Source organism: Aulonocara stuartgranti, assembly GCF_965226115.1.
Source record: "Aulonocara stuartgranti genome assembly, chromosome: 22".
NCBI classification, from domain to species: domain Eukaryota; kingdom Metazoa; phylum Chordata; class Actinopteri; order Cichliformes; family Cichlidae; genus Aulonocara; species Aulonocara stuartgranti.
Window position 1 is genome coordinate 2,197,927 of NC_138957.1, and position 243,793 is coordinate 2,441,719.

A 243,793-nucleotide genomic window follows, 5' to 3' on the forward strand; every position below is an offset into this window, starting at 1 on the left:
CAATAAACAGTTTCTGAAATGTTATAAAATATATAAAAAACCATCACATTTTGTTTTATGTCTTCTCAATTTTTTAACGACTTGGAAATCCGTCTGCTCTGCCATCGTCCTCTCAGGACGCTTTTGTACAGCACTCAATGAACTTCTGTTAAAACCTAAGTAAACTACACAATTCACTAATAAAACCACCTTTCGCAGCATTAACTTGAACTTGAAGTCTTTCACGTTGCTGTGGAGGAATTTTGTCCCACTGCTTTACAGGGTTCCTTCGGTTCATTCATCCATAGTGTCTTTAAGGTCCTGCCACAGCATGTCATTCAGATTGGTTTGCTTGTATATTTACTGTTGTGCTTGGGATCATTGTCCTGCTGCGTGATCCAATTTAGGCAAAGCTTTAGCTTCTCAGAAAGATGGACTCACATTTGGTTTAGAATGCTTTAGTATATAGAGAAGGTGCCCAGGTCCTTTGGCAGCCCTCCACCATCATGTGTGACACTTGGTGAGAGATGTTTGTGCTGAAATGCTGTTTGGTTCTCACCACACGTGATGCTGTACATTAATGATAAACATCTCCACTTAGTTCTTTGGACAAACAGGAAGTAAACTGGTTTGTTTAGATCCAACTTTTCAAACCTAAGCTGTGCTGGCATATTCTTGGTTTGGTCACGTTTTCTTCAACAAACTTTGAGTTTCTCTCCCGACTGTTTCCATCCTGCTGTGTCTGAGCCAACTGACTGACATGTTTCATTTCCACGTTCATAAAGCTGCTATTGAACCTCACAGCAGAAGGAATTGGTTTATTTTTATTAACACTTTATTACCAATTTAAGATTATTGTAGCACCGTTTTTCTCTCGATGCCCAATGGTTTGTCAGAATTGCTCTGAAGCAGATGGGAAGTCTTTTTCGACGGCCTCTCCAAACTCACATGCTGGAATTCTTGTTTCAACCACCACCTGGGCTGCATTTCGCTTGGCCTGCTGATACGTGTCAGCTGCTTCTGAGAGGCTACCCCTCTGCCAGGGGGTTCCCAGCACACCCCATGTTTAGGTGTGCTAAGCCTGTCCTGCATCCTCCCCTGCCGTGTCCCCCCTTCCTTACCAAAGAGGTGATGTTGTATGTCTCAATAGCAGGGATTGGTCCATCAGTGCTCTTCCTTTAACCGCAATCAGACACACGATGCACCCAACCCTAACACCACCTCCTGCTGGTGGTGGGCCTACAGTGACCATGCAGCTTCTGCAGGCTGCACCTGGCCAGGCCCCATGGGCTAAAGCCAGAGGGCCAGGCACTCTCCATTGCACTCCCTCCCCAGGCCTGGCTCCAGGTAGGACCCCGGTAACCCTTTCCCAAGCAGGGACACAGGTAAGTAAGTAAAGTGTATTTACATACACCGACCTGAAGACAGAAAAGCTCGTGAAGTTTTGTTACTCGGGGGAGTCCATTGAATCACTCATTGTCTGCCCCATCACCCAGGACCTATTTGTCTTGGGAGACCCTCGTCAACATAGCCTCTGAGATCACGGGGCACATAAACCCTTCTACCTAAATAAGTTAGCAATTCCCGAAGGAAAAAGTGGCGTTTTACTCACATGGGGTATAGTGGGGGTGGGGTACTGCTGACATCAACTGGGGACATTGTTGGGCAGTGGAAGAAGTATTTTGAGGACCTCTTCACCACTAACACGTCTTCTGTAGAGGAGAAACAGTCTGAGGATGAGGAGAACAACTTGCTCATCTGTAGGGACGAGGTCACTAAGGCTGTTAATCTTCCTCTTGTGTTCCCCTTGTTGCATAGATCATGGTAATAGTCCTGGCACTAAACAGTGTATACTATATTTCTCTGAGTGTGCTGGGGACCCCGTGCTTGGGGTGGACCAGTTTGGTTGTTTGAAAGCCACAGATGCGTCTCAGCTGTTCTGATTCTCCTGACATATATAAGGCATCACTACGGGTTTTCTCTTAGGCAGCGGTTGTCCTTCTCTCCTGGATCGGCTGGAGCTTTCAGTCCAGCTGGGATAACCACATTTACTCAGGGCCTTCTTGATGTTCTTCTGCCTCCCTGGCTGCTGTGTCTGTGGGGATGATGTTCGCTCTGTGTTGTAGCGTCCTGATGACACCCAGTTTGTGCTCCAATGGATGGCAACCTGATCCGTATGCACTGGTTTACGGTACACGTCGACTTTAAATGTCCCCCATTGCTGACGGGAATTTCACAGGCTATCCTCCATGGTGAACTTGATGTGTTTGTCCACTGAGATAATGTGATCAGGGGATTTCAGTACATCCTGAGATTTGATTAAAATGTCTTAAGGAGTGGAAAAGTTATTTTGAATTTAATGGCAGGAATATGCCAGACAGAGCCATGTTTACCAACGTAAGCACTTTGGTGTACCTTCGGTTTTAAATGTGCTATATAAGTAAAGTTGTATTGTAACGTGTGTCATCTTCTCTTCTTCAGCAGCTTATAAACATCTGGAAACTGAAGAGCCCAGTTGCTGGACTTTGTTGTAGAATGTGAGAACTTGTAGAATAAAACTTGAGAATGTGTCGTTTTTAATTTACAGTTACAGAAAAAAGTATGAAAGTACTGAGGAAGACTCTTTGAAGGAAACTTACCATGGCTCCCTGTGGTTGTCAGTCCAGCATGACCTCTTGGTCTTCTGCCTTCTGATTGGCTGACCTCCACTTCTCCAGTTCCTTGAACGTCCCCATTGTTCTGAGTACTGGACAGTCAGAGTGCTGTCACACGAGTAATTCTTATGTTGGCAAAGAGAAAGTACCACTTATAAGCAATTCCGATCATTAACGAGAAGTTAATGGCCTTGTAAAGTTAAAAGGCACTGTAGACCCTTCAGCACGACCCTTTAAAAAAAGTGAGTGTATATATACATGTTTGAGTTTGTATGCATAATTTGGACCCTGTTCGAATTAAAGAAAGTCTAAAATCAATTCAAACTTGTGCACACATGTCCTGTTTTTTAATGTCATTAATAATGTATGCTGTACAATCTTTCCACCCTGGAAAAAAAAAAACCACAAGAAACAAAGAAATCACTAAGTAGATTTTTTTTGTTTGAAGTTTTAAATCAGCAAACAAATTTTACTATCAGACAAAACAAATTTCCCAAGTGTGGGACTAATAAAGGTTATCTTATCTTATCTTATAACCCAGGTAAGTACAAAAGGCAGTTTTAAAATTTCATTTATTTCATTTATTAACGGGAAAAGCTGCACGTGCCTTGGTATAAAAAAGTGATTGACCCCTGAACTTAATAACTGGTTGAGCCACTGTTGGCAGTCACAGCAGCACAGGAACAGAGCAGGAGGGAGGAGACAGCCAGGAGCACCAGCAAGAGACAGCATCGACACTTTAGAAGGGTACAGTAAAGAAAATAAGTGACACCAAGAAAAGAAGTAAAATCTTTAACCATTTCAATTATATTAACAATACAAAGGCAGAGTGTAGAGTCTGCAAGAAAAGGATATCATACAGAGCCAGCTCCACATACAGCCTGCACAGCAGCCTGAGAACTGTCCACCCATCAGTGCAATGGGAAGATAAAACACAGTTGAGTGGGTTATTAATGAAGGTGCCAGTGTGTCTACTGCAACTGCTGCTGCTTCACCTACAGCATCATGCAGTACACCACCACAAGCGCCTAAACAACCCAGAGCTCTATGAGACGGTTTTTGCAGAAGTCTGTGACCCAGCAAGACAGAACTCAAGTCATGAAGAGTTGGCAAAAATGACTGCACTTAATTTCCAACCATTTTCAGTTGTGGATGATAAAGTTTTCAGGAAGTTTATTCATGCACTAAATCTTATTTTATATTGTTGTTGATAATAAATTAATTAAAGCAACAAAACAACCTGAAGTGCCGCTTGGGAGCCGAAAGAGCCGGCTCTTTTTAGTGAGTCGAGCCGAAAGAGTATGTTCTCTAAAAAGAGCCGGAAATCCCATCACTGCATCACAAAATATTTTTCTCAGAATTGTTTGGGATGTTTTTTGGTAAATCTCAGATGAGCTGTGTGTTCTTTCCGGTTCTTGCTTCAGTAATAACATCCGAAACAAAATAATAACCGGTTATATCTACTGTTACTTTTGTTGCTAACTTTAATATCTTACATCTGCCACTGACGTTACTCTGGCAAAATCTCGTAGATGGCGACATTAAGTCTTTAACACTTCAGCACAACTTCAAATTTGTTTTTACGACCGAGCGCAGACGTCAAGAACGGAAAGACGGTTCTTGAAGGTTCGCTGGTGTTCATATTAAAGGTGCAGTAACGGGACAGCCTGCTAACGGTTCCTCTGCCTGCATTCGTGCATGTGAAACGCATGACACAGCATCAGTCTCCTGCAGGGGCAGGATACACCCGAACACACCCCGCTGCAGTCTGCAGAGCATCCGCACTCACGGCAGGCTTGGTGCTTTCCTAAAGCTGCTCAGTATCTTCTGGAAAAACGCGACACAGCTCAGGTAAGATCGTTCACTGCAGTCATCGGTGTTTGGTTATGGACACTGCGGGTTTTTTATTTTTCTCATTTTGTTTGTTTGTTCTTCCCTTTTCTTTTTTCTTCGTCTTCATAAATATATAGATATATGTACATCAGTGTGAGTTAAACACTGTGATGTGTGGGAATGTCCAAAAACTAGGCAGTGTGATGTTATTCTCATGTTGTGGTGCAGCGGTGCCAGATCTGACTGCGGTCCTGCGCAGCTCTGCTTTATTTTTAACTGCAGAAACATCATCATCAGCGTCTCTGTAGGCTACACATGCATTCATACATTCTAGCTCATTCATACAATAATTTAAAGGCTCGATCTGGAAAATGAGTCAGCACATGAATCATTATGATAATCACAGATTTGCAGTCTGCCAGTAGCTGCATCGCTCCTTTGCTGATCCATCAGTGTTATTACTGCTAAAAGTCGAGCCTGTGACCTTGACAGAGACAGTCTGGAGACATTTTAGTTTTATACAGGGGACAGGTTCACTGATCTTATAGTGGAAACAGTAAAGACTTGATGATTTCTTGATGTACCCTAAATTTACTAATACAGTAATCAGAGAGTTTCAGTTTTGCAGTACTTTGCAGGACCTGCATGTGTCCGTGAGCAGCCTGTAGGTGGATGCACAACACCTCCAACTAGCAGACATGAGGTCAGGATACAAGGCAAACAAAAAGAACATGGAGTCCACAGTGACAGAGGCGAGAACATCTCAGTGCAGCAGCCCGTCCAAGTGCACTGATCCCAACACGGGACAGCATGCACCTGCAGCTGGATCCTAACACGGGACAGCATGCACCTGCAGCTGGATCCTAACACGGGACAGCATGCACCTGCAGCTGGATCCTAACACGGGACAGCATGCACCTGCAGCTGGATCCTAACACGGGACAGCATGCACCTGCAGCTGTAGCAGCAGTTTAAAAAGTAGCACCACGTGCTGAATGGACACAGTCCTGCTGTTTAAATATGATCAATTTTTCTTTTGCGTCTCTTTACTTTGACTCAGTCTGTTCTACCTGCTGTTCTGGGCTGTATATTGAAAGCTGTTGTTTCCCCGTCAGCAGCAGGATGGCTCATGAAGAAAAGAATCCGCTGCCTCCAGCAGGGACGCTCTCTGAGGGACAGCGACAGTCCCTCTTTAAGATGGAGCCCAAGACTCTAGGGGTAAAGAAAACCATTCAAAGTCTGTGACGTGTACATAGGAACAGATGTCTGTTTATACATAACACTTGGGTATTTTCAAAGCAATATTTGGGACATATTCAGTGCATTTTTCCTCATTAAGAAGTTTCAAATGTATTGCATGATGTGCTGATGACTTTTTCTGGCGACTCTTCTCAGGCCATCCAGATTGTTATCGGGATTTTGATCCTTTGTCTGAGCGCGTCTGTGCTCCAGGTTCACGAAGTCCACTTTACCGGAGATGTGGCTCTTTTCCTCATCGTTGTCGTACAGGTCAGTGTGGCGAAAGCTCCAGCAGCTACTTTTAGATTTGGTCAGGTCACGTCATCATGTTATACTCATCAGCTGCGTCTGACTTCACTGTAATGCACCAGGTGATTGTGTCTGGGTCAGTGCTGGTCCACAGTGGGAGGAGACCTACTCTTTTCTGGGTGAGTCTGTGCCATGCATGAAAATGCATTTCTGCATTCAAAGTCAGCAAAAGCAGCTGTTCAGGGTTCCTTGTATGTAACTATATTTGCATTGCATAAATTCTTTTCTGATCTGCTTTTTAAATTTCTAATTGATTTATTATCCTTAAATCTATTTCTAATCGGTGTATTTTTGCCATTTATTTATGTGCTGATTTAGGATCTCTTAGTTAGTTTTGGGGGAACTTATGATATCAAGCTGAAGAATCTGTAGATATGTAGTACTTTACAAACAAACCACTTCTCTTGGGTTTGTTTGTGAACCAGCAGAACAAAAGGCAGTGGTTCTGTTTGTATGGATGAGGACAAGATGCATCCATAATGAGAAAAATCATTTCAACCAGTTACCAGCAGTGTAGACTTTCAGCTTTAATCCAGGTTTTATGTCGGGTGTTTAAGAATTACAATAGCACAGGTCTACAACCAAAGAGCTGCGTAGGACTTTCTGACTGTTTCATGTAGATTGAAACCAGGAAAAATAATTTCAAAATTCCATCTCATCAGGTTTTCTTGCAAAACTCGTGTTTTTAGTTTAATAAACAATTTCCCTTTTTAAACTGATTAAAAAAACACATCCAAAAATGATTTCTTCTAATAATTTCATATTTCTAAGAGCGAGACTCACGAGAAATGCAAATGGAAAATGTGAGGAGGGAACCAGAGGATGGAAAGCAAAAGTGTGAAGTTTCTCAGACAAAAAGAGTAAATATGTAGCGATAAATATATCATGAAGGAAAAGTTTTTTTTCTTTGTTCAACTGTAAGAAAAATTATTCATAGTTGTAATAAAATATTGATTTTTTTCATCACTGTTGTGCTTTTTTCATGTAAACTCCTCACGCTTTGCCAAAAAAGCTGTACATGGTGGAGGGAAGTGAAGGTCATTTTTGGATTCAGCTCCCTGAAAAACATCAGATTTGCCAAAAATATCCCAGCAGAAAAAACAGGTTTTTGCAGACCTGTGTCCCTGATCTTTACACTGTCAGAAACAATTGAACTGTTGACTGAAAGTTGACTCTTCTCTGCTTTAACTTTGTGGATGAGAAGAGAACAAAGTGTTCACCTGCTATGTAGGCACGTTTTAACTGCATCTTCAAGATACGAAGGATTGTAAGATAAGTGTTTTCATCTAAAAGACGAACGAAGGAGAATAAGCGACCGGCATCTGGATAAAACTCCTCACGTCAAACTGAAGTCAGGGCTCATGAAAACGTGCATGAACATGTTATCAGTGTTGTTAAGGAGGACACTTTAAAGGTGGAGTGTACGTCCCATTTGGACAGTCACATTCAGAAGTGATTCAACTTGACGTAGCATAGTAACACATTAGCCTTACAGGTTGTGCGTGGTTTGTGTCTGAATAATACGATTGTTGCTTGCAGGTGAAATGTGTCCTGGTGCTTCATCTCATCAGTGCTGCGTTTGCCACCGCTGCCCTGGGTCTAATGTCCAAGCACCTCCCCTACCGCCAGGACTCTTACCACTGTGAACACTGCCGTAAACTGGAGCTACATGCTGTGGTATTGTCTTTAAATAACAACAGAGAGAAGCTAGTAACACATAAACATTGATTTATTGAGTGTTCATATTTTAAGGCCGAATATTAACTGTCTTTGATGACAATGTGTGACACTCTCTGGCTCTGCAGCACACAGTGTTACACTTTGGTTAGGAGCAGCATCTGCAGGACATCTAACATAATATCATTCAGATGTACTTGCAGTTTGTCAAATAGAAACTGCCTAAAAAACATCACCAGCAAAGGTTTGGGGCTAAGATGCTGGGATTTGACGTTTTTGGGATAAATTTGTCTTGCCTGGTGCAAGACTGAAACAATGTTTGCAGGACATGCTGTAAAGATATTTATCAAAGAAAGTCCAGCTAGAAAAAAGATACAGTAAGTACGTTTACAGTCATGTCAGCAGCCGTTATCCTGGCAGTTCCTCTTTTTGTCATTTTAAGTGTTTTTCATGTGACGTCTTGAGCATTGATTGAGAACAGCCTGCTAGAGCAACTGCTTTTGTTGGGATATCCGGTGGTTGCCAGAGGGTCACTGACCAGTCTGTGGGCCTGGATGACTGGGGCTTCATAGTGCTGTGGGGGGGCTCCCAAAATTTCAAGATACTCCTGCTGGTGGTAGAACAAAACACAACACTGAGCCTTCTTTTTCCAAGCTGTTAAGACAACCCTGACCTGAAAAGCTGCACAGACATGCACTGTAATGCCAAACGTAATGAACTGAATCCAGATGTTCCACAGCTGTAGACAGTTAAACAGCTATGCATGCAGACTGCTTCTACAGACATTGTGATAGGATGCCACCTGTGTAAGACGTCCACTCATGAAATTTCCTCATTGTCAACTATTTATTGTATTATAACAAAGTGGAAGCGATTGGGAAGCGACTTTTTGGAGAGTCAGCTGCTGCAGACCTCCAAACTTCATGTAGTTTCAGATTAGCTCGCGAAGAGTGCGTAGAGAGCTTCATGGAACAGGTTTCCACGGCCAAGCAGCCGCATCCCCCCTTACAACCCAAAGAGCAACGCAAAGCATGCGATGCAGTGGTGCAAGAGCGGAGACTGCAAGCCAGGCCAGACCTCACAAACCTGCTTCAGTAGAAATGGTCAAAAATTCAAACTTCACTTGAACTAGATTCGGCTGTCAAGTAGGCTACAGTAGATTTAAGCTAGTGACAGAGCTTGATTGGCTGATGGTAACTTGATTAACTTTAATCCCTTTTCTTAAGGATTCTTATTCATCTCTAGGCATGAAAAGATGAATAAGAATACTTCAGAAAAATCTTGACCGAGGTTGTCATAATTCATGCATGACAGGGTTAAATAACAACAATTACAATGAAACGCGTCGCACATCTATAGTCACATTAAACGAGCAGCGGGTGGCAGGGTGTGGAGTGACACACCAGTGTCCAATGTAGTGGTTAATGTGCAAGTACACCATCAACACTGACACAAACACAGGGAAACAGCCTTTGAACAGCTGTAACTGTAGTGACCACGGTGAAAGGGTTAAAACAATTTTGAATGCACAGTCGCCAAATTCAATGTGCATTCCTGTAAAAATAATGAAGCAGGAGGTGGGTGCAGGTGGATGTTAATGTTCAAAAAAGGGATTCATGACAGTGACTGATTTTCTTATGTTGTTAAGTTTAATATGTCCTATATTAAACTACAGCAGCAGCTCATCACACATTCCTGTGCATGAATCTTCTGCCCGTTGTATTTTGTGTTTAAAGTGCTACATGTACCCTTTCAGTACATGTGTTAGAGACCTTAGACCTTAGAAATCTTTCATCATACTATTAGCAACCATTTTCCCAGCGACTGCCATCGATCTCTAGCATCCAGAGGACTTAGTATTTGGTGGCAGCTCAGTAATAATAACATAAAGACATTCGCTCGCTTCCACCATCAACACATCCTCTTGTTCTTCACCTCCCTGTCACGTGTTCACAGTAAATGAACTGCGCTTTATTCAAAGCGTACAATGCAACAATCACTGTTTCTATGCTTTGTGTCTTTGCTATCTACTATTCATACTCTGATGATGCATCGGAGAGCAACGTGGGGCTGATATCTTGCCCAAGATTGGCATTCAGACTAGGAGGAGCCAGGGACTGAACCACGACCTTGCGATCAGTAGATGACCGGCGCTTCCTCCTGAGCTACAGCCACCACTTTATATCTGCTCCCAGCCACAGCGCAGATATAAAGTCGTGATCTGCACTTTCTAGTGTTAGATTTATCCAGCAGCAGGCGTAAACAATGCTGTTTGTTGTTTAAGTGGGAGGTCATCATCAACACACAGTGTAGTTAGGTTGTTGCAGTATGTCTGCTAACCAAATGTACAGTTGTTTATTTCCTGGGCATAGAAAGAAAACGTTGTTAATGTTGACAGAAGGTGAAAGACGTCAGGAGAGATTAACAGGAAACTTAAGGACCGATCAGAAAGTGACATTTGACACTTACTGTCCTAATTCATTTGAAAGTTCTTGCATCAGATCATGATGTGCTGCTGGGGTTATGATTGTGCAAAACAAAATGAAATGTGCTAATTTTGTGCTATGCAAACTTTGCATGGAAACATGGTCGCACCACTGCAAGTTTGCTGCAGGATAAACTGCTCAGTTTGCAGGATTGTGGTGACGTTCACACCAATGTACACGACAGTAGCCGACATCAATTTATATTTAAGGTTGATGCTGATTAGATTCACTCACTGAATTCGACCTTTTCTACTAACTTTATAGTGTCCGGAAAATCAGCCACACAGCTCATGAAACATCTGCTTATATCTTGTTGAATTCAGTTGCACAAAAAGTAGTGACTATCAGGTGATCGCAGCCTCTACATCTGATCTTCCCTTTAAGCCCTGCCTGTTTCTGTGCTGTGCATCTTAAAGCTGATACTGCACCTCTTTGTTAAATATCAACAGTGGCTCTTTGATGCCAGAGAGGATGTTGGGGTGGTGCTGGTGGTATCAGAAACACAATACAACAGGGAAATGCAGCGTATGTTAAGTTGTTGATTAACAAGAACTGGACTCACGTCTTGTAAACAACATTTCTCTCTTTCTGAGGAACAGACAGTACAGAAACATCACACATTTACATGTTGCAGAGTCACGTCACAAAATCAGCTGCACCACGACGTTGCTGAGTTGTGAACGGCAAAGAGGGTCGCCAAGTTAAAAGATACAGTCTGTGAATGTGGTTCCAATGTTTTGAATGTGTTGTAGAAAACAGGGAGTGCAACTTTTTTACACGGTCGATTTTTGACCACATAAAACTGTCACATGGCCACGTACACGGATGATGCATGTAATGCAGCATGCACAGAGCTGTCAGCAGGGTATAAATGTAGTTTTCCTTTAATAGAATCACATAACTTCATAGTTGACCCTGCACATTTTTAAAAAGGAGACTATGTTTCTTTGTCTTTACTGTCCACTGCAGCAACATTGTTTCAGGAAATGCACCGGGCTGATCGAGCAAAAGTGTAAAGTAAGTGACAGACTGTTGTTATAACTAATATTTTGGAAGTCGTGTCTTTGAAGTGTGCATGTAGAAGATAGACATATATTTGGGTCAGACAAAAGATTTGTTGTTTTTGTGAGAACAATCACTGTCACTGAAACAAACATGGTTTTCTGATCATATATGTTCACACACGTCTCTCTCATGTTTCTCTAGCTATTGATTGATGGGATTCTGGGAACACTGGTTATATTCCTGGTGCTTGAGCTGCTAATCTGCATCACTGCCATGCTGTTTGGACTCAGCGTCCTAGCTGCTGGTGGCAGCCAGGTAAGCCTTGATACCTTAAAGCAGGAGTGGGGACCTCCAGGCTTCAAGGCTTTAGATGTGTCCTCGATCCATCACAGCTGGTTTAAACGACTAAATCACCTCCTCAACATGTCCTGAAGTTCTCCAGAGGCCTGCTAATGAACTAATCCTTTGATTCAGGTGTTTTGACCCAGGGTGAGATCTAAACCTGCAGGACACCGGCCCCCGAGGCCCGGAGGTCCCCACCCCTGCATTAAAACCTAACTGAACAAGAATGCACCCACTAAAAAGTTACAGAGCTGATAAATATGCATTCATGTTAGAGCATTTGCCTTTAGTTCGATAACTCACCTGGTTTTCTCCTTAAATCTGTGAATAAATTTAGCATCATGTCATTGTTGTGGTTTGACTCTGATGAAATGAAGACTCGTGCATGCCACAGCATCACAACAGAGATGTATGCGTGTGCTGCAGCAGGTGAAACCGCAGAGAAATCTTTGTGGTAACATCTGGTTGACTTTAGAAACAGGATGAAACATCAGATTCCACGGAGCTGTTTAAAGTTGGCCTGTTCAAAGAGCAACATGTCAAATCTACGTAAATGTGTGAATGTGTCGCACAGACTCCCAGTGAGGGACCCGTCTATCCGCAAACTCGCCCCCCACCTGTCCCAGCTGTGGAGACTGTTCAGGCCGTTCAGTCTGCTCGAGCTGCTGCTGAGCCAACTCAGGTAACACAACACCTGCGTGTAATACAAGGTGGCACCTGTGACTGAATGATCCTGCTTCTGGTGAGAGCATTAAGAATGACTTCCAGATTTCGATGCATAATCGGTGTGTGAGTGTATGCATGAATGTAATCTGTGCATAGGTTAAAGGTGCTGTATGAACTTGCATGTGCATATATATATATATATACTTATATATGCACATGCATGAAACACACTTTGAGTGCTCAGAGTAGAAAAGTGTGATTTGTTTACAGCCTGCTGTCGGTGCCTTTACTGATCTGGAATAAGAATCTGATTTATGATCGTCACATCAGATTTGAACCCCGAGGGTTTTCACCTCGTGCCCTTTAACCCTCTACTATTACCTACAGTATGCTGATACATACACTGACACCGGACTGCTCTCTTCGTGTCAGCAGGTGGCTGTAGTTGTGACAGAACCTGACTCAGAGCAGGTAGAGGACATCTCCACCCCACCCACTGAGCCCCAGGTGGAGCCAATAGAAACCGCAGAACCCTGAGCTCAGCGCACAGAGCTCACAGTGGTGTCATGTCAGTCACAAGAGACGGCTGAGTGTCAGCAGGGAAGCATATTCTGTATGTTATGTTGGAAAATAAATGTGAATGTTTAACAAGTTTCTGGCATGTTGTGATCACAGCATCAGTGTTAGTGCTGCTGTCCCTACAGTAAACTATGATGGAACAGTTTTATTACGAACGTTGACATGGTAGCACTTTATAATAATGTCACACTATTAAGCCTTATTAAGGTATTAACAAGTGGTTCATTCATCATTTACACAGCATTACTGCGCCGTAGTATGCCATTTATACTTCTGTCAATATCAAAACTTTACATGACTTAGTAAATGAATGAAGTTGTGAAATATAAAGAACAGAATTGGTCAACATTATAAAAGCAGCGGCTTTAGCCCCCTCTGTCACACTGTTCGCCTGCCCCAGCACTCCTGCTTGTAACTCAGGGTTTCTCTCATCAGCTGCTGGCGTGTAAGCCTCTGACTTACTTGTGCACTGAAATGTTCTCCAATGAGAACTCAAAGAGAGAAATATCTCCAAAAATATAACAGTCTCATAATTGTTCATTGTTTTTGGCAAATTAGGGAATAAGATGAGGTTTTCATAAAACCCGAGCAGTTGAACTCGTTAAATGCACAGAACAGATACGTGTATCTCCACAGTTAGCTTAGCAGATCAAATCTACCTGACACTGCTTTCATGTGTGGCTTCTTAGTCCTCTGTTCAAAACACTATAATATAGAATTAACTGTAAATGAATGTATGAAAGTTTTAATCTCACTGAAAATAAAATTACTGCTGCACAGATAAATCGCTCTCACCAGTCACTAAAGATTAGCTTGAAATGTTGAATTGTTACTAATATTTTTGTTTCGCGGGGTTGTTCTGTCGAGTCTGCAGGTTGTATATTAATGCAATATTAACCACAGCTTTGTCTTTTTTTCTATGTAATTTTGAGATCATTGTAAATCTTCCTCAGCATGCACACATAAGGCCACGATTCTGCTAAATAAAGTCAAGCTTTGTTTTATCTTTGTGTGATTATGTGTAATTAAATTCATGTTTGTGTGGAGAGCTGAATGTTGCTTATGGTGAAAAACAAGCTAGACAGTGAAAAAAGTTCAAATTAGCTCATGTAGTTTATGAGACTAGTGTCCATCATACTCTTGTGACATAATGTAACAACAATATGGCCAACATTAAATTTATTGCATTAATATGTGGAATATAATTAAAAAATTAACTAAAAAGTGACATTTAACTCAAGTAATAATTCAGTAATAATTTAGCAGTATTACACAGAATAATCTGTGAACGGGGCCACATTAGTACAGCATAAGCTTCTTTGTTACTTTATCCGCACAAATATGGAAAAAAAAAGTTTGCTATACCAAATATTATTTTATCTTCTCCACCACTACCTGCATTCAAACATTGTACAGGTCTGTGGTTTCGGTGCTGAGATAGCCGTGTATTTTATTTGAAACATGTCTGCCAACCTGAAATGATTACAGCTCCGTCCTGGCCCCTCACTGACACCTTCCTGGCTCCGCCACTCTTCAAACATTAGCATGAATTCTGTCTTACCTTTGCTGTCTCGCTTCCAAAACTTAATTAAACGCAATTAAATCGCACTAACTGAATAACTCCATTTCCCACAATGCCTCAGAGCAGAGACGTTTCACTTGAGCAGCATCAGTCTTTGCACAGGTTCAAAGGTGTGAGATGCTATAAAATACAAAACACATTTAGGCATTTTTCTGTGTTGAGTTATTTTGGCACGATAGCATCAACTGTAATATTTGCACCTCTGATGAAGTCTCACAGGTGTTAGCTTCATTTTGACTAGATTACTGCTTACACAGAGTTTGTAATTCATACTCCATCTCACCTTTTCATGTAATAACTTTACATATGAAAGTAATATTTGATATGTCACTTTAGAAAGCTGCAAGCATGAGCAATTTCTGCATAAATTACAGAAAGACATAAATTATTAATAAAAAAAAATCATATGACTAAGTCACAACAGATTTTCAAAGGCTAAAAGGAACGAATATTTGAACATCTTCAGTTCCATGACAACTGCACAGCTCACTAAGGAACATGAGATGGTAAATGGACTGGTTATTATTTAGCACTTTCAACTCTGAGCTATCAAAGTGCTTTTAATTTGCCTCATTCACACCAACTCATACGTGTACATTTTTCTATATGGATACATAAGTGCTGTTTATATAACATTCACACACATTCATACTCCAGTGGATGTGTCAGAGAACGTGGGGTTAGTGTTTTGCCCAAAGATATTTGACATGTAGACTGGAGTCACAACTGGCTGGAAGATACTGGCTTCAACTGATATACATGGAATGTATTCTCATGGAGGTCGGCAATTTGGGGCACACAGCCACAGAGTTAATGATTTCTTCAATGAAAAGCGGTCCCGAGTAATGTGGGTCCAGTTTCTTTGACATGCATTTGAGAGGACTGTCCTTGGAGGACCCAGACTTTCTTGCCTTCCACATACTGTTGGGCTAGGGACCTCATCCAGTCAATGAACTGGTGGTTTTATTCTGCTGTGCGCTGGAGGAAAGCATAAGATTCCCCGGCAGTGGTGTAGGTGATGGTGCACTTGTTGGGTTGCAAATTTTGAAGCCAACATGAAAACCTTATCCAACCAATGATGTGCAGATCCTGCGTTTTAGATCCCATTAAAATCAAAAAAGATCCTCTAGAAAAGATTATTCTGGAAACAGTTTATTAAACAGAGTCATATGAACAGCAAAACAGTACATGACATTACACAGAACAGCAAGACAACAGATCACAAAGCAAGCAAAGCAAACCTCAGGGTGTAGAGGCTGTAAGCATATTGGACGCTCCTTCATAAGGAGTCAAACCTCTAAACATCTAAAGCCTGCAGGACACCGGCCCTCGAGGCCTGGAGTTCGACACCTGTGGTCTACATTGTTAGAATCCCAGCCGCAGTGTGATTCTAAAGATGTCCTGTGGAGGGCAGTGTTGAGCTTAGTGTGCCGCCCATTTAACAGAAGAAGCCGACGACTAACAGGCAGCAGCGAGGAGCCGGTCCACAGAGGGACGTTCAACAATTCTCTGAGATTTTCCACGTACAATAATCAAAACGTCGTACGCAATGAGGTATCCGAGTGTAGCGCGTTGGCCAATGTGTTTTAAGTCGAGTACTATCAAGTCTTTGAGTTCTTACCTCGTACCTGTGCTACAAGCTAGCTCTGAGTGCCTGACACAGCCAGTTAGTGGCTTCGTCATTTAAAGCCAGTGGCGTGTATTGTCTGAAAGCTCGCTGTTTCCTTTTTTCTTTCAATGAATTCAAAAGTCCGAGGAGTGTTGCAGGAGCTCTCTCGGTGTAGGGAAGGCTACAGTAGTGCACATATGTTAGCATCTGTGGCTAATAGCTACCCTGCTGGGACGCTCAGTGAAGCAGCGCTGATGTGGTGCATTAGTCTCTACATTAAGTCATTACATCACAGCATCGTTACATGTTGGCTCGTGCACGCGCTAACGTCAGCTGTGTTGTGTTTGTGTCCAGAGGAGACCGCGGCAGAGGCCGAGGCGGCCGCTTCGGGGCCCGCGGGGGACTGGTCCAGGGGTGAGTTCTCTGCAGTCCCGCATGCTGCTGCTCCAACAGCACCATCATCACACACGCTGTACGGTGCTCCTGTCCCTCTGCTTATTGCACTACACAGACCAATGTGTCAGAATGTAAATGCTGAAATCTCTACGCTTCATTTTTCTGTTCCTGTTCTCAGACAACAGAACTATGAAATCTTGAATGTTGTGCTTTAACTGCCAACCCCGGGAACTGGAATGAAAACCGCTAACACTGCTGTGTAGCCAGAGATACAGACCCTGCAGCTGCAATGCTGTTGAACCAAACGTTAACTAAACGTTATTTTTGTTTAGGTACCGGCCATTTGTCCCACACATCCCATTCGACTTTTATGTGGTAAGTATGTGTGGTGGTGGGAATTAGACACTTCAGCAAATTACAAAGCAGCAAGACGTCAGCCAGCAGTCAGTGTATAATAATAGTATAGAGTGGTTCTAAAGGCAAGTACTCAAGCAGACTGTTGTTTGTCACAAGTGTGAGATGGCCTTCCCCAGAGTGAAGCCTGCACCTGATGAGACGGCTTTCAGTGAGTGTCTGCTGAAAAGGAACCAGGACCTGAGCCCCACCCCTGCGGAGCAGGTCAGTCCGTGAGCCTGCACTCACCCAGTAGCTGTGCACCTGACCTGCTGTTTAAGTTCACTTACACAAACCTTGTTCGTTGTCCGTCAGTCTTCCATCCTGTCCCTGGTCACAAAGATCAACAATGTGATCGACAACCTGATTGTTGCACCTGGCAACTTTGAAGTGGTGAGTCGAACATGAGCGATTGAGTCGTAATGGCTTCAGTGAAGTCCACGCGCTGCTTGTGTCGCTGGTGTGTGTCAGCTGTTCTCTCAGAGCTGAAACATCAAGACTGTTTAGAAACAACACTGAATCACTTGAATGCAGTAACAGTGCTCTGTGCACTATACAGCTTCATTTCCATTGGACAGATTTAGAGCTGGGCGATAGAACGATAACGATATGTATCGCGATATAACTTTTTCTCGATAGAAAAATTTAACTATTGCGATAGACCTCGCCGCTCTTGTCCTCTTAATAAAAAAAAAAAAAGAACAGCCAATCCAAATTAAGTAGCGCAGAGCCGAACCAATCACAGCCGCAGCGTCACGTCACGTGACTTGTTACGTACAGCACAAGTGCCAATCCGCACATGTGTATTTGTTTGGGAAGCAGCCAGCCACCGTACCGCCCGGGTAATGGAGGAAATGAGTGCGCCGACTAGAAAAATCAACCGAGCGTGACCGAAGAGAAAACAGGTGATGGTTCCAACGCCGGAGAGATTGTCGAACGGAAGAGCCATAGAAGTTCCGTAGTGTGAAGGTATTTCGGCTATTTCAAGTCTGACAAAAAACAGAGTAGCGTGCACTGTAAATTGTGCCGAAAGCAAGTCTGGAAATACAATAAACTGGTGCATGCGCTACGTCCACACGTACCCGGGTATTTTTGAAAACACAGATTTTTCTATGCGTTTGCACCTTTCGTCCACACGTAAACGGCGTTTTTGGTCACTGAAAATGGAGATTTTTAAAAACTCCGACCAGGGTGGATATTTTTGAAAACGCAGTTTTTGCATTTATGTGTGGACTAGAAAAACGGAGAAAACGCAGCGTCAAAGGTGCACGCATTTTTTGACGTCACACTGTGCGCCACGTTATTGTTTCGGTGAAATGAATTTCTACAATACTGTTACTGTTAATTCTACTCTCTGCAGTGTTTAAATGCTTACATATACACACAGTTACTGTCCCTCCACACATACGACTCGGTTCTGCTTCTAGACTTCTGATTGGCCAACGTTTCTGCACGGTTAGGAATCTAGCGCCACCTGCTGCTTTGGCATGTTCATAGCAGCGTTTTCCTTCATTTCTGCCTTTATGTGTGGACGGGATTATTTTTTAAAACGAAAACGGAAAATCTCCGTTTTCAAAAATACCCGTGTACGTGTGGACGTAGCCTCAGTGTCTGACTGGAAGCGCTAATTCGTCATTCGGCTTTTGTCAGACTAAAGTAACTGTTAAAACTGTTTGAAAAGCTCAGCTATACAACAAGGAGAGATCGAGAATTTCCTTTTAGTTCTCAGTTTATTTGATATTGACAAAAGTTAGTCAGTTTTGTCTGTTCTTCTGTAAAACAAACTAAGATTTATTTTTAGAATTAATATTTTGTTTCTAAGTGGAATTGACAGTTTAGTCTGTTTTGTTTGTTCTATTTTGAAACTTAAACGCTTTAGCGACTGCCTTTTGTGTAGTTTGCAATATTTGCCTTTATTTATCTGAAAAAGTCTCATGTTCCTTAAGTACATCTACCCTGTTGAACTTATTATGGGAAATAAATATTTAAATAAAAACAAGCTGCTGATTATTTCACATTTTACTTGTGAGCAACGGCACATTTAAATCTTACAAATATAGTTATTTGGCTGATATCGTGATAGATATCGTTATCGCCTGAAATGAAAAAAACATATCGTGATATGAAAAAATCTTATCGCCCAGCTCTAGACAGATTTCATATTTATATTATAAGCTAATTAATAATAATAATAATAATAATGGCTTTCGTGTCAGTAATCTTGTACGTGTCGACTTGCAGCAAATTGAAGAGGTGCGTCAGGTGGGTTCCTACAAGAAGGGCACCATGACGACCGGACATAATGTTGCTGACCTGGTTGTAATCCTCAAGATTCTCCCTACATGTGAGTAATTTATGGCACAGTTACTGTCCAAAGAGAAGTTGCTGCTCAGGCACACACCAGCCTGGGAGCTCTGGACTTCTTTAGGTTTCTTGAAGACGTTTCATCTGAGAAGCTTCTTCAGTTCTAAGAGAAATTGGTGGAAAGTCCCAGATCCCCCAGTAGGGTTTCAAACCTGGGACTCTCCACCAATTTCTCTTAGAACTGAAGAAGCTTCAGAACCTGAAGAAGTCCAGACGCTTTTCTTTCCAAGCTCCTTAAACTGCGATGAGCTGGATGACTGAGAACCTTCACAGACATCACTTCTAAGCCTTTTTAATGCTCTACGTTGTGCTGCTTCTTGTCACTTGGATAATTTGGCAACTTGTTTGCCGTTATTAAAGAATCTATGGTGATAAAGTCTCATCTGTTTATTTTAAATCCATAAAAACAAATGCACCAGGTTTCAGTCTTGGTTTTGAGCCACATGTAGTTTGGGCTGTAACCAGATGTATGTGACCGTCCTCAGTTTGAGCAGGTGTTACTTTCTGAGCCATCCATCAGTGTGATGTTGCTCATAGAGACAACCTGAAAGGCGGGGCTTCTAAAACCTTTGTATCGGTCGCTATTTCATATAAACCCTGTTGGCACTGTTTGCTGTTGTGTGGGTTGTTCTTGCCCCCTTTGTGTCGCGCTCTGAGGGTCATTGTTCTTTACAGTGGAGGCTGTGGCTGCCCTCGGTAACAAAGTAGTGGAGACGCTTCGCACACAAGACCCTACTGAAGGTAAACAGACGTGTGGTGTTTGAATAGCTGCGTTTGTGGGCGAGTCCTGCTCTGACCGTGTCATGTCCTAAATGTTCAGAGTTTTCATTCAAATTCGATTTAGTAAATGTTTCTTTTTCAGGATAAAAACATTTGGTTTAGTCATTTGACTTGTTGGCTGTGACACTGACCAGAGCTTATAACCAAGTGCTTCTCAGCCTTGCAGCTGTAAAACGTGCCTGACACAGTGTTTGACTCCTCCTCTCAGTGCTGTCCATGTTGACCAATGAGACTGGCTTCGAGATCAGTTCAGCTGATGCTACAGTGAAGATCCTCATCACCACGGTCCCTCCTAACCTGCGCAAACTGGACCCCGAGCTGCACTGTGAGACTTTTGATCTGGTCTGGAGACACAAATGTGCACAGTGGGCCAGTCTTGGTACAAACGTGTAGCGCTGTGGTTGTTTAAAAAAAAGGAATGTCTTTTGTTTCTTGTCTCCTCAGTGGACATCAAGGTGCTGCAGAGTGCCCTCGCTGCCATCCGTCACGCTCGCTGGTTTGAGGAGAACGCCTCTCAGTCAACGTGAGGAAAAGTCGTATTTTACCTGGTCTGCTTTCACAGTAACAATACAAATAAGCTCACTGGAGCTTGGTTTGTTTCACGTCTGATCTTTAGAGTCAAAGTATTGATCCGCCTGCTGAAAGACTTGAGGCTGCGTTTCCCTGGATTCGAACCCCTGACGCCCTGGATCCTCGATCTGCTGGTAAGTTCCATAAATGATGTCCTGAGTGAATAAATAATCCACGTCCACAACGCTGACATCCTTATTTATTGGAAGGACGTTAAACGTTGGTTTGTTCCATAAAGCAGTAGGGCTGCCACGATTAGTCGACTAGTCACGATTACGTCGACTATCAAAATCGTCGACGACTGATTTAATAGTCGACGCGTCGTTTGAAGCTTTGTAAGATCACAAAAGACGCAGGAATAAGTAGCAGGATTTAAGAGTGTAATAACGGACTGAAACAGAAGATGGCAGCACTGCATGTACAAGGATGTCAGCTGCCGTTAAACCCCGAAGAAGAAGAAGAAGCAGCTGTGTCCCAGAATTCATAGCGCGGCCCAGCGCAGTTTCCAACAATGGCGGTAGCTAGTTAGTTTTAATGTTACTCTTATTATTCTTTCTTGGTCACAAAATAAACGTTTAACATATTTTCAGGCGAGAATGTAGCTGTGTAAACCTCAAATATCTGCTCAGTTTATCAGGACACCACATATTTTCAAAAGCGCTCCGACGTTTTCGGAGACGTCTGTTACCCACTAGCTCGATAGCTAGCCGGGGGCTAGGCTCACTAGCGCCGTGAGAACACCGGACTCCCGGCAAATCGTTTTCAAACCCACCGCCGTCTTTCACTACTCAGGTTAAACATGATATATGAGTCACTTAGATAACTTAAAATGTTATTGTTTGGCTTTTTTTTAGTATTTTATTTGTTCCTGAGTAAATCAGTTTGTCTGAGATTAAAGTTATAGTTTTTACACAGCTGAATAAACGTCAAGCAGACAGCTGATTATCAGAAGTGTGAGATGCTCCAGAATATACTCCAGTGTCCTGTTATATTTTAGATAGCAAGGAGTTTATTAAACTTCACTGAAACAATCCGCAAATTTCATTAAAATTTAATAAACTATCATCTTGTCTTTATTTTTAGTTAGCACAGACCTTAAACACTTAAAGCTGTAAGCTAATGATAGTTAAATAAGAGCAGATGCTGCTGGTGCAATAAGCTGTAGTTTTACGTCCAACGGATGATGATCTGATTAGTCGACTAATCGCAAAAATAATCGGTGACTAGTCGACTATCAAAATAATCGTTTGTGGCAGCCCTATAAAGCAGTGAGTATTCCCTCTCTAGGGCCACTCTGCAGTGATGAACAACCCCTCCAGGCAGCCTCTGTCTCTGAACGTGGCCTACAGGTCAGTCGTCACTCTGCTCAGATTGCACTCTGTTTTGTAGTCGCTGTGGAAGAAATGTTTCTGTTGTTCTTGAAGGCGCTGCCTGCAGATGCTGGCTGCTGGTCTCTTTCTGCCTGGCTCTGTGGGCATCACTGACCCCTGTGAAAGTGGAAACTTCAGAGTGCACACAGTCATGACTCTAGAACAGCAGGTAGATCTGCTCAGTGCTTTTTATTCCTGCAGGTCACGTTTCTTATTTGTGCCAAGCTTAATCCTGTCTGTGGAACTGGAAACATGTTTATGTCGCACTCAACACAATACAGAATATTCAGCTCTGAGCGAGGATGTGACTGCAGGTGTGTTTGTGCAGGACATGGTGTGCTTCACCGCTCAGACTCTGGTGAGGGTGCTGTCTCACGGAGGCTACAGGAAGATCCTCGGTCTGGAGGGCGATGCCAGCTGTAAGATAACATCATTGTTCTCTGTACCTTAACATGTAGTCTATAGTTTATGGGCTAAATGAACAAACACCTGATTTCTCAGTTTAAATTGCACACGTTACAGCTGAGCTGTCTCTAGGACACACTGCAAATGCACACATCATGGAGTCACCTTCATCTAACATCTGTGAACACCTGTGTAAATAGACCGTATTCATATTTGATAAACATTCTAAATAACGTCAGTGTCCATATTTATAACTGCGTGTTTATGTAATATTATGGACAGAATGCACTCATAATGGACGTCACTGTAAGTTTGGGCTTTTAAAGACTCTTTTTCTAGGCTGGACCGGTGCTGCACAGCATCCATCTTTAGTTACACAACAATTTATTTGGGATTTTCTGTTTGGATTATTTTGGAAAGCCCATAAAGGGTCAGAATTATACACACAGGCTCACAGATGTACACATGCCTCCACTAATGTTTGGTTAAACGTCCCTCAGCAAGCTGCAACATGGCAGCCGTCACCAAGCTGCGAGCATCATTCTGTCTGCAGTTGGTATAACTGGCAGGGCTGATTTAAATGTGTTGGTTCTGGTGATGTAGACGATACATCATGAAGGTTTATCACAGTTAATTCATCTTATCAGAAAAAGACTGCATGTAATTGTCAGCTTGCCCCTTTTTAACCAGTCTGATAGCTGACTCTGTGGTAACAGGTTTTAGTGACTGTGTACTTCATACAAACTAGAATATCTTATTGGATTAAACAGATATTGACAAAGTTGAACTTTAAGCCAAATATTTTCAGTTGAAAAAGCTGCTAAACTGTAATGTTCTCAAAATCTGAGCCTCGGTGGTTTCTGGATTATTTCCTGTCAGGCACAGTTTGACAAAGCGGTGACGCTGAGGCTGAATAAGCTCATCTTATACAGTTGTTTGAATTGATCTTGGACTTTGCAGTTGCTCATAAATGTATGTAATCTAACTGCATGTTTCCTACAAAGCCACTGTGATGAAACGCGTGTTTGCTACAGAGCCCAGAACCAGAAACACACAATGAAACAGTGACCGGTGTGCCTGGTAGTTTATTGAATCTAATTTAAAACGAACGCAGGTTTATTTTAATAAGTGTGCATTTCAGCATGAAAGGTGAAGGAGCCAGGCAAAGAGAAGTGTTCTGGGACAATCCCAGTTTAGAATGAGCATTTTTACCCTCGTGACTGGGTGCAGTCACTGTGTACACACTGACACGGGACTCAAAGAGTGTAACGTTTGTTTTTCTTACACATCTACACTGTGAAAGGCTGCTCAGGGAAGACTGGGCGCTGTGGACAACAATATGATGACTCGAGGACAAGGCAAAATTTCCACCATAGGAACAGCCGCTGAAACTCTTGCTATGTTTGAATTTCAGTGACCTCAACCATAAGGTCAGGGTCAGAGGTCAAGTTTTCAGAAAATCACTCAGGATCTACTCGGGCTGAACAGCAGCATCTCATGCTGAGCTGTGATTGATCAATTGTACCCGCTGTAAAATAATATTGTGTTTCTGCAGACCTAGCAACAGAGATGTCGACATGGGACGGCGTGATCGTCACTCCCTCAGAGAAAGCCTACGAGAAACCTCCAGAGAGGAAGGAGGAGGAAGATGAAGCTTTGGAGGAAGGAGGGGACGGAGAGGACGAGAGCATGGAGACACAGGAGTGACGAAGAGGTTCGAGCATCACCAACATCCACCGCATTGCAGGATGAATGCTCAGTTGCATGTATCTTAAAGAGCTGAGTCTTCTCATCATATGGCTAAAATGTTCATCGCTGTGTTCGTTCTGACAAACACGACCTCGCTCTGTTTTCTTCCACAGTGAACGTGGGTAATTTATCGTCCCTTCAGCCTGACCACTCTGAAAGACCAGCAGCAGAGTTCGTACGACAGTCACTGGTCCCCTCGTGTCCCTGATTTCTTTTTCTTTTTTATATATAAATGGTAATGTTGGTTTTGTTTGTACTTCCTTTTTGTAACAGTTGACATAAACTTATTTCTAGTTTTGCCGAGTCTTCTGTGTCCTTTGCAAAGATGAAGGTGAACTGGGAAGAATTAACACGCAGGTCTGGTCACACGTCTCACTCATTACAATTAAACTTGTAGGAAGTGAAATCTATGCAACACACACTCACTCACACTCTGTGGGTAAAATAAGTACTGAACACATCGCCAATGTGACATAAAATTCCCACCAGATGTCAGGAACAACCCATCCAATCAAACCATAAATGACACAGGGAAAACATTGAACATGGTCACTGAAATGTATTTAATACATATACAAAAGCCTTTGTTGGTGATGACTTGGTTCTTTCGGGTCAGCTGATTGGCTGGGCCATGCTTTATTTTCCTTCTGTGAAACCAGCTGCGTGGTTTGAGACGTCAGTTTCATCTTCATCATCCTGATAGATGGCAGCAATTTTTGTTGTCTCTGTAAATGGTTTCCATCCTTCCTTCAGTTCTGTCAGGCGTTTCAGTGCAGGGAGCTGAACAGCCCCACATCCTGATGCTCCCACCTCCAGGCTTCACTGCTGCTACGGTGTTTTTGGGGTGATATGCAGCGCCTTTCAAACATGTGTGCATTACGGCATCCAAAGAGTTCAGTTTTGGTCTCATCAGACTATATCCTCCCAGTATTTCACAGGTGTGTCTAAATGTTGTTCAGCAAACTTTAAACAGTGAGCTTTACTTGTTTTCTGCTGATTCCAGGTCTTCCTGTTGCTCTCCTCAGCTCCTCGACTACCTTTCTGATAATTCATCTCACTCTGGAAGCTTGCGGCACACTTTATTGTGGAATTTCCACTTCCAGATTATGGCCCAACAGTGCTCACAAGAACTGTCAGTAGTTTGGAAATTCTTCTGTAACCAATGCCGTCGAAATGTTTTGCAACAATAAGGTTGCGACGGTCGTTGCGAGCTCAGTCGTTTCACCCATCATCAGATGTTTCTTGTGTGACACGTTGGTAATGAGACATTTATAGGCCAACCAGCCTGACTCTCTCATTTCTGCAGGTGTCATGACTAGGGATGGGTATTGTTTAGGTTTTATCCGATACCGGTGCCAAATCGGTACTTTTGAAACGGTGCCGGTGCTCAAACCGGTGCTTAAAGAATGGAAAAAACACAAACTTTGTCCAAAAACCTCTCATGTTCAGCTGTTTTTTGTAAAAAGATAACAATGTTAGCCTTTTCTGCAGCTATGGGGCATATATGGTATCACTCTTGGCTGGAAGCAGTGCTTAAACAATGGAAAAAACACAAACTTTGTCCAAAAACCTCTCATGTTTAACTGTTTTCCACTTTTTCTTTGGTCATTTTAGCCTTTTTGGCCAGGGTGAAGGGAGTATCTGCCATCAAACAAGAAGACAGCCGCATGTAGCTATGATGGTGTTTGCTAGTTCACCTTACATGCATTAATGTAATAACGTGGTTAGCCTACTCAACGTAAATTACACACGAACAACATTAAGCTACTCACGCAGAGAAGAACGGCTGCTGCTGCATCATCATCCTCATCATTTCTGCTACACTGGCAGGGCTAGGGGCCAGGACTCTCCTCTTCGTGTTTTTGGGGGATGTTGCTAACTCCGGGTCAGATAACAGGCAACCGACCCGCAGTAGATGTGCACAGTGTGAGGTCTCGCAGCAAGCTATCAAATACGGCGCATTTCTGGGCTTTTAAAAAAAACGCTATGCGTCGCCAGGTGTTTCATCAGATTCTTGGTGTTACCTCCTTTGACAGTATCACAGTATCAGCTTAAAGCACTTGTTGCTGCTGAGTTTGCATCTTTTGCTGTGAAGTACAGCCAGACTTTTGACCGCTTCACCTTGGGCATTTTTAATCTGTAGCTCTGCTCTAAAAGAACGTACGTACCTGGCCCCGCCTACTATCCTCGGAAACGTAAAATGATTGGCTAGAAGTGTATCACAGCTCAGGAAAATAAAGCACCGAAATGTGCGCTGCTTTTCGGTTTGGTTACTACCGTTTATGTCAGAACCGGTGCCGTCATGGCACCGGACACCGGTACCCATCCCTAGTCATGACACTCCTGCCTTTTTGCACCTCCCTTTCTTCATGTGTTCAATACTTTTTACCCCGTTTCATTTCTGGACATCTGTAGTTAATTTCTTTGCATGTGTGGATTGGATGTGTTGTTACTGGTGACGTCGTGTCAACAGCACCTATAAATATATTTACTTATAAAACTGATGTGTTCAACACACATCTGACACAACTTTCATCAGCATGAGAAGACTAATTCTTGATGTTGGCCTGACTTTGCACAAACACTGTTAATAGGTCATGTGGAATCTTAACCCTGGTTACAGATGCAATAGATCCAGATCCATGTTGTATGAAACTGGATGTAGTGTTGTTACACTTTACTGTAGTGATTCAGACAAATCAAATTCCTTTGGATTTATTTCTCCAGTAGTTAAGTCACTTAGTAGTTCAAAAACAGAATATCTCAAACACAAACTTGCTGGGAGCAGGCGGTAAAATCACATGATGTAAAAACTTTAAACACAGAGGGCAGAAATCACACGTTCTGGAGTGATATCAACAGACAGTACTGCCTTGATTACACTCTGTTACAGACACGGTCATAGACAGCTGGAGATGTGATGGTTATGTGCAGAACGGCAGCAACTAGCATGGTTTACTTCACATGAGGGAAGCGAGGGCTTTAAAGCAGCAATGTGATCTAAGGCCAAACAACCGTGTTCATGCAGGTCTGAAGTAATATGTGAAACTGGTTTAGCATTTTAGAAACTCCTCAGCTTTTCTGTAGCAAGAGATTTGAAGGAACTCGATCACACAGCATGGTGGCAGTACTACAGCTCCTGCAGTCAGGACTGCTTTGTGTAGAATCAGGGGGAAATAAATTTTGTTAACCCGAGTAGATTTTTCTCAATCCTTACTAGTCCTCAAATGAATATCTCCTCCAAGTCTTACAATTTATGGCTTGAGCTTGAGCCAGGGGTGAACCATGGTGAGGATGGACAGGACGGACGAGGCCAGGCCACAAGCCCCGACAAAGCCTGGACCTGTAGGGTAAATCCCCAACCGGTCCAGTGGGATGAAGACATCACAACTGTTCTTCACCAGGTCCAACAGCAGTGGCGGGTTGCTGTACAGCACAGTCCCCACCAGATGAAGCTGTCTGTAGAGCCAGCCAAAACCCATGGCTTGTGTGGCAGGTGAGGAGGAAGAGGGAAGGTGGTCAGGTGGCAGAGGAATGCTGGGGGAGGATGGCTGTTTGCTGGTTGTGGAACGTGCTTCGCGCTCCATGAGGAGATGGAGCTCGTAGGCATCTCGGGTCAGGTTCAGGATCAAAGCAAAGAGGTAGTACCTGCAGGTTTAACCACACAGTTTGTTTAACTCAATTTTAAATTTCAGTTACCTGAAATCAATCACTAGAAGATAACTGTGATTCCTTTGTGACCCTGATATGAAGATGACTGCAACCACACTTCAAATCAGGCTTTGAGTGCATGTGATGCAAACTCAAAGCCCTGTGGGTAACAGGTGGACACAGGTGAGTTAAATACCATGACTTAATTTCCCACACAAAGGCATCACACCAGCTCTGGTTTAAAGCTCCGCATGTCCTCTGAAACAGGTTCGTTACCACTATCAGTAAACAGACTTGAACCTTTTTATTATGAGCGCTTAAAGTACTTTCAAATTAAAAGCCTCAGTGACACTTTCACAGAGGAATGTCTGGTGTATTCTTACACACTCGAGTGCCATGTTAGACATGTGGACTGAAGGAGCTGCAAACCGAAACCTGAGTCTAACAACAAGTTACTTAGCCTTCATAATTGGAAGCACTCGATTAACTGCTTCTCATTAACAGGTTCATCCTGCGCTACTTTGTATCTGTTGTCTGCTTACATGACAGGTTGTCAGGTCACTATGTTGCGGCTGTAGGGTTGTGCAGTCGCTCTGTCCAATGGCTTGACTTACTCTGTAACCTCGGTGAGGCTGCCATAACTGCACACGTCACCACACAGTTCTGATTAGTTCTGAAAAAGGTTTTCCAGAAAGCTGAACAGGGACAGCTGTAAGGGACCAGAGGCTCACTGGGGAGGCAGCTCAGTTCAGCTGTATTTATACAGCGCCAAATCACACCAACAGTTCCCCCAGTGTGCTTTATAGTGTAAAGACCCTATAATAATACAACATAATGTTGCTAATGAACGACATGGAGGATTTTTAGGCCCTCAATGCGATCAGTAGATGTACATATAGTTTGATCTGTGGAGCAACATGACACTGTTTACACAACCAGTCCTGCATGTATTTCTTCCTCACACACCTGAAAGATCTCTGACTCCACTTGTGCTGGTCGAGTTTGGAGATGAGACCGGTTTTTCCCGCCCACAGCACATTGTCGCAGGCAAAGTACATGGCTCTGTTAAGGTGACTGATGGTCAGGCACAGCCGCAGCACGCTGTCAGAAAGGTGTATGGCCCTTTTGGCGGCCTCCAGGGCTTCCACGGAGTTGCCCAGGCGTAGCACTGTGGAAGAACCAACACCAGTCCCACTTAAGCTTTGGTACGTGGAAACGACTCAGACTCGCTCTGGCTGTTTTACTCACACTTTCTTGTCAGACTCATGTGTGCCTCCAGCTGACTGACAGTTCTGCGGATCTGAGCTGCTTCGTCATTTTGCAGAGTGGATCCGAGCAGCGCGCAAGCATACTGTGCAGCCCTGTGAACGCACAACGCACAGTCATTATCAACAGACACACACGTCTCCAGGACGCAAAGCAGTGCGCTTAACAAACTCAACTACTCTGTGCAGCTGCAGCTGGCATCTTAAGGCCGCTTGATTTGAAACCAGCGCAGGAAGAGCTGCTCCTACTGAGCAGATAAAAGTTCCGCTTCAAACACGGAACTCAGTCTGCAACATCCAGCCGACGGTTTTATCACATTAGCAGAAATGAACAAGCTCGACGAATCCCGCGTCTCAACCAGCAACGTGCCAAACGTCAGTAACGTCACCTGAAAACTCTCTCCTTGGCTTGGCTCTGGGCATTAAAGCGAACCCAAGAGTCCATGTTGGCTCGCGGCTCGTATCCGCTGCTCGGCTAGCTGTCAAACTGCTAACTTATCTTTAAATGCTTTAGTGCGGTTGTTTGTTTTAATGCCAGAAGAGCTCCTCCGTTTTTAGCTCTGCTTTCTACGCTTAACTGTCCGAGTAGAAAACAAGAGGGTCAATCCAGCGCTTCTAATTCTTCTTCTTAGTGATGTGTTGGTGGCGAACGAAACGGCTCTTAGAGCCGATTCTTTGACATGAACGACGCGAGCCGACTAATTATCGCGAGCCGTGTTTTTTCTTTTCTTTCTCTCACCCTCTCTCTCTCTCGCACTTTTTCTGCTTTGCGCTGAGCAGAGGGGGAGGGCCGGTAGTTACACTCACAGTAGCACAGGAACAGAGCGGGAGGAAGAAAGAGAGCCAGGGACAACAACGTCACATTAGAAAGGTATAGTAATCATCCACAACTATTTTCAGTTGCGGATGATAAAGGATTCAGAAAGTTTATTCATGCAGGTCCATATGACAGAGAATGTGCATGTTCTTTTTGTTTTCACGTTTCAATTTATATTTAATTGTGTTGTGGTTTGCAGTGTTTTGTGTTGTCCATCCATCCATCCATTTGCTTCCGCTTATCCTTTTCAGGGTCGCGGGGGGCGCTGGAGCCTATCCCAGCTGTCATAGGGCGAAAGGCGGGGTACACCCTGGACAGGTCGCCAGTCTGTCGCAGGGCTAACACATAAGGACAGACAACCATTCACACTCACATTCACTCGCACATTCACACCTAGTGACAATTTGAATTATCCAATTAACCTATCCCCACAAGCTGCATGTCTTTGGACGGTGGGAGGAAGCCGGAGTACCCGGAGAGAACCCACGCAAACACGGGGAGAACATGCAAACTCCACACAGAAAGACCCCGGCCTGATGGTGGAATTGAACTCAGGACCTTCTTGCTGTGCGGCAGTTTTGTGTTGTTTCACTTTAAATTTGTTTAAAAAGAAAAAGCTGAACATTTAAATATTTAAAAGTTGAAATGTGAATAGTTGGTTTTTGTATTATATGATTTATTTATTACATTTTATGTGGAGTGAATAAATAAAAGTATATTTACGGTACCCTAGAGACAAAGCACGTACAAATCCCGAAGCACGTACAAACTCCAAAACACTAAAAACTCCAAAACATGTACAAAACACAACGGCAGTGCTCCAGAATGCTAGGCGCTAGGCGTGTTGAGCTTTTGTTACCTCGTGGCTACACAAGCCAGCAAGTACCAACGACCGGATTTGGTGTGATCTAGGTAGCTCTGTTTTGGAAGTTCACTTAATGCTAGAAATGTGTTATGACGTTTGTACGTGCTTTGGAATTTGTACATGCTTTTTGGAGTGCTTTGTGTCAAGGGGCCACCGCATATATTTATATATAAACATATATAAATAAAACAACTTTTTAAAAAAAATAGTAATTCTTTTTGTGCATAATTTTATATTATTATTAATAATAAATTAATTAAAGCAACAAAACAACCTGAAGACCCGGCTCTTTTTAGTGAGTCGAGCCGAAAGATCCGGTTCTCTAAAAAGATCCGGAAATCCCATCACTACTACTTCTTCGGTTGAGTTGCTGCTCGGCAAAGCAGCTGACCCGCTGGCGCCCCCTGTGGACCGGAGTTTGAAACCGGCGCTGTAGAGCCTGTTTTCTTCGAAAAATAAGTGACCTTTCGGTAAACTTCATTTGTTTTATCTTCATGGATGTTTCCCACATTCCAGAAACACGTGCTGATTTTATTATTAATTATTATTATTATTATTATTATTATTATTATTATTATTATTATCTTCTTCTTTTTTACATGTTCTTATCTGTGCTTATCTTAGGGGCTTCCAACAGTGGCGGAGCAGTGGGTTATTATTTGTGTAGATAAAATAACAACGAAGCATATACTATACAAATGTAGCACAATTTAAAGACTATTGTACTGTGTTGCTACATATATGCAATAGATAAAAGACAAAGCTTACATAGAACAAATGTGTTTATATGTGAAAAAACAGAAATGTGTTCTACATTATTATTAGATAAATCTAAAGTAGTTAATCTCATAAAAAACAGATTACAATAAATAAAGTGCACCAAAGTTTAATGTGCTCTTAAATTTAGATTATCTTAAAGAAAGAAAGGATTATTTTGTAAGAAGAACACATTTTAATTAATTAATGATTTATTGTTTTTATTTTTAATAATTATTAATATATTAAAGACTGAGTTTTTTTCCTTTACCAAATATTTATATAGTGCATTTTTATAGCTGTGGTTCCTCTACAACAACTGGAGGAAGAACCTGAGACACAACCTGCGGCAAACAGAGGCCCAAAACGCTGCACAGAACAACAAGAATGACTTTACAGGTGAACTAACCAACAATCATCAGCAACTTTGACCAACATTTCCAAATGGAGTTTCCTGAACAAACAACACCCAGAAAAAGACAAAGAGATAAAATAGTTTGTTTTTTTTGCTCAAATGAAACATTTTTACAAAAATACACTTTTATTACTTGCAGCTCATTAAAGTCTGTATCTGCAACATATTTTTTTCGTAGCAGACCCACAAACCCTTTGTTAATCCTCATGTTGTGTTCATTTCCTGGTTAAACAAGTTTGTGTTCCGGGTCAAAATGACTCATCATCGTGTTTTGGAGAGAATGAAGCGACTCACTGAACCAGAGCAAGAAGAGCAGAGTCGCATAAATGATCATAACTACAGCTCACCCCCTGAACTGGACATGTGTGCATCATCTCCAGAAGACCTGTCCAAAGAGGTCGAGGATTTAAGGAAGCATAAACAGGGATTATGTTATCTGGCTCCGACCTCTGTCCACATCAGTTCAATTATATAGCTTCTGATAAATATGTACCCAGTGTATTTTTCATGTTCATGCTTTGGTATTTAAGAAATATCTTAACGTTACAGATGAAATATAGAAACAAATATTTTAATCAGATTATCTGAATGTAGCCAAGCATCTGAGACACTTTTCCTCTGATCGTGCTGATCGCACATCTGTATCAGTGTTTGTTCTTTGCACAAGGTAGTCTTCCTGTGCCCACACAAAGTCACGCCACTGCATGAGCAGTTGTCGTTGCACTGTCCAGGAACATGAATTGCTCTTCTTTAGGAGTAATAATAATAATAATAATAATAATAATGGATACTTTATTGATCCCCATGGGGAAATTACTTGTTTTTCTCTGCATTTGACCCATTCACTCAGTGAAGCAGTGGGCAGCCCACTAAGCAGGCACCCGGGGAGCAGTGTGTAGGGACGGTACCTTGCTCAGGGGTACCTCAGGGTAGCCGTTAAGTGGAACCAGATTCTATCTATGCACATATTTGCAGTCATTAACATTTTGTACATTGTGGCATTTGAATCTGACAAAACCAAACTGGGGATATTCGTTGGGATCAAAACCAACAGCACCAAGAAATGCAGGAAGTCAGGGGCAGTGGGGTGAGTGACTAGAACACCAGGTCAGTAGTTTACAATAATTAGCCTGCTACACTCAGCTGCTGTTGGAGGCTCCATCTCAGCACCTCTCCTCAGGACCTCCAAAAAGTGACCTAAAGATTGCTTAAACATAAAAGATAAGTTGTTAAGGGTTAGGAATTAGCTGCTATGCTGGACAATCCAGTGGGCGGTCGACTCCCTTCACTATTACCTTCTGGGATGTCCATTCACCCTCTGCTCAGGTCACGCCCTACTGCAGTCTGGCTCTCCAGCCTTTTAACACTAAGCTGGTCCATAGGCCGGGAGCACAGATGGGAGGGGTAAGCTAGGCTGGATGGCTCCCTGGTTAGATTTCTGGGGGTGTGTGTGGTTTGAGGCTTGGCTACAGGGGAAGGGTGGGGCAGTGGATTCAGAGGGCTGGTGCTCGTTGTCTAATCATGCCTCCCTTATTTGAGTAGCACGCAGGGATCTGGAAGAAGAGTGGCGTTGGAGAGATGGCATCGCAGCTGGCTGGACTAGGAAGTCTGAAAGACAGCGTGCGGATTTGGGTCATCATGCAAATAAAGTGAAATATGCAGCACAAGCAGTCAGTCCTCATTGTGGCTTCTTCTTAAGGGAGTGGCAGGTCTTCAGTGACTGCAGGATCGTTGTCTTGCAACACGTACTCTCGCTTAGTCAACAGCTCTAGTTTGTCCTCCTTAAATCCTTCTTACAATCCCACAGAAATCAGAACTATCAGAGATATAGTATCCAACCCCCCAAAATAGCTCAAATAACGTTACATATTGAATCCAGTTTACAGTTGAAGCCTTTCGTCGTAATGAGCGAGGCCTGTTGCTACGGTTACTCTACAAACACACGGACAGAAAGGAAGTTCTCAGACACCCGTCCCTGTATATTTTACCCATCGCGTAACCCTATCCCAATACCTATCACCACTAGATGGTGGTAGGTGAGTTATACTCCACAACAGGCCTTCTTTAACACAAGGTTCGTCAAAGCTTTAGAACTTTGGAAGAAAACATCGTGGATTATTTGAGGGGCAACGCATACGTTTGCAGTTTCCTACTAATTATTGTTTCCTGCAAAGAACTGTGTAGTTCAGCACTCAGTGTGCAAACGGACGCAACACTGAGCTGGTTCAGTCTACATGTGAGCAAAGTCATGTTTCTAATAAACCACAATGATGACTGGTCGCCATGGGTGAAATAAAATCCAGAAAGCCTAGAAATATCTTTTTATTTTTAATCGATACCAACTGTAAATCCTGCAGCTCACATGGAAAAGTACAAGTACATGTTTAATAGTGATGAATAAAGAGACAATAGCAATCTACAGGTGCTTTGGTAGACACATCATGAAAGTGACTGGTTGTAGAAAGATCTGGATAACATGATAAAAATGCGATGGTTTGCACAACCCTGTGTGAACAGAGGAAAACCAGCGTGTATCACATGCTTATATCGTTCTTGCTAAAATGAAGTAGTGCTAAGCATACTCTGAAATATTTAACTCACCAAAGACTAAGGCAATAAATAACACTACTCAGGTACAAAGAGTCATCTGTCAGTAGGACCTCTGTTCTCTCGCACACCGTCTCCACATCGCTGAAACCTGAGGGAGCCACAGAATATCGCAGAAGGATTCGAACAGCTGAAAAACCAACTCACAATGTGCAACATCGATCTTTATAGTGTTTTCTTATATCCAGTGTCGGTGCATCTACTGTTACAACAAAAGGCACACATCACAAATATTCATATGTTAATGGCTGATCACTGTAAAGCAGCTGAACCAGGCAGATTCCACAGTGTCCAAGCATCTCTACACAGACTGGTTGGTACATGTATTCACATTTAGATCAACACACAACATTCCCGTATAATATAGTTCCGTTTTCTCCAGAATTCTTTTTGTCAAGTCACAAGAAAGCAGATTTATCTCTACATGGTACAAACGCGCCTTTGTATGTGAGGCCGTGTTGTGTGCAGTGTATTTGAACTCTGTGGCAGATCCAGCTACACTCGTACAGACAGTACACGTGGGGAGCTGACTTTGCCTTTAAACGACACATCTGTGTGGTTTCAAGACTCTTTATGTAACAGGTGTTTTGGAGGACAGAAAACAAAGGCACAGGGTGTATTTGGGTGTGTGCTGTACTGTTGGGGTGCTCGAGTCAGACACTCCTCACCGAGGTGACGTTTCCCATACATTTAAGGGAAATCAGGGAAAAATCCATCACACCTGCATGAAATGCAGTCATGTTGAAGATTACAAGAGAAATGATGCATCAGGGTTTTACACGAGACAGCCAATGTCCAGATGTGCCCATTATATTATTATTATTATATCTCTTTGATAGTTAACTACAAGCACTGAGCTCAATTATTTCATTTAAATATTCAATCTTCTGATTGATGAGATCTTTACACTTTATGGCTCAGGAGGTCGAGCAGATTGTCTACGGGTCGGGTCAGTGCTTCAGGTTTATCTACGAGCCAAAGTGTCCTCGGCGAGACATTTAACCCCAAACTGCTCCGACGGATCCACTGGTGTGATAAAGTGCGATAATAATATATGTGTAAATGGGCGAATGCAGCCTGTAGTCATGGCTTCGACTACGACCCAGACTGGGCAGGATGATTGAAATCAGCTTCCCAACCAGAACTCGTGCACACAACCAGTCAGAGTTCAAGTAAACTGCTGCGGTCACTCAGAGGACAGAAAGGCACTGGTGTCAAAGGTACAGACTGGTGCTAGATGCTGAGTCTGACCATGCAAACACTGTCTGGGTTTCTGTCTCTGCGTGTGAGAAGTTAGTTGCTGTCTTATGAGTTCACTCTGCTGTGAAACTAAATGTTGGCGTCAGGATCTGATCGGCCGACCTGTTAGTTTTGGTACCGAGTCACAGACTGACTTCAGCCTGACGCTGTGACTCTGCACTGTACTTATGAGGTAATCTGGCTTTCATGAGTTATATCAACCATTTGGTTACATACAGAGTAGCACTGTTTCATTACAAAGTACAACAACACGGCGTTAAAGCTAAATGTTTTGGGCTTTTTTGTCTTTTGGTACAAAAATAATATAGTAATAATATAAACCAACGTAGAGTGAAGAGCAGAGTACAAGTACGCAGATGGAATAATCCATACCTCTACATCAGCTCTGACGTCAATGACACATAAAGAGAAGTGTAATGTGCTCAGCGTAGATTCACTGACAGCATTTTCCAGAGGTATGCAGTTTCCTGTCTGAGGTGCTTTTGACTCCAGACTGGACTTTTAAACATCTGTTTATATTCCATGAGTGAATGTGCAGAACACTCCTGCAAGAAGAAATCCAACTTGCATATCGGAGAATTGAATATCTGAAACAAATCCCTGGATTTCTCTACTGGTGGGTTCAAATGTCGCCTGCCTTGACTTTAGATTCTTAGGACTAAAGCATTAGGAAAATCCCAAAGACATCAGCATATATGTGTCTGGACAGACCTTTTGGTTACAGTGTGTATGTGCGTTTCAAAAAGCATGAGTGATTGCTACAAGCATGATTGGTTGTTGATGGTTTCTGACTGACTTGCTGGAGAAATCCTTTTGAAGAAGAAACAAAGAAGCAACCATGTGTGTCTGGTGTGTGCACATTCAAAGACTCCAGACTGCTGAGGGTTCTCAGTTCGCAGGCCCTGGGTCAGTCAGTGGCATAGTGTGCAACACCTCATCCAGAAGCTGCAGGGCACGGTGCAGGTGGACCTCCACCCAGCAGGGAGTGTGTTTGATGCTCTGACGGGGGTAGTCCGGCCCCCAGCCTTTCACGAAGCTGAGCCGCAAGATACAGAGTCGCCTCAGGTCATCGACGCCAATGCCTGCTGCTGCAGAGAGACCTGCCAGTGAACAGGGAGGGGGAGGGGTTAATATCAGAGACCATATAAGGACATTTCCACCTGCTGTTGGTCGGTGTTTGGCTGTACTCAGTCACTGTGAATGGAATTAGTAGATTCTTAGTATATTTAAAAGTTGCTGTTTTTCCCCATCATGACAGTTTCTACCTTTAACTCCACTGTGAGTGTTGTGCGTGTCTCAGCACTTACTAACTGCAGGTGCAATCCCTCCGACGCTGCCTGGACCAGGAATGTTTCCTGAGACAGCGGCTGCCTGTGCAGCAGCTGCAGCTTGAGCCGTGGCTGCCTGCTGCTGCATCTGTCTGTGGCACTGCCGTAGGTCGAATACCTGACCGAGACACAACTGGTGTACACTGTAACAGCAAACCACCTGAGGCATGAAACTCATGAATACTGCTTTACTTTCCGCCCATTGCCCCCAACCAGTCACAGCAGATGCCCGCCCCTCCCTGAGTCTGGCTGGTTACTTCCTGTGAAAAGGGAGTTTTTCTTTCCCACTGTCACCAAGTGCATGCTCAGTGGGTGTCATTGATTGTTGCCATTTTCCTTGTTTTATTGTAGGGTCTTAAAAAAAGCACCTTGGTAATAAATATATGTAATATATGCAGTTTATTACTGAGCATTTTAAGTGTTTGGTACAGTGTTCTTGTGCCCAGTGTCACCTATAAACCCAGTGCTGCTCACAGGTGTTCACAGTTTTAAAAACATATGAATAGGGATGGGTATCGTTTAGGTTTTATCCGATACCGGTGCCAAATCGGTACTTTTGAAACGGTGCCGGTGCTCAAACCGGTGCTTAAAGAATGGAGAACACAAAATTGGTCCAAAAACCTCTCATGTTCAGCTGTTTTTTGTAAAAAGATAACAATGTTAGCCTTTTCTGCAGCTATGGGGCATATATGGTATCACTGTTGGCTGGAAGCAGTGCTTAAACAATGGAAAAAACACAAACTTTGTCCAAAAACCTCTCATGTTTAGCTGTTTTTTGTAAAAAGATAACAATGTTAGCCTTTTCTGCAGCTATGGGGCATATATGGTATCACTCTTGGCTGGAAGCAGTGCTTAAACAATGGAAAAACACAAACTTTGTCCAAAAACCTCTCATGTTTAGCTGTTTTTTGTAAAAAGATAACAATGTTAGCCTTTTCTGCAGCTATGGGGCATATATGGCATCACTCTTGGCTGGAAGCAGTGCTTAAACAATGGAAAAACACAAACTTTGTCCAAAAACCTCTCATGTTTAGCTGTTTTCCACTTTTTCTTTGGTCATTTTAGCCTTTTTGTCCAGGGTGAAGGGAGTATCTGCCATCAAACAAGAAGACAGCCGCATGTAGCTATGATGATGTTTGCTAGTTCACCTTACATGCATTAATGTAATAACGTGGTTAGCCTACTCAACGTAAATTACACACGAACAACATTAAGCTACTCACGCAGAGAAGAACGGCTGCTGCTGCATCATCATCCTCATCATTTCTGCTACACTGGCAGGGCTAGGGGCCAGGACTCTCCTCTTCGTGTTTTTGGGGGATGTTGCATAACAGGCACCACACCCGCAGTAGATGTGCACAGTGTGAGGTCTCGCAGCAAGCTATCATACGGCGCATTTCTGGGCTTTTAAAAAAAAACGCTATGCGTCTCCAGGTGTTTCATCAGATTCTTGGTGTTACCTCCTTTGACAGTATCACAGTATCAGCTTAAAGCACTTGTTGCTGCTGAGTTTGCATCTTTTGCTGTGAAGTACAGCCAGACTTTTGACCGCTTCGCCTTGGGCATTTTTAATCTGTAGCTCTGCTCTAACAGAACGTACGTACCTGGCCCCGCCTACTATCCTCGGAAACGTAAAATTATTGGCTAGAATCTAAAGTGTATCACAGCTCAGGGAAAAAAGCACCGAAATGTGCGCTGCTTTTCGGTCTGGTTACTACCGTTTATGTCAGAATCGGTGCCATCATGGCACCGGACACCGGTACCCATCCCTACATATGAATGATGCGAGTGAGCTGGATTTATACCTTGATGTAGGCTCCAGGGTAGATCTTGTGCACAGCATCACCTGGTGCCCGGCCCGCTTCCCGATCGAGGTAGTAGCTCTGTACAAACACAGCATGGTCGCTCATACAGCGCATCCACACATCCCCCTCACCACGACACTCCAGCTGCACACCTTTGCCTATGTGTAGCCTGGAACACAGGGAAACAGGTCAGGAAGCCAGCATGTAGCTCTGCTTTGGGACGGTGTGCAGGGAAATGATGCAATGAAAATAAAACCTTTTGTGTTTATTTTGAAAAATGTCTTAGTGTCATTGTTATCACCAAATACTACCATGAGAAAACATTTTTATCTGCTTATTCAACCAGTGTTGGCTGAAGCCGACGCCACATCACTACGGGCGGTTAACTACCCATCAGAGGCCAATTTTCAAAAGTGTGGATCTGTGGAAGCAGCCCCCCAAAACAGGAAGTCAGGGTCAGCTTCTGTTTAAAAGTCCGAATCTCTGATCCTACGGGTACTGTGCAGAGTTCAGGTGGAGCCAATGGCCGAGGGGACTCGCCCGCTCCTACATCCCTCTGCTTCCCTCATTTAAGAAAACCCGGCATCTTACAGACATCCCTGTAGCTCCCCTCTAAATCGGTGCACTTGGTAACAAACTGGGTTACATTTAGTAGTCTGGAAAACTCCGTCCCAAGGACTGGTAAATGGACTGGTTCTTATAGCACTTTTCTAATCTACCTGTCGTTCTCCCATCACGTGGTCGCAGCAGATGGCCCCGCCCCTCCCTGAGCCTGATTCTGGAGGTTTAAAAGGGAGTTTTTCCTTCCCGCTGTTGCTAAAGCACGTGTTCATGTAGGGTCATGCGATTGTTGGCGTTTTCTCTGGTTTTTCTGTTTTACTGTAAGGTCTTACAATAGAAAGTGCCACGAGGCAACTGATGCTGTGATTTTCTTCATTTCTGCGATAAATAAATTCATGATAAAAAAAATATTTCACATTTTTAAAATTTTGCACAGCGGTTAGCACTGTCGCCTCACAGCAACAAGGTCCTGAGTTCAATTCCAGCACCCGGCCGGGGTCCTTCTGTGTGGAGTCTGCTCCCAGTGTTTGTGTGGGTTCTCTCCGGGTACTCCGGCTTCGTCCCACAGTCCAAAGACATGCAGTTAGCTGGGTTAGGTTGGAAATGGTTGTCTGTCTCTCTGTGTAAGCCCTGTGACACACGGACGACCTGTCCAGGATGTAACCTGCCTCTCGGCCTATGATAGCTGGGATAGGCTCCACCCCCCCCCCGACCCTGACACGGGTAAGCGGATTATTTTGCAGTGAAATCCAACCACATGTAATCCAGAAATGGTCACTTTTGGAATTTGAACTTCTTTTTTAATGTGTACTCAAATGTGGGACTGCTTGAATTTTAATATACAGACATTTTTAATGTATCTGTCCCAAATATCCAAGAATTATCCATATCCTGATTAATTGTGGATATTGAATGTAAAGTTCACCTGTGATGTTTACGAGCTATCATAAAGCCTCACTAATCAGTGCTGTATCGTACAGTCTCACTTTGGGAGAGGAATTATTGTAGGGTCGACCGCACAATACAAAGCGCCTTGAGGCGACTGTTGCTGTGATTTGTATAAATAAAACTGAAGGGTGATGTTCTTTGCTGAGTATTCGAAAAGTCATTGCACAGTTTGTGTGTCTGCGTCAACACACCTGGCCCTCTCACTTGCATCTGTGCGATGGACATTACTCAGCTGGCCGAGGCAGAAGCGATCACCTCCTGACGGGTCAACATAACCATCCACAGTCACTACCGGGCAGCTGGAAGGCACCTTGAACATCTCCCCCACCTGAACATCCATTTCAAAGTAGGAGACAGAGCACCAAAACTCTGGTCCTGCAGTAAGAGAGAAACATGTTTACAACAAAGTCAAGAAAACAGACGATCTGTTTGTGAAGTGCACGACTCAAAAATGATTTGAGATGTGTTAATAGACATTTAATATGCGTGAAAATCAGCCATATGTAAGTAAAACACATCATCAGCTTCTGTTACTCTGTGAGAAAATCTAAAGACAGATATTCAACGTACAAGCCCACAGCCCTGAGAGCTCTGAAACTATATTGTGACAATATGAGGTAGAGCGGACTGGTCCACACTGACAGATGGCTGGATCAGAATCTAGAATTTCTATGACGTCCATGTAGTTCAGTAATTAGGAAAAAGCCTTATTTTTGTGTTAAAATTTCATTTGGACAAAGTAAGTGACTGTGGGGGTGCGACTGGCTCAGCTGCAGGGGAGGGGCGGCTCAGTGACGCAGGGGGGGGCACAGGCGGTGCATTTGGACTAATCACAGTCGAGAGACCAGCTCTGAGCAGAGACTGTGGAGCTGTGCATATGAAAGTTGAACTGGGAGCACAAACAGTGTGTGTGTGTGTGTGTGTGTGTGTGTGTGTGTGTGTGTGTGTGTGTGTGTGTGTGTGTGTGTGTGTGTGTGTGTGTGTGTGTGTGTGTGTGTGTGTGTGTGGGTCCATCTTACAGTGACCATTACAACCACAGAAACTGAAAAACTGCAGTGGACAAAAAACCAACAACTAAGATGTCAAACTGACAAAAGACGAGCATCAAAGAAGTCTCCGTATGTAACCGCTGGGAATATTATTGGTGAACAGCCGTGTTCATATTGACAAATGGTGTCTAACCTGAATGACTGGACCCTGAAGGAGGGAAAGAGGTTGAGCTGTGATGCTGGGACCCTAAAAAGCAAAAAGATGCGTACATTAGTCTGGAGTGGCAAAGAAGCAGAACATTTGTAAGGCTGTGGCAGGCTGTGACGTTTCCACACTCGACCTTACGCTGAGACGTGTGGCTGTCCGGGGTGTGTGCATGACAACAAACATACAAAAACATGATGACAGAAGTGCTGAACGTGAACTGAACATACAATCATGGTAAAAAGAAGGACACCTTCTTGCAATTTGAATATTTTACATATAAGGACAGAGTAAAAAAAAAACTCCTAAAGTCATGCAGAAAATAGTTAAATCAAAAAATAATGTGATGTAACATGAAGTAAGTTATTGATTGTGAGCAAACCCCTCCCCAAACATTCAAGCACAGCACATTTGAAATGTGAGTTTTTGACCTGTGCATGTGACTGTGCACAGTGTCAGGCATCACAGCGTGCACACGCTCTGTGTGAGGCTTCATAAGGGAGGAAGTTCTGCAGCAGTGCATTCAAATATCAGAGTATCAGTGATCAGAACAGGACACATTGTGAGGCATTTCTTACAGTGATGGTTTGGAAGATGCAGAGGAGGCTGTTGGTGACCGCGCCCTTCCTGCTGGGGTCCAATGGGAGTGTAGGAGGCCGTGCTACTGCCTGTCCAAACAGCTGCGTCACAGGAAAGCAAAATCTGATCAGTGTTTTTGAAATAACGCGCTCAAATCTGAAATGAATGTATGCAAAAGTCAAATTAACCAGTGAATAACTTACTAAACATCCGTTAGCTAAATGTGCAGAAGAAATCAGAAGCACCTTTGTTTGTTCTTTGCACTGCATATTTATTTATAACCTGCATATAATCAGCACTAAGAATTCATTTGTAAATAAAACAAATATTATTTCCAATTAAAAATGATTAGAACTCAGATATTTATCCAACATTTACTGTTTAAGTGCATGTTTGAAACTAAACAATCCTCCAGTCTGTAGTGGCTGTAAACTTCAGACTAAGCTGACAAAAGTCAAGACTATGGCCCCGCCCCTCCCTGAGCCTGGTTCTGCCGGAGGTTTCTTCCTGTTAAAAGGGAGTTTTTCTTTCCCACTGTCGCCAAAGTGCTGCTCATAGGGGGTCATATGATTGTTGGGTTTTCTCTGTATCTATGAAGCGCCTTGAGGCGACTTTTGTTGTGATTTGGCGCTATATAAATAAAACTGAATTGAATTGAATTAAGCAGCATCATGTTTACACTGTTTAGTGTCGAGCTCAGGAGCACATGCATGAAAAGATTGGTGTTAATGAATGAATCAAACCAGCTAACGTGTCCAGCACTAACCCACGGAAACAAATATGAATGCTAACAAGTGCTTTTGATTCTTTTATTACTGGGTGAACTGGCAACAGGACCAAGAGGCTTTGATTTGTAAGAAGTGCGTTAGTACAAGGACGTGAGCTCACTGTGGAATGAAGGCTGAGTCTGAGACTGCGTATTGCTGCTGTATCCATTCTGTCTATTCAAATGAGAGGGAGGTAGAGGGGGCTGCTGTGAGTGGGTGTGCTGCGAGGGATGCTGGGCAGCCTGCTGCTGAGAGGAAACCTGGGGTGGGCTTTGAGGTCGTTGTTGAATGACTTGAGCCTGTGGAGATGGAGTTTGGAGACAGCCATCACCATGACTGCCCTGCAGTGGCAGCATGGAGCCAGAGGCAGGCACTGGAAGACAAACAGAGGAGCACGTCGGACCTGGTTTACATGCTGTGACTGTTATCAACTATCTGCGGAGGAAAGATAGAAAGAAGCTTTGTCGTCCCTTAATATAAAGTTTGAGCAGTCCCAGTGTAAAACAAAAGTACACATGACAAGATATGAACATTGACAGGTTCATCAAACTGCGCTGAATAATGATCTGCTGACCTTTGGGTGACACAGCCAGGTTAGAGTATCTGGTAACAGGTGGGGGGCCGTGGGGTTCAGAAGGGGGCAGAAGGGGACTATAGTGGTCTGGAGCTGCTTGGTGGTCGGACAGAGGCATACCAGGCGGAAGGTCCATCTGTATACAATCAGGGATGTATTCTTCTTTGATTAGTCCGCTCGATGCAGCTGTGAGAGGCAGGAGGAGGTGAGGTCACACAAAGAGGCACAGCACTGATTTGTATTTAATGCTGATGGATGTATGAGTGCGAAGGAGAGTTCATATCAGACTACACCATGTAAGGGGTCACCTGCCAAAGGCCTTCAATGATGTGAATGTACTTAATATTCTAACAGAAGTCACAGTGTGACGTGGGCCTGTTCACTACAGCCGACCACTGGTGTTTTCATTTAGCTGTTTAGTGTTCGTGTAAATCACACACATACATTCCTCTGCTCGTTTCCTCATTATTTAAAAATAAAGTTGTGATATTAGGAATAAAATGAGAGAAACAACAATGCTGTCGAGGCTCTTTTTTCACGAAGGGACATAATTATCAGAGACGCTGCTCATGTGGGACAAATGCACACGAACAAATCTTTAACGCTGTTTTTTGCTTTCATTTACTAACACTTGCATTTATGTCATGAAACATGTTTGTTTAGTAATAAGAACTGATTGAGGGAGAACGTCCACATTCATGATTTCACATTCATGTGTAACACTTCTGATCACTGTCATGAGAATCGACCATAAACCTTAAAGTAAAAACATAAATGACTGGAACGGAGCAGCAGCTCCCAGCAGTTCATTTCCTTGGACTTGTTGGTCCGCTTGCCTGTCGATCCCGCGTATCTGTTCCACTAATGCTCGCGACACCGTTCAGGCAACAAAGTAACGTAACGACTGCTGGAACAAATTACTGTCTCCTGGGAGGAATTAAGCAGTGATGGCAGAGGGAGCCAATCAGAATCGATGAGGAATTGAATCATCAAGTGGAATTTGAATTGCTACGTTCTTACTGATTCCATCCCTACATGTGACTTTCCCACAGATCCCGGGGTCATTTTAGTCCAGCCTCTCGGCAGCTTCGGTCGTCGCTGTGTAAATGTTTTTTGACTTCTCTGTCCCGGTTACAAAGAGATGTTTGAGAGTTCGAAGTGTGTGGTTGGCTGCACAGCACAGAGTGACTCGGATGATGAGAACACGCTTTCTGTCAGTATCATTAGTTAGGTGGTGTCAACCACACGTCTGAGGAATACAGAGACTTCTTATAGACTGCTCATTGCATATGAATACAAACAAATCTCGAGGTCCCCAGTTACAACATAAACATTTACTAAATGTATTTTGTCACAACTACATGTGGATTGGAAATGTTCATGCTGTGTTTCTGTGAAACAGAACTCACCTGTGTTTTGAAGGCTGAGACCAACTTTTAGAGAACAGGGACAGAATAAGAGAAACATTTTGACTGAAGACATCACAACAATATCTGTCATTCATGATGTCATAATGTCATTGCAGTTAAGGAGACCGTGGAGTCCACGTAAGAGCTGCTGAGGTAAAGCGTTGACCTACCGATGCCTGGTGACACCACCCTCTCATAATGGTAGGGGTTGACACACACGCTGTCATACTTGAGGTCAAAAGCATACTGGCAGAATTTGACATGCTTTAGTTCATTCTTGTGGAGGTCAGGCCAGCGCCACAGCCGTGCGTAAATCACATGAGGGAAGCCTTTCCTGCCTGCCACCTGAAGAGACAGCAAAGCAACATTACAGCAGTTCCAGTACAGTCTAAACCAGGAAGCCTGTTTTAGAGCTACGACAGGGAAGCTGTGAAGCGTAACAGGAAAACCTTTGTTGACTTCCTGCGTACAGCAGAGAATTGTTTGTGGATCTGTATACTGCTGTCTGAGTGACAGCGTTCAACAACAGTACAGATTAGCAGAGCGCAGCTTCAACACGCATCTTAGTCCTATTGTCTCAGATTTTGGCCTCAACACTACAACACCCAAAATAAAAATACACCGACAATGGCCACCAGACTTCAAGGTGAAGTTAGATTTCACCACACAAGCCCTGCTTGCCTTGGTTACCATGATGGGAAGCCAGTGCTGCATACGCACTCATCCGCCACTTTGCATTGATATGTGTACACTGTGGTTGTGGAGGGCCGGACATGGTCGGCAAAAATGCTTCTTCAAACGTTTACACAAGGCTCAATTGTTACTAAGGGGTGAGATATCCCCACAAGACCACACCTGCACCACCACCAGCCTACACCACCGATGTAAGGCAGGATGGACCTGTGCTTTCATGTTGTTTCTGCCAAATCCTTAGTTTGTACAGGAAAAGTCCAGAAGCTCGGAAGTTTTTAAAATACTACAACTATCGGACACCATCGGCCATGTTACGTTACGTCCCTTTAATCACCGCTCAGCCTCGTTCTGATGCTTGGTTGGAACTTGCAGGTCATCTTAGCCACATACCTAAATGCAGTTGCTGTCATGTGATTGGCTGATTATACAGTGGGATGCAAACGTTTGGGCAGCCTTGTTAGTAGTCATTATTTGCCTGTAAAAATCGTTGGTTGTGACATTAAAAATGTCAGTTAAATACATCATATAGGAGACACACACAGTGATATTTGAGAAGTGAGATGAAGTTTATTGGATTTACAGAAAGTGTGCAAGGATTGTTTAAACAAAATCAGGCAGGTGCATAAATTTGGGCACCACAAAAAAAGAAATGAAATCAATATTTAGTAGATCCGCCGTCTGCAGAAACTCCAGCCTCTAAACGCTTCCTGTAGGTCCCGATGAGAGTCTGGATTGTGGCTGAAGGTATTTTGGACCATTTCCTCTACAAAACATCTCTCGTTCATTCAGGTTTGATGGCTTCCGAGCATGGTCAGCTCTCTTTAACTCACAGCACAGATGTTCAATAATATTCAGGTCTGGGCTGAGATGAACGTTCCAGAACGTTGTTCTTGTTCCTCTGCATGAAAGCTTTAGTGGATTTTGAGCAGTGTCTCGGTCGTTGTCTTGTTGAAAGATCCAGCCCCGGCGCAGCTTCAGCTTTGTCTCTGATTCTCCAGAATCTGCTGATACTGAGTGGAATCCATGTGTCCCTCAACTTTGACAGGATTCCCAGTCCCTGCACTGGCCACACAGCCCCACAGCATGATGGATCCACCACCATATTTTCCTGGAGGCAGCAGGTGTTGTTCTTGCTGTGTTCTGTTTCCTCCATGCATAACACCCCTTGTTATGCCCAAATAACTCAATGTTAGTTTCATCAGTCCACAGCACCTTATTCCAGAATGAAGCTGGTTTGTCCAAATGTGCTTCAGCAAACCTCAAGCGGCTCCGTTTGTGCTGTGGGCGGAGCAAAGGCTTCCTCTGCATCACTCTCACATACAGCATCTCCTTGTGTAAAGTGCGCTGAATGGTTGAACGATGCACAGCGACTCCATCTGCTGCAAGATGATGTTGCAGGTCTTTGGTGCTGGTCTGTGGGTCGACTCTGACTGTTCTCACCGTTGCTTCTGTCTCTCTGAGATTTTTCTCGGTCTGTCACTTCGAGCCTTAACTTGAACTGAGCCTGTGGTCTTTTTCTCAATATGTTCCTAACTGTGGAAACAGACGGCTTAACTCTCTGAGACAGCTTTCTGTGTCCTTCCCCTAAACCATGATGCTGAACAATCTTTGTCTTCAGGTCATTTGACAGTTGTTTTGAGACCCTGTGTTGCTGCTCTCCAGGGAAAATTAAACAATCCTTCATCTCACTTCTCAAATATCACTGTGTGTGTCTCCTATATGATATATTTAACTGACATTTTTAATGTCACAACCAACGATTTATACAGGCAAATAATGACTATTAACAAGGCTGCCCAAACGTTTGCATCCCACTGTAGATTTACAGCTGAATAGGTGTACCTAATAAAGTGGCTGATGACACTGTATGAAAAAAACCTACAGAATTTTCTGACAGTTCAGGTTTTCACATAAAGGTCAGCTTTTAAATTGCAGCAAAGATCGGTAGGTAATTAGTCATGTAGACGGAGACAAACTCGCGGCCCGCGGCCCGTTTGCAGCCCACGTCACCCCTACTTGCGGCCCGCAATTTAATACGGAATTTAATATGAAGGCAACAGGCAGAGTGTTACAGGCGGAGCCCTTTAAGAACGTAGCCTCATTCACAGTGTGGTCCGTGCTGCAGGGACAACCTGCGGGACCGCCTCTCCCATTGTGTGTGAGCGCGAGGAAGGGAGGAGAAGCAGAATCAAAAAGATGGAAGCATGTAAATATAATAAAACCACTGCAGCCAAACAGAGAGCCTGACGAGCCCAGCTGTGAGTAAGCTGTTAAGACTCGACTGTACAGCGTGTTCGAGTTTTCCTCTGAAACAATAAGCTCCATTGGAGCCTTTCAACGTCTCTCTCTGTCTCTGCTAGCAAAGTTGACCCAGACAGTAAAGCTAGTCAAGAGACCCCTTAACTCGACGTATTAGCCGGCGGTCCCTTTACTACGGTTCAGACCAGGCTGAGCTAACAAGAGAGTACAAACTGTGTTAGGTTAGTGAGAGTTATTCATAAAGAAAACAAAGATGGTCTATGTCTGCATTTTCACTTTGTTAAATACGAACAAAGTTATAGCAGAGGTGCTGCCACGTGTCTGTGCAGAAAGACAGGACCAATTTGTTTATTTGGCAGTTCAACGAAAGGCTTCGGTTAGTTAAGAGTGAGTTGAAAAAAGCTTTGTCTTATTATACAATATTTAACCTCCTAGGACCTGAGCTCTTCCACAGCAGCATTTTCATTTCTCTTTGATATTTGGGCTGACTGGGACCCGATGAATGTAAAAACAAAGAATTACCAGATTTTTGTTTCCAAGAAGAATGAGAGCCACATATGAGGATATTAGTTTAAAATTTCAGTAGAACAGCGGCAGCATAATGTCCTCGTAAGTGCACATCAGGCCCTTGTAGAGCAAAATTGAGTATTTTGGTCTAAATAACCCACATATGTGGACCCAGGTCCTAGGAGGTTAAAATAAAGAAAAACACTGTTTTTGGACATAATTGTGGCTGTTTTCTTGTTCTAATTGAACACTTTAGTGTCCAACGAGACGACAGTGCCAGCAGCGGCCCCCAGCTCCTCTGAGTTGGAGACTCCTGCTCTGGATGCTTCATTCAAACCAGAGACTGACAACTTTCAAGGTCAATACAAACCAAACCAAGCAGGAAATGTGATGTGGGACGATTCCCCAAAGCAGAGCAAGACAAAGCCAATAGGATACAAAGAGTGTTGTTGCACAAAGACATCAGGATTTTGGCAGAAAGTTTGTGACGTTGTAACACTAACATTTTGTCGTTTTTTATGCCTACATGCTGTATGTGATAAACAGTGAACCTGAATCGCACTGTCAGCCCTAAACAAAACGACTGCTGCACCAATAAACCTCAAAGCACTAATAATTGTGTATAGAATCGCACTTCAGTTGAATACTGACCACAGCAACTCTAACCCGCCGAGGAAATTCGTAAACATGAAATGAAAAAAGTGAAATCATTGATAAACATACGAATCATGCACAGAAAGATCAAAGCAGTGATCAAAGTGACGCCCTTCATGTTGCAGGTGGACTGACCTGCAGCCGTCCATCTAGAGTCCTCTGGATGGTGACACACTTGCTGGGATGAACACCATTGGTGGTGACGGCAGTGATGAGAGAGTCCAGCTCGTCCTTCTTCTCCTTTAGCTTCTTCACCAGACTCTCGATGGCGCGCTTAGCAAAGCCCTCGTTCTCCCCGCCCTGCCGGTGGCACATGAGGCTGTGGACGATGCTGAGGCAGGCATCGTTGCTGCTTGGTGGGTTTACTGACATGATGGTGCTGTCACAGGGCCAAAAATGGACATTTGTTCTACTTACTAGGCATGTGACAAAAAGCAGAGACATCTAAAGTTGATGGCAGCTAAAACATGGCGTCATTCCTGTGTTGCTTACCTGGTGTTAAGTTGGTCCACCAATGAGTGACCAGAAAGTTCACTGGCATCATGATGGCCCAGCTCTGAATCGTTCCCTGTTAGTGGAGCAAGAACACCAACACTTAGTGGATCCTAGTGAGGCCACGTACACAAGAGTCACTAAAGATGAAGAAGGTGTTTCTCAGGCTGGCTTTTTGTCTCCTCCCAGTCCTGAATAGTGATTGTTTACAGATATGAATGTGAATAAGAACTGTTAACCACTTCAGCACTAAGCCACCGCTACTCTGCCTCGTCCTCAAATGATCCCATTCACAAGATTTTCAGAAAACTTGACCTCTGACCTTCATCTTGAGGTCGAGGTCACTGAAATTCAAACTGATCTGAGATTTTCAGTGGACGCAACTATGGTAGAAATGTTGAAATCCTATGTCACCTCATGCTTGAGTCACAGACTTGACTGACGATAACACCCAATCAGCTTTTTCTGCCCGAGGGTTGAAAAGGCTCCACGAGGCAGCCGGGCCACAAAGAGCTGGTTACTCTTCCTAAAGGCAAAGCTAGCTGTGAGGGCACACTGAGGTATGAAGGTACATATGATGCAAAATGTGAACATTTGTCAAATAAAATGTGAGGACTGTATTTTGACATTGTTCACACGCGTGTTTTTAATTTGCAGTTGCAGAAAAATATTCACAAATGTGCAGACTGATATCTTCACAAAGCCAGAGGCTTTAATTGAATAATTCAAATTTTCTTCATCTTAATAAACGTTAGCACATTAGCACTGAGTAAATCCACACAGACATCAGAAATCCGTGATCAGGGAGAACATACAGAGAACAGCAGAGACGGTGGAGGCACAGACGTGTCCACGCTCCTGTCTCCGTCCTTTTAGGATTCTGTGATGGTGGAAGATGGTTTGCCTCCCACTGACAGCACTGGGAGGCAAACCATCTTCCACCATCATTGGACCTGCTCAGGTGATTAACAACTAATTATTAATTCACATATTTACATCATTTTAGACACTTTGTGTTAAAAAGCAGGATGACAGCCACAGACATTTTGAAACCAACTTTGTGGTCTGACTGGTTCTGTCTGATCTTTACTGTACCAACCACGGGTCTGTTGTGTGTCACCCAGCTTCCTCATCAGCCATCTACTACAGATGATGATCAAGTATGTGATCATTACTACAATAGAACCTCAGAAATATGCAAAACCATATGTGATTGTTCATGTTTATGTGGTTTGGCATTCATTCTTTTTTCCTTTTAAACAACAATAACAAAGTTTTAACAAGCCGTTTAACAACATTCATTTACTTAAATCATTGCAAAGTTCCCTGATGTGATTCATGGATTTCATCTGCATGAAATTTCATTAGAAATCAAATCAATCTGCTGCATGACACCAACTTGGCACAGTCGCCTTTTAGCATAATAAACATGGAGGTACTGAGGGAGACTCTGGTTTCAGAGGTGAAGTAACGGTCCTCTTTTACTGCCAAGCTGGGTCAAACTGAGGCATATCCAAGCTGTCACAGCAGCATACTGATCAGTGCATTTATGCTATATAGCTAGCTAGCTAACATTGTTTCTTCATTCATGCTTTTTTTGCTGCTGCATCTAATTAGAAGTGAAGGAACTGTGATGTTTGCACTGATGTCCTCATTAATCAGAGTGCTAATGTACTAAAAGAAAGCTCTGAACAAACTTACCATGGCTCTGTGTGCATTGTGATTGTGAATCAGGCATGGGGAAAGAGGACAGCACTCCTTTGCCTCTTTTCCACTGGTGCCTACTTGGTTTGACTCGATTTATTGATGTGGTACTCAACTGTAATGTCACTTTTTTCCAAAATACTATTTCGAGTTTAATCTTGATTTTTTTTTTTTTTTGGGGGGGGGGATCTGCTCCTAATGCTCTGTTGCAGATTAGAGTGGACTTCAGCAAAACATCTTCCTCTCTCTGCTTCTTGGGGGGAGGAGGGAACAGAGAACGTGGCCCCAGAGTGCTCAGGGCCTGGATCTCTGTGAGTGCTGCCCACTGAGCCGCAGCACCACAGTTCCTAAGTCCCTGTGGAGGGTGGGATGCACCAAAACTTCCATCGGTGGTTGTCTAATGAGCTGCCAATGTTTTCCTTTCGTACAGACACCTGGGCATCATTTTTGTCTCCAAGGATATCCATGTCAACATCATCCCCCTTGTCTTCTCCGCATCCCTCTTTCCAGTCAAGAAGCCGGTTGAAGAGAGGAGGAAATTCAGCCTCCGGGACCAGGATTCTGGGAGTGATGCCAGTGTGTGCCTGACACGATACAGATGCAGAGGGGATGGGTAGTTTCCCCAAGACAGTCAACCCACAACAGCTGGGTGAGGGCAGGATGCGACATCCTTAACCTTCCCACCACCAGCGTTCCCCTGAGAGGATCCAATGTGAGCCATACCCACTAATGCTCAGCTTTGACAGCTAACAATAGCTACACAGTCACAAGCTCACTTGAGGTGCTAGCTTTAAAACCGCTTACTAAAAACAATATACTGTGACGAAAAAATATAATTCCAGTGTAGGAACATTTGTGAAAGCGGAAAAACCCACGTTCATGGACCTGCATCAACAAGCACTGGATAAACTTGGTCGGGGACCACTGAGGAGGTCTAGTGATCTTCATGTGGAAGAAGGAATGCCTGGTGTGGCCACTAAAAAAGGGGGTTGGGGACCCCCTGTCCTTGAAGCGACTGGTTTGTCTTAGCCTGGCGTGGTAGACCGTGACTGGTCACACCAGAGGGCACTTCCCACAGTGAGATACCAAGCAAGATACCAAAGGTAAAAAAGAACTACAACTTTACAGACTGAAGTGTAACAACATAGGGAAGTAAATGTCATGCAGCATTTTGTAACAAAGCAAAGTATGGTAAATGGTAAATGGTCTGTATTTATATAGCGCTTTACTAGTCCCTAAGGACCCCCAAAGCGCTTTACATATTCAGTCATCCACCCATTCACACACACATTCACACACTGGTGATGGCAGCTACATTGTAGCCACAGCCGCCCTGGGGCGCACTGACAGAGGCGAGGCTGCCGGACACTGGCGCCACCGGGCCCTCTGACCACCACCAGTAGGCAACGGGTGAAGTGTCTTGCCCAAGGACACAACGACCAACACTGTCCAAGCTGGGGCTCGAACCGGCAACCTTCCGATTACAAGGCGAACTCCTAACTCTTGAGCCACGATCGCATAGGTTCATACTTTAAAACTGTACAGCACAGTCTTGTGAATGTTTCTTTGCACCTTTTTTGCAAACACATATGCGAACTTTGAAATATCTGCTATTTGCTTTAAAATGAAATGCACAGTGTGTTCTGCGCACAGTTTCTAAGCGTGTGGAGAAGGTAGGATATTGTAATGCAATACGGCCTTTTACTATAGCCTAACTCATGGAAAGAATACAGGCAGCCGCTGCTTTTAGTGACTGCTATACTTTCCTAACCGCACACACACTTCCCTAAACATGCTGTTCATGAAACAGGAGCACCAATATAATACTCGCAATGCAAAATCACAGTTGAATGGACACGGCCACGCCAAACTGACCGTGTCCTATGTGCTTAACAAAACCTGAACAGTTTCCAGGCCATTCATTCCAGTCAGTGACATTCCGCACATCCCGAAACCTGCTGCCTCGACATGCCCAGCTGATATGATACAGATATAAATATGAAGGTTATTTACATTTTCCACTTAAACTTTACCAATAAGATTGGACATATTTGAACGCTGGAACCGGAAAACGGACGATACAACACCGGTCAGTATGTACCAAACGGGACAGTAGAAAGAGCAGTTGTTGCAGATTAAAAGCAACAATTTAGCAAGCTAACTTGACTCTTCCTCACGCTTTCGTAACAGCAATGACGAAAAATAGAATCAAAGATAGAGAAACTATTTCTACTTACACATCAGCCAAAGTAGAGAAGAACTTGGACAGAACGATCGCTGAGCTATTCGACAATTGCCTCAAGTGTTGCACTCCGACAGCTCTGCGTGCTGTGTCTGCTGCCCAGAGCTGCCGTTTGTGTTTATAGCGATTTTTGTTAGATCTGAGTGTCTCGCTGTGTTCACGGGGGGATTTCTCTGTGAATTCCTGTAGTGGAGAAAGCCAGCGTTTCTCAGTGGCTCTACTGCGCTAGCTTGATGTTTCTCAGTTGTTTCATCCCTTTATCAGACCCACTGTCTCCTCGTGCATCTTGCCCCTTCCTCTCGTGCACGCCACAATAACAATAGCTGGGAGACGACGTGCGCGTCAGTGTCTCGACACGCCGCAGCCAATCGGCGGTCAGGTGTCACAGGGCACGCACCTCTCGGCCAATCGCGCCGCGGTTCTCACAGCAGGACCGCTAGCCACGAACTGTCTGGTTCGCCTAGATTGGCCCGCGAGACTGTTTTTCTAAAGTGGCGCCGCTGAGGATTAGCCCCGAGTCACCACCACTAACTGGAACGGCACGGCTCGGTATTTGAGCACGACTCCAGCTCACACTGAATACATCAACAACGCATGTTAGTTCACTGACACGTCATTTACATGTGCAACAGCACAACTTTGGCCTTCTAGCAGCAAAAACAGGGAAAATGGCACTCGGAGAATCCTTACACGAAGACTGCGGTAACGTCCGTGGGGGGAGGGGGCTATGCCATGATCGTTTTAAATCAGCTGTGACCCTTCTAATGAAAATTTTAGATCCTGTCTCCCAATAACAAGCCAGAAGTGCTGAGATTGTTGCAGAAGAATGGACTCAGTGAAACATTCACAGTCCAAACAGAACATTTTGTTTCCAAAATGTCAGATCTGTGAACACCACGCATTTCTCCCAGTACGGTGACGATTTGGTAAAAATACAGACAACTAAAGACACTACGCTCTACAGGTACATTTGCATTTAAGTGTCTTTAAGTATTTAATGTGTCTATAGCTGAACATACAATTCAACGTGTACAGAGAGTTTACCTTCCACAAGTAAGTTTCTACTCTGGTTTAAACAAAACAGTCCCTCCAAGTACTTAACAATACGCGTCTGCTTTGAAACTACTCCAGGACAAACAGCCACAACATTAAGGGAACAAACACTGTGCTTGTGTAACTGCAGGACAAATAAGAGGCAGCGAAACAAACTCAGATCACATCAGCACAGAGAGCCAGTAGTTTACATTTGGGGCTTTTCTGATACAAAGTCTTAATAATTTACATCATGTTCAGGTTTATTTTAGGAAAATGTTTGGATTAAAATACAGCCTTTAAAGGACATTAGTCATGTTGCATAGGAGAAGGTCCTGAAGCCAATGACCTCCATGTGCCTCCAGCAGCAACCCAAGAAACTGTCCATCACATCTTCTCTCGTGCATGTTGTTACAGGAGCAACATTTCTAACATTGCCGTCATGGATAGAAGTATTTACTGTACATTACATGGAGAAACGTTCTGAGCCACCTACATATTACACTTGCTGATTTTGGTTCTGTAATTCACCACAATGCATTTTAATTAACTTGGATGCAGCTGAAGTGCAGACTTTCAGCTGTAATTCAGTGGGTTGAACAAAATGATTGCAGAAAAATGAAACGACCTGGATCTTTTTTAAAACACAATCCCTTCATTTCAGGGGCTCAAAAGGACAAATTAAATAACTGAAAGTAAAATGTTCACTTGTAATACTTGGTTGAAAGCTCTTTGCTGACACTGACAGCCTGAAGTCTGGACTCGTGGACATCACCAGATGATGGTTTCCTTCTGTTTAATGCTGCCAGGCCGTCACTGCAGCAGCTTTCAGTTGCTGTTTGTTTGTGGGCCTTTCTGTCTCAGGTTCAGTCTTCAGTAAGTGAAATGCTCAGCTGGGCTAGGATCAGGTGACTGACTTGGCCATTTAAGAATATCCCACTGTTTTTCTTTGATAAACTGGGTTGTTTTGGGTCATTGTCCATCTGAACTATGGAACATTCAGTTTGACTGCATTTAGCTGGATGTGAGCAGACAGGCTGTCTCTGAACACCTCAGAGTTCACGCTGCTGCCTCTGTCCTGTGTCACATCGTTAATAGACACCAGTGTCCCAGTGCCACTGGCAGCCATGCACACCCGAGCCATCACTGTGTTTTACAGATGATGTGATATGTTTCTGATCACGAGCCGTTCCACACCTTCGTCATACTGTTTTCTTGCCATCGTTCTGGTTGATCTTGGTTTCATCTGTCCAAAGGATGTTTTTCCACAACTGTGCTGGCTTTTTCAGTTCTTTTTGTTTAATCAAAGTCCAGTCTAACCTTTCTATTCTTGAGGCTTATGGTCGGCCTGCACCTTGCAGTGAACCCTCTGCATTTAGACTTGGACATCGATACAGCTACCTCTCCTGGAGAGTGTTGTTCACCTGGTTGTGATGGGGTTTCTCTTCACCGTGGAAATGATTCTGTGATCATCCACCACTGCTGTCTTCTGTGGACGTCCAGGTCTTTTTGTGTTGCTGAGTTCACCAGTGCTTTCTTTCTTTCTCAGGATGTACAATCTGAAGATTTTGCCACTCCTAATATTGCAGCAATTTCTCAGATGAGTTTTTTCTGTTTCCAGTTTAAGTACGGCCTGTTTCACCTGCATGGAGAGCTCCTTTGACCACATGTTGTCTTCCAAATGCAAACACCACACCTCAAATCAACTCCAGGCCTTTTATCTGCTTAATTGATAATGACATAACGAAGGAATCACCCACATTTGTCCAATTACTTTTGGTTCGTTTAAAAAGCAGGTGGCACATGTTAAGGAGCTGAAACTCCTAAACCAGGGGTGTCGAACTCCAGGCCTCGAGGGCCGGTGTCCTGCAAGTTTTAGATCTCACCCTGGGTCAACACACCTGAATCAAATGATTATTTCATTACCAGTCTCTGGAGAACTTCAAGACATGTTGAGGAGGTCATTTAGCCATTTCAATCAGCTGTGTTGGTTCAAGGACACATCTAAAACCTGCAGGACACCGGCCCTCGAGGCCTGGAGTTCGACACCCGTGTCCTAAACCCTTCATCCAATTTGGATGAAGATCGTCTCAAATGAAAGCTGCACATTATGTCAGTGTCCATTATATAATTGGAATATGTTTCAGTAAACGGGTAAAAGAAAAAAAGAAAGAAAACAACAGCAACTTGTGTCAGTGTCCAAATATATAAGGCCCTAACTCTGTGGTCTGCCACTGGGCTGCTGAGTTACTGGGGTTTCCAACACTTCCACTTTTGACACCAGTGAATACCACTTCCAGTTGATTGTGTATCATCGTGGAGTAAAGATTCACCGACAGTGGCATCTTGTACACTTCCACACTGCCTTACAGTGAATGACCCATTCTTTCACAAATGTTTGTGAGGCAGGTTGCAAAGCCAGTGATTGATTTCACACACCTGTGGCAATAAAAACATCAAAAGATTAAGAGCTGTGGCTCCTATAGTTTTGTCCACATAGTGTATCTATTTATTGAGTGCATTAGAATTATTACATAAATATCTCCACTGTGCAAGCCCGTACTCTGAAGTTGCCAAATGGTAAGCAGACAGCAGCTTTTTCACTGTGACAAAAGCAGAACATCAGCGAGGTATTAAACAAAAAGACAAGCAAATGTCAAAGGAAGACCGGCCCCTCCTGGTTTTTAGCTTCCTATAATCACAATCAACCGTTCCTGCTGATCAAAATAGCTCACAGTATTTACTGTGTGGAGCAGGAGGTTCAAGGTGAGGTTCATGGTTTACTAGGTGAGCGGGAAGCGAAGACGCCCGATGTCTCCAGTATCGTCTTCCTCCGCGCCGTCTCTTTGGCCACGTTGTGGTTGAGCCGCCTCAGACGTTCCTGGACAAAGAAAGCTCAGGTTGTGTAATGTTTCTATATCGTTTTCACACCATTTTCAGGTAACTTGAATAGTTAGTATATCTGTGGTCGCCATGGAAATCGGAATTACAAGTCTCGTCATACAGTATTTGTAGTATACCTCCCTTACAGGGGCCCAATATTACATTATACTAATTTCCTGCCTAATGTCTGATGTGACGAAGGCTGATCGTAGGCATGCTGACGGGCAGAGCGTGATACAGAAGAAGATCAGCTACAGACTGGTCACTGACCTGAGCGTTCTGCAGGATGTTGTTTACTAGCACAACTCTACGCCTCGCATTCAACAACTTCTTTACATATGGGTCCAGGTCCAGAGCCACCTTCTGATGTTCGTTTATCCTGCATAACTCTGAAAAACCGCACACAGCACGTTATTTATGAATCTTTTATAGCTGATGCTATATTTGAAGCAGGACCTTACCTGTGGCCAGACCGTCTATATGTTCTCTTAATTCCACTTGGCTTTTTCTGTAAAGAAACGTGAGTCACGTGAGTCCAGAGACAACTGAACAACAAAACAATCAGTCTGACGGGGAAAGTCAGCTGACTGTCAACAAGCTGGCGCGGTCTAATCTAACGAGGACGCGAGTTACCTGACCGAGTTCACATGCAGGTCGAGCTGCTGTATCGCTGGTCTCAGGAGGTCGAGCAAACCCTCGGCAACAGCATCGTTACCAGAAGAACCTTCGACTAAAGCTGTAGCTGCCATTTTACTGAACCAGCGCGAGCGGACAGGAAGTCGTGCCCTCGTGACGTCAGCGTCACAAGAACCTCTCCATTTTCTTCCCATCAGTAGCCAGGAGCACCATTTTAGGCTTTCGGATCGCGAAGGAGTCTCGATTTCCGCGTTATTACAATATTCCTGGGAGAGTTTGATATAGGGTCGCTTACCTAAGCGCTGTTTCAAACCGCGCGTGCGTGGGGAGCTAGTATATGGTCAGTTGTATTTAAACAGGATACACGGACACCTATACGAAGCCGCCGTGCTGCTAAAGCTAACCTTAGCTAGCTTTGAGGCATTTCTCTACCAACGCAGAATCCGCTGTAAGTATGAGACGAAGTTGTTGTTCGTCGATAAACGACATGCTAGCGAAGACGAGGCGGAATCGTTACTCCGTGTTCTTGTCTCTGCAGTTTGTTATAACCGGATGGACGCTCGCTAAACATTTAATTTTTCCACCGGACGTGATCGACAATTGGGTTAAAATTAAAACGTTCTCTTAAAGAATCGATCCCTTTTGTTGCTGGTGACACAGAAAAGAGTTTAAAGAAGTTGAAAACTTTGCTAAGTCAACCAAACTGGCGGTGGTCTGAAGTGTAGCTTGGGTGGGAGGGGGTCGTGGGTTACTCCTACAGGGAGGATTTGTGTGACACTGTGTGTAGTCCTCAAAATAATCTCTCTGTTAAACACGTGTGTAACAGCTGATGTTAATTACAGCAAATTCCTTGCAACAGTGACTTAAAAGTGGTAATTTAACTTCTAGTAGTAGTGCGTACATTATGTGTAAAAGAGAGGGAGGTGAAACACATTCTCTTTTCTGTTTCCAGGACTCTACAATCAAAGTCTTTCAAAATGAGTGCGGCTGCCTCCCAAAAAGTTGTCCTGAAAAGCACCACCAAAGTGTCCCTAAATGAGCGGTGAGAGGCTACGCACCCTGTCAGAAATTAGTCACCTGCTGCCAGCCTTGGCTTGTGCAGGTTCTGATACTCTCTGCGGAACCTACTGTTGGGACCAAACCTGATATGGATGCAGCTCTGGCTGTTCCCGTGTGTGCGCTGCTCATTCAACTCTCTTGGCCCTGTCCTTGTTTGTGTTACATGTAAATGAAGTGTGGGGCAGGAGGGGCTTGCCCAGGCCAAATGTTTTGTGTGAGCAGCACGCACATGTAGACGAGGGGTGACTGTAGCGGTCGTGGTTGGTAAAGCATACGCAGAACCAGACCACCATCCTGTAAATGCCTCGGCACGCTGGCTCCCTGTTTAAACAGCACTGTATACGTCATGTATACACCATTAAATGGGACAGGAGGGCTAAAGCTAAGTCAGTGAGATGGGGCATCTCGTCTTTTCTGCCTCTCATCTTTTTCTCTCTCAGACCAGTAAAAGTGAAGCTTTTTATCTCCTCGTGTTCTATCATCTTTCTTCTTCTTCTTTCTCCTTTCCCTGCTCAGAGTACTCAGTCCTAGCTTGGACGTGACAAGGGACTACCCCTTCCCCCCAGTTCCCTAGTTCCTGACCACTTGGTGGTTTAAATAAAGTCACGGTCCATCCTGTAAGTGGCTGGGTGCCAAAGCACACCTCATGCCCTGGCCTCTGCTGCTGCGACATGATGACATCCCTGCAGTGTCAGCTGGAGGCTCGTAAGTGGCAATTGTGGCTCTTCTTCTGAAACTTTCTCTCTCCTTCTGTCCTGAAGTCTGCTTTCAACTGTTTTTTCTCCTTGTGTTAATTTTACAACACAGGCTAAAGTCAAGTGTAAGTAACTCTGGAATATCATATGATTGAGAGAGAAAATAAGTGCCAACAAGTGGAACAAAGTCTAACATGACTAAAGAGCTGCCACGATCGTCCATATGAGAAATGACATGATGTGGAACCCTGCTTCCTCCTCCTCTGTATATCCCCTGTCCCCTTCTTTTACTTCCTCCTTCTTTTTCCCTCCCACCTCTAAAGCTTCACTAACATGCTGAAGAACAAGCAACCCACTGCGGTAAGCATTCGAGCCACCATGCAACAGCAGCATTTGGCTAGCGCCCGCAATCGTCGGCTGGCCCAGCAGATGGAGAACCGGCCTTCGGTGCAAGCCGCTCTGAATCACAAGCAGGTGAGCGCGACGCTCGGGTGAAATTGGTGTCCGTGGCACTGTTGGTTCCATCTGAATATGTTTAACCCGAATTAAGGCTACGTCCACACGTACACAAGTGTTTTTGAGAACGCAGCTTCTTCTGTGCGTTGGGCCTTTCATCCACACGTGCACGGCGTTTTGCATCACTGAAAACAGATTTTTAAAAACTTTATGTGTGGACTCAACGCCAAGGGTGTGCACCTTTTTTTTGCATCACACGTTATTGTTTCCATGCGATGAATTTCTACAATATTGACAAAATATTGTTGCTGTTAATCTGCAGCTTTTACATGCTTTCATATACAAATACAGTTTAGAAAGACATCTTTGTTTACGCTTTCCCTCCCAGGCTGCTCGACTTCTGATTGGCTAACATTTCTACACAGTTAGGATTATAGACAGGGCTGCACACAAGTGGTCTGCAGGTGCGCATGCGCTGTCAAAATAAAAGATGCGCACCAGATAAGAAGTTGCAACGCGCGTTTGCGTACATAAGATTTTCTGGAGGAGGACAGACATTTGTTTAGAACTCTTAAAGATGTCGAAGAAGCTCCTTTAAGCAATTACTGTGATGTTCCTCCACCTCCAAAGAATAGCAGAAGGAGTCCGAAGAAACACGTATTCTCGTAAGTGGTTGCAGGAGGTGAGCTGGCTTCAAACAAATGATGAACGCACAGAGATGTGGTGCGGAATGTGCCGTGAAATTCCCACTCTAGTGGACAAAAACACTGCCTTTTATATGGACGCAAACGCGCGTTGTAATTTCTTATCTGGTGCGCGTCTTTCATTTTGACAGCGCATGCGTACCTGCGGACCACTTATGTGCAGCCCTGATTATATCGCCACCTGTTGCTTTGGGTCGTTTTTGAAAGCTATTCAATTTGTTTTTTGCATATAAATGTTGACGGGATTTTTTTATTTAAACGGAAAATCTCAGTTTACAAAAACACCTGTGTCCATGTGGACGTGGCCTGAGTGTGTGAGTAGAGAAGGAAATCAGTCACCCGTGGTTCTCTGATGCTGCTGTTCACCACAGCAGTGGGTAAATAAAGAGCACAACCGAAGCTGAACTGCATCTATGGTCCAGTCAGAATCTGTGATCTTGAATATTTTGGATCCATCCAGTCCTCCAGCTGGTCTCTGACCTGGTCAGTCTGTGGACAAAGTGTGATGTGAAATTAAAAAAAAAAAGATTACCTGGAGCCTGCAGACATCAAACCACAGTGTCAGCAGTGATGCTGAGGGATGGTATCAGGTTTGATAGGAAAACACCTGGATTTTTCCATTTTTATATTAACAATGACGTAAAAGCGATCGTGCCAAAACGGTTTATTATTCCAGCCATTCCCCAAACCTTGGACTGCCACAGCCCAGTTTGAAATGTGAAAAGCTTCTGCTGCTCACAGCTCTGATCAGTGTTTGACAATTAGGCATTTCTTTTACGTTTCGGGTGACTTAATTCTCCACACGCTGCTCTGATTTCCAAATGTTCTTTCCAAATAACGGGGATTGAAAAATGGGTCGGAAGACGATCATCCCCTGGGCTTGTTTCAGTTTTCATGGCAACCTTAAACTGACTGCAGAGTCCAAGTTAAAATGTCCTTTTTGACAGAAATGTTCAAAGCCCTTTGATTTTGGAACAACTGTACAAGTATAAGACCTTTTAAAATGATGTAGTCTATAATAACAAGTTCCTGGCTCTTTCAAAATTAAAATCAAAGGAAGAATCCAGCTAAGGTACCGACAGCATTTTAGATTTGATTTCTTATTTGTTAACGTTTGTGATTGGAGTCGACTGCAGCGTTTGTGCAGAGTGTGAGAGTCCTGGGTGAAACGTGTGCATGCACACAGAGCAGCATGATTGCAGCCTTCATCGCAGCTCTGTGGCAGCACGTGAAATCCAGCCTGCCCAGCACCTGTAGGTCACGCTGGCCTCGTTCAGTAAAGACTTGCTGTGAGTCTGAGCCGCAGGTCATTACGAGGCTCCTGTTACTGCCATGTGCAAGATGATATTTCCTGAGGATTCAGCTTACTGATTTTAATTTTGTCGTAATTGCTTTTGTAATGTAGCATTTGTAATTAACATGTGTCAGAGCCTAAAGCAGCGACTGGGGAAGAGCAACATCCAAGCCCGGCTGGGTCGGCCTGTTGGGGCTCTGATGCGTGGAGGACCTCCTGGAGGCAGAGGAGGAATGCGCGGGATGAACAGAGGAGGTCTTCGGGGACGAGGCAGAGGAGGCATAATGAGGGGAGCTCTGTCCCTGAGAGGTATGTATCAACAAACTTCAGTGTCTGCCTGGATTCTAATGGCATCCTTTAAGCTGTGTACATACTGGAAGTGATTTGCAGGAGACTGTAGATGGTGAAACACATTTGGCAGGTGGGACCCAGGATCTTATCTCTCATCTCAACGTCCATGCAAGCGACTACCAATGAGTGCGCAGGGTGCCATTGATTGACATGTAGCCTAGCATCGAATGCATTAGAGAATTACCTAGGCAACTGGTACCTGGGATGTCTGCAGGAGACGGGCCGCCAACCTTAATGCCATGTGGGACTAGTGAAATGCTTTCAGAAACGTTGGTTTGACTGTCGCTTCGTTTTTAAGTCTTGCTTCGTGCTCCTACTGAGTGTTGGCTTTGCATTACACAGGGAAGCGAGGTTCTACAGGTGGGCCCATGCGAGGCCGTGGTTCTGCCGGTCGTATGGCAATGCGTAGAGGAGGCCGCCAGCGTGGTGCAGGTGTTGGAAGAGGAGGAGCTCTGTCCCGAGGAGCAGCTCGAGGAATGCCCAGAGGTCAGGGGCTTGTTATTTAATTCAGCTTATTTGTGTAGCACCAGTGAACTGTCATTTTTTAATATCTATTCAAAACTGTTTTATTCATACAGTGCAAGTCACAGCAGCGCTCGCCTCAAAGTGCTTCATGTTACGGTAGAGACGCTGACACAGGACAACAAAAAGTGATAACTAATGACTAAATGTAGAGTGGGGTAAATGCTGTAGCTGGATAAAGGTGCATAAAGTGCATCATGGGAAGCTCCTGGCAGCCTAGGCCTATTGTAGAGTAACTAAGGAAGGATTCAGGGTCACCTGATCCAGCCTTAACTATATGCTTTATTAAAAAGGAAAGGTTTGAGCCTAATCTTAAAAAGGACAGAGGGTGTCTGTCTCCTGGATCCAGACTGGGAGCTCTTCCACAGAAGCTGAAGGCTCTGCCTCCCATTTAAACTTCAATTATCTGATGAGCTACAAGTGAAGCAGCAGATTGGGAGCGAGGTGCTCTGTTGGGGTGATGCGGTTCTTTGAGGGCTCTAAGATAAGATTATTGAAGACTTTGTGAGGGGGACTTTAAATTCAGAGCCAACAAAACATTTGCTCTTCAGTTGAACAAACTCCTGAAGATTTCTGCTCTGTGTTGCTTGACAGGTCGCGGGGGGCTGCGTGGACGTGGCGGTTTTGCTGGGCGACGTGGACGTGGCCGAGGTGTCGGTAGACCGGCTGTTACTCGCGAGCAGCTGGACAACCAGCTGGATGCCTACATGTCAAAGACTAAGGGACATTTGGACGCAGAACTGGATGCCTACATGGCCCAGGCAGACCCCGACTCTATGGAGTAAAGGACTGTGGACTGAGCACACAGAGGCGCTGAAGTTGGACGAACAGTGTAGTGTTGATGTGCTGAGAAATGATTGTTAATTTAGCTGAAAGTGATGACACTTTAGGTGGCACCCAGTAGCGGTCTAAACAATATTGTGTGGGTCACTGCTCGGTTGTGCATCGACCCGCTCGTTCAGAGCCCTTTTAATCCTGGAGGGACTTCTTATGCATTAACAAACCCTGCTGTTTCTAGACTTCTGTGTCCAAGACGGGTTTTTTCCGTTGTCATTTTTTTTATTTATTTTTTTTTCTCCAAAGGGACAAACTGTCAAAATTTTACATTTGTTGAAAGCAGTTTTTAAATGTGCTTTTCTTTTAAACATTTGCCTGCTCGAATCGTGGGAATTCAGAAGTTTTAAGCATCACTTTGTTTGCCGTTTGCTTACAGTGAAATGTTCTAGGTGAAATTTGAATTAAAGTGGAAACTATTTCCTTAATTGTGTCAAATGTCTGAGTTTTAAATGTGCATTCACATCCAAGAGCTGGCTGTCTTTGAATGGTGTTTTTGTAGGAGGGGGGGTTGATGCTTTCACTTCTGCTGTTTTCACAAAGTAACTTTGAGGATGCCATGTTCATTTTGGGCCGAAGATGGCTTTGTTGCACCAACAGAATAGTTCTCATGAGTCTGTGGGGTATCTAATGAAGTCAGAGGACTTAGTGCCACAAAAAATAAACAACTTTTGGAAAAACCTTGTTTGTTTTTTTTTGTTTTTTTAATGAAACTGAATTATTCCCAAGTCTTTCACTTTGCCCTCTTTGACTTTTTTTTGTAAAAAGAAAACTACAGTGAGTTTCTGGAGTTTGGAGGCTCAGCATTTCTCTCAGCTTGTACTTGGGTGCAGTCTTTGATCTGAATAGTTTGTTGTGACTTGATTGGATTTTAGAATCTTATTTCTTCATTGTTCAGCTGTGTTTGGTTAATTTTCTGCGATGAATTTTAATGTAGTTCCTGTTTTGTTTAGAAATCGTTCGTGTGTCAACACAAAAGGTTAAACAGACCCGTTAAAGTATGCTTGTAGGTAACATTCACAAAGGTAGCATGGTTTGGCACTTAATTTTACCCGTCAGAGTATTTTTCTAGCTAATATTCATAAAGGTAGGACAATTTTGCCACTGAATTTCGTGTTGTGCGCATGCGCAGAAACAACGGGTAGGATGGATTACCAGAACACCGGATCAATCCAAAGATTGATAATGCTGATACCACATTGGTATCAGATGGTTGCATAATGCGATCAGTATTTAAATTTGCATTTAGTACTGTTGCTGTTTCATCCGAAAGTGGACGTCTCTGTGCTAAAAGCACTTGTCACGTGTCTTGCATATTTTGTTGCCAAGCCCTCAAATGAATGAGGCTGAGCAGACGCGTGACGTATGTAGAACGCAGTGAGTGATGGCAGACACAAAGGAGCATCCTGTGGAGACACAAACACTAGAAACTTTGCAGGAAGGCTATTTGCTATTGTGACACCAATTTATACAAACAAGAACACTCGCGATAAACACAGCTGCTTTGTACATTAATAGTATGGGCTCTTGCTATCAGCGACGCTGGAACTGTATTTGCTTAGCATCGGATCTGCAGCGTCGCGTGAGTAGGTGTCGAAAACCGGTTTCGAGTGACGTAACACTTCCTATAAAGGGCTTTGCGCCGGGTCTCGAGTTCCTTTCTCTGCGGTCCGTCATGCGAGGACGAGAGGTAAGCCGAACTGAGCGTGTTGGTTAGTTATGTCCTCTGTGTGTATATAGATATGTGGTTGCATACGTTTTATTATTTAAAACTTAAATGCGATGCTCTTAAACCTCTGTGAACATAGCTAACATCTAGCTTGGCGCTAAAACTGTACGCGTTTTTTAGTATACAAGCTTCCAACAATGCGCCAATTTATTTTTAAAAACGACAAAAAAATAAACCGTCGACTGGTTTTCCTCTGGTTAGAATCGCGTTTCACCGCACAGAATCACAAAGTCAGGACAGTCCTTACTCTGTGATTTGCTCGAACCTGGTGTTAACACAGGGTGTTAACTTCGGGACTCCCGGAGGGCCTGGTTAGCTTTCTGCGGGGAGTACGACCCGACCTACGCACGTGGAAGGCGCCGTGGCCGGCGTGTATGTTAGTGTGGGGTGCCCGAGGAATATCTGGCCGAGCAGAGAGGGCACTTCTGCTGCCCGCTCCACTCCGAGGCCTGTCCGTCAGCCTGCAGTGCGCGCTGTTGTCGGAGGGAGGCAGTGTGCCGGATGTGTTACAGCGTGTCTGTGAGCCAGCCGCGACAGAGCGAAGCTGTAATAGAAAAGCTGAGGTGAAACAAAGAGTTAAAATGATGAAAAGCGTCGCTGCAGCCGCTGTCTGTGCTTTTCCTGCTTTATATTTTGCGCTCTGGGTTTTTTCGTGGTTCTTTCGTACTCTGAGCTCTGCTATCGCTCCGTGCTCTGTTCCGGCTCACTTGTCAACCAATCAAAATTCGGCAGGCTCAAACGTCATCAGCTTCCAACGACGCGCAGTCAGGGTCTTGGAAATAATTGAATGTCTGTATTAAGTCCTCTAAAAGGCCTGTGAAGACCAACGTGGGCTGCATGTGGCCCACGACGTAAAATGAGTGTGAAAGACGTCCTTTAGAAGTTTCCAGAAGTGCAACGTATAAATGTAGAGACAAGACTGTTTCTGGTAACCTGTAGTCAAAAACTATTGTACATCGATGCATTATTATCATAGCAAGTGTTAACAAGGCAAGCCTGCCTTATTGATATATCTAAGCTTGTATTACCATGGAGACGGTGCTGTTAATTAAGAAACCAGAGTATTAAGAGCAGTGCACCTCTTGCCGTTTGAAAGAATGCAGCTTGGGTGTTATGAACTGAATCGTATGCATATTTTTATATGGTATCTGCCCACAATGCCACAGTGCAATCACCTGCTGGGGTTTTCCTGCACTGTGGACTAATCCCTGGGCTACAGTGGCTATAGAACATCAGGTTTTGCTTTCACCTCTGCATCATTGGTTGCTTAGTGGTGACAATGAGCCCTGACACACTCGACATACAAGTTTGCATCTCCTCCCATTTAACACAAACTTCTCGTTTTGCAGGATGTGATGGGGAGCAGTGGCTCTACAGTTCTTGCTGCTGCGATGGTGCATGTGGTCAGTTGTATTTAATGTTTGTTTCAACAAAACTGTACTGTAATGGCTGATTTTTGTCTGGTTGCAACGCTCATGGGTCAGCCTCAGCTAAAGCACTATTAAAGATTTGTTAATCCAAGCAACAAAGCAGAAGATAAACAGTGGATGTTTTCACTTCAACAACAGAAATGGGCTTTAGAGTCCAACCATAATCTGCTTGGCTGTGGTGCCTCAGCTAAATATCCATTTCTTCCTGTGTTTTAAAAAAACAAAAACCTGCTTTAGCAGTGGTGAAGCACCAAAATGAATATGACACACTACTTTCACGCATGACTGTTGATTAGCACAGTATGAGCTCTGGTTCTGTCAAGTGGGCCATAAAGCTTATGCAGTGCAAAGAGCAATATATTCTCTTGCAACCCACTGCTGCAGACTTTCCGCAGCAGTGTTACTAATGAGGACTAACATCTGTTGGTGACCTCGCGTGTTCTGTAAACTGACCTGAAATTTCAGTTTGAAAACTTGTTAAAACGAGAAACTGTACCGTTTCCCTGCAGGTGTCGCAGACGACGCTTCAGTCCAACTCGGTAAGTCGTGCTTGAGGACTAATGTGCTGTAGACCAAGTAATGATGATTGGCTTAATATGTTCAACTGCTCTGAAGTGTGAGTGACAGCTGCCTCTCTGAACACCTGCTGCACTGTAACCACAAACTGAGTGTTGTTGAAGTCCCGCTGACCTCCATCCTACCTCCTTCTGGCAGGTTTTCCTCTTGACCTGACTTTCTGCACTGAGGCAGCAGTAAACGGTACGTCGCGTTTCTGCATCCATATCACTCCCACGATGTAAATGTCCACCACAGTGAAAACCAGACTGACACATGATTAAATCAGTGAATCAAGATGTGCAAAAGGAAAAACAAGATCTGTTAGAATGAATGTTAATCTCAAGGAGAAGTGAATTGGAGCCACAATGGCAGCACTGTGTGGTATCTGCAGCCAGCTGCTTCGTTAGCTGGTTTGTTCAAAAGTCAGTGCAAGATGAACTCAACAAATGGCATCGTTGGTCTCCCGACTGCTTGTGTTTGGAGTCCTGGTAAACATGTTGGTACACACTGCATTACTCGTGGATCCGTACTCATCAAATAAAGCTGTTTTTGTTTTTTTCCTGCAACTTAATTTTTGTTGCTGATCTGAAAATGAATTGCTTTTGTAATCAGCCATGGTGTTTGTCCCAGTAACCCTGCATCAACTGCTGAGCTCACTGTTTACCTTTTTCCAGGTTTCTGCTGCCACAACTGATCATGTCCTGATCCAAGGTTTCAACTGCAGTAATGAAGGTGAGGATTGGCCCAAAGGACAAAAGGGGCTGGAGCCTTGGTCCTTCCTTACTAATGTCTGTGGAAATGTGTTTTTGCACAGAGTAAGAACAAGTGCATATGCAGATTCTCTTGTTTCTAACGCTGTTTATCTTGTGCAACTAAAATAATTTTGTATCAGCAGGTTGTGCCAAAATGTTGCTGCCACACCTCATTCCCCTGTAAGTGTCAACATGTTTCCCACGAGGTGCAAGTGACAAACCCTCTATTGTTAGGAGGAAGCAGCAGACTGTCCAACTGAAGACGCTGAAATAAATCAAGTTCAAGTAAGAAATTGACTGGTGCTTGATGTAGTCGTGCATATCATTTATGCTCCGTAGTATGCTGAGGTCTATCCCGACAGACCTTTCTCTGTAGGGCCGTGTCGTTGGAAATGCCTCACAAAGTAAATCTGTTTCGCTTTACCCACATGTTCACTGCCATGAACGTTGTGAGATACTGATGCAGAACAAGTGTCTGTCAAATATTACCAACTGCTCCATAGATTTTCTATTCTGTCATTGTTTACAAGTCTTATCAGTGGACTGTTTTCATATCACTGGTTAGGGTGGACCACACAGATAAACATGGATAGGAGTAATCGGTATAGTGTGAGTACCGTGAGGTTCTGTGCATACCACGAGCCTGCTTTAACAGAGTTTCTTTTTTTTAATTTAATATTTTTTTAAATGAATGATCTCTGAAAATCCCTGAACTCTATAAAACTCACAACATGAGGTTTTCAGCAACATTTGGAAATTTTAAAAAGAGGGAGAGATCTGGAGCAAAGAGGCAGAGCAGTTACCGCGACGATGAGCTCAGGTGGCATGGAGGAATTCTTTCCGAGCATCAAAAACAGCAGCACTTGTTACCGTAATCAACATTAAAACTTCCTGTTCAACAAGCTCCAGTATGAGGAAAAGCCAGCTGCTCGCATGCAAAGTGACAGCAGTGAAAATGAAATGTGCAGGTGAACAATTAACAATTAACAGTTAACTGAAGCCTGCAGCAAGCAGGCCTGGGTCTAAAGACGGTCTTCATTAGAACATGACAGGACACGCTCCAATAATTTAATAAACTCTCCATATTACTGTGAAGCACTTTGGTGTGCCTTCGGGTTTTTAAATGTGCTATATAAATAAAATTGTATTGTAAACCCATGTGTTTCAGAATCTGAAGGCTGTCCTGCCTGCATGGAAAGGACTGCAGCTGATCGCTGTAAGTAGTGTTTGTGCGTCTGTGTGTCAAAGTGGTCATGAACCAAGGCTGTCAGGATTCTGTGTTCCTGTTTAGCTGTGGACATGACCAAAAAGCAAGCCATCCCAGTGGGCTTCTCAAGCAACCAGCTTAGAAGAACCTGTTGGGAACATTTCCTGAGGGGTATATGAAAAAGCAAAATTCCAGGATTAGTGACATGTTGAGGCTTCACTTTCAGGAAGGTGTCGCTCAGTCACTTTGATTCAATAAAAATGTATTTCTATAAGGCCAGTTCACAGTAAAGGTGCTTTTAATGTAAAAGAAGCTCCAGCAGAACCAGGCTCAGGGGGTGGCAGTCGTCTCCTGTGACTGGTTTGGGGTGAGGGTAAACGATCATGATGTCGTTGCTATAACGACGCCTAGCCCATTGGGGCAGTAGTTGAGTGTAGTGACAAACTGTAGAGTCGAGCTAAGCAGCTGACATATTCAACACAATTGATGTCACTGACTTCACTTAGTGACGGTGCTGCAGTCATTCTGTGTCTGAAATCTGTTCTTTTCCTTTCAGGAGTGGATCAGTGATTCCTGAGAGGAGACGGTTCTCCAGGCTGACGCTGGCTTTGGAGGAAACGTGTTGTAACCTTTGCAAATGAGGATTTAATAAAGGATGTCGTGTTACAGCAAACCTTGACTTGGCACTTGTGTTTGGACCTTGTTTAAGTCTTTGGCTTGCAGAAACAAGGTCAATGAATACTTGGTGGTAATACATTTTAAAGCTCCGTACTTCATGATGATTTTGGGACATGGATGTCTGAGGGTTGATGTTTACACGTGTTCAGGTCTGATGGTTCCAGAACCTACTGAGGGACGTGGGGATTTTTATTTTATCACTGACTATTTTTAAAGAAAAGATCAAGGTTTTATTTTTAAAATCTTGCCTTGTCATAGATTTAATTCCTGCACTGTCCTATTAAACTTGAGACTAGCACTCACTGATACTGGGTGTTTGATCTTGATGCAGAGGGCGCTGGTATACTGTAGTAGCTTACTTTCTCCACTAGGAGGCAGCAGTACTCCATTAGCTTGAACCTAACAAGTACAACCTACAAAAAGTAGGTTGACGTTCACAGAGCTCAGAACGGCTTCGTGCAGGAACCAGACACCATATCGACGTTCCTAAGAAAGCTGCTGGGAGTTCTCCAATACTAGGTTTAACCTAGAAATGGCTAGATTTCTCCATGGGCTGTCATGAAGCTGTTGGGACAGGCTATTTTAACATCTTCTAGACTAGTGCTGTCAAACATGAGGCCTGGGGGCCAGGAAAACCCCAACCCAGCCTGCTTGGCTAGGTTGGGGTTTTCCTGAGGCCATACATTTTCTTTAGTCTATACTTGTCTTCACAGGTTTTAGTTTTACTTTCTTTCTCATGAAAACCTCCCATGTGTCCACTAACAGTACACCAAGGTAACTACATTTTCAATGTATTATTTTTGCACATGACTAATTGCAGGTTAAGCTCAGAGTCATTCGCTTTCTTTCTTTTGCTACAGGAAAAACTGAGAAATGTTGAACCTGCTGCTCTTTGTCTTATGTTAAAAGATCTTATTGATTGCACGTATAGTTGCACTCTTGCCACTGACTGAAATTAGTTTGACTCATCCATGTAAGGTAAGAGTATAAAATGAGCTTGACATCCCTGTTTTAGACCAAGACTCAGTATTAGACTTCCCTTTTTAAATGCTTATATTGTACAAAACACTCCCTTATTTCCCTGAAGCTCATATAAAGGATATCCATCCAGTTTTAGCCCTCTGTTTAGTGTTGACCTCGAAACCTTGAGCGTTCGATTCATTCTTTAAAACAGCTACTGGACAAAAAAGGCTACAGTGAAACTGAAGATGTTCAAAGTTTAAATATTTCAATAGGTTTATAATTTCATGTGCCTTATGTATTTTTGTTTTTGCGAGTGATTATAATCTGTTTCGTTTATTCTACTTTATCAAAGTATTTGGTGATACTGTGAGCTTTCTTTTTTTGCCTGTCCCGTTTGGCTCTTTCGCCATCAGAATTCTTGTCTAAAGGCGAAGAAAGATGCCCAACAGATTTACTTTACCAAATGGACCATCCCAGCCTTGCCATAATGATTGATAATTGATTCACCTTTTATTGTTTATTTTATTTTTACTTGTTAAATACGGGACAGACTTGACTGGGGAAAGAAAAACAGCGGGGAAGAGGGACGGAGATAAAGGGCAAAAAACAAAAACCAACAAAATAAGCAGACAAAAAAATACAAATATCAATCACCTGTTGAGAAAGAAAAAGAGAAAACAGGCAGAAGAAAGAAAAGAGCAACATAATAAACAACATCGCGATGATCTATGTGAATATAACAGTAAATACTAAATATTAAACAGCACGTAAGATCGACAGCGCACAGTGTGCTTTGCGGTAGGAGCTAAAAGGGTGTCGTTTGTGATACTGTGAGCTTTCAAGTTTCCCCTACATGTGATACTGGGTTGACTCATTGTCAGGCCAAGATTTCACACGTTTTAACGTGTTTACTATAAATGCAATGTTCTCTCTGTGTACTTCCAGTTTCCTGTGCGCGCATCTGCTGAGCACGCTGTACATTCTCCCAGCCACGCGGTGTACACGCGTTGTTTCGTTGCGCTGATTGGGCAGGGCTGACACAAACAAAGTTTTCTCCACCAATCAGAGCGGTGTGCACGCACTGAGCCATGCTGTTCATTCTGCCTCCTCGTGCCCCGCTCATAAAAACTGCCTCCTCCCTTTGTTTACAGCAAAGTGAATCGGTCGCTCGACGTGTTTGGATTATCGGTAGTTTCCAAGGGATTTATTTGTGAAGTTTCACGATTCAGCTCATTTTGTCCATTTTCGAGGTCGTCAATCATGGTGGCGATGACGAAGAAAGTTAAAATCTTTCAGATAATCTTTTCCGATCCCAGTAAGAGTTTTTACTGCGGCGGAGACACGGTGTCCGGCCGTGTCGAAGTGGAAGTCAGCGAAATGATGCGGGTGTCCGCGCTGAAGCTTCTGGGTCTGGGCTGCGCCAAGGTGGAGTACGCTAAAGGCAAGCAGCGGTGCCGACAGGAGGCCGAGTACCTCAGACATGAAACGGTCCTGCGGCTGCAAGACCAGCCCACAGGTACGGGAATTACCTTTATGCTGGATATCCTGGAATGTGTGTTCGACATTTACCGGCTTAAAACATGTTTGTGGGTGTTGTAAGAATTGTCAGGGCAGCCGTGAAACCTGCTGTGCATGAATATTGCTGTAAACGGTTTACTTTCTTTTCCAGACTCTGACGGCTCCGTGGTGTTGAGACCTGGCAACAAGTACGAGTACACGTTTGGATTCGAGCTCCCTCAGCAAGGGTGAGGATGCGCTATGTGACGCATGATTTTCCGTTATCTAAAGAGATGCAGTGTGCACCTCTCCACCGACTTACAAGTGATGGAGCAATAACGGTTCTTACAGGCAACTGGTGTCGTCATACAAGGGGAAGTTCGGCTACGTCCAGTACTGTGTCAAAGCCCTGATGGAGAGGCCGCAGCAGCCCGTGCTAGAGTGCAAGAAATGTTTCGAGGTGGAGGAGCCACTGGATGTCAACACCCCAGACCTGCTGGTGAGTTCACTAATGCCAGAACATAGTCAGTGTTTTTGTCATTGAAGCTTGGGACTGCATAACCGAACAGCCTTTCTGCTGCTCTTCAGTCTCCAGCAGGTGGCATGAAGGAGAAGAAAGTCACCTGCATGTTCATCCCTGACGGTCAGGTGTCATTGAATGCAAAAATTGACCGGCGTGGATTCTGTGAAGGCGAAGAGATCTGCATCAATGCGAAGTTTGAGAACACCTGCTCCCGCATTGTTGTGCCCAAGGCTGCCATCATAGCCAAACACACCTACCAGGCAAACGGCCGCACCAAGATCCTACGCCAGAAGCTGTCCTCGGTGCGTGGTAACCACATCATCTCTGGGATGTGCGACGCCTGGCAGGGAAAAACTATCAGGGTACCGAAGATCAAACCATCCATGCTGGGCTGCAACATCATCCGCGTGGAGTACGCTCTGATGGTGAGCCTTCAGTTTCTGAAAGTTTTGGTGTTTATCTCGTAAACATTGGTGTTAATAACTGTGTTTTTCTACATCATAGATTTACGTACACATTCCTGGTAGTGACAAGCTGATCCTGGAGTTGCCTTTGGTCATTGGGACTGCCGGTATGGGCAGCCGCAGCAACAGTGTGAGCAGCCAGGACAGTTCAGCCAGCACTGCCTCCCAGAGCTGGGTGTCTCTCAGGATGCCTTCTGAACCTCCGAGCTACTGCGACGTGACCCGGGACTGCCGCCTAGACCAGCCTCTCACACCTCTCCTTGATGACTTTGACGGCGATGACAGTCCCATCTTTATGAACGCACCAGCCTTCCAGTACCCAGCGCCGCCAGCCTACAGTGAGGTAAGCATCTCTGGTAACTTAAAAGTGTCCTGTTAGTAAGAAGTTGCGTTCCTTGAGATAACTAAAAGGAATTACGTGTTTTTTCAGGCGGAGGAGGAGTTCAACGGCAATGCTCACATGCTGCCGGTCTGCTGAAGTCCACCAGTGGGAACCGTGGAACTGTGGTCCACCTGTTAAGGACCAAACTTGAAAACAGGCAGAAGGTCTGAACTCCAGAGGAGGTTGGATGGAGAAGTAAAGGCACGAGTGTGGAGGTGGACTGAAATGTTGGTCGTTTGTTATGTCAGCTGCCTTCAACCTGCTTCATCGCTTATGAGTCTTCCTGCTCGTGCTCCTCAGACCAGAGATGTTGAGGCCCGATGGCACAGTGATATGCTGCATTTCTGAATAAGCTGCCCTTTCCAGAGACTCTCCATTTACAGCCACTATGACTTTGTTACTGGGCCGAGCACTGGCCTGCTGTGGCACCGTGGCTTTTTCTCATTGCACTCCAAGCCTGTATTTTTACAGGACTACTCAAAAGGAAACATCCTTTTACCAGTCCACTCAGTTTGCATCGCTGTTAAGAAATTGTTGGGAACACTGTTGCTTTTCAGAATCACAGCATGTAAATTTCTTCCTTAAATGTCAGTAGTGTTACCAGTGTTTGAAAAAAGTCCTTTATTCCTATATTGTTGCACTTTTTGATCGCTTTTGACTCTCCTACTGCCCAGAAGACTCTGTTCAACTGAACAATGTTTTTGATGTGGAGATATGCAACTTCCACCAGTCACCACAGCTTGGTGACTGGTGCTAATTACTGCGAGTGCCGTCCATACCACACGCTCTCGATGGAACGCACTTTATCTGAGGATCCTTGTATCTGATCTGCAGTTGTCCCAGACAACATTTCATTTAAGAGTTCCACTTCTGTGAATTCACAACTTCTGTTCTTTCAGGGCGCAGGGAAATCACTGTTAATGACTCATTTGTGAGAAAATATGTTTGTAATACGCTCTTGATACGTGCAGATGTTTTTGTATGAAACCCTATGGGTTCTTTTTTTATTAAAAACTATCCACTCACTTGTCTACCTCCTCCTTTTTTCTTTTTTTTTTCTGGTTGTCAGCTAAAAAAATTTAATCGCTGCAGGTTTTTGTTCCGCTTGCACAAACTCTTTGCGCAGCGAGCCGATGGAGAGGTCTTTAATCGCGTGTGCCGTTATATCTGCCCGTTTCTGTGAGTCGGGGCGTTTTCCCTGAGGAGATGACAACAGAAACAAAGATTAATACAATAAAGGCGTTTCGGTCAAAGAATGGTACTAATTTATATTTCTTTGTATTAAAATGTAATATGGACCTTTGTCATAGAAATGCTGGAATAGATTCCACACACTGTGGAATCTGACAGGGGAAATTAGTCAGTGGTTTATGTGACTTGCAGCAGTGTGGCTGAATCTATTTGGTTTCTCTTCCACAGCATGTCTTCATCCTGTCTTCCTTCTCTCACCCCAACCAATCACAGCAGATGGCCCCGCCCCTCCCTGAGCCTGGTTCTGCCGAGGTTTCTTCCTGTTAAAAGGGAGTTTTTCCTTCCCACTGTTGCCAAAGTGCTGCTCATAGGGGGTCATATGATTGTTGGGTTTTCTGTATGTATTATTGTAGGGTCTAGCGTACAATATAAAGCGTCTGGGGCGACGGTTGCTGTGATTTGGTGCTGTATAAATAAAACTGAATTGCATTGAAAATATTTTTCTTACACTTTTAAATGATGTTCTCCACTCTATACTACGTGCGTCAGTAGCCATTGCGAGCAACAGATAAGCAAAGTTTGTTTATCCAACAGTGCCTCTGACAGGCTCAGCTCATCTGCTGCTTCACAGCCAACCAATGGCAAACGACGAAAAGTCATGTTTAAGCTTCTCAGAGGCAGTGACATTTCCTCTGCTCTTTTCCTCTCCCTGGGAAATGACTACTGGAGCCTAATTGTTATTAAAAGTTCACAGCTTGACTTTCAGCCAAGTGACCTTCACACATTTGGCAAACACTAATAGACACAGTTTGATATTAGAAATATGAAACTATGGATGTAAACTTCATAACAGGGAAACAAACCAGCCTCGTGTACAAGGGTGACCAGCAAAATGCTTTTAAGCCTCAAGAAGAACGACTTTATTAGTATTTTAATATCATTATTAAAAACAATAAAACAGAAAGAAAACCATCAGGAAACACTTTTCACTGAAACGTATCAAACACACATTTCTTTTTCTTTTAAATTGGAAAACCTTTTTCGGACTAGACGTGTATCCAGCTTTTGGAGCCTTTGCTGAAACTTTCCACCTTTTCTCAAAACACAACCCAGAGCAGTTTCACGAAACAAAGGACTGTTTTGGAACATCGAATCCAAACATGCAGTCTAACCAGTGATCCGTGTCTCCACAGCCAGGTGGCTCATTCCCAATATCCCGTTTCATCTAAACGTAGTAAGAAGGGTTTAAAAAAAAGTTATTATGCTACAACAGTTTTTTCCACGTTACACCGGCCACACATGCTTCCTGTTACATTCTCGTTCATATGTATATTTAAGTCTGTCTTTGCCAATGTATTTTAATTCAGGTGTTAATAGACATGTTTTATTAGAGAAACACATGATATATTTAACTTCATATGGTTTAGACTGAAAAAGAATTATAATGAAATTTAGTCCAATTTTTAAATGCATTTTATTTTGTCAATTTGTTACCTTTAAGCAAAATATACATATAATATGTTTTATTTTAATTAGTTAATTGGGCAGCCCGAGCACAAATGTAGGCGACTCGCCTCATATAGCTGCCAGCTGGTGGGGACTTATGTTACGGGAGGTCTGTTAAGAGAACCTCCGTGCAAAAAGAATAGGAATTCTAGTAGGGACCAGCAACAAACCACCACGCACACACTGCAATGGGTTACACAAAATTTATTTGTTCTTCCTCTAGGCAAACTACCGGCTGAAGACAACCCCGGCCAGGGATCCAAAGCCCAAAGACCACCGCGGTCCGAGTTCTTCGCCTAGTTACAAACAGGGGAGAGAGGGTCACTGCACGAACACGCAACCAACACGTATCAATCCTGCAGCTCCCTAAAACAGGTTTGCCACCCACCTTTTCAGGCTTTAACTTTGTTCGAGGCTGGGTCTCCGCATTACCTCCCGGCAGTTAAACTTCCCCGAGCTGGTCCAGTTCTTCTTATCCTCCAATCTCCAGTCTAGTGCTCGTTTTCCTCTTTTCCAACACGTCCCTTTTTTTCCAGCACGTCCTCTCTTTTCCAGCACGTCCTCTCACAGCTCCATAGGAATACGTCCTCCTTTCCACGTCCCTTCGTTTCGTTAAAAGCAAAAACCAGGCCAGGCTAAAAAAAAATCCTTTCTATTAAAAATGCGCACACTTTGTCCTGGATCTCCGGGGCTCTCCTGCTTCACCGAGGTCCTACTAAAAACAACAACAACACTTCCTGCTTCCTCTCCCCTTTATAAAGAGGAACTCCAATCAGCCGCTCCCTGTATTCAACTCCGCCTCACTGGCAGCTGGGCTAGAGTAAAATCTCCCCTCCCACACAGGTGCAACAACCGTAAATAAACACAAAAACATGCAATTAATCCAAAACAAACTCAAAAACAAAACCAACAAAACTTGGGGGGGGGGGGGGGGGTTTCTCTCCATCCTTTCCCACCATGCTATACTCCGTAACACCCACCCCAACTTTTTCCTAGCCCGTCCTCGGGCACTCTACTAAGTATATCGAGGTGGGGGCTTCCCGAGATTTTCACGGGCAGATCTCCTTAAACCCTCCTGAGTTGCAGGGGCGGACTTGTTGGAGGACGGATAGTGACCTGGCCCTGGCATCTGCTGTGCCATACTCCATAGAAGTAACCACTGGTCTGAGGCTGTCGCTATATCATGCGCAGCTGCCGTTCCTGGTTCTAAGGCGCCACCTCCTGTTTTATCATTGACGGAAGGCAAGAAAGTACATATGCGCAGGCGATTACGATGGACCACTCTAACAGGCCCATCTTTACCTTCTGGCCAAACTCTGTAGACTGGGTTCATAGGGTTTGGCTGGCCAACTACAATTTGGATCTCTTCCTCCCAGTGTGCTGCCAGTTTACCCTGTCCGTCCCTTCTTGTCGTATGGACTAGAACCCTTTCCCCCGGGAGCAATGGTGCTGCCCTAGCCCCAACATCATACCTGTCCTTCATCCGGCCTGCAGCCTTCTGGCTGCTCTTTTCCACCATCTGGTATGCCAGCCTCAAGCGCTCATGATGTCTCCTCACCCACTCCTGCGTCGTGGTTGACTCCATGGGTCTCTTCGTCCCCATAAACAGCTCGCCTGGCAGACGAGCATTCCATCCAAACATCAGGTAATGGGGGGTGTAACCTGTAGACGCATGGACAGAGTTATTATAAGCCTGGAGCAGTTCGGGCAAACATTGTACCCACCGAGTCCGCCTCTCTTCCTCTAGGGTGGACAGCATATTTATTAATGTCTGATTGAAACGTTCACAGGCCCCATTTCCCTGAGGATGATAGGCAGTAGTTCGACTTTTCCGACAATTATAATACTGACAGAGCTCCTTTATGAGGGCGGACTCGAAATTAGCACCTTGATCCGAGTGCAGTTGTTCTGGGCATCCAATTGGCTGAATAATATGTTTCAACAACATCTTCGCTGTAGTTGCAGCGGTCTGGTCCCTGGTAGGTATTGCCCAAGCATACTTTGTAAACAAATCAGTGGCGACCAAAATGTACTGGTATGAGTCTGCCGGTCTACCTAATGTCAGGAAATCAACTGCCACGGTCTGGAGAGGTGCGTGTGTAAGAACAGGACTAAGTGGGGCCTGACCGTCACCACGACCTTTATGACGTACACACCGTTCACAGGATGTTGTCCAGTCCCGCACTCTCTTCTCCATTTGAAGCCAATAAAAACTACGGCGCAGCATCGAAAGTGTCTTTGCCACCCCCAAATGACCATTCCTTTCATGGAAAGCCTTCCATGTTGGTTGCTGTTCCTCCAAAGGAACAAGGATTTGGTAGTACGCCTCACAGGTGTTGGAATCCACCCCCCTGCGGACCAGAACACCCTCCAACAACTCCAGCCGTGACCATTGTTTCATGTAGTTTAAGACTGCAGTAGGCTCCTGGCGTCTTTCCTCCCCAGATGGCATCTTTCCTCGGGCCATGTAGTATCTCACTCTATGCAGCGTGGGGTCCTGCTCTTGTAAGCCTTGCCAGCATCCTGGATCCCAATCGATGTTCACAGCCTGAACCCATGCTTTTTCGTCCACCCTCTGTGGAGGCACCAAATCCTGGGGTTGCACCTGCAATGGCATTCTAGACAGAACATCAGCATTCACATTTTCCTGGCCAGGCCGATACTTAATATCAAATTGATAATTTGCGAGCTGGGCTACCCACCGTTGTTCCACTGCGCCCACTTTGGAAGTCGATAAATGGACCAATGGATTATTATCAGTATAAACTGTGAACAGAGACCCCCATAGATAATCTTTAAATTTCTCAGTCACCGCCCACTTCAAAGCGAGCAGCTCCAGTTTAAAGGAGCTATAGTTTGCATCATCCCTTTCGGCGGGTGCTAAGCTTCTGCTAGCATAGGCTATCACACATTCCTTCCCATCTTGTACTTGAGACAGTACTGCACCAAGGCCCACTTTACTGGCATCCGTATAAAGCCGGAAGGGTAATCTGAAATCAGCAAAAGCTAAAATAGGAGCCTCAAGCAATTTCTGCTTCAGAAGATCAAAGGACTGCTGACAATCCTCATCCCAATTTATGGGGATATTCTGTTTTTTATTCTTCGGTACTCCCACTAGCAGCGAGTTAAGAGGCCTAGCAACACCCGCAAACCCTGCAATGAACCGCCGATAATAATAACCGGCAAAGCCCAAGAAGGAACGCACCTGATGAATAGTCTGCGGGGCCGGCCACTTCTGTACAGCGGCAATCTTATCAGGGTCCGGAGCCACACCCTCACTGTTCACCAGGTGACCCAGGAACTTCACCTGTTGCTGGAAAAGAACACATTTATCAGGTCGCAACTTCAGCCCATAGCTCTTCAATCTTGCAAACACTGCCTGCAGATGTTCTAGGTGGCTGTCAAAATCCGGTGAATATACTATCACATCATCCAGATAGACAAAAGCGGACTCTGTGATTTGACTTCCCAAACAACTCTGCATCAACCTTTGAAATGTTGCTGGAGCATTACACAATCCAAAAGGCATTCTTTCAAACTCATACAAGCCAAAAGGAGTACAAAATGCAGTTTTTTCCCTGTCAGCTTCAGAAACTTTCACTTGCCAATACCCACTTGCTAGATCAAGGGTGGAGTAGTATTTTGATTTAGTCAGCATCGTCAAGGTCTCTTCAATTCTAGGTAATGGATGGGCGTCTTTATGTGTCACTGCATTCAACTTGCGGTAATCCACACAAAATCTCAATTCCCCATTCTTTTTCCTTACCAGGACAATGGGTGCTGCCCAGGGACTTGTACTCTCTCGCACCACCCCTGATCGAATCATATTATTCAGCAATTCTCGCACTTCCTGATACATTTTAGGGGGGATTGGCCTATACCGCTCTCTAATAGGAGGTGCCATACCTGTCGGAATAGAGTGCGTAATTACATCTGTGTGGCCATAATCCTCTTCGTCGGCAGCAAACACATCGCCCCACTTCCTCAAGAGACCATTTAACTTTTCCTGCTCCTCCATAGATAGATTCGACCGCCCTTGTGTCATAACTTCAATGTGAGGAGCTTTACCAGATGGTTCCGAGCTCACCTGGGATACGCCCACTTCAACGATGCCTGGCCTGGTTTGCTCAAACGTGACTTCAAAAGGTTCCTGAATGTCGACATTTTCCGTGGAGAATGTAGCCAGGGCCTCATAACGTCGTAACGTAATAGGAAAAGGATTGAGATTCCTTACTTTGATGGGGACCCGGCCTCTATAGACAGTTCCTAGCGATCGAGCAACAGCAACTGTACTAGGCCCTTCCAATGGCTCCACCAAGATACATTGTCCTTTCCTCAGTGTCTGTGGGGCCCTAGCCCAAATCACCTGCTCACTGTGCTCAGGGATCTTCACCGGGTGGCGGTAAGCGGGTCGCAGGGTCCCTACTTGTGGTACGGGGACAGCTGCCTGAATTCTTTGACAGTCCTGAAAAGCAGATGCCCACGCTTGTTGAGCGTCTACAGTCGAGCCAACAGGCCAGGTCTGGGTCTGCGTCTGAGGTTTCAAAAAAACACATCCCAACATGGAATGATGATGTTCATACCTAATATAGGTAATGCATTAGAATTATTGGGGTCGTCCTTTGAAATCACAATTCCCATATCTTTCAGGGTAATGTCTCCCACCTGTACTTCAGCTAACACATAGCCCACGTAAGGAATAGCCAATCCATTCGCGGCCTTCAGCTTTAGCCAATTAAGATCACTCTCTTTCCCCGGCTCCTGTTCACCAAACAATCTCCTAAAACAGGCTTGTGGCATTAATGTTACATTAGACCCAGTATCCAGCAAAAATGTCACTTCTTTACCATCAATGAATACTTCTACTTGACGGCATGCCCCTAAAAATTGAGGGTGGTTTAACTGAGTTGGACCACTATCATCCTTTCCAATCACCTGGCCCATAGCGACTGGATTTACTCGTTTAAAGCCATCTGAGATGAAGTGCCCCGACACTCTCTTGCCATGTGTCCACTAACTCCACACCTACTACAAATAGGCTGCCCATGCTCATCCCACTTGTGCCGTGGTCGCTCCACTAACCGTGGGGTTTGCTTTGTCACCGGGGGTGGCTCGGACACTTCAACACCTCCCCTATATTGAGGGGAACTAAGGTTCCACCTTTCTCGCTCACCTCTAGGAGCTGAAAACGTCCGTGGCATTGGTGCTGGTCGGACAAATTCCCTCAGCTCCTCCTGAAGAGTATTTTTGAGATCCATAATTTGCTCCTTCATTTCTGCAAGGATCTCCACTTTAAACTTATCTCTCCAATTCAGAGTATCCTGCCACTTTAAATCCCCTCTTACTACAGCACAAGCGGAGTCCTCATGTACGCCATACAGCGCATCCGCTTCCAATTGCAGAGCCTCTTTACGCACCTGTTCAAATGAGAGGTCAGGATCGTGCCTTAATAAACGCCGCAGATCACGCTGTATCTCACCCTCCCTAAGACCCAAGACAAACTGATCACGCAGGTGCAGGTCAGCCCGCCGAAACCCTTGTGGCTCTTTTGTCTGCAGGCGATGGCCCAACTCCCTTAAGCGTAACGTGAACTTTCTAATAGGCTCTTCTGTCCTTTGTCTACATTCATAAAACATGGCACGCAGGGTACCCACGGCTGTTTTGTCCCCATACAGTTCTTTAAGCTGAAGAAAGATTTTATCTGGCGTATCCCGCTCCGCTTGTTCCAGAATAAGAATTTCACGTCGTGATTCTCCTCCTAATGCACTCAATACAAAATCACATTGCTGTTCTATCGACCACTTTTGAGCACGGAGCATTGCGCTAATTTGACTCTCCCAATCTTCATAATTCGTATTAAGCCCACAAAATTTTGGTACCCAGGGCGCACCGATAAAAAATGATGACGCCATATTCCTGGTTTCAGATAACTCATCCGCCATATTAATCAGTCTAAGGCAGGTAGGTTTGTATACTGGTCACAAATCCTGTCGACAAACGCCAAATGTTACGGGAGGTCTGTTAAGAGAACCTCCGTGCAAAAAGAATAGGAATTCTAGTAGGGACCAGCAACAAACCACCACGCACACACTGCAATGGGTTACACAAAATTTATTTGTTCTTCCTCTAGGCAAACTACCGGCTGAAGACAACCCCGGCCAGGGATCCAAAGCCCAAAGACCACCGCGGTCCGAGTTCTTCGCCTAGTTACAAACAGGGGAGAGAGGGTCACTGCACGAACACGCAACCAACACGTATCAATCCTGCAGCTCCCTAAAACAGGTTTGCCACCCACCTTTTCAGGCTTTAACTTTGTTCGAGGCTGGGTCTCCGCATTACCTCCCGGCAGTTAAACTTCCCCGAGCTGGTCCAGTTCTTCTTATCCTCCAATCTCCAGTCTAGTGCTCGTTTTCCTCTTTTCCAACACGTCCCTTTTTTTCCAGCACGTCCTCTCTTTTCCAGCACGTCCTCTCACAGCTCCATAGGAATACGTCCTCCTTTCCACGTCCCTTCGTTTCGTTAAAAGCAAAAACCAGGCCAGGCTAAAAAAAAATCCTTTCTATTAAAAATGCGCACACTTTGTCCTGGATCTCCGGGGCTCTCCTGCTTCACCGAGGTCCTACTAAAAACAACAACAACACTTCCTGCTTCCTCTCCCCTTTATAAAGAGGAACTCCAATCAGCCGCTCCCTGTATTCAACTCCGCCTCACTGGCAGCTGGGCTAGAGTAAAATCTCCCCTCCCACACAGGTGCAACAACCGTAAATAAACACAAAAACATGCAATTAATCCAAAACAAACTCAAAAACAAAACCAACAAAACTTGGGGGGGGGGGGTTTCTCTCCGTCCTTTCCCACCATGCTATACTCCGTAACACTTACTCCACCAGCGTTTAGTCGCCTACAGGCTTGAGATCTCCACCCCTGCCTCAGGTGACCTCACTGGGGCTAAAGTCTGGTAAATGGGCTGATTCTTACACAGCACCTTTCTACTTTCCCAGAGAACTCAAACATACAACATGCCTCAACATTCACATTCATTCGTACGAGCACTTGTTTTTTTCTATGCTTAAGTGCTTCCACACAGGACACCTTTAAATCCCTGAAAATGAGTAATTATCTGGGTCCAGGCTGTGGGTCAGTCTTTAAAGGCAGACATTATGTTGTTACAAAAAAGGCCCCACTTATCAAGGCCATGAACACAGGAAACTAACTGGATTTCCCATGAGTATCATCTCAGGCCGACTGATTTTTCATACTTGGAACTCTTTTGATTCTGCAGTTTGGGAAACCCTGAAAGGTTTTAGGACCCAGGGGGTCAAAGTGAGGGCAGCAGGTGCTTTCTTCTGTCCTGGTTGGTTTTAGATGAAGGCACTATTTTAAGCTTGATTCTGAGATATGAGCTCTGAATCACACTTATCTGGAGTTGGAGGTTTCCTGCTGGGGACACTGAGGTGTTATCAGGTGATTGCTACATTGCTGGCAGGCTGTGCCATTAAAAGAACTGTGTGGGTCTTTGGTGTTGTGCAGATAAGGCCTTTTGCTCTAATAACGCCTTGTTTTGCAAACTCTTAATAATAAAATGATATAAAGATTTGACCTCTTTATTCCGGACTCGTCCCTGGATGAGTTTTTAACTGGAAGTTTGTTTAGTAGGATAAACACCTCAGTGTTACAGATTATTTCAAATGAGCCAACATTCTTCCAATCTGTGGCAGATTGGAAGAAGTTGATTTATTGACCCCTGACCAGCCCTACAGGAATTCTCTCCTGGAGTTAGATTCAGATTAAACAGTTCAGCTAAAAAACAAATTTCATCTGAACCAACTGGAGCCTGCAGTGCCTCAGACGCAGAGACGGTGAGGACAGCAGGAAACTCATCGGGGCTTCACTCCCTCCTATTAAGGTCTGCCTGACTTTGGATCCACACTTTTCACCGTCTGAGGTCCATCAAGGCGTTCCCGAGCAGTAGGGCAGCGAGCTGGGGGGGGGGGGGGGGTTTCTAATGACTTCTTCAAAAACAGGCTCCTCCCATCTCGCCTCACTGAGGCTAACATTTGTCTTTAAGGCAAGAAGAGGAAGACGCCGACCCTGCAGGCCTGTTCCACCTCCATTGTCGTTCCAGTGCAGAAGCTCAGAGAGACACAGACGGAGACTTTGCAACAACTTAATAACAACAACAAAGATTCGGGCTGGCAGCGCCGAACCCTCAGGAGATCCTTCATAGTCATAAAAATGAATAAAACTAATGATGATAAATCTCCAGACATTTGCATTGTGGCTCATTCTTGGGTTTCACTCTGAGAGATGAAGTAAGGCTGATGAGAAATGTTCTCATGTTCCAGGCATGTGTGTTTGCGGGCAGCTACACCATCATGTCATAACTCGGCGCACGCCTCGAGCCATCCCCAGACGCCAGCTGTGATTGGCTGAGAGGCCAGAGCACTTGCCCCGTGTCTGACTGAATAAAGGCTAGCATTCACGAGCTGCGTGTTCACACCCACCCACCAAGACACTCACAAAATACCAGTAGCACAAGTACACAGACACACCCGCCGGTTTTCAGCAGATCGCTGTCTATTTCCTCATCCGCCCATTTGTTCTCTCAGCGGAGGCGGTGATTCACCACAGGAAGTTCAGTTTGCTTACTGAGCGAGTCTAGTCATGAGTGGGACATCATGATACAGTTGCCTCAAATAAACACTGATTGCTGAGGCTCTTCCAAAAAAGCATTGAACTGTAAAACCGGCCTCTTTAAAGCCTCCATTTATGATGCCTTCAATCCAGTTAAGGGGGCATAAAAACATTATTTCTCAAAATGTGACCAGGTGCACGATGGCGACAGTACAAAGGTTAACAGGACAAGTCATTAGGCCTTCTTATTGTTTTAGACAGGAATGATGTTCAAGCAGCTTCATCTTTTCCCAGTTTTCGATTTGGAAGTGTGACAACAGAAGAAGCTCTTAACTGAACAGAACTCGGCCTTTGTGAAGCCTGTTTCAGGAAAGGGAAATGTGCTTGTGCAAAGGCAGAGAAACAAAGAGAGAACTGACCACTAAAGGAGAAAAGTGGCTGAAAGACATTTCTTCACATAACAATTATTGCAGCGTCTGCCTTCCAGTATAAAGCCGCCTGGAGGCGACCGTGGTTGTGCTTTGCTGCTTTGCTGCTTTGCTGCTTTGCTGCTGCTGAACTGACACAAAAGTTGCTCCTCAGGAACTGGACGAGTTTCCTTCATTCTTTCTTTTCACAGTGTCAACCACAGGAGAAAAAAGTCCTCTCTGTTTACCCCAAAACTTGAGGACTGATTGGCTGAAGCCTGTTGCTAAGTGTTCTGTGATTGGTTGGAGTCCTTGTTCATGCGTGGGGCATGCACACAGGGCATGTGGGCGTCTTCGGGAGGAATTTTGTTTTTCTCATGGCTCCTGGGCAGGACGGGGGGGACTTTCTGCTTCCTGCTGCTTGATCTGCTTTCAGTTTTGATATTTTAGTGGGTTTTTGCCAAACTTACTTTTAAATGGAAGCGAATAAGTGTTGAAAATGTTACAGGTTGTTCCCTTTCAGGGAACTCTGACTGTCAAAAAGTCACATGGGTTTAGTCAGCGGAGTCTTTAATATGGTGCAAGCACAGGTATGTAACTGTAAGTCACATGGTTAACCATGTATTCCTACAGTACTGTATTCTGCTTCATATCCGTGACCAGTTTGGAGTCACCAGTTAAACTGGCATTCATGCTTTTGGGTGGTGGGAGGAAGTCAGGGTCCCCAAAGGAAGACAACACAGAGGGCCCACCCACTGTCTGTCCTGGGAGGAGATACTCAGAAAACAAAGTCAGCAGTGATAACAGTGAACAAGGTCATTGCCATTACAACAGTTACTTTATTCATGCATATTCTAAAGAAACAGTGAGAAAGAATAAAAGCCTGGAAGCTGAACCAATGACAGTTTTCCTTGTTGAGCGTTTTGATCAGTAGCTATAGCGTTTGCAGCATTTCACTCACTGTGTGGGGAACAGCAATGTGCACAGACAGACTCGTCACCTTGACATCCACCTTAATCAGCCGTCTGCCACCTGCGTGCATGCTCGCACTGAAAAACAACAAGCAGGACAGAACATGAATCGGCAGATATTTTGAAAATACAGATAAAACCGCACAGACGTGAACACTTGTGTTTTTGGGGAGAGTGAGGAAGACATAAACTCTGAGGCCGGTGGAAACAAACCGACCGCAGGATCTTAACCTTCCCGGCTTGTGTTCCCGGCAGACGCTCCGCTCTTTACCAGCACCGATCAGCACATTTTATGTGTGCAAGAACAGATTTGATCATTTCTGTGCTGAGCAATGTTTTCCAGAATAAACAGACTTTGGTCTGGGAACCTTTGTTTGGACTTCAAGCACATTCAAACAACTGTGAGCAGTTTGAAAAGATTTACTGACGGGCAGGAGAGAGGACGTTAGCAGTGACCAAAGTAAGGTGAATGTGTTTCGCTCCAGAGTGACTGAGAGCGTGCACACAGCTGTAGAGCAGGTAAGCCCTTTCATTGGCTGGAACAGGAGAAACAGACAGCAACAGATGGATGCCCCCCGAGTTATTATCAATGTTAATGTTTGTCTACGGTCTCTGTGGTTCATTATCAGCCCTGCTGCTTGTTCAGTCTCGTCCACTCTGTGTATCTTACATGGAGATGTTTGCCTTGTGAGGAGTCCGTGACAGTTTACGTTAAAAAAGTGAGGCAAATATTAGGATTAATTCATGAATCCTAATGAATTATTGTAGTGAGCAGCTGCATACGATAGATGTGGCTTAACTCTTTATTCTAGAGTATATTACAGTGATGGAGGAAGGCCTAACTGCGTATTGACTTGTGCACATGCAGACATTAAATCAACGTCCAGGTGTGTGTGCCACTCAGGCTCGACGAGGCTGACAATAAGGAAATGACTCGCTGGGAGATTTTCTGACGTTTGAAGGTTGTTAAAGTGTGACAACAGAGTTCAGTCCATTCAGCACATAGATGATAACAGACAAACACAGAGCAAATGTAGATGAGCGATGTTACTGTTTCACTTAAGGGAGGCTGTGTGGTTTGAAGCACTTTGGAAGGTCGCACTGCACTATAGTTACACACTCGAGGTCGTCCACCTACCGTGTTCCCGTCCTTCAGGCAGATCTATATGTAAACACTCAGAGAACGTCATGTTCCACACGTTCCACACAGAGCCGGCCCCGCCCACCGTCACATCATGTACTCTATTAATGCAGCTGTTCTCCTTTTTTACAGGTCACATGATTGTGGTTGTGTTGTGTAATGACTGGCGCTCTAGACAAAAGGGGAGGGAGATGCAGCTCGTTGTTTTCCTGCATGTGCACAAAGCCTGAAAGACTTCATCAACATGTTTAACTGGTAACAGTACGAGTTCAGTATGATGGCAGAAACAGATATGTGACACTTGTTTATTACCAACTGTCCAACGGTTCCGTGTAAGCACGGGCATTTCTGCAAACATCCTTAAGTAAATACATGTCTGACAGCCTTATTTTTAGAAAAGTCTATTCAAACTATGCATCGCCGTTACAGGAACCTTCTGATACGCTCAAAGGAGGCAGGAGCAGGAGTCAGATAAGACTGTTAGCGAGCGCTCAGTAAATCTGCTCTGGGCTGGGAGCTGATTCTGTTAGCAGTGGTCTTATGACTTAAAGAGCCATAAAACCCACAGAGCGCTTTTTAGGATCAATGCTACAATAATATTTAATATTCAGGCAAAAACCATTTCTATTCTATTCTGCTTTGTAACTTTGCATGTTCCAGTAGATGGCATCTCAAATGCAGTATGGCAGACAGTCAACATGTCACGTTATGACACAGCGCAGAAACAATACTGTAACAGCTGCTCCAAATAGTGTGTGTGTGTGTGTGTGTGTGTGTGTGTGTGTGTGTGTGTGTGTGTGTGTGTGTGTCCACCAGCCCTGATCCCTGCATGTACCGGTTCATTCAAAGCAGCTCACAGAGGATGGCTGTTTAGTCAACACTGAAAAATCAAGAAGTGACATCATGAAACAAGTTACAGTAAAAACACATTCGTCGGTGCTGAAATGGAGAGAGCTGGGTTCAGATTGAGTCCTGATCAGTCTGCTTCATTCTACTTTTCCTGGAGGCTCTTTCAAGCTCTCCAGATGGAAACTGTTTCGACACAGGTCAAATTTCAGCTGACCCGGGAAATGGTTTGTTGCTCCAGGCTGCCACCTAGTGGAGAGTACTGCGTTGTGTACATGATATAAACGCTGGTTTAAGTATAGACCCCCTAATCCAGGGGTGGGGATCTCCAGGCCTCGAGGGCCGGTGTGCTTGATCCAACACAGCTGATTTAAACGGCTAAAGAATCAGAATCAGAGAGACTTTATTTATTTATCCCCAAGGGCCAATTAAGGTACAACGGAGCAGACGTTAAAGATAAGGGCATGGCATAAACAGGCCAAGAATGAGAACCTGGATGGTTCTGGAGGTGGTGACCACAGTATTCACAGAGGCCATGGTTTTGAGGCCCTGCCAGGCTGAGTGGAGGTCCCCTGTGGTGAATTTTTTTCCAACAGTGTTTTTATACTCCAGTTTAGCAGTTTTTAAGGGGCTCTTGACCTCCCTGTTGACCTCCTTTTTATCCAGAGCAGAGCCGGAAAAGAAAATCCTCTTTTTTTTAAATTAAGGATTTCCTTGAGCTCCTTGGTGATCCAGGGTATGTTGTTGGGGTAGATGGAGACTGTTTTTGAGGAGATAATGATAACTTGAAAATTAATGAAAAGACCAGAGGAAAAGTGATCGGGACAGATCGGCTGAAAACGCTGCCCAGAGCGTCGCTGAAGAAGAAGAAGAAAGCTGAATGACGTTGACACTTTGAAGCAAATTGTTTCAACCTTTATTAAACATAGCTTGCAAGAGATAAATATTACAAAGTTATTTCCTCCAAAATTAGCTTATTTTTTTTCAATCAATGCATAATTGTCAATCAACTGGCAGTATTCAAACAGCATTATTTTCTTGACGTTTTTTTTGAAGACCGTTAAATATCAAGTATGTGCAAAAGGTCAGGATTGATGCAAGTAAAACAAAAATTAGTCTGATTAGTCTCTGGTCCGTTTTATCATTCGTTCCTACTTCCCAGATATTTAAAATTGTCAACACTATGCAAAAAGAAACAATGATTTTGCAGTTAAATCATTCCCTGCATTAGCAACAACAATTAATAGAAGATAAAGCCAAACAGTACAGTATCATACGTGTTGTATGCTGGTGTCGGCAGAAAAAGTGGTCACTGATTCAGGGCGAGCGCTTCTTTACGAAAAAGCTAAACAAACAAAAAGTTTCAACAGTTGTAAGAATCTGCGTCTTAGTGGTTCGTGTCGATCCGCTGTCTGCCTGCGTGTAACAAACCGGGGAGCAGTAATCGTTTCCATCAAAACACAGAAACGTAATTACGAGAGGTGGTTTCGCCAACGTGACGGCGTTCTGACAGTGAGGGCTAGGCCCACCGAGTCCGACCAATCAGAGTGTTTCCATCAACAAGTAATTTGAAGGTATCTAAAGTTTAATGCGTCGAAGTATTCAGACGGGAGTTTCAGACCATTCTGATCTGAACCAGTGAGCACTTCCCTGCAAACGCTAACTAGTTCAAAATAACAGCAAATGCAACCAGCAAGGCTGCTTCAAGAAGCAGAACGGGCGAAAGAAAAGGAATCCCAAACATTTTGCACATTTGTTACACAATAATACACAGTGATCACAAAACGAAATGACAAGCTTCACAATATTCATGGCTTTTTGTTTGCTTTTCTACACAATGTACAACCATTTAATTTCTTTTTTCAGTAACGGAGGAAAAAATGCATATGTACAATAAGTCATTATCACTTAAAACCTAGCAAATATTGTGTCATTTATTTCATAGTCAATATTTTTTTTAACTGCGACAGAAAGAAAACAAACAAATCCTTAGAATAAAGAATGACTTGAAAATCTAAAAAGTGATGTTGAAAAGAACAAAGTTCAAATACAAAGATGTATAAATGCATCTGCAAAAAGAGAGACGGGAGCTTATTTTGTCATTTAAACTTTAGCTTTGCAGCTAAAGCAGATCGGACCAGGAGTTGGAGCAAAAATAGATTTCAGGTATCGTTTCGCTACATCCAATTTCAAACGTTGTCTCCCATTCAGCTCAGTCTTTATACACATAGTGCCAGCTCACAGCAGGGATCTTGGATCGCTCTCTGTGGACTGTTTGTCACTGGATCATTCTGTAGTAGTGACAGGCAGGTCTGGATTACTTGGACACAACCAGAACGCACAACAAAACAAACAAACAAACAAAAAAACCGCACAAACACTGTACGCGTGTAGACGATGCAGGGCTTATTGGAGCTGAGCTTTGAACCACAGATGGATTCACACGGAGCTTCATCAGAGTCGACTCAGTACCGATACTCGCTTAGGATTCGTTCAGTAACACTGTAATAAAAGTTGACATTACTGTATCGTACAGCCTTTATGAGGCAGCGCGTTCACTGCAGGGCGACAGGCCTTAGACTGTTACAGCACCCACCTTCATATTTAAGCAAATTTGAGAAACTTACGAGAGTATCAGCCACAATCTGTGGATTTGAACACTGAAACTTCTATCCCTGTGTCAATAACAATATAACACACTTTGATTGTTAGTAGGCTATAAGATGCACATGTGAGAAAACAGCTGAATTAGGGAGAGGGGAAACTAACAGCTCTCAAACTGGGCATAAGAGGAAACACTGACCTTTCCATGGGTCATCATGTGAACTCCAACACTGTCCTGAGCTGTGAAGAAGCTCAGGACAGTGTTGCCTTCTCTACTGTCGTCTGACCATTCAAAGTGCTTTCAGATGCAAAACTCATGTTTTTGGATAGTTTTGCTTCCCACTGTGTTCAACACTCCTCTGTCATGATTTGGTGCTGCTCTCTTTATGGACCAAAAATCGTCCCGCGTGCAGCTTACAGGTGATTTTCTTGGCTGGTGGGCTCATTAAACAGGAGAAGACTACTGTGACCGACCTGCAAAGATTAGCTGATGAAGTGCTGACGTACTTTAGAGAGAAGCTCTTTTATCCATTTTCTTAAAACTGTATTTTTGGTCTTAACTGCTACCATCACTTCTCTGGCTCGTACATTCACATGTGCCTTTTACTTGAACACAGCAGTGCTTTAAGCTAAATGCCAATGTCAAGTTGCAATATGTGAATCATTTTTAAAAAGGAGCAGTTCATGTGGATTAGCAAACACTTTTCAATGAACTGAGTGTAGTTGTGCAGCTGCTCAGTCATAAACCAAAGGATCAGAGAAACAACTGTAATCTGTGACATTCAAACACCGTACACAAACCGAGGTAAACGTTTCTGTGAGAAACATCAGCTGGTACCCGAGAGCTGAAGAAATCCAACATGGCGGCCAGAGGTCGTGTCAGGTCATGCGGAGTCCTTTGCAACAGGTCAGCCATGTTTCACTACACGTTAGTCCAAGGTCTCTATCAATAATCTGAATCTGCCGGGATGCTGTCGCAGATCATCATCAGTAATCTGCATGCGTCAGACTCCTGGAGGGCCAGTGTGCTGTGAATAATACTGCACGTTAACTGAACACTGCTCGAAATAGCCGAGTGTTGTCACCAACAACACCAAAGACTTGACCTGAACACGTTCTCCTTGCGTAGATTATGAGAGGGTTCGACTGCAGTCTGAATGATGTGTTGGTCATATAACCTGCTGTCTGCACAGCCTCATTACAGTTATGAAGATTGCTCATGTTCCCTCCCAAACCTTCAACACCACCATCATACAGTTATTTCCAGAGGTTTTTGGACCATGAAATGCCTTTCACACAACGACAGTGGACTTGAAACCAAATCAACATGTGACAAAACCAGACTTTCTGGTTTAATTGACAGAAGTGTTGCATTGACTGTTGACTGACTGATTCTTCAAGGGTCAAAAGTAACTGGACAACTGACAGACAAGCAGATTCGTGGTCAGACTCCCTCATTGTTCCCTGACAAAGGAGAAAACAGATGTGGAATTAATGGTGAATGTTGAACTTGTACTTAGCTGATCATGGGAACTCTCAGCATGAAGGTGGTTACGCTCCATCAACCAGGACAGATGAGACATTTACAAAGAATATCTAAAAGAGCAGGTGGAGGCAGTGTTGTGGCATACGCATGTATGCCTGAAAACAACTTATTGGTGACGTGACAGAAGCATCAGGATGAATTCTGCAGTGTACAGGATCTCTCTGCTCAGATTTAGCCAAATGCTCCAAAACTGACTGGATGACACCTCAGTGCACATGGACAATGTCCCAAACATACTGCATGAGCAACCCTAGAGCTTTTCTGAGACAAAGAAATGGGACATTGATTGAGTATTGAGGCAAATCTGAAGGCAAACACACACAAAAAGCAGCTGAAGGCAGCTGGAGTAAATGGAATAACGGCCTGGCAGAGTATCACGATGGAGGAAACAGCTGGTGATGTCCGTGGGTTCGAGACTTCGGGCAGTCTTTGACAGCACAGGATTTCAGTGAAGTATTAAAAATAATCCGTACATTTAAAATTACAGCAGTCTGTCCAAATACTTTTGAGCCTCTGAAAGATGTAAAAAAGATTCAACAGGTGATGCAATATTTTTGTTTAAACCCTTTGAATTAAAACAAAGTCTGCATTTCAATAACACCTTGATTTCAAATCCACTGTGATGGTCCACTAAGGCAAGATAAGCAAAAAAGAAAGAAGAAGAAAAAGTTACGTTTATGGGAAAACGAGCTTTCTGCCTGCTGTCTGTAGGCAGCCAACCACAATCTAACACTGCTGGTTGTGACAGCTGTTGTTAGGTCTCAAACTAACTGTGATGAAGCAACTGTCCAACCTGTGTAAGACAGATTGGGTTTGGGCAGGTTTAGAGGTTTAGTCCGGAGCAAAACCATCGACGTCGTCATGAAAATACTTCAAATGGTTTGTGAAAACACACACTTGCATGATAAATAGATAAAAGTGGATTAACACCATCAGATGCTTAGTTCTGTTCATTTGACAGCACCGCAGTTTTCAACCCGTCTCAACTCCACAACTATGTTGGAAGAATAACATTTCCTGACACTTTGGAAACTGCACATTACTCTGCTGCAGCGTTGAGAGCTGCTCATGTAAAAGCCCAGTGACAGTTATGTCACCAACTTTCACCGTTTCTTATCCAGAGCACAGCGAAGATGGGCCTGGAACAGGCGAAGAGTCTGTTCGTAATAACATTGAACGATTGGTTCTTCTCACTAGTTTCACTCTCATGCCAAAAGTTCTCCATCTGAACGACGAGTGCTGTCACTTTAACCAATGGTAAACATTACCGATCCTGGGACTGAGATGGAATTTAGTTTGCAATAAGAACTCTGTAACTGATGTGCGACCAAAGAACAACAACAATGGATCATTTTACACAAACACAAAGGGGCAGCTGTAGCTCGGGAGCTCGAGCAGGAGGTCAACTACTAACCAGAGAGTCGGTGGTTCAATCCCTGGCTGCTCAGGTCAAACATCCTGGGGCAGGATACTGAGCCCGAGTTGTGCCCGATGCATCCATCACAGTACGAATGTTAGAGAGAAAACGCTTGAGCAAAAAGAGAAAAAGTGTTTGGGTGGATGAGGTTACGTTGTATAAAGCGCACAGAGTGCTCAGGTACAGTAGCAAAGGGCTGCGTAAGAACCGGTCCATTACCAACGGCACACTTGCTGCAGTGATCTGTCACATGAGTGAGAGCGGGGTGCAGGCCTGACACTGGGCTCTGTAAGGGTTATGTGTCAGAATATGAGTGGAGTAACTCCATCTTCTAGATACATGTACAAACTGGGCACCAGTGAAATGAAAGCTGGGACTGAGGTCCAACATTTGCAGAGAGTAAATTAGGATTTAGTCATTTATCAACAAGTTGAGTGTCTCTTTCAGCTTTTCTCCAAACTTTATTCAGTGTGTTCGATAACTTCTTTGTGCATGTTTCAAAGGAGTAACAACTGGAGCATGACTGGAGGTGACACACCAGCAGCAGAGCAGGTCGCCTACTGATCGGAAGGTTGGTGGTTCGATCCCCGTCTGCTCCAGTCTGCACGCCAAATATCCTTGGGCAAGATGCTAACCCCAGGTTGCTCTCCGATGCGTCCATCGGAGTGTGAATGTGTGTGAATGTTAGTCAGACAGCGCTTGTGTGATTGGGTGAATCACCGAGTTGTGTAAAGCGCTTTGAGCGCTCAGATAGAGCAGAAAAGCGCTACCAGTCCATTTAGCACTGGTCATGCTAACATGCTAACTGAGCTGTTTCAACAAAGAGACGTTCCACACAAACCTGTTTTCATCGACTTCCTCCTGTTCATGTTGTCAACAACAGAACAAGTAGTGACAAATAACGCCATCAAGACCAACGTCAGCTCTGCTGTGACTTCAGTGAGCGCCCTCAGGGATAGAAGCAACATGTAGTCATCCTGTGGTGGCTTCAGGTAAGGCCTTTGTTAAGAAGCCCACAAAGTGTTCAGCTATGTCACCAACTTTGCCTTGCTTGTGTCATCACAGCTGACCAATAAGAGTGGAGTTGGAATTTTGGAAGGAGGGCTTTAAAGCGACAGAAACTCAAACGGAGCATTTGTAGAAGTGCAGGATCATAAAGTGTTTTTGAACATTAAAAGCATGTAAACATCTTTTGGGGATTATGAACATGAGCCTGTAAATAAAGCAAAACGAGAAACACAAAACACACCTCGGTGAAATCGGAGCGTCTCACCGGACTCTGGTTAGCCGTCAGCCAGCATCCAGACCGCAGCCACTCTTAACTCTTCTCCATACAAAAACATCTAATTTGAAATATGCACAGTGCTCCTCTGGAGAGGAAACGTGTGTGCAGAGCAGACACACGATGATTGAGCCATGCCTCTCCTTAAAAGATAAAATCCACGTCCTTTTTCTCTGAAGCTAGGTATCTATACATAATCCATACAGACATTTTAATAGTTTCTGTTTTATGTTGATTATTATCGTCTCCGGCAGCTGTACCTCTCAGGTACGCAACCATTTTATTAGGAGACGCCGCATAAAGTTTAAACAAACAAACAAAAAGGGATGAGGTAGGGATGGGAATAGTAGTTAGGGTTTGGGAATGGGTGTTGCACAACATTTAGAAAATAATCTAAAAACCAAAATATAAAAAGAAGAAGAACCCAGATTTGTAGTTACAGAGTCTGTGGTTTGGACGCACAAAATATGCTTCCACCTTTAGCTTTGAGGTCTTTTCGCTCTCTCAAAGAACACGCGATGCCACGAGGAACAGCGGGGTGAAAGGGTTCAGTCTGTGCATACTGAACAGCCGAAGGTTTGGGGTGGGGAGTATGGGTGAGGTGGTTTAGTAGGTCACTGGGAAATAGTGAAATGGGATGGGACCAACAGGTTTCTGTCTGAATGAAGAGCATCAGCAGCCCCAATACTTGGCAGGTACACAGACGACACACTCGGCCTGTCAGCTTCCGTCTCGCTGGAGCTTCGACTGACTGCTGGTCTCCTGAAGAGGCAGATGGTAAACTGCTGTGACTGTCCATCGTGATTAGTACAACTTAAGTATCATCCAGCATAAAAAAGTGTGTTACTGTTTCAATCTGAAATGAAGAACCTGATAAGAAGCTTTTCGTGAACGACGGTGGAAGCAAAGGAAAGATTATCCGAACGCCGATCACATAGGATTTTCTTTTGCTTTCGTCTGTCGCTCGCTTCCAGTTCATTAACTCTGTTGGTGGCAGAATCTCCGGCGCTGTCCTGAAACTTAACTTTAGCATATCAGAATTTTGGCTGTGTGTCGCTGTGAAGCAGGCCCTTTTAGGGAGATTGTACAGGTGTGGGTGCTCTGCTGCTCCCTCCTTCCCTCCCTCCAGCTTTTCCATTTTTAAAATGGGTTCTTCATCCTCTTTTCAAGAGCATGCAGAGCCTCAAACTGTCTGTTTTTGTACCCATCGGGATTTTCCACTGTTTCATCCAAGTCGAGACTATTTTACAAAGCTTGTAAGTTGCATAGCAACCAGAACGCATCATCTTGATCTTCTGTTACTAGCAACAATCGCAGCTAAGCTGTAGGACAAATTATAAAGAAAAAAAAAATCCTATATGACCTTGGCCTAAAGAAACCGACAACGACAGGCCGTCACTACCCAGAGTCAAAGATAAACAGCAGAAAAACAAACCATCAAAAGGAAAAAGCATAATGAGTAATAGTAACAGAAGCAAATATGGTAGTTGTGGGAATAATAATGCTACCACCAGTTATAATAAGGGGAATTATAATTCTTAAATAGACTGAAGAAGAAGGATTTTACTATATTAAGAGCATGTCAAATGCACTGGTCGTTTAGAGTCCTTGTCCAACTTGGTGGGGTTTTTATGGGTCAGTTTAAGGTAGGCACATGGACAGGCACTGCATGCGATGAGAGGTGAAGAGGAGAGGGTATCGACTGATTTAGGAGTGCTTCGGTATGGTTTAGGTATGAAGATGAAGGTGGCTTCAAGGGGCAAGAGCTGGACAGGGCTCATTTCTGTCCAGTGATCGACTGCGATATGGATCGAGGCGGGATCATGTCCAACAGGTACTCTCTCTGCCGGTCTGCTAAGCTGGAGCTCTTATGGGCTCCGACAGCCGCTGGGTTCAGATAGGCAATGTTTAACCCTGTGGAAGCAGAAGGACAACATTCAGAGAAGATGCACTTTGTAGAGTTTAAGGCTCAAACATTTGTAAGTGACCTTTTGTTTTGTTGCTATTGACATGAACTAGCCTTATTTTCTTATTTTATACGTTTACTAGAATTTTTTGAATGTAAAGAAACAGCAATAAAACTACATCGATACAGAGGTGGACACAGCGAAACATCTGCGTCCTCACCTTCTCCCGTTTGTTTGAATGATTGACCCCAGATAACCTTCTCTGGCATATTTACCGTCACACCTGCCTCACTCTCATTCACATCCATGTAAACAAGACTGCACTCAGAGTTGTTCCCAGGCTTATATAATCCAACTGTCACATATTCTGCACCACCCTCACATACTCCTCTGTCTTCGTGCAGTATCAGTCGACCCCACCCCTCCACCCCCCAACACCCAATCATATGCTTTCTATAAAGCCACAGTGTAACTCGTCCTGACCTTCTGACTTGCTGATAGCCACGTCTCTGCTTAAGCTAATGTTAAAGACCTTGGTGGATGCTGATTTGAATGGCTGGTTGTCGCCTTCGCTCTACACCCCTGCAAAGTTTTATCAGAATTCATTCCATAGTTTCTGAGCTGTCGTGTTTACAGACAGAAAGACAAAACACAACGTCCTGGGTGGAGCTAATAAACCTACGAATGGCTGATGTTGACTAAGATGCACGGCAGGAAACAAAACACACACACGGACCCTCACCCATCAAGCAGAAAGGGCAAAGGTGTAGGTACCTGGGATGTTGTAGATCTGCCGACGGTTGTCATGCTGCAGTCTGTTACTGCTGCTGTTGCTGCCGCCACAATGCTTGGCACTGGTCATGCCCATGAGGCTGCTGGCCACAGAGAGCTGGGAGGCCTGGGCAAAGTTGGACAGGACCCCTCGTGCCGAGTTCGACAGCCCTTGCTGCAGGGAGGCCTGAGGCTGGGGAGCCTAAGAACCAGAGATTTGCTAGTTATTGCTTGAAGCACATTTGGTTTGGAATACATACACACGAGCACCATACATCTCCTTATTCCTTCCAAGTTAATAGTGGACTCTCTGCTGGAACATACCTGGCGGAGGGCATGATGTCGGATCATGGTGTCAGACTTGGAGGCGTTGGTAGGGACTGAGCTGGGAGAGAGAGCAGCCTGCTGCTGCAGCCTCTGTTCAATCTCCTAACAAGAGAACCACATTCAGGAGTCTTGTGCATTGGTGCCACCATGTACTTACATTCAACGACTCCACAATCACTACCAAATACCCCAGCTATGTTTGGGAGTTTAGGTGTGGTAACAAAGAGACTGCAAAGCAGGATTACATCTTATCTGAGTAACTTCAGCACTAATTCAGGGTTTTCAGTACTGAAAAGCTCTGGAGCACTTTTAACTTCCTTTTTAAAATCAGCTGCTCTGCTCACAGCAGACTTATTTATCCAGATGCTGCCAATGCCATCCCTGTGATGTGACCATGCAGTGAAAACCCTGGGTTAACCTAGCTAGCTGACACCAGCTTTTTAGGGTGAAGCCAGGTGAGGCTCTGCTGAGTCAGAACGACAACGTGCTCATTAGTGACTCGGATGTTTAAAAACATGAAACGCAGTCCCAACTGTGTCCCTATTATTTATTTATCACTTTGCTACCAACACCAGACGACAACACTTTGTGTGGCTAGACAGTAAAATTGTGATAGCCACACAATCTCGTGACATAAACAAACTTAAGTGAGAGTAAGAATCAGCCAGCATGATGCAGGTACATAAGCTGCTAACCTGCTCCTGTTGTAAGGCCTTCACAAAGGCATTCTTCAGCCTGTTGGTATGCTCTGCCTTCAAAGCCTTTTTCTGATTGGATGTCATGCACTGCTCGCAGAGGATTCTCCCACTCTTCTCCTGCTTCCAGTGGGGGGTGAAGTCAGTTCTGCACTGGGCGCAGAAGAAAGGCTCCAGACGGGCCAGCGTCCCTCTGAGTTTACCTACAGACAGGACTCCGTTAACAACGACAGAGCTACAGCGACAGGCGGTGCTCGAGCAGACGCACACCCAGAATTTACTTTAAACCTTAAAGTCATCACAGCACTCCTGACACAAACTGAAGGCACTTTGTTCTGCTCTTAGTGATTCAAGCACAGCTGAGCAGACAGGTGCCAGGTGTAGCCTCCTGTATTCAGACCTTTAAAGGCTGACAGGGTAAAAAGGCAGTGCTACAAGGATGGAGCTGGATTCAGGGACAATGATTTCTCAACCATGACCGCACATACGAGAAGAACTTCCTGCTTCTGGCTCTGCTAAGCCTTGATTGGTTATTGCGATGCACAAACTATGGACAGAAGAAACAATAGCACCACCTGCTGGGGAGATTTAGTCAGCACACAAAGTCTTGGCAAATTTTTATAATTATTATCAAAATGGTCTCTGGGTCATGCTCACACAACCAAAGGAGTTTGGTGCAAACACACAAACGCTTACGTATTTATTTAAATATACCGTATTCATGGTTTGTCTGTCAGTTCAATTTGACGGGTTAGGTATAAATCAAAGATTTGCTGCAGATGTTTCCTCCCCCAATATCTGATATTTACTTACCCTGACTGTCGAGCACACTCTGCACCACCTCCTCGAGGCCCACCATGTAGATGAACTCACTGTTGGCAGCAGAGGGCAGGAAGTGCAGGAGAGGGGCTGGGGGTTTGGGTGGAGGGATCTCCAATAAGGTTTTCTCCAGCTGCTTCCTTAGGGCCAGCTTGGCTGCTGCCTGACTGCTCGCCTGGTCTGCCATGGAGCTCACCGCTCCGCTGGCTGAACCAGACATGGTGGACGGGCTGACGGCCGAAGCTCCGCCCAGACCGCCGGCCCCAGCTGCTGCTGCTTGCATGTGGGCCAGGTTCATGTACATGGCACTGGAGCCTGAGCGCTGGGAAGCTGCCACCTGACTGGCCTGCAGAGAGATATACACCCTCTATTAGAGCAGGGCGATATGGCCAAAAATATTTATCACGATATATATTTGAAAATTTGCGATAACGATATAACTGACGATATAATTGATGCGAGACAAAATACAACTCCACAACATTACTAGTGCAAAAAGACAACCTTCCATTTATTTTCACTTAAACAAGAAGCTGGTTTTTATGTACATTAAAGCTTTATAAAAATGTAACAGTGCAAATGCAAATTCCTTGCTGAAAGTTTAACCAAAAGGCATTTCCAGTAGAAATGGGCTGACATATCCTGAGCATAACCATGTATAATATCCACTGAAGTTAAAAAGAGGTGCTTTGCAACATTAAACTGCAGTGTGCAGTACGCATTTTTCGGACCATAAGGTGCACGGGATTATAAGGCACATTAAGCGAAACAAAGCAGTCAGATAAATCAAACTTTATTAAACTCATTCTTCTTGCTTCCTCCACTTCTGTACCATTGATTCATTAATGTTGAATTCTCTGGCAGCTGCTCTATTCCCATGTTGTTGCAGTATATTAATGACTAACCTCGTATTGTGGATGGATTATCTCAGTTGTTCTCCTGACTGAAGTTTGGTCCGTTTACAACATCCTGCCATGCGATTGCATTTGTCTCTAACTATCAGAAACCTTAACGTTAACTTTTATAAGTGGAAAAGTGTTAGTGTTCGTCCTCCAGCTTCACTGTTTATGTTATGCTAACATAGCTGTGTCGCTAGCGATCACGTAGCACATCATTATATACCAGCTAGCCCAACTTCAGTAACCCTACAAACGTCACTGCTGTTTAGTTTCCTGTCTTCATTTATGTTGGAAGTGATAGCAGAGCTGTACGTTTGATTTTTTTCAGAAATCTCTCAGTCAGAACATGCTATATCATGCTTAGGTAACTAGCGAAACTAGCGAGCTAACTTCCGCTAGCTTCCTGCTAACGTCTAACTCCGTTAAATGTAATAACTTTTGTTTTCATGGATGCCTGGAAGTTAAACTTCATAGTTACACCTGGTAAAGCAGCAATGCTGATCGTTTTATTAAAGATGAAACAATTTAGACAGTTTTTAACTCTAAGTGATGCTGCAGTGTTCGTTTGACCTGAAGCATACGGAGTTTAGGACCCAGATTACTTCCAGATTTAAGAGCATCTTAGTCCGACAAATACGACAATAACGACGGCTGCTTGCATGTTCTGCAAAAAAATGTGCTTTGTTGTGTATCTGACGGACAAACACCAAACCAGTTCCACATCACGGAAGTTGCACCATTTTTACAAACCAATTCTGGTTCATCTGTTTCACTCAACAAGCGGCCATGTGCGTATGAAAACAAAGGCACTGCGCATGCGCGTTTTACCCATATTCTATCGCGATATTTCATTTTCCTATCGTTGCCTAACAGTATTACCGTGAACGGTATAATATGGCCCAGCCCTACCCTCTATTACTGAGAAAAGCCACATATGTAAAGGATTTGATCAGTGATCTCTCTCTAGGCAGTCCTACCATTCACCATACAAGTTCACACCTTTCTCAAAAGAATGCTTTACCCCAGGTCGGTTTGACTCTATACCTGCTGGTAGCTGACAGCATTAGCCATGCTGTTGGAACTGGAACGAGACATCCCAGGTTTGGACGCGACCCTCTGGCCCTGCAGCTGGGCAGGGTTGGGTGCTATCACTCGCTGAGACATCAATATGGGGGGCAAGTTTGCATTAGCTGCTGACCGGATGACTGTGTGACCCTGCAGAAAGGAGAAGGGCAACAAAGGGTTTCATTGTTCAGCAGAGATCAGAGAAAATCCCTGATGTCTGCAAATGACACCTGCTCACCTGGTTTACTGTAAATGGATAATACACACCATGGCTCATTCACACAAGCACGTTCTTCTATGTTTAAGTGCTTTTTTATCCACCGTAGCTCAAAATTTTATCTGGAGCTAAAAATCCAGAAGATTTAGTTTTTTTCCCTTTTGAGTCTCAAAACTGAAAGCTTGCACAGTTTTTAAAAACTGGCACGTATCATTGGCTAAAAGATGAAAACAAGACCGTACTTGGTAAGAACATTCCTCTACAGTGAGTGGTGCAACCACCAACAAGGCGATGAATCATCTCAGTAAATCAGATAGGCTAACCTGGAGTCACTGATAGCATATCCACGCTGTCCCACAGCAGAGACGTGGATTCAGTCTCAAAGAAAACTGACATTTTGCTAAAGACATCAACAAAAGGCGGGAGTTCAGCGTGCGGAGCCGTCTCTGTAAGTACTCTACATTTGGTGAAGTTTAAAATGTGACTACAGATAAAAAGGAGACATTTCAGATTCCATTACTGTCCTACATGGTCACATGACCCTTTCTTACAGCCAAAACGTCTAAGGTTCATTTACATCATAGACACTGGTGCAGCTTTGCTGTTGGTTACACTGAGTGACTTCTGTAGTTCTTGTTCTTTCTTTGTGAGTCAAAGACGTCATTTAAAGTCAGCACGGCTGGTTTAAGGTGCAAGGTCGAGACAACACTACAGAACCCCAACAATCACACAGTTCCTGGAAAACAGGAACTTCACTGGTGTGATCTCTAATGAAAATGTACCCTTCGCCTCACACTCACTCACACACCTGTGCAGTGCGGAGGTTCTGGGGCTCAGGGTTGTGTAGACCTGGCCTCACAGGTAGCTTCCCCAGGACAGGAGAGCTGTGGATGGGAGGAGGCTGCACAGATGACGCAGCATTCTGGACCACTGGGACCTGCAAGAGAGCAACGATAAACCAGGACTGGAATATCTCAGATTGATTTTCTGGTGCTTTCTTCATATATAAATGTTTACTGCATATGATTTAGAGCAGGGCTCTCAAACTAAACGAGACACTGCTGGCACTGTTGTCTCATGCGAGGGCAAACAAAAACAAACAAGAAAACACCCACAAATCTCCCCTAAAATGTAGTTTTGTTTAAAAAAAATTCAAATTTTCTACAACAAGACAAATCTTTTTTTCCTATTTTTGTTCGTATTTAACAGAAGTGCAGACATAGGTGTGCACATTAGTTTGTGAGTCTGTCAGTGGACTAACACACCCGTCATGTTTGTGTCTCTGCTCACGTCGCCTTCATATTCAATCATTTGACGAACTTATTTTAACATTTCACTCAACAACAAACAAAATCGTCACTTCAACAGTCAAACTGCATTTTATTTCTACAGGTCCATATATGGCAGCAAGCAGGGGCTGCGAGTGGTCCCCGAGCCACGGTTTTGGGAGCCCTGATTTAGAACAATATTACAGTACCGTCTGCAGCTAAGGGGTACACACATGTTTCAATACTGATTTCCAATATCCTGCACTATCCATTGTCTATATAGGTCATGCTCTCCAGATATAAACTATTAGACTATTATTATTATTATGTTAGGATCAGTCTATGCAATATATTTGTCTAGTTAAATTATTGAAATATTAACATGACAAACTGCTGCCGTGATGACATAAGACACTGAAGCCTCCTTGAGCAAACACTGATTTGGCACCAAATAAAAGTGACTTGAACTGAACCCACATAACCACGGCGAGGCACCACGGACAGATGCAAAGAGCTGCAGAGCTCCAACAGTGGCCGTGACTGTGAGAATGTGTGGCATCAGCAGCACTGACCTTCTGGACCACATTCTCCTTCTGCATTTGACTCTGCCTGAGCTTCTTCAGCAGCACGAGACGAGCCTCCTCCAGACGAAGCTCTTCTCTTAGAGCTTTGATCATCTGCTGCCTCTCCTCTCCTGTTTTCCCCTGGTACAAACGAGCACACAAAATTAGAAAGGCACACTATATCCGGACATAAGACCAGAGGCAACTTCGAGCTCGTTGAACTCAACAGCCAGTCTGTATAAACCAGACTAAACCTACACAGAAGCTGCAGTTTGAACAGCGCGTCGTGTTTCTGCATCGACACAGGATGTGACTGCAGAAAGTAAACAGGACACGTTTGGCTGAAATATTCTTTTGTGCAAAGTCAAAAGCAGCAATTTAAAACCTGTTTACGTCAAGAAAAAGTGATTTTGACCAATTCATTCACAGGATTCTTCATGCATCTGTAGTAATGTCATTGCTGGTATTTAGACACATCTGTATTCCTGTTTCCATGACAGCCTGTGGAAACATGCAGGTTTCACACATGTGACACTGACTATTACTTATATTTGTTGTTGTTTATTGTCCACCTGCGTTTACTCAGAGCTTCTCCCTAAAACAGCTGCTGACAATGACGTCCTCTGCTCTGCATCTATAATCAGACTCTGGAAACATTACAGTCCATCCACCACTTTGATCACACTCTGGATCTTCTGACATACAGGATGAAATTAGACTCATTTCATTACAGTAGATGTCTTTTGGAAAGTGCTGTGACTCAAAAGGTCACAACTCCTCCACTGTTCCTTTCTTGAAAACCTTGTGACAACACCGTACAGAGAAGCTACCCAAGCTCTACTCCCACACAAGTCACCTCCTTAAGAGAACAGAATTGCCTTTTATTGTCATTGTACATGTACAAATGATTGGTGCTCCACGCCAACTGTGCAGGAGTAAGAAAACAAAAACACAACAGTGTTAATAGCTCCTGTGAAAAGGAAAAGCTTCAATCAGGACTTCCTGGTATCACTCTTGGTTGGTGGTGCATCGGCAGCTTCAGTTCAGGACTACGCTTCCTCCTGACCGTCACCCACCCGGCCTGTTTTCCCTGCTGCTCAGGACAATCTGCTGGGTGAGCTAACAGTGGCTTTGCTACCATCGCTCGCCCCGACCGCAGGGCTTAAGCTAGCTGCAGGGTTTTTAGGGTGTGAAGCCAGGTCTCATTAAGTGTAGCATCCTGAAATATCTGAGCGACCGACCTCTACACTTGATTTATGCACCAGTGTTAAAGGACTTGTACAGCATATTCAGTCTATTTCTGCCCCCTTGCAGGAGTGCTGCGAATGCCTTTTACCTTGAACATGTCCAGGTTAGCCTTGTGCACACGCTCCTCGGGCCGAGGTGTCGTTCTGGGACTGGAAGCCTCGTTGTCTGACAGGATGATGACATCCGGTGACGGAGTTCGTCTGTCATGATCAGCATCACTAGTAAGAAAAAAAGATCAAACACAAAGTGCAGTCAGTTTCTGCAGCATTTAAAGTCGTACTTTATCATCACAGGATCTGACAGCTTTACTAAACTGCGTGGGGTCGCTTGACATCTGTTCTGCTGGTTTTCCCGGTAGGTTCAATGGAAGTCAGCTTACAGGTTGGGAATCTTTAGTCATGCTCGTTGGTTAAAAGCAGAATAACAAAGAAACTGCGCCCCATTTCTAACGTCCATGTGCTGATTCTTAAACTTAAAAGCAAATCTTTCACCAGCTCCAGACACAAAGGTTTGGGGGACAGAAACAGTAATGTACATTGTCACACATTTCATTTATCAAAGAAGATTGAACATACTGTATAGCAACACTAGATTACATGTAGGCTAGTGGTGCCCTTGTGTCATTGTTCCATGTTATACATTTCATCAGCCCCACAGTTTGAGGGCCGATTTACTGAAGAACTGACTGATTTTTACAGCTGCCCCTGCTGCATGTGCATTTTCATTACTGTAAAACAGCCATAAAACTAACCACACCTTTGGTACACCTGTGTTACTTTGTGCCGTTTAGTAATTTGGGCCCTTGAGGGTTTTCGTTACTTTTCGTGTGGTTTAAACCTTTGCTATGCACCTTGCACACAATGTACATACAAGCCCTGCTCTGTAGGGGCGAGCTGGCACCAAATACTGTATGTGGACTATTCCACAGATTTCTTACTGAACCTGTGGAATAAGTTGGTCCCTCTGTAGTCATGTAAAAGCCACAGAGACAGTGTGCCGTGGACACTTCTTGCAGTTCGGTGGCCAAAAATGTGCCGACGAGGACAAAAGTGAAGATTTTCATTGACAGCCAAGGTTTCACCCACTAGTTACTTTTGCAGAGTAAAACTAGCTGCTAAGGTGAACTGGTATTGTCCTTCAAATAATCAGATAAACGATGGCTGGATTCAGGTAAACGGACATGCTATAAAGCACATGCCTGCTCTTTACACAGAATCCTTCTGTTTAAAATGTTTATTCTCACCACCTCCTCCCAGCGCTCATGTCGACTGGCTCATCCAGGATGTTCTCCTTTCCATTCTTACTTGGTCCAACGGGGCTACTGTGGCTTCCCAGCCTCAGACTCCCATTTAACTTCTCCTCATAAGCAGCACCCATTAGGCTCTGATGATGGAGGCTGCTGGCTCCAGGGCCTTTTCCATCTCCCAAGCTCCCTGCAACATCTAGGGCTGCTAGGTCAGCTAAGTCCTTGCGTTTAAGAAGTGCCAGCATCTTCAGGCGCTCCATGGCCTCGTGACCTTCCATTTTGAGGCGCTTGGCCAACGCCTCTTCTCGCTCACTGGTTGACTCAAGGCCTCGCTTAAGTAGGTTCAGCCTCAGCGCCTCCTCAGACATCTGCTCCATCCTAAAAACAAGAGAGGTCAGACAGGTCAGCAGAGCCACCTTAAACCCAAATAGGTTCAGGTCAGATAACAAACACACTCCTCTATGTAACTTAAAGCATGAGTACAGTTATCCACCAAATTGGGTGCAATAGCTGAACGACTCTGGAACCTCCAATCCTTCCCAACCCTTATTCCAGATGTTCTCTCCTCCCTTTGTCAGCAAAGTTAATCCCACGTTCCTCTGAAACCACGGGGAACAACTCCAAGTTATCCCAGCGATCCGAGCTCGAATCAGTTTTTAATCTGGTATTAACATGATTACGTTTGTATATTTCTACACTTTTCCTAATCCAGATAATGTAATGCAGATGTAAATACAGAGAACACAGCTTTGCATGGCGCTCGATGATGAATACTATTTTTGTGTAGACTGGAAAAAATAAAGAAATTAATAAATCGATCGATAAGAAAAAGCAAAGAGCAACAAAGATACAACCCCACCAGATCATAGACCAGTTGGAAAGGCAAACCCTGTCCCTGCTAAGTTCCACTGTTAGCGTGACAAAACACACAAAGCAGTGTGTAATGAGGAAGAGCAGGGGGCGAACCTGACAGCAAACTCACTCAGATGGACGAGTCAGATTAAACAATATATTTCATTGATCGTCTCCTCTGGGTTACTATAAAATAGTTTAGCATGAATGACTTCTGCATGTCGGCAAAGCTGAGAGGAAAGTGGAGGCCAGACAGCGCTGAGGCACAACTTTGACTTTGAAGGTAATCGGGCTCCCTGTCTGGTTTGTGCTGCACTTTTTACAGTAGCTCTATAGTGACTGTAGAGAAACGTACGTAGAAAATCAGACGGAGACCTTAGACTAGACAACCTCCAAGAACCACATTTTCCCCAGCAGCCAGTGGGTGTGCAACGTCCAGTGTGGTGGAGAACTCTGGAGCAAGTGTCATGTATGAAGTGAGTCATCTGGTCTACATGAATACAAAACGAATGAAAACTACAATCCTTCCAGCTCTGGGCCTGGGAGCTGGCCTTTGCTCTCCTGGACGCCATTCGCCCAGTCTGGAGGTTACTGCTCCGATTACCACACACGCACGCACACGTGCGCACACACACTCGAGCACTGCTTGACAAACACATTTTACTCCTCACTTTGTCACTTCCTATTGGTAGATTCGACCTGCTGGCGTCACTCTGGCGTGCCCCTCATGGTGTCGGGCTTTTCACCGCTCTAATCTGTTCATCCTGTCCTCCACTCGTGTCAGTTATTAACCTCACATCTACAGCTGCCTCTTTAGCACAGGGAGGAGTCTTAATGGTCCCACAGCATGGCTCTCCCTGCCACTTCTTCCTCTAATTAATTTGTGACGCAGCAGTGGAGTCGTCGCCTCCATTTGCTGGGAGTACAAACACGAGCAGCTCGTGTAACCCCTCCGCCGATCCAGCCACCTCACCACGTTTAATGAGCCAGAGATCTGCGCTGAGAAGCCAATCACAGCTAGCCTTGCTCTGCACGTCAGTAACTGGCACCCAACGCTCTCTCACTTAGACTTCCCCTCCCCCTGGTTACTGTCGCTGCTGCCAGGCTTTACATAATATAATGACTGTTACAGTCAGCAGTGCCCCCCAGATAAATAAATAAATAAACAAACGCACACTTTCTCCCTTCGCTTTTCATCCACCACACCCTTCCAACACACTGCCAGGCCGATAATGGAGAAGAAAAGAATAGATGAGAAACACAGACTCAGCCCTACGATCACACCTCTCCTAACCCCAGCAGGATAAAACATTAAACATCTGTCACACTGAAAAACTGTGGCGCTCCAAGGAATGCTTCCAGTTTGCACCAGCAGATAGACGGCGTCCACACAGACAACACACATGCAGCTCAGCATTCCGATAGAGGGCAGAGTTTTGTAATCCTCCCTCCTACTCCAGCAGTACAGTACCACAAAGAAACACTCCTCCCTTCTCCTCTACCCTCCCCCAACTCCTCAAACGCTCATCTTTTCCTCCCTCTTCTTTCACTGCAAAAATAAACACAAGCTTAATTTCAGGGGCCCCTTCGATGCCGCCAAAGCCGAGTGCTTCATTTGTTCACGTTATACCAGCCAACAGTGTGTGTGCACGTGAGTGTTTCTGAGGCTGCAGGGACAGGAACGGAGTAGCAGCACCGAGACACAGAGAGGGTTTTTCTTTATTGCTGTGTGTGTGTGTGTGTGTGTGAGCGTGTGTGTGTGTGAGCGTGTGTGTGTGTGTGTGTGTGTGTGTGTGAGCGTGTGTGTGAGCGTGTGTGTGTGTGTGTGTGAGCGTGTGTGTGTGTGAGCGTGTGTGTGTGTGAGCGTGTGTGTGTGTGAGCGTGTGTGTGTGCAGGGAAAGAAAAGAGGCAGAGACAGCAGCTCTCTCCTGAAATAACGCCAACTTGTAATTCCACCTCCCATCCCCCAAAACACACACACACACGTTTGTTCAAAGAGCTGTCAATCAGGAGGGTGCTACTAAAACATTCTCCTCACAATTAAATCCGTAGTCTTCCTCTCACTGACGGCGCTGTTGGAAATCCATGGCAGAGATAACCTTGATGTCTTGTCCTGTCGATGTGGCACCAGATTAACAGTGTTTGCCAAACTGGGTGTAATGGTAATAAAGCGAGTGCACAGTCGTGAAAACCCATTTGCCTGACCGCCTCCTGTCTTTTGTCCACTCTGTCCTTTTTCTGTGGGAAAGTGTTTAATGTTCAAACTGATGGTTCTACTCGGCGGTGGATGCGAGTCTGATACGTCAGGCCCGACATCCAATCGCTTCACTTACTGATTTGATTTTTGCCCATTTTGTACTTTTCATCCAACTGTAAATATGGACGTTGTTATACTAAACTATTAGCACCTCAAGTCCAAATCCAACCTCTGATGTGGCTGCAGACGAGCAGCCATGCCTGTTAAAGTCTGCCTGTATTCATACGTAGTAGGTGCACTGCAGTTTATGCCGTCTGCAGGCAGGTTCACGTGGTCACACTCAGGCATGTAAACGTCTGCTCGGAGCCTCGCACTCCCAAAATCTATGCTGCTTAGAGCCAAGCGGACCACAGCGTATCTGCAGACACTGAAGCTTACAGGACACCATTAAGTATGCACAGCACATGTGCTGATGACACAAACATAATAATGTCAGTACAACAAAATCACAGAATGTACTCGGAGTTTTCTGGACTTTACAAGTCAGGTAAACATTTGTGATGATGTACTTTGGCTGTGTGTATTGTGCTTCTGCTGCTATGGCTTATTCCACTTTCTGTTACTCAATGCTAACGATGGAGCTACCATCCTGTTCTTATTTTGACCTTTGTTATTCTGATCTGTTTCTCAGATGGGATGATATATGCACTGAATTCAGCTGCAGAAAAAGTGGAACCACTCCCCTCACGATATTCTGCTGCTGGTTTGTTAGTCATGCATTTTATCAACAAATCAGCAGAAGAATAAACAGGTGTTTCAGACAGCTGCCATCCAAACGCACACAATGAAAGCCAGACTGCTTACAGCTCCACCTATTGACTAAAAGACAAGACTATCAATAACCTGACTACTGTGACTACGTGTGATTTCACAGTCTGCTACTTTGTGGCTGAATTGTTTCCAATTGCCTCCATGTTGTTATCATAGCACTAATAGTTGACCATGTAATATTAATAAGCAGCAAATAACCTGTCATGGTTGGACTAGAGAAGCATCGAAGGTGAAGGCAACACCCATCTCCTCTCTTAGCTTCTCGTGTTCCTCCCTCGTGGTGCTGTAACTCGGTATAGCAAACACAGCTTGGTATCACTGCAGCCTTCTTCCTATACTTTCCCACCACTAGTCTGTCAGCTTGGTTAGCCATCACCAGTTGGTCTGTTTATTTTTGGTCCCACAGGAGCTTAGCTTAATCATTCTCAACCAGAATAAGGACAATTTTGACAAAACACACTGTCAAGAATATTAAAACTTGTTGAAGTTTCTCTCCTAAAACATTAAAAAATGAGATATTATTCCTTCTTGTCACTGCGTCTCATTGACAAACTGGTGCATAAATAGAACGCTGACTGACAACATGACAATGCTAACTACCTGGAGCACAAGCACCTCTCTTCCACTGATGTTGTTGGACCTTAATAAAACAAAATGTCCCGAGTGGCTTGTGTCCTATCCACAGTAACGTCATTCCTGCTGTATGGTGGAAACGCCTTGTTGCTAATCATATCAACCATCCTTCAGGAAAGTACCAGAGTCAGCTACCATCTGGCTTCTTTAGCTCGTGTGCTAGAAAAGACAGAGATGTGCAGAAAACAATAAAACCTTCCTTGTGATTTCAGGAAGAAGGAGCCTAGCTCATTGGTCCAGCAGACACACTAAAGCAGCAATGCGCACACACACACGCACACACGCACACACACACACACACACACACAGTGGTTGGTTGGCTGTAGAAGATGCTGATGACAGGGTTGCTGGGAATATGACCAAAATTTGCATGTGGCTAGTTTTTGATACTAATGAGGCCGATCAGAACACCGCCCATAGCAACAGAGTTGCAATTGGTAGTGGGGAGCAGCTTAGGACTTGATGGTTGTGGGATAAAGATTCAGACCCAACAGGACTTGCGAGGAGAATGCTGATGCTTTGTTCCTGAATAATCGATCACAAGTAAAATACAACAACAATCACACACACCTTCACCTGCTGTCTGTGGATGCACAGCACATAAGGCGACTCACACACCTTATGCACAGACTGCTCTTTATTAAATGAGACAACAGCTCATTGTGGGGGTTGCTATGACAACCAGTCATCTATTTTTAAGACATACCACTAATCAATTCCTGTTCTACTGTTGCCTGAGGGGTGGGGGTATGCAACAACATGCAAACCCCAACCCCCATGTCCTGTTTGTGTGCGGGTGGTATTACGGGGGTGTTTCTTTTTTTTTTGGTGGGGGGGGGGGGGGGGGGGGGCAACAGCGACCAAGACACTAAGCAGGGGGGAGTGTGCAGTAGGAAACAAAGAGCAGAGCAGAATGAATGAGTACTGAGGATCCATCTGATACCAGCGCGTGACGCCGTCCAACTACTGCAATCACTCATCCAGTAACCAGGTACCCACACAAGATCACCTGCAGATCCTGCCCACGCCCCGATCACGTCAACAAGTATGAAATGTCAAATGCTTACAAGTTAAAGCATGTTAAATATAGGTAATACATTTCATACATTTTCCTAACAGGGACACACGTTCAAAAATTACAACTGCATCTATGACCTTTTTTTGTGTTATTTGCACAAATATACACGTTACTCACAAAACAGTAAATGACTACACTGTAATTAACTCAGTAATTACCTGCAGTGATCCTTTCATAACTGAAATAAAAGGTCCTAAGACCCGAACCCTTCATTCATTCATTTTTCATATTTGTGCATATTGGGACCCGATGAATGTAAAAACAAAGAATTACCAGATTTATTTTTTTTTACCGGGTCTTTGTTTCTGAGAGCCACATATGAGGATGTTCGTCTAAAATTTCAGTAGAACAGTGGCAGCATAACGTCCTCGTAAGTGCATATCAGGCCCTTGTAGAGCAAAATTTAGTATTTTGGTCTAAATAACCCAAAATGTGATGCCCACATTTGTGGACCCAGGTCCTAGGAGGTTAAATAGGACATTTAGACCATGGAGCCCTGTACAGAAAACCTTAACAGATTTAACACTGGCCATGAGGCTACATTTAAAAAAGGTTCTTAGAGCATGTAGCACCACTCATACGCTCTTAGTACAGAATATCATGTCACTTGAGGACAAACCCTCTGCCAGCTCCGGACAAACCTGACAGAGGGGACAGGGCAGACTTCAGCTTCTGGCACTTGACTCAAACACCATCTCCTCCACATGCTACAGCTTACGGGTGGATTCCCCTGTTTCAGTGCAGCTCGCTAACAATGAAGAAGCATCTACTGTGTAAGTGCCCCCGTACACCCCCGGTGCTTTTTCACCAGTTTTCGGAGAAATGTTTTGTTTGTCCAACCACTGAACACTAACCTATGAATCATTCAGGGATAAACTTTGCAAAGATTCAGTCTTAAATGACATCTTCAGACACTGTTACTCACAGCCTGTCGCAAAAACAGAATTTGTTCCCGTTTCATTTCACTCTATAATGAAACGTTAAAGCTGGGGCTGTGTGATATGACCAAAATCTCATATCCTGATATAAGACATTTATCGTCCTGACAACCATATACAATCACAAAAATGTTACTTTTCTGTAAATTCTGTGAATCTCGGGCAGCTCGACTTGTATGAAGTGTTTTCAGCTGGGCGCTGTGTACCTGGAGGCGAGTGTTTTGACCGATACGTGAAACTATATATTTTTAGACAGAGGTTGTAATGGCCGCCATTTTCTTTGTGAGTATTTATTACGCGGCGTGCTGCGGGGAAAAGCCTGTTCTAACGTCTGAGTCTAAGGTTTATTTGGAGCTTCTTTTCTTCTCATGCGTAAACTCTCTTCACACTCTTTGGCGTGATTCTTGCGTCGGTGGTTGTAGAGGTTTGTTGTGTTTGAGTCTGAGGCGCGGACCGTTTGCACCATAATTTGCATAGTACAGTTTTATCTGGTCCGTGTCAGACTTTTCATAACCAAACCATGTCCATGCTACAGAGGCAGCCCCGCGTTTAGGAACATGGTCCTCGATTTGTTTGGACAGGTCCTTCTGTTTGTCATCATTTTAGCTTATTTTGAAAAATTTCAACAGGAACTTCAGCTTTATTGTGAAAGGTTTATGTGGAAAACAAACAAGCAGACGGCGGAGCCACACGCTGGGTTTACCGTCGTTGTTACTAACATCAACTCGTAAAAACAGGCCCTTGTCCGTCCGTGGTGTGGTTATTTTAAATATAAGAGAGAGAACTTTAAGAAATGAATATAGCTGCTACAGTGACCATCAGAACCACGAAAAACAGCCGTAAACTGTTTATTTTGCGACACCATGAAACAAACGATAGCGTAAAAATGAAACGACAGATGTTCTTATATCGTTATATCAAACAGCCCTAGTTACAGCAGTTTGTTGGTGGTATTGTGAACAAAGTGACCACTACATACAAGTCCATTTATCATGTCAACACATCATCCCAGCCGCACAATCAATATTATAGAACCCTATGAAGGAAGATCCATGTACTGGGAGATTTACCAGAGCAACACTGAATTTAATGACAAATTTGTTAGATATCATATTCTAAACATATTGTGAAAATATTTAAAATGACAGACAAACATATTATTAAAGATTAATTATACAAGATTTAATAACCAGAGGGTTGCTGTCTTGCTAACCCAAATGTTGTCATCTAATCTGCTGTGCTATTGTGTACTTTTTCTCATTTTTATATTGGATTATATTGATTTTTACTTTAACTAATGTGCCATTAATTAATCCATCCATCCATTTGCTTCCACTTCTCCTTTTCAGGGTCGTGGGGGGTGCTGGAGCCTATCCCAGCTGTCATAGGGCGAGAGGCAGGGTCCACCCTGGACAGGTCGCCAGTCTGTCGCAGGGCCAACACACAGACAGACAACCATTCGCACTCACATTCACTCGCACATTCACTCCTAGTGGCAATTTGGATTATCCAGTTAACCTATCCCCACAAGCTGCATGTCTTTGGACGGTGGGAGGAAGCCGGAGTACCCGAGGGAACCCACGCAGACACGGGGAGAACATGCAAACTCCACACTTGCTGTGCGGCAACAGTGCTAACCACCGTGCCCATTACTTAATTAAAACTGAAATGATTGATTTAATACATCTTGAAAAGCAGGTCATCACTGCACTGTTTCTGTCATTCTTTGATGGGTTCATGTATCGCTAACCTCTGAGGCCGAGTCTGTAATTACTTGTTAGTTCTGACTTAGTAAACTCAGCAGCCTAGACCTCTGAGCACATGAGCACAGCTCAGTGAGACAGCACCATACTTGATGGCATCAGCTCGACTTTACTGTGTACTTAACCCTCATGATTCATGTTTACAATGGAAGTAGCCTACAACACAATACCCCTCATTATCTGTGCTTTTTGAAAATATGCATACAATTTTACACACTAGCATCTAAAAAAAAAAAAAGAAAGAAAGAAAAAAGGCCCATTAATCCAAATTTATTTTGAAAAGTCAAAATCTCTGAAAGAGAAATGAGTTCGACCACAGCTGAGCTGGGCTGTAAGCTCAGGGTTCAAAATGATCTTTTATTATGTAGCAGTTAGTGGCAACGATATCACAGCAAGGTGGCAAAAAACCCCAAACAACAAACAACCCAAAGTTCTCTCTCTGGGCCGTTTTTACTTTTAAGGGAACAGCTTTGCATTTTGTCTGTGAACAGTAAGGAGCAGGTCTGGATAATAAGTGCTGTTCTGTAAATACCTGGACATGAACAACTTGATCTTAAAAACAAAGAGCAGCTTAGATGTCGCTGTACTTGGGCCTCGTACAGTGAGCAGACCAGCTGGACATTCATCCTTACATGTGTTCACTCGTGATTCATTTCACAGAAAAATGAGCAAATACAACAAAAATAGCTAATAGAAAAGTATAAATAGACAAAAAACACTGCTCTACTAAAAAGGATGATGCACTTGTTGGTAGGTAGCAGCAGCCACAGAGTGTGAGTCATACTGAACATTGTACCATGTTATTGTAGTGTTCTGTACCATCATGTAACATTACATTTGGCAGCGTTGTGACTGCAGCTGGGGAGCTCAGTAGGTCGATTCACTGGGCTTAGCGGTCAGCCATTTCTCTGCCTGGCTGTCCTACTTATTAAACACCTGTACTTCCTGTCAGGGGGCATGAGGCTGAACAGGTGCTGTCCAAGGTGAGACAAGTGGGCAGCAGTTTTCTGAGACACTGTTTGCCAGTTTAGTCCTTCAGAGATGGTCGGGCACAGCCGATGATCTGCAGCATTTTCCCGTCTGCCACCAAGCCATGATGCAGTAGCTGAGGACACCCTCGATGGTGCTGTGGTAAAAAGCCACCAACAGTTTCTTCCTAAGGATGTCTTTGTTGGACTTGTGTTCAGGTTGTGTTCACACCACCATGCTGCCAGTTTTTTAACCTCCTTGCTGTACAGTCTCGTCTCCTCCGCTGATGAGGCAACATACTCCTGTACAGACTTAACACCAGCCTGGATGACGTCCCCAGCGACAATACAAATTCCCTCAGGACAGACCTGCACTGTTTGTTTATTGCGGTGTACAGCTGGGAGACCGTCATGCTAACATTAGCATCAGGTGGTACGTACACTGCAGCGATGATCACTACTGTCAGCTCTCTGCACAGCACAGTCAGTGCTTCCAGTGTGCGAGTGTGATCCTACCGTTCATGCACCAGTCTAATCACACAGAGACACTAAAGTTTAGCTAAGTTTACCCTCAATCATTCACACAGAAACATGCTCTGTGAAACTGTGAGCTCCTAGCTGCTGGGTGCCTATGTGCCGCCATCTTGCATGGGATATCACAACTTTTGCAGTCAAAGAAAGACAGATATGATGATTATATATATGTAATAGTGAGCTCAGAGGTCAAAGGTGACATGATATTTGGATCCAGACAATCATTTGAATTCCCCTTCAACCATTATTATTTCTTAAATGTTGCCAAAACAAACAAAGGCAGTCTAATTTTAATCATAGTTTTAAAGATAAAAACATTTTTCTGAAAGTTTGACCTTATTTGACCTTGGAGGAGAGGTCAGAAGTGCGAACTTCTTATTTAAAATCCCTACATACTATTCTGTATAGACTGATGTGTTGTCAGGACAAGTAATGGCAATTTAAAAACAAACAAACAAACAGTTTTAAATAGCTCTATATAACATTATCCCTTTGACCTTAATCTACTGACAGTGAAGGTAGTTAAATATAGCTTATTTAAAACCTTTATAAGGTACTCTGTATGTTGATAGTACACACCACACTTGTAAGGATCAGGGTTCCTAAATATACGGCTTTTTGTACATTTCAACCAATAACTCTTTACGTTGGCTTTGAAGACCTCGATGACCTCGATATAGCAAATGCTCTTGCATGGTTACCATGACCCGCTCTGCACCCATACGACATTTTATCTGAATTCAAGCACAAGTTTTTGACTTATTGTATTTACAGACAGAATGACACGCGAGCATGCATCCAAAAAGAAAAAGAAAAACAACGCGGTGGGAGGCGAGCAGGAGGAGCAGGCGGGTGGGTGTGGGCGTTGTTGGAGTGTTAGGGCAGCCACTGCATTTTGAGAGCTGAATGAAGAAAAGCTCCTCTTTGAGAGGCCCTTTGATAAGAAAAGACTGACTGCTTTAGACCAAAGGGTGGGGCATACACTCTTCCACAGAGGACAAAAAACAAAGAAACAGAAAGAAAACTGTAGGAACAGGAGACGTTTAGTCAAAGTACAGACATCTTAAAATGAGGCTGAATGTGGCAGCCAGCAGAGCATCAACACAAACACACCCACACTGAACAGTCAGCAGATCTGCACAACATGCTAACCTCCACACATTTCACTTTCATGTAACACTTGTGTGCTTCAGACATAACCATTGCTAGATGCTGGTGACTGATTACATCTGCAGCAGATGTATCATTCCAGATTTAAATGAAAAGCATAAACACCACCAGCAACATGTGCGTGCACATCTCCAAACTCATATACGCTTTAGAAACTTTCTGCACATCTACAGATTTCCATTATAGTCTCAGTAGAAACACTAGAATCAGAATCAGCAGGTCAGACTTGCATTTGCATTTGGTGCATCTTTAATTCTGAAGACCGATTATATCCAAGAAGACTGTAAAGGTGACAGTTAGTAACCACTGATGTCAACGTTTTCAAATTCATCCACGTCACAAAGATGTTATATGAAATTACTTCTCAGCCCAGGAAACTTATGTTTGACACGCTAAAACACATTTGAATGCAACAAGGATTTTTGAATTGCAATTACTGCAGTCTTGCTTTCCATGACGCAATCTGCATCCTTTCACTGCTTTCCCCTCTAAAAGGTTTCTGCATCTCAAATGTAACGATATCTTATCAGCCTATAGTTGCCTTTAGTTGTTTTCACAAAGAAAAAGAAAGACGAAAATTCCTGTTTGCTCAAAATCTGCTCATTGTCAGCATATTTACATGAAGTCATGGACTTTAACTATGTGCACTATATTGCCGAGTGTATTCAGCTCACCCATGAAAATCATTGAATTCAGGTGTTCCAATCCCATCCGTGGACACAGGTGTATAAAATCCAGCACGTGGGCACAAAGTCTGCTTCTCCAAACACATTTCTGAAAGAGCGGGTCACTCTCTGCAGCTCAGGGTGCAGCACACACTTGTGCAACACGTTTAGTTGCTACTAAATACCCCACTGTCAACTGTTAGCTGTATCACAAAGTGGAAGTGATTGGGAACGACAGCAACTTGCACACACAGTGGTAGGCTACAAAAAAGAAATCACAGAGTGGGATCAGCAGATGTTGAGGTGCATAGTGTGCAGAGGTCGCCAACTTTCTGCAGGCTTCATGTGGTCTTCAAATTAGCTTAAGAACAGTGAGAGCTTCATGACTGGGCAGCTACATCCAAGTCTTACAACTCCAAGTGCAATGCAAGCATCAGATGCAGTGGTGTAAAGCACGCCAGCACTGCACTCTGGTTCTGGTTGTCAGGAGGACGGTACTCGTCTGCCTCCATTGAGCCAGGTGTAAAGTTTGCTGGAGTAGGGATCATGTTGTGGGGTTGTTTTTCAGGAGTTTTGCTCCCCTTAGCGCCACTTAAAGAAACTCTTAATGTTTGGACAATTTTATGCAACTTCCTGTTCCAGCATGGCTGTGCACCAGTGTACAAAGCAAGGTCCATAAAGACATGATGAGCAAGTCTGGTGTGGAAGAACTTTTTTGCACCTGAGCTCAACCCAACAGCACAGCTTTGCGATGAATTAGAGCAGGCCTTCTAATCCAACATCACCGTTTGACCTCAGTTCTGGAAGAATGACTAGCACACTCCTAAACCTCGTGGAAAACGTTCACAGAAGAGTCGAAGCTGTTATAGCTGCAAAGGGTGGGCCGACACAATATCAGACCCTATGGATTAAGAATAGGACGTCACTCAAGTTGATGTGCATGTGAAGGTAGATGAGTGAATACTTTTGGCAATACAGTATATGTGGTGCCTGGCAAAACATTTGAGCCAACCCAAAGACAGCGGAATTTTAAGAGGCATAAAATAACATGTCATATTAGTGGATAATTTCAGTGACCCACTATTAGCAAGCACTTTGGTGACAGCGGGAAGGAAAAACTCCCTCTAAACAGGAAGAAACCTCCAGCAGAACCTCCAGGGAGGGGCGGCCATCTGTCATGGAGGTCAGAAGAAGTGGCAGGCCTATCTACAGATGAACAGTATCTGAAAGTCACGTCCTCAAGAAACAGGGAAGAAAAGACTTGACACAGGTCCAAAGACACGTATCTGACCCTTCAGTTTATCCATCTGTTCGCCAAACTTAATCCAAAATAGTTTCATTTCAGTGAAGGGTGGCTTTCAAGAAGTCATTCTTAAGCAAAGCAAATAGGACAGAGGTATGCCAGATTACACAGAAACTCAGCCAGAAATCAGTGGTAGCAGGTTTTCTAAAGCGACAAATCCACATTTTTAATTTTTGGTTCAAATATTACAGAAGAGGTCAACAGAAAAGGCGTCTAAAGCCATTTGTAAAAATCAGTGGAGGCGGTCATGGTTTGAGTCATTTCAGCCAGTTGTGGTGGGATCTTGTCAAAATTAATGATATATTAATGCAGAAAAGTAATATCAGATTTTGATCAACCGTGCAAACCATGTGGAAAGAACCTGACTGGTAGCCGTGTCATTTTTCAGCAAAACTATGACACCAAATATATTGTCAATGCAGTAAAAGAAGACATAGTGTTACATTGTCTCCCTATCAGTCATGGAGTGACCTTCAAAAGGCAGCTAGGAGGAACAAAAGAGCAAACTTCCAAAGAAGAGCTTTGGGATGTCCTCCAAGACTAGAAAATTCAGGCTTTGCTGAAAAAGTGTTTAAAGCCAACACAACGGTTACGGGAAGATCAGGTCCATGGCTGCACTGGCACACAGACACGTCTGCCCCGTTTAATGTTGAAAAATGAATTTGTGGCATTCAGTATCTGAGTTTAGAATAGTCTACCTTCAAATTATGTTGAGCACTTTCATCAAACTATTTCGGCAGAGGAAGCGTGCGCCTGGGACCAGCAAAAACAACAGGAGTCTCTGAGTAAGAGATATCAAGAGATAGCAGGTAACCTTATCACCTTATTTTGGTTTAGAAATTCTGTTTGCAGCTGCTGTGGAAATTTTTATGTTTACCCACATTATCTCACTGAGTGGATTAGTTCATACTAAAAGTGAGGAAAAGCAAAGTCCAAATGAAAGTGAAGGAGAGCGTAACACAAAGGGTTTGTTGCCTTGCGGACATGCTGATGGATGTTAGTAAGTTAAGTCTATTAGTAGCAGCCAGCCAGCCAACCTGGTGATGTCTGCACTCGCACAAGAAGGCTCTGCACATGCTCTGAAAACTTTAAACTCTTTTAAAAAGTCCTACAATGAGGCTGCAAAAGGTTCACCTGCAACTAGACAGAAACAGTATTTAAGCAACTGTACCTCATCAACAATGACACCAAGTCACAAGACAGCCCACCTCAGACAACCGAACAGTGTGTCGTCGTTTTTTGGCACCACCTGAGAGATTCTTATGTACTGGGTTTTTTTGCATCCCATGGTACTGAAAGTTTTGAGCATTTTCTAAGCATATCAGGTATCAGACATCAGGTTTGAAAACCTAGTACTCTAACCACCCCACAGGACTGTGCAGGTTAGCTAAACTCTGCAAAATAATTTCCAAATTAATTATTTGGAAACACGACTGCTCCTAAAACACACAAAAATACTTTTTTGGCCAAAGTTCAAACTTCATTCATTTGAATCTGCCCTAGTAACCTCGTGCTTTACTTTGACAGAATTTTCATTTTCTCAAATTTTTATATTTCGATAATTTCGATATTTCCTATAAAATATTTTGCTATTTTATCCACAAAACAAATGTTATATAGAAGGCAAAAGAAGAGGCTTCTGTACTACATGCTATGGTAAGTATTAATAAAGCATCACAATCTAAGTTTCTGAAGAAGTCACTTGGATGATGACGAAACATTTCTCTGAAAACGCCACGTCCAGACGAACAGAATCAACTTTTTGGGATTTCATTATGTCGCACAGAAACACCAACTCACATCTGCACTTGTATCCCATTATCCACTGTTCGGTATGTTCCTTTATTTTTCATGAAATAAGATAAATGACAGATAATAAAAAGAAAAAAAGAAAGAAATTGTGCTGTCGGCGTTAATCTCGTTAAAATGACGTTAACGCCATAACCGCATTAACGTGGCACATCTCAGCCAATCTTAGTGAGTTACTGCGGATCACCCCGTGCGCGGGGCTGCCCGGCGTCAACATGTTAGCGCGGTTAGCTCGTTAACGCATTGACACGTGCAGCCCTGCGATCTGCGCTAACTCACTTTTTTTTTGTAAAAAACTTCCTACATATAAAAAAAAAAAAGACATCTTGTAACAGGTTCTAATTAAAGTTGTTACAAAGTAGTGATGTGCGACACCACTGATTTCCATTCCGACCTGACACAAAGAAAAATTCAGGCTACTATTGACGACATTGATCTGATACTTTGTATAAAAAGTTAATGCGCTTGGAAAATCTAAAGCAGCGTGCACTACCTGTTAAAAGTTTGGACCCATCTTCTCATTTTTCTTTATTTCCATGACTATTTATATCGTACATTTTCACTAAAGGCATCAAATCTATGAACGAACACATACGGAGTTACGTGGTAAACAAAAAATTGTGTGAAAAACTCAAAACATGTTTGATATTTTTATTTCTTCAAAACATCCTCCCTTTGCTTTGCTGACAGTGAAACCTTGACCTTCTCTCAACGAGCTTCGTGATGTATGCGTAGATATTACACAGTGTACTGCAAGGACGCTGTCTCATTAAAGCCTAATCATTCAAATAATCCACTTTAACTGATCTACTCAACAGCCTTACCAACTGAACCGACACACATATTACTCCAAGTTAGACTCATTTTCAGTTTTAAGCATGCAGGGAATTCCAGTTGTTTAAACATTGACACAAAAATGTAAACCTAGTCGCTTTCCGAAGCAGCAGTGCTACACGTCGCAAACAGCTCCACATCTTCTCTCAGTTCCTGGACAGTGCCTGCAGCACCAAAGGACTGTGTCGCCGTAGCAGCAACTGTTCCTCTCCTCCTCCTCATCATATTGAGTGTTATGATTTACTTTTGTTTGTGTTTGACAAGGTTTGTGTTCTTGCCACATGCATCGCAAACCGCGTCCTGGCTCCGTCTATGATCGGCTGTTATTGTCAACAAAACGAGCGAGGACACGAGCCGTGATGCATTTCTGCAGCCGTATTTCACATATCACTGTGACAGGCGGAAGAACAAGTAGATCCTACCAATCATTTACACGCTCCCAGTAACACAGTGTTCTTGTTAATGATAACCTACAGAAATTACTAATATATTAATATGACAATCGATTCCAGAACATAAATAAGTGAAACAGGAAGAATCAATATTTTATAATTAGAAAGATTTCTAGAATGATTTGGCATTTTGTAGTAACCTTCACTTTCCCATAATTATTTTTTGAAAAATTCTGATTGTTGATATGAGAGTATATTCTAATAGTAGTGAAATTGTCGATTTCACAATAGATTTCAAGCATCTTTAGAATTCTCTTCAATTTGCTTCACTCTCTTCTGAATATACGATTCTTTATGCCTCAAACAGATTTGTTAATTTCACCAAACCAGTTAATCGCTCATATAGTTGGTCTCATATCTTTCTGTTGCACAGGCTAAAATAAATGCACTACACTGCTTCAAAGCACAGTGCGTCCTAACAGCAGGACACTGTTCCACTTGTCATGCTACAGCCTTATTCCAAAATGGATCAAATTCATTTTTCACTTTAAATTCTACACACAATGCCTCACAGTGGCAAAGTGAAAATAGTGTTTGAAATCCACATATTACAAAATAATAAACTAAAATATAACATACGGCTTTGCCATGACACTCAAAATTGAAGTACAGGTGCATCCTACTGACTTTCTGTCACATGTTTCAACAACTTGATTGAAGTCATCCTGTGACAGATTCAGTTGATTGGACATGATTTGGAAAGGCACACACATACCTGTTTATGTAAGGCCCCATAGCCGCCACCATATCATCACATTATTCTCCTGAAGGACAATAAAGCCGCATACACGCTGATACAGAGACAACTCAAAACTGGAAGCAAAGACTTGGCTGAGTGGTTTTTGTTTTTTCTTCCACAAAGTATCACGTTTTCATGTGTCTGTATATCTCTGATCGCCTGCACTAGAATATCATCAAAATGGTGGTAAAAACCAACACAATCATACATTTGTGTCCTCAACCTAGCTGTGGGACAACGCACCTGGTTTTAAAACTTAAGATGTGCACAACCAACCAAAGCACAACAAATACGGCGGCATTAGGAAGGTGACGGAGAACCCAAGGTTCACTCTGACAGAGCTCCAGCATTGCTCTGTAGAGGAAAGACAACCATTTCTGCACCACTTCACCAATCAGGCCTGTGTGGTAGAGAGGCCAGGCGGAAGCTACTCCTCAGTAAACACCTGCCGGGAGTTTGCCAAAAGGCACCTAAAAGGCTCTCAGACCATGAGAAACAAAACTGTCTAGTCGGCTAAAACAAAGGTTTAACTCTTTGGTCTGAATGTAGCGCTGACACCAGGCTCCTGGCCAGTACCATCCCTACAGCGAAGCATGGTTGTGGCAGCATCCTGCTGCAGGCATATTTCAGAGTTGAAAGAAAGACGAATGCAGCAATGTAGAGACATCCTTGATGATAACCTGCTTCAAAGCACTCTGGACCTCAGACTGGGATGAACAGGCCCACGACCATAAGGTGCTAGACACACAGAGAGAAAGCACTGATGTTACTCATCCAGCTCAAAGTTACTCACCTAGTGGCGAGGGCTACTGAGTAAGCTATGCTGATTATGAAATGATCAGGGGTGGAGCCACACAGATACACCACCTCAACCTGCTGAAAGCACAGCGAGGCAGGACCCATTTCTCTGGTGAGAAGACTGAAGAAGACATTAGCTATGGCTTGAAATTCCAAATTCATTGCCACCTCACTCTGCTGTGATATGGTAGAGTGATAAGATGTACCACAATGTAAGGAGTGCTCTGACACATTGATAAATATGTTTTTCTCCTTTCTCGCAGTCGATTAGATGAGATGATAAGGCAGTATGAAAAAATGTTCCTATTAAGTTTTGAACTGGACTGTCAGTAGCTTTTGGTATACAATCCAAACATCTGACACAAGCCCAGAAATCTGATTTTGCTGCATTCCAAAATCACTTTGAGGATGTGTTCCCCTCCGCCCAGTCCCACCACACTTACACTGCACCACTTTGAAACTCGCCCATGTCTGATGGTGCGTTCACGGCTCTGTAGGTTACCTGAACACAAAAGGCAAATGGTTCAGAGGTAACTGGCTGCTCACATTGACAGCTCACTTTTTCACTGGACTTAAGGGAATCTGCCGGTAGTATGGTTGTCTCCAGAAGGAAAAGATGGTGCTTTCCACTCTGTATGGTTTTACCAATTCGTCACTGTTACGTTCCCCTGGGGGGTCTAGGCAGGGAGGGGGAAGTAACAAAAGTGACCGGGTCAGAAAAAGGAGTCAAGGAGGCGAAACAGTTAAATAAAACAGTTTTATTGAAGTAATTCAACTAAAAGAGACGGACAAGCCGCTATCACCATAAAAGTAACACAAACAAAACTCAGGCATTGGTCAGTAATGCAAAATGTCAAAAGGAAAACGCAGCTCACTAGCTGACAACCACAAAACACAGCTCACCAGCTGGAAACACCGCAAAAACACTCAGCTCACTAGCTGTACCCACACAAATGGCACTCTGGCCCAGAGCTCACCCTGCTCTGGGCTTAAATACCCTTAATTGCTGATGGGAGTCAGCTGTGCCGGAGGGAAAGGTGGCATCTCAGGTAGGAGGTAGTGGGACACGCCCACACAGGCACCCTCAGGAGAGAGAGAGGCCCTGCTAGGGCCGTAACAGTCACCCTTCCTGTCAGCTTGAAAGCTCCATCACTTTCCAATGCCTTTACATGATTTCAGCATTTGCACTGACATCTGGCTGAAATCTCTGATGGCGGCAGAGCTCGTGGCCAACACGGAGAAGTGGGTGTTTGGACGGAGGGAGGTATCTGCTATCTCGTTATCAGTATCTAGGGTACTAAGACCATTCCAAGACCAAACAAAAGGTAAGCTGGCTTTTACATGTGCTTGGTTACTAGCTCAGGTTTACTAGCTCAGAGCTGTGTTCGCAGTGTCTGACTGAAACAGGCTCTCTGTGGGGAACACCTGCATCACACTCCGAACTGTTTTTGTTCTGCAGACTGATGCCTCAAGCATGAGGCCTGTTTTGTCCCTGCAGGTAAAGGGGGTCGACCCCACCAGTGGGTTACTCGAGACAAAAGCTATCAAAGTGTGCGACCAGACTGCTCATCCTTTCCCACTTTCCATCACAAAAAAAAAGAGGCCATGCCTGGATCAATCACTGGTATCGCTCCTTAAGACCATTTAAATAAAAGAATCTGTAGGCCAGGGGTGCAGACAGCTTTGGCCAATTTCCTGTCTTGTTCATGGGGGGAGGAGTAGGCTAGGCCACAGAATGGAGGTATGTGGTCGCAGGGTGTGGTTTGTGGTTTATGGCTCAATTACAGGGAACGGGGTGGGCAGTGCCAGGGGAAACTGGCTGGCACATATGCCAGCAAACATATAATTATGTCTCTCTGATTTCACACAGTAGCACGCTGGGATCAAGGTGTGTGCAGCAGCAGTCTAGTGCTGCCAGCTGTGAAGGTGTAGCCTGTGAAGGTGTAGCAGTGAGCTCGAGCTGACTGGACAACATAGTGCAAATCATTGGAAAGTGCAAATTTGGTGGTGAATAAAGAAATCTGCAGCGACCAAGAAACGCTGTGTTAATGGTACATGTGTTGGGGTTCCCACAGATGTGCTACAGCTTTTTTTAAACATTTACATTTTTACATAAGTTGTGTTCCCAAATTGCCCGACCCCCAGTACTGTTTAGGAAATCTAACAAGTCCTCTCACTTCTCCTCTAGTCACATAAATTACAGTAAGTTATACTTTTTCAGGAGTGAAATCATTGACCAGGTTCAGTAAATATCACACACTGATCAACCTCTTTCTTCATGGTTCATTAATGTGGAAAAACATAACATGTCCACTCTGCTACGTTTATTTATTTATATTTAATCTTGAATAAAATACTAAAAAAGATTTTTGTCGTCTGCATGTGTTAGCCGGTTGTGCTTCACATGAGTAGAAATGGCTGAGAAAACATCATCCCTGTTACTGTCAGGGTTTTGTGGACACTTGTCCCAAAAATGCCATGCAGGGACTCTTTCCATGACGAAGGTGGCAAAGAAAAGCTTTTTTTTTTTTTAATCACATTTAAATGATATTATTTTGAAATAGAATAAACTGCCATGGTTTTATTTAAAAAAAGAAAAGAAAAAAAAAATCATGGTATGCTTTATATACCAAGAGTTCTCAAGCTGTTGACTTTATTAAAATGAGCAAGCACTTTGTACAGAAATTGATGTTGACATGAGACTTTTATTAAGTAAAACAAAAAGAAAAAAGGATACATTAAATTAAATCAGTGAAATGGTAAAACCAATGTGAAACCAGGAAAACGTTAACTTCTCATAAAAATGTCTATTTTATTTAAAAGTTCGCTCTTGGCACAAAACCCAAAAGTTAATACGGGTGTAGCCGTGAAATAATATTAAATCTGCATCCTGATGGGTTTCATATATTTACAGGGTGGGGCGAGCTTTCAGCCGTGGTACATCCTGTCCTATTGCTCCACCCTGGTACGTGTTTTTGTGACTATAGAGAAAATGGACAAATTCTTAATGCATACTATAATTTTATACGTATTTTAAGAGTTATAAGAGACTGTTAGTTATTATCCTTGTTAATCAAATCGAGTTTTAAATATTGCTTAAAGGTGCAGCACTTCGCACCATGTATTACACTGAAACATAATAAGGCTGATTCATCGAGTAATCTGATTATAAATAATCCTCGACACAAACTTTGCTTCGACATTTCTTTTAATCCACGGCTCTGTGGCGCACGGTTGTCACGCGAGTGCTTCACCTGCATTTATAACTAAAAACAGACCTGGAATAGAAACGTATTGAGGAGCAGCATGTGTGTGTAACTTGACAAAGTTACGCCTACGCCGCCAGCATTTTAAAACATAAACTATGATAACAAAGCGAATACGATGCTGTCGTAGTTGGAACATGGAGCCAGGAAAAGGCTAGTGGGAGTCCTTCATCAAACCACCTGACCAACAAACTGTAGGTGCTCGTCCACCACCGTTTGCTTTACACAACAAAACATCTGCAGCAAGCATCCAGAGGTTGTTTTAAACTTAGCCTGATACAATGTTTAAATGACAGCTCAAGGCTGACAGCACTTAAACTGAAACAGGATGTTTCAGTTATTTCTTTTTTCTTTATTACGTTGAGCTGCTGTGTTGTACATAGTGCTGATGCGGGACAGTTTCCAATGTTGCTGTATTATTGTACTAGGTATGACTGTGCAATGACAATAAAGAGTTATCTTATCTTACAGCTGATCTAAACATTAGGAGCACATGCCTTTGAAATGGTAAAATAAATGGCCTGTATTTGTGTAGCGCTTTTCTAGTCCCTAAGGACCCCAAAGCGCTTTACACAACCTGTCATCCACCCATTCACACTGGTGATGGCAGCTACATTGTAGCCACATTGAAAGGCCAAATCTGTGCAAAAATGTGGATTCATTCTCATTTTCTGTCAGGTAGTCACACTGTCATGACGTTCTGATGGCAAAAGCAAACAAACTTTCCTTTTTGAATGTGGTCGGGTTGTTGAACTGCATAAGCAGCACGCCATCGCTGCTGAGGCGGGACGGCTGAGGTTCAGAGGCGTCCAGATGTTGCAGAGAGCATCCCTCATGACTGAAGGCCCATGACTCACTGGTAACGACTGAGATTTTCAACAGGACCATGTTACAGTACACAATGCCTGCAGGACGAGGGATCTCTTCCATCACTCATATTAACATTATTATTAATGTTAATTACCATCTCCACCATCATGTCTTGGTTTAGGGTTAAGCATTAACCAACCAAACATGAACACACACCGAATCTACCTCAGGAAATAAAACAGAACTCTTTTTATCCCCATTAACATCAGAAAGCCTCCAAGAAGACAAAGCAAAGATACTTTTTTATGCCTTAGTTTAGATCACATACATAGCTTTATTTATTAGATTTTTCATTTGAATTTTTTTATCTTTAATTTTTAATTTAATTAAAATTACTCGATTAATCAGTGGAATATTCAACAGAATACTCGATTGTTAGAATAACCGATGCAGCCCTAAAACACACGATACCCGAGGTAGTGCTGGTTTCTTCCATGCTGACATACACAGTGGAAATGGTTGCACCTTTCATGCTTGGTTATATACAAGTACCCCTCTGGCACCAAGTAGATGCACCTATAGCATAAATCTGAAAATCCCAGGTGATTTTCAGAAAATTGACCTCTGACCTTGACGCCAAAGTCATCGGGATTCAAACTTGTCTGAGATTTTTAGTAGTGTAACGTATGGTAAGATTTTTTTTAAAAAAATCTTATGTTGCCATGTTTTTGTTTTTTTAGATTTTTAGAAAAACTTGACCTCTAAGCTTGATTGTGACCATTGATCTAAGATTTTTAGTACATGCGCTTTGGTCTGACTTTGAATATCCAATGTGATTTCCTTCATAAGAGTCACACACAAGATTCTCAGAACACTTGACTTGTGACACTGAAACTCATCTGAAATTTCTAGTAGACGCACATCTCGTACCAAATTAAAAATCATACGATGACAGATTCCCGAGTGACTGCATCCACAAACTTTGTACAGTGATGTACATGACGAATGAAAAACATCACTGAACCAAACGTTTATGCTGTTGTCTTCCTTGTGCACAGCCATACGTTCCCAATGTGTCTTTACAACCGCTCAGGTTTTGTTTCATCTGGTCACATCCCGCTCTCACTTTTTGCAGTGTAGCCCGGGGCAGTCGCTGCAGATGAGCTGGAGGCACAGATCTGCGAGCAGGTCTTTCTCTATGGGCGTGTCAATGATAGATTAGTGTGGGAGCATAGGGATTCCCAGACTGCACAGAGGGCCACCACTGCAACAGTTCTGTTGTAACTTTATTGCAGTTTATTGTTTGATAACAGCATTTTGGTTATTTTGTAAGTGATTTAAGTGTTAGTCACATGTTTAGTGAGAGCTGTTAATTATAGATTTAATTTTCTGCTAAAGGGGAGCATTTAACAGGTATTTTCATTAGAAAACTGCGTTTCCCAGAATCCTTTGTGGTAGACGAAAGTTACTCTGGGTTTTTTTTTTAGCTAGCAAGAAGAAAGTTTTCGGGAAGCCATTATATGTTGCTCTGATGTCGAGCAGTTTATTTGTTGTACATTCCCCCTTTTGAAGCCTTATATAAAGACTATCGTTTCTACAACTGATTTCGATCCATTTTTTTGGCTAAGTGGATTTGCCACAACAAGTTCTTTGGAAACCTTCTTGTTTTTAAGTTTGAGCCTGACTGATTCCCCCCCATCAGCCATTCCCTCTGAAGAACACATGAGCATATTCCACATCTATCGAGTATACTGACTATATGGACAGCCGTGTGCATAGTCAGGCCATAAAAAGGTAAATCCTTTCTCTGTGTGGGAACAGGTGTTTATACAACATCCATAATTGATTAGAGAGAGAGATGGAAAAATATGAAAAAAAAAATCTTTTAAATATCAGACTGTTGTCACAGACGGGTGGAAATTATAGATTTTCTTCACTTTTTGTATCGGCCACTCAAACTTTTCACCAGCCATTATTTTTCTATTTTGTGTGTAACATTTGAATGATGCCTTTCACCTCCTTATGGCCTTTAGACAATCCGAGGTCCTTCGTGGCCTCTAATTCCGAGTATTTTGTGCTAACAATAAAGCTATCAGTCTTGCTGCTGGAAGGCGTGTGCTGCCGACAGTTGGAACAAAACATTGACTGGCTGCTCTCATCAAAAGTGAGCCAGTCGCGTAACTCGCCGTTGTCACTTCTTTTCCATTTTTCGTTAAAAAACTGCCGTTTAACGTCCCATCGTAACACCTCTTGAGGAGTGTTTTTGTTTCTGCCACCTGCTTAGCTCCACAAATGTAACACCACATTGCTAAACTGCTCGAATTTTCCCCTCCTCTTTCAAAAGCCCCTTTTCCATTAGTACCTCCTCGGATCGACTCGCCACGGATCACCAAGACTCGGATCGACTGGTGTTCCATTGTAAACCAGTACTACCAAACCCGCGTGGTTGTCACCATTGCAATGTGTTTGGGCATCCTGCGACGTCGAGGCGACGATATACTTGCTGCTCCGTCTGTGGCTTCTCATCACTCGTGAACCACAGCGTTGTTTGTTTGGAGCCATTTCCCTCATTGCCTGGTTTCAAAGATGGCAGTTTTAACTTTCGTGAACAAGACGTGCTCGTGACTCGTCAAGTGACGCTACTGACCAGCCAATCTGTCGACAACACATTTTAGTACCTGCTCAGATCGCATAACGGCATTTAGAGCAGACTGGCAGCAACACATCCGCCCACGACAGGTCAGGACTGCAAATTAAACATAGTTTTTTCTGTTCAAACTTAAATCCGCCATGGTGGCTTCTGCATTGTTCAAATTTACCACGACTTCATAAACTTACCCGCATTTGGCCAGTGGCGGGTGCTAATTTCCACCCCTGGTCACAGATCATAATAAGAAATTTCCAAGAATATACTTGGACATTCTTTAATATTACAGTCTTAGGTTTTCAAGAACAGATCAAAAAATTTATTAACCTCATCACACCACAGACGCCACTGGGAAGCATGGAAAACCGCATGTATATGAAAGTTCAGAAACATACCTGTATCTAATACACAAAAGCGTCCAAAGTCAGGATATTATTCTGAACAGCCATGTCTCTCTACGGACTGTTACTGAGACATGTACCACAGCCTTTTATTAAACTAGTACCACTTCCAGACTCATCAGTACCAAAGTATTGTTAAGTGTCTGGACAAACTGTTATTTAAGCAATGTTAATGTATTCTTACAGAGCTCATGTTTCCTTCTTTTCAGCTGAAACAAAGGAGCTTTAAACCTGCTGGTCTTCAGCGCAGCCTTCTGACTCCAACGCTGATGGTATTTGTAAAATAGTTACTTACCTGGGAAAAAACAAGTCTATCTTATTGGATTGTTTCAAGTTTTTTTTTTATCATAACTTCTTAAAGAGGTATGAAATGGAAATTGAATGATTTCTGTCTCATATAGAATCCTTTATAGGCTGGATAAATGCTCACTTTATAACTAACCATTACTGACACAATAACCATGTTTTTTTTAAGCACCACTCACTTTTCCATCTACTATTTTTTAAACCACCGTCCTCGACTTTTACTGCAAGGTTGGCATCAAATTTAAAATGTGCAACATTTCTTAGTTTCGACATTTCAAATGCTTTCTTTGTTCCATTTTTAGTCGAGACAATACATTACTTACAAACCATGACATTGTTTTTGTTTACTTTTTCCACACTGTCACACCTTTCTAAAAATCAAGGAGGTACACTACTACAAAAATGTAAAAAGCTTTCACTGTGGCAGCGAGGATGTGTATCCTGCTATGGCTGCCAGGAGATTCAAGAAAAAGGACGAGTAAAAAACTCCACAGCTGAGATTACACTACTACTCAACAGCAGGGACCTTTCATTCATACAACCCCACAATCACCAAGTGTGTGGAAGGCTGAATGTTTTAGGTCTGGAAACGTTTACCCTAACATTCAAAGGCTCGGGCGTTGCTTTAATGCCACACTGTCACAAATTTGCCATAAAGAAGAGAAAAGTGACAAAACAATGAGAGCTTTTATTCCCACAGTCTTCCTGTGGCAAAGATCTGAGTTGTACAGTCAATCCTGTATGAAGATGAAGTTAAAATGGCTAGCTCCTGTTGACAAACCTCTTATAGGAGAGGAAGGCACAGATATCCGTCTCCATTTCACCTCAAAGATAACTGTACTGTATTATCCTATGTAGCGCGACTGAAAGAAGTCAATGTAAATATCAGCATGTGACTGCCTGAAATCCCGAGCAAGCAGCAGCAGCAGCAGCAGCAGAGAGGCTGAAGAGGCACCAATTTGTCTGAAATGAGCTTGTGTGCACCAAAGAATAATAGCAGCACACATTAAATATTGATTCCAGTTTGGTGTCTAACGTCATCTCGACATCCACCTCCGTTAATCCGCCGATCAGGAAACAATCAGCCGTCTGGCCCGAGTAAAGCCTTGCCCTTACAGTAAAATGTTGGTTATGCTGACAGGCGCCAGGCAGCCATTTAGGTGCATATGGAGTCAGTTGAGTCTCTACGTAAATGGCTGATGCATTTCGAATTTTTCTTCCTAATTGCTGAGAGCCATCAGCACCCCCGGCCTCCTCCTAGCGCCTTTTAATCCGCCACTTTATATAGCCTTGCTTCAATAAAACCGTCTCACGACCTCGTCTCATTCCACTGTTCTCTCAAGAAGCTTGTACTAGTACCTGAAAGACCGTGTTTCTTTATCGAGTCTGAGTTAACCCCTAGAGACTCTGGATGAAACAATGAAACGGATTGGAGGCACTCCGACCAACGTTTCCATCAGAATGTAATTACAACACGTCCGTTAGCAGCTCGGCGCTTATCAAAACAAAAAAGCCACACACGATAAAAAAAGATCCATAGTGTTTGTGTTGCGACTGGAGGCCTTTAAATGTAAAGTAACAGTTGCAGGCGGCATTGCTGGTCGCCAACATGTCAGCATGCATCAATAAATAGCGAAGCAAAGGCGCTCCATTGTCTGACAGCGTATCCGCTAACAGGAAAACGACACAATAACCGTCCGGCTGCGACGTCAAATCCACAGTTGCCGTTTCAAAACATCCCTGACCAGAACCAGGCCCCGTACACATCCTCGGACTCACCTGTATCTCCTTTCGCCTCAGTGTGTAGCGTCTCCGGGTTCACGGTCCGGTCCTGACGCGTTGCAGCAGCCCCTCACCACCAGTCCCCGGCACCGGCAGGCAGCACTGAGAAGCTGATTGGGCCTCGATAGACACTCACCCTTTCGGTGCATCCAGACAGCCAGCTAATTGGTCAGACGCTCTCTCCGTGAAGTCCAGACAGCGCAATGAATGGCTGTTCGTTTCCACAGAGGACCCAGACAGACAGCTGATTGGTCGTTTATTTCCGCGGCGGAGACAGAGTGCGGCTTGATTGGATGGTAGTAGTGTTGTTGTCTGTGTCTATATGGAGAGCCATGTTACCTCAAACGAGACGAAAAAAACAGTGTTTGGTTGTATTCACTGAACTAAACCGGATCATTTATGCTGCTCCAAATAATTTTTACCCAACGACGTCTGAGCGACCAAAAACAACAGCTACATTTTCCGAGGAGAATTTTAGTGACTTCTTGTTACACCCGTTTCCTAACGGGTATTCTGTCATTACATGCATGACAAAGACCCAAGGGAGGACAAATGTAGCTCGGACAGCATTGGATGGTTCAATGATAGGAAACGTCATTACTTCTATCCCAACTACTGCGCTGCAGAGCGGGTCTTTGTAGGCAGTAGTAGCAGGTTTATAGTGGTAGGCTGGTCAGGGGACGCTGCCCGCATGCCTTTAGGACTTGCAGAACATGGAATAATATACATGCTAAATAAAATGATTTTGTATAGCACTTATCTAGTATTATCAACTACTCAAAGCACTTTACACATACCTATATTCTGAAAATTCTGAAGCATCCAGCACTAGCCTATGTCACACTGACAAGATCAGGAAAATCATTTCACCATCCTTTACTGATGATTTTGTCAATATCAATGGCTTAAAATGGCATTTTTTGAGTGGAAATAACTTTGGTCACATCTTCATGTACAGTACATTTGTGCATAACTACCTACAACGGTAAATACACACATCAGCCACAACATTAAACAGTTAAAGTGAAAAACACTGATAATCTCATTCCTCATTTTTCCTGGGAAACCTTCAGGTCTCAGCATCATGTAGATATCGCCTTAACATGAACACTCAACTAAACACTGTTGTAATCCTCCATGGCAACGGAAGAGGATTAGGGCCACCGAAAGAAAAAAAAGTGGGCAAAAGTCAGAATTCTGACTTTAATCTCAGAATTCTGAGAGAAATTAATCCTGAGGAAAAAGTCAGAATTCTGACTTTTTCCTCAGGATTCTGTAAAAGAAGAAAAAAACGACCTGCCCACTTTTTTACCTGTGGCCCTAATCCTCTTCTATACAACCTTCCTCAAGTAGGACAACGCACCCATTTATTCAGTAATAACTAGGAGCGTCTCGAGGAACACATTGTCAGGGTCCATGCAGGTCGTGAAAAAGTATTACAACTATAGTTAAGTAAATATCTACTGTATTAACACAAATGATTTATTATTAGTTGAAAACTATTCCTTGCATATAATATGCACACAATAAGGAATAAAACACATCTCAACCCACATGAAGCTGATACTAATACTAGTATTAATTACTAATGTGAAAGGGCTGCTGAGCCTGTCTGTTTTATTAGACGTCAGAGCTGCCGTCCACTCCCGTCATGGTTACAGCTTTCATTGCTAAATTAATAAAAAGAGTTGCCTCCCACTACTCTCTCATCAGTTTATTGTCAAAGGCTAGTTTATACGCAAAGCCTCTTCACAGATCACCAGGAGAAAGCAGTAGGCATCTCAGGTTGCCCAGCTCCAGCCAAACAAGAGACGGACATGTCCTCAAAACGCAGAGAGCTGCAGTTTTCTATGAGATTAAAAGAAGTGCAGCTTTCAGCAACAATATCTGACTGCGGCCACAAGATGGCAGTAATGTAAAGGATTGATGCACATGTTGACTGACAGGCCAGAAGCTTTTTGACAGTGTTGTCTGAGGTGAAAGGAGAGTGATCACTTTACTTTGGTAGTTTTAATTTCCTTGCTTTTCCCAGTGGAATGGCACTGGAGCATTGGTCTGACCTGCAAACTACCCAGATCAGAATAACTAACAATACTGTCAGTGCAGTAAGGCGGGTTGTTTCAGTGTTGTTTTTAATCTTAGCTACTTTTTTAAACTATTACTTGGAATGGCAAGATTGTTTTTGACATTACCTGTTCATCTATAGTGCATTCCTTCTCTTGCTATATCAATCACCTTTGTAATGTTGCTTTCAAAATAAAGGTTTTACTTCTTTGACTTTTGACAGTGTTGTGATTCAGCAAAAGCAGAAAAGACAGAAGACATGAATCAGTGGCTTTGGTGTAGTTTAGCCTGTAGCTACTTTTGGCTGCACTCTTGTCACCACAGCAGGTAACTCTGCATGTTTGATTGGCAGTTTTATTCCAATGCTCTTCCAGACATAACCCCAAAGGTGATGTGTATCTCCAGCTAGAACTGACTAAGTGACCTTTGCTGGACTTTGTGGACTTTCCACTAATTAATGTGCTACCCACATTAACCACATTAGTGTAGTGGGTAGCACTACAATAATTAATGATTCTGATTAAATTATAATTTGCATAAGAGGTAACCCAGATAATTGTTTTATGATCAATGATGGCAATAGAAGGGTTTTGATATTAAATGAATGCACTGGTCATAATTTTCAAATCTGTTTGTGGATTTATTATAAGATTGCATTATTCTTCTTTTTTAAAATCATGTGTGAAAGCAACAGTTACACTCTTTCGTCCATCCGGTATAGTGAAAATAACAAATAACAAAGTTTGAAGTTTTTACAGTTTACATTAAAATTTGAATCATATATATTTAATCTCTGTAATATTCTGAATATTTATAATTGAGTTATTTGCATATATTAGAGCTATTGCTTATATTTTGTAGCTTCGTAATCAGTGTTGGGGAGTAACGGAATACATGTACCGCCGTTACGTATTTAAAATACAAAATATGAGTAACTGTATTACCGTTTAAAAAGGTGGTATTCAGAATACAGTTACTTTGTTGAAATAAATGGATTACACTGCGGTACTTTCCTGTTTCATTTTGTCGCGGGTCAGGACTGTTTGGGTTTTGTTTGACAGCTATGTTCTGTTGTTCCAGGCGGCAGCGTTACGGTTGCCATGGTTACAGGGCGACGCTCTCTCTCTCTGCGACTGTGTGTTTCCTGGGTGAGAGAGCGCCTTTTCGTTGTTGTTGTTGTTGTGCTAAGCTAACAGGCAGAATGCTACAAGCATAGCTCTAAAGAATGTAGCATCATGGGCAGTGTAGTCCGTGCTGCTGGGAGAATGGACTGCCATACACGTTATGTGTCTGTGAGCGAGGAGGGAGAAAAAGGGGAGTGGAAAGGTACGAGTTGTCATCGAGGAAAAACGGGAGCTGGAAGCATGTAAATATAATAATAACCACTGCAGCCAAGAAGAGAGCCTGACGAGCCCAGTTGTAAGTAAGCTATTAAGACTCGTACACCGTGTTCGTGTTTTCCTCCGAAAACAACAAGTTCCGTTGGAGCAGTCTTTCAACGCCTCTCTCTGTCTCTCGCAAGAAAAGTTGACCCACACAACAAAGTAAAGCTATTTTTCGGCTACGAGCCGACAGGGACCCCGCCGTATTAGTCAGAGGTCCCTTTACTACAGTTCGGAGTCGCGGACCTTCAGTAATAGTAATAAATCACACAGCAATAGGACATTCACGTTGTTGTAAAAAGCATGATAATATATTAAGTAATCCAAAGTATTCAGAATACGTTACTGTCATTGAGTAACGTAACGGAATACGTTACAGAATACATTTTGGGGCATGTAATCTGTAATGGAATACATTTTAAAAGTAACCTTCCCAACACTGTTCGTAATATACTATATTATTTAATTGAGTTCAGTCTGTTGCTGTTCACTGTAACCACATAATTTCCTTTCAAGATTAATAATGTATTGTTTTTCTGATTCACACACAGAGATGGATAGATAGATGGATAGGTAGGTATTGTATCCTTCAAGCTCAGCTTCTCTACCAGTGGCCTGAGATCTTGAGGTATGTATTATACTTGATATCATGTTAGGATTTTTTCCCCATCTTTACAAGTGTCAGATTTCTTCAGTATAATAATGCAACTGTTCACATGAAACAGAAGGAATCTGTTGGTTTTCAATGTGAATTTTTTTTCGAATTGGCCAAACACTGCATCTTTAAAATCTGCAGGAACCTTTGGTGGTACAAATTGTACAGTCTTCAAGGCACTTTTGATGGAGTGCTGATGATGTGGGGTGGATGACTCTGTATTTACAAGGAGAGGCACATGTGTCACAGCCAGCGGGGCAAGCCGTGTGGAGTTTAATAAGGACCCAAAACGCAGGCACTGAGGGGAAGGAAAAGCGGAGGTAACATGGAAAATGAGCAGCAGGGAGAACAGCATGGAGGAACAAGTCCACAGAAAACAAAATCAAAGTCTACAGAAAACACTGGAGCTCACAAATACAGTCCAAACACAGTTCAGGGGGTCAGCCTGGGGGCTGACAGCAAAGAAGTCTATACGGTTCTGCAGGTCGACCAGGAGGTCGGTAGCACAGGAGTCAAGGGGAAAACAGTTCAGGGGGCCGACCACGCCGAAGGCAGTGGCGGCAACACAGGCGAAGTAAATCTGGAGACCGGCCGGGTGGAAGGCAGCGGCGGTGACTCAGGCGAAGTAGATCCTTGGAGAGAGTTACTGTCTTTAAAGCAGCCAGTTCTTGGCAACACAGGAGAATGAGCTGAACTTAAAAAGAAAACACTGGGAAACACCCAGGACCATGAGAACATGCCCCATATTTCACTTTACAAACAGCAACATGATAAAACCAGTGGACTGCTGCTTTTCCTTGCCACATACAATGTATCACTTCAACAATGCACCAGAAGAAACAATGTAGAAGGGCAGGGTAGATGCATAGGTTGATGAGCCAGGCGGGCGGTTGGGAGTAGGCAACCCGTTCTCACTCCCAAAGCGTAACATTTTACGCTAGGTGACAAATCGTCACCATATTACGTTTTCGGCTACCCACCACGTTCCTAAATGACGACCGCGGAAAACAGAGGACATATGAGAACCGTCTGGACTGAATCTACACATGTTCGCTCTTTTTCTTCAAATCGCTTAGAAACACGCTATTTAACATCATTAAAGTCCTGGTTAAGGTCAGGAATAAGGTTATGGTCAGGGCTAGGGATAAGGTTAGGTTTAGGGCTGGAATACAGGGCTGGAACGTCTATTACCGCGGGAGTGTCATTCACTGGATTCCAGCCATAACCCGCCGCGTACCATAAGAACGCCGAAGGTCTCCTTTCGCGTTCCCCAGGAACGCCGCGGGACGTGACAAAACGTCGACATGTTACGCCTCGGGAGTGAGAACGCTCTGGAGTAGGAGGGCACGGAGAGGTTAGTCTTGATGGGAAGCGTGAAGGCAGGTACCCTATAGATGCCTCAAAGGAAGACAAGACTGTAGCGGAGAAGGTGAGAGAGTTTTGTGTGCGTTTGATCCAGGAGAGCTGTGTAGACCAGGAAGATGGGTTCTGGGAGGTGACACAACGGAGAGCCATCTCCAGTTCGTGATTGTAATAGATCCACAGCAGACCGGTCCACATTTGAATGCTTCTCAGCATACTTTATTGACACTCTTCTTCCGCACACGGTTGCTGTATACTTTCTGTTTGACCATTGGTTTGTGAATGAAAACTCGAGCTGAGACATGCTTTGGCTCTAAGTGCAGAAAGTTTTCCATACTTGAGAGATGAATTGGGGACTCCAATCAGACACTCTTTCTGTAGCAATGGCAGCTTGAAAACATGATTGATTAAGAGTTTAGCGTTTTCCACGGCATTGGACAATTTCTCTCGGGGAATAAAGTGAGTGGACTTGGAAAACCTGTCAACTACTGAAAGAATGTTACCCATTACCAACAGCAAAACAAAGTCTGGGGATATATGTGAGCATAGTCTATGTAGTGTTGACAAGGTTTGTAGCAGACCAGATGGGCACTCTGGCTTACTTTTATTCTGGACACAGATTGAACATGTTGCCACATAGTCTCTCACACCCCTTTCTACTGACCCCCATCAGAAACAGCAGTAGAGGAACATGGTGGTCCTACTCACCCCAGGGTGATATTTGAACCTGGCTGAGTGAGCCCAGTGAATGACTTTGGAGCAGGTTGCAGTTGCAACATAGTTCCAGTTGAGGGGCTGGTACCAGGGTCAGGCTCATCATGTAGGGCTCGCTAAATGGACTCCTTTGTTGGGGACCCCCACTGTGAATTTGGAGAAAAGGATGTTCTCAGGCTCCAATGGATCGTTGTTAGCAGAGAATTGGCAAGAGAGGGCTTCTGGCTTGACATTCTTGAAGCCTGGACAATGGGAAACGGTGAAACTGAAACAACCAAAAGACAAGGACCAGCAAGCTTGGCAGGTATTGAGTATTGCAGTTCTGAGATATGTTAAGTGTTTATGACAACGTGTTGTGAGGCCTCCTCGAACCCGTACCGCCACTCCTCCCAAGTAGCTTGCAGTCCTGGACATTGTTATTTCACTCAGCAGGGGTTAGCCAATGGGAGCAAAAGACGCATGGCTACAGTTTACCTTGTGGACTAGAGACAGTACTGCCTCAATCCCAGAGTGAAATCTGTCCACCTCTGCACCTGAGAACAGGTGGGACCAGAAAAATAGTTGCTGGGCTGAGTAAAGTGGAGTAAAGTGGTGGGCCAGGACGGATGGACTTAGTCCAGAACAAAAAGAAAAGTCCACCAGGAGCACTGGAGCTCATGAAGTGGTCCAAACCAGAGTAGTAAACACTGGAACTCAGTCTGTCACAGAGCAGAGCGAGGCAAATTCGGAGGCTGACCGCACGGAAAGCAGCGGTGGCAAGACAGTTCTGAAGGCGCCCATGACAGCTAAGGTGCCCAATAGAGACAGATGGCTGGAGCCTGTTCTAGACCAAAGATGGGTCTAGCTGCTCTCCGGACCCTCCAGCAGAGACAGACTGCTGGACAGGGCCCTCGGACCCTCCAGCAGGAACAGAAGACGGCTGGTGTGGCTCCTCGGACCCCACTGGGGTGTGAACACAGCGGAGCTGGGAACAGCTGCGTCTACATTAATCCGGATAAATTTGAAAACGGCGTTTTCAAATTAGTGTGGACATGACCAAAGAAGGCTTGGCAGAAACTTTATTTCCTGAGAGTCCTCAGGAAAAATTATTAGGAGTTACTTATCTCATCCCGTGTAAATAAGTTTGACACAGTAAATAAAGAGCACTCCCTGCATTTTCTGTGCTTCTGTGTATTCGGCCATAGAGTCCGTTCACTCAGCATGACAAAAATAACATCCCTCAAAAGCTGCTGGTGTCCTTCTATCGATGTTCTATTGAGAGCATCCTGTGCTTCTGCCTCTGTATGTGGTTTTCCAGCTGCACATCAGTGCAGAGGAAACCTGCTGGTCTTTAGCCTCTCTGGACGAACTGCTTAGTCTCAATGTCTCAGGAAAGCAGGAAACATCATAAAAGGCTCCTCACACTCTGCTCATCATCTGTTCCACCTGCATCAGAACAAAGACAAATAGACTGAATATCAGTTTCTACCCCGGAGCTTTGAGGGCATTGAATTACACGTAATCACCTCCAATTCAACCTGACAGGTACAGTGCAATGGATGGCATCCTGTGCAATAGTGTTTTATGTGCAATAAGGTTTTATTTATTATACTGAATGACTGTGTTCTACTTCTTTTTTATTTTATTCTTTTGTAATTACATTTAAACTTTTTCTCTTGACACCACAGGACCTGCACTTAACGTCATTGTCCTTGTTACAATGAGAATAAAGATATTCTGATATTGCAAATGAAGAGGGAAGAATCAAAGTGAAAACTGGAAATAGCGAAGAAGGTGACTGATGGGATTTATAGTTAAAACTAATCATTAAAATGACTTGGGTTAATCACATGACGCTAAGTGGTTCTTCATTTGGTCATTTGGTGCTTGAAGAAAAAACTCCCTATAAGGTGTTATCCAGCCAGCCAGACTCGGTGGCTACCTTGCGAAAATCAACAGTGAACTCCGTGCCATAACTTTAATAATCCAGGGTGGGTGGCTGCCTGTGCACAGCAACAGAGATTTGTACTGTAACTGGTGGTGTCTGAGTGGAACTGCTGAGAGAATTTCTTACTGTCCGTCACAGGCTGATTGACATTGTTTATCTAAAATTTCAGCACCTCCTCATGCTCACCAATTACAGCACCATATATGAAAATTGCTGTACAGATTGGTTCTGCTGGGTCCAGATTGATTTTGGCCTCATCGTTCTGTCACAAGGCCAGAAGGCCGGTAACTGTGGTAGACAACAGGGTCGGCCAGAAAGGGGGCAACTGTCATGGTCCCCGTGCCTCGCTGGTCGACTCTCTGTTAGGCAACATGTCTGTTTTTGTTTTCGCTCTCTCCCTCCCCCCTCTCCCCCTCTGGCTCTCTCTCTTTCGCCGCGGCGATGCTCGTTGCAGGCTCCCGCTGCTGGCCCACACACCTGCTCTCATCACCACACCGGTCGCTGAGCTGATTGCAACACTATTTAAGATGGCAGATCTACGCTAGTCTTCGCTGGATCGTTGAGCTATCAGCGTCACTCAACCTGCAAATCTGAATCTGCATCCGTGAGTTTTGTGACTATTCCTCTACAAGAGGAGCAGCAGTGGAGAGAAGTTGGATTTTGTACAGTAAGTGTGGAGCACTCCTTTTCCGACCCCTGTTTCCCCACGGAGCCTGGAGACCTGGACCCCTCTTTTCCCCTGCACATTGTATATTCACTTGGTGTTTCGTTCACTGTAAATAAACGCACTGTCTTTTGCCTAAGGAAAACCTGGCCTGCGTCCCTTTAAGAAACCTTATCAGCAACGGCAGCAATCTTCGTTTCAAGGCTATTCATTTATTTGAAAGCCTGATGCTTAACCTTGTCCACTCGAACAGATTTATTTCTTATACATCATCCAATTGGCCCTTATTCAAAGTCCCTGTGATTTTTCAGATGTTTATCTGATTTAGTGCTCAGATCAACTAATTATTGTGGGTGATTTTAACATCCCAGTAGATAATGAAATGACAGCCTCAACATGACCTTTAATCTCTTATTAGACTCAATTAGCTTTTCTCAAAAGTGTAAAAGAACCCACCCACCACTTTAAACACATTCTACTTCTTGTTCTGACGTATGACATCCAACCTGAAATGACATCTCACTAATTTAGAAGATCTTAATTTAGCCTGGAAAATAGTTTGTTGCTCTATTTAAAAAGCCCTCTGTAAAGCTAGCACAGAATACTATTCCTGACTGATTGAAAAGAATAAGAACAACCAGGTTTCTCTGCAGCTCTGCCAGGCTGACAGTCAGAGCTCTGTTTAGCCAAGCATTCCTTGAACATTAACTAGTAATGACCTTATTAATTTCTTAATTACCATCATAACCATCTCACAGACGTAACATTATGTACAGCTAGTTTCAGTACTATTTATATTGTTAGACTTTTTTTTTTTCCTCCAGTTGATCTTTCTGTAATTCCTACAAATCATCAGTGCATCTATTAGCAGGGGCGGATCTAGAGAAATTTTCTTAGGGTGGCAAAGAAATCAAATGGGGTGGCGAAATCAAAGCCTTTTTTTCACACACATATGCAGGTGGTTACATGTGGTTAAAATGATTCAAATGCAGTAAGTATACACGTTTTTCATAGAAATATAGTCTAGAACTTAATTATTGTCTGTAGCCCACATAATTACACACTTTAGTTACATAAAACATGTGAGTTTTGATGTTATGTTCTGTATAGCCTGTATAATAAATAAATATGCAGCCCAATAAGTATAAACTCCAGAAAGCTACACAACATGGGGCGCTTCATTTACAAACACAAGTCTAACTTAAGTTTCACTGTTTTTTGTTAGAAAACAGTCACATTGTTACAGCTTCAATTACACGAAATGTCAGAAATCTGCACTGTCATGAACAAAAATTTAAACCTAGTTTTTCATGATTTGTTGGATTAACCCACTGAGGTCTGAAATATAACCGGCCATTTTTGACTCCTTTTGAGTTTATTTGTATTTCACCCTCAAATTGTTTCATTTTATTTTTTTCCTGCCTTGCTTGCTATCTTTTCAGCTCAACCTCACGTGTCTGAATTTAGATGTTTTTTTCATTGACTTACTGTATTAATATTACTGATCTGAAATCATGCAAAAAAACTTAAAATCCTAGTAGTATTTTTTTACTGTGAAAAAAACACACAGACATGTTGAGTAAATTATTTTTATAACTTGAAATGCAAACATAATTTGTACATTTTGTAAACACATAGAACTATTTATCTAAAATGCAGCCAATACACCTGCCGTTTTCTTTTATTTTGTACAACCATTTAAAAATATGACTAAAACTAAAATGAGAGAACCATCAGGTGTCACAAATGTGTGCCAGTAAAACATGTTTTTCCACCAAAAGACAGAGAACAGCACAGGGACAAACCTGCAGGCCTGACAACAGGTGTATCACTGCGCTGGTTTTCTACTTGGTGACAGTGTTTACACTGCACTGTGCCTTTGTGTCATTCATTAGTGCCCTCAGTGACACACAAAACAAAGCAACGACTACACAACACACTGACTATACAATCCACACTGAACGTCACAAATCTCCCACATCTAAAAGCTTTCTCTCTCACTCGCTCGCTCTGTCTCTCTCCCAAAACAACCGAATCCCACGTGTTGATTTTTTTTAAAAATTGGTTGACATGGTGCATTTTTCCACCAATAGGAAAGAGGAGCGTTTTTGCACTGTCCTTAGAAAACGCTTAAAAAAAACAACAACAGCAAAACACACACACGGCGACAGTATTTAGAAAAAAGGATGGCTTATATATATTTTTATCATAACTCTGGATTTAGTGGCCTGTCATTAAATTTAAAGCTGGTGTAAACTTTGAAGTCCGAACTTTCAGCACTGGCTGAAGACTCAGCGTGGCTGCAGCTTGTTGCTGTGTCAGCTTAAATCAGTCATGTGATTTGGAGGTGCGGCGTGTCCGTGGACCCCAGAGGGTTAATAACACTCACCTTCATAATTTTTGTGATAAAGTTAAAATAATTCACAACTTATGATTTATAATTATAGTAATATTACTCTAAATGATGAATAATAAGTCACTGGAGATTATTATGAATTCTGACTAACACTTATGCCACGTATGTGTATAAATCATATTAAAAAAAGTTATTCCAAATGGAAACGGTGCTTTGTGACGACAGAGTATTGATGATGAAAGCTGCAGGATGTGTTGCTCGTCTAAATCTAGAATTAATCGTATCTGTATTTGTTCAATACAAAAAGGAAAAACAAAGTGAAGTTTGTTAAGTTTGCCAAGTCATTATAGTCGACTGTTCTAATGACATTGTGCACATGGATTTGCCGTAGTTGGGATGGAGTGTGGTCTGTGGCTCAGCTATGGGAGAACAGAGGGGGGGCAGTGCTACAGGAAGTGTGTGGAACATCTATTTAATGTCTCCCCTATTTATGTAGCAACATCCTGGCATCGGGTGTGGCGTGTTAGCTGCTGGTGAGAGTTGGTGGAATACGCTGGGCAGATGACGGTTGACTGTAACTGTGTCTTTGTGTGGTTTCGGGACCACATAAGAGCCTCAGTGTCCTGAGTGGACAGTTGCATGTGCATAAACCAGTAAGCACAGTGGACAGTGCCCTCAATTCCATGGGACAGGTAGCCATGAACCTAAGGAATAGGATGTGACATCATGTAGTTATTTAGTGTGGTAACATGCCAGTACATCACAGAGAAGGACACCTTGAATGCCATCTTGTTAACTGTGGAACATTTTCCACAGACTCACACGGACGACTATTTTTCTCAGACAGAGGATCAAACAGTGGGAGATCAAGGATAAGGTGAAGCGCTTGGCTACTGATGCTCAACCTAACATGATACCCTGTGCAAGGACACCACAGGCCAGGCACAGCATCTGTGTTGAACATTCCCTCAGTTTAATAGTGCACAAGTCAATTCAATGCGTGCAGATCTATTGGCAAAATAAAGGAAGATGATAGCAGATCAGATCGTTTATGCCAGACGCAAGAGTCGGTGTGCTGACCAACACATAAATTACTCATAGAAGTAGAGACCAGATGAAAGATCACCCAATTAATATTACACTGCCTCTTCGAACAGTGTGAAGCTAACAGCTGGTTGTCTGGTGTTTAAATGCTGTTTCTTATGGCAGGACTAGTTATAAATGAATATATAATTCATTCCTACTAAAAATCTTCCCAGGGGGTTCTGGAGTTCTTGAGCAGCTTCCATGGGAACTTAACATAAAGGAATAATTTGGATGGTCGTCAGCCTGCCTTCAGTATAAACACACTTTCTGCCCTCTGTCGATGTATCTCAATTCAAATCATATTCTGACTGTCAGCTGAAGCTTATTTTACAGTAACTGTATTGCTGGAAAAAAGCTTGTACTGGTTAATTTCCTGTGTACTGCTAACCAGTAACATCCCAGCAATGAATCTAGGCAAGGCAAGGCAAGTTTATTTGTACAGCACAATTCAACAACAAGGTGATTCAAAGTGCTTTACAGAGACATTAGAAACAAAAACAAATAAAAAGCATGATTTAAAATTGAATAAAACAAGCAAATAAACTAACTAACTAATTAACAAACAAACAAACAACAGTATATAAAATCAAAACAGATAAAATCAAAACAGATAAAATCAGAACAGTAGATAAAATCAGTAGTTAAATGTAAGTTTTGAAATTTAAGCTTAAAGTGTGGATTTGGTGCTTTATTCAAATGCAGCTGAGAACAGGTGAGTCTTCAACCTGGATTTAAATAAACTGAGTGTTTCAGCTGATCTGAGGCTTTCTGGGAGTTTGTTCCAGATATAAGGAGCATAAAAGCTGAATGCAGCTTCTCCGTGTCTGGTTCTGACTCTGGGAACTGATAAAAGACCGGATCCAGATGACCTGAGGGATCTGGAAGGTTCATACTGGGTCAGGAGGTCACTGATGTATTTTGGTCCTAAACCATTCAGAGCTTTATAGACCAGCATCAGAACTTTAAAGTCTATCCTCTGACGGACAGGCAGCCAGTGTAAAGACCTCAGAGCTGGACTGATGTGGTCCACTTTTTTGGTCTTAGTGAGGACTCGAGCAGCAGAGTTCTGAATGAGCTGTAGTTGTCTGACTGATTTTTTAGGTAGACCTGTAAAGATGCTGTTACAGTAATCAAGCCTACTAAAGATGAATGCATGGACTAGTTTTTCCAGGTCCTGTTGAGACATCAGATCTTTTATCCTTGATATATTCTTGAGGTGATAGTAAGCTGATTTTGTTATTGTCTTAATGTGTTTTTCTAAGTTTAGGTCTGCATCCATCACTACACCCAAATTTCTCGCCTGGTTTGTGGTTTTTAGATGTATAGATTGAAGTTCTCTGGTGACCTGTAATCGTTTTTCTTTGGCGCCAAAGACTATTACCTCAGTTTTGTTTTTGTTTAGCTGGAGAAAATTGTGGCACAACCAGTCATTGATTTCCTCAATGCATTTACCAAGAGCCTGTACAGGGCCTCGGTCTCCTGGTGACATTGTGATATATATTTGTGTGTCATCTGCATAGCTGTGATAGTTTATTTTGTTGTTGTTTATAATCTGTGCCAGTGGGAGCATGTAGATGTTAAACAGAAGGGGTCCCAAGATGGAACCTTGGGGAACTCCACATGTGATACTTGTCTGCTCGGATGTGAAGTTACCTGTTGATACAAAGTATTTCCTGTTTTCTACGTATGTTTTGAACCAGTTTAGTACAGTTCCTGAAAGACCTGTCCAGTTCTCCAGTCGTTTGAGTAATATGTTGTGGTCGACTGTATCAAATGCTGCACTGAGATCCAGTAAAACTAGGACTGACATTTTTCCACTGTCTGTATTCAGACATATGTCATTAAACACTTTGGTCAGAGCGGTTTCAGTGCTGTGGTTCTGTCTAAAACCTGACTGGAAGGCATCGTAGCAGTTATTCTGTTTTAAGAAGTAACTGAGCTGTTGAGAAACTGCTTTTTCAATGATCTTACTTAAAAACGGGAGATTTGAGATCGGCCTGTAGTTGTTCATTTGTGTCTTGTCAAGATTGTCCTTTTTCAGTATAGGTTTGATTACAGCAGTTTTTAGTGATTCTGGAAACACACCTGATAATAAAGAAAAGTTGACGATCTGTAACAGGTCTGACTCTAAAGTCTTTGAGACCTTTTTGAAAAAACTTGTTGGCAGGACATCTAAACAGCAGGAGGAGGAGTTCAGTTGACCTAAGATGTCCTCCAGGTCTTTGCTGTTAATAGGTTGAAACTGTTTCATGGTGTTTAAACAGTTTTTTGGTGGACACAGTACATATCCTGGATCTGCTGTTGATGTACCAATTGCTTGTCTAATTTTTTGGATTTTGTCTGTGAAGAATTTGGCAAAGTCATTGCAGGCCATGGTTGAATGAAGTTCAGCTGCCACTGGCACAGGAGGGTTTGTTAGCCTGTCAACTGTAGAAAATAAGACCCGAGCATTATGGCTGTTTTTAGTGATGATGTCAGAGAAGTAGGACCTCCTTGCATCCCTCAGTTGTAAATTATAATTGTGAAGTTTCTCTTTATAAATGTCATAATGAACCTGGAGGTTTGTTTTTCTCCATCTGCGCTCAGCTTTCCTACACTCTCTTTTTTCGTTTTTCACCAGTGTGGAGTTTCTCCATGGAGACTTTTTCCTTCCAGAGATAACCTTCACCTTAATGGGAGCAATAGTGTCCATTACATTTAACATGTTAGCATTGAAGCTATTGACGAGCTCATTGACTGAACCTCTGGGCAGGTCAGGTGTTAATGGGAAGACCTGGTTAAAAATTGCACTACTGTGTTCAGTTATACACCGTTTTGTTATCACTGTTGTTGATATATTTATGTGGGCTGAGATTTTACTTTCAAAGAAAACACAGTAATGATCAGACAGGCCCACATCAGACACAGTAACCTTTGAAATGCTCAGGCCCTTGGAGATCAGTAGGTCAAGAGTGTGTCCTCTATTATGTGTGGCCTCTGTTACATGCTGAGTCAGCCCAAAGTTGCCCAGAGTGTTACTCAGGTCTTTAGTCCCTTTGTCCTGAGGGTTGTCCACATGAATGTTAAAATCCCCAACAATAATTACACAGTCAAAATCAACACAGATCACAGACAGCAGTTCACTGAGGTCATTAAAAAAGTCTGTGCAGTATGTGGGAGGCCTGTAAACATTAAGAAACACAACTTTGGATGGGGCCTTCAGCTGTAAAGCCACATATTCAAAAGACTGAAAACTTCCAGGAGATAGCTGCTTACATTGAAATGATTCATTAAATAAGACAGCAACCCCTCCTCCTCTCCTGCTCGCCCTGACCTCACTGATAAAACTGTAGTTAGGAGGGGTCGTCTCGATGAGAACAGCTCCACTGTTACTTTGGTCCAACCAAGTTTCAGTTAAAAACATAAAATCAAGGCTGTGCTCAGTGATTAAATCATTAATTAAAAATGTTTTCCCAGCTAGAGATCTAACGTTTAATAAAGCCAACTTAAGTGTTTTAGAGGTATTACTTGTCCCCTCGTGTTTGGGAGCAGTCTGTGGCACACAAGGTATGTTTACTATGTTTAAAGATCTTTTAGAGTGCAGCTCTCTGTGTTTTGACCAGGCCACATGTCTCCTGTCACCTAAAAGTACAGAGATTTTAAAGCCTTCTGGTAAACAGGGTCCCAGCTTCTCCTGGGAAAAGTCATCACTGCCATAATCCTCACAGCCCGGACCCTTCACACATCACACATCAGACTGCGGAGACAGAGCATGAAGAGGAACTAAGGGGGGCGAGGCTGGGCAATGTGACTTCGATTGCTCTGTTGAGGGTGGGGCTCGATGGCGAACCTTTGGCCGCTCTGGTGGGGGGTTTATGGGGGACAAAGAGGGATTGGGCCGGGGGGTAGATCTGAGCCCAGCATTACGTTCAATGAAGAAACAAACTTCTTTTAAAAAGAGCCAATTTACTGATCAGACCTAAAATAGTGTTAATCAATCTCTGTCCAGATGGAGTCACACGACAGTTTTCCAAAGAGACATTTGAGTGATTTATCGACTGTATGTAGCCTTGAGTTTGTCTTTCTTACTGACAAACAAAAGCTGGACTCTGTGGACTTCATTATGCTAGCTTCAGTTAGGTTTTGTGTGTTTTACCCCTTTTTGTGTTAAATAAAAAATCTTCTTTTTTGTCCCCCACATGTGTGGATGTAAATGTTTAAAGGCAACAGTGAAGCACTGAGCTCGACGTCACCTTTAAAAGGACTTCGTTAAACTCTTAATTCTGATGATCATGTGTGAAAAGTCATTATGGCTGAATTATTTTAGCAGTCGTCTTTGGGCTGATGTACGTTTACTTAGGACGATGGATAATAACAGACTCGTGTGCTTTGCTGTTTTCATTGTGTTATGATGTGTGACTTTGGTCTTGCTTTGTTTTTAGACTGCAGCCAAACAGCAAAATTAACTGTTTATCTTGGAGGGTAAAGCAGAAGGAATCTTTCCTTAAATCAGCTTTCACAGGTTTAACAGTCGGTCTGTGTCTGTGGGAAAAGGCGACCATGACATTTGTGAGATGCACGTTTATGAAAATGTCATTTCTCAGCTACCTGTGTGAGCGTGGCAGCGCTGTTAGGTCAGTGAGCGGCTCCTGCTTTTGGTTTGTTTATTTCCTTGTTAATAAAACTGAATATTTTATGGATGTTTGGATGTTTAGAGACAACAGACTTGATTCATTTGCTACTGTTGGAGGTGCTGCGAGTTTTCAGTAAGCTAAATCAGATTAAAACCTATCTGAGTTCCAGCTGGTCTCAGGATAGAGATGCTTTAGTCGGCTATACTTTGTTTGAAAATTCATAACCAAAGGATCACTTAAGGTATGTTTCTCCCACTGAAAACGCTACGAGCAGATGAACAGAATCAACTTTTTGGGATCTGTATCCATAATCTCTGGACATACTGATTTGTTTTCGATGTAGCACCTCTTTTATTTAACCTGCATTATAAACTGCAGATAATGAAATCCTCTTTATTTGAAAAAAATTCTTTAAACTATTTTTGTTCTGTTTATTTAGTGAATAAACAGTTTGAACAAGAGCGGTATCGTGGCATTGGCAAATCATATTTAAAACAACTGTGATGAAGTTTATTTGACCTTCATATATAATCCAAGGGAAAGATTCTCTGTAGTAATGATCTCTGTCTGTCTGTGTGTTCCTGTGGCTGGCAGACGGGAGGTCATCTCCCAGTAAACTGACCATACAGTCAGTTTGGACACAGGACGACCCCAGATGTTGGCAAACATACAGTCAGTCGTGACAGAAGCGCTCTGTGCTCGACCACAGATTCAAACACCAAACATGTTATAATTGTGTTTGAATGAATTCAAATCAGCTTATTTACAAGAGGTTTTTATACATTTGAATAAATATCTTGTTTTTAATACACTTTATATTAATGTACAGTAATGCTGCTGTGAGAAGTGCTGATAGTTTTTAATAGAAGGCCTACAGCACAAAAATGTTTACTTCTCACTGTTATGTTGTAGAATCCACTTAATCATGAAGTGCTGTGTCCTGTCGACTGTAAGGTTTTTTACATTTATGAAACAAACTATAATTTAGGGCTCATGAACTGTCAGGTAAATGTCTCATAACATCAGGAGCAAATGTCATATCAGAGGGATTAAGCGAATAAATGTGAGTCCTAGGCACAAGATGAAAAAGAGCTTCCAAAAGTCATTGATGAACAAACACTGGGCACTAAAGTGGCATCCTCTCTGCGATGGGGTGTGGTTTGCAGCTCAGCAGCAGGGGAGGGATGGAGAAGGAAGTTCAGAGTGTGGTGTCAGGGGAGGCTGACCAGCACAGCAGGTCTCCATCACCTAATAATGCCTCGTGTGTTTGAGCAGGATGACCTGACAAGAGCGCTGTGCTGGAGAAGAGGCAAATGGAAAGCTGCACAAGTAGAAAAGTGAAGAAACGCTGACAATAATTATGAAGACGACAAATGTTCATCTTCTTTTCCCACTCTGTTAGTTCAGAAGTCGGACCGAGTCCATTCAATCACTTGAATGGGGACAGCTTTGGGGGATATTTTGGTGAGAATATTTTTACTAACTAAAAAATGGTTTAACAAGTAGCCAGAAAATATAATAACTGTTGTTTCACCGCTGAGCTGATTGATCTGGTACAAGGATCTCTGTGCAGCGCTGGAGGCGATACATGCCACAACTCAACTAGAATAATAAAGATTTTAGCCAAGCATAACACACACTACAGAATCCTACCATTACTATTATTATGACGATTATTAAGTCCTACACACACAGGGGTGTTGCATTGTAACTGCCTCAACAATAACTGCAAAAACTAGTGATTTGGTCACATTTTGGAGGTTACATCGTTTTTCTAAGGAGAACAAGAGAGAGAGAAAACCATGAGTGGAGCACTCTGGAGATGTGGTATGTGACAAACAGCTTGAATGTATCCAGCATAGGTTAGCTCAGGAGGTTATAATTGTAATATTGTGACACAAATGATCTTGAAAACTTCATATTACACCTCTCAGAATCTTTTTGTGTAAAACAGCATTTAATATTCATTTCGCTTTGGAATAACTTAAAAATAATACAATTATGAAGTCAAGAAAAAATCCTGCACTGAGCTGCAACAGCAACATTTCTGTACTGTGTTCAGAAAAGCAGAGCTCGACGGTGAAAAATAAATGATTAATCCTAAATAAAACCAAATCTACGTTTGGCTGCAGCCCTTAAAACAATTTACATGTATGTATATTATCAGATCCTCTTCCTCAGTGACAGAAAACATTTAGATATCACATAGAAAGACACGCCCCCTACTGTTAACGGTTGAAACAACAAACCAGACATTTCAAAATAAACGCCAAACGCCAGGTAAAACCTCCCGGCTTCGAACTACAAAACAATATTTCTAAATGTAATGAGTGTTATGATAACATGGCTGAGCTATTCCTATGTTTTTGTTTTGTTTTTAGAAACGATTGACGTTACACAGTGTAAAAGTAAAACTACAAGTAAATAGTTTTATTTCATCGGGCCAAATCCTGATTAGACAAAATCTCACAAAATATAAATTATTAAATGTGAAAGAAAATCATTATTAAGCCGCGTTAATGTATCTGTTGGTTATTCCTACACTGTGTATTTATGTGTTCACTTGTCATTGGAGCTGATGATTGATTTGAACCAGTGACGCTGATGGCTTGCTTTTATTTTGAAGTCTGACAAGTACTCCGGTGTGCGGCGGTGTGGAGCTGGGCGCTTGACAGACTTCTCCAGCAACGATTTGTATTGATGTGATCAAAGGCGAGTGAGGTGGAGGCTGACCCGTGGGCGGTCACACTGCGCAATACCATAGGGCAAAGTTTGCCTGCTCTGATCTGCCGCTTGTGACTCGGAGGACTGCTGTGTGCGGCATGAACCAGGGCTGAGCGCAGGCTCGGGTGGTGCGTATGTCCAATATTATCTTTAATGAATGCTGCCGTGTAACCGCCGTGTTTCAGAACGTACTCTCTGGCGCGGGCCTCTGCCTGTCCACTGCACCGATCCTAGCCATGGGTGGGAGTCTGGGTTGCCACCGCTCCATCCCCAAAGACCCCACTGATTTCAGCTGCGGCAAGCGCAAATTCAGCGCCGCCTGCAATTTCAGCCACATTTTGGTGAATCAAGAGCGGCTGAACATTAACATCGCCACCGAGGAGGAGCTCATGACTCTGCCGGGAGTTAATCGCACAGTTGCGCGGAATATCGTGCAGTACCGGGACTGTATCGGTGGCTTTAAAAAGGTGGAGGACCTGGCGCTGGTAAGCGGGGTCGGGGCCACCAAGCTGGAGGTGATCAAACTGGAAATCTGCGTTTCTAGCAGGACCAGTTCTTCCCAACACTCTCCGTCGTCACTGCGCAAAGACTTGGACTCTCAGTTCTACACCGGGATGAACATCAACACCGCCACCCCGGCGCAGCTCATGAGTATTCGCGGTATCACGGAAACGATTGCAAAGAACGTGGTTTCGTATCGCGCGGAGCACGGCCCATTTAAAAGCATCGAGGACCTGGTAAAGGTGAAGCACATCAACAGCTCGCTGCTCGACAAAATCCGGTTCCAAGTTTTCGTGGAGCGCTCCCGGGCACCCTCCACCAACACGAACGCAGGGCTCCCCGGCACCACCAAGTGTCACCCAAGCCCCTCTTCCTTTAGTCTGGGCAGCGACGACTTGGACCTCCCACCTGGAGGCCCGACCCAGATCGTCTCTGTGCGGCCGAAGGTGGATCGCCCGCTGGGGCTCCGGGACGGGAAGTCCGTAGTGCGCGTGGCCACCTGGAGCCTGCAGGGCTGCTCGTGCGACAAGGCTAACAACCCGGGGGTCAGGGAGGTGGTGTGCATGACCCTGCTCGAGAATGAGTGAGTACCTGCACACACACTCATCACACCTGAAGGCCGCGTGGTTACTGAAGCGTGGGCAGATGAGGAAAGCTTATTGTTTAAGTGGTCTCGGACGTGTGTCTGATTTCTGTGCGTGCATCCGGCAAAATACTGAATAACTCACTTTATTAAATTCAATCACTTTTATTTATATTGCGCGAAATCACAATAACAGTCTTAATGAATGAAAGTTTGTAAGATAATAAACAAAACAACTCGAGTTTCATTTTTCCATCACACTAAATGCGCACAACGTCCAGTCAGCTGCATGTGTGCTGATAGTCATTATGTCAGGATATGCCAGCTGTGCCGTCCACACACCAAAGGACACCTACAGCCACTCACTGCCGCACCAGTCAGCTGAAGCTCTTTGAGGTTTAATTATGCTGTGACCTCATCATATTTTCAGATTCATGACTCTTTCAGTCCTGAACGGAGCCTTAACAGGACGAACCCCTCCCACAACATTACTGCGCGCAGGCCCAAGTGTTCTTGTGCAGAAACCTAAATAGTGATTTGATTTGAATGACAGTCGTGCAGGAATGATGGCTCTTTGTTTCAGGTTTATGTTGTGCATATTTCAGACTTCACAAAACCCAGACTGTGAAAAGACTACAGCACACCAAAGTAGCTCTTTGCTTTGTGTTATTTGTCTTTTATGGGTTCAAAAATGTGGAAACATCATTAAAACTACTGCAGAAAGAAAATAAGAGAACATTGTTTAAAAAGAAAAGTTCAGAGTCATCACCTGATTTTACAAAAGCATAAATCTGGGATTTAACAGACCAAACTTAATCGTGACCTGACGAGTTTTTTGTAGCGTTAAATCTGGTTTTATGTCCAGAATAAAACTCGCATCATGCATCTTTTTTTATAAAGCCATCAGATCCATATGAAAGGGAAAATGTATCATACAAAATACATGAAAGTTCTACCCCGAGACAGCAGGCGAAAAACATTATCAGGGCTTCGTGATTGAGGTCAAGCCAGTTTTGTGCTGCAGGGTGACACATTCTCAGATTCCCTGTCAGACTTGTGAAATGAATAAAGAGCACAGTGGACCGTGGTTCATATTCCACCAGTGAAAATGTTCTTTTAAGCAGAAAACAAACTAAAACAAAATAAAAATCCATCCATGCATTTTGTTTGGCTTATCTTGGGCTGGATCGTGGAGGCAGCAGCCTAAGCAAGCATGCCCAGACCTCCCTCTGCCCAGCCACCTCCTCCAGCTTATCCAGGGGAACACCGATGCGTTCCCAGGCCAGCTGAGAGATTTAATCTCTCCAGCGTGTCCTGTGTCTGCCCCGGGGCCTCCTCCCGGTGGGATGTTCAGCTCTTGAATGACTGAGCTCTTCATCCCATCTTGTCCCTGACCCAGAGTGGCCACTACAACCTTCTCCGTCTGAGGACCGTGGCCAAAGACTTGGCGGTGCTGATTTTCTTTCCAGGCATTGGTCTGCATACAGTGAAAACATAAGACTCTGTGGAAAAACTTTGGGTGTATATACCTGTGAAGACCATGAGTGGCTGTGAAAAATGAGAGTATAGGCAGAGCGCAGCAGCAACGCAAATCAGGCATTAGGGTTTAAATCTCAGTGGCTAGGCTCTTTCTTCTGTTCTCTCATGGATAAACGAGAAGCTAAAGTTTGGTAAGGTGTTTAATTGATACTCCCCCTTCTTTAATATTACAAAAAAAGTTCTTAAAGCCATCTATAGAGCTTCACCGTGGTTTCCAGAGCAAACTGTGTCAAGTACGGCCTAAAGTCAGTAATGGTGTTGTGATCATTGTTAGTGAGGAGCAGGAACAGCAGCAGCAGGAGGGCACTGTGAAGGAGACTCAGTATGTTTGCACAGTGACAAACTGCTGGGTTAGTAATCATAAGACCCAGTCTAAGTTTACACACTTCATGACTTTCCTCCAGGCAAAAGCAGACAGCTACTACAGTTCAATGAACTCTATTTTTTTTTCACCAAAGTTTGCACAAACTGCTCTCGGCCCAAACAGCCTATCAGGGATGTGGAGTTAGACTCAGCTGGCTGCAGTCATCCTGACTATAGGGAAGTGAAAAGAGCTGACTTAAGCTCCTAATAGCAAGGTTCATATGGATCAAAGCATGCAAGCTGATAATGTGGTGTTAATGTTTCTTACTGTTGAATTCTTCTTTCCCTGCTTTTGAAGCATTTATGAAATATGGACCGTGTCTCTCAGTGTCCCAAACAAGGTGGGCAGTTCTGTTCTATTGTGTCAGCTGGGACGCATCTGCTTCCCCTCCTGCGTCGACACTTCACAGAGAGTACTGACGACGGTGCACCCAGCATGCTTTAGACAGATCACTGATGTTAGATCCTTTGTCTTCCCTTTAATTTCTCTTGAACTTCCTGATCCATAATGACTGGATGAGCAGAGGCACGCCATGATTTTTGTTATATGAAAAGTAATTGAATTAATTAATAATGCGTAAAGTAGTGTGCTATTATTATAAATGCTGCCCGATATCCTGGACCTAAAGCTCTCTCACACTCTCAGTTTGTTGTGGTTGCTGCACCTCAGTTGTGTATTTGACAGATTGTTGCCTATCTGATAATGTGCACAAACGTACAACTAACCAACAAAGAGGGATGAAGGGAATCATCTTTCACTCTCACTTTACGATACAAAGGAGTTCATGGTTGATTTAGAAGGTGTCCAGGTCTGGTGGCCTCAACATGAGCCCAGATCATCACACCTCCACCACCATGCCTGACAGTTGGTATGAGGTGCTTCTGCTGATATACTGTCATATACGAGGGGGCCAAACAGGCCCAGCTTTGTTAGCCAGCTAACCTAACTAACTAACCATCCAAAGCATATGGGACTGAATTAAAATGTCGAAATTTAATGTTGAAAGATTTTTTGTTATTTTTGTATTTTGGACATTTGAGTGAGATAAAAGCCCAGTACTTACGTTCATTAGTTTATACCTGGAAACTGGACCAGTTTCTTGGACCGGCTCCTATTTTTTCCCTCCAAATATCCTTCAATCACTGATGTGCGATGAATATTGGGACAGGGTGGACCTGGTGCAACCTGTAAATCTGGGGAAAAGAACGCATTTGTGGGTTGCTTTTGGACGAGCCCATGTGGACAGCCTTCGTCTCCTGGTTGTGACTTAATCAGTCTTCAAATGTGCCGCTCAAAGGACGCAGCCACTGATGCTTCACCGTGTCTCACTTGTGTCTGCATTGAAGCAGCTAATATGAAGTCCTGTTTGGCATTATCAGTGGTTGCTACTGTCAGAGTGACACTGACGAGTCTTTATGCAACATTTACTCTTATGCTTATGTGTATTTTTCTTGCTGTAAACCCAACTAATTTTGTCTACCTCTATAGACTTGGCCATAGAGTCGTGGCTTACAGTTACCAGTGTTGCCCTGATGAGATGGCTAATAGGCAGCTCAGACTGTGGGTGTTTGAATCCTTGCCAGTGGAAATGGGAGGATCAGGATCTTAAGCAGCAGGAGCGTTGCATGCTCTCAGAGCGATCAGACCTGCAGGGGAGGAAGGAGGTATTGTCTGTGGGACTGCAGGCTGTTTATTCTGAAAACAGGATCTGTGGACAAAGTTTCTGCCTATAATCCCATCAACACCAAGCTGTTCAGCGTCTCAGGTGGGCCAGTGTGGCAGAGCAGTGAAAACATGCAGGTGCTAGAAAAGTGAGTCCAGCAAAATGTGGTCTGAACAGGGTAAAAAACAGCTTTTTAAAACTTTTTAAAACAACAGCCACTGATCAAAGCTTTACAGCTAAAAGAATAATGAAAAGCATGATACAAATCAAAGAACACAAGTAAAACAGCACAAGTTAAAAAAAAAAAGCCATAATTAGTTTGGAGCAGCTGTTGCTCAGGAGGTAGCCTCGGTCATTAACCAATCAGGTGGTTTGATCCCTCTACTCTCGTCCTTTGGCAAGATACTGAACCATGATTTGCCCTTGATGTATCCACGGAGCGTGTGCGCGCGTGTGCGCGCGCGTGTGTGTGTGTGTGTGTGTGTGTGTGTGTGTGTGTCCCTGATGTGTTTGTCACATTTTCAGTATTCAGGGTTATATAGACTGAGCGCTGCAGAGGTTCATTAACAGGATCAAACACCAATTAGTCTAATTGAGTAGAACCTGGAGTACCATTGAAAACCCAGCAGGCACAGGAGGAACATGAACCTCCACACATACTTACCCAGCTGGAGTTTAAATCATGAGACGCTCTGTTTTTATGCCATGTGTACTGAATCAGGAGAAAACAGGGAGCACGAGGGTTTATTTGCATTTTCAGAGATGCAAATTTAACTTGATAATGAATTAAAAACATTGCTATTGTTTTCAACAATGAAATGTTCGTCAGGATTTTAATCATTTTATCTGAACTGAGCATTCAAAAAACCTCTGTGCAATAAACAACATGTAACTAAACTTGTGTTTTTCAGTGATGGTCTGAGAACATCTAAAGCTAATGAGCAACTCTGTCTAGATCTCTGGTTGATAAGCGAGCACGAAAGACTGCGGCCGATCCTCGACCTGTGTTAAAGATTCTGACCGTTCGTACGACTTTGAGGTGCTGATTCTTTTAAACATGGACTTCCTGCTGCGATGTTTCTAGAACAAAAGAAATCAATATTTTGATCAGCTGTTAAATACTAATTCACTAACAGTGACTCAGAGAGGCCTCGTGAGTCATTGTGTTATATTTAGTTGTTTTTGCTCTTTGGTGCTATTGAAATATTTCCATTCATTTAGTCATTTGGGTTTTTGCTGGTGTTGTTTTTTATTCTTGGTGCTTTGGTTGTAGCTGCATAATGTAGAAGTTTACAACTGAGCAAAATGTAATTCCCAGGAGTAAACACGAATCATCAGGAAGGACATCCGGTGTAACAAATCAAAACAATCTGAGCAACCTGTTGTGGCAACCGCACTGTAAATAACAGAGGAGCTCAAAACAGCTTTTATTCTTGGTGGTCTGAGGACAGACTGACTACAGGCATGGAGTTTTAGGGAACTATTGCATGAAGACTGTAAGACTGCAGTGTCATATATGCATGTGATCAATAGAGTCCAAAAGTGTGGAACCAGATTTGCACATTATTCAATGTTTATTTTTAGTCTTCAGTTGATGCAGATGGCTGTTGTTATTGTCATCGTCCTACAAAGACTGTTTAGCCGTAGCCAGTAGCTTTCAGAGCGCTGTCTCTAATGCATCTGGCTGTTTGTGGAGTCTAGCTTCAAATTGGCAATCACACATAGAATTATGAAGGACTAAAGTTTATTTTTTCCTTTTCTTTGTTTTGTTTTGTTTTGTTGTTGTTTTTTTTTTAAATAAAAGGAGTGAAGTCGATGTAAAAATGTGGATGGGCTGGTGGTGTGTTTCCTCCTCACCCAGGCAGGTGGAGTTCTCTAGAAGACCTGCTGGGGATGCTTATAAGGACCTCAGCTACCCTTAATCCTTTGAAGGGCCACATTTAGACCACTGCCAGTAAAGGAGGTTGAAAACTGGAACTACTGGTGTGTAGTCGTGGATGGATAGATGGAATTGGCACACTGAGCATGAGAGTGCTGAAGAAACAGCTGTGATGTTTATTTATAGTAGCACAAGTACAAATGGCTGAGACGGTAGCTTCAGTGCAGCTTTTCTTCCTTTTGTGTTGGTATGTATTGACAGCGTGTAGAAAATCTTTGCTATAACAGTCACAGTTTATGTTGATTCTTTGAAAACATCACTAGTTGTTGCAGAAATGTCTGGAAACTGCTCCATTTGAGCAGATACCAGGTGTTGCACACACATCTCTTCTCCACGTTACCCACAGTTGTCAAATGACTGTTGGCGATGAGAATCGGTCCCCATCTTTAAAGGAGAAGAACTCTGCTCTTTTTCTCTGTCTGACATGAATCCTGTATAACTGAATCAACGTGGCGGTCTGATCATGGCTGAATTGTGCCATGTCATGTGACATGTTGTAACTCAATTCTGACTCCTGACTGACGGCATTACTTATGATGCTTGTGCATCCCTGGTTTCATTGAGGATCAGCTGACAGGAAGCAGCCAGCAGTTGTAATGTTGAGTGTCTCACCTGTGTTGCAAAATGCAATGCAAAGCAGCTCATCTTCAGAGTAAAAGTGCCTGTTAGAAATGTATAGCATTTTATTAAGCTGACTGTTGATCTGGGAAGTCATTTGAAAAGTAAACAGTTCAATATTTATTGGGCTGTAAAGGCCCCTCCTTCATGCAGTGTTGGCACATTGAATTTCAAACAGTCTAAAGTGTGTCTATAAAGAGTCTTATTTTCTCAGCTGTCTGCCAGTTTGTTAAAAGAAACTTTAAATTTGGCCTAAGTTTGCTGTGTGTTTACTATGCTGAGTCAACCATAATACATGACGATCTCCTAGAAAAACTGATCTCAGCTTTGCTTGGTACCAGTAAGTCATAAATGCTGTGCAGATGCAGTGCGAGGGTAGAAAGAAGAAATGAAATGCTCAGAACTTTTAAGGCTAAAAGTTCCATTAATGTTAGAAGATTTCTATAAAACAGAGTCATCCCTCACATTACTTCATAGCTAGTAATAATTTTAATTTTTCAATGTTCTGATACAATGTTTGGGGAAAAATAAATTTTAAGTTTATAAATTTTAATTTACAAATACAAAATGGGTGTTCTGATGATTAACTCTAACCAGTACGGTTGAGTTTCAAAGTAACCTGAAAAAATGAACGTGGTCCACCCAGTACTATATACAGTGGTGTGAAAAGTGTTTTTTTGTGTATGTTTGTCACACGTAAATGTTTCAGGGTCATCAAATAAACCTAAATATTAGGCAAAGATAAGAAGTAAACACAAAATGCAGTTTCAAAATGAGGGTATTTATTAGTCTATTAGGGGAAAAAATCCAAACTCAAAGGCTCTCGTGAGCCATTATCCACAAATGAAATCGAAAACATGGAAGCTAGTGAACTTTCCAAAGAGTGTCTGACCAAAATTACCCCAGGAGGTCACAAAAGATCCTAGATCAACATCCAAGGAGCTGCAGGCCTCAGTCGTGTCAGTTAAGGTAAGCGTTCATGACTCCACCATAAGAAAGATGCTGGGCAACAATGGCCTGCATGGTGAGTTCCAAGACGAGAACCACTGCTGAGCAAAAGGAACATAAAGGCTGATCCCAGTTTTGCCAGAAAACATTGTGATGATCTCCAAGACTTTTGGGAAAACACTCTGTGGACTGATGAGACGAACGTTGAACTGTTTGGAAATGTCACATTACATCTGGTGTAAAAGTAAGACAACATTTTCGAAATGGAGCATCATACCAACAGTAAAATATGGTGACCATCTATTGTGACCTGAAGCTGAAGTGCAGTTGGGTTCTTTAGCAGGACAATGATCCAACACACATCAGCAAGTCCACCTGTGAGTGGCTTAAGAAAAACAAAATGAAGACTTTGGAGTGGCCCAGTCAAAGTCCTGACATGAACGTGACTGAGATGCTGTGGCATGACCTTAAAAGTGCAGCTCCTGCTTGAAACCGTCCAGTGTGGCTGAATTACACCATTTCTGGAAAGATCAGTGGGCCAAAATTCCTCCACAGCGCTGGGACACACTCACTGCCAGTTAACACAAACACTTGATTGCAGTTGTTGCTGCTAAGGGTGTTTAGGGGGCAATCACTTTTTCAGACCACTGGAAAACCATGTAGTAATGACAGGAGGAATGCCCAGTGTCCTTTTGTTGTCAGTGGGTTTCATTATCATGCTTTTCTATCAGGTTTTTCAACTAATTATTTATTTTAAGAGGATTTGGGTAAATAATGCATATGTATGTATATGATGTACGTGTAAAGGTACATTTTTAAAAAAATGCATTCTCTCTCTTATTACAGTATCAAGTTACTGGCAGTGCAAGACCTGCTGGAGCACGAGGCTATTGATAAGGTAAAGTGGAACATGAATTACACTTATCCCAACTTCTATTGTAAATGAGGTGACTTGCTTGCACGGGCAGCAGGAATCAGAAATGTGACAGCAGCTTGTCTTTGTGTATACTCTGCAGGGTTTCAGTGATGGAGAGGATCGTTAAATTGATTGGGTTACAGCCATGTGGTTTAAGTACGCCTGAGTTAAAAATACTCTTGTGCTCTCGCTCCCAAGACTGACACCCTCAAATTTTAGTTTATTTTTTCCGTCACACTGCTGCCAACATTAGCGCACATTTCATTCATTCATTCATTCATTCATTCATGTCATTACTGATTTCTCGTAACTTATATTTGTCATATTTCCTTTTAGTGAATAACATAATGATTAGCAACACATCCTGTCTCGTCCCCCCCTCTTTGTCACTGGCTATGGGCCAACTTGTAACAAGTGGGGGCTTGTCTGGGATCTAATTCATTGTTGGAGACGGTTTGCATCATCTGACTTAAGCTCATTGTTCGATGGAAACTGTTTTCACTCCTGTCTTGGAAGGAGTCTGTTGGCTTGGTCCGCTCTGTGTACATTTGGCTTGTGTTTTTGTTCTTTTGTCACAGCTGACAGAGGAGCGATGTCCCGTTTCTCTGGGCTGGTCACAGTAAGGGGGCAGATGTATTTAGTTGGGATGTTTCTGGCAACTATTTTCTTAGTTGACTAAACGAGGGAAATAAATTTGACCACATAACTGACTAGTCTAAAACTAAGAAACACTCAGACGTCAGCTTACGTTTGAGAACCGTTTAATAAACAATATTTAAAAACTCTGAAACCATTAATCCCATTCTTCATGTCACTTAACTGGGCAGCACCTCACATCGTGTGTTATAAATATTACACATTAAACTCCAAATAGAAAAGGAAGAAAAAAACTTTAAAATAATAAACTAATGTTAAGTTTAACTATACTACAGCGTTACTACAGAAGATGCTCATGTGTTATTAAAATATAACAGATTAACATCTGAATAATTAATAAATTGTTGCTGAAAAGTCTGGCACATTGTGCCGGGTATCATTCAGAATGTAGTCACGTGACACACATGAACAACTTTAATGAATAAAGATTTTGAATAACAAATCAATAAATTATAGCCATTTTCTTCCGCTTATCTAAAGTCATATCTTAAAGATCTTATAGTACCTTATGACCACTGAGGTGAATTGGCACTTCATGAGTAATCAGACTCCATTTTATCTTAGAGACTTCGTAGTACCGTGTCACTCCAATAGAGCACTTCACTCTAGGGACTCTAGGGCTTACGTGTAAATTATACTCCTTCAGGAAATCTACGTCGTAACTCGCGCTTTAACTGAAACCCCATCCTATACCAAAACCTTCTATATAACAGATCGACACACATCACAAGGGCTTGAATGCCATGGGAGGTTGTGGTATAGTGATAAAAGGAACTTCTGGTTATTATGCAAGTTAGAATGTGGCTTTCCAACAGAGGTCCAAATCAAGCTGTGGTTGCGAGGATATTTAAAAGTAGAAGCAGAGCCTTCAGCTTTCAGGTTCCTGGTCTTTGGAACCAGCTCCCAGTTTGGATTTGGGAGACAGAAAACGTCTCTGCTTTTAAGATTAGGCTTAAAACGTTCCAATTTGATAAGACATATAGTTGAACTCCAGCGATCCAGCAATGACTCCTCCTCTAGCTGCTCTACAGAAGGCCTAGGGTGCTAGGGCAGCGGTCTCCAACCTTTTTTGCGCCACGGACCGGTTTATGCCCGACAATATTTTCACGGACCGGCCTTTAAGGTGTCGCGGATAAATACAACAAAATAAAACTAGTACCGGTACCGAAAAAAAGAACATTTATTCATAACACACGTGAAAAGACCCAGGAAAACCGAGTTAACGATAAAAACGATAACAAAATAACGCTGAAAACTGATAAAAACCCTGAAAACCACACATTTCACACCTGAGCCTCAACTCTCGCGGCCCGGCACCAAACGACTCACGTACCGGTCCGAGGCCCGGGGGTTGGGGACCACTGCTCTAGGGGGGTTCCCATGATGCACTGATTGTTGCTTCTTTACTCACATATTTTACTCACTATGTGCTTACTCTGCTCACTCTGCATTTCATCATTTGTTATTATTAATCTCTGGCTCCCTCCCATCACCTCAAACCAGCTGTGGCAGATGGCTGCCCCTCCCTGAGCCTGGTTCTGGAGTTGGAGTTTTTCCTTCCCACTGTTGCCAAGTGCTTGCTAAAGGGGGTCGTTTGAGGTTTTTGCTGCAGGGTCTTTTTCCTTAAACTATAAAGCACCTTGAGGTGATTTTTGTGACTTGGCACTAAACACTGCCAGTCAAAAGTTTGGACACAACCTCTTATTTAATGGTTTTTCTTTATTTCTACTACTTTCTACATCATAGATACAAACTGAAGACATCACATATATGAAGAAAGATACATGGAATTATGTAGCAAAGAAAAAAAGGATAAATAACTCTAAATATGTCTTATATTGTAGATTTGTCAAAGTAATGCTTTGACGAATCTGACAAATCTTGCTTTGTCGACAGCGCTGCAAACCTTCGGCCTTCTCTCAATAAGCTTCATGATGTAGTCACCTGAAATGGTTTCACTTCACAGGTGTGCCTGTCAGGGTTCATTTGTGGAATTTCTCGCCCTCTCATGCAGGAATTCTGATAACCTCGATCAGGATTTTTATTCATCTTTAGGCATGAAAAAAGATTTTTTAACTTTCTTTTATACATGTACTTTAAAAAAAGTTTTTTACATGTTAACTTATGTGGACAACATCACCTTTCATCATACCATCAACACTGACGCAAATACAAGAAAACAGCCTTTGAATAGCTGCCCACTGTAGTGACCACTGTGCGTGAAAGAGTTAATGGGGTTGGGACCATCAGTTGTGTTGTGCAGCGGTCAGGTTGGTGCACAGCTCACAGCTCTGTTTGACAACTGATAGAGTTCATATTATGGCGAGAACCAATCAGCTAAGTAAAGAGAAACAACAGCCCATCATTACTGTAAGGACTGAAGGTCAGTCAGTCTGCAACACTGCTAAAGCTTTGGCCCCAAGTGCAGTCGCAAAAACATCAAGACTACGATGAAACTGTCTGACATGAGGACGCCCCAGGAAAGGAAGACCAAGAGTCCCTCTGCTGCTGAGGATACATTCATCTGAGTCACCAGCCTCAGATCAGAGCCCAGATAGATGCCACACAGCTCCAGTAGCAGACACATCTGTACATGTTCAGAGGAGACTGTGTGAATCAGGCCTTTATGGTCAAATAGCTGCTGAGAAACACGACTGAGGAAAAGCAACAAGAAGAGATTTGTTTGGGCCAAGAAACACGAGGAATTAGACCATCTGTGCTTTGGTCTGATGAGTCCACAGCTGAGATCTTTGGTTCCACCTGTTGTGTCTTTGTGCGATGGTGAACGATGGTCTCTACATGCACTGTGAAGCCTGGAGCAGGAGGTGTGATGGTGTGGGGGGGCTTTGCTGCTGACACTGTTGGGGATTTATTCAAAATTGAAGGCAGACTGAAGCAGCATGGCTCCCACAGCATCCTGCAGCCACATCCCATCATTTATTCTTCAGCAGGACAATGGCCCCGAACACACCTCCAGGCTGTGTGAGGGCTCTGTGACCAAGAAGGAGAGATGGAGTGCTGCACCTGATGGTCTGGCCTCCAGTCACCTGACCTAAACCCAGTGGAGATGGTTTGGGATGAGATGGAGGAACAACAAGAGCTCAGCATCTCTGAACTCCTTCAAGACTGTTGGAAACCTTTTCAGGTGACGACCTCGTGAAGCTCATGGAGAAACTGCAGAGAGTCAGCAAAGCAGCAATCAAAGCAAAGAGTGGCTACTTTGGAGAATCTAAAATATAAACGTGTTTTGAATTATTTCACACTTTTTTATTTACTACATAATTCCATCTGTGTTCATTCATAGTTTTGATGCCTTCAGTGAGAATCTAAATTAAAACAAAAAACAAAACATGAAATGTGAACGTGTGTCCAAACTTTTGACTGATAGTTTATATATGATTCAACTGAACATTTGCTTTAATAACTGTGCGCCGGTTTGAGTGGTTTAAAATAAGATTTCATATTGTTTGCTATTAACTGCTGCTCACGCACTAAGTATAAGTTGACTTTAAATTGAATGTCCGGAAATCCGTATGTCTTACTTTGAGAAAATAATATAAAATGTTCATATTCAAATCTGAAATATTAATTTCATTTTTAAATTTCAAGTCCTGCCAGCTGGGTCCTTTTAATTTACAGGGAGTGCAGAATTATTAGGCAAGTTGTATTTTTGAGGAATAATTTTATTATTGAACAACAACCATGTTCTCAATGAACCCAAAAAACTCATTAATATCAAAGCTGAATGTTTTTGGAAGTAGTTTTTAGTTTGTTTTTAGTTTGAGCTATTTTAGGGGGATATCTGTGTGTGCAGGTGACTATTACTGTGCATAATTATTAGGCAACTTAACAAAAAACAAATATATACCCATTTCAATTATTTATTTTTACCAGTGACACCAATATAACATCTCCACATTCACAAATATACATTTCTGACATTCAAAAACAAAACAAAAACAAATCAGCGACCAATATAGCCACCTTTCTTTGCAAGGACACTCAAAAGCCTGCCATCCATGGATTCTGTCAGTGTTTTGATCTGTTCACCATCAACATTGCGTGCAGCAGCAACCACAGCCTCCCAGACACTGTTCAGAGAGGTGTACTGTTTTCCCTCCTTGTAAATCTCACATTTGATGATGGACCACAGGTTCTCAATGGGGTTCAGATCAGGTGAACAAGGAGGCCATGTCATTAGTTTTTCTTCTTTTATACCCTTTCTTGCAGCCACGCTGTGGAGTACTTGGACGCGTGTGATGGAGCATTGTCCTGCATGGAAATCATGTTTTTCTTGAAGGATGCAGACTTCTTCCTGTACCACTGCTTGAAGAAGGTGTCTTCCAGAAACTGGCAGTAGGACTGGGAGTTGAGCTTGACTCCATCCTCAACCCGAAAAGGCCCCACAAGCTCATCTTTGATGATACCAGCCCAAACCAGTACTCCACCTCCACCTTGCTGGCGTCTGAGTCGGACTGGAGCTCTCTGCCCTTTACCAATCCAGCCACGGGCCCATCCATCTGGCCCATCAAGACTCACTCTCATTTCATCAGTCCATAAAACCTTAGAAAAACCAGTCTTGAGATATTTCTTGGCCCAGTCTTGACGTTTCAGCTTGTGTGTCTTGTTCAGTGGTGGTCGTCTTTCAGCCTTTCTTACCTTGGCCATGTCTCTGAGCATTGCACACCTTGTGCTTTTGGGCACTCCAGTGATGTTGCAGCTCTGAAATATGGCCAAACTGGTGGCAAGTGGCATCTTGGCAGCTGCACGCTTGACTTTTCTCAGTTCATGGGCAGTTATTTTGCGCCTTGGTTTTTCCACACGCTTCTTGCGACCCTGTTGACTATTTTGAATGAAACGCTTGATTGTTCGATGATCACGCTTCAGAAGCTTTGCAATTTTGAGACTGCTGCATCCCCCTGCAAGATATCTCACTATTTTTGACTTTTCTGAGCCTGTCAAGTCCTTCTTTTGACCCATTTTGCCAAAGGAAAGGACGTTGCCTAATAATTATGCACACCTGATATAGGGTGTTGATGTCATTAGACCACACCCCTTCTCATTACAGAGATGCACATCACCTAATATGCTTAATTGGTAGTAGGCTTTCCAGCCTATACAGCTTGGAGTAAGACAACATGCATGAAGAGGATGATGTGGACAAAATACTCATTTGCCTAATAATTCTGCACTCCCTGTATATCGAAGCAGATTGGTAGAAGATGATACTTAATACTTTTAAAATGTTTTTTGTGTGTGTATTACCCGTTTGCCATGTTGTATTTAAATAATTATCTATTAGATAATAATTTGGGTTGGCTGTAGCTCAGGAGGTAGAGCAGATAATCTCTAATCCGAAGGCTGGTGGTTCAATCTCTGGCTGCTCCAGTATCCTTGGGCAAGATACCAAACCCCAAGTTGCTTTAGATACTTTGTGCCAGTTGCTTCCAGAGTTTTACAAAATGTTAATTTGCTTTTTAGTTAGTAATATAATAACAGGCAAACCTGTCTTTATGTGTTGCAGTTCTGTGCAGAATTAAATCAAGGAACACTTGCCAGTTTACAGAAGTGGAAATGGCCACGAGGGCTGTGGAAAAGTGTTGTGTCGGAAAAACCCACCGGCCATTCCAGCAAGGTGGGTTTACCATTGGCAGCTGTTACAACGACACTTTAAATTGTATCCACAAAAATAAATCAAAGTCTAAACTTTGCCGAAGATCAATCAGTTCAGTTTTCAGTTCCCAGAAATCGATTTGAATAATTTACCCGTCGAGAGTTTTTAACATTTTTTAACACTGTGACTTTTTTTCTTAACCACTACAGTTTCTTTTATTATCTAGAACTGTTGCAGGTGTACTGCAGTAAAACTATAGTAGTGCTACTGCACAGACTGATCTTTCATGCGGAATAAATATGAAATGATCTTTTGTAAAAATAGCAGTGACCCTCCAGCTCTATTACCAGCAGCTGTTTACCTTCATGCTTACACTCTAAGAATCAGCATCAGTAAACTACATGTCAGATGTTTATGTAACTGACATATGAATAGCTGTGATTGACTAAATCATAAGTAGAGTAAGAAGATTGACTTGAAAGTTTATATTAATTAAATAAACCTTTGAAAACGTATCTAACACTAATACATCCCTCTGTTCACAGGGAGTGAGCTACTCTGGCTTTTTGTGGGATAGCTCCTCAGGAATTGATCTGAAGGATGCCCTTGTCTTGGAGTCTCCTGCTGTCAATGGAAATGGGAGTCATGTACACCATCCACTCTATGTGGCTCACTTTTTAGTAAGGCTATAATTTATTGTCATTGAATTCATGTGTGTTTGGTTATAAAAAACAATTCAATTAATTTTATTTATATGGCACCAAACCCACCAACAGCTGTCTCAGAGAGCCGTATCTATAAGACCCTGGAACGATGAAGAGAACAGCCCAACAATCAGACAATATCCATTTGTAATTGTTTAGGATCTGAATACTTTCTTAAACCTCCAGAACTAACACATGGTTGATGCACTGCTGCATATTTCTTTGGTTTTATGTATTGTTCTTCTTTTTACTTAGCAGGATAAAAATTTAAGTGGTCAAAAAATTGACTTTTTCCATTAGATTGGTTCATTTGAGCTGACGGTGGTGAATGTCCATATGCAAGCCCCTGCTTCACCAGAGCAGTCCGGTGGCAAAAACCAAAACTCTGATGAAGCCAAGTGTCAACGCCTCCCTCCCAGCATCCAGGGAACACTAAAAGGTTAGTCTGCCAGGTCGGACCAGTCGAGACCGCATGTGTCAGACGCCGTAGACGGATCCGCAAAGTCTGACGTCATTTTTGACGTCTTGTCCTATTTTCCGTTTCTTCCTTTGCAGGTGAAAAGGATCTACTAGTGTTGGGCAATTTTGGTTGCTCTCCTCAGAGCTCAGAGCTGGACACACTGAGAAAGGAGAAATTCTGTGCCCTGATACCATCCACTCAGTTCACCAACATCACCACCTGCTCACCACAGGGCACCCGCTGCGTGGACAACATCTGGGTCAGCCGTTCTCTGCAGAAGATATATTCAGGTACATGTACAGTTGTGTTTGGACAGTTGCACCGATTAAGATTAAAAAGTTCTCTTAGGTTGTCTTGATAAGGTCAGGTTTCATATTAAGGGAAATTATCTGTGAATTCATTCAGCATTCATCATATCTCAAGTTATTTAGTTCAGTTCAGTTTTATTCGTGTTTCATTAATTCAGGGCAAAAGTCGGCTAAGTTTACATTACAAGTGCATCTCAGGATATTAGAATATTATGGAATAGTTTTTTTTTTGTAATTTAATCAGGTTAGACCTGATATGATTTCTTCTGCTTTATTTTAAATGTTGGTTCGCTCAAATTATTATTATTAGTAGTAGGTAGTAGGTAGTTGGATGGACAGCTGTCTCGCTGACGGATATCGACACTCCATGGAGGGAAAGCCACAGAGGATCTGTGCTGAGAAGGCTGATTGATTTCAGAGAGCTATATCAAAGCTTTTTAATCAGAGGTTGACTAGCCCTCACGTCATACTGGGCTCTTTTTGTGCCACTTTTTTCATTCGTATGAAAGCCATTTCCGCTGTGTTGGGTGTAGCATAGCCAAACTTGCCAGCCGGTTTCGTTTTTGTAAAATCTTCAAATTTTCAGTCTGATTTTCTTACATCAGCCTAACACGGCTTAGCAGCAAAAATACTCACACTCAACACCCTAGGGACCGTTTTGTGCCCCATTGAAACCCATTATAAACGCTATTTTTCACGGCAAAAAAAATACGGTCAAATCGATCATCAGGTCTCCAGCTTAGGTTTTGTTTTGGACTACAGGCCTTAGAGTTGTAATTTTTTTATTTGTCCACCGGGTGGCGCCCTTGCTCCACATGTGACGCCTGCTGGAACATACACATGTTCTCCAGCGGCCTGCTCGAGACAGATACCCGGAAAAGGCAGACTAATTTCCCGCGTACAGCAGCAGCCTGCCCCGCTGCTCGTTCCGGACCATTTTCTACCCTTAGGTTCGTTTGATTTTTTTATTTTTTTTTTTAATCAACAGGAAATGACGTATTTGTTTTCACGTGGTAGCGGAAGTGTGTGCTGCAGACACGGGAACCGAACCATATGCTCCGGCGCTGCGCGAAGCACACCCGCGGCAGAGGCACTCCTCCCCGGGGGAGCAGGAGCAGCAGCGCCGCCTGGGGACATTTTTGGCTTCTGGAAAAAAAATTAAAACCAGATCGAAATTAATGTTCGTGCCAATCTTTTGTCCATCTAAAGGCCTAATTATAATAACAATAAAATATTACTTCAAATGTTTTTTTTGGAAAATATTTTATGTTTTATGTCTTATGTTTTTGGGGCAAAAAAAGCAGTGCGCTCATGTGACGAAACCGGGATATAAAGGGTTAAAATCCGCGAAATGTAATTAAAACTTGACATGAATATTTCAAGGAGAAGTAGGTCTAAAAGATTGGCTAATTTAAAGTGGAATAAAATATTAATATATAAATTTTTTATAGCACTTTTTCGGGCGTGGCAGAAAACGGTCCCTAGGGTGATGAACGTAAGTTTTTTAAAGGATGACGTGAGGGCTAGAAACTAAAAGTATGGTAGGAACATCTGTATAAGCAAAAAACAAAAGTTGATTTTAGGAACTTGGCTGAGGCTGGTCTTAGCAAATCACGAGCCACCGTGCACAGATGTCTTCAGGAAAGAGGCTACAACTGTCACATTCCTAATATCAAGCCAATCCTGAAAAATAGAATTCTTTTAGTTTATTATCTGAGCCAAAATGAAAAAATGTTACCATCCTGCTGTTAGACTGTTGGTCCAAAGTCCTCTTTTCACCTGAAAGTAAGTATTGCATAGAATCTGGATGAAGAGTGCAGAGACACAGAAACCACGATGTTTGAAGACCAGTGCGATGTTTCCACAGTTTGTGAAGAGATTAGATGATAGTTGTAAGTTTGATAACTTTCTGACCATTACTGTAGGAGGAATAGCAGCTCTTCTGAAGTCTGAGTGGATGGACGAAGGATGCTTTTAAATTCAATTCATTGTATTTTTCTGGCACCAAATCACAACAGTTCCCTCAAGGTGCTTTGAGACCATGCCATAACCACACCGATTCTCAGAAAGGCCTAAAAATAGCCAGTTGTCCACCTAACTGCACATGTTTAAAGGAAAGAAAAATCCTTGAAAAGAACGTTAAAAAAAAAAGAAATTCAAAAAACATTTTTTTCATCCCTAAAGATGAATAAAAATACTTAAAAAAAATTTGTCATAATTCATGGATGAAAGGGTTAATGAATATTTGAAAGTTATTATATTAAAATAGTGAAAAAACCCCCAATTTTTCATAATGTAATTTTTTAAAATGGAAGATGGAGATCCTGCAGAGTTAAAGAACAATCAGAGTTCCCGTCTGATCCTCTGAATCGAGCTCAGTTGTGGCATGATAGAAGACTCTAGGTTAAATAGTCTGGATACACTGATATGAAGTTTTAAAGATAAGTGGCAATGTCCACGTTGACTCTGTCATTTATTTGATTTTTTTACATAACTGTATATAAGTAAATAAGCCGAGTACACCTCCATGATTCAGGAGCTTGTAAAACCAACTTAGATTTTTTGTTCTGTCTTGTTTATTTCTGCCTCTTTCTAACATGCGTACTATGACTGACAGAGCTCTGACCAAGAGTTCCAGTGTGCCTGCTGGTTTATGCACGAATGGCAAATAAAGAACTTTGAACCTTGTATTTTAGCTCACTCAGGGTTTTCATTATGCACAGCTCCAATTTTTATGAGGTGCGTTTTAGAAAGATGGGGATTTCTCTTGGCGACCCTTCCAAACAAGCCGTACTTGTTTAGTCTTTGTTTCTAACTATCAGGAACTCAAACATATAACATGCTAACTTACGCCTGTATAGTTTTAGATGTAGTTCTTGTGTTATTAGTTAGCACTGCGTGTCTACATAGAGTCATCACAGAAGTCCAAGTCGAGCGTTGCTTTTACACAGGTGGTCAGTTTAGTTCTTTATATTGTATGTTTACAATCCTAACAATCAGATGAGCCTCTATGAACAGTGGGAAGGAAAAACTCCCTTTTAAGAAGAAGAATTGAAAAGAAAGAAAGAAGTCACACAAGCAACTAACGATTAAATGTATAGCAGTTTATAAACTAGTCATATAAAACAAGTAAAGTCAGGTTTTTCATTAACGGTCTTAAAACGAGGCTGGCTTTAGTTTCAAGTCTGGTTAAAAACAGGTCAGGTTTTATGCCGAACACAAACTAAATGTTAAGTCAGTTCTCAGGTCCTTTACACAAGACTAAGTGTGCTCTGGAGTTCACCAAACCAATTTAAAATTTGGTCTCCAGTTATGACAAGTCAAACCAGGTGTTCAAGTCTAAGTTTGGTCTAATCTGAGTGTCAAATCATCAACTTACTAAGTGTGCCAAGACAAGTCTGAGCCTAGTTAAAAGCACTTTGAGGCCACACTTGCACCTGAGTTATTTAGACTAGAAGTCACTCAAAGTTTAAGTTGAGTCTCAAGATAAAAATAATTACAAAATAAATGTAAAAATGTATTTTAAACTATGTGTAAAGTAGAGGATACATGGTTACTTCTCAAATGTATGATGAACGTGATCCTAGTTTTATAGAAGCTACTATCAGATCAAAGTTTGGTGCATTATTTGTGTTGCATGAAGTTCTAAGTATCTCCTGACTGTTCTTGTGTCCTTTGTTCTTGACAGGCCACTGCATGGTAGTTCGGGAAGGCTTAACTAACCCCTGGATCCCAGATAACTGGTCATGGGGCGGTGTGGCCTCTGATCACTGCCCTGTGTTTGCAGAATTTTATGCAGACCTACCTCCTAAGGAGCTTAGCGGACCTGGTATGGCAGTGGTGGACAGGGGAGACATTCTGCCCAAACATGAGCGGTGACATCGGCTGCAGCAAAGACAGAACTAAATGACATGAAGATTTTAACCTATCAGGATTCTGCTTTATCTCGGTTTGCTGTGGCGCAGTTTCCTACAAAATGTGAACAAGTGCCAAGATTGCCTTTTGGGTTTCAGGTTATCAATGGAAAATCGTAAATGAGAAATATTCAAGCCATAACAAATGTTTAGACAAAAATATGATGTATTTTAAAAGAAATGTGCCAAACATTTTATATATGTATAGAAAAATAAAAATAAATTGATAGATGATCACGGTCTGTACGAACTCTTATTGATACAGTTTGAGCACCATCTGAATGACCTGGATCTCTTTACAGGCGCTGCTGTGTCCTTCATCTTTTATAGTTCACTGGAGAGTAAGATTCAATCTCAGCTGCTGAGCTCATGAAAGCTGTGTGCTTAATTATACAAGTGAAGCTTGTGTGCATGTGAACTGCCATACTTCCCTGAGAATAACGTTGCCAGGCACAGTGACATCACAGGGCTTTGCTGCTGCCCTTAAAACTGGTCGTTAACCACCTTCACAATACTGCTTTTGAAATTAAACAGCCAAGTAACACACACTTGTGTTATACTGCTCAGCACGAGGCACACACGGGGTTTTAAAAGCACTGTTTATGTGCACTGACGCCTTCCTGGGCTGCTGTTGCCGACTGGCTCTTTCTGTTTTGGTACACAGCTGTTCTCTCTCAGCTCCTCTCTCCCTCCACGTCCTGTGTGCTGCTCAAGCAGGGGAGGCATGATCTGATGATCCCTAACTGCATTGGCCAGCCTCCTCTGGCACTGCCCCCTGAACCCACTGCACCACTCCCCCCACTTTTTTTTTTTTTTTTTTGCCCTGTAACACGCACAGATTTTACCACATGAGCTTTGAGCTATTTTCAGGTCTTACTGATCTTATTGACCTTACTGACAAAGCACTTTACACAGCAATCAGATCAGAAATTGACTCTGAGCAGTCACGTGATCCCATGACAGCAGAGATGACGCTGGTGATGGTTGGATGACTCCTCATGAAGTGATTAATGTGCTGCTCAGTAGTGAGAGCTGCTGGATTAAAAAAGTTACTGCAGGCAACCTGGAGAAAGAATTTGTCCCATGATTCTGATACCAGGAGACCAAATGATCCTGATTATAACCAACTGATGAAATACAAGGTGAAGTGTATGTATTCCAATTAATTTGGCATAACAGTATATCTAATATATGTTTGGTAAGGGTCTAAGGAGCTTGGAAAGAAGAATATTTTGTAATGAAGTATAAGTGAAAAGCGTAAAATAAAAATGAAAGTTTTGTTTGTGCTTGTCCCAGTGGGAGTGATCGCACTTGTGTGTGAGGAGGAGGAGGTTTACACACATGTCTGCAAATAAAATCGTGTTCATTCGTGTGAACATAAAGAAATGAGTCCACGAGCAAAGCATTGGGACGTAACTCACACTACAACTGCGCAAAAGTGGAAACCGGATCGGGAAAATAGGCACCGCACGGTGATAGGACACTGCTGCTGTACACGTCACATAATGTTTCTTAAAGCAATACACGCACCGATAACGGGTGTGGCTAGCTGTGCTCAGGGACCGCAGATTTCTACAGCTTGATACACTCACCGACGTTTTGGTATCGTGTTTCTTCATCTTCCAGACGCTGTCACTACAAAAAAATGTCAAACTCACTAAACTTAATAAAGAATTCCCAAATCATAAATGTGTTCCTTTTAATCTAGCTTTTAAAATAAACCCTGGAATGCAACCTCTGGTCCCCATCACAGGGACCAGTAGTGACCTGTAATGGAAATGGGTGTGACGTTTAAACCCATCATAACTCCATGTCATATATCCTCCTCTATGTCTATTTTAACATTTATTTCTTTAATTTTTATATCTCAATATCATTACATATTTTCTTGTTTAAAAAAAAAACAGAAACACAAGTTGACTGAATCCAAAGTGTTGAACCTCATAACATTGTTAAATAATCAAGATTAAACTATCTGTCCAAAATAATAGAGATCATTGAGTAAGATCCTACATCTCCAGAGTTTCATGACTTTTGGTGTTCTTTAGATCAGTCACTGCAGACACAGCCCAGACAAACTGGAAGCTTCATGTTGCTTCACCTCACCGCCCGAATCAGGGTCTAATGCTGCATTTTGTTTTTCACATTTACAGTCTGTCAAACTTTTTCAAAAACTAAAACTAAAAAATGAGGGAAAGTGGAGGCAGGAGAAGCAGGTCCGAGTGTCAGGTGAACTGAACTTCAGGTAAGAAGTTATGACCTGCAGTCTGTCTGGGTCAGATATAAAACAAGTTTAGGTGGAGTTTATTTTCGTTGTGCTGACTTTTTACCGTCAGTTTCAATAACTCGTACTGCGTACTAGCAAGCATGATGGAGTTTCTATACAGCTGGGTGGTGCTATGATGTTACTGACTGTGAACTTTATTTTATTCATAGGGTTAGTTAGTAAAGTTGCCAACCGTCCTGTAAAAACGGAATCGTCTCGCATTCAGAGAAAATATTACACGTTTGGTATTGAGCTGAAAAGAAACAGTTTCATTCAGCTAGAATGGAAAAACACACAAAGCTGGATTTATTCTTTGTCTTTGCTGCACAGCTGCCTCTTCTTCTCTCATTCTCCCCCCTCTCTCTCCTGTTGCTGCTTCAATCATGAAACTGATCAGTGATCAGCTGATCATCTCTCTTGTTTGTTTATCTCCCACTTTGTGCCGAAAGAGGAAACCAGCGGATGTCACGCTAAACAACAGCAGCACGTTTAAGCTTGATCAGCTGTTGTTAGAATTTATTTAATATTAATTTCTAGTATCAGCTGATGTTTGCTGGAGCCACAGCTGTAAAGCTGCTGGTCATGATGTCGGTTTGAATATGTGGTGAGAGGGAAACATGAAGATGAAACCAGGAGATGTCCTTACTGGATCATCAGAGCTGTGATGGAGAAACAGGTTTACCTTTTAGGTGACATGAATGAGTTGAAGTTATGAACTGTTTCTGAGAGACAAATAACACCAGGATCCTTTTCTAAGTAGCTGACAGCTGGTAACTGTGCAGGGGCGGGGCACAAAGAAATACTTTTCTTTCTGATTCTCATTTAAAATTTCTCGCTTTTATTAAATAATTATCTGAATCTTACAACCAAAGTTTTATCTGATGTAAAATGTATAGAAATCATACATATACCAACAAGACTGTACATCACTGTCACAGCAGCGTTTGTTTTCATTCAAAGGCTTTATGGCTTTTCCTATAAATACCTGGTGGGCCGGTCTCTAGTCAAAATGCCCATTTATGTCCCAGTCCAGCCCTGGCCGCAGCCAAAGCACTGAGCGGGCTCCGTCCATGAATGTGCTGCAGCGGGTTTTGAATCCAACAACGAAGCTGTGCTGCTGGTGATACATGATACAAGAATGCATGACTCTGTAGTGCCGACTTCCAATGTACCGGGTTGGCATGAATTATGTTTTTGTTTTTTCCTCTTGCGAAAACTTAGACAGGATTGTAATTCCTGCCAAAAAAGCAATTTCCGACATTTTCCAAAATTTTGATTGGCGACATTTAAACGATCGTAAATTACAAATGTTTAAAGCCAGAAACAATATTTTTGTCACAGGTAGAAACTGCAATCAGTTTTTTTTTTTTGCAAAGCAACTTTTATGTTATTAATGAATGTATATATTTACATTCAACTCATTGACATGAAAAGATTTATTTTCCAAAAGAGATCGGACCAAGAGGGCAGCAAAAATTGCAAAGACATAAAACAAAAATTAACATAACAATAATTTCAGAATATTTTAAGTGGTCAAAAAGGCTGAATCAAATATAATGTAGAACACAGTATGTAAAATAACGCCGAGTCGTAAAGATACCCGCAAAACAGGCCATTTCTTTATTTTATATGTAAAACCTTCGTAAACCCTGCTGACTGCAGATTATTTTGTAATCTGAGCAAACATAAAAAACACACCGAAACACCGGAAGTCATTCTTTGGCACAACACCGGTCACGACCCCTCTCGGTGATTTTGATTGGCTCTAAGTGGTCCGTTGAAGATGTGGAGTCTGCGCAGTAGTCACAGCGCCGAAATTCAAATTTGAACAGAAGCTGTTCGGTACAAAGAGAGAAGCTGGAGTCGCGCAGTTCTCTGTACACGCAGTTGTAGTAGTTTTACTTCAAACTGCAGTCGAGTTGTTAGAAAGTAACCAGAATGGATCCGTTTACTGAGGTGAGTCACAGAAAAACTTTACTAATCAGCCAACAACGGAAGAAGCTGCGTTAAAGTGACTGGATAGTGCACAGCTAACGTAGAAACCAAATGTTATAATGGTAGTGCTCAGAGAGCACGGGGCATTAGCTTGTTTGTTATTAGCTTTAGACGTTGACGTTTTTAACACGGCTGAAGAAAACATGTCACGTGTTTCTTTGGTCAAAACGACTACATGAGCCACAAAAGTATCTCATTTTAATGTCAGTATGTATGTGGCTGGAACAAGTTAACAAGTATTTCGCTCCTGAATGATCGTTATATTTAAGCGCTCCTTAACCTTCTAGCGTCCACATATGTGGACATCACACTTTGGGTTATTTAGACCAAAATACTCAATTTTGCGCTACAAGGGCCTGATGTCCACTTACGAGGACATTATATGCTACTGTTCTATCAAAACTTTAAACGAATATCCTCATGTGACTCTCATTTTTCTTAAAAACAAAAATAAGGTTAAAAAAAACCTGGTAATTCTTTGTTTTTACATTCATCGGGCCCCAATGTGACCAAATATCACAGTGAAATTAAAAATGCTGCCGTGGAAGAGTTCGGGTCTTAGGAGGTCAAACAACGCCCCAGTCGTTAAACTCGCTGAGTGTCCGTAGCTGCGTCCAGCAGTCGGACCTGTTGGGCGTCAGTTTCTTTCTTTTCTGTTATTTTCACTCATGTCGGTGCTGCCAGCTAACTAACCGACATGAATCAGGTCTGATGTCATCAGAGTTTAAACCGCAGGCGTACAGGAGCGTGCGTCATTCTTCAGCAATGCTTTTCGTCAGCGCCTGCAGAGCTGATGTAGGGTGTCGTACGTGTCGGGACTTGCACAGCAGAATAGAATTAGGCCTTTAGTGCAATTGTTCATGGACAACGAGGTTATGGGTGCATTCCCGTTAAATATGCAGCAATTAAAATATGAATAGTAAGACAGCAGAATGAAACAAACAGGAGAAATGTAAGCGCAGTGTTAGAAACACGAGGGAAAGCAAACACGTTCTTATTATCTTTGGTTACTTCGTGTTTCTTTGGATGCCTTCACATGTTTCAGGAGTTATCAGCTCTGACAGCTAAAACTAAGAAACATTAGAATCTGACAGTGAGGGAAATATTTGTAACAGTAGTCAAAGAGAACAGTGAGAGCCCAAAGCTATAGGAGACTATTAAACCGTTTATATGAGGTGTAAACACTTGTAAATGATCTTTGATGCAGAAACTGTATCTGTGAGTGGCATCATCCCTTTAGATGCAGCAGCGTTGCCATAAATCCCTCTGTGCACCTGGCTTTAGTTTGTAATTTAGCTTGACTCCGTTTCACTAAAGCAGTTGAACACTACAGAGGTGATGTTTTATTAACAACCCAACTCTACCAAACTAGAAACTGTTGGAGCGAACTCGAGCTCGCAGAGAGAACCTCCAGAAGAAACTCGCAGAAAGAACCAATGCAGCGAACAGACAGGTGGTGAAAAGGCCTCGAGAGCCACTGACTGACACAAACATTGTGATCAGCGAGTCTCTTATTGATAAAGGTATGAGCCCCTTTAGTGTTTTGGCACTTTAACCTCTGAGCTGCAGCTGTCTTGTGTTTGCTTAAATCTCTTTATTGTTTTCAGTGCCCCAGGCGTCCACAAAGCCATCTCCCTCGAAGCGCAAGTGCTCTGGAGAAAATGTCCAACCTGCAGCTGATGAAGAGAACCAGGAGCCGGTGATGCCACAAGCTCCTCTTCTCTCAGATCCTCCCACAGACAAAAAGCCCCCGGTGGGTCCAGCCAGCATCCGGCCTTTCTCCTCCTCGGAGAAGACTTCAGGAAAGCCTGTTCTGCAGTCTCAGGCAGTGCAGCTGAAAGCGGAACGCCCAGAACCCGACAAGGTGGCTGTCTGCACTGCTCTTGTTCCTCCAAGCAGAACAGAAGCACAGATAGGAGCCGCCAATCCAGCTCCTCAGAGTAACACAGAGGATCCAGCTCCATCTGCTGCTGGCATGAAATCACGCTTAAAAAACCTGGCAGAGCAGAGGAAGTGCTGGAACACTGACGGTAACAGTTTCCTGCTGTTTAATTTACATAGAATGAGTTTAAATTTACAGGAAGTTATTAACAAGACTTCAGGAGGGGGGGGGGGGACAAAATGATCAGAAATAAATAAAAATTAGTCTGAGACAAAAGATCTCCATCCTGAGATAACAGCTGAGGGAATCTACATGAAATCGGCTCAACCAAGAAATGTGTGTGAATTTCTGTCTATGTAGAAAGTCCCAGATGTGGGATTTTTGATCATTTCTCACAGTTGCTGTAGTTTCAGAAACAGATCGTGCTGAGTGTCAGACTGATGGTACAGTGAGTCGGTCTTATGGCAGGTTTTAGTGACTGTGTGTAATCTAGTTTTAAAAATGCGATAATGGCAGTAATATCGTATCATAGGTCAGGTATTGTGTTGTCTGGTGATTCCCACTTCTACAAGCAGACAACAGGAGGTTGAAATGCTTTCTGATGCTGTCTATTTTAAAGAAATCTCTCTTATATGTAATGTAGAACTATATAACACACTGTTGGCTCTCTTATACGTGATTCTTTTGGTTACAGTTACAGTTTATGACACCAAGAAGCATTCAGAAAAACAGATGTTCCATCTTCGTCCTCAGATGAGCTCTAATCCTGAAATTCCAGATAACGTCTGTTTTTTACGTGTGAATAAACGTGTAAAAGTGAAATAGTTTCTCCCTTTTCAGATGCTTGTGATGTACCTTCAGACTGTATTCCTGTATCCACGATAAAGAGACCGTTTGATGCCCAACCAGCTGCCAGTCCCTCTGTCTCCTCAGAAATTTCCCTTGGGAGGAGAGGCAGACTGGCCAACCTGGCTGCAACCATTGGTTCCTGGGAGGATGATCTCAGCCATGCTAAAACCCCCAAAGAGAAAGCAAAGGAGACGCTCGCTGCTTCGTCTAGTCCCAGATTTACAGTCAGAGGTGCTGCGGCTTCCAGCACTAAACCCAGCGTTTCGGTGACCAGTTCAACCGTGAGGAGCAAGTGCACGGGCATCTCCAAGCAGGTATTCATTTTTTATCTTGTGCATAATCGCTTCACTATTCAAATTTTAGCTTTTCCTGCAAGGTTTCCTGGGTCACTAGAAATATATCTCCTGTATAAATAAACTGGCTTTCCATCTGTTTATTTTTCAGCAGGCTGCGTTTTCTCCAAGCCTTCAAAAAGCCGACTTGGTATCCAGTCCTCAGAAGTGCTCCAACCAGGGCGCGACAGTGTCCTCTATTCATCAGAAGACCTCGGTTGAGGAACCGGCCCTCTTATCTAGTCAGCAGAAGGCCAGCTCCTCCATGTCAGCGCTTCAAAGTCCCCAAAAACATCAGGCCCTGTCCAAAGGCCCAAATGTCTCCTGCAGTCCCCAGAAGCTGGAGCTTTGCGCCAAGCCCAGCTCATCTGACCTTCCAGCCTCGAGGGAAAAGGTTACTACAGGAGCTTTTGGTGAGTTGGACTGGAAAGCTGGTTATGATGAAAATTGCTCAGTGGCAGTGTCTGCATGTTTTGATATGGCCAGTTTCTTAGCACATCAGCCGGTTCTATTCACTTGTGTACCAGGGGCACCTTCCTACATTGTCATTTAATTGTCTGCTCAAATCAGTGTTGACACAGACCCATTAGTTGATTCTATCCTCCACAAGTTAGAGTGATTTTTACCATCTCAAATAGGAGTGAAATCTTTGCGGGAGCGCATCAACCAGAGCTCACCTGCTCGAGTCGGAGTACAGACCAGCGCTGCCTCTGTGAGTCCAAACACCAGGTCGGTACAGGAGAGACTCAGAGCTGCCCAGGCTACAAACACAACCACCGCTGACATCACTATGAGGCAGAAACTGGTAGGTTGATGTCATTCTTGGTGCTGCAGTTATGTTTTTCGCCCTTATCCGAATAGCAGAATGGCACATTCTAATATCAAGCCTGCTCGTTTCAGGAGCGTGAGAGTGAGCTGGCTCAAATTTGCAGTCGCTTCCAGCAGAGGAGCAAAATGTGGAAGGACAAAGAAGGAGGAGCGGACACTAAGGTTGGACAGGAAGCATCAGGCACACACAAAGTAAATAAAGTCTCCCAGCATTCACCCCAGTGGATTTTTCAAATGATGTACTTTTCAGGAAGAGGTCGTAAAGCCTGTTGAGAGAGAAGTGATCTCATCTGAGCCGCCGGATGAATTCCCTGCACCATGTAAGAAATCTGACGCAGGCGGCGAGTGCGCTCCTTCAGGTATTGCATGACAGTCCCGAACAGAGCCCGAGTACTCGGACTACTGGTAAAGTGAAGCTATCAGTTATCTGGTGTCGGGCAGATTATAATATGGCATATTGTTTTTAGTCACAGTGCAATGACTGCTGTGTGTTTTGTCACCATCGGTGGTTCTGTTGGACCCTCAGCAGTGATTCAGTTTAACTTCAGATTTTGAGTTTAGGATGTTGGTACAGCTCTACACAACAAAACAAACCATACTTCCTGATGACAATCTCAAGACTTGTAACATGGGTTTAAATAAACAGCAGGTCGTCAGCTGAGCTCCCCTCCAGTGTTGACCTCCAGCCCCCTGAAAGTGGCTGTTCACACTACAGATAAGTTGACTGAAGAGACCCCAGAGGAGAAAAGAGAAGAAAACGTGGATCAGTCTGTCAATTCTACCGTCATCAACGAGCTGTTTGGAGATCTAGAACAGAGTGAAGATCCCAGCGGTGATGAGGAAGATGCTTTAAACATCTCCTCGATGTCCCTCCTCACTCCACTGGCAGAGACTGTGGCCGCTGTGGTAAACAGTCCAGAAAAAAGAATGATGGTAAGCACCGACGAGTCCTCGTCCATGGAAATGCAGCGGTAATTGTTCAGTGATAATATTTTCTTCATGACTTGTGCAGACATCCACTCCAGCCAACTCTTTCATTATGAAGAGCACAACTCCCGACGATGTCGCCATAGCCAAAAGCTTCCAGACCTCCTCAGATGGAGATGGTGCAAGTGTCTCAAGTGAGGACCACAAGCTTCCCTACAGGTAAGTGTTTCCTCCGTGCAGTGCTGAGATGCTTCAGAGCCGTCTGTTTTCACCGTCTCACTGAATGTTTGTTGCTGTGTGCAAGTATCGATGCATACAGGTCAACCAGGGTGAAGAACACCGAGAGGCCCAGTGTGAAGCAGGTTATTGTGAGAAAAGAAGACGTTTCTAAGAGAGCCGAGGAGCCCCGAGCATCCAGCCTGTTCAGTGTCAAACAGAAGATAAAGGTTTACATTAAACTTGTTCCATATAGGATTTCAACTGGTAATAAACTACAGTCTGATCTTACACACAAATCTACCTTTTGTGTAGATTCTGACAAATGAAATCAACCTGCAGCAGACGGTTATCTATCAAGCCAGCCAGGCACTCAACTGCTGCACAGATGAAGAACACGGGAAAGGCTCGCAGGTGGAGGCTGAGGCAGAGAGGCTGCTGCTGGTGGCAAGTAAGCACATCTCTAATGTTTCCTTAGTCAGCTCAAGGTTGTTCACATAGCACGATCACAGAGTCTTGAGTAAAGGAACACAAATAAAAATACACATAGTGCTAATATTTAGTTTCCTGTATAAAATGTGAAAGCATTGCAGAGACCTACCCTGTGTCGATGTTAGAGTTCCACATGTCGGTGTTTAGAAGATTAACGAGGGACATGGTTTGGCCCAAAGATATGACTTTGTTTACGTTTGATGGCCTCAGGCGAAAAGAGAGAAGCACTGAAGGTGGAGCTGGACCAGCTGAAAGGAAATCCAGGAGGAAGGAAAGAGGGGCCTGCAGCCCCGCAGCCAATGGCCTCCAAAGGCTGCATCACCCTGCAGGAGCTACGCCTGCCTCTCAAGGCAGACTTTGTCTGTTCCACTGCCAATAAACCAGGTACACGATCCATAACTCTACAGTTCTCCATGTTCTCCATTAGACCACATCTCAAATGAGTGCTTTTATTAAACTGTTATTTGTCAGTTTTAAGAATCTTCAGTCAGAGTGAAATCCCACAATTTCACACTAATGTTGTCATGCTGTTTGTTTCCATTATTTCAGAGTCTACCAAACATTCATTTTTCATCATGATCAGGGCGGGAGCAGAGAACATTGTGGCCACGCCTTTAGCCACGACACACCGTGGCCTGAGTGGCGACACCCTCACCTTCCCCACCAAGTTCACTATGTGAGTCAGAAGCAGTTAGTGGAGGCACTGTTGGCCTTCAGTCACACCGCTGTGGTCACTCATCATTTCAGCACGTCGCCTCTGTTGTTAAACACTATTAACTAAACATAATCAATTTATTTACTGATTGCTGAGGAGAATCTTTGACTTTCAGATCTGACGTTGACAGTGGCTTTGACATCAGTGTAGAAGTATACTGTCTGGTACGTGTCCTCGTTCTGCAAGTACTAACGCTGTATTTCTGTGACACCGTCTGTTCATAGTCTTCTGTAAGTTTCTGTTTTGCAGTGTTACTGATGGTGCACAGTGCTGTTCCCTTTCAGGTGCAGAAACGGGAAATCTGCAGTGACAAGAAGAAGAAAACCAACAAGTCGAAGGTAATTCCTGTTTTATTTTACGTTTGTTGTTTGCTGTTGGGATATGCTTTTAGAGTGTGTGGCTGTTCTCACTTTACTCTTTAAAACAAATGTAATATTTCTTCATCTTCCTAGGCTATCACTCCAAAGAAGTTCCTTGCCATCACTGTAAGTATTTAAAAAAAAACTAAAACTTTAAAGGAAAAATGAGAAAAAAGCTCCTTTTTTCCACATGTTAATTAATTTATTCTTCTCCTGCAGAAGACGACACAGACACCAGGTATGTGACACTAAGGTTTATACAAACTGTGCTGTGAAGACTATTATGTAACAAAGTGTAAAAGATACAGAGTGATGGTCTCAATATAAGCTTCAAGGAGAAATGAGCTTTATTAGGTCAAATAAACGTACTGGATGAATCAGTGATCTGTTGTTCTCACACTGTGGATTCTGTTCATTTGGGCCGTTTTAAACAGGAGAAACATTTCAATACTCTTCCAGGTGACGTCTTTAGTCACAGTGTGACAGCTTTTGTGTGGAAAGTTGTATCTGAGCAAAACCAAATACAGATGTTTAGCTATAATGCATGTCTGAAAAAAAACAAATGAGCCAGATGGAGCCAGAGTGGGTACACATCACCAGTGTTTTCAAGTCAATATATTTCTAAAGATTCTTTTGACATGAAATTCTCACTAGATGTCAGTAATGAGGCACCTTTTTATAGGAACCAGCTGAGACGCATTTGCACCCAGTAGCAGGGTTTCTAATTACTGACAGATGTCTGGGGGTGTGTCCATGCCTTTTTGCACCTTCCTTTTTTCATGTGTTCAGTACTTTCCCCCTGTGTCACTTGTCATTATTAAGCATAATGTATGTTGTTGCAGTTGTGGCCAGTCCTGGAGGCCCCAATGCGGTTCGCACCAGTAACTTTGCTCTGATTGGAGCATACAAGCTCACCCTGGCTTCAATTGGGAAGACCCAGTTTCCTTTGGAGAAGGTATGAAAGCCCCGAGTTCATAGTCCATGTATATCTGTCTCCATTCACACTGTTACATCCATGGCAGTAACATCCTCATGCATCTGTAAACTCAGTAATTATGTCAGCCTATGTATGTAACCATGACACACACACACAGTGTTTCCATGTCCATATTCACCTGTAGACTGCACCACTGTTTTTCTCCCACATGTACTGAAATCAAATGATTGTCATTTCTTATTTTCCCAGTAAAATATAAAGCAATGTGCAGTGGCTCATGACTTTTGCATAGTGCTGTATGAAGTGTTAGCCTTCCATTCAGTCTGCCTGCTCTGGGTCATAGGTGCCATTCCTGTGCCCTTTGGAGGGCCACATCTACCTTAAGATGCACTGTGAAGTGGGCTCAAAGGTGGAGGAAAGGGGCTTCCTGGTGAGTATGGCTCATGAGGCTGATGCTGGCCTTAATGTGCTGCTGCTACAACTATTCTTGAAGTCTAATCATCTGTCTTTGTTTTTTCTTACCACAGACGATGTTTGAAGATGTTAGTGGGTTTGGAGCTTGGCACAGACGATGGTGCGTCCTGTCAGGATACTGCATCTCCTACTGGACTTACCCAGACGACGAAAAGAGAAAGGTAACAATGCTGCGAGCCAGCAAGCAAGTTTGTCTGTTACTCTACATTCACATGCTGACTAATATGTGACTGCTCTAAACCTGCAGTAACAACTGAAAAACATTAAATAGACGGTGCCAAAGTTTAAAGCTTTAAGAATAAAATGTAAGCAAAGACTGAACAGGGTTGTTCTACATCTCGTAGAATCCCATTGGTCGCATCAATCTGTCCAACTGCACAAGTAAGGCAGTGGAGCCAGCCAGCAGAGAGTTCTGTGCCCGACCCAACACGTTTGAGCTCATCACCATCAGACCACGGAGAGACGATGACAGAGAAACGCTTGTCAGCCAGTGCCAGAACACCACGTGTGTCACTAGGTACGTTTCCACCATATGGACAGGTACTTACTCCTGAAGAGTGGCTTGATGACAGTCAACATACTCTGCTTGTTTTCCTGTGCAGAAATTGGCTGAGTGCTGACACCAAGGAGGAGAGAAATCTGTGGATGAAGAAGCTGAACCAGATTCTGGTGGACCTGCGGATGTGGCAGCCAGATGCCTGTAACAGACCGCTGCCCAACTAATCCCTTTGTATTCTTTGGACTGCTGATGATGCATGGCTTACTAAGTGCAATATACTATCATACCAGTTGGATATTTGAGTAGGATCATTGATCACAGGAGGTGAAATAAACATCCGACACATGCTAGAACAGGTTTTTCTGCATTGACGTGGGTGTTGGGTTTTTATATATCTGATGCATAAGCCTGGTTTGATGTGCTTTGGCTGATGTTGCCACGTTTTTACGTTAATGCTAATATTTAATATGCACATGCTGCATGGCTTTAAAACTTTTGGTTTCAGTGTTGAAATTTGAATGTGCGTGGTGTTCAAATTCCTCTGTCTCTAAATATATACGTGTGTGTGCGCGCGAGTGAGTGTGTATATGTGTCCATGCTTTATAACCCCCTCCCCCAAAAAAGTATTATGTTCAATGGAGATAACTGGGGAGCCGATCTGTTACATATCCTGCTCTGAAGCCTGAGTCTGCATAACCAGCATGCTGGCCCATGTCCCAGCTGCCTGTCTTACCCTACTGTGCATGTCTGTGGAAGAGAGAACCAGGCAGGCACAGGTAGAACATGTCAGCTCCACAAAGAGCTCCAGACATCAGTGTGATGCAGCAGTGTTTAACCACTGTGCTTCCATGTTTCAGTTTTCTTATTTTTAATTAAAATGTAACGCTTCTGTCAGATATAACACATGGCTCATCTACACAAAGAAATTGAGGGGGGGGGGGGGTTAATTTAGGTGACAGTTTTGACCCCTCAGCTGTAAAAGGCTGATGAGAGCTTGTCACCCTGGCAGGTGGGCAGGCAGCATGGACATGCATATGAACACAGTGACGTAGGAGTTTATACGATCGGTATAACTAGTGTAGTTTGAATCGCAGCGACGTGGAGGGGGGAGGTTGAGGTCACTTCACTTGTGACAGTAACTTGATGATTTTAAAATTGATGCCACCCGTGTATCTACCAGGAAGCTGGGGGCAGCATCAGCAGTCACCTTTTTCAAATGTCATTTTATATACATGTTAATGAGTCTCAGGTGTAACAGCAAACTACAGAGTGCACGTTTACCTCTTAGGTACCTGTTAGACAATGCAGAGTAAATAAAATAGTCTAGTGACCTGCAAATAAATAACATTTTCAATAAAAGCACTTTTTTAAAAGCAAATGTTGATAAATGCAACCTGAAAATGGTCTCCATGCATCATTATCTCTAGTTATCTCTTGTTCCATCCTTTTACACTGATTTGGTAAACGTGGCTGTTTAACAATGTACGCTACAAGCTTTATTAAAAAAAGAATGGACGGGCTGTTTTACATGTTGCTGTGTAATTATATTGAATGAAAACGGTGCTTTTTTACCTTTTTGCAATTTGGTGCATTAAAAAGAGTATTTGCCCCTTTCTGATTTCTTGGGGTTTTCCACAGTTGTCATGCTTGTTTCAGATTATCAAACTAAGTTTAATAGAAAAATAACTCCAGTAAATACAAAATGCAGATTTAAATGATGATTTCCTTTATTGGAGAATAAAAGCTCCAAACCTTACTGGATAAAGTCAGTTCCTAAACTGAATCACTGGTTGGGCCTTCTCGGCAGCAAGAAGTGCAATCATGTGTTTGTGATAAACAGCAAAGAGGTTACACAGCGATGATGCAGGAAACAAGTGACCTCACTGAGATAAACAGTTCTGTCGTGAAAAATAAAGTTTCCACAGGACTCTGCAACCACATAAATACCGAAGTACATCTTTAATGGCTTACATGAGATTTCAGAGTAACAGCCATGTGTTGCTAACAAAATGCACTTGATTACCTGCTCATCAGCAAGTGTGACCTATAAAGACAGCTTTGGCAGTTGGCTGGTCTAGATTGTGCACCTCTCTGCTTTTGTAACCTGACACATTAAGACAGCTGCTGCAGCTGGAACATCATTAAATCTACCATCGTAGATTTAATGATGTTCCAGCTCAGGAGCCCCGGGCGGTCAAATACCTTACAATGCGTCCTGAGGTATTTAAACAGGAGCAGTATGTGCTCCTTTGTGCAAGGAGGAACAGGATGAGCACTGCCAGAGCCCCACTGACCACCAACAGGGCCTCTGACCAATCAAAGAAACATTCATCAGGCTAAATTTGAGCAGTCCATATAAAATGTGTTCATGCTGAACAATATTAGTTTTCTTAGCCTTTTCCATAGATGCTTATTATGGAAAAGGCTAAGTAGAAAAGCATCAATATAAATACCACCCAGAAATAGAAGTAGCTCACATTTAGTTTCTATTTTAGCACGATAGACTATTTTAGCATGACCCAACCCTCGCCCCCTACCGCTGCTGCACTGGCACGGCCTGTGGTGCTTATTGTGCTTAGGTTATGTTCTATGTGCAACAGTTACTAAATACATCCATCCAGTCGCTTCTGCTTGTCCTTTGCTGGAGCTGGAGCCTATCCCAGCTCTCAGATTTAGTTACTAAATCGCTCAAAATTACATTTTTAAGTGTTTTATTAAACATGTCTTTAAAGGCTAGAAATTTTTAATCAAGCTTTGCCTTTATTTGCTAATATGGGACAATATGGATTTCTAGTCCGTTGCTCACTGCAGAACTCTGGCTTCACTAAAGGCTTTGAGGGCGTTATTAGCTTTAAGGCATGCAGCTGAGTTATATCTGGGAGTAAAACTTCCTCTGATATGTCACTTTGTCCTTCAGAGAACCCACAGCATTATATGCACTATATACTATTACCTAAATAATCGTGATGTCTCGTCATGTAAATAGTGCAGATATTAATTGACACAATAAGCAATCAAACTGCTGGCCTAACAAAAGATGCAGATATTCCTTTATAATAATCAACATAGACTATTCTCCCATTCACCACCCACATGTGTCTGTCTTCCTCCGCTCGGCGACACACCTGCTGGGAATCAAACTCTGGTACTTGGTGATTCTGTTCTCAGACATTCAAGCTACAGACACCAGCAGCCACAGTCAACTGTCTTCCAGGAGCCAGAGCAGGCGACACCGAGGGAAATTTATGACCCTGTGGACAATATCCTGCCTTGTGGGTCAGCAGTTGAGGACAGGGGGAGTCAAACCTCTTATTTAATGGGACATATCTCTGTGTGACTTCAAGTGGGCTAGACTAGTGAAACAGTTACTGGCACTGAATATCCAGTGTAGCACGCCATTCCTGTACAGTGCCAGGAACCTACTCTCTGTGGCAGTAAAGAAGGCTAAGTCTCACGTGTTAGTGGTGAGCCGTGTAGTTAGAATGATGGAGCACATTTTCTAAATAGTGTGATGTTGGAATATATGGTTGAAGTAGCTCCAAAAGCAGGAAGGCAACACTGTGAAGTTGAACTGAAAACAGTTTTGCCCCCTTTATACTGTCTAGAAAAAACATTTCCTCTGCCTGAGCTGCACTATAAAGCTGTAAGTACGAAGTGTGTCAGCCACAGAGCGAAATGAATCTGCCCCAATTGCTTCACTGTTGCTGAGCTGAGCTGGCTGGAGGCAGCGTGGTGGCACATGAAAAATGGGACAAGTCAGTTTTGTGTGTCACAAAAGTGGCTCTTTTTAAAATCTGGTTAAATCACCATAGTAAGTAATGCTGAACATACAACTTGGGATACAGTAAGTTAAATTCAGAGTTCTGGTTCAAAGCTAGCTGGAAGCATCACATTTTCTCACCGATCCTTTGATTTCGTGAGTATCTACTCGGCGATGGGAAGTTGAATCTCTGATTCAGTTGCATCAGTGTGATGTTGATCTTGGTTGCAAATCACCGGACCAGCTCTTTATTCTATATTCGAGTGTGGTGACAGTTTGACCCTCCAGTCTACATCTGTTTTGTGGACTTGGACATTTGATCATGTCCCTAAGACGGGGTCCTTCAAGAATTTGGGGTGTCTGACCTGTTGCAACATTGGGAGAGATTGTTCTGGATCACCGGTAATAAGTCGAACTTGTCTGTTGATTGATTCTAAGAATAGAATAAGGTATTTTTTACTGGTGTAATTTAATTTAATTTTCAGTTGTTACAGACGGGACAGACATAGCTGGGGGATAGGAAAGGGAGAGAGAAAGATGAAGGAAAAGAAAAACAGAAGGAAGAGGGACAGTGAGAAATATACAAATGTCCTGGATCACCTGTTGAGAGAAAGAAAAGAGAAGCAAAAAAAGAGAGCAACATAATAAACACAGCACCATCGCATTAATCTAGCTAAGTGTAAATAACAGTAAATACTATATACTGAATGTTGTTGTGCAGCACGCAGGACCGACAGTACACAATGTGCTTTGAGGTAGCAACAGTCTTCTTTATTAAGATTACTTAGTGAAAAACACTGAATAAGTATTCTTGGTGTGTGTTCTTTGTTCTACTACATTTCAGCAAATGGTGTTGGGAATGCAGCAGAGTACAGTCAGATATCACGTAGTACCATCTGGAAGCCATTTGATTGGAAACAGCTTTATTATTCAGCATGCCGATGATCCCGAACACACCGGCAGTGGAGTAAAATCATACCTAAAGCCATTATTTACAAATAGAGGAAACAGGAAACATTGTTAAACCTACCAAAGTTTCTCGAAGAGTGCACTGACGACTTATCTGGGAGGTCACAGAAGGACCCTGAACATCAGCTAAAGAACTCCCGACCTCACTTGCCTCAGTTAAGGCCAGTGTTTATGATTTCACAATATGACAGAAACTGGGCAAAAATGGCGTTTATGATAGAGTTCAGAGGCAAAACCCACTGCTGACCGAAGAGAACACAAATACTGTGTAAACTAGGAGAATAGATGAGCTTTTAAAACTCTTGCGATCCATGGTGGGCTGTGTAAACTTAAATCTACATGAAGAGTGACTGCATTAGTGTATCAATACCATACTCTTTGGGTGTATAAGACACATATCATGTCATGTTCTTCTTCTGGCACATGGTGGTGCTAAACATGTTCTAAGAACTTCTCCAGCTTCACAGAGTTAAGTCTGTGACAGTTTTTAGAGCAGGGCTCCGTGCTGTAAATGAGCCTTTTTACATGTCATGTCCACTTTAAACACAGTCGGTAGGCTGTCATTCAAGCATCTGCAGTTTCCTTCCTCCACAGCAGTATCTGCCCAGCACCCCTGTGTATTTTCCATTACACAAAGTAGAGCGGCGTGCCAGGTCAAGACTGCCTTTTCCCTTTGGCTGGAGGGTGACCGCCGGCAGTAAAACACTACTGAAGGTGTCATTTTTTTCTACATAATCATACCAGTCCTGGGCTTCTTGGTCCTGGAGTTTCATTAATGATGGATTAGTGAAGACACACTGTTGGCTGCAGCTTCTCTATCAGGTTCTACGTGTGTGTTTAGAATGAGGTCAAAATGAGGTTGAGAGACGCCACCACTTTTCTACTTGTATCTAGTCCAGTCGGCTGCCTGCTAAGGACACTGGAGGATGACTGTTACTGAGGGCATACTGGTCTCCAACCATTACAGTGTTCTGAATCACTTTCAGGTCAGCTAATGTGAGTATGAGCTAACTCAGGGGTCACAGTAGCAGCACCAGTGGCTAGCAGCATATCTTTCATAGCCGTTCCTCCAGTCTTTTAAACAGCTGAGAAAAAAAGACTTTAAAAGCATGGCCATCCATGTTGGGGTGTATACTCAGCATCGGAGAGGGGTGCAGGGTTGAGGTGGGACGTTTGAAAGCTGTGTGGACTTCTAATCTGATTCCCAGTCAGCTCCAACTGTGAACGGTGTAAACTGCAGTTTTCAGAGCTGAGAACAGGATACGGTGATAATGTAAGAGGAACCACTCCCTTCCTTGCTTCGGTTTCCTGAGAAGAGTCTGGCTGCCTGCCGACAAGACCCCACCCAACCAACCGTTTAGCACCGAGTGAAGAGATAGCAGGACCATTTCTGCAAACTGCCAACTAACGATTACTAAATGGCCGATTTTGTGTTCATCCAGCACGTAGTTCAGATAAAAACACTTTCAGATTATCAGGACAGATATTTGACTTTCGTGTGCTACAGAGAGCAACTTTCTATTTTACTTTTATTTAAAAGTATTTGCCCCCTTCCTGACTTCTTATTTATTTTACATATTTGTCACACTTACATATATATTATACTCATAATATTAGGCAAAGATATCCAAAGTTAATACAATATTAGTTTTTTAATTATTTCATCTGAACCCTGTGTGCAAAAAGTAATTACCACCCCTTATTAAACCATGAATGAACTGTGATTAACCAGAGTTTTTGAAAAGCTACACTCAGACCTGATGACCCAAGAAATCACAAAGTCTGATAAAATGAAGTAGCTAAAAGATCCCATAAAGCAAAACACAGCATGTCCTCGAGCTAAAGACACTCAGGAGCAGTTTAGAAACAGAGTCTTTGGGACTTCATTGAACCATGGTGAAAGCCGTTATCCACAAAGGAGTGGGTGACACAGTTAAAAGTCAGATGTAGTGGTGGTGGTGTGATGATCTAGGGCTGCTTTGCTGTTTCAGGACCTGACCAACGTACTGTAATTGATGGAACCATGAATTTAGCTCTACAAGAAAATCCAGCTCAGTTCATGCCCTGAAGCTTGAGTGCACTCGGATTATTCAGCAGGACAATGACCCAAGACAAACCAACAAGTCCACCTCGAAATGGTACAAAGAAAACCATCATCAAGGTTTTGGATGTTTTGAAATGACCTTAAAACTGATCCAGATGCTCTGGAATGACCATGAAAAGCAGTTCGTGCTCAACAATCCTCAAATACGGCTCAACTGAACACTTCTGTAAAGACAAGTGGGCCAAAACTCCTTCACAGTAGTTTCAAAGACTCATTACATTATTTCAAATGCTTGATTGCAGTTCCTGCTCTCAAAGCTGGCACAAGCAGTTATTAGGTTTAGGCTAATATTTTTCCACACAGTGCATGTTGGCTTTGGTAGCTTTTCCCTTAGTAACAAATAAAAGCAAGTAAGCCCACCAGCCTCAATAAATTAAATAATCCCTTAACACTACATTTTGTATTTACTTGGGGCATCTTTGTGTGAAAGATTTGTATGACAAACATGCCAAAAAAATAAAAATTAGGAAGGGAGAAAACACTTTTTAACGGCCCTGTTTAACCAACGGATTTACAAATGTACTTTTATTAGTATAACTGAACACATGATGTACAATTCCCTTCCTTTGAAGAAGTGGAATCAAAGTCGTGTTTTATAGCAAATAATTGTCCATCACGGTCATCCATGGGCACCCCGACTTTGGATGCAGTCCTGTAGTTTGGTGCTACACAACCCATTTGCTTACACACAAGGACACACGATAACACGTTTACCTTCAACAGCACATGTGGTGCAGCTGGAACCAGTGACACCGAGTTTGCTTCTGTTTTTCCCACAAAGTTACCAAATTGTAAACTTGTAAAGCCTCGTTAGGCTACCTTTGAATAAGCGAACAAGCTCGCGTTCATAGCACTGAGACGTGCAAAAGCCGGTGGCTGCGAATCCTTAACTCAATCAGTAAGAACTGCTCAGCCTTTTATCTCACTGCAGCAGCAGTTCGACAGTTACATACACCCAAACGCTTCGACGCTTCCACTCTGATCATGTTAATCGATGTCCAAAAAAGTACTTGAGCATTACTTTTTAAAAGTGTATTATTAATGCCTTACAACAAAAAGGAAGTAAAAAAACAAGAAACAATCACTACTCACTGAACATGAAAATAAATTCTCAGATGACGTTTAACATCACAGTTTTTATCCAATGTTAGCAGCACTGACAGTGGCACAGTAATCACAGGACGGGCTTAGACATTACAACAATGCAAGTAAAGCATGTGGGTCCAGTCTATGTTCTGCAATACAAGGAGACATGACCCTGAAGAACTTAATAAATGAAGAAATGTGGCTGGTGACCTGAAAACTAACATCTTAGCAGCAATGCAGATGACACTTGCATATCAAAAAGTATAATGCTGACTGATTGTCATCTTACTCCAAGTGTGACTCTGACTTCTCACTGTGGTTTTTTATGATAGTAGTTATAGTTGTTAGCTTTAAATATTTGAGCACTAACGTCAATTATTGACTACATTTTGTAATATAATCTAATATCAGAGAGTATATAAAGCCCTTTTTTGGTGCAGTTGATTGAAAAGCAGCCTCATGCTAAGAAAACAACTCACATGAGTCACATTTTGGTCTTTTGACACTGCTGTCAAGTGAAGAAACTGATTACTGTTATGTTTAAACAGTAACCAGATGATGAAAATCAATTAGTGTAAGTGTACTCTTGTCATGTCATCGAGACGTGTCAGCAGGAACACAGGCGCACCTCTGAAAAATAGCTTCTATTCAACTGTAGCGATTGTGACACGTGACGCTGTTTCTAGGAGTCAGTAGTGATTCTGTACTTAGTGAGTCGTTGTCAACTTTCAGAGCTTTGGTGGAATATACACGATCGAGACTTATTTGATTGTTTTTAAGTTGGTACAGCGCATGTTTCAACAAATAAACACAAAAGCTTTTTGTCCTTCTTTGAGAGTTCGGCGTATTGCTGCACTAACTTTAGAATGACTGTTTGCATTCAGAATCCATTGCACTGTCCTCAGTGGGAGCACCGGCTGACTTTAAGCCATTTCAGTTGAAGGAACAGACCCAAACAAAAAGGGGCAACTGACAGAATGGGTATCACTGTTCCAGCTAAACCCAGTGTTGTATTCAGCCGTACTTGTGCAGCTTTAGATTCTGCTCATAGTTTGTAGTTCCTCTACTAGCACATCATCTCTTCCTCTTTTGCTGCCGCAGCACCTTTCTCCTCTTCATGATCATGGCATGGAGCTTCTCCAGTCCCTCCTGCAGTCCCTCGCCGATAATGGCACAAGCAGGCTGAAGGTGCCAGGGTGTGGCAGTGTTGAGCTCACCTAGAGACAACATGCTCTCCATCTCAGGCAAACTAAGAGAATTGCGCAGGTCCTGTTTGTTAGCCACCACAAGGACCGGCACACCCTGGTTCTCTGCCAGCCGTGTGATTTTGTGCAACTCTGCCTTGGCTTCCTCGATGCGCTCGGCATCCACCGAGTCCACCACAAACACAATGCCATCAGCACAGCGCGTGTACGAGCGCCACAGAGGCCGCAGCTTCTCCTGGCCGCCTACGTCCCAGAAGTGGAAAGACGCAGTCCGACGGCTGCCTCCAAGAGACACTTTGATCTTCTCTGTGTTGAATCCCTTGGTCGGGACAGTGTTCACAAACTCATTGAAACGCAGGCGATACAGCACAGTGGTCTTGCCTGCACAGTCCAGTCCTAGAATGACAATGTGAAGAGCCTGAAAGCAGGGGAGGCAGGGGAGCAGCGAGCGATGATCCGACAGTCCGTTTCCCATCTTGGCACACAGACCGAAAGAAGTTGCCACTAAATATTCCCGAGGTTGATCTTGTTGTGAAAGAACTGCAGCAAAAGCTAGAATGTAGAGGAGAAATGCATGAGTCCAGGCATGCAAACACACAGCACTCTGTTACTTTACAAGGGCACAAACACCCAGGAAGTGAATAAACCCACACACCCTTACATTATCCTGACACTGAGGACTGAGCTCGGAATAAAACAGCAGGGCGCACTTCAACGTGTGACTCGTAAACAACGGGGAAGGAGATCTTTTAAATCCCCCCCAAATCCATCCGTCACCTCCATGGACAGATCAAAACCGGCCTTTGTGTTTTTTAAACTGAGCACACTGACATGTTGCTTTAAAAATGTGTTGCTTGGCAACCGACTTCTTTATGCCGAAAGGTCCGTTTCTAATCTATAAATTAAAATAAATCTTACGTTACTAACAAATCGACATGTGCTGAAGAACTGGGCTCCCGTGAGGTCGCTGATGACACGTTTCCGACGACAAGAAAACTGCGTTTCTATGACTTTATGCCCGGTTTGCAGCGGCCGCTCCCGCCCTGCTCACTGAAGGTAGACACACGGAGACGGCGATAAGTGATGCGCCACCAGCGCTTCATTAAAACCTAGTATTAAGAGTTAGCCCGAACTGAAATATGGCAAATAAAGATTGATGAAACATCTCTATCTATATCAAACACTGTGAATACCTTTAGCTTGTTATCCGAGGAGCGGCGTCAGTTTGTGAGCGATCCAAATGGAGTCTGGCGTGCAGTGCTGTGGGTCCTGTGTTACAGACCTGACTCGCTTGCAAAGCCAACAAGTGTTGGAAAAAGCAGTCTTAGCGCTTTGGGCCTTTTATGCACGTTTACATATAAAGCAGCGTTAGGTTAGCGTTACATGACAAAGCAGGCGGACATCAACGCAATTTGCTTCATTGAGGGGAAATTAATTTGAGCTGTCTCTGGGGTTGGATATGATTTCCCGGCTGTTATCGCTGTTTTCTACAGAAGAACGGATCCGTCACAGTAGCAGCGTAAGAAACGTACCTCGACAAACGATGTTAACCCATCACAGCTGGCAGTGCGTCCACAGGTTCGGTCACCCACCGCTGTCACCTCCTCAGACGTCTACAACTACTACTACCTCTCCATTCCGCAGCGGCGCTAAGACCACTAGAATAAACACCACTATTTCCGCTTTCGCTTTTCAAAATAAAAGCACAGCCGGCATATTTGGTTTGGCTGACTTCCACAGGCTTCGAAGCAAATCACGTAAAAGGGAAGGGCTCATTAAACGTACCGATACAAAGGGTGCTGTTGTTTGGAAGGGTTTGAAATAGGAAATTATATAGCTTTAGGTTTCCCCATAATGCATCATCCTCGTGTAAAATCTTGTAATCATACAAGAGCTGCGAGTCCAGCGTCAGTGGCTATTTATACGATTCCCCTCGTGTTGTACGCCCACCACGGGAACATTCGTCAAAACAGGATTATAGTAATACTTGTAATAGTAATGGATACTAGTGATATTAAAAGTTTATACTATTTCAGAGTTACTCGGGATTCATTCCATGCACTTTATAGTCTAATTATCATGAACCTCAATTTTTCCAAAGTTATGTAACACTGTTAATTTAAAGTCATTTATTTATATATTTATTTATTTAGCGACTCACTTCGCGGTTACACTCAAACCCGGGACTGTGCATCAAAGAGCACGTGTCGGTCGAAAGGTTTCTTTATGTATTTATTTATTTGGAAGAAGGCCAGTTTTTCAGGTTAGTATTCCACACACAGTGGCCTAAATTATGTTGAAGGGTTTAAAAATACATTATAGACGGGATACACATGGACAGGTCGCTAGTCCGCCGCTGGGCTAGACGCAGGGAGGCAGACACATTCACACCTCTGGGCAATTACGAATTAACATAATCCTTCTAACCGCATGTCTTTGGATTGTGGGAGGAAGCGGGAGTATCCGGAGAGAAGTCACCGGGCCCCGGGTGAAAACATGGAAACTCCACACAGAAAGGACCCAGACAGGTGCAGTAGGACCTTCTTGCTGTGAAGCAGCAGTGCTAACCCCCACGTATACAATTTAAAAAACAAAGAAACAACTACATTGCTTATTTTAATTTTTATCATATTGTCTCCAGCCCATAAATGAGCAACTCTGCTCTGTGGATGAGGTTGAGATTCACGTGCTTTTGGATCAATATGAATGTCGTGGCCAAATATTGTTTATTACATATTTTTAATTATATTATTATAGGCATAGTTGGTGCTTGGAAATGTAAAATTCATCTGGGGGCATACAAACATCTACACCGGGCCTCGTGTTCACCCTCTGGTGGTGGAATTGTATCATTCAGACTGTGACTACTTGCATACATGGATGGAGAAACTAGAAGACTAAATACACTGAGTCTGCCACGCTTTTGTTTCAACTGTTGTAAGAAGTGGTAACAATTCACAGGAAATGAATGACTCTCATTCACACAGTAAATATAAAGCTACCCAGTACACATCTTGCAAGCACAGAGCAGCCAATACACATATTCAGAGCAATGCATTTGCATTTTTTAAAACTGCTGTTTTTGTAAGTTTAAGGGATTCAGAAGGACCGATACAAAAACAGATGGCAAAGAAAACTTTCCAGTGTCCTGGCAGATGATGATGCATCAGGAGGTGTAAACCATTATGTATCACTGCCTGCACCGTGGATGTGTCAAAACAGACCAAAGAAGAACAGAATGCAGGAACTTCCAACATTTGATTATCTACTTTTATTATATAGCTCTGAAGTTTACATGCTTTATTTCAGCTGCACAATATTGTCAAAATCAGGAACATCCTTCCAGAGAATAATGCCCTGGACTGCTGAACTAGAAGATGACACAGTAGCCTTCAGTTAATCCAATATGCTGCAATAAGAGTACTAACAGGGATGAGCAGAGCTAGTATCGCTTCATTTGAAACCCTCAGCTGGCCAAGACTTCATAAACACTCGTAACATTATGCACGCCATAAAAACCTTTAATTACTGATTACTATCAAAGCAAGCTGAGTTGTTTCAGCTGGTATGAGAAAGCAGCTTATCGCGCAGTGAATACAGGACTGTTCCCATTAAAGGATTTTAATACAGACTGCTTTGAATACAACAAGCCTCTAAAGTTTAGAGGCTTGTTGTATTCAAACTTTAGGGAAGAAATCTACCACTGACAGTACACATGTAGATATATATTTAAATTGTGCTGATTATAAAGATGATAATATTTCTGTGTTCTGGTGATTTATCATGTGAATGTTTTAAACATTCAGAGACTTCACGCTCCTGGTGATAGAGTCCCAGTAGGAAGGGTCCCAGGCCAGGAACCAGCCTGTGAAGTTGGGAGGTTCATGGCCTTGTTTCACCACCACCACAGGAGTCAGCTTGTCACGCCCCCCTGGGTCAGTCTCAATGTACTGTTTGGCTGCAGAGGAGACAGTGAGTCACAGACAGGACCCTCAAACAAAAGTTTGTTGTAGGATGAATTTTGTAGATAAAAATCTAAAAAACAATATAATTAAGGGTTCCCATTAGCTGTTAGCTATTGTATTTCAGAACAGGTTCAAATAGTCTCTTTATTATTCAAAGATCTTTGAATATTACTATAGTTTGTCTCATGCTACCTAATAACATTCTGACTAAAGTCAAAAGCTCACCAGATTTGAGAGATTCAGCTCTCTCCACCTCGTTTGCATCCTTTCCAATCCAGACAAACACCTACAACAGAAGAGTGCGTGTGAGGGGTTGTTCACTTTGTCCTAAGATGTCTGTCGTGTTCTACAGTTGAGTACCTGGTCCCAGACATCCAGCAGCATCACGTCATCTTCAGCTAAGTCATCCTGTGTGAAATCTCCTGGAACCTCTTCAATCTGCATACAATAACATTTAAACTCAGCTACATTTCAATGATCAGTGTTTAGCACAATGTGACAAAAGTTGAATGAGGATTAGAAGCTCAGAATGTAGGTTTTAATGACACGGGACTGTGTTATAGCACAACTGTCCCACCTGACCACATGGGGAATGTAACAGGTAACTGAAGTGCTGTGAATAACTGTAACCTGTGTTATAAAGGCTGCATTTATTATTTAGAGGAGTGTTTAATGATATCCGGGTCTTCCAGTTTGTTTAAATGCACTACACCAAATGTGCTGATTGTCTGACTGGAAAATATAACAGCACATAATTACTGGTGAAGCAGCTATACATGATGTGGGTCTTATGCTGTCAAGGGCCTATTTAACACAAGTGACTGACATCCAGAAGTGCTACCAGTGGCTGGGCAAAGCTGGACTGAAAGACAGCACAGAGGCGCTAATCATGACCCATAAATAGTTCAAATGTGAGCCTCCAACTACGATTGGATAGTAAGCAAAGAAAACTGTCCCTCCATCTTAGTTTGTTACATCTGTGGGAAACTGTGGCAAAAGTAATACAAACAAAACAAAAAAAATGTCATTAGTCTGATAAATAATATAAATTCAGGTTTTTGTTTTCTCATTTTTATGATGAGCGGTCTAATAAATTTGTTAAGCACATAATTTGGGGGCGACCGTGGTTCGGTTATATAAATGCAATACATTATTATTATTATTATTATTATTATTATTAATTATTATTATTAATTATTATTATTATTATTATTATTATTATTATTATTATTATTATTATTATTATTAATTATTATTATTATTATTTATTATTATTATTATTATTATTATTATTAATTATTATTATTATTATTATTATTATTAATTATTATTATTATTATTATCATAAACGAATACAATAAAAACAGAATAAATAATATGCTGGAAAGAAAAGTAACAAATAGATTCCTTCATGAGGGGAAAATGACACATGTTAAAAACTTACTGTGAACCTGCCAGTCTTGTTGGAACATCCAAAGAGTCGAGGAGGATGAGTCATAGACGGACTCTCCAGCCTCTCTGATGTCTGGTACTCCTTCTTCCCTCCTAATTCAGCCCAGAACTTAGCTGCAAGACAAAATACAAAGTGACATCTCAGAAGCTCATATAATCACATTCAAACATTCATATAGAGCAGACCTTCCCAAAGTGTGGGGCCTGCCCTCTGGGGTGGGGAGGGGTGGGGGCGCAGAGCCATTGCAGGGGGGGACGCGGTATGAAAAGGGGAGGAAAAAACAAAAAAACAAAACGCTTGGACACTGCTAGCATGGGGCGCCCACAGAAACGCAAAGCAGGAGATGAAGCATCGCTGAATATGTTTCCAAACCAACTTCATTCTAAGCCAAAGACTAGAAAATATGGTGAAGCAAATCTTCCCTCTGGCTTCACCTGCACAAGTGCCGAGGTAGGTCTCCCTGCAGGATTGGTTTTCCTTTAGTCGGGAGCAGCGCTGGGCTGCTGGCTGTTTAAATCACGGACAAACAGGATCCCACAGCTGTTTATGTTTTTGAACCCATTTTGCACAGAGAGGCATTTTTTGAAAAATGTGTTGATATCAATGTTGAATATTATTACACAGGAAAAAACAACTACATGTAAAATAATCACACCATGACGCCTCTGCCTTTGTAAATGGAGGGACAGTAACTGCGTGTAAAACCTGCAGACAGTCAGATTACAGTTTTTTCTGAATGCTTAAACCCTAACTGTGATTCCTGTAGCACAATCTCTAAAACTATTCAGACTTATAGCAAAACCACTCACTGAGTTTGCAAAACTAAAAGCACAAAAACTGCTTCGCATTCAGTTTGCAATTTTGTAACACACACTTTGCAAAACTGTAGGCACAATTCACTGCACAACACTCAATTACCAAATTTCCAACACACTCCTAGCAAAAGTATACACATGTATGGCTATCATTAACACTAATTTGCCAACTGTCTGGCACACTTTCACATGTGAAAACTTTTTTAGATAATTAGTTCACTTTGCAATCAGCCTAAGCACTATAATACAGGTAAGCTGTGTGTGCGGAGTACAATGGAGGGAGCAGAAAGAGTGAGAAGTAGAGGAGGCCGAGGAAGAGGACGTGGAGGGGAAGAAGTAGGATGAAGAGGACGACAAGGACAAGGAGGAGCAAGAGGAAGACGAGGAGGGGGGAGAGGAAGATGAGGAGGGGGGAGAGGAAGGGTAGGAAGAGTAAGAAATAGAATTGCTGATGACATCAGAGCTACAATAGTGGACCATGTAATCAACCGTGGAATGACCCTGAGGGTAGCTGGCCAACGGGTCCAGCCTAACTCGAGCCGCTACACTGTAGCAAGTACCATAAGGACATCTTGAAATGAGAATCGGTGAGTACAGTCACTTCGCACAAAGATTTGTAGCACTGCCATATGCCAATGAGAAACACACCAATACCATTGATGTAAAAATACTGAAATTGTTACTTTACAGAATTGCTAGATGACCAGATGCTGGGGCAGAGGAAGCATGTTCACTGCAGACCAAGTAACCCATATAGTCATTATGGCGATTGCAAATAATCCTATACTTGGTAATACACACTTGTGTTTGTTTTGATGTGTTTGAATAAACACCAGTACTTGAAGTTTGGATCCCTCTATGCTTATGGATCTATGACAGAAGTATGAGCTCAAACTGACATAGCCTACCTTGTGCACAGAGAAAGCAAAAGCCAGATGTGTTTTGTATTCATACCATCAGTGTGCAGTTGGCGCATTGTGTGCTTAGTAGATGATGGCTTGTGTGTACTGTTTGATACGGAAACACCATTTTTACGAAGGTGTGAAGAGTTAATCTAGCTGTGTTTGCTTTTGCAAGAGAACTACAATGTTTTGATGATTGGGTGACAGGTTTTCTTATTTGTGTGAAGAGTTTTGCAAAATTAGCCAATAGTTACAAAAAATGTGCTTAAGCAATCAGAAAAAACTGTAACAGTATTTTGTCTCTATCTCCATTCTGCAATTCATCTCATGTAAACAATAACGTGGCCACAGCGTGACGTGAAAAAGACTCATACCTTTGACGTTGTGTGACGAACTCTGTATTCCTCGTCCACACGTAAACGCAAAAAAGGAGTTTTAAAAATCTCAGTTTTCGGTGATTTGAAACGTCGTTTACGTGGACGAAACAGCTGCGTTTTCAAAAATACCCGTGTAGGTGCGGACGTAGCGTAAAAGAGTTAGTAGTTTATTTTATTACAACCTTTAATTTATTGCAGTTTACTTGTATTTGTTTAATTGTTTACTAAATGTTTGAGGTGTGAAATAAACCGCAATGGAGCAAAATATGGGCGTGTGTGGTTGTGCGTGTGCGTGCGCAGGCGCGCAGAGGGGGGAGGGGGGGTGCGAGCATTTTTCTTGTAAAACAAAGGGGGGCCCAGCAAAAAAAGTTTGGGAACCACTGATATAGGGGGTGCTTGGCTGGCTGTAGCTCAGAAGGGAGGTCCAAAAGTTACCACACTAATCACAACTTTTCCAAAATTAAAAATGTATAATGTACTTTTTTCTATGTGAGTGCCTTCTATCTAACATTCACACACATATTCATACTTCGCTGGATGCATCAGAGAGCAACTTGGGGTTAGTATCTTTTTTTAAGGGTGTTAAGCCGAGTCTCCCATTCAGTGATCCTGGCCTCCAGAGCTGCAAACAGGCTACAGTTATTACAAGTATCGTTATTACTAAATGAGCCCAAAGAGTAACTGTAGACTAGAAAAATTTGCATTTCCTGCGAAAATGCAGTGTGGATGCTTTAAAGCTGAAGCTGTATGCAAAAAGTAGCTGAAAAAGCTGAAAAGTTGCAGAAATTGTAAAAACTTTGCAGAAGCAAAGGAACTTTGCTAAAATGGAATAACTTAGCAGAACTGCAATATCTTAGAGGAAACATAATACTTGGCAGAAATACAATAGCAGAGCAGAACTTAGCAGAAATATTGTAACTTACCAGAAACATGATAACTTCTCAAAAATACAAGAATTTAGGAGAAATAGTATAAGATAACAGAAAGAATATATTTAGCCAAAAATACTTAAGCATTACAGAAACACTATGATTTAGAAAAATAGTACAACATAGCAGAAATATTGTGATTTACCAGAGACACTGTGATGAACTATGAATATTGTAATTTTGAATTAATACTATGCTTTAGCACAAATACTATCATTTGACAGAAATACTATGTTTCAGCACAAATATTATAAAAACCAGAAATACTATAATTTAGCAGAAATACTATATTAAGCACAAATCCTATTAAAAGCAGAAATAGTATGATTTAGCACAATAGTAATAAGTTAAACAGAAAAATTGGAAAAGCAAAATGGACAGCTGAAAAAATGCTGAACATGCTGAGGGTCCCTAAAATATACTTGTTAAATGAAAAAAATTGGCAAAAAAAAAAATATAACAGCCACACAATCACAAATATGGACACATATGGAAACACACATGCACAGAGAGAGACACACACAAGATCCAATTCAGTCAACCAGTCTAAATATATTGAATTTGAATCTTACAATGAGATCATCCCATAAAAAGGCTTCCTCTCTCTCTCTCTCTCTCTCTCTCTCTCTCACACACACACACACACACACACACACACACACACACACACACACACACACACACACACACACACACAGAGAAGTAAGTTTCTAGCTCAGTCAAGCAGCCATGGAGCTGCTGAATTTGAATCTACCAATCAGAGAGCCTGTGCACTTTTTCCCGCCAAAACAGGTGCACGCAGCACAGAGAGACACAGGATTTTTGCAGTCTATTTCTCATAATGACGACTCCCCTCAAACAAATGACCATAATTTCCTAACCGTAGGGGCTAGAACGGTCATTCTTACACCGTTTTGTTCAGAAGACATGGGGGAATCTTAAAGTGTTGACAATTTATCATTAAAATATGAATTATTAAAGATAATTGACTTCTAATGCACCATAACTGAGTAGAGCAAAGCAAAAACTGCCTTGACTTGCCCTCAAACAACGCTTTCTAACTCTAAATCTATTTGGAGTATCAATATCATTCTTTCACTGTAAGAGACAGCAGGCTTTGGTGAACAATCATGGAAATTTTCAGGTCTCTGTGGAAATCCATTAAAAAGATATGACGAGAGAAAAAAGTGGTTCATTTCCAGAGTTTGAAATCTGAAGAAATCTGAGCGAAGGACGAATTTCCTACCCTCAAACAAGTCTAACTCATTTCAGAACGGTAATAGGTGAGAAAATAATTCTTGAATTGTGAGCGTCAGGAGTGTCTGAAGATATACTGGGACAAGCCTTATGTCTTAACTTTGCTTCGTTAAGGAGATATGACGATTCGAATATGCCTCTCATTACAGAAATCAAGCGGTGATTTTGAACAAGCTCTCCATTGACTTTCTATGGAGAGTTTTGTGACTTTGTGTTGGTCTGAGGAGATTTGCCAAAATTCTATAAATCCCACAACAATGATAGTGACATTTTCGGAAACCCAGCAAAAATACCTACATTTTGATATATAATTTGTGGAAGTTGAGTGAAGATTGAGCAAGTAGCAAGAAGTTGTTCGGACATGAAGAGAAGACTGCAAAACCTTCAGTGGCAGACTGGAAGCCAAGTGCATAGCAACCATAACAACGCATGTATTTTGTGAAAAATCACAATTTTGCAACTGAAAACTTTAAGAGGCATAAAGGTAAAACGGTAAAAGATTTGAAAAAGCTGAATCTTACCTGAATAGCCCAATAATTTGAGAACATTTTAAAGTTTGAATGGTTGTTCTACGTGAAAATATGAGGAAGTAGTTAAGTTTCAGAAACAAGCAAATTTTAGCAGAATTGCAGAAGTTTCCCATTCATTTCAATGGGACAAATTAAGCTTAATATTTTAAAAAGTATAATAGTGAAAAATACCAAAAGACATAGCAGGAATTAGCAGAAATAGCAGAATATTTTAAAATTTGAACGGTGAAAATCGGCTGAAAATTGTGGAAGTAGTTAAGTGCCAAAAAGTGTACGGAAGTCCCAAGAGGAACTCAATATTGTGGATGCTTAAAGCATCCACACAATAAAGAGAAACAGGAACTCTATAGTGTGGATGCTTAAAGCATCCACACAATAAAGGATAAAGAATAAAGAGAAACAGGATCTCAATAGTGTGGATGCCTCCGGCATCCACACAATAAAGTATAAAGAATAAAGAGAAACAGGAACTCAATAGTGTGGATGCTTAAAGCATCCACACAATAACTGTCATTAGGCACTTACAGAAACATCGGCAACAACGAAACCCTACGTAAGTCACAAAAACAGGTAAATCTCGCTGCTTTCGGAGGCACGAAGATTAAGTCCACAGGCACAGTTACTCTCAAGTGCAAGCTAGCTGGACAGTTACCTACAATTCCAAGTTGTAAAACACGATGTGCAATCCATCATCGGATTAAAGGACAGCGTGCGAATGAAACTGGTTAGTTTCAGCAAGGAAGTCTACCATGTTGACACAGATCAGGATGAGACACCTGCACAGAAAGTTTTTTACGAATACACAGACCTGTTCAAAGATGAAGTCGGTGGCTTACCTGTAACCTACTCAATGAAACTCACTCCAAACGTGCCACCTGTCGTCAACCCTCCAAGACGCGTTCCTGTTCCCATGCAGTAAAGGTTAAAGAGGAACTCCAAAGAATGCAGGCCGTGGGAGTAACTGAACCAGTGGAGGAACCCACAGAATGGGTATCCAACATGGTCGCAACACACAAAAAGAATACCGATGATGTTCATATGTGCATTGATCCAAGGGATCTGAACAAGGCACTAATGCAACCTCACCATCCCATCCGAACTGTGGAGGAAGTAGCTGCTCAGATGTCTGGAGCAACCATCTTCTCAGTTCTGGATGCAAAGAGCTCCTTCTGGCAAATCAAACTAGATCCTGCCTCATCTCTTCTCACTACATTTGCAACACCTTTTGGCAGATTCACATTCTTGAGAATGCCCTTTGGTATCAACACCGCCTCTCACACGAGTGTCCTCAGGCAGCCTCTGAATGCTAGACACTCGGAGACCTGTGTCTCTGAGTGGGAGACCAGAGATCACATTAACATGTGTATTAACAAACATGCCACGTTGGCCCAGTTTATTTTTCTTATCATTTTCTGTTGTTCAGTTCATTTGCTGTCATGGATAAAAAGTCTTTTTTCAGTCCATTAACACCAAAGCAGGTGGTGAGATTACAAACACAGAGAGGACATGACAAGATTGGAGTTGTAAGTAAGGTATGTGCTGAACCTCGCTCTTATGTCGTTGAGTCGGATGGAAAGGAAGACAGGCGCAACAGACAACATCTTCTGCCTGTGAGCGAGCCTCAACCGGAAAAGCTCGGATGAAACTGAACCCGATAAAGCACAACCCAACAAACATGAAACGATTCAAGTTCAACTCGCCCCACCACAACTTGGCACAAAATAGTCTGAACAAGTGATCAAGGACAGAAAAACGCAGGGTAAAATGAACACACCTAAAAAATGCCAAGTATGCTCTGATGACAACATACCGAACCAGATCTGGTAGAGTGTCTAAACCAAATAGTAAATACCTGGATTAAAAGCACACTGATGCTGTATTTCCTGTTTTGAAATGTGTTTTCTCTCATGTTATGTTGTTGCATATTTGTTGCATTTAAGACAATGATTAATGATTAATCATCCATGATTAAGACTGATTATTATAAGCAAACCTACAGTAACTAAACATCTGACACACTGAGCAGGAAAGTGCAGAAGGGACAGGTGAAGAGGCCGTGCTGCTAGAGAGCTAAGCTAAGCTAGGTGAATCCCTAAAGACGCAGTGAGTGAATACTGTGAATATAATTAGCGGGCGAATCAACAGAGAGTGTGCTTTGGAGAAAGCATGTGAAGATTACACTATGAAATTGGATGTTATCTATATTTTATCAGTTTTTTTTAAAATTCATTGTACATAGATAATCTACAAAAAACACCACTGTGCACTGTAACAGGAAGTTACAGTGCACAGTGAGAGCCAACACCAAGTGAGCAATGTGAAACATCATGTTGCTCAATATTTTGGAAACTGATTGGCCAGGTTTTAATGACTTGTGCTCACGACAGATGATGTGAGTCCTCGCCTGATGTTGACTCTGGGGAGGACGAGCTGGTGAAACGAGGGCTACTGGTAGATATCCTTGTCTCCAGAGTCTAAGGAAAACACGTCTTTTGACTTCATATGGGTTGTACCAATTTGTCACAGTTCCATCTGACTTGCTATAGGAACCCCCGGCACACTTCAGCGTCTCATGGACCAGGTGCTGCAGGCCCATGCTGTATGTAGCGTCAGCAGTGACTCTTTGGCGGTGCATTTGGCCACAGTGCTGGAGTCAATGAAACAGGTGGGGCTCGCAGCCAGTCTTAAGAAATGTGCGGCTGGATGGAGGGAGTTACAGTGTTTGGGGAGGCATCCCAAGACCAAAAAACAGCTAGTAAGGTAGTAAGGTTCCTGGGACTTGCTGGTTATTACTGCTGGTTCATGCCAGTCTTTGCAGAGCTGACCGACTCTTGACCAACTTCACCTGAAAGTGTGCCCCAGATCTGGTCCCCTGCAAGACACCTCTAACTTTACCCTCACCTTCATCCTAAAGCTTCGTGCTGAGGGCCGTTTTCTCCCAGCAGGTAAGACGGCTCCCCAGCCTAAGTGGGAGAGGGAGTGTATGTGGCAGTGGGGTGTGGTTTGTGGCTCAGCTGCAAGGGAGGAGTAGTCCAGTGAGTTCACAGGCAGGTGTGAGCAAGGAATGCGTTCATCTATTTAGTACGCTTGGACCAGAGCTGCAGGACTGAGCTAGTTGACTAAAGGAGTGTCTGTGGTGTTTTGAGTACACTGAGTACAAATCCCAGAATCAGAGAAACCCATTGTTACTGCCCATAATGTGTCCGGGTGGCTGTTTTTTGTTCCGCCTGTCTGTGTCTTTAAGAGTCTCTGCAGGTCCCTGATTGGAGAAGCTGACGGCTGCTGATTGGTCCCCTTATCATGGTAAATGGTAAATGGACTGATTCTTATATAGTGCTTTTCTATTCTCCCGGAGTTCTCAGAGCACTCTATACAACATGCCACATTCACACCCACTCATACAAGCACTTCTAAACACAAGTGCAAACTAATCTACACTCACACGCATTCACACTGAACGCATCGGAGGGCAACTTGGGGTTAGCATCTTGCCTAAGGATATTTGACACGTAGACTGGGGAAGCCAAGGATCGAACCACCGACCTTCCAATCAGTAGCTGATCTGCTCTACCACTTGAGCCACAGCCAGTCGTCCCGGGACAGCAACTGACAGCAGCGTCAGAGCCATCCTTGGCCTCCAGACCCTGTGTTACTCGTGTGTGTGTTCCTGAGGATTGCTGAGCTTCTGTATATAGTGTGTAGTTTAGAGTCACGTGTAAATAGTCACTGAAGCTGAAGGGTGAGCTGCCTTCTTATTTTCTGTCTCATTTTCTCCTGTTTATTCAGGTCGGGGTAGCATTTGTCTTTGGTTTGCTCTTTTTATCACGTAGGGTTTAGGTAGCACCTCCTTGACTGGTTTTGTTTGTTATTTTGGCCTTTGTTCACCCCGGAGTCACGCTGCAGTTTAGCCACAGTAAACCAGTTTCACATCTGAATCGGCTGTGGTATGGTTTTGGGGACCAGGGCGGGGTCACTCTTCTTTTAACATATGCTACGTTCCTGTACCCCTAGACAGTGGCGTAACGCCCATAAAACCATTTTATTCAACACTGGTTGTGTGATGTGGTTCTGTGTAGGATTTTGTATTGAATGAGTTTAAAATGTTTTTGGTTTTTTTGTCATTGAGAATTTGTCCAAAAATCAGGTTTCAAAGATAGTGGAAGGTCTTTGTCCCATTCGGGGATGAGTACAGATATTGAGTTTGTGACTGAAAGTAGTGAATATAATTTTGAGAGAATAGTACATTTTTCTTGTCTTGTCCAAATCTTTGAAACAAATTCGTATCTGACATGAGTTTATTATCTTAAAAGAGGTGTGTGATTCCTTCTTGCGCCCATGCTGTAAAGTAAAGAATTGCTCTGTTGACCTGAAAGTCTGAGTGGTGCCACTTTGGAGAAAACCTGCTGGATTCTATTTGGGAGTTTGTGATTTCAAGGGTTGTTCATCAACTGGTGAGGTGGAGAAGATGAATGGGTTTTTTAAGCAGCAGTGGCATTTAATTAAAGCTGTAATCAAGGGACGTTCTGAAAGTTTATCGTTACCGTCTGCTTGTTCTAATTCTATCCAAGAGTTTTGTGCTACCTTTGGGTAAATCCAACTGATAAGATGCTGTATCTACATATGCTTTTTAATAATATTTTTGATTCCAATGAGCTCTATTCAGTCATGGTTGATTTCACTGGGAAACAGTTCATTCATGATGCTCTTTTTCATTCATGGTCCTTGCTTTTAACCAGTTCTTTTTGCTGGAAATGTTCAAATGTAGCGATGACGGGACGTGAGACCGTGAGACAGTGTAAGCAGTAGAATGACATGTTGTTAACAGTTTTCAGGATAATCTGGTGCATTTTGGGGATTCCTGAGAAAATCAAGGTGTCTCAGTCTCAGTGCTCTTGTTTGTATGCGGAGGACAGTTTTCTTCTCAGTTTACAGATTTGCCCTCTGAGCTATTATTGCTGACACAGATAATCTGAGCTTCCAGTTGCCCTTTGGGAGTTTTTAAAAACATGCAAATAGAAGATTAACTAGTTTAACTTTGGGAAACGCTGGATGACACCCTATCTTGTGGAGCCACGGCACATATTTCACATTAGAAAAATCACACGACACACCACCAGACAAAAATGTCACAAAAAGCATATTGATCCTTTTTCCCTGCGCACCAGGTATAGTGGAATTAACTCAGTTTGTCCCCAGTATAACTTTTTTGCTTTCTTCTGACCCCTACTCATACTGGGCCTTCATCTGGGTCAGAGTTTTCTCCAGGACCAGGTCAGACTGACTACCTTTTCTCTTCAAATATTTATCCATTGCTGTTAAACACTGTTCTCTCACTCACAGCATGATTATTATGAAATTCCTTCTTCTTCTTCTGTTTTACTGGCAGTTGGCAACCCATTTAATTAGAGCAGGTAGATGCACTGCCCTCTAGTGGAAGAGAATGTAATTGTTCTGCCCGTTACTCATGCTGATTACTTGGAGTACTAATCAGGTGGAGCTAGATAATCTTACACAGCACACCTATGTGCTGCATCACAGTGCTCTGATCTAACAGCCCCGTGCTGCAATTTGGATTTCTCTGGCACTGAGAATCTCACATTCTCACAGTGTATTGTGTGATCTCAGCCTAAGAACAATCAAATAGCCGTTTTCAAGTTATAAGGCTTTGTTGTTAATTTTCAATCAATAAATCATGAAGTTAACCTTGAAGAGCTTGGTGGATGTAAGCCAGATTTAATGAATTGTTAACATTACCCCAATCTTCTACCACTCTAAACATTTTGAGCGATCATGTTTGTAGACAGAATGCCATGCACGCACGAACACACACAAACACTTCCAAATACAGTGGGGGTGGTACCCACAGCTGATGACCTGATCATACTTACCAACAGCTGATGAACAAACTACGACTACTGTGAGATGGTAAACCAAACCAATAAGTTGGACACTAACTGGAAGGTTGGTTGTAAAAACATGACCTCCTGGGCAGAGGTGAAAAGTCCAAGTCCTCATGTTGCAAACTGAGACATGAGCGCTGGTAAAAATCTTCACTTTCTATCATATTTGTATTTGGTTTCTTTTGAATGGAGATTTTCCTTTTTGCAACAAGTGTTCAAAATAAAACTTTATGTCTGTCATGGTCCCTGTGTGTGCCCGGCCAGCCCTGCAAGACTACATGTGTTTTTGTTTTAGTTTAAATCTCTGTTCCCCTCCCTCCTGCATCACTCGGGCTCCTGCCTTTGACATACTCACCTGCCGCTAATCACTCACCTGTTGCTCATCACTGTTTCTGGACACTACTAAAGGCAGCAGCTCAGAGCCTCTCGTGGCTGGAATATTGAACACGTTAGTGAGAAACCCGGCTTATAGATTCGACCCGCTGCTGCTAGCCTGACAACGTCTATACTGTGTGAAAACATGCAGACCTATGGGAGCTTGTGTCTGCGTGTGCGTATCATATGGATACACACATTTGGTATATGTATGCCAAGTGTTGATCATGACCTGGTTCTTGTCCTTCAGTGATGCGTTTGCAGCTGCAGTTCAGCTCTTTGCTCATGTACTCAGCTCCCTTTTCCTCTTCCTCACTGGCCCCTTTGCCTATCCACAGAAAGCCCTGCCCATCAGGGGTCCTCAGAAAGAAGGCATCATTAGAGTTTAGGCTGGCGGCACTGGCATCAACCTAAAACAGACAAGAAGTTCAGCATCTTTGCATAAACACATCATTACTTTACTAACGACAATCAGGAAATGGTTTACCTCAGCAATCCTGGTGATGGTGCCCAGGTTCCGTCTGACTTGGAAGAGTCGCGTAGGAGGTGGAGGAGGATGATCGCCCAGGCGGGATGTGCCGCTCTTATACACAATGAGGGGTTTAGATTTAAAAAGACTGAGCAGATGTGGGGGTTCTTTACCCTGAGGCACTCTGACCTGAAACCATATGAAGCAAACTGGTTTTTAACATACCAGTTAAAGAAAGTTGAAGACAATTATTTTTCACAGGACAATTTAAAGTGTTTCTGGTCGACTCGCCCGTTTTCTGTCTGTGTGTGTGTGCATGTGTAGGTCTGCTTATGTGCTTCAGGGGCGGAGCTTGCCTGGCTTCCTGCTCCTTTGGTATCACATCTGTGATCCATTGCTGATTATGGACCTGATTCCATTATGAATGATCTACACTCTAGTGTCAAAAGTATTTGCTCGTCTGCCATCACACGAATATCAAATTGAGTGATTTCTTAATCCAGAGGGTTTAATATGACCCAGCCAACAGTCTGGGAAGGCTTTCAACAAGCTTTCCACAAATGTGCATAAAAGAAGGGCCATTACGTTAGCTCCTGTCTGTATTGGGTTAGGGTCAGGTACATGGTATACACTCTTAGCATGTTTCAATGAATCACTGCACCAACTTCCTATTTTCTAGCAAAATATAAAGAAATGAGGAGTGGCTCAAGATTTTGCACAGTACTGTGCATTTAGAATAATTAACAAAGCAATCAGTACAAGTGCTTCTCATATTTATTTGACACTGGTGTTGTACCTGAACCGCATTCCCTCCCAGTGAACGATCCAGCTCTACGGTCAGGAACGCTGAGGCAGTTAGCTCATCCACAGAGCAGCTGGCTCCCTGCCTGCAGGAGACAGTAATAGTAATCAATATTCAGTTAGTCAAGTTACAGTAAATCTAGAAAGTGAACCAATCTATATTCTTAAAATAAAAATGCATAAAATAACTTTGTCACCAGCTCATTGTTATGGATTTCCAGTGGGAACCTTTTTACTTTGGTTCACTCAGTCCATTCTCCCACTTTGATTTAGTAAAATGTGAAAAAATTGAAAATAATCAGAAAAAACTACCAAACAAATAGACAAACATTCATGTTCATGTAGCTGTGATTCACTGTGATTCACTGTATTAGGAGTCTTAGCTGTCCATAGGGTGTTCTGTGATGGGAGCTTCCTCAGCTCTATGAGAAAAACTTTCAATTACCCTCATTTTGTAATAAAGATTCTGTATTATGGATGATGCATTATCATCCACACTTAGGACTAGTCATTTGAATTTAAAATTTGAGCCCTGTTTAATCCAGAATTGAATTCAAAATCCTGCTCCTCACATACAAGGTCTTAAATAATTGTCATGGTTAGCAGGGCAAACCGTGTGGAATTATTAAAGGACCCAAGATGCAGGCACTACTGATGTTAAGGAGCTTTATTTATGGTGAGTGAACATACAACAAAGACGAGGGTGGCGAAAGCAGAACTGAGAAAACCTAAACTGGGAAAACAAGCAAAAACCAAACATGAAACGGAGAAACAGGGAGATGCAGAAAGACACCGGGAGCTAACGAGACAGGAGGCAAGTAAAACTGAACACGCTCACATCAGACACGAACCTTCAAAGTAAAACAGGAAACTCAAAACACACACGAAGACAGAGACTCAGAGACGCGGGCTCTACACAGAGACCTGACTACACTAGAGGGGATACACAGGCAGGGCTGACACAGATCAGAGGGAGCACAGAATTAACACCAAACCAAATAACAAAGCCTAAAAACTAGAACTCAGGAAGTTCTACAAAACTAGGGAGCTAGAAATACTAGGACAGAAACCAAAACACAAACAGTCATAATTCATAATAAAATCAAAAGTAAAAGTACAAAAACCAAAAATAACTGAGTCACCGACCTGTGACAATAATCAGGCCCCATCTTATCTTAATGTATTAATTAATCAACAATATTCAACATATGGACACCACGGCGCCAGCTGCTCAGGCCCAAGGCTGGAGCCCACCAAAACAACTCCTTGATAACGACTGTGACTATTCTTCCCATCCCATGCAAGGCCACCTGGGTTGGCTGGCAGACTGTTTACTTAGCCTGATGGGGCGAAGGACACTGTCTCAGCTGAACTCTGGACACGCACACACACACACTTACACTGATAAGCACGCACTCATCCCCCTCCCTTTCCAAACGCCTTCGATGCTTGTTTCCTGCGGGGGAAGACAGACGGCGGGTCTGCGCGCCGCGCTGGAATGGTATAGGACGTATAGGACGTATAGGACGACTGCTGTGGTCCTTCGGATTACCCCCCATCCCCCTATCCACCCCTGTGGCTAGTCACGTGCTCTAATGTTGTGATGTGGACATTAATGTGCTCTCTGTGCAGAGGAGTTTTTTTTGTTTCCTGTTCTCATGCTGTCCTCCCATAGGTGCCCAGCGTGAGAAGAGGTCTCTTTTTTTCCTCTTGTACTTTTTCCCATTGTTGTGTAATTTTTCAGTGTTTTCTCTGCAACGCTGACGATCTCCGACTGTATTCCCATGTGATGTCTTTGTTGTGTGTGTAAGTCGGGGGGTCCTATTCCTCTGCGGGTCAACCTGCATATGGCCAATAAAGCATTCATTCAATTCAATTCAATTCAATTCAATTCAATGACCTTGTAGTACCATATCACCCTATTAGAGCACTTCGCTCTCGCTCTGCAGGCCTACTTGTTGTTCCTAGAGTATTTAAAAGTAGAATGGGAGGCAGAGCCTTCAGTTTTCAGGCCCCTCTTCTGTGGAACCAGCTTCCAGTTTGGATTCAGGAGACAGACACTATCTCTACTTTCAAGATTAGGCTTCAAACTTTCCTTTTTGCTAAAGCATATAGTTAGGGCTGGACCAGGTGACCCTGAATCCTCCCTTAGTTATGCTGCAATAGACATAGGCTGCCGGGGGATTCCCATCATGCACTGGCTGTTTCTTCTTCTCTGACGTCTTATCATTCACTGTTTGTGTTTATACACTACTTTGCATTTGATCATTAGTTATTATTAATCTCTGTCTCTCTTCCACAGCATGTTTCTTGTCCTCTCTTCTTCCCCTCACCTCCAACCAATCACAGCAGATGGCCCCGCCCCTCCCTGAGCCTGGTTCTGCTGGAGGTTTCTTCCTGTTAAAAGGGAGTTTTTCCTTCCCACTGTCGCCAAAGTGCTTGCTCATAGGGGGTCATATGATTGTTGGGTTTTTCTCTGTATGTATTATTGTAGGGTCTACCTTTCAGTATAAAGCACCAGAAGGTGACTGTTGTTGGGTTTTGGCACTGTATAAATAAAATTGAATTGAATACTAGGTTTTTGTAATTTTTTAAAAGTCTACTAACAATATTTACATAGATACCACTCTCCTTTTTAAGAAAAACAATAACAAAAACCTGTATTCTGATTAAAAAGACAGAAATCACATAGAGAATCTCATATTTCAAAATGTTACTGATGTAGCACTTGGTAAAGTGTAAAGCTAAAATATGTCCAAAACATTGCATAAATCTGTTGGTATTTGTGTTATTCAACTATATGTTTGGATTTTTGGCTGCTACATGTTTTTCCACCAGTAGGGGGCAGTCACGAAAAAAGAAAAACTATGTTCGAAAAAGGAAAAGAAGAAGAGTGTATTTTTGGGCTCTGTATGTGAAAGCCACGGTTCTGAAGTACCCAAATAAACTCGGTTCTGCTGTTTACACCAAGTTGTCCTGGAGTGGTGTAACATTTTGGAGGTTCCACCGAGATAGTTTTTGGGACTACTTCACACAGAGGAACACAGTAAAGGAGCGTGACAGAGCAAAGGAGCTAATGCTAGCGGATTGCGACAGTCTAGCTAATGCCACGGAAACTGTTTTCTCCGGTCGGATACACTGAGAGAGTTTTACTCGTCTTAGTTATCTTTCAAGCATGTCTGTGAACCGTGAAGATTTTTTGTTGGAATTGGAGCAGAAGTTATGTGGACTTTCTTTGGAAGAACTGCTCAGAGTATGTGAACTATGTAATATTACAGAAAAGGGCAGCAAAGAAATACAAAGCAAATCTCGCAGAGCTCTCGTTAAGCTTATTAGCCAGTTTTGTGAACGAGAAGAGCTTTTACAGCGAGAGGATGAAGGCATGTCGGTGCTTCTGGAGCTAAATTATGTGCTGGTTTTGCTGGTGGAGGCGCGGTCAGCGGCTGTCGGCGCAGGAGCGGTGGTCCGGTCTTCATCTTCAGACAGAGCGGAGATGATGGTGGAGGCTGTGCACGAGGAGCAACTGGCAGCGGCGCGGGCACCTCCGGAGCAGCGGACAGGGCCGATGACATCGCTAGAGCATCAGGCGGCTCAAGGGACATCAGCGGAGCAGCAGGTGGCCATGAGGACGTCGCTGGACGGCGAAACACAGCGCAAGGGGAGAGACTGTATTGGCAACAGCTGCTGTAATGTTTCATCAGGTGGATTCAGAAAAGACTTCAGGATAAGTGGACATGTGGGTGAGTCTACAGCTAAAGACACGCTGAGTTTCAGTAGCTTAGAGCACCAGATGGAAAGCGGCTTAAAAACGGGCTACTCTGAAGCTGAGATTGTGGAGGCTGTCATACGTGCCATCAGTCCTGGGTTAAAACTAAGGAGCTATTTGGAAGGGAAAGAAGATCTCACATTGACCAGCTTGAGACAAGTTCTAAAAGCCCATTATGCAGAAACGGATGCAACAGTACTGTACCAGCAATTAACCAAAGCTACACAGGGGGCAAATGAAACACCACTTGAGTTCCTGATTAGAGTGCTGGATTTGCGTCAAAAAATCCTTTTCGCATCTGAGCGCACCCAGTCTAGCCTAAAGTATAACAAAGAACTTGTTCAAAGTCAATGTTTTCAGTCCATTAGAACGGGTCTTCTAAATGACAATGTCAGAGCAGAAATGAGAGCATATTTGCAGGATGAAAACTGTAGCGATGAACTCTTATTAATGAAAATGCAAACAGCCCAGTACAATGAAAGCGAGAGAGCGTTAAAGGCAAAAGCCCACAGGTCATTTAGAACAGGACTAAATGTAGTTGAGCAGAATGTAGCGCTTACTGATCCCCGCACAAGCCAGCCTGATACAAAACTGGCTAAAACCCTCCAAGATAACTCCTTATTTGCAAAAATTGAGGAAAGTAACTCAGCAATTAGGGAACTCACAGGACAGGTAGCTTCACTAGTGCAAACTGTCCAACGAGATAGAAGTGGTGATGGTGGTAGACAAGTCAGGGCGTACAGAAAGGCAGCTCAGAGACCAAAAAGGCGATGCTCTGCATGTCAACAAGAAAACAGGGACTGTGACCATTGTTTCAAATGTGGCAGTGACTCTCACTGGGCAAAGGGATGTAAAGTAAGGGGAGCTCAGAAGCAGGAAAACTGGGCGGGGCTGTGACTGCGGGACAAGCCACAGCTTTACCACCAATGTCCCAATGTGATAACATTCCCAAGGCCCAAAGCTTATCCCTAGCATCACCAACCGACTCAGGAAATCCTAAAATTAGGAACCAACCCCCAAACGTGTTAAATTTAAGTACCAAAAAAAGAAAAGTAGCACAGCTCGTGGGCAGAAAGTGTCTAGTATGGTGTAGAATGAATAACTGCAAAACACAGGCACTGTGGGACACGGGAGCCCAAGTTTCAATAATGAGTGCATGATGGAAATCAGACAATTTACCTCACTTAGAAGTTCACCCCATCAGCGATTTACTAAGTAAGGATGAACTTTTAGACTTGAGAGCTGTAAATGGATCTGAAGTCCCTTTCCAGGGTTGGGTAGAAGTTAGCCTTAGCCTTTGTGATTCGAGAGGAAAAGCTGTAGCTCAGAATGAGGTTCGGGTTCCAATCCTAGTAAGTCAGGATGTGATGCAAAAACCAATAATAGGGTTTAATGCTATTGAGGAACTGATAAAAAAAGACACTACTCAGTCCAGTGAAAGCTTGTCTTTACTCAGAAACTCTCTAAGAGTAGGATCAAGCAAAGCAGAAGCACTGTTGAACCTTATCCACACCACCAGTAGCGAGATAGTTACTTATCCTATCAGATCAGGACGCAAAGCTATTGTCGTACCGAGTGGACAAATGTACGGCGTTAGTTGTTCCATCAAAACAGACCTAAAGGTAAAAAGTGAAATGCTTTTTGAGCCAGATGAAAACTTGTCTTTAGATGAGGGTCTGAAATCTAACTGCCAGTTGCTGTCTATATCAGGCAGTACCCGCAAAGTCAATATCTATGTTACTAATGCTACCAAACATGACATTGTGCTGCCACCTAAAACCCTTCTAGGTAACATAGAGAGGGTAACACATAGTTATCCTGTAAATCTCAAAGAAGCTCAGATAGGCTCGATTGTAGAAAAAGACAATCAGAACCCACCTAGCTCAGCAGAAGAGCCTTGGGAACCACCTGTCAATTTGGGCCACCTTAACACAGAACAACAGGCAGTTGTCTTGAAAATGTTAAGGGAGGAGTCAGGCGCATTTGCTAAACACAAAGAGGAAGTTGGTTACATAAAAAATTTAAAAATGGATATCAAACTCACTGATCAGATTCCTGTAGCCAAATCCTATAATGCGGTCCCACGTGCTCTCTATGATGAAGTAAAAAGTCACATTCAGGACTTGTTAAAAAAAGACTTTATTCACAAATCAACCTCACCATATGCCTCTCCAATAGTGTGTGTGAGGAGGCGGGATGGAGGCCTGAGACTGTGTGTTGATTATAGGGGCCTCAATAAAAAGACCATTCCAGACAGACACCCTATTCCACGAATACAGGAAATCCTTGATGGACTTGGCGGCAATAGGTGGTTTAGTGTGCTTGACCAAGGCAAAGCGTACTATCAAGGTGAAATCAGCGAAGACTCAAAAAAATATACCGCCTTCACAACACCCTGGGGGCTGTATGAATGGAATAGAATCCCATTTGGACTCACCAATGCACCTGCAGCTTTCCAGCGGAGCATGGAGGAAAGTTTGGAAGGCTTGAGGGACAAAATATGCACTCCATATTTAGATGATGTTTTGGTGTACAGTCAAACATTTGAACAGCATATTGAAGATTTGAGATCAGTTCTCAAACGTCAGCGGGCTTGGGGAGTAAAACTAAGACCTGATAAATGTGACTTGTTTAAAAATGAGGTCCGCTATGTGGGCAAAATCATTTCAGCAGACGGCTACAAAATGGATGACCAAGAGGTACAAGCAGTATGAGCTTTGAAGGACAACCCACCAACAAACATTAAAGAGCTGAGAAAGCTTTTAGGATTTTTAGGATACTACCGAAGCTATGTACAAGATTTTTCAAGACATGCAAAGTGCCTATATGATTTACTCTCAGTTGACCACACCCAAACACCAGCGCGGTCAGCCAAGGCGGGGCATGCTGCACCCACCCAAAAAATCATATGGAGTGACAGCCACCAAAAAGCACTAGACTATTTGGTGGATGTTTTGACTAATCCACCTGTGATGGCTTATCCTAAGTTTGAGGAACCCTTCATTCTGCACATTGATGCTTCAGAAGAAGGCCTTGGTGCAGTTTTGTATCAGAGGCAGGACAGTAAATTAAGAGTCATTGGATATGGGTCAAGAACATTAACACAAGCTGAGAGGAACTACAGGTGGCACTCAGGGAAACTTGAGTTTTTGGCACTAAAATGGGCTGTGACTGAGCGCTTTAGAGACTATTTGTTCTATGCTCCCTCAGTGACAGTGTACAGTGATAACAACCCTTTAACCAATTTTTTAGGCACAGCTAAACTGAATGCAACAGGACACAGATGGGTTTCCGAGCTGGCTGATTTTAACATAACACTGAAATACCGACCCGGAAAAAGTAACGTTGATGCAGACTTTTTGTCCAGAACACCTTCTAGTATGGATTCATACATGTCAGAATGTACTGAGCTGTGTTCGCCTGAAGTGTTAAGCGCAGTACTGAATGCCATTGAAACACAGGAAGACAAACAACTGGATTGGATATCAGCCATAACATGCAATCCAGAAGTAAACAAAATACTTACAGAAAATCTGCCAGATGTGAGGATCACAACGCAGGAGCTATTGCAAGCTCAAAAGCAGGACCCTGCCATAGCTTATGTTCTCAACTTAAAGAGTACTGGTGCGAGTCTTGACAAGACATCAGCGCTCAAAACCCCTAAAGGAAAACAGCTACTACACGAGTGGAAAAAGCTGTTTATCTCAGATGACGGGTTGCTGATACGAAAGACTGTGACTTACACTCAGATTGTGATTCCGGAATCGCGCAAAGAACTGGTGTACAAACACCTTCACTGCAAAATGGGTCACTTGGGGGTGGACCGTGTGATGAATTTGGCAAGGAGTAGGTTTTATTGGCCGAATATGTACAAAGATATTGAGTTTTTCATCACACAGGTGTGCAAATGTAATATTCAGAAAAAACCTACAGTTCAGTGTAGGGCCCCCATGTGTCACGTGCCGGCTACTGCACCCTTTGAAATGGTTTCAATAGACTATGTCCATCTCGAAAAGAGCAGGGGAGGGTATGAGTATATTTTAGTGTTACAGGACAACTTCACCAAGTTTGCTCAAGCCTACCCTACACGCAACAAATCTGGCAAAACAGCAGCAGATAAAATTTTTAATGACTTTTCCTTGAAATTTGGTTTTCCTGGTAAATTACATCACGATCAAGGCAGAGAATTTGAAAACCATTTATTCAAACAGCTGCAGAAGTACACAGGAATAGCCAATTCAAAGACCACACCCTACCATCCACAGGGGAACCCAGTGGAAAGGTTTAATCGCACCTTGCTGTCAATGCTCCGGACCCTGGATGAGGAAAAGAAAGGAAACTGGAGTGACTATGTAAACAAAGTTGTGCATGCCTATAATTGCACAACTAGTGACTCGACAGGATACTCGCACTTTTATTTACTCTTTGGTAGACATCCACGTCTCCCTATTGATGTAATTTTTGGACTGAGTGAGACGAACAAATGCAAATCATATGAGGATTATGCTCACAAATGGCAACAACAAATGAAAGAAGCATATGACATTGCATCCAGAAACATTAAAAAGACTCTGGCAAGAGGGAAATCACATTATGACCTGAAGAGACAAAGTGCTGTACTCTCACCTGGGGACAGGGTACTTGTCAGGAACATGTCAGAGAGGGGAGGCCCGGGAAAGTTACGCTCCTATTGGGAGGATCAAGTTCACATAGTGATCTCTCAAAAGGGGGAAAACAGCCCTGTTTATGAGGTTAAGCCGGAGCGTGGTGCTGGGCGAGGCCGTATCCTCCACCGCAACATGTTAATGCCCTGTAATGCATTACCGCTTCCCACAATAACAAGAACTGAACGATGCCACACTACACAGACACAAAAACAAAGAGACCTACAAGACGCATCGAACCATATAGAGAGCTCAGATGATGAAGAACAGTATTGGTCTCAGAGAGTGAGGCACCACCACTGTCAGCCTCAAGGGGATTTAATGGTGTCTGCACCTGCTACTGAACTGGACCAGGACCTTCAGCAAAAGAGCACGGAGCTTAGAGTGGATGCTGAAGAGTTTCAAGTAGAAATGGTGAATGGACAAGGTAACGCTGAACATGACACCTCAGCATCATCAGACACTGTTGCTTCGCCAGGTCAGCCCAGTGAAATGAACCCAGAACTGTCGGAACCGCAGCCGAGAAGATCTCAGAGGGAGAGATGTCCACGGAAAATATTGACTTATGATGCGTTTGGCCAACCAGTTCAAAGAGCAATTGGTCACAGTGTTAACCCATTGTATGCCAGTGCAGCAGCACCGCCATTCTATGACCAGTTTGGAGTACCTTGGGCAGCTCTACAGATGCCTTACTATGCAGCTTATGTGCCAGTTAGTTATTATTGAACTGTGAAAGAGTTTTTTTGAATTTAAATGATGTTACTTTTCAAAAATGTATGGGGACTTACAAGGCCTTACCAATATGGTGACACAAGTATTTGATACTTTTGGGATGGTAGCGTAAGACATTGGATCGTTATGTTTGATGAGGTTAATTGTGATTAAATGGTTACTATCTAAGTTGATAAGCTCCGGAGCACGTGATAAAGTGATAGTAATGTCTTAGAGGGTAATAATTGTATGTGGACTGTTGGAAACAACTCAGCATTGTTATAAGCCGATGCTTATCTGGTAAGAGAGTAACATGTGATTCTGTCACCTGAGGTCCAATAGTGCATCATGAAAGTGATCTTAAAGCACTGCTAAATCCTATTCCGACTTACGCCATCTCTACGTTGTCACAAGGAAAAGAGAAGTATAGTTGTTTATTTTTGTTTCTTATTGTCATGTTTCCTCAATGTTGGGACAACATTTATTTAGCAGGGGAGGAATGTAGCACTTGGTAAAGTGTAAAGCTAAAATATGTCCAAAACATTGCATAAATCTGTTGGTATTTGTGTTATTCAACTATATGTTTGGATTTTTGGCTGCTACATGTTTTTCCACCAGTAGGGGGCAGTCACGAAAAAAGAAAAACTATGTTCGAAAAAGGAAAAGAAGAAGAGTGTATTTTTGGGCTCTGTATGTGAAAGCCACGGTTCTGAAGTACCCAAATAAACTCGGTTCTGCTGTTTACACCAAGTTGTCCTGGAGTGGTGTAACACTGAGTATCAGACAAAGGTTTCTCAGAAGAACATTCTCCAAGCTTTGGAACCGCCGACATGGCTCCAATAGCTTGGAGAATGTTTTCTGATATGCAAAATAAAATGAACATTTTTTCCCCAAACATTCTCCACTTCTTTGACCTTCTGGATGAGGTTTCCTCACTTAACACTGAACGCTTGTCCTTTTGCAATATGCCAGCGTTGAGTTCTTTTTCCCACGTTGCCTTCCTGTATCACCATGAATCCTTTATTCATTATATTTTGATCCATCAGCCTGATCTGTTTTTCAAATCATTCTTGTAGTATTCTTCTTGTAGGCATAACTCAGGATGTCAATTAGTATGTCAACTTCCCTTAATTCTCCCGTTTCAGTTTTTTTTTGATACAGTAATCCCTTACTTGTAATTACCTTGTAAATCCCCTTTGTAATTCTGCAAACCTTCTAAAAGGTCCAGTCAGTGTACAAACTGTTGTGATACCCTTGTCTCACAATTTTTTATGCTCAATCATCCAAGTATGGAAATCCCAAAAAGTTGATTCTGCTCACCTGGATGTAGCGTTTTCAGTGGGAGAAATGTTTTGTCACTCATCCAGGTGACTTCTACAGTCTCAGCTGACTGCAGACTACAGGTGCAAGTTTCAGTCATTATGCAAATGTACTGTTTATATGGTTGGGGAACCTGCAATCACCTAAGACCAAAGAAGACACTTGAATGAGTGACTGAACGCTACGTCCAGATGAACAGATTCAACTTTAGGGCTCAGGTTGGTATTTTAATGTCTCCCTCCAAAATATGCTCCCCCAGATTTTATTCCATTGATTGATTTCATTATCACTTTCCTGAAGATGTTTTATTCCCTTGGTCTAATAATGATGTTGGAATTCGATTTTGGATTCTTTGTCCTTTCATCTTGCTTGGTAATGAGAATAGCATACAGAGACTGTTCTCATTCCCGACGCGTAACATACCGCCACGTCCCGAGGCGCTCCATAGGAATGCGAAAGGTAACCTTCCACGTCCCTGTGATACACGCCGGATTGTGGATGGAATCCAATAGGATGATGCTCCCTAACCTAAACCACAACCTTAATCGTGTTAGATAGTGTTTTCCAATCACAATAAATGATTCAGTCCAAAAGGTTCTCATCTTTCCTCCTGTTTCCGAAAGCGTAACATACAGACGATTTGTCGATTTTGTAATATGTTACGTTTTGGGATGAGAACGTGTTGGCATACATATACAGTGAGCAGAGCATAATATGAAGTCTTGATCTGGTCAGTTAGTGGACGGGGCTGCTCAGTTTCAGCTGCTTCAGTGTTAAATACAGAGATAACAGTGAGACTCCACCCCCCTCATATTTTCTGAAAGCAGGGAAATAGCATGGTGTCAAAAGGGCCAGTGACCATGTGGAGTGTGCCCTAAAGGTCGACTAGTCCTGGGGGTGCACCACTTTTTACCAGCATCAGCAGTGACAGGACATTTGGTGGTGAGAATCAGAGCATGTGTATTGGATGCAAAGTAGCTCAGTTTCTGAACTCATACCAGGTGTAGATTATCTGCCCCTTCCTGTAAGTGTACAGGATGATGTAGCAGTCTCCACCGTAGAACTGACCATAGTTCTTAGGATCAACAGGGACCCTACCACTGCTCTCCACCCTCCAGATCTATAAAATGAGAAAAATAAGAATAGTTATTTCTCTAGTAACACCATAATAATTTTCAACAAAAACTGATTTGCTGTTGCAATAGGTCAACTCATCTTCCCTCAAAGCAGTGTTCCTAGTATCATGTGCCAACATGAATCATGTCACCTACAGCCAAATAGCTCCAGAATCAAAGCAAATTAATTTTACTTTATATAGCACTTTTAAAAACAACAACTGTTGACCAAAGTACTGTACAATAGAATAATCAGATAAAATTTAAAAAGAAAGTAAAATTAAGGATAAGAAAATAATAAAATAATGACAGACCTGACTGGCCTTAAAAGCCAAGGAGTAAAAATGGGCCTTTAGACGAGTTTTAAAAGTATCCAGTGTTGGAGAGGATCTGATATGTAAAGGCAGTTTAGTCCACAGTTTCAGAGCAGTCACAGCAAAAGTCCGATCTCCTCTGTGTTTTAATCTAGACCTAGGGACAACTAGAAGCTCCTGCGAGACCTCAAAGATCTCACTGGAGTGTACCAATTTAGAAGGTAAGACAAGTGCTGAGAAGCCATCTCAGTGATAAGAATAAGACCCATGCTATCAATACATACAGATTACCAGGCATCAGATACTCAGGTGGAATAATAAACTGGCCACACAAGGACATCAATGCCACCAATGTCAAGACATGAAAGCTCCTTATAGTACATGGAGGTCTCCACCTAAAGTTCACTGAGGCTCAAAGAGCAACAGCAGTTTCAGAGCCACAGTCTGAAGCACACCTATAGCCCCTCGTGCTTCTGTTTTCTTCTCTCCTTCTTTCTGATGATTGCCACCACTACCACAACTGCTGTCTTCTTCTCCGTGTTAACTAGTTGGCTGCCCAGGCCGACCTCAAATCTCCCGTTTTTAAGTAAGATCATTGAAAAAGCAGTTTCTCAACAGCTCAGTTACTTCTTAAAACAGAATAATTGCTACGATGCCTTCCAGTCAGGTTTTAGACAGAACCACAACACTGAAACTGCTCTGACCAAAGTGTTTAATGACATATGTCTGAATACAGACAGTGGAAAAATGTCAGTCCTAGTTTTACTGGATCTCAGTGCAGCATTTGATACAGTTGACCACAACATATTACTCAAACGACTGGAGAACTGGACAGGTCTTTCAGGAACTGTACTAAACTGGTTCAAAACATACTTAGAAAACAGGAAATACTTTGTATCAATAGGTAACTTCACATCTGAGCAGACAAGTATCACATGTGGAGTTCCCCAAGGTTCCATCTTGGGACCCCTTCTGTTTAACATCTACATGCTCCCACTGGCACAGATTATAAACAACAACAAAATAAACTATCACAGCTATGCAGATGACACACAAATATATATCACAATGTCACCAGGAGACCGAGGCCCTGTACAGGCTCTTGGTAAATGCATTGAGGAAATCAATGACTGGTTGTGCCACAATTTTCTCCAGCTAAACAAAAACAAAACTGAGGTAATAGTCTTTGGCGCCAAAGAAAAACGATTACAGGTCACCAGAGAACTTCAATCTATACATCTAAAAACCACAAACCAGGCGAGAAATTTGGGTGTAGTGATGGATGCAGACCTAAACTTAGAAAAACACATTAAGACAATAACAAAGTCAGCTTACTATCACCTCAAGAATATATCAAGGATAAAAGATCTGATGTCTCAACAGGACCTGGAAAAACTAGTCCATGCATTCATCTTTAGTAGGCTTGATTACTGTAACAGCATCTTTACAGGTCTACCTAAAAAATCAGTCAGACAACTACAGCTCATTCAGAACTCTGCTGCTCGAGTCCTCACTAAGACCAAAAAAGTGGACCACATCAGTCCAGCTCTGAGGTCCTTACACTGGCTGCCTGTCCGTCAGAGGATAGACTTTAAAGTTCTGATGCTGGCCTATAAAGCTCTGAATGGTTTAGGACCAAAATACATCAGTGACCTCCTGACCCAGTATGAACCTTCCAGATCCCTCAGGTCATCTGGATCCGGTCTTTTATCAGTTCCCAGAGTCAGAACCAGACACGGAGAAGCTGCATTCAGCTTTTATGCTCCTTATATCTGGAACAAACTCCCAGAAAGCCTCAGATCAGCTGAAACACTCAGTTTATTTAAATCCAGGTTGAAGACTCACCTATTCTCAGCTGCATTTGAATAAAGCACCAAATCCACACTTTAAGCTTAAATTTCAAAACTTACATTTAACTACTGATTTTATCTACTGTTCTGATTTTATCTGTTTTGATTTTATATACTGTTTTGTTTGTTTGTTTGTTTGTTAATTAGTTAGTTAGTTTATTTGCTTGTTTTAATCAATTTTAAATCATGCTTTTTATTTGTTCTTGTTTCTAATGTCTCTGTAAAGCACTTTGAATCACCTTGTTGTTGAATTGTGCTATACAAATAAACTTGCCTTGCCTTGCCTTGCCTTGCCTTGCCCAGCAGCTGCTTGTCAATTTTCAGTGTAATTTAATTTTATTTACAATACCGCTCAAAGGTTTTAGAAAACCCCAATTTTTCCAGTTATTTATTGCAATTCATGTCGTTCAAGTCCAATGAATAGTTTGAAATGGTACAAAGGTAAGTGGTGAACTGCCAGAGGTTAAAATAAAAGGTAAGGTTGCCCAAAACTGAAAAAAAGTACATTTCAGAATTACATTAAAAGGTTTTTCAGGGAACACAACATGGGCCAACAGTTTAAATCTGTTCTGCAGCAAAGGAGTTTGATCAAGCTTTGAAAGCTGGTGCTGCTAATTCCTACAGATGTTCCAACTTCTCTGGATGACTTCCAACGCGCTCTGTCTGCATGAAAGCAGTGTTGGAGCACACTGTGGCATCATACCCTTGTGAGCATCAGTCGAACAGTACTGCAGAAAGTAGTGTGTTGCTACAAAAATAGCGAGAAAAAGGCAATTAACATTGGAAGAGAGACAGACCATCACTTATAAATGTAGGTCTGTCCTACAGAGAAACTGCAATGAAAGTCAAGGTGTCAGTGAGTCCAGTTTCCTTCACCATCAAAAGGCTCAGAAGCTGGAGCAAACTGCAGGTTTGACAGGATGAGTTGCAGCAAGAAAGCCATCCCTAAGATGGCAGAATAAGACAAAGAGGCTTGTCTGGGCCATGAAACACTGCGACTGGGCTACTGAAGACTGGAAGAAGGTATTATGGACTGATGAATCAAAGTTTGAAATCTTCGATTCATCACGCAGCATCTTTGTAGGCCGTCGAGTAGGTGAAAGGACGGGTCCACTTGGTCTATAAACTGATTCCATGATTTATTTGATTCCAATTGCTTATTGGTACTATGCTTTCATTTCAGAGTGCAATGAGACATTAAACTGCATAATTCTCAATAAAAATCTGGAAAAATGGGGGTGTTCTAAAACTTTCGACTGGTAGTGTAAGTCTCACCATTTGAACACTGTCTTATCCCCAATGTCATCAGTAGTCTTTAAGCACAAATGAACCAGGATTCTGATGCATGCTCAGGTACTTGATTTCACACACCTGTGGTCATGAAAGCTATTGGAACGCCTGAATTCAACGGTTTAGATGGACGAGTGAATATTTTTAGTAGTAAAGTGTGTATGTATCTTAGTGCCTTGAGGCAATTGTTGTTTGGTGCTATATGAATAAAACTGAATTGAACTGAATTTTTTTTACAAGTCCACAACACAGAAATGAAGATTTATTTTTTTTATTCTTTTATTTTTTGTGGGAAATTGTTACTGTGTCTCCACAGTATTCCTGGTAAAACAGGAAAAAACAAAAACAGTCGGATTAACCACGTTACCCCAAAGACGGTGAACTCTAAAGAGAAAATGATAAAGGTAACAAGTGAAGCACCAGCATAGTTTCACATGGACACTACTTTTAGAGTTCTAGGGAGCTTGGAAAGAAAGAGACAGGACTTCTTTCAGTTTCTTCTTCTTCTTCAGTTCTAAAACCAAATGGTGGAGAGTCTCAGGTATTTAAACCCTAGTGGGTGTTGTGCCTTAAGAGGGTTGTTGACCAACTATCGATCATGTGCATCATCACATGAGCCAAGGTTTGGAAAGGGTGTGGGTCATTATCAGCAGAGGTTTCGGGTGAAACCACTGTGAGACCTTGCCTCACCCTATCGGGATCAAATCACACAAGATGTGAGTGAGCACTTCGACAGGACAAGAGTCACCTGTACATCTGCACTTAAAGGTAAGGATCACTCTTTCTTTCTTTCTTTTCTTCAAGAAACTTTAAAAAGTCCAGATTACCACGACCTCGATGACTGAGAACATACACAGACATACAGTACAGTTCATTCACCTGTGTTTCTCCACTCCCATCATCCACCATGTTATACTGAGCTGCCATGTGGTGGGACTCATGAAGTTTTGAGGCATCAAACTCAACTTGCTGAATCTTGGCAACCTTCTCAGTGGTGAACACCTTCCCAAAACCCTCACTCTGATCTCTCTCCTTCCAGTCCAGGAAGAACTGCTTGAACATGGGAGTCTCTCCTCCTTCTGGAAGCACCTGAATCTGCAGGACCATCAGGAGGAACATCACTGGAACTATTTCCATTTCCAATACAGGATAGTTTTCCAATAGTCCTGTACTTTTACTTACAGGAAACTTTCAAAGAATAATGTGAAAATATGTCCAGTTTCCATGAAGTGAAACTGAAAGTAAACCTGTGTGTTTGCTGGGTAGCCCATCTGCTTGATGAAGTTCTCAGCTGTTTTCATGGCCTCTTTTCTTTCATTGGGATTAGCATTATGTCCTGCAGGAAAAAAATAGATGAAGTCAATGCTGATATGAAACTGGGTAGCTTATTTCACTTATAACAAGCCATTCAAAGCAAGTCCCAGAATCTCTTAGCTAACACTGTTTGAGCACCTTTCCATACAAATATCATTTTGTTTTTGCCGTGATCCAGGATGAAGCATTCATCTGATAGTAGGTCACTCTGCAGGAAGGGGTTTTCTTCCTTCACAACAGTCACTGTCATGGATCCTGATGCATCAGACACCTGGTAATAATAATAATAATAATAATAATAAAAAGTTATATGATGGTTCTTGACTTCATTTAAGAATTTGTGCAAATGTTAGATAGAAAACAAACAGAAAAAGTTCTTATATGAATGTGTTTAAATGTGTGAATGATGCAGAGGTGGAGTACAAATACTCTGTTACTGTACTTAAGTAGAATTTTCTGGTATCTGTACTTTACTTGAGTAGTTATTATTCTGACAACTTTTTACTTTTACTCCCTACATCTTTAAGCAAATCTCTACTTTCTACTTTTTCATTTTCAAAACGTTATTTTTGGTTTAAGGGATTTGAGGGGAGTTATTATTTCATGTCATTGCGGGCCATCAAACTGATTTGACAGTAACAGTAACTCATTAAGGCAGTCGTGTTTGCATATTAACCACCAGGGACTGTTGTACAAAAAGAAGTGAAAGATGCAAAACTGTGTGTCAAAGTCAGGCGATGAAGTGGCGTCTTGTTGTTTTGTTTGGGGTTTTTTTTGCACACCAGAGCGACTGCAGGTGTCCATAAGTTGCGGTTGCGACACTTCAGCATCTAGCTAGATTTAGAGACATGCAAGCATAAAGGGAGTAATACTTTTTAAGTGGGAGGTAATTTCAAATATAATGTTTCTATCAGCTCAACAAACACAAACAGTTTGTGTGCAGTTTGCCTCACAGAGTGTTGCAGCTAAAGGTCCAGCTGCTGTATCTGCTGTTGCTGTGTAGCTGTGTATCATCAGCAACAGCTAGCAGGATTCAGAGTTATGACAGTGTTTGGGGAAACATTCTAACTATTAGACAAAAAAGATCTTTGTCGATTTTTTTCAGTGTTTGTTGATGATAATACTGTACCATATATAGTTTAGCCATCTTTCTGTTAGACATGTCTGCCTCTGTGTCATCATCATCACCTCCCTCTGACAGCGGTGGCTTGTCTCCAAGAACCTGTCCAACACCAGAAAAAAGCAAAAAAAAAAAAAAGAAGAAGTGAAACAATTAATGCTTCCAGTAAATCCAAAAATAAACAATTCAACCAAAGCATAAATATAGCAAACTATAAACAAGCATAAAAGAAATAAAAATGAGTTGAAAACATGAATTCAATGCACATGTGAAAAAACTAGTGAATGTTTTGCACTATGGTATTTATATGTAGATTTATCAACTTATGTTTTCTGAAGCAACACACAAAAAACGAATAAAACACAAATATCTGTCAGCATTAGGTGTTTAGTCTACAGTTCAAACATATATTTCTTGTTTGATTTCAAGTCCACTGCTAATGTAGAGACGCACCCCCCCCCCCCCCCCCCTCGCCAAAAAAACCTAGCTCTGTCTTTCTCCAACAAAATAGGGGGCTAACTGTACTTCACACAAAAATGAAGAAATTAGAAGTGCAAATGTTTATTAGCTATCGAAAAGGGTGGGACCAGACAGTCATCCATAATCCCGTCAGGGCCTCGGGCCTGTAGTCATTTAGCCCTGTGATGGTGGACTTCTTTGGTGGAGTGTGTGAAGCAGGAGGGAGCACAGTTCCAGAGATCTGTTAATAATCCAGGTGAAGATTGGGGGCCAGTTGGTCACACAGATTTTCAGGCTCAAGGGGGGCATGTCGTCAGATCCTGGAGCCTTTCTGGTCTTCTGTCTCTGCAAGTGTAGACCCACGTCTTCCTCACAGATCTTTAGTGCAGGTAGGGAGTCAGAGGGTGGGGGTGTGTGGGGGGAATTGAGACTGCAGGTAGTCTTTTTGTGTAGGTGTGAGTTGAGGGTGAGCAGATGGGATTTTTAGGGGGTTGTCTTTAAAATCTGCAGTAGAAGGTGTTAAGGTCATGAGCAACCAGGGCTAGGGGAGGGACTCTTGTATTTGGTGATGTGCTGCAGGCCTCTCCAAACGGATTCTGGGTCACTGGCTGAGAAGCTGTTCGTTTTCTTTAGCTTTCTTTAGCTCCTCTTAGCTACCCTGATCTCCTTGCTCAGCTTGTTGGGAAACAGCCCAATGAGGTCCATGCACTCACATGGTCATGAAAAGAAAGAAAAACCATTAAATGAGAAGTTGTGTCCAAACTTTTGACAGGTAGCGTATACCAATACCTGGTAGTGGTATACGCTATATGGACCTATAGTGTATATAGAACATATACATGTACAGTGGCGGTCCTAGCCTGTTTGGCGCCCCGGGCGAACACTCCCTCTGCCCCCCCCCCCCCCCCCCCCCACACACACACACACACCACACTCACATAAAACATATTAAGGATTATACATTAACATAAAACTGTTGTTGGAACCATACTGAATTTCACCAGAGAAACACACACACACCTGTATCTTTAGCTCGTTTCTCCTCCTCTTCTTTTCTCCTTTTTCTAAACTGAGCACCTGATGGCTTTGAACTTTTCTTGTCCATCTTGGTTTTAATTTTGCACTCCAGTATGAACACAAATCCCCCAACACGAGGATCACCACAACATAACCTAAAAGACCTACACCTTAGTTCACAGATTCACTTTGTCTAGGGTTTATTTCTGAGATTTCACACAACCCAGGATTCAAATCATGAATACATGATGGGCTTGGATTTACAGCATTATAAATGAAATGCGCTCTATCTGGAAGCAGCCGGCCCCTCCCCTTTCGACGGGTTGTGTGAGACTTTAAATCATCAACTGTAAATTATAAATTTTAAATTGTTATTGATCCCTTTACCCCGAGTCCTAAAGTGTGTATTTATTTTCTTACTCTTCTTATATTTATTGTTTGTTTACTTGCACTGCTGTAGCTGGAGCCTCGTCGTCTCGTGTCTCTATATACTGGACTGTATGTAGCGGAGATGACAATAAACTTTACTTTGACTTCAGCAGCGAGCAGGCGCACCGAGGGCTCTCGCGCTCACTTTTCGCGTACAGAACTTCAAAAAAACATCGATGCAAATTATAAGTCTGTATCATGATGTCTGGTGTTTTCCTGTTTGTTGTTTTGTTTTATTTTGTTTTATTTTGCGAGTTGGTTATTAGATGCTGCTCCAGCCAGTCAGAGAATCCCCCGCCACCCCACCCCCTCCTCCCTGTGCCGCAAGCAGCAGACGCACCTCGCAAACGGAGGGCGATAGAAAACCAATCGGTGCCTATGCCATCCCCACTATGCACTGGCATGACGTCGATGCCCGTGATGCCGTCCCCCACCACGATGCCGCCCCGGGCAACCGCCCGTGTCGCCCGTATCAATAACCGCTACTGTACATGTACTATAGTACATGTACATGTACATTCATGACTATTTACATTGTAGATTCTCATCAAAACTAACTATGAATGCACACATATGGAATTATGTGGTAAATAAAAAAAGTGTGAAATAATTCAAAGCATGTTTTATATTTTAGATTCTCTAAAGTAGCCACTCTTTGCTTTGATTGCTGCTTTGCTCACTCTCGGCATTCTCTCTCTTCATGAGGTCGTCACCTGAAATGGTTTCCAACAGTCCTGAAGGAGTTCAGAGATGCTGAGCTCTTGTTGTTCCTCCATCTCATCCCAAACCATCCCCACTGGGTTTAGGTCAGGTGACTGTGGAGGCCAGACTGTGGAGGCAGCACTCCATCTCTCCCTCAGTTTTGAATAAATCCCCAACAGTGTCACCAGCAAAGCCCCCGACACCATCACACCTCCTCATGCTTCACGGTGGGAACCTTGCATGTAGAGACCATCATTCACCGTTCTGTGTCGCACAAACACACGGCAGGTGGAACCAAAGATCTCAGCTGTGGACTCATCATCAGATGAATGTATCCTCAGCAGCAGAGGGACTCTTGGTCTTCCTTTCCTGGGGCGTCCTCATGTCAGACAGTTTAATTGTAGCACTTGATGGTTTTTGCGACTGCACTTGGTCAAATAGCTCTCACACAGCCTGGAGGTTGCTTTTTCCGGACTGACTGACCTTCAGTCCTTACAGTAATGATGAACTGTTGTTTCTCTTTACTTAGCTGATTGGTTCTCGCCATAATATGATTTCTAACAGTTGTCAAACAGAGCTGTCAGCTGTGCACCAACCCGACTTCTGCACAACAGAACTGATGGTCCCAACCCCATTAAGAAGGCAAGAAACTCCACAAATGAACCCTGACAGGCTCACCTGTGAGGGGAAACCATTTCAGGTGGACTACATCATGAAGGCCAAGAGTTTGCAGCACTGTCAACAAAGTAGTCTTCAGTATGTATCTACAATGTACAAAGCAGTTAAAATAATAATAAAAAAACCAAAACATTGAATGACAAGGTGTGTCCAAACTTTAGACTGGTAGTGTATATGTTTAGAACAGGAAACCCAAATGCAAAATAACTTAACAGCTATAAAATAGGACTTACATCTGTTAACTTTGATGGTTCACTTCCTTCTTCTACGACTATCACTTCTGCACGAGCATTCCTTTCGTTGTCACGGATACCCCTGGCCACTTGTGTTGCCTTCAGTCGCTCATACTTGTTACACTTGGATCCACACCACTGGTAGATCTTCTGCTGACACAACAACAGTTAGACAAGGCAATACAAACTTGGCTCTGGGCCCTATTTAATTTACACTCTCCCTGCAGATACACATAGTGTCTACATATACTATATCTGCCTTCACACGCATATGAACTTGAGTAACATCCCATTCTTTATCTTTAGGGTTTAATATAGCTCCACAGGTTTTAAGAGTGTTTTTATATTTTTGACCATTCATCCAGAAGCACATTTGTGAGGTCAAATACTGATGTTGGCTCACAGTCTCCCCTCTAATTTATTCCAAAGCTGTTTTATCAGCTTTGGATACACCATCAGTCTTCCTGCATTTGGCAAAATGCAGCCAGTTCCATGTTCCTGGCAATGCCAAACCCAGACTTGCCAGTGAGATTACCAGATGGAGAAATGGGATTCATCGATCCAGAGAACATATCTTCCCTGCTCTTTGTGATGTAACGCTTGAATGTGGCTGACCCAGCTCTATGATTTTGGGTGGCCTTCCACTTTGTGGGTCAGTACACCACTAGTCGCATAAGTGGCATCCTGTACCATAATACAATGTCCTGAGCTTCTGAAATTGACCCTTTTATTATTATTATTATTATTATTATTATTATTATTATTATTATTATTATTATTATTATTTTACAAAAAAAACCCCTTTTTTAATACTTATAAGTAGAGAGGGTGCCTTTGTCCTAAATCCAGATTTGGGTGCTCGTTCTACAGAAGTGGGGCCTGGAAGCTGAAGGCTCTGGCTCCCGTTCTGTTTTTAGATACACTAGAATTACAAGTCAACCTGCATTTTTAGAACAAAGTGCTCTGATGAGGTGACAGTACCATTAGGTACAATGAGTGATAATGAAATACTTTTGGCAGTATAGTATATACCAGTTTGTCCTTACATCTCCAAGGTCAATGATGAAGCAGTCTCCACTGTTGAAGCTGGACCAACTGAAGGGGACTTGGGTGGCTCTGACAACACGCCGACCCTTGACATGTAGAAGTCTCTGTGCTGTAAGATCATTGGTGACCACATGGTTGAAACCTGAGGCCACACCCCCTGTCTGTGGACAGAGAACATATTATGCTGTCAACCTTCTCTGTTTACACTGCACTGTCACTTCTCTTTCTTACTCTCTCATGCTGTTTCTTTCCAGTCATTGTTCCCAAATATAATGTAGCAGGGTTTGCAGAGTACAACGTTATGGTATAAAGTCAACGTAAAAAAAATATCTGGCTAGTTAATAAAGGACAAAAAAAATCAAGTGGTCTGTAAAGTCATATTTTTGAGCCTACAGTAACAATAAACTTTAAATTGCAAAAGCCAGCTAGTGACAATTTCTAAATGGTATGCATGGTATAAGTTGTATACTACTTTGGTTACCTAAGGCAAGGTGTAAGTGAGGGTTGAAGTGTCCTTTGTTCTTTAAATGCACTCAAAGCACAAACGACACTCTTTTGAGGACACCACATCTTGGACTAAGAAAACAGATGGTTTAAAAAGGAAAAAGCCATTTTCCCCTTTCAAAGTCCAAAGTCAAAAAACCTTCACTATACAGAGGTAGTGGCTGACAACACCATCAGCCACCACCCACACAGTCTTGAGAGCCAGGGGCTTCAATGCCCACTCACACATGCCCTTAGGTGACTTCAATGGGCCACATGATGGGGTGGGGCAGGGTGGTTTCATCCTTAACTTCCTTTGACATACACCCTTATCCCCACCATGGCTCATGTGATGCCTCACGTGATTAACAGGTCATGGACAACGACTGTCAGAACCACTAAAGTTACACAATCATATTTTTAATTCTGTTTGAGAATATAGACCATATTTGTTTTTCTACTATGGGCACAGCAGAGAACAGTCCTCCTGCAAGATGATAGTTTAAATAACCATATGTTCCTCCATGAACTGAATGCAATGATGACGTTGGCACTTGTGGTTCAGGAGCTTTAGACATCTAGAATTGTAATTAAAAGATCAGCATGTTGCAGCAGAGCTCATGAATGAACATACTTTGTAAGTGAGCCCTCCTTTGAAGTAGCTGGTGAAGGCAGTTGACTCAACCCCCTGTAGTTCTCGGTACTGGACTGGCTTTCCACCCAAGTAATCATCCAACTGCACAGTAAAGATGGCTGCAGCAGTGCTCTCATCCTGGCTGCACTCGTTTCCTGTCAATAATAAATAAGGACAGTGAGAAAGTAGTTAAGCAATCCAACTGTATGTTGAAGTAAACTGCTGAATGTCATAAGGTGTTATTCCGGATGGACCAGAGCCTCCTGCCTCCATCTGGTCCATCAGGCATGGAGTGACTCAAAAAGTTTATTTCTGGGGTGGATGGTGTCAACAGGGATCTCTTTTGCCTGCCCCGGGGCCAGGGAAACATTTAGGTTTTGGAAGAGAAAGCTCATTGCTGCCAATCAACTTGTGAGCAGAGCAGGTGATGTGCTGTATTCTGCCATTGTCTCTGGCAGTGCCAGCAGCAAATTGTTATGGAGGAATTGAGGATGGCTTCAGTAATGAAGAAGCAGAAGTGCACCATCACTGACAGGTTGAACTTCTTCGGCTGCTACAAGAAAAATGTCCTTTAATGTGCTGTTTTGATGAGCTTCCCACTGCAGATCCTGGGAAGATGATGGTTCCCAGGAAGTGGAAAGACTTCACAGTGACCACAGGTCAGTCGAGCAGACTCATGGTGGCCTGGTTTCATTCTGAAATTCACAGTCGCCTCCACTGTTCTGTCAGCATAGGTCTCCACCTTGTTACTGAATCATGGCTACCTGAAGGGCCTGATACGCATCACCATTATGGTAAAATGAAAACAGTTGAAACCTTTCCTACATAAAACTCTTTGACAGTTACCTGAAAAACACATTATTGTTTGTTAAAACTTGTGAACCTAAATGCCTGCCAATGCGGTGCAACCAGGGCCATCCTGAAATTCACAAGAGTGTGATCTGGGGTTTTTGACATTGTACTTAACTGGACACTCATCCTGCAACTCTGCCTGTGTGTGCTTCGGGTCCTGCCAGACCAGCTGCTGGCACAGATGCTGGTGGAGCTCACCGTGATGCACGGGGACTAAGTGGTGGTGGCCCAGACCAAGTGCCAGATGCAATTGCTAGAGCAGCTTCACAGGAGACGACACTCTAAGATCAGCCTTTGTGATAACAATTGATGGTCACATGATGACTTATCACTGACATTTCCATTTGTGATGGTTAGGAACAGATTATACCTAGTGAGCTGTGACAACTGAACACAGGTCGAACACACTCAGTGTGTCTGACTCAGTAAAAGAGGCTCTCTGTGGGGAACCCCTGCTCCACACACCTAATTTTCCTTTCCTTTTATTCTGCATAAAGACGTTTTGAACACATCACTGTTTTGTCCTTGCAGGTAAGGGGGGTTGATGGCTCTGTTGTGTACATCAGGCAGAAACTGTCTGAGAGAGGCCTGTGCCTGTCTGTTCAGACCATGCATAATGGTTCCACTGAAAGATGCCAGTGCCTAGATCACCCAGTGGCATCTCGCCCTCCAGCCATTTAAGTTTGAGGTGGTCTATAGGCCGGGGACACGGTGGTGGCTGATTTCCTCTCCTGCTCACAGAGAGGGGAGTAGACATGGCCGAGTGGCTCCCTGGCCTCGTTCAAATGGTAGAGGTATGTGACCGTAGTGTGGTCTGAGGCTCCGATGCAGAGGAGTGGTGGTGCAGTGGGTTCAGCAGGCAGTGCCCTGGAGACTCGCAGGGCAGCTGGGACTGATTATTTAATCACACGCTCTCTGTTTTAGTGGTAAACTGGGATAGGAGGAAAAGAGCAGTGTTGGAGTGAATAAACTGAGCTAGAGATACAGTGACTAAAAAGTCGAAGTATCACAAGAGTGTGATTTATTGTTGTTGATATTATAAATAAATGGACTCTCACCCTGCAACTCGGGTCCTTGTCTCAATGGACAAGCCCCCAAACTAACACTGCTATCTGCCCCTGGTGGGTTAGGGAGACTTCATGTTGACATTATGAACTTGGTGAAGTTATGAATAATGCTGACATTCTCTCCAGACTTTTGCCCGGATAGAAAAGAAACATCCCAGACAAAGCTGAGACAGCAGCTGAATCAACATGAGAAGGAAATGTCAACAAAGAGTGAACCGTCAGAATAAGACAAGCATGACAAGTTGCTGGTTAAAGCTGCACACTACCAATACAAACTTTGTCAAAGAGTAAAGCTACTGGAGATTTCTTTGTGTCTAAGTCAAAAGAATAATGCTGTCAGCCCAGTGCTAGAAAATAACATGGAACCATTAGAGGAAGAATTACTTGTAGAGCGTAAACAGAAGTCTTACCATAATAGTGGTAAAACTACTACTAGCGTTGTGATAATTGTACAAGAACAATTTATTGAAAAATAGCAGTCTGTTACATAACAGAAAAAAGGGGTGACTGTAACTAAAGAGGCAGAGCAGGTTATCTACTGATGACTGGCTGCTCCAGTCTTGTCACGCTAACTATCCTTGGGCATCATATTAACCCAAGCTGCTCTCTGACGCACCCATCACAGTGCCAATGTGTGTGTGAATGTTTGTTCAGCTTGTTTGTTTTCTTAAAGTCACAAAAAAGAAGCTTAGAAAACCCGAGCAGCATTTAGTGCCATCTAGATATAACAACTTGCTTTGTTTGAATGTAACTTTTTAGGAAACAATGAAAATTGGGTGAAGTGAACCCCTAAGTACAATTAATGTATTTCACTTGATTTTTATGTTTTATTCAATCAGAAAATCAAAGCACACAAATATCCCTCACTTTTATAAACACCCTAAGGATTACAAATATACTCAAGCAAGTCCAGTCATGTTTACATGCTGCCAAACATACACACAGCTCATCTACATATCAGCATAGAAAAAAGAAAATATGTCCATACTATATAGTTTTGTAGGTGTATATCCATCGTTCTTAATGGACAAGCACCAGACAGAATGTTGAGAGTAGAGTAGAGTAGAGTTACTCAGTACACATTTGGTGTTTACTTTCACATTTTGAATTGTTGTCAAAATGGTTCCAATCAAAAACTGTAGGTTGGTGTGGCTCAACATACTTTTGTGCGATGCCTACTGTTTGCAAAGTTGTTGCAAGTGAAGTGTGCAAAAAGGAGGCATGAAGAGATGCGGCACCAAAACTTAAACTAGAGCGCTAAGTGTTGAAGTGTGAACTCATGTACTGTTTGTTACACCATTACAGATTTCTTATATCTATGACATGCTGCTACTGATAACCTATGTGGTGCAGAATGACAAGCCAAAACCAAGAGTGTTTTAGGCTTTTCTTCTTCTCTGCTGCAAATAAATAAAAGCAGTAAGAGTAACGCCACAGCTCAATGTTAAAAAGATAATCAGCTGTTGTCAGTAAATGATTAGTTTGGATATGATCATTGTGTGATTATCAGGGGGATCAGGTAACGCCAGGCGTGAATAATGAGGTGTGGCTATGATGGAGCCGTCAGCTCGAGAAAGGCTTATTCAGGTTTTGGAAACTTTATGGCACACAGCATTAAAGTATATCAAGCTTCATACACACACTTATTGTTAGCATGATGTGTAGTGATTGTATGGAACAAGCGAGGACTGATTTTCTGGCTAAACTTTCCTGAGGTGTGAAGTAGTGGTGACATGTTGCTGAAGAAAGCAAACTGGTACCTTAGTCATTTATCCACAGCAAATTAACAACAAACTTCATATTTTACTGTTGCAATATTTTTTTAACTATGCAAATCAAGCTTGATGGAGTTGGTGACTTTGCAGCACCTTCTCATTGTGATTTTACAACATTTCACTCACTGAGCTATTGAGTCACGTAGCCAATAAAGCGTCCTTGAAAATGAAGCAGTGAAGTAACAACAAAAACTAACAATAAGCTTCTACTTGGTCCAGAAGGCATCAGGCCAGCATCATATGTGAGTGCAATCCGTTAAGTGGGTTACCAATTTATGATGACAGATACTATATATACTGTGTAGTACTCCATGTGTATATTTAATACGTAGCACTTTTCATGAATTAGTCCCAACCGTGAAGTAAACTGCAGGAGGAGGAGGAGCAGCGCAGGGGATGGTCTATACGACAAACCTGACAAAGACAGCATTGTTGGCAGGTATTCTGATAGGACACTACAATATTTTTATAAAGTTTAAGCATTTAGATACACTGTTAAAAAAAACATCTTAAAACAACGGTTATATTCTGGCAGCTCGGGCGCCAAAATACTACCGTAAAATAACAGAAAATAACTTCCTCATAAAAATACAGTTATTTCCAGTAATGACAATACAGTTTGTTGCGCTAATTTTACATGGGATTCTGCCTTTTCCAAGTGCTTTTAGACATTAAATTAGGAACATTTTAACGTGATCAAACAATGGTAAATGGACTGGTTCTTATATAGTGCTTTTCTACTCTTTCTGAGCACTCAAAGCGCTCTACACAACTTGTACATTCACCCATTCACACGCATTTGCACAAGCACATTTTTCTAAGTGCTTTCTAAGTAACATTCACACACACTTTCATACTCCGATGGATGCATCGGAGAGCAATTTGGGGTTAGTATCTTGCCCAAGGATATTTGGGATATTTGCAGACTGGGGAAGCCAGGGATCGAACCACCAACCTTCCGATCAGTAGATGACCCGCTCTACCACCTGAGCTGCAGCCACAATGAAATTACCTATAAACAAGGTCAATGAATGTGGCAATATGAATCATAATACGTAAATGTACAGAAATATACAGTTAACAGTTGGTTTAAATAATAATGGATTGCATGCCCTGGGACAGACTGACAGAGGGCCCCTCTGGCCGTCACTAGTAGGCGGTAGGTGAAGAGTCTTGACCACGGACACAACGACGGAGAGTGTCCGAGCCAGGGCTCGAACCGGCAACCTTCTGATCACAAGGTGAACTGCCAAATCTTGAGCCACGATCGCCTTGAACAGCAGTGATAATAATACTTATGTGATGTAACACAAGCTTATAGGAATCATGTTATATACTTTTCCATAGCATTACATTTGAATTCAACAGTTCAATCTTTCAAATAACGCACAGATATTTGTGAAATGATGATACATTTGTGAATCTGTATCTAAATATGCATATGTACAGACAGATACATTTAATAACCATGAAAATTATGTTTTATTACATTGCAGTGATTTAACTTTAATTTACATTTGAAATGTGAAATCAGTCTATTTATGTAACTTTAATGATATTCTAGAAGAACAGAACAAAACTAAAATGCAGTAAAATACTTTTATATTAGGATTTGTTCCTATAGTGCTGCCATACACGCAACCTTGTGGTTGTTAGTTCGCATTCATTGGCCGATGCTTAGTGTCATGTTATTATGTGTCCCAACATCCAATGGCATGTCACATTGTTTTCATGGCCACACCCTCACCCCAGGTGCAGAGGCCTATTTCTGTTCAGGAATGTTGTGAATACTTTGAGATTCATATTAATTGCAATTCCTACCTCTACATTTATTTTTTAAAATATATAATTAGCACAGCGTGCAATGTTTTATATGTTTTTTTTTTTAGTTTTTATTCCTATTAATTATATTTTCACTTGTTACCTCTGAATTATTGAATCAGACCTAGATGACATGAAATTTTCAGCAAAATTATCATTAATTCTCATTAATTTTCGATCATTTTATATATTTTTCCATAGTATTACATTTGAATTAAAAGATCATTCTCTCACATAACAGACAAATATTTGTGAAATTATGATATATTTCTGAATGTATTTTTACAAACTAAATATGCATATGTACAAAAAATATATTTAAAAAACAAGTAAATATTTACAGTGATGTTATGTTATTTTACCTTTGACATGTAAAATCAGTCTACTTATGTAAATTTAATGATATTCTAGAAAGACAGTACAAAACTGTAAAATATACAGTAAGCTACTTTGACATTACTATTTTCTGGAACAGTTTAGAGTGAAGTTTGTGTTATAGCTGAATGTGGATCATTCAGAAAGCTGTGAGGAAAATTATTTTCTCTGTAAATGCTTTTGCTATCTACACAGCTTCCTAATACAGCAACGCAGTTAGATCACCAACTACATAAGACATTTGTTTGAATAGAAATTAAGAAGGGTTCTTTAACCTGTTGCACATGATAAGAAAACATAAAAGTTATTAAAATTAAAGATGAAAAATGAAAAGTAACAAAAATGATTGTTTATGTTGTGAAAAAAAAATCTAAACAAAATCAGCTGGTCAGAGCAAAAACGATGTTAAAACGTATGTCTGACCTGTATATGAAGCAATATTGTATGATTTTGTATGATTTTGTGATTTCTCAGGGAATAGAGCAGAATCAACTTCACAGGTGTTATAAAGATAGTGTCACATCCTGGCGTTGGTAACTTTGTACATTTGTGGACTTTTTTTTCTTTCCTTAGAACTTCTAAGGAAGCTCTTGAGTGGTTCCTTGGAATTTAATTTGAGATTTATCTGTTACCCTGGAGGACCCCTCTGAAATAGGACTTCTTCCAATGATAGGTTATTACATCCAATTATAACTCATTTCCCTTATTCTGAGTGGAACAATAAACTGACACAATGAATTAGGTCCAGAGCTTTAGTCACTTACCCAGCCAGTAGTGCAGATGGTAAAAAGAGCTCTCTTTCTTTTTGACAGTGTAGAGAATCACATAAGCATCCCCTGTGTAGAAGCTCCCATGTAAGTTGTCAGGCACAGGGACCAACTCCATATTCTCAATCCTCCAAATCTGCAAGCCAGCTTTCTTGCCTGCTTTGGTGAACTCCTCATGCTCGAGCATCATGTCAAGCTGTTGCAGAGAATCTGACTGAAGAGGTGAAAAGGGTGGATCGTTGAGAGCAGAAACACACTGCCGGCCTGTTCCTGGCTGCTGACTGACTGATAGTGTAGCAGCAATGTTTCAGCTTCTGCTTTTCTCCCCTCTTAATACACACAAAGTGGGCGTGTCCTGTCAACATACACCAGCATTCTCAAACACACATGCCCGAGAAAAGTGGCTCAGTTCCAGATCACATACAAACTCATCTGCTTTTCTGTAACCACAGAAAAACTGTCAAGCTTGTTAGTAGTAAAACTAGAATTGTGACCTGAAACTGTCTCCTTGCAGATTATTGTTTTTTCAATAGCAGTCTTTTAGGAAAAAAGTTTGTGGCATGAAATGTGGAGAATGTGGGGAGAAATTAATAGGGTAGTATCTTTAAAAAATAACAGAAATACAAAGACATGCTTAACAGAGTGCAGCACAGAGCAGGTGCATTTCAAGCACACATGCACTTCATCAGACTTTGGTTAGTATCATTACAGTA

General features: G+C 42.9%; 13 protein-coding genes and 1 long non-coding RNA gene across 26 annotated transcripts in view; 7 read left to right on the top strand and 7 right to left on the bottom strand.

Annotated features, from left to right (window-relative positions):
• Positions 1 to 39, top strand: part of sema4ab (sema domain, immunoglobulin domain (Ig), transmembrane domain (TM) and short cytoplasmic domain, (semaphorin) 4Ab) — a 21,397-nt gene extending 21,358 nt beyond the window's left edge. Inside the window, exon 17 of one of the 2 annotated variants that reach the window (XM_082521577.1) lies at positions 1 to 39. This exon is cut by the window's left edge and continues 2,333 nt beyond it. The gene's annotated coding sequence lies outside the window, so the exon portion shown is untranslated. The other variant, XM_082521576.1, reaches the window with a different exon arrangement.
• A 3,887-nt stretch (positions 40 to 3,926) lies between these two features.
• On the top strand, positions 3,927 to 13,773 carry LOC309698784 (uncharacterized protein). Of its 4 annotated transcripts, none has more exons than XM_082521460.1 (9): positions 3,927 to 4,484; positions 5,582 to 5,684; positions 5,862 to 5,975; positions 6,077 to 6,133; positions 7,554 to 7,691; positions 11,147 to 11,194; positions 11,384 to 11,497; positions 12,099 to 12,206; positions 12,623 to 13,773. In XM_082521460.1, the coding sequence occupies exons 2-9, from the start codon at positions 5,589 to 5,591 to the stop codon at positions 12,725 to 12,727; spliced, it is 780 nt and encodes a 259-aa protein (XP_082377586.1). In that variant the 5' UTR covers positions 3,927 to 4,484; positions 5,582 to 5,588; the 3' UTR covers positions 12,728 to 13,773. The 4 variants fall into 4 exon arrangements, with proteins under 4 accessions (XP_082377586.1, XP_082377588.1, XP_082377587.1 ...); XM_082521462.1 differs by having other exon boundaries at positions 12,626 to 13,773; XM_082521461.1 differs by having other exon boundaries at positions 5,585 to 5,684.
• A 1,984-nt stretch (positions 13,774 to 15,757) lies between these two features.
• Positions 15,758 to 24,285, top strand: ilf2 (interleukin enhancer binding factor 2). Its single transcript, XM_082521599.1, has 15 exons — positions 15,758 to 15,905; positions 16,315 to 16,374; positions 16,689 to 16,731; positions 16,870 to 16,974; positions 17,065 to 17,142; positions 18,991 to 19,093; positions 19,789 to 19,854; positions 20,102 to 20,218; positions 20,338 to 20,416; positions 20,510 to 20,597; positions 21,751 to 21,812; positions 21,888 to 22,002; positions 22,162 to 22,252; positions 23,794 to 23,952; positions 24,101 to 24,285. The coding sequence occupies exons 1-14, from the start codon at positions 15,901 to 15,903 to the stop codon at positions 23,943 to 23,945; spliced, it is 1,164 nt and encodes a 387-aa protein (XP_082377725.1). The 5' UTR covers positions 15,758 to 15,900; the 3' UTR covers positions 23,946 to 23,952; positions 24,101 to 24,285.
• A 2,401-nt stretch (positions 24,286 to 26,686) lies between these two features.
• Positions 26,687 to 29,545, bottom strand: pex11b (peroxisomal biogenesis factor 11 beta). The gene is made up of 4 exons (XM_082521621.1): positions 29,293 to 29,545; positions 28,887 to 28,999; positions 28,605 to 28,806; positions 26,687 to 27,635 (listed from the first exon to the last, which is right to left on the bottom strand). Exons 1-4 carry the CDS (start codon positions 29,346 to 29,348, stop codon positions 27,242 to 27,244), a joined length of 765 nt encoding a protein of 254 aa, XP_082377747.1. The 5' UTR covers positions 29,349 to 29,545; the 3' UTR covers positions 26,687 to 27,241.
• A 4,517-nt stretch (positions 29,546 to 34,062) lies between these two features.
• On the bottom strand, positions 34,063 to 54,518 carry smad10a (SMAD family member 10a). 4 transcript variants are annotated; one of them, XM_082522676.1, is made up of 13 exons: positions 54,384 to 54,518; positions 49,394 to 49,469; positions 49,037 to 49,280; positions 44,959 to 45,133; positions 44,789 to 44,812; positions 43,380 to 43,565; positions 42,927 to 43,178; positions 42,038 to 42,139; positions 41,448 to 41,501; positions 40,457 to 40,640; positions 38,757 to 38,925; positions 36,931 to 37,084; positions 34,063 to 36,723 (listed from the first exon to the last, which is right to left on the bottom strand). In XM_082522676.1, the coding sequence occupies exons 3-13, from the start codon at positions 49,271 to 49,273 to the stop codon at positions 36,512 to 36,514; spliced, it is 1,749 nt and encodes a 582-aa protein (XP_082378802.1). In that variant the 5' UTR covers positions 49,274 to 49,280; positions 49,394 to 49,469; positions 54,384 to 54,518; the 3' UTR covers positions 34,063 to 36,511. The 4 variants fall into 4 exon arrangements, with proteins under 4 accessions (XP_082378802.1, XP_082378799.1, XP_082378800.1 ...); XM_082522673.1 differs by lacking the exon at positions 54,384 to 54,518 and adding an exon at positions 53,335 to 54,264; XM_082522674.1 differs by lacking the exon at positions 54,384 to 54,518 and adding an exon at positions 53,335 to 54,260 and having other exon boundaries at positions 36,931 to 37,069.
• Positions 54,519 to 56,835: 2,317 nt separating this feature from the next.
• On the bottom strand, positions 56,836 to 58,084 carry snapin (SNAP associated protein; the record flags this gene model as incomplete). The annotated part of the gene is made up of 4 exons (XM_082522678.1): positions 56,836 to 57,252; positions 57,525 to 57,643; positions 57,716 to 57,762; positions 57,888 to 58,084. The coding sequence occupies 4 exons, from the start codon at positions 58,082 to 58,084 to the stop codon at positions 57,145 to 57,147; spliced, it is 471 nt and encodes a 156-aa protein (XP_082378804.1). The 3' UTR covers positions 56,836 to 57,144.
• Positions 57,894 to 64,486, top strand: chtopa (chromatin target of PRMT1a). The gene is made up of 6 exons (XM_082522677.1): positions 57,894 to 58,338; positions 58,843 to 58,932; positions 59,968 to 60,118; positions 62,233 to 62,407; positions 62,792 to 62,935; positions 63,566 to 64,486. Exons 2-6 carry the CDS (start codon positions 58,868 to 58,870, stop codon positions 63,754 to 63,756), a joined length of 726 nt encoding a protein of 241 aa, XP_082378803.1. The 5' UTR covers positions 57,894 to 58,338; positions 58,843 to 58,867; the 3' UTR covers positions 63,757 to 64,486.
• Positions 64,487 to 72,237: 7,751 nt separating this feature from the next.
• txnipa (thioredoxin interacting protein a) lies at positions 72,238 to 75,013 on the top strand. Its single transcript, XM_082520316.1, has 6 exons — positions 72,238 to 72,638; positions 72,792 to 72,867; positions 72,971 to 73,118; positions 73,208 to 73,567; positions 73,647 to 73,949; positions 74,037 to 75,013. Exons 1-6 carry the CDS (start codon positions 72,383 to 72,385, stop codon positions 74,082 to 74,084), a joined length of 1,191 nt encoding a protein of 396 aa, XP_082376442.1. The 5' UTR covers positions 72,238 to 72,382; the 3' UTR covers positions 74,085 to 75,013.
• A 7,766-nt stretch (positions 75,014 to 82,779) lies between these two features.
• On the bottom strand, positions 82,780 to 83,086 carry LOC309698625. The gene is made up of 2 exons (XR_014274138.1): positions 82,981 to 83,086; positions 82,780 to 82,888 (listed from the first exon to the last, which is right to left on the bottom strand). It is a non-coding gene; the product is annotated as an uncharacterized lncRNA (long non-coding RNA).
• A 6,502-nt stretch (positions 83,087 to 89,588) lies between these two features.
• gatad2b (GATA zinc finger domain containing 2B) lies at positions 89,589 to 133,836 on the bottom strand. 3 transcript variants are annotated; one of them, XR_014274135.1, is made up of 12 exons: positions 133,332 to 133,833; positions 106,556 to 106,936; positions 105,401 to 105,530; positions 104,074 to 104,205; positions 103,042 to 103,170; positions 101,996 to 102,166; positions 100,047 to 100,398; positions 99,234 to 99,436; positions 98,536 to 98,640; positions 98,215 to 98,413; positions 96,404 to 97,447; positions 89,589 to 96,295 (listed from the first exon to the last, which is right to left on the bottom strand). XR_014274135.1 is itself a non-coding variant. In XM_082521169.1 (11 exons), the coding sequence occupies exons 2-11, from the start codon at positions 106,933 to 106,935 to the stop codon at positions 97,311 to 97,313; spliced, it is 1,935 nt and encodes a 644-aa protein (XP_082377295.1). In that variant the 5' UTR covers position 106,936; positions 133,332 to 133,836; the 3' UTR covers positions 89,589 to 97,310. The 3 variants fall into 3 exon arrangements, 2 of the variants coding, with proteins under 2 accessions (XP_082377295.1, XP_082377294.1); XM_082521169.1 differs by having other exon boundaries at positions 89,589 to 97,447; positions 106,559 to 106,936; positions 133,332 to 133,836; XM_082521168.1 differs by having other exon boundaries at positions 89,589 to 97,447.
• An 18,878-nt stretch (positions 133,837 to 152,714) lies between these two features.
• On the top strand, positions 152,715 to 173,843 carry eepd1 (endonuclease/exonuclease/phosphatase family domain containing 1). The gene is made up of 7 exons (XM_082520636.1): positions 152,715 to 153,965; positions 161,883 to 161,934; positions 168,134 to 168,244; positions 168,769 to 168,903; positions 169,228 to 169,366; positions 169,483 to 169,677; positions 173,384 to 173,843. Exons 1-7 carry the CDS (start codon positions 153,016 to 153,018, stop codon positions 173,572 to 173,574), a joined length of 1,773 nt encoding a protein of 590 aa, XP_082376762.1. The 5' UTR covers positions 152,715 to 153,015; the 3' UTR covers positions 173,575 to 173,843.
• Positions 173,844 to 177,664: 3,821 nt separating this feature from the next.
• anln (anillin, actin binding protein) lies at positions 177,665 to 188,017 on the top strand. Of its 4 annotated transcripts, none has more exons than XM_082520319.1 (23): positions 177,665 to 177,831; positions 179,243 to 179,393; positions 179,478 to 179,900; positions 180,593 to 180,915; positions 181,046 to 181,346; positions 181,572 to 181,738; positions 181,834 to 181,923; positions 182,012 to 182,120; positions 182,411 to 182,694; positions 182,774 to 182,907; positions 182,993 to 183,134; positions 183,220 to 183,355; positions 183,607 to 183,780; positions 183,946 to 184,072; positions 184,227 to 184,275; positions 184,396 to 184,449; positions 184,564 to 184,596; positions 184,690 to 184,708; positions 185,313 to 185,425; positions 185,751 to 185,837; positions 185,935 to 186,042; positions 186,226 to 186,398; positions 186,484 to 188,017. In XM_082520319.1, the coding sequence occupies exons 1-23, from the start codon at positions 177,814 to 177,816 to the stop codon at positions 186,602 to 186,604; spliced, it is 3,336 nt and encodes a 1,111-aa protein (XP_082376445.1). In that variant the 5' UTR covers positions 177,665 to 177,813; the 3' UTR covers positions 186,605 to 188,017. The 4 variants fall into 4 exon arrangements, with proteins under 4 accessions (XP_082376445.1, XP_082376446.1, XP_082376444.1 ...); XM_082520320.1 differs by having other exon boundaries at positions 182,477 to 182,694; XM_082520318.1 differs by having other exon boundaries at positions 181,049 to 181,346; positions 182,408 to 182,694.
• A 6,213-nt stretch (positions 188,018 to 194,230) lies between these two features.
• Positions 194,231 to 197,174, bottom strand: arl4ab (ADP-ribosylation factor-like 4ab). The gene is made up of 2 exons (XM_082520913.1): positions 197,037 to 197,174; positions 194,231 to 196,056 (listed from the first exon to the last, which is right to left on the bottom strand). Exon 2 carries the CDS (start codon positions 195,977 to 195,979, stop codon positions 195,374 to 195,376), a length of 606 nt encoding a protein of 201 aa, XP_082377039.1. The 5' UTR covers positions 195,980 to 196,056; positions 197,037 to 197,174; the 3' UTR covers positions 194,231 to 195,373.
• A 1,586-nt stretch (positions 197,175 to 198,760) lies between these two features.
• On the bottom strand, positions 198,761 to 243,390 carry scin (scinderin). The gene is made up of 16 exons (XM_082521167.1): positions 243,078 to 243,390; positions 236,424 to 236,578; positions 235,306 to 235,467; positions 234,260 to 234,409; positions 230,751 to 230,843; positions 229,760 to 229,892; positions 229,555 to 229,643; positions 229,187 to 229,402; positions 224,737 to 224,858; positions 213,273 to 213,363; positions 212,495 to 212,665; positions 212,240 to 212,417; positions 200,914 to 201,035; positions 199,830 to 199,907; positions 199,695 to 199,755; positions 198,761 to 199,462 (listed from the first exon to the last, which is right to left on the bottom strand). Exons 1-16 carry the CDS (start codon positions 243,268 to 243,270, stop codon positions 199,299 to 199,301), a joined length of 2,178 nt encoding a protein of 725 aa, XP_082377293.1. The 5' UTR covers positions 243,271 to 243,390; the 3' UTR covers positions 198,761 to 199,298.
• Positions 243,391 to 243,793: the final 403 nt, after the last annotated feature.

Coding starts and splice junctions, on each gene's coding strand:
- LOC309698784 (XM_082521460.1), top strand. CDS start 5,589: ATGGCTCATGAAGAAAAGAATCCGCTGCCTCCAGCAGGGACGCTCTCT. Junction 11,498..12,098: donor TAGCTGCTGGTGGCAGCCAG/GTAAGCCTTGAT, acceptor TGTGTCGCACAG/ACTCCCAGTGAGGGACCCGT. Junction 12,207..12,622: donor CTGCTGCTGAGCCAACTCAG/GTAACACAACAC, acceptor TCTTCGTGTCAG/CAGGTGGCTGTAGTTGTGAC.
- ilf2 (XM_082521599.1), top strand. Junction 16,375..16,688: donor CGCGGGGGACTGGTCCAGGG/GTGAGTTCTCTG, acceptor ATTTTTGTTTAG/GTACCGGCCATTTGTCCCAC. Junction 17,143..18,990: donor CACCTGGCAACTTTGAAGTG/GTGAGTCGAACA, acceptor GTCGACTTGCAG/CAAATTGAAGAGGTGCGTCA.
- pex11b (XM_082521621.1), bottom strand. CDS start 29,348: ATGGACTCTTGGGTTCGCTTTAATGCCCAGAGCCAAGCCAAGGAGAGA. Junction 29,000..29,292: donor GCCAAGGAGAGAGTTTTCAG/GTGACGTTACTG, acceptor GTGCGTTCACAG/GGCTGCACAGTATGCTTGCG. Junction 27,636..28,604: donor TGGAGTCAGAGATCTTTCAG/GTGTGTGAGGAA, acceptor TTAAACCTGCAG/GTACTACCTCTTTGCTTTGA.
- smad10a (XM_082522673.1), bottom strand. Junction 42,140..42,926: donor GACTCAGCCTTCATTCCACA/GTGAGCTCACGT, acceptor CCTGTGACGCAG/CTGTTTGGACAGGCAGTAGC. Junction 38,926..40,456: donor GATGCAAGTGAGAGGGCCAG/GTGTGTTGACGC, acceptor CCTGTGTTCCAG/GCTACACATAGGCAAAGGTG.
- chtopa (XM_082522677.1), top strand. CDS start 58,868: ATGAGTGCGGCTGCCTCCCAAAAAGTTGTCCTGAAAAGCACCACCAAA. Junction 60,119..62,232: donor CCGCTCTGAATCACAAGCAG/GTGAGCGCGACG, acceptor AACATGTGTCAG/AGCCTAAAGCAGCGACTGGG. Junction 62,936..63,565: donor AGCTCGAGGAATGCCCAGAG/GTCAGGGGCTTG, acceptor GTTGCTTGACAG/GTCGCGGGGGGCTGCGTGGA.
- txnipa (XM_082520316.1), top strand. CDS start 72,383: ATGGTGGCGATGACGAAGAAAGTTAAAATCTTTCAGATAATCTTTTCC. Junction 72,639..72,791: donor GCTGCAAGACCAGCCCACAG/GTACGGGAATTA, acceptor TTTCTTTTCCAG/ACTCTGACGGCTCCGTGGTG. Junction 73,119..73,207: donor TCAACACCCCAGACCTGCTG/GTGAGTTCACTA, acceptor GCTGCTCTTCAG/TCTCCAGCAGGTGGCATGAA.
- gatad2b (XM_082521168.1), bottom strand. CDS start 106,935: ATGGAGCAGATGTCTGAGGAGGCGCTGAGGCTGAACCTACTTAAGCGA. Junction 103,171..104,073: donor AGGAGAATGTGGTCCAGAAG/GTCAGTGCTGCT, acceptor GCTCTCTTGCAG/GTCCCAGTGGTCCAGAATGC. Junction 102,167..103,041: donor AGAACCTCCGCACTGCACAG/GTGTGTGAGTGA, acceptor TCCTTTCTGCAG/GGTCACACAGTCATCCGGTC.
- eepd1 (XM_082520636.1), top strand. CDS start 153,016: ATGTCCAATATTATCTTTAATGAATGCTGCCGTGTAACCGCCGTGTTT. Junction 153,966..161,882: donor ATGACCCTGCTCGAGAATGA/GTGAGTACCTGC, acceptor CTCTTATTACAG/TATCAAGTTACTGGCAGTGC. Junction 161,935..168,133: donor AGCACGAGGCTATTGATAAG/GTAAAGTGGAAC, acceptor TATGTGTTGCAG/TTCTGTGCAGAATTAAATCA.
- anln (XM_082520317.1), top strand. Junction 182,908..182,992: donor GACCACAAGCTTCCCTACAG/GTAAGTGTTTCC, acceptor GCTGTGTGCAAG/TATCGATGCATACAGGTCAA. Junction 186,043..186,225: donor CAGACGACGAAAAGAGAAAG/GTAACAATGCTG, acceptor TACATCTCGTAG/AATCCCATTGGTCGCATCAA.
- arl4ab (XM_082520913.1), bottom strand. CDS start 195,979: ATGGGAAACGGACTGTCGGATCATCGCTCGCTGCTCCCCTGCCTCCCC.
- scin (XM_082521167.1), bottom strand. CDS start 243,270: ATGATGCTCGAGCATGAGGAGTTCACCAAAGCAGGCAAGAAAGCTGGC. Junction 229,403..229,554: donor GCTACCCAGCAAACACACAG/GTTTACTTTCAG, acceptor ATGGTCCTGCAG/ATTCAGGTGCTTCCAGAAGG. Junction 224,859..229,186: donor ATGGGAGTGGAGAAACACAG/GTGAATGAACTG, acceptor CTCATTTTATAG/ATCTGGAGGGTGGAGAGCAG.